The sequence below is a fragment of the Canis aureus genome, chromosome 19, assembly GCF_053574225.1.
Source record: "Canis aureus isolate CA01 chromosome 19, VMU_Caureus_v.1.0, whole genome shotgun sequence".
In the NCBI taxonomy this organism is placed as follows: Eukaryota; Metazoa; Chordata; class Mammalia; order Carnivora; family Canidae; genus Canis; species Canis aureus.
The window spans coordinates 51,570,725-51,847,166 of record NC_135629.1 but is presented as its reverse complement, the minus strand read 5'-3'; the positions used below and the strand labels follow the sequence as shown (position 1 = coordinate 51,847,166).

Below are 276,442 nucleotides of genomic sequence, written 5' to 3'. Positions count from 1 at the left end.
GAAGGCAGAGGCTTAACCAACTGAGCCACCCAGGCGCCCCTCCTTATCTTTATTTTTTAGTTACTTCCGGTCTAGAGGTGTGTGAAGTTCGCCTGCAGGGGTTTGAAGCCCGGCTCCGCCACTGTCCAGCTCCGAAGGGATAGGTCCCTACCTCAACCTGTTCACGCTTCAATTTCCTCCCTGTAAAATGGTATTGTTACCAGCACCTACCTGCAAGGTGATCATAAGGGTGAAATGGGAATGCTAGTGCCCAGTGGATATGAACAATTGTTATTTTTCTTTTAAGATTTTATTTATTTATTCATGAGAGACAGAGAGAGAGAGAGAGAGAGAGAGGCAGAGACACAGGAGGAGGGAGAAGCAGGCTCCATGCAGGAAGCCTGATGTGGGACTGGATCCTGGGTTTCCAGGATCACACCCTGGGCTGAAGGCGGCGCTAAACCGCTGAGCCACCAGGGCTGCCCTAATTGTTATTTTTCACTGCAAGGGATACTGATTTGCCATTCATGCTGATTATGATATAAAGTTAATTTTTAAGTGTATTTATTTTAACAAGAGCCCATCTAAGCCAAACTATGGAAGCAGCCTAAGTGTCTATCCATAGATGAACAAATAAAGAAGATGTATATATTTATATTATTCATAAAAAAGAATGAAATCTTGCCATTTGCAAAAACATGAATGGAGCTAGAGAGTATAATGCTAAGCAAAATAAGCCAGTCAGAGAAAGATGAATACCATATGATTTCACTCATATGTGGAATTTAAGAAACAAAGGATGGGGTGCCCACCTAGGTGGTTCAGTTGGTTAAGCTTTGACTTTGATTTCGGTTCAGGTCATGATCTTAGAGTTGTGAGATGAGCCCCACAATGGGCTCCATGCTGGATGAAGATGGTGCTTTTTTAAAAAGATTATTTACTTATTTATTCATGAGAGACTCACAGAGAGAGAGGCAGAGATGCAGGCAGAGGGAGAAGCAGGCTTCATGCAGGGAGCCCGATGCAGGACTCGGTCCCAGGATTCCGGGATCACACCCTGGGCCAAAGGCAGATGCTCAACCGCTGAGGCCCACCCAGGTGTCCCGATGAAGATCCTGCTTAAGATTCTCTCCCTCTACTCTCCCTCCTCTAAAAGAGAGAGAGAGAGAGAGAGGAGGAGGAGGAGAGATAGCGAGAGATAACCCAAAATAGACTCTTAACTATAGAGAACAAAGTAGTGGTTACCAAAGAGGAGGTGGATGGGGGATGGGTAGAATAGGTGAAGGAGATTAAGAGTACATTTATCACAATGAACACTGAATAATGTACAAAATTATTTAATCACTATATTGGACACCTGAAACTAATATGACATTCTATCTTAACTACACTGGAATCAAAATAGAATTTTTAAAAAGATTTTATTTATTTATTTATTTATTTATTTATTTATTTATTTATTTATTTATTCATGAGAGACACAAAGACACAGAGAGAGGCAGAGACACAGGCAGAGGGAGAAGCAGGCCCCATTCAGGGAGCCCAACGCAGGACTAAATCCAGGGACTCCAGGGTAACGCCCTGGGCTGAAGGCAGGCACTAAGCTGCTGAGCCACACAGGCATCCCCCAAAATAGAATTAAATTTTTTTTAGAGAGACTGAGCAGAAGAAGGGGAGGGGGTCAGAGGGAGAGAGAGAGAATCTTAAGCAGGCTCCATGCTCAGTGAGGAGGCTAATGCAGGGCTCGATCTCATGACCCTGAGATCATGACCTGAGCTGAAATCAAGAGTTTGAAGCTTAACTAACTGAGCCACCCAGTTGCCCCTAAAATTTTTTTTTAGAAAGACTGTATCTTTGAAGAGACATAATCAAGGATACGATGCTTTCAGTTTTCTGATGAAATGACTTCATAAGAATTCAAAAATTTGGGTACCTGGGTGGCTCAGTGGTTGAGCATCTGCCTTTGGCTCGGGTCCTGATCCCCAGTCCTGGGATCGAGTCCCAGATCCGGCTCCCCGCAGGGGGCCTGCTTCTCCCTCTGCCTATGTCTCTACCTCTCTGTGCTTCTCTCATGAATAAATAAATCTTAAAAGAATCCAAAAATTAAAAAAAAAAAACAAGTACCTCATTGGAATGCCATATGTGATATACATTCATTCCTAAAAAGCTAGATGATAAGCTGACCCAAATTTCAACTGCACTTGGGAAGTTTGTTTCCTAAAGATATTCTATATTAAATCTTTTTAAAAAGAAAAAAAAAAGAGTCCATCTAAATGAAAACTAGGTGAATAATCGAAGGAAATGCCAGGCTAAAAAGATGTTGGTCTAAGAAAAGATTTTACCAGCCTTAGGAGTGAATTTTAAAGATTCAACATCCCTGCTCAGTCTAGGATTAAATCCAAGCCAGAGGATGGTGGGGGCGCGGGGAGGTGTTGTTGCGTGAGCTGCAGTTCCGGACTTCTCCAGAAGGGGCGCCATAGCCCAGCCAGCATATGCACAGTGGCCCAGGCGAGGCAGAAAGTCAGCACTTTCCTAGACGGTGTCGGAAGGTAATCTCTCATCTCAAAATCAAGCCTATAGGCCCTGTGATCCGGTGATGCCACTTATATAGATTTATCCCAGGTATACTTGCACACGTGCAGGAGGATGTATGTACACGGATGTTATTGCAGTACTGTGAATAAAGGCAAAGGATTGGACCCCCCGCGCCTGGCTGGCTCAACCGTTGAGCATGACTTCTGCTCAGGTCATGATCCCAGGGTCTGGGGATTGGGTCCCGCATAGGGCTCCCTGCGAGGAGCCTGCTACTCCCTCTGTCTATGTCTCTGCCTCTCTCTCTGTCTCTCATGAATAAATAATTAAAAACTTAAAAAAAAAAAAAAAAAGGATTGGACTCAACCCATGTGACCCTCCATAGGATCCTGGTGTAATACTTTGTGGCACATCCAGCTGTGAATATTATGCAGCCAGTGAAAGGGATTATAACATTTTCAGTGTGAATGTTTGTCTTGATTTGAAAAAAAAAAATTTAAGTGCTATGGATTGAATTGTGTCACCACCTTCCTGACAAGTGGTATCATATGTTCAATCCCTAACTCCCAATACGATGGTATTTGGAGATGGGGCTTTGGGAGGATGAGGCCATTAAAGGCGAGGCACCATGACTGGATTAGGGCCCTTATAAGAAGAGACACGAGAGAACTTTTTGGTTTCTCTACCCTGAAGACACAGCAAGAAGGTAGCCATCTGAAGTCTTCACCAGCACCAGATAATGCTGGCTCCCTCATCTTGGTTGGAATCCAGCCTCTTAAAAAAAAAAAAAAAAAAAAGGAATCCAGCCTCTAGTACTGTGAGAAATAAATTTCTGCTTATCCTGCACAGGTAGGGTCGCCTGGGTGGCTCAATGGTTGAACATCAGGTCATGATCCCAGGGTCTGGCAATTGGGTCCCGCATAGGGCTCCCTGCGAGGAGCCTGCTACTCCCTCTGCTTATGTCTTGCCTCTCTCTGTGTGTCTCTCATGACTAAATAAAAACCAAATCTTAAAACAGACAAACAAACATACTGCACAGGTAATGGTGTTTTTTAATGGCAGCCTGAGCCAACTTAAGACAATAAGTAAAAAATCTGTGGGTGTACAATTCCCAAGATACACTATTAAGTGAAAAGCAAGACGCAAAGCAGTGCTGAAGTTGTATAAAAAGAGAGAAGTATTTATGTGCCAGTTCATTTATCCACAGAACAGCTCTGGAAGTTTCCAAGGAATCCCAACAGTGATCACATCCAAAAGGGGGAACTGGTGCTTTTCGAAATTTGTAAAATGTGAACAAGGGAATAAATCCCCTACCGTCATACTATCAAACAAGCAAACAAAGGAGTGAGCTTCAGGTTCCCTGGAAAATAAAAGAGCCTGGGGTTAGGGGCGCCAGGCCCAGGGGAAACTCTGTCCCGTCCTGGGAGTTCCCGGGTTTCAGTGTGTTTGTATTCCAGAAAATAGGTTGGTTTCCCGTGCCTGTGGCCTGCAGGGACTACCTGAGCTTGGCGGGCAGACGCTCAGGCCCCCAGACTGGGTCCGTGGTCCCCAAAACACACTGCTGTCCTAGCACTGCCTGCAGTTGCACGGGTCTCCCAGCAAGGGGCGCGCGGTAGTCTGAGCCCCAAGCCCTCTGCCTCCCCAAGCAGGGCGGTGCGGCCCTGGGGTCCGGAATGCGTCTAGGGACAGCGGGTCCCCACAGCCAGCGTCCCTGGAGCCTTTCATGGACACAGACGGGGTCCTGGTATCGCCCCCCGGAGAAGAATGCAGACCGCGGAGGGAGGGAGTGTCAGGCCGTGCCACACCCCTCCGGAGGAGCCACACGCTAGACCTGCGCCTTCTTAGGGCCTGGGAGCCTGACAGTCTGGGCTACTGTCCTGGCTCAGACACCGGCCAGGTACTCACTGCTTGCAGTTTCCTCATCTGTCAAATCGGGGTGAGGAAACCTACCTTGCAAAGTTGCAGTCAGGGTAAGAAAAAAGGTGTGTCCTAGGGCAGCCCCCGTGGTGCAGCGGTTTAGCGCCGCCTGCAGCCTGAGGTGTGATCCTGGAAACTCAGGATCGAGTCCCACATCGGGTTCCCTGCAGGGAGCCTGCTTCTCCCTCTGCTGTGTCTCTGCCTCTCCCTCTGTGTGTCTCTATGAATAAATAAATAAAATCTTAAAAAAAAAAAAAGGTGTGTCCTAGACCGAGCACCGTGGGATGACCAGCCAGACACGATTAGCTATAGTTATTCTTATTATTTTATTATTTTAATTTTTTTGAAAGATCTGACGCCACACTCAAATCTTTTTTTTTTTCTTTTTTTTTTTTTTTTTTAAATCTTGTTTCAGAGAGGAATCGGCTAAGTCTCTCCCACGGTCAAATTTCAGTTTAGGGGGCCCCATCTTTGGCCTTGTCTCCTCTCAGCTGGGGAGCTGTCCTTGATTCCTTTCTTTTTGTCCCATCTCCACTCAATTCCTCAGTAATTCTGTCTGCTGTCTCCAAAATCTATTCAGAATCCACATAGTCTGAGTCCCCATCATTGCTCCCCTGGGCCAGTGCAGGCACTTTCACCTTGTTCTAGCTTCTACCTTCATCCTTCCAGAGATCTGTGAACATTTCAAGCAAATCAAGTCCATCCTCTGCCTCCCACTTCACCAAGAGTAGAAGCAAAGTCCTCCATGAGCCCCACAAGGCTCTGTCCCTTCTGCATCATCTATTTCCTGCCTCTGTTTCCTCCCACCACTCTCCTCTATTACTGCTCCAGCCAGAAGGGCTGCTTTTCTCTGTTTTCAGAGAACACACAGGCATGTTCCAACCTCAGGACCTTTGCACTGCTGTTCCCTCACCCTGAAAAACTCTTCTTTCAAGTGTTCCCAGGGCAATGATGTCTCAGCTTACATCGTATATCACCTCTTTGGCAGAGAAGCCGCCCCTGACCACCATCGCATCACTGTATTGTAGCCAGAATTATCTCCGTGATTTCTTCACTCTGCTGTTGCCTGTGTCCCCCATCAAAATGTCGATTCCACAAGGGCTGCGTTGTCTCATTCACTGCTGTGAGGCTTCCCATCTTCTGCCGCCACCATCTTCAGCAGCTTTTCCTACAAATTCCTTTATTTAAAAAGAGAAAGTCTGCAAAAACAGCACTTAGGGAGGGCGATGGCAGGCCAAAGGGCGTCAGTCTGCAGCCGGTGCGTGTACCAGGGTCCAGGAGGCTGTGGGCGCACCAGGGCCGCCGGTGGAGCCGCTGGTGTCCAGCCCGTCCGGCTGGGGGGACAAGCGCCCCAAGTGGCGGCAGCTGCCGTCCAAGCCAGGGGGCAGCCAGCGGTTGAGGCCTTCCGAAGCCCCCGCGGGGCTCCCGGACCCCTGGGAGGCGTCCTGCTCTCTGGTGCAGGGGCGGCGGCCGCAACAGAGGAGGCGCACGAGAGCGTGGCGCAGGTCGCGGTTGGTGAACGTGTAAATGATGGGGTTCAGAAGCGAGTTGGCCATGGCCAGGCCCAGGAAGGGGTCGGCCTGCAAGAGCACGGGGCAGGCGCGCGCCGGGCACGCCACGTCGAACAAGAGCAGCAGGAAGAGGGGGCCCCAACACATGAGGAAGGCCAGCAGCACCAAGCTGAGCGTGCGCAACAGCGCCAGCGAGCGCGGCGGGCGGCGGGCCCGGGTGGAGGCGCCCCCGGAGGCCCCGGGGCGCTCCCGCAGGCGCCGCGCGTTGGCGCGCACCTGGCAGTAGATGCGCCCGTAGAGCGCACAGATGGTGGCCAGGATGCCGAGGAAGGCGAGCACGCAGAAGAGCACGTAGGCCTTGGCGTAGAGCGGCAGGACCGTGGAGCAGGAGTCCAGGCGGCCCAGACAATTCCAGCCGAGCGCCGGCAGGAGTCCGAGGAACAGCGACAGGCCCCAGGCGGCCCCCGCCAGTGCCAGCGTGCGTCCCCGACGGGAGGCGGGCGCGGGTCCGCGGCGGGCCATGGTGAGGCGGCGCTCCAGCGCGATGGCCAGGAGGCTCAGCACGGACGCGGCGAGCGCCACGAAGACGCCACCTTCGCGGGCGAACCAGAGCGCGGGCGACAGGCGCAGCGTGAGAGGCCCCGACAGCAGGATGTTGGCCGCGTAGGCCGCGCCCGCCAGCAGGTCGGACAGCGTAAGGCTGCCCAGGAGCAGGAACATGGGCGCGTGGAAGCGCGGGTGGCGCGCAAGCACGAACAGCACCGCCAGGTTCTCGAGCACGATGAGGGCGCACACGGCCAGGGACACGACGGCGTCCGCACGCAGCCCCGCGCCAGGCTGGTAGCGCGCGCCGCGCAGCTTGCCGGTGTAGTTGTAGTGCAAGACGATGACCTCGCTCACCGGCGCCGGCCGCAGCAGCCCCGACTCCATGCGCCTCCTGCCCCAAGGCTGCGGGAGGGGTAGGGTGCGGTGTCAGGCCTGGGGGCGCGGGCACGGTGGGGCGGGGCCTCGGGGAAAGGGGCCCTAACCCCCCCACTCCACACTCCCCCCGGGGCCCAAAGGGAGCTCGGAATGAAAACGAGGTGGCCGGGGAGACAGGCCGACACAAAGACACGCAAATAATATCACGAGGGGACGTGGTGACACAGAGTCCTATGGGAGAGGGACACTAATAATTCACACATAATCAGGGATATCCGGGGCTGGATTCAATCAGAAATAGACAGAGACACACTGACAAAGACATGAACACACAGTCACAAACTAGGGCAAAAATACACAGTCACACCCCATCAGGGAAACAAGAAAATAGTCACACATGAACAGAGCAACATTGAGACATACAGGGACCTAACTTAAGTCACAATCAGAAAGGGTCTTGCCCAGTCCTACAGGCCACAATTTCACAACCTCCACCCACACCCAGCCTGGAGCCCAGAACCCCACATTCTACATGCCTCGCTGCACACAGAGCTTTTTCCTGTCCAAACCCCTTCATCCACCACAAAAGAAGAAAAAACAAAAACAAAAAACCTGTGAGATAGCTAAGTCTGTTCTCCCATTTTACAGAGGCAGAGCCTGAGGGCAGCAGACAGGACCCAAATTGCACCAAGGGACGTTTGCAGAGAGGCACACGTGTCATTAGGGTATAATAATACTTCCCGCCTGAGACTTCACCCTTTCATCCCCTCCACAGCTCTCCTCTTAATCCCAATTTACAGACACCAGTTGTGACTCGAAAGAAGTCCCTTACATAAAAAGTGGACACAAAGGTGTTCCTCTTCTTGCATAGGTGCGGCTACTCAGAAATGGTTATGCGAGTCAGAAAAGGTCCTGAGAGTCCCACTTAAGAGATGAGAAAACCGAGGCCGAGCAAGGGCCACGGGCTTATTTATTTGGACGCGGCAGGAGCAAATGCATCCCAGACGCCTCGGCTCCGCTCAGGGAACCTTGCACAAATACAGACCCAGGGAGTCACGGCCTCAGCCACGCAGGGGGAGGGAGGCATCAAATCCACGCAGACACTGGTGACACTCGCTCTGATGGGGACACCGAGCAGAGGCTCACAGCCTCTGCATCTCCCGCCTGGCCTGGGATTCCCTGGCAGCAGGACCGAAGTAGCGAAACTCAACGGTGGCGCAGCCAGGAGAGGGCGAGGCCAGGGAATTCCTGGAGCCCCTACCCCATCCCGGCCCCGCGTCCAGCCCGGGAGTCGCCGGCTTCCCCGCCCCCCGCACCCCCCACCGAGGCCAAGGGGGGGGACCCAAACAAGGGGACCGGGGAGGCGATCAGGGCCACCCACTGCCGGCACGGCTGAGCCCCGCGCACCTGGAGACCCGGTGCGGTGCACTCACCCCTGCGCCCTGGTCGTGCGTCCCCGGCAGTCGCGCAGCGGGGAGCGGAGTAAGCCACCAGGGCTCGGGGGGCGGGGCTGGAGCTGGCAGGCGAGGGGGCGGGCCCACAACGCGGACCTCTGGCGGTCGCCAGCCGTCGCCCCCTCCCTTTGGGGCCCGGGCACCCAGCCCATGGCTGCCAGCCTGTGCCACCCGCCGCGGCACCGGAGCGCGCCCCGGCGGCGACTGGCACCGGCGAGCCCTAGGCTCCCCCCTCGGGGCCTGAACCGCTCGCCCCGGGACGCTCCGTCGCGGTGGGAGGACTGGGAGGCGCGGAAAGAGGAGGTTGTCAGCCCGGGCGGCCGTAGCCTGAGCCTCTTCCCGTCCCGTCCCCCCTCCCCCAGCAGAGCGGTCCCGTCTGTCCCCGGACGCCGGTCCCTGCCCATTTCCCCGCCTGCCGTCCAGCTGAGCCTCTGGGCTGCACCCCAAGAACGCCCCGTCGGCGAGAGACCCCAGCAGCGCAGGTTAGAAGTCTTCAGGAAGGGCGGCGGCAGCCTGGGTGCCCACCCTCCAGCAGTTAGGTCCTGGTGGCTCCTCGGGGCGCAGGCCACTTTCCATCCTCCCGCCCCACATCCTACCCCCCTCCCGCCCCCCACACACACCTGGCTTGGAGGGAGCTGGGGAGGCGCAGGTGAAGGCAGGGTTCTGGTGGGAGCCTCCTTCTCCCCAGATGAGGAGGATCTGGTTCGAAAGCCTTCCTGGCCCCGCCCCGCACCCCCCCCCCCCCCCGCCCTTGCTCTCCTACTCTTATTGCTCCCAACGACGTGATTTGCTCATTTAACATGTTTCTGGGGGGTGTCCCCACCAGACGGTCAGCCCCTCGGGAGGCAGGGGTTCACTCCTGTTGGTGGCGCAGCGGGGACACAGCCCAGGCCCGGTAAGTTATCGCTGACTGAGTAAATGAATGAATGAGTGTGTGTCTCTTTCATCGGGTCTCTCAGGGTCTGGCTCTCTTTCTCCCCGTCTCTCTTGCATCTCTCTCAGTCGTTGGCTGTGTCTTTGTCTATGTGGCTCTCCCACGCCTCTCCCAGGCCTCTGCTCCTCCAATGGGCCAGTCTGAGCTGGCCCCACACCCCCACTCCCAGTTCCCAGGAGTTTCCTGGCCAGGCCCAGCTCTCCCACCCTCAGACCAGAGGCTACAGCCAGGAAGGGGGACTAGGCCTGGTGGCCACTACTTTCCCCAGGATTGGTGCTCTTTGACTAGCCCCGGTGGGGTGATGGTGTCCCAGGGGACTGAGGGGAGGCTTGGGAGAGTGCCCCCAGGCGAGGGATCACAAGGGGCACCCAGGCCTGGTCACATCCCCGTGTACCCCCTTGAGGAGTCCCCGAGGCTTCTCGCCCTGCTGTTCCTGGGGGAGACAGAACGGTTCCCGCCTGCTGGGACCAAGGACACATGCAAGGCAGTGCCGCCAGTGGGGGTGGCGTGGGGGCTGGGGAACGCTTGGGTGGTGGTGCTCCACAGCCTTGTCTTCCAAGCTGACAGAGAGGAGCCCTGGAGATTCCTCAGACGTGGTGGGGCCACCCAGGTGCTGGATAAATGACCCCCTTCTGGGAAGGGGAAGCCACGCCCCACGTGGGAAGGTGGCCTCTTCACACCTCCCAGGCTGCAGTCTCACCTCCCTGGGGCTCTATGCTGCAGAGGGAGGCTCTTCCTGCCACCCATCCAGGGCCCTCCAAACACCCCCACCCTTCCAGTGCCTCTTTTCTCTAGACTGAGACCCTGACTTCTCTGGCAGATGTCAGGAGCCTGGGCATCTCTGTGCTTCCACCCCTATCCACCATTCCACACCTGTGGCCACAGTCCTTAATACTCGGATGAGGTTCCCCTCCTGCTCTAAATTCTCCCATGGCTCCCTAGGTGACTCAGAAGAACCACCAAAGTCTTCACCCTGGTCCACATGGCCCTGGGTGTCTCCTTATCACTTACTTCACTATTTCCTTGCCTCCAGCTGTTTACTGCCCTCCAGCTCCACTGGCCTCCTCCCAATTCCTCACACAATTGAGGACCTTTGCCCTTGGGGATGGGTCTACCTGGAACACTCTTCCTCCAACCCTTCCCAGTTGGTCACCTCCTCAGAGAGGCCTTCCTTGATCTGTCTCCCTCCTCCCCAATCTCACAAGACATTTGACATCATCTGAAATTACCTTGATTATTTATTCACTTATGTGGCCTATTGTGTGTCTGTGCCCTAGACCCTCAGATCCAGGAAGGCAGAGACGTCTGTCCCTCTGCCCAGATGTCATATAAATAAATATAAAGGGTTCAGAGTCTGTTGCCAGGCTCACCTACTTTGTCTAGGACCATGGCAAATGATGCCCTCTCTGAGACTCAGTGGCCTCATCTGTAAAATGGACTTAATAACAGTGTCCACTCTGAGGGATATTGTTGAGGATGAAAGGTATGATTAGAACAGAGCCAGGACCAAAAACAAAGACAAAAACAAAGACGAGAGCCAGGACATACAGTGAGAGGAGAGGGGCCAATGAGTAAATCGAAAGAGAAATGAAAAAAATACCCAGAGACAAATGAAAACACTACAGGTCAAAATCTTTGGGATGCAGCAAAGCAGTTCTAAATGTTGGGTACTGTTGGTCACCACTGTATGCTTGAGGAGGATTTAGGATAGGACTCAGCGGGCAGCCCCGATGGCCCAGAGGTTTGGCGCCGCCTTCAGCCTGGGGTGTGATCCTGGAGCCCCGGGATGGAGTCCCACGTCCGGCTCCCTGCATGGAGCCTGCTTCTCCCTCTGCCTGTATCTCTGCCTCTCTCTCTCTCTCTGTCTGTCATGGTTAAATAAATCTTAAAAAAAAAAAAAAAAGGGCAGGACTCAGCTCAGGCTCTACGGGCCTCAAGCACCACCCCCCAAACACCCCCTCGCAAAGTCAAGCCCGGTCTCTTCCCAGAGGAAGGGCATCCCTGGCCTGCGCTGTCCTGCCACAGCCCGCCCACCTGATGCATGCCTGGGCGGGCACACCCACCAAGCAGGTTCTGCTACCTGGGCCCTCACACAGGGGCCGCCCTGCCCACTCTGCACCCACACTCAGAGCAGAGTCAGTGCCCATGAGAGGACAGCAGGCCTAACATGGTCTCCTCAGACCCCCACCCACCTGAAGATTTGGAGGACCACAGCGGGGGTTTCCATTCTTCCCTCTCAGCCCCTTTGGTCCGATCCGAGGCATGAATGTGGTGCAGAGAGGTGCAAACCAACTTTCCCACTGGCCAGAGACCAGAGCAGTCATGGTTTGAGGGACCTCAAAGTGGAAGCCCGAGCACCTGTGGCCCACATCCACAGGCATGTTTGCTTAGCTCAGAGGCTTCCCATTCAAACAACTGTCTGAACTGGCCAGAAACGCTGCACTTTAGCTGGTAAATGTGTTGCTCACAGGCGTACAGGTTAACAGCTCTGGAACTATTTATATGCTAGTGTTGAACAAATAAGTACATATGGTAGATTCTTCTGACAGCCAGGTTTCATGCTGTTGCAGAAGGAAGTTACAAAAAAGTGATGTGGGGGCGCCTGGCTGGCTCAGTCCGTGGAGCAGTGGAGCATACCCCTCTTCATCCCAGGGTTATTGGTTTGACCTCCCCCTCTTTGGCCGTAGACATTACTCAAAAATAAAATAAAATCTTTTTTTAAAAAGATTTTATTTATTTATTCATGAGAGACACAGACAGAGAGAGAGGCAGAGACACAGGCAGACAGAGAAGCAGGCTCCTTGCGGGGAACCCTATGCGGGACTCGATCCTGGGATTCCAGGATCATGCCCTGGGCCGAAGGCAGCGCGTTTACGCTGAGCCACCCAGGGATCCCCTCAAAAATAAAAAAAATAAAATAAATAAAAAAAGCAATGAGGTGCTGGATTGTGGTTAGCAAGATGGCATGTTTAATAGATAGCTAAGAAAAAAAATATAAATGTGTGTATACATGGCCTAGTAAACACACATATATTTCCTAGTGCTGTCTGCTGAAGATTCAGAATATTAGCACACTAGAAAAAATGAGTACACTCAGCCCCAAGGTCTTGGTTTCTAAATACCTTTTTCCAAAAAAGGAAAGAAGTAGCCGATCCTAGGGCTAAGGAGAGAAAATACAAAACCAGCCTGGAGCGCTGCCTTCAGCCCAGGGCGTGATCCTGGAGACCTAGGATCGAGTCCCACATCAAGCTCCCTGCGTGGAGCCTGCTTCTCTCTCTCTCTCTAATAAATAAAATCTTAAAACAACAACAACAACAAAAACAACAACAACAAAAACAAAAAAAAAAACAGCCTGGAGACTTTTCCAGGGCCAGAAAGTCAGAAAGTCCTAAAACAAAACCAGCCCAAAGGACACAGGAGCCAACCGGAAAGAACACCCCCAGGCCAAAGCTGGAACAATCTGAGCCACCTTGGTGGCTCAGTTGGTTGAGCCTCTGCCTTCAGCTCAGGTCATGATCCCGGGGTCCTGGGACGAGTCCCACATTGGGGTCCCCGCAGGGAGCCTGCTTTTCCCTCTGCCTGTGTCTCTGCCTCTCTGTGTGTGTGTCTCTCATGAATAAATAAATAAAATCTTTAAAGAATATGTGTGAGAAACAAAACGAATAACCATAGTATTGGATTATAACCCAAACAGTGAGATAAATATCCACAAGCCCATACTGATTTGAAATACATGATTAGGGGGATCCCTGGGTGGCTCAGCGGTTTGGCGCCTGCCTTTGGCCCAGGGCGTGATCCTGGAGTCCCGGGATCGCATCAGGCTCCCGGCATGGAGCCTGCTTCTCCCTCTGCCGGTGTCTCTGCCTCTCTCTGTGTGTGTCTCTTATGAATCAAGGAAAAAAAAAAAATCTTTAAAAAAATCATCCTGATGGGCCTTAATCTTTGTCCACAAATTCTTTTTTTTTTTAATTTTTATTTTTGTCCACAGATTTTTGATACTCCTCCCCATACAGAGACCTTAAATGCAAGGACCTTAAATGCATATCACTAAGTGAAAGAAGCAGTCAGAAAAGGCAACCTGTGGGGTGCCTGGGAGGCTCAGTTGGTTGAGCTTCTGACTCTTGGTTTCAGCTCAGGTCATGATCTCAGGGTCCTGGGATCAAGCCCCATGTCAGGCTCTGTGCTCAGCACGGAGTCTGCTGGAGATTCTCTCTTCCTCTCCCTCTGCTCCTCCCCCTGCTCTCTCTCTCAAATAAATAAATAAATAAACAAAATCTTAGAAAGAAAGAAAGAAAGAAAGAAAGAAAGAAAGAAAGAAAGAAAGAAAAGGCTACATGCCGTTTTAATTGCAATTCTATGACATTCTGGAAGGTCCAAAAGTGTGAAGAAGACAGTAGAAAGATCAGTGGTTGGCAGGGGTCAAGGAGTTGAGAAGGATGAAGATGAGCTCAGAGGATTTTAATGATAGTGATGGCAGATTTATGTCAATGCACCTTTGTCCAAACCTATAGAATGTAGCACACCAAGAGGGAAGCCTAATGGACACTGTGGACTCTGGGTGGTAATGATGAGTCATGGCAGGTTCCCTGGTTGTACCCGATGTACCACAGTGATGTGGCATGTCCACGGGGGGGAAATTGTGGGGCAGCAGGGTATATATGGGGACTCTGTCCTTTCCACTTATTCTCCGTGCAATAAAACTGCACTGAAATATAAGTCTATTAATTAAAAACAGAACAAAACAAAACAGGGACGCCTGGGTGGCTCAGCAGTTGAGCATCGGCCTTTGGCTCAGGGCGTGATCCTGGCTGGGGTCCTGGGATTGAGTCCTGCATCCGGCTCCCTGCAGGAATCCTGCTTCTCCCTCTGTCTGTGTCTCTGCTTCTCTCTGTGTGTGTCTCTCATAAATAAATAAATGAAATATTAAAAAAATAAAAATTAAATTCAAAGCAAAGCAAAACATCTGAGGCACCTGCGTTGCTCAGTGGTTGAGTGCCTGCCTTTGGCTCAGGTCATGATCCCAGGGTCCTGGAATTGAGTCCTGCATTAGTCTCCTTGTGGGCAGCCTGCTTCTCCCTCTGCCTATGTCTCTGCCTCTCTCTGTGAGTCTCTCATGAATAAACAAATAAAATGAATAAATAAATAAAATGTAGGAAAAAAAAGGAATTCCACATAGTGATGTGTGCTATTAACTAATAAAATATCATGGTATGATAGGAGAGTGACTGGGAACCACTTTGGATCCAGACAGCAGGGGATCCCTCCTTGAGGAGGTGAAGGAGGCTGAGGTCAATGGAAAGGGGATTCCTGGCAGAGAAGTCTTCATGAATAAAGGCCTAGCATACTCCTTTTATTTTTTAAAATCGAGGCCATATTCACATAACATAAAATTAACCATTTTAAAGGTACAACTCATTGACTTTGAGTACATTCACCATGGTATGCAACTGCTACCTTGGTCTAGTTTGAGACATTTCAGGGGCACCTGGGTGGCTCAGTGGTTGAGCATCTGCCTTTGGCTCAGGCTGTGATCCTGGGGTCTTGGGATCGAATCCCACAACAGGCTCCCTGAAGGGAGCCTGCTTCTCCAACTCTGCCTATGTCTTTGCCTCTCTCTCTGTCTCTCATGAAGAAATAAATAAAATCTTAAAATAAAAAAGGCATTTCAAAAAAAAAAAAAGAAAGAGAAGAAGACATTTCGTCACCCCAGAAGGAAACCACACCCATGAAGCACCCACTTCCCTTACCCAGACACTTCACATGAATGGAATCGTGCAATCCGTGGCCTTTTGTATCTGACTTCTTTCACTTGGCATAACATTTTCTGGGTCCTTCCAGTGGTTGCAGGCATCGGGAGTCCATTCCATTTTGCAGCTGAATAGCATTTTATTGTATTTGTGTACTTCTTCTTACAGGTTCTAAGAAAAGACTTTTGGGCTGGTGGAGCAAGGGAGGAGAAGGCAGCTTGGCAGTGGCATCAACTGGTCCCAACACGATGGGCAGGACTTGGGTGGAGCCGCATCCTTCTCTCCTCACCTGCTCACCCCAGGCCTGGCAAACAGCCCAGTGGAAAAGCTGACCTCACCCCCCCCCCCCCAGTTACAGCTTGGGTTAAAATCAGGCCAAAGATTTCGAAACCTGTCCCCATGGGTGAGGGCCAAATCCTCAGGGAGATGGAGGAGACTGGCCCTGATCTTTCCCCCAGGCCGCCCCTCTAGTACCCACTTCCCTGCACCTCTCACTTCCCAAGCCCTAGGATTGGAAACTGGGAGTCAGCACCCCCTCCCTCTCTCGCCTGCTCACACTTAGATATTTATTTGGTGGATTAGATAGAAGAGAAGGGAAGAAGAAAAAAGAGCTGGGCAGAGGCAGTAGAGCAGCAGATGCAAAGGCCTGAAGGCTGCAAAGCATGAGCGTGTGAAAGAAACTGAAATCGGGTCAGTTGCGCAGAAGCTTAGCTTAGGGGGAGGAAAGAACAGGGGGCTGGGAGCAGACTGGGGGTCGCGCAAGGCTCGGGTCTGGTGGGGCCTGGAATGCCAGGCTCTGCAGTCTGACCATCACCTCACTATATGGCTTGCCAAACCTCTCTGATCTGTCTCCCCCCTGTAAAATGGGGTCTTCCAAACCGTGATCTTGTGAATATGAATGCAGCCATCGGTGCAAAGTGTTAACACCTTGCCTGTCAGAGCAAACCACTCTATAAATGTCAGGTATTATGTTTTCACAGCTTTATAGAGAGATAATTCGCTTGCCATACCATTCACCCAGCGAAAGTATTTTTTTTTATTTTGTTTTGTTTTGTTTTATTTATGATAGTCACAGAGAGAGAGAGAGAGGCAGAGACACAGGCAGAGGGAGAAGCAGGCTCCATGCACCGGGAGCCCGAGGTGGGACTCGATCCCGGGTCTCCAGGATCGCGCCCTGGGCCAAAGGCAGGCGCCAAACCGCTGCGCCACCCAGGGATCCCGCGAAAGTATTTTATATTTCAAAGTATTTTATAACCATTATTTCTAAGGTTCTTAGCATAGTCGCAGAGTGTGTAACCATCACCATAACCAATTTTAGAACACTTCATCACTCAGAAAGGTAGACTTCATACTTACTGGCAATCTCAGAGAGAGAGAGAGAGAGCATGAGTGGAAGAGAGGGGCAGAGGGAGAGGGAGAAGTGGACTTCCTGCTGAGCAGAGAGCCTGGTCTAACATAACACCCTGAATGCGCTTGAGCTGGTCTGAGAGAGCCTGATGTGGGACTTGATCTCAGGACCCTGAGATCATAACCTGAGCCGAAGGCAGACACTTAACCAACTGAGCCACCCAGGTGCCCCTTGTCTTTTTTGTGATAGCCATCCTTGTGAGGCTGAAGTGGCATCTCATCGTGGTTTGGATAGTTATTACTTTTTGTTACTATTTTTTTTGATCCACTCTTCACACGGCAGTCCATGCTTCCTCCCGTCCTTCTGCTCACAACCCTCCATTACTCCTCGGTGCCCTTTGAAGAAAGTTTAAAAAGTCCTGGCCATTGGTGTTGGCTCTCCCTACCCTTCACCCCCACCCACTTCACCCTATACCACCGTTCCTGCCTCTGAATCTCCAAATCTGGCAACTGTTCCTCATGGTCAAAGAGAGGCAGGCTTTGGGGTCAGGCAGACAGGGGGTGGAACCCTGGCTCTGATGATCTTGGGTGGATGGATTACCCTCTGTAAGCCTCATTTGGTCATCAGTTAAATGGGAATTAGAGGATTCCCTATCTCCTAGGGTTCAATGAAACTATTCATGTCAACTCGTTTTTTTAAAGATTTTTAAAAAATATTTTTAAAATTTATTTATTTATGAGAGACACACACAGAGAGACAGAGACACAGACAGAGGGAGAAGCAGTCTGCCTGCAAGGAGCTGGAAGTCGGGACTCCATCCCAGGACCCTGGGATCATAGCTTGAGCCAAAGGTAGATGCTCAAGCACTGAGCCACCTAGGGGTCCCTAAGATTTATTTCCTTCCTTCCTTCCTTCCTTCCTTCCTTCCTTCCTTCCTTCCTTCCTTCCTTCTTTCTTTCTTTCTTTCTTCTTTCTTTTTTAAGATTTTATTTATTTATTCATGAGAGACACACAGAGAGAGGCAGAGGCACAGGCAGGGGGAGAAGCCAGCTCCTTGCAGGGAGCCCGATGTGAGATTTGATCCCCCGACTGAGGCTCACGCCCTGAGCCAAAGGCAGACACTCAACTGCTGAGCCACCCAGGTGTCCCAGATTTTATTTCTTTAAGTAATCTCTCTACCCAACATTGAGCTCAAACTCACACCCCTAAGATCAAGAGTTGCTCACTCTACCCACTGAGCCACCTGGGGCGCCCCTCATGTCAACTCTTTAGTACAATGTCCAGTATTGAGTAAGGGTTGTATCAATCAGAATTTGCTCAGTTGGAAGTTCCAGAAAAAAAAAAAAGCAAACAAAACAAAACAAACAAAACTAAGTTCAACTAAAAAAAAAAAAAAAAAAAAAAAAAAAACCACCTCAAACTCATCTGAGGAAAAAGAAGAAACCAAATGACTCCTGTAACTAAAAATCTAGGGGCCTAGGAGTTGGGTTGACTTTAGGCATCGCTGGATGAAGAAGCTCCAGTGTCACAGGACTCTAATTTGTCTCCTGGCTCTACTGGCTTTTATCTCCTCAGGGCCCCCTTTGGGTGGCACGGGTTCTGTCTGGTACTAGAGATCCATTATTTCCCCTCAGCAACTACTTGAAAAGAGATATCCAACTGCCCCCAAGGTTTCAACAGATGTCCTAGTACTGCATTTCATTGGTCCAGCTAGGATCACATGACACAACCAAACCAATGACCACGCCTAAGGGTTGGACTGCTCTGATTGGCCGGGTCAGAGGATCATCCCAAATTGGCGGTCATCCCAAATTTGTAACGCACCTCTATTCGAGCCAATATAAGTCCTTGAGCCTTGGTAGGTTGTTTCAGGTGTCTGAGGTGGGAAGGCGTGGAGTGTCAGAAAGGTGGAGTTCACTTTGGGCCAGTTGAGTGTGAGATGCCTCCCAGCCATCACATGTTGCCCCTGAATCATCAACTGGATAGAAGTCCCCATTCATCGGGTGTCTTGGTGGCTCACATTCTTTTTATGGCTTTTATGGAAATGTAATTTCATTTCCCTTTGAAGGATACAATTGGAAAGTGTCATTATTATGATGTATGACTTCTCCACCTGGAGATAATTGCCCACTTTTTTTTTCTCCTTCTTTTTTTTTTTTTTAATTTTTATTTATTTATGATAGTCACACACAGAGAGAGAGAGAGAGGCAGAGACACAGGCAGAGGGAGAAGCAGGCTCCATGCACCGGGAGCCCGACGTGGGATTCGATCCCGGGTCTCCAGGATCGCGCCCTGGGCCAAAGGCAGGCGCCAAACCGCTGCGCCACCCAGGGATCCCCAGGGATCCCTTTTTTTCTCCTTCTTATAAGTTCTGGCAGTACATCTCAATTCAGCTTTCCAAATGATCACACCATCCAGATAATCTATAGGTAACATTCTGTTTTCCTCCTGAGTTCTTTCCGATGGGCAGTTTGTCCTGCCATCCTCCCAGGAATTATCTTCAGTTTCCATATTGGGACACCTGTTTTCCTCTATCTCGTGTCTTCCTTTTTTCTTCCCAGTTTGCCCCCTTGTTTTGTTGGGGTGCATCCTCCAATAACTTTCTAAGAATATGAGCATAGGCGATAACATGTTTTGAACCCCTCTGTATTTGGAAATGTCTTTTTTTTTTAAGATTGTATTTATTTATTCATGAGAGACAGAGAGAGAGAGAGTCAGAGACACAGGCAGAGGGAGAAGCAGGCTCCATGCAGGGAGCCCGACGTGGGACTCAATCCCAGGACCCCAGAGCCATGACCTGAGCCGAAGGCAGATGCTCAACCACTGAGCCACCCAGGCATCTCTGTATGTCAGTCACTTCTGAGAAGAGGCATTGGAAAGCCCAAACGCACTTCTCTAGTCTCCCTCTTGTCTCTCTGTGGCAGTGAGTTCAACATGATGCAGCCACAAGTCAGTGGGTTGCCTCATCAGCCTGAGCCCCTGGGTGACTGTGTGGAGCTGAGCCCCTGTCAGCTGGTAAAGGATGAGTAACACAAGGGAAAAATAAACTGTGTTTGTGTTAACCTACAGTGCTTCGGACTTGTTTGTTACTGCAGCAAAACTTGACTTATGCTAACATAGAATCCACCTTCAATCTGGCTTCCTCAGAGAAGTCCTCCTGGATCACAGCTGCTAAACTAGCTTACTTCCCCCTGTTGTCAGCTTGTATTTTCCCACATGACCCTTGCCGTAATCATAACTGTGAAATTATTTGTGTAATGAGCTCATCATCCAACTCCTGCAACCCACTTCCAAGACCCCAAGAGGAGAGAATGGTATTTGGGTCACTCAGTGCTGCAGCCCTGAACCCAGGACAGAGCCTGGCCCAGAGTAGATGTTCAGGATACATTTGCTGAATGGAAGAAGAGTTTTACATCCCTTCTGCCAAAAAGGTAGCAATGAGCAGAACTTATTCCTGGAGCATTTTTTCACACAACTCTTGACGTAATAGAGGTGTGAGAGGCAGCATATGATGCCTCAAGGAAGCAAAGGCAGTTTGACCAGGAGAGTGGTTGATGGTGAGGAAGCATCTATCTTCATATTTAGTTTTCTTCAAGAGTGTGTAATTTATTCTAGCAATGGCTCAGCCTGGGAGGGATTTCCAGGGCCTGATGTATTTCAGTAAGGGGGCTGGGAACGGGGTGGAGAGGCATAGAGGCATTCTTGGAACTGCTGAGAGACCCAGGAGAAAATTCATGCACTGATGCCAAGATACAGTTACCAGAAGACGATCCTACCTTCCTGAATTCCACTCAAGTGCAATTTTGCATCTGTGCCCTCACGTTAGCACATCACTTTGTTCCTTCGACTTTACTGAGCTATGGCTGACATACGACAAACTGCATGTACTTCCAACATTGCAGTTCTTCCACAACTTCTCCAGCACTGGGCATGGGCTTTCTATTCTTTTTTTTTTTTTAAGATTTTATTTATTTATTCATGAGAGACATAGAGAGAGATAGAGGCAGAGACACAGGCAGAGGGAGAAGCAGGCCCCATGCAGGGAGCCCGAAGTGGGACTCCATCCCGGGTCTCCAGGATCACACCCCGGGCTGAAGGCGGCGCTAAACCGCTGAGCCACCCGGGCTGCCCAGAATGGGCTTTCATTTCTTTCATTTTAGCTGTTCTGGTGGGTCTGTAGTAGTGTCACGCTGTTTTGCATTTCCCTGATGGCTGATGATGTTGAGAATATTTTGTGTGCTTATTTGGCATTCATTTCTTTCTGTAAAAAAACATTTTATTTATTTATTATTTGAAAGACACAGAGCTTGAGCACAAGCAGTGGGGAGGAGGAGAAAAAGAGGCAGAGGGAGAAGCAGACTCCCTGCTGAGCAGGGAGCCCGATGTGGGGCTTGATCCCAGGACCCGAAGATCATGATGTAAGCTGAAAGCAGTTGGTCAACCGACTGAACCACCACAGCACTCCCATTTATCTCCTTTTGTGAAGTCTATTCAAAGCTTTTTGCCAGTGTTTTTATTGGGTTGCTAAGTTTTTATTTTTTATTTAAGATTTTATTTATTTATTCATGAGAGACAGAGAGAGAGAGAAGCAGAGACACAGGCAGAGGGAAAAGCAGGCTCCCTGCTGAGACCCTGAGGCAGGACTGGATCCCAGGACCCCAAGATCACACCCTGAGCTGAAGGCAGATTCAACTGCTGAGCCACCCAGGCGTCCGTGCTAAGTTTAAAATGCATGGTGGCTATGAAGATTATCACTGGGGATAAGAGTAGCTCCCCTGCTGTATGACCTCCATACCTGAGCCTCTCCTTCCTCATCTGTAAAGAGGGAAGAAGTGCACCTACCTTATAGCGTAGTGCTGAGTGTGAAGTACTTGAGACAGATAAAGTCAGGGGGGCGCCTGGGTGGCTCAGTGAGTTAAGTGTTGTTGGACTCTTTTTTTTTTTTTTTGGATTATTGATTTTGGCTCAGGGTTGTGATCTCAGGATCATGAGGTTGAGCCCTGAGTTGGGCTCTGTCTCAACAGGGAATCTGCTTGAGAGTCTCTCTCTCCCTCTACCCCTTGCCCCATCTTCTCACTTGCTCTCTCTCTAAAATAAATCTTAAAAAAAAAAAAAAAAGACAGGTAGGGCACCTGGGTGGCTCAGTCAACTAAGCATCTACCTTTAGCTCAGGCCATGATCCTGGGGTCCTGCAATTGCACCCCGCATGGGGCTCCTTGCTCAGCAGTTTCTCCCTCTCTGTCTGCTTGCCACTCTCCTTGCTTATGCTCATTTTCTCTCTCTTTCCCTCTTTGTCTGTCAAATAAATAAAATCTTAAAAAAAAAAAAAATGGGGCCCTGCCCTAGCCCGGGGGAGGTCAGGACAGGCCTCAGAGCAGATGACGGACAAGCTGAGGCCTGAAGGGGAGGAGGCACCACAGGCAATGTTAGTTTCCCACGGCTACCGTAATAAATTACAGCAAAGAAGTGGCTTGAAACGGAAATGATTCTGGAAGCTAGAGTCATGGTGTCAGCAGGGCCATGCTCTCTCCGAAGGCGCTGGGGGCCGGAAGAGACTCCTTCCTTGCCTCTTGCCCAGCATCTGGTGGCAACTGGGGTCTTTGTTTCGTAGGTAAATAACTCCCATCTCTGCTGCCATGGTCCCTTGACCTTCCTCCCGGTGTCTATGTCTCTGTCTTTTCTTTTTCTTTTTTTTTAATTAATTAATTTTTAGTTTTTAAAGGCTTGATCTATTTATTTGACACAGAGAGAGAGAGCACAAGTAGGGGGAGTGGCAGACACAGGCAGACGGAGAAGCAAGTTCCCTGCAGGGAGCCCGATGCGGGACTCGATCCGATCCCGGGGCCCCAGGATCATGACCTGAGCCAAAGGCAGGTGCTCAACCGCTGAGCCACCCAGGTGTCCTGATGAGACCTTTTAAGATACATTCTCTCAGCAACTTTGAAATATATAATACAATATTGTTAACTATAGCAACCATGCTGTACATCACATCCCCAGGATTTATTTATCTTTTCTTTTTTAAGGTTGTATTTATTTATTTGAGAGAGAGAGAGCGTGAGAGAGAGCACGAGCAGGGGGAGGGACAGAGGGAGAGGGAGAAGCAGGCTCCCCGCTGAGCAAGGAACCCAACACCACCGGATCCCAGGACCCTGACATCATGATTCAAGCGGAAGGCAGACACTTAACCAACTAAGCCACCCAGGCACCCCAGGACTTATTTATTTTATAACTGGAATTGTGTACCATTTGACTCCCTCTACCCATTTCCCCACCCTCATCCCTTGCCTGTGGCAATCACCAATCTGTTCTCTGTATCTATGAGCTCATTTTGTTTTGTTCTCTTCTGTCTTGGTTGTTCAGGCCCTTTTTCCTAAAGATTCCTTATTATTGTTTAAAGATTTTATTTATTTATTTATTTATTTATTTATTTATTTATCTATCTATCTATCTATCTATTTATTTATTTATATTTTTTAAAAGAGATTTTACTTATTCATGAGAGGCACAGAGAGAGAGGCAGAGACACAGGCAGAGGGAGAAGCAGGCTCCCTGTGGGGAGCCTGATACAGGACTCAATCCCAGGACCCCAGGATCACTCCCTAAGCCAAAGGCAGACAGATGCCTCAACCACTGAGCCACCCAGGCACCCGCTCCTCTGCCCATTTTCTAATTAGATTGTATTTTTCTTTCTTTTTTTTAAATAAAGATTTTATTTCTGAGAGACACACAGAGAGAGAGAGAGGCAGAGACACAGGCAGAGAGAGAAACAGGCTCCACTCAGGGAGCCCCATGTGGGACTCGATCCCGGGTCTCCAGGATCACGTCCTGGGCCAAAGGCAGGCACTCAACCACTGAGCCACCCAGGCGTCCCATGATTGTATTTTTCTTTTCTTTTTTTTTTTTTTTTTTTTAAATTTTTTATTTATTTATGATAGTCACACACAGAGAGAGAGAGAGGCAGAGACACAGGCAGAGGGAGAAGCAGGCTCCACGCACCGGGAGCCCGATGTGGGACTCGATCCCGGGGTCTCCAGGATCGCGCCCTGGGCCAAAGGCAGGCGCTAAACCGCTGCGCCACCCAGGGATCCCCCATGATTGTATTTTTCTAACATAGCTACTAGAATTTCTAATATTATATCTCATGTATCTACTGAACAGTGCTGCTTTAGGGTTTTTTTTTGGCATTCAGAAACTGTCCATAAAAATAACTTGATGGGGCACTTGGGTGGCTCAGTCTGTTAAGCATCCAATTTATTTCAGCTCGGGTCATGATCTCAGGGTTGTGAGATCAAGGCCTGCCTCAGGCTCCAAGCTGGGTGTGAGCCTGCTTGGGATTGTCTCTCTCCTTCTCCCTCTGCTTCTCCCCCTTCCTCTCTAAAAAAAGAAAAAATAAATAGCTTGATAAATAGGTTCTTCCAGCTGTTGTGTGGATTAGAGGCATCAGAGTTGGCAGCCAGCCGCTACTGATGGGGGCCAGAATGAGAGGGTGGTGGTGACTAACAATGTTAATAGCGGTGGGGGGGGGTACCTGTTAAGCATCTGCCTTTGGCTCAGGTCATGATCTCAGGATCCTGGGATCAAGCCCCTGCTCAGTGGGGCGTCTGCTTGTCCCTCTCCCTCTGCCCCTCCCCACCACATTACACTTTCTTTCTCTCTCTCTAACAAATAAATAAAATAAAACCATTAAAAAAAAAAAAAGAATGTCAATAGCAACACTTCACAGTGAAGTGGTGGCTGGTGTGAGCGTGGCCCTGTTCTTAGTGTTCTGTGTATTCTTTTTTTTTTTTTTTTAATTTTTATTTATTTATTTATGATAGTCTCACAGAGAGAGAGAGACAGAGAGAGAGGCAGAGACACAGGCAGAGGGAGAAGCAGGCTCCATGCACCGGGAGCCCGACGTGGGATTCGATCCCGGGTCTCCAGGATCGCACCCTGGGCCAAAGGCAGACGCCAAACCGCTGCGCCACCCAGGGATCCCTGTTCTGTGTATTCTTTTCATCCTTCTTCCAAACCCTAGGAATGAGGCACTATTACTAAGCCCATTTGGCAGATGACAAAACTGAGGTGTAGAGAGGCCTGGCTGCAGCGTCTGCCTAGGTGGCCATGACTGTTGTGCTGCTTAGGGAGTATGAGGACAACCGTAGACAGACAGACAGACTCTGGTAAGGGAGGTGAGGGAGGCCAGGGGGTGGGGGTGGGGATGGGGCAAGGCTGTGGGAGGAAAGGCCAGTGGGACTGAAATGCAGGATCAATTAGGGGCATACTGCATTTGGGGAGCCTGAGGAACATTCCAAGGGGGACACCTATAGGCTGGACTCCAGTCTGGCACTGGAGACCCAGGTAGTGAAATGATGTGGTTGTGCTCATTCATTGGCAAGGGGGGTGAAGGCAAGGAATCCAGGGCCCCACCATATCCCCCAATGAACCAGCTTGACCAGGGAGGGGTGGTCAGCCACCAGATCAAACAAAAGAGGGTCGCCTGTGTCCCCCCACAAACCATCTGTCCCTTGCAACAAGTTCCCCTTTCTGTTCCACATGTTATTTGTTGCACTTACTGTGTTGTTGAGCACCTACTGTGTACATGCAGGCCACATGCTGAGTGTGAGTAGCCAGCAGTGACCAAGATGGACAGAGTCCCCTGGCCTCTTGATGTGGTGAGGACAGAGGTTATATACTTTTATGATCTGTGCTCTGGTCTGAATGTTTGTGTTCCCCCAAAGGGCATATATTGAAACCTAGCCCCCCTATCCCCCTCACATCCCCAACCCCCCCATACCACCCTGTGTGATGGATGAGGAGGCAGGGCCTTTGGGAGATGATCAGTGATTAGATGAAGTTATGGGGCTGGAGACTCCGTGATGGGGTTAATGCCAAGAGGAAGAGACAGGAGATCTCTCTCTTTCTCTCTTTCTCTGCCTGCATATACCAGAGAAAGGCCATGTGAGGACATGAGCAGGAGCAGGGCCCTCACCAAGATCTTGGCTGTCCTGGCACCCTGATCTCACGCTTCCACCCTCCAGGATCATGAGAAAGAAATGTTTGTTGTTTAAGCCACCCAGTCTGCAGTATTTTTACAGCAGCCTGAGCTGACTCAATCAGGTTGTGGTAACTGCTCTGGGGGAAAAAAAAAAAAAAAAAAAACAGGGACCAGAAAAGGAGCTCAAAGGTGGGGGTGGGGTGGATTTTGAGCACTGTCAGCCTGCGGGAATGACATTTGAATAAATTCCTGAAGGACGTCCTGGAGGAGCCAGCCATGCAGACATCTCAAGGATGGGAGAGCTAGGCAGGCAGGGGGAACTGTAAGAGCAAAGGTCCTGGGGTGGGATTGCACATGTTGGGTTTGGGAAGGGAGACAGGTGTGGCTGCAGGGAGGTGCAGTGAGGGGAGAGTGGAGGGAAAGCCAGGGAAGTGACTGTCTTTTTGAGCCTTATTCACATCGCACACTCTTACCGAATCCTCATCCTATTTCCTTTAGCTGGCTGAGGACAGTGCCTTTGGGTTGGCCACTAGGGGCCACCCTCTCTGCCATTCACAGGGTGGCTACACTGTCACTCGCCTTTGAGGTTGTGGTGGGTTTTTTTCTGAGCCCTGACTGTGCCTCAAATGCCATGCTAAAGCCCTTTACCCGGATGAGCTCAGCTCGTCCTCCTAACATTCCTGAGTCAGAGGCAATGAACATTTTTTTTTTTACAGCTTTATTGAAGTATAACTGACATACAACAAACCACACACATTTCGAGTGTACAATCCGATGAGTTTTCATATCCTGGAAACCAGCACCACCATCAAGATTCTAAACATATCCACCACCTCGAAAAGTATATTCTAGCCTTTTTTTTTTAATCCCTCCCTCTAGCGTCTCCCCACCCCACCCCCAGACACCCCGAAATTGGTCAGAGATGAGACTGCATTTTCTGGAGTTTTAGGTACACGAGACCAGAAAGGGTATATACTCTTTTTTAATCTGGCCTCTTTGCCTCCGCAGAATGATCACGAAGATTCGTCTGTGTTGTGTTTGAGCCCCTTCTGCTCCTTAGGAAACTGAGGCACAGAGAGGCGTGGCCGGGGTGGGGGTGGGGGTGCGGGCGTGAGGAGGAGGAGGAGGTGTCACACAGGCCCGGCCCCAGAGCGAGGCGAGTCCCGGGCGCGCCGGCCGCCGAGGGGCGCTCGGGCGGGCGGGCCACCGGCAGGTGCACACACGCGCGGCGCCACCCCCTGGCCCCCCGGCCCCCCTTGCCCAGCGCGGCGCCCGGGGGCGGGGCGGGGGCGGGGGCGGGGCCTGGGCGGGGGCGGGGCCTCCCGGCTCTGGGGCCTCCGATAAGGGCCCGCGGAGGGGGGCGGGGGGTGGGCTCGGGCGCGCCTGGGCGCCGCGATAGGGTGGCCGGGCGTGCTCGTGGGGCGCCGCGGGGAGGCGCCGCGGCCGAAGGTCCCGGCGCGGCCACCCGGAACCGGGGCCGGCGACCCAGGCTGGGGCCGGGCCGGGCGGGGCGGGGCGTCCGGCCGTGTCGCGCCCGCCTGGGCTCCCGGGGCCAGGGCCGCCAAAATGGCGGCGGCGGCGGTGACAGCGTCCCGCGCGGGGCCCGGGGGCCTGGCCGCCGCGTCGCGGGCCGACTAGCGCCTTCCGGGCGCCGCGGCGCCCCCGCCCCGGGCCCTGGGTCCGCCCTCCCGGCGCGCTCATGAACTCCGTGTCGCCGGCCGCCGCGCAGTACCGGAGCGGGAGCCCGGAGGACGCGCGCCGCCCCGAGGGCCGCAGGCCGCGGGGTCCCCGAGTCCCGGACCCCAACGGCCCGAGGCCCTCTGGAGCCAGCGGCCCCGCTCTTGGCTCGCCCGCGGCCGCCCCTGGGGAGCCGGACGAAGTGGACAAGTTTAAGGCGAAGTTCCTGACGGCCTGGAACAACGTCAAGTACGGTGAGGAGGGGGCGGGCCGGGGGTTGTGTTCCGAGGGCTCGGCCGGGCGGGGCTCGGAGGTCCACCCCGGCTCTGCCCACAGTTCCACCATTTGCCATTTGCGCTCCCCTCGAGAGTCACCTGCGGGTCCCCCGCCCTGCCCGGCCCGGCCCCGGCCCCGGGCGGACCTGCAGCAGGTCCGAAAAGGAATGTGTTTTTTCAAGCCTCGTCCATTCCCGTGTGACCTTGGGCAAGGTTTTCAGGCTGCTCTGTGCCTTCGTTTTCCCCCTTTGTTAAACGGATACAATAATCAGATCTGCTCTGTTCATCCTGAATTGATGGCAGACACTCACGTGGCTGTTCCTAGGGGTCCCTGCCTCCATCTGAGAGGAATATGGCCCGAATTGCCCAGTGCCAGCCCTGAGATAGGACCCAGGATGGTCTCCATTTCACAGGCGAGGGGGATGGAAGCGCTGTCGCTGTCATAACTGTTAGGTGACATGTCTGTCAAGCCAGTGCTTCATCTGGCTGGGTGCTACTCCGCGTCTCCCCAGGTTGGGCAGTCAAAAGCCGGACCAGCTTTAGCAAGATCTCCAGCGTCCACCTCTGTGGCCGCCGCTACCGCTTCGAGGGCGAGGGTGAGCTGGTGGCCCCAGGCCAGGGTCGAGGGAGGCTTGGTATTCCTGGTGGCAGCTGACCAGTCTGCTCTTGTAGGTGACATCCAGCGTTTCCAGCGGGACTTCGTGTCCCGCTTGTGGCTCACTTACCGCCGGGACTTCCCGCCCCTCGCTGGAGGCTGTCTGACCTCAGACTGTGGCTGGGGATGCATGCTGCGCAGCGGGCAGATGATGCTGGCACAGGGCCTGCTGCTGCATTTCCTGCCCAGGGGTGAGTGCTGGAAGGGAAGACACCCTAGAAGTGTGGTGCCAAATACACAGGCAGCAGTGTTCGAATTGTTTGTAAACTAAGTTTAAAGGTATGTTAGATTGTGTGTTGAGTAAGTTTTTTGGGGGAGTGAGAGTCGATAAAATAAGTTTCAGCAATGTGGAAATTGTTGGTAAACCTGCCATCTCAGGAGCATTAGAATTGTACATAAAGGATGAGCAAATGGGAACTGTGTCCCCCTGGCCCACTGGCACCCTTTGACTTTGTACTCCATCCCCACCAGACTGGACGTGGGCTGAGGGCCCAGGCCTGGGCCCCTCTGAGCCAGCAGGGTTGGCCTCTCCCAACCGTTACCGTGGGCCTGCACGATGGATGCCCCCACGCTGGGCCCAAGGCACCCCAGAGCTGGAGCAGGAACGTCGACACCGGCAGATAGTGTCCTGGTTCGCCGACCACCCCCAGGCCCCCTTTGGGCTACACCGGCTGGTGGAGCTTGGGCAGAGCTCAGGCAAGAAGGCGGGTGACTGGTATGGGCCATCTCTGGTGGCACACATACTCAGGTGAGGGCCACTGCAGGGAACTTGGGAGCCACTGGGTTCCCCCAGGAACTCAGGCCTTCCCTCTCACCCCCAGGAAAGCTGTGGAGAGCTGCTCAGAGATCACTCGCCTGGTGGTGTATGTTTCTCAGGACTGCACAGGTAAGAGACTGGAAACCCAAGATCACAGAGTTCTCACCCTGAACCAGCCGCTACTCAGCCACCTCTTAGGACCTCCCTTCCTCAGAGGCTGAAACAAGTTGTGGGGCAGAGGAAGCCTTGGAAGGGATTCGGGGCCTGCACAGTGGGAGGTGCCCAGGATCCCTCCACTCCCTCTGGAATCAGTAGAGGAAACTCTAGGGGCTTCTCTGCAAGTGATAGAAGAGAGGACATAAGGGGACTCCAGCATTCAGACCCTAGCAGCTGTGTTTCCAGAAAGGGTTGAATCTGCTTTTCTGGGAGCCAGGAAGGGGCTTAGCTAGCAGTAAGGGAGGAGGGGGAGAATGGAGACCGCCCGATTGGACTTGAGGAGGAGGGACATGCAGGGACGACTGCTCGGTGCTCTATTTCCATACTGGCAAATGCACGCGCTGAGTCAGTAAAGACTAATCAGGCCTAGAGCTGGGGAGGTGCTCCATGCTGTGCGGAAGGCTCTCTGTCTCCTCCTGGTTTTATGTTCTTTATCTAAATCTCAGGGCCTCAGCGGCCCTCTCTGGAAAATAGGGATGTCTACACCTGCCCAGAGGCCCTGGAATTGTCGGTGTGGGGAGAGTTTGGGCATGGGGCACCAGAAAGATCTCCCTTTCTGCTGACAACAGGAGTGGGACCCTTTGAGGTGGCACAGGCATGTGGAGGGCCACACTCCGAGGCTTGAATGGGGGTGTACGGATGTGACTCGGCTGTGCCGCCTTTCCAGTGTACAAGGCAGACGTGGCACGCCTGGTGGCCAGGCCCGACCCCACAGCTGAGTGGAAGTCTGTGGTCATCTTGGTGCCAGTACGGCTGGGCGGCGAGACTCTCAACCCCGTATACGTGCCCTGCGTGAAGGTAAGGTCTCCCAGGTTCCACCAAGCCTCCCCTGGGAACTGCCGGGGCTCCTTGAGCTCCGGCCAGGTATGTCTGCTTCTTCCTGCATCTGTCCACCTGTTGACTCGGTAATTAGGGAGCACCTACTTCACGCCAAGCTGCTGGGTTTCAGCGGTGAACAGGCAAACATTCGTGCCCTCTGGGAGTGGACATTCTAATGGGGGAAGGACAGTGGATCTGAAACCAAACTGATGGCTGTGGCATTATACCTTAGAGTCAAGAGGAACTAAAACTAAGGCTACAAAGGGCAGATGGGGGTGGCTGCAGGCTAGGCAAGCCCTTCTCCAGCCAGGGCAGGAGCCAGAGTGTTCCAGGCTAAAGGAAGGGCAAGGCTGGAAAAACTCCGGTGTGAGTGAAGGCCAAAGTTCTCCCCACGGCCTGCAAAGCTTTGTACCATGTCCCTGCCCATTCCTTCACGTCATCTGCCCCCACTCTCCTTCTCACTTGACTCTGCCCCAATCACTTGAGCCTCCTCACTGTTTTCAGAACACACTGGCCTCAGGGCCTTTGCACTCGCTGTTCTGCTTGGAGCGCTCTTTCCCCAGAGATTCACTCCTCCCTCCCTCTCTAACCTCCTTCAGGTCTTCGCTGAGATGACACCTCTCAGTGAGGCCTTCCTGACTCCCCTACTTAAAATTCTAAAGCCTTTTCCTTCTCTTTTCTTCTCCCAGTGTTACCGCCTACTGACATGTGACAGAACTTATTCATCACGTTCCTTGTTTACCTCCTACACTAGAACATCAGCTCCCAGCTCCGTGAGATAGGGCTGGGTTTGCACACATTGGGGTTTTGCTACGTGTTTACCAAGGGATTGTCTGACGGCACCTGCCCGGAGCATACTCCTCTACTTGCTTTTCTCCCTGCAGGAGCTTCTGCGTTCAGAGCTGTGCCTGGGCATCATGGGGGGCAAGCCACGGCATTCACTGTACTTCATCGGCTACCAGGGTAGGCCCACCCCGTCCCGCTCCATCCTGCCCCACCCTGCCCTTCCCCAGCCCTGCTCATGCCTCCACTCCTGCAGATGACTTCCTGCTCTACCTGGACCCCCACTACTGCCAGCCCACTGTGGATGTCAGTCAGGCTGACTTTCCCCTGGAGGTGAGCTGGTGGGGGGTGGGTGGCGGGATCCCTGGGGTGGGCTTTTGGGGCACATGGAGGAGGCTGGGGCTCCAAACTTGCCTCATTCCTACGCCCCAGTCCTTCCACTGCACCTCACCTCGAAAGATGGCCTTTGCCAAAATGGACCCAAGCTGTACGGTGGGGTTCTATGCTGGAGACCAGAAGGAGTTCGAGACACTCTGCTCAGAGCTGACCAGGGTGAGCAAGGAGTGGTGGAGGGTAAGCGGACAGGGAGGGTCTTGAAGAGGACCAGAGAGACCCTGAGTCCAGCAGACCCAGGGAGGCTACTTGCAGGCAGTGCTGCCAAGATTATTATCCTGCCCACGAGCTACAAAAGCTCAGTTATTGCTGATTAGACCAAATGAAGGGCATAAAACAAAAGGCGAGGGACATCACTGCTTGGACAGCTGCACCCGGGAACTCAAGTGGTGGAACCTCTCCCTTTCTCCTGGCTCTACTGTCCCATCAGGGCTTTACCCTTGTAGTTGCAAGAGGGGGCCATCAGTCTTTCTGGGCACCCACCTCCCTTTTCAGTGGAAAGGGAGCCCCACTTTCCCAGGAGATGCAGCAAAAATCCTAGGGTTACTGTTCATCAGTCACGCCCATCACTGGCCAGTCACTGTGGCCGAGGGAATGGGAAGTGCTGATTGGCTGGCCTGGGTCATTGCCCTGGAGGGATGAAAGTTGAGCTCAGGAGGCACCTGATAAATATACCTATTAGGATAATTATACTTCTAGGACAATTAATATGGTTTGGAGCTAAGCCACTCTCCTTCCTCCTGCCAGGTCCTCAGCTCCTCCTCAGCCACTGAGCGCTACCCCATGTTCACCCTGGCTGAAGGCCATGCTCAGGACCACAGCCTGGACGACCTCTGCTCCCAGCTCTCCCAGCCAACACTGCGGCTCCCTCGCACGGGGCGGCTCCTCAAAGCCAAACGCCCAAGCTCTGAGGACTTTGTGTTTTTATAACGCGTGGGGTTGGGGGAGAAGATGCGCACTATTTATTTTTTTATTTATGTCATGCTGGGTGTGGGAGCTTGAAGTCTGGAGGTGATGGGCCTTTTCCCATCAACCCCTTGACAACTGCAGCTGAGACCAGTCCAGGAAACCTCTGAACTGGGGCAGAGCCTGTACACCTGCCTCCTGCCAGCTGGGCCTCCTCACAGGGCGAGGAGGGAGGGTTCCCGGACACCCACTCAGGGCCTGACTCAAGTACTGTAGTTTGCACTGGACCACCCGTGCCCCTCACTGGTCCCAAAACCCCTACCCTGCTGAGATCTGGGGGTGACGGGGGAAACTGTGGCCACCAGGGGCTAATAAAGCCGTTTAACTTGACTGTGGCTATGGCTGGGGTCCAAGGTGTGTCTCAAAGTGAGATGCTGGAGGAAGCTGGGTAGGTAGGCCTCAGCTGCCACATCTGTGAGACAGGAAGCCTTCTCTGCCCACAGAGTCCACACAGTCCACGAGGGAGAAACAGTCAGGAGCTTGACTGGAAGAGAGGAACCCCAGGGCCCCCACCTGCTGCCTCAGGGGCGACTCTTGGGACCCCGGGGCTTCCTCCTTTGCCGGGCCAGCTGGCGGAAGTGCAGCCGTTTGGGATTGAGGCCAAAGGCCTGCAGTCTCTGGCGGCTAAACTCATGCCCACCAAGTGTCACAGTGGGACCCAGGAGACGTGCCTTCTTGCCCCTCCTCCGCCCCTGGGACTTCTGGGTGTGTGGCACAGGGCTTGCTTCTTCCTGCACTGGGGGGCTCCCAGGCTGGGGCTGCTGCCCACAGGCCCCATCAAGTGCCAGCAGCTGCCCCTGTGGGCCGGCTTTGTCTTTCTGTGGCTTCCCTGTGGCTTCCGTGAGTGTCTCAGTCCTGAGGAGAAAAGTGGGGTCAGCCCAAGCTGGTCACAATTAGGCCTATTCCTGAGTACACATCCCCCATCTTACAAATGAGGAAAGACGAGGCTCAGAGAGGCAAGGCTGCAAATCAGGAGCCTGCCTGGGGTTCAAACCCAAGTCGGACACCAAAATTGGGCCTCTTCTACTGAACTCAGAGATTCAATTGTATTGCTGATAATTCTGGCATCTTGAGCCCGGGCCTATACTTAGCTGTTCATGGAAATTGATTTATTGCAGCTTTAAATCAGCTCCGTGGGCTTCTATCACCCCTGCTTTACAGATTAGGAAGTACTGAGCATGATGATAACGCTAATACCTATATGGTTTTACTATGTTTTAAGCACTTTACATAAATTAATTCACTCAATCCTTAAGAACCCAACAAGAAACAAGCCATCTTTACCCCCTACCACCCCCATTTAAAAAATGACACAGGCCCAGAATGGACAAGCGTCTTGTCCAACACCACACAGCTGTGGCCCAGCCAGAATTTGAACCCAGGTATTGAGAAAGGAAGCCCCATTCCCAGGGCCATGCAACAAATGGCTGACAGAGCAAGACTCAAACCCAGGCCCAGCAGGCTCCAAGTCCACCCTCCTCCAGCCAGTGACACTTACTCCTCTGTGCAAAGTGACTTGAAGATCTGCCTCTTTTTCCAGGAGTTCTGGGCCTTCTGGCTGTACGCCCTCTTGTCCTGCAGCTCCTCCTGCTCTGACCTGCGGATGCCCGGCAGACATGCCTATCGCCGGCTGCTTTGGGAGGTGCCCATGCTTGCTTGCCTGCCCGCCCACCCGCCCCTCCTCCTGGCACACCTGGCCCAGCCATGTCACCTGTACATGCAGGTTTTCTTCAGGGAGCACCACCGGTTCAGCTCCTTGTCATCGGCAGCGAGGATCTACACAGGAAGGGAGGGTGGGGTCCTGCTCTGTGAGCCCTGAGTCAGGGGTGCAGGGGGCCTGGCTCTCTAAGCTTTAGCCATCTCTCTGGTCAAAACAGGGAAACGCTATTACCACTGGGCAGGGTTGTCACCATTGCAGGAAAGGACTGATCTCTGTGAAGGCCACTGGATGTTTTTGGCAGGGGGCATCAGATGGGGAAACAGGCTCAGCAAGGAGATCCGTGCCCCAGTCACGTGGTCAGGAAGTGGCTGAAGTCAGATTCCAGTTTGGGCCCAGGGACCCTAGAGCCTCACTTAGGCACCATGGTCCCAGCAGCCTCAGGACAGGCAAGGGGCTCTGCGCCAATGACCAGGTCTGCTAATTACAGATGAGGCCTAGGTTCCCAGCTCAGGCCTCAGTGTCCTCATCTATGAGGCGGGCAAGCCCCTTAGAAAATACTGAAAGGCTGCCGGGAAGATTGAATGAATGCAGAAGGTATAAGCTACATAAATGTTGGCTTTGCTGACCATGAACAGTCAAGCCACCATGGCCACCACGGCTACCAGGCAAGTACCGTCGCAAGAGCCACACACGTTCATTTCAGCTCTACAGCTGCAGTGGGGCTGTTATTAGGCCCATTTTATAGATGGGGAAACGGAGGCAGTCTTCTAGGTCACAGCTGGTGAGCGGCCATGGCAGGATTTGAATGCAGGCCATCTGTCTCCAGAGCCCACCAAGCCACCCAACTGCGGATATTTGGCAACAGAAGTAAAAGTACTATTTGCAGGGTGTTCTGTGGGCAAAGCGCTGTCTGAGGCAGGTAACCTTGTCAGTACAGTTGTTAGCTCTAACGTTCCCTCCGAGATGACGGAAGGGGGAGTGGGGGGAGTCGCAACATCTGCCGGCTACACACTCCTCTTGCCGAGGGGGCGCCCCCTACCCCAGAATGGTACCCCACCTCCTCAGTGCTCAGCCCGAAGTCGCAGGGAACCACGGTACGGTACTTGAAGCGACAGGGCAGGTCATCGATGATGTCCTCGTAGTCCAGCCGGTAATACTCGTCCAGGTACTCCTCAAACGTCTTGTCTCCTGTGCAGGGAGGGGGCCAGGCTGCCAGGGTTGCCAGGCCCCTTGGAGCCCCTGCCCGCCCACTGCCACCGGCCTGGGACCTCACCAGGGTCGAACACCGGCTTCTCCTGCCCCACGGCCGCGGCAAACGGTGACTTGCGCTTCTTCTTGCCCGTCAAGGGGGCCTCACGCTGCCTTTTCTGCGGCTGACTGGGGTCATAGTCCGCGTCCATCTGCCAAGACGCAGAGGTCAGACCAGCCCTCTGGGGGTGTGGGGGGGGGCCACTTACCCCCCGGGTCTCCCCTCCACCCATGGCACCTACATTAAAGTCGGGGTCCTCGCAGTGCAGCTCCTGTTCATTCCAAGCTCCACCCTGCTCAGGCCCAGCCCACGTGTCCCAGTTCCAGTCATCTGATTCCGGAGGACACAGAGGTAGGGGGTCAGGGCGGAAGTCGCAACTTCAGACCAAGCAGCTCCCCCAGGCCGGTGCCCTGGGTGACCTCACCTTCAAGCCCTGCCTCTTCCTCAAACTGCGGCTTCTCCTCCTCTGTGGTGCCATAGTACTCGTCCCCAAAACATCTCTGCAGGGTCAGGGTCAGGGCCAGGAGGATCAGCCAGACTCACTCCCCCAGTGTTACTCCTACACCTTACATGGCTCCCAGCACCCCCCAGACATAGCTGCTGACATGAGGGGAACTCTGTGTGTCCTCCCTGCCCCTGCACCCCCATGCTGTGTTGGTTACCACTCTGTTCCACAGAGCTGGTTCTTTCCCTCCCCGCAGAACTCTGCCCCTGGGCACCCCCCCCTCCCGGGTCCACTCCCTCCTTCCCTCCCTCCTTCTATCTAACTGCTGCTCGGGCCTCAGCCACCGCCCTAACCTGCTCACCACCACACCTGACAAAGTCCAGTCTCCTCTAAGACCCCACCACCCCTGCACATCCCTATCAGCACTCTGATGCCTGGGGGTTGTAAGTGCACAGTTAAGGGCCTGCCATTAGACTGGGAGCTCTGGGAGGCCGGGACCACTAAGTGACCTGGTGCTCAGTGACTACCAGACTGATTCTCGCCATTCCGTGAGCTCCAAGAAGGCTGAAACTGTTGGGCACTTGATGTAACGCCAGCACCCTGGGGGCACCTGGCAAGACAGACATCGCTAACTATGTCATTTATTAAGTGCCTACTGTATGCCCAGCACTGGGCTGCATCTCACTGCATTCTCACAAGCACCCCGAGAGACAGAATCTACCTCCACTTTACCGAGAAACTGAAGCCTATATATCCTCAGTTTCCTTCCCTGACCTCCTGGGCTTGGTCAGGGGTCTCTTTGGGGCCCCAGAGGCCCCCACTGCTTTCCCCATAACACTCTATTGCCTGTTTCCATGGCTTGATGCTACTGCTATGTCCCCTCAAGCTGAACAATGACCATCAAGAAGTTTAAAGGAAACACAGCAACCTGTCTTCCTCGAGTATCACCAATTTTTATGCATCTTTCTCTCAGGCTATCCTTACAACAGCCCTAAAGTGGACAGTATGGTTGACCCCAGTCTACAGACAGGGACACACACGCTCGGAGAGGTCAAGTCACTTCTCTGAGGCTGCATAGCCAGGAAACAAGCACTGATCTCAGAGCCCTGTCCCAAGCTGCGCCACCTAGCTGGGGTGGGTGCACGGGCGTACCTGCATGAGCTGGTCATGCTGGGCAGGGTCAAAGTCGTCCTCGAGGTCCCGCTCCTCAAAGCCCAGCGTCTCGTTGCCGGTGACCTGCCGCAGCCTCTCTAGCTTGGCCAGGATCTCCTTCCTTTTCAGGTTCTTCAGCTGCTTCAGCTCTTCCTGCTTTTTTGCTTTCTCCTGCGGATGGCAGACCAGGCAGGGAGCGAGGGTGTGGGCTCACCCCGCAGGCTTGGCAACCCTCCCCAACCTGGCACTCCCCACACTCACTCTCCTCTTTCGCTCTCGAGTCTCCTCTCTCTTCTCCTTCCTGCGCTCATCCTTGCGGCGCACGGAGGATGCGATGCTTCGAGGGTAGGTCTTGACCTGGGGAGAGCAGGGGAGCCCGGAAGGGTCACAGAGATGATTCTGGGTTCTCTCGGCCTGGGGCCCAAGGTCTGGGTCCCCCGTCCCAGCCCAGGTCACGCACCAAGGCCGAGTCCGGCTCCTCGAAACGGAAGTTGTACTTGTGCTCAAAGTCCTCCTGCTTCTTCAGAAACAGCTCCCCCTCGTCTGAGGAATCATCCACAGTTAGCTGGACCGGGAGGCCAGGGCCCCTGAGGGACAAAATGGGGCAGAGATAGGGGTGTTAGTCAAACCCCTACACTCCTGTGTCCCAGCAATGTTAACTCACTGAATCTCCACAAGAGCCCTACTTTTGGGGACACCCCCATTTTACAGATGGGGAAACTGAGGCACAGGCTGGCAACAGGGCCACCTAGCTCCAGAGCCCACACACCGCGGCTCTTCCTCATGCAACAATAACTCTGCAACCATCTGTGTGAAAAAGTAAACGCCTGGTGCCCTTTGCTTTCTGGCCAGCACTGGCTCCAGGCCCCCAAGGGACACTGCTCACCCTTCCTCCTCCCCTTCCTCCTCTTCTTCCTCTTCCTCGCCTTCCTCCTCCTCCTCCTCATAGCGTTTGTTGAGGATATAATCCCGCAGGAACCGCTCTCCTTCGTCCAGCTCTGGGTTGTTCCAGTATTCCTTGAGGTGGGTCTGGGGGTGACGGGGTGATGGGACCCAGATTAGGGACGGGTGGGCATGGGCACCACGTGGACCTAAGTAACCGAGCCTTCTAGGGCTGCCATCAGACTAAGTGGGATAACCTCTGTTTCACAGAAACAGAAACTGGCGCCCAGAGAGGGGCACACCCCCTCTTCAGACTATGTGTTCTTGGCGACCCCCTCAAGGACTGGTTTCCAGAAAAGGGCTGGAGACAGAACAGACCCAAGAACTCACCAGTTCTTTCAAGGCGTCAGGGTTACAAATCTCCTTCTGCCCCTTTAGCCACTCCACGTAGTCCGCCTCCTCCTGGGCCTGAGGGTAGGCCAGCACTGAGGGTCTGGCGACCCCTTCCTGCCACCCACCCCCAGCCAGCCAGCCAGTCCAGCACCCACCTTCTCCTCCTTGGTCTTAGCACGTTTCTGCAGCAACCCAGAGCCACCTTCCCCAGCACTATCATCCTCGCTGTCTTCCACGAACGCCCGGAAGCTGCCCATGTGAGAGCGGAAGACTCAGGATACGCAGGCTGGTCCCTGCCCACAGTCCTGAGATGAAGCCTGTTTACTAAGTCCTGAGCTCTCCTCACCAAGTTCAGGGCAGTGCTGTGGCACAGGGGGCACCATCAACCCCACTTAACAGATGAGGAAACTGAGGCACAGAAAGACTAAGTGATGGGCCCAAGGGCACACAGCCATCAAGTAACAGCTGGATTTGAACCCAGGCCTGTCCAACCCCAGAGCCTCAGCACTGATCCATCTGGCCATTCAGCCAGCCCAGGCTCACCTTTCCTTCAGCTGTTTCTGTTCTTCTACATAAGTTTTCGACGAGATCTGCTGCAGAGAAAGTGATGCTGGCCTCAGGCCCAGCCCCAGGCCCCTCAGCCCCCAACCAGGGTTTCCACCCCACCTACCTGGAATCTCTGATTGGAGGTCTCTGCATCTGAATTTTCCTCATCGACATATTTGCTGTGCAAGGAAGGGTGGGGGCTTCAGCCTAGACTCCCCACAGCTCATCTATCCCCACAGGGTTCCAAACAGCAGTTGTAGGGGCAGTACAGGTAGATCACTGACACTCCTGTTCTCTGGGGTCCCCTCAACCCTGGTGAGTCACCACCAGCTGCTTCCCGCCCCTTCAAAGAGTCTCATGTATCCACTTGCCCGGGGAAGGCTGCGGGGAGGATGGGGCAGGGAGTCAGGACCTCTCCTCACCCTTCTTTCTCCAAGATAACCTTCCTCTCGTAGTCCTTCAGGTACATAGGACGCATCTTCTTTTGCTTCTCTTTGGCTGTTGGCACTTCTTCAGCTTCCTCGCTCTCCGAGGACGATACTGTCAGGTTGCCAGAAGACACCTGCCATCACCCACAACCCCCCACCTTCCCCAGGCCAAGGATCCCACAAGGCGGAGCCAGGGTCAGACGGCGGTTTCAAATCCCCGAGCCACCAGTTCCCAGCTGTGAAACAGGTATCACACTTGTACTATGTGTTAGTAGCTGGCTGTGCTCATTCAGTGAGTAACTCCTGCTTTGAAGAGCGCCAAGCACAATAACCTAAAACCCTCCGCTAAGCACTCTGGACATGGAACATGACCTGTGTGTTAAAAGGCTTCATTCAGAAGTCAGTAAAACCAGTAAGGGAACGAGGAACCTGGGCCGAAGGGAGGAGCAGCCCCAGACCTGTTTTCTGATAGAAGGTGGCATCTTTCTGATAGATGCGGGGGTCCTTCTTCTTCAACAAGGAGAGAGTCCTATAAAAGTCACGCTCTTGCTGGGGGTCAAACTCCTAAGGCATGAAAGGATTGCAGAAATGGTGAGAGCCCTGGTGGAGGCTGGGGGGCACTAAATAATAGGGGCAGGTGGGCTGAAAGGGTGTGGAAATTAGGGTGGAGGGAGGGGCATACATTAGGAGGAAGGAGAAAGATCCAGGGGGAACAGAAGCAGGTTGGGGGCTGGAGGGTGGGTAAGAGGGGCGGTCCAAAGATGCAAAACAAGTAGAGGAGGACGAGGGGCCCTCTTGGGGTGGGGGGCGGGCAGGGGCGGGCCTCACATAGGTACAGGATCTGACATAGAAGGTAGTGGGCAAGGGGAGGATAGTTACCCGGAGAAAGGATTAATACGGGGGCAGGTGAGCAGAGAGGACACAGATGGGACAGCAAGCAGGGGCTGGGTTGCACGGTGAGGCCCCAAATCTGGGCTGATGTGAGAAGCTGTGCGCCCCACGTGGCAGAGGGATGTCCCACTTCGGGGACTGAGTCCGACACCAAGAAATGGTTAAACTCTTGGGGGTGAAAAAGTAGACGCGGCGGTCCCATCGTCGCACCTCACACGATGGGAGAAGCAGGTGGATGGTGGCGGGAGAGGGGAAGTAGACGGGAATGTGGCCGCCCCCGGGGGAGGAGCGCTGTGCCCTTCATGGGATTAGGAAGAGGAGGATGGCAACTCGCGTGGGGTGAAGTGGGGTTAGGGGTGAGCCGCCCTCTGTATATCGGGGTCGGGATGCGGTGGGGGGGCTTGGATGCTTCCCGAATGTACGGCGCCGGGGTGAGAGCTCACCACGCGCTCGTCGCTAGAGTCCGACTCGGAGCTGGAGTCGCCGCCGCGGTCCCGGTCCCCGTAGCGATCTTTAACTGCGGAGCGGAGATGGGAGCCCCCCCAGATGAGCGCGGAGGACCGGATCAGCCCCCTCTTCCCCACGGCCCGGCACGCGCCGCCGCCCCGCGCGCATGCGCCCCGCACTCACGCCGCTGCAGCTCCTCGCGCTCCCGGTAGCGGCCGTACCGGGCCGCAAACGCCGCGTTTACCCGAAGGGGCGAAGAGCCGCGCGGCTCCGGCATGGCGGCTGCGCGGCCCACTGCGCACGCGCGTGGCGAGCGGCCCCCGGGGAGGCGGGGCTACTCCCGGCCCCGCCCCGGCGAGCCTGGAAGGAGGCGGAGCCTCGCGGGCCGCGCCTAATCCCGTCCCCAGTCTTTCCGGGATCCCTGACGGCGTGCGACCACAGTCCCCGCCCGCGGGTCACGCCTTTGCGGGTCAGACTGCAGCCACCGCCCACTACGGCCCCCCCGGGGCTCCCGGCACCCAGCTGACATCTGGGGGCCCTTTCTCCACTCGCGGTTTCCTGCCTCCCTTCCGTTCCGACAGCGTAAACCGCTGCCCCACCCAGCTCACTCACCTCTGGCACCCTGGGAATTACCACTCTCTCCCCTCCCCCAAAGTGTCCACGATCTGTCCCCCCGCCCTGCGCCCACTCCCCACAAACGTACTGGACGCGCGACACTCCATCGCAGACTCAAAAATCAAAAGCCACCAGCTCTGTGATCATGCACAAGTCTTAATTTAATGGGTAAAAACATTAAGTTATCACACAACAATTTTTTTTCCACAAAGCTTAATAAATAGAATCTCTTTTTTTTAAACGCTGTACAAGAGACTGGAAAACAAGCTTCCAACAAAATATGAATGAACTGATACTACCCTTTTATTGATTTGAAACACTCCCCCCCTCCCCCATGCCTGAAAGCAGTGTGCACACTTGAGGTCTCTCTCTGGGTACAGCCAGCCAAGGTCGCCAGGTTCCAGGAGCCCTGGAAGCGATGACCTCACTCGGGCTGGGGCTTTAAATGCTCTGCCCTTGGGCGTTTGCAGCCCCAGCAATCTGAGGCGCAGAGAAAACTGAACCGTTTAGATGGCTGATGTCTGCAGGAGCCCTTCTCTGCTCAACACATCAAAAGGGGTGAGAAAAACAAATTGAGAAATACCCCTCAAACACACACACCCCGCAAATCAACACCAACAAGCCACAAACTGGTGCCCCTTCCCTTTCGACGGTGGGCAGGAGTGAAAGAAGAAAGTGTTTCTTCTCTCCTCTTTTAACATAGAACCTCGCTGGGTCCTGTTGCTGGAGGGGGTGGCCCCAGGTCACAGCAGTACCACAGTGTGCCCCTGCAGTATGTCCATGAGATCCTGAGCTCCTATCCCCTGTGCCAGCTCCAGGGGTGTGAGCCCCCTGGCATCCCTGTGATGGAGATCAGACTCAGTAGCCAGGAAGCTGACCACAGCTGTGTGGCCCTCTCGCACTGCCAGATGGATGGGGAGTGCCCCAGTGCCATCGGGAGCATTGACATCAGCACCATGCTCTACCAAAACTTTCAGAGTGTCCAGGAATCCAGTGCGTGCTGCATCATGGGCTGGAGTAGTGCCGGTGGCATCCTGGACATTGGGGCTGGCACCTTGCTTGAGGAGCTCCAAGGCAATGGTGGGGCTGCCAAACATCATGACCTGTGTGGGGGCACAGAGTAAGGGGCCTTCAAGGGAGAGGTTCCTTGAAAAGGAGTCACTGAAGAGAGGGGTCATGCAAGAATAGGGAACACTAGAGGTCTTCTCAAGAATGGGGAAGCCCCAGGGAACACAAGCTCTCAGACAGCTGTTTGATACCCCAGAGAAAGGCATCTCCTGGAAATAGGAACCCCCAAGAAACTGGTCATCACCTAAGGATAAGATGATCAACTAGGGAATAGCCTCTATGAAAAATTTCAGGGAACTTAAGACCCTCACCAAGGAATCAGACACTTGCCCCAACCCATACGGGAAATCATTAGGAAATATGACAAACCCCCCCCCCCCGGGGAAATAGACCTTATAGAATGAAAACTGCCCCCAAGGAACTTGCCTACTCAAGGTAAATAAGATGCCCAGAGAATTTGAAACCCCCTTCTCCAATTAATAGCTCCTCTCATATAATGAGGATGCTCCCAGGGTACTTGACTCCCTTAAGAAATGGGGTTCCGCTGTAAAATGGCCCCCAAGGAATAAGGACGCCCATGCCATCTGTAACTGTGCCCCCATCAGGACTTCCCTTAATATACCAGCAATCTGGGGGAAAAAAACCAACCCAGAAATTGAGATCTCCCCAAATAACTGGATACCTCTCAGAGAACTCTCCAGAAAATGGGGATCCCCTGGAAACATGAATCCTTCCTTCCAGTGATTGGATCCCCCCACAGAAGCTCCAAGAAACAAGAGCCATCCCTATGAAACCAGGACCCAAGGAAGCTGAACTCACACCACGGAATAAGAACCTCCCCCGAGAAACTGAATCCTCCGCACCCAGAGAATAAGAAATCGTCCAGAGAAGATGCAAAGTCCTCCCCTCCCCCAACCTAACCCATCCACCCCCCACCCATGAATACGGACATCAGGGAGCAACACCTACCCAGGAAAAAAAGGACCGGATCCCCAGTCTGCCACCACGACGGGCGGCCCGGAGACCTAAGGGAAAGTGTGTGGGGTCCCCGCCCCGCCCTCGCCCCGGGCCGGCCGGGCCTCACCTGCAGCGCCGTCTTGCCGAAGCGGTTCAGGGCGTCGGGGTGCACCAGCTCGCGGTGCAGAAGGCGGCGCACCTCCTGCACGTCGCCTCGGGCCGCGGCCCCGCTCAGCCGGTCGCCGGCGCGGACCTCCTCCAGCAGCATGTCGACACTGGCAGCCTGCAAAGCCCCCCGCCCCACCCCGGCGCGGTCAACGCGGGGAAGACGCCGGCCCGAAGATCCCCTCCGAGGCGCACCTGGCCTGTGCGAGGCTCCCCGCCCGGCTCCCAGTCTGCACTCGGGCGCGACCCCCGCCCTCCCCGGGCTCCTCCCCCTGCCGGCCAGCGGGTCCCCGGGGGCTGGGAGCCCGGCCCAACCCTCCGCCGCCCGCCCGGGCCGGCGCCCGCCCCTTGGGGGCCGGGTCTCCCCCCAACTCACCCTCCCTCCTCCTCGACGGGCGGGGTCTGTTCTGAGCCTGCTACGCCGTCGCCGCCGAGCCGGCCGCCAGGGGGCGGAGCCAGCGCGCGCGAGGCCCCGCCCCGAACGCTGCAGATTTGTTTTCTTACGAACTCGCTACACTGTAGCCCAGCAGCACTGCCCCGCGCGCGACCCGGCGGCGCCCCGCCCACCCGGGCAGCGCAGCCAATGGCCACGCGTCGCCGGGGGAGCTCGGCCCTCCGGCATGGGCGGCGCCGCTCCTGATTGGCCGAGCCGCCGGCGACCGGTGGACCGCCGGCAATGGCGGGGTTTTCGGTTTTCAAACTCGCCAGGCGGGCGGGAAAGGGAGCCGGTTTAACTGACCCGCGGGAGAAAGGTCAGGGGCAGGGTAACGCGGGCTGCTCCCGAGCCTCGGCACCTCTGGGAGGAAGGGAGGCAGGGCTGGGGCAGCTCGGGCCGGGGTTTCACCATCCGGTCACGCGATAAGGATTTATTAGCCCTTTGGGCACAGCGCATTATTTCATTCGCTCCCCCACCGCGTGCTGGAAGCCTTCCGGGCGCTGGGGCGCGCACATAAGGGCAACTGCGTAATTTTAGGTAGGGTTAAGCGCCGTCGAGAAAATAAAACGGGGTGGGGGGCGGTTGGGGTGGGTGAGAAAGAATCACGGTCTGGCTCAGACTGAACCAAACCTGGCACTTGCCAGGGCGAGGACAAAACTCGCCGCTGCAAGCTGCAGCCGCCACGTGGACGAGCCTGGGAGGCGAGAGGCGAGGTCCGAGGCGGCTCTTACAGGTGCCTGCATTCACTTAGCGAGCACCCTCTGTGTACTAGGCGCCGAACTGGAGAGCGAGGCAGCCCGGTGGCTCCCGCTGCAGGACTCCCCCCCCCCCCCATCATTTGGGTTGGGAGAAGACAGAAATTAAATCTTTGCGGAGCGGTAAACGCTCCGAAGGTGATAAAACAGGTAAGCGAAAGTCTCTTGGGAAAGGAAGGCCGTTGAAATAGGGAGGTCAGGCAGGGCCTCCCCGAGGAGGTGACATGTGCGACTTGCAGGTGAGGGAAGGAGCCATGTGACTATCTGGGGGAAAGCACGCCAGGTGAAGGGTGTTATGGATGCAGTGGCCCAGGAGCAGAAGCGCTGAGGACTGGGACCCCTGGGTGGCTCAGCGGTTGAGCATCTGCCTTTGGCTCAGGGCAGGATCCCGGATTCCCGGGATCAAGTCCCACATCAGGCTCTTTACATGGAGTTTGCTTCTTCCTCTGCATGTGTCTCTGCCCCTCTCTCTGTGTCTCTCATGAATAAATAAATAAACTTTTTTAGAAAAAGCAAGCGCTGAGGACTAAATGGGGAGAGTGGGAGGAGGTGAGGACCGGTAAGTGGAGGGAGGGGTAGTGCACATCAGGCTTGTGGACCGCAATAAGCCACTAGCCCTTGAGTTTTTAGTTTTAACACGGGAGCCCTGGGAGGGATCTGAGAGAGCCAAGACCTAGGACTTAGCAGTTAAGAGGCGCCCTCTGGCTGCTGCAAGGGGAACTGATGGTGTGAGAGCCCGGTTGGAGCCGGTTGGGCCTGGGGCCCAAGGAGCAAGGGGGAGAGGGGCAACTGCACTGCCACAGACCAGCCAGGACTAGGGCTGAGAAATGGATATGCATTGCCCACTCCTGTCCCAGCACTTCAGGGGTGTCCCTGGCATCCCCAGTCCCCAGCCAAGAATATACACAGCAGCTAGATTCATTCTTTTTAATACCATCCTAAAACTCCAGGTGGGCCAGCATGGCCTCTGGGCTCAGTAGCTGTGAAGGAGAGGCCCCAATACCCCTAAGGCAGGTCACTGCAAGAAGGCACTCATGAGGGGGGCTTTGAGGCCCTCCTCTATTTCTTCATATAAAACTGTAGGAGGGAGGAGCCCCGAGGCAGAGGGAGGTGGGGGAAGCAGGCCAGTTCCTCCCAGCCTGTGGATTGAGGGAAAGGCAGGGAGGAAGCCAGGAGCAGAAACTGCTAAGTCGGGGGCCTTCCCTCACACACATCCCCCATCTTCCTCCCTCTCAAGTCGACTGCCCAGCCCAGGGAGAGGGAAGGCCCCACGTCCAAGTCCCCACCTCTTCTCTCTCCTAGCTGGTACGAAGTTGATAATCTGCCAGGAAACAAGGAGCAGAGACCATCTCAGAGTTGGGGAAAGAGAAGAGAGGGGAACCTACCCCCCCCCATTTAATCCATCCCCACCCTAGTGCTCATGATCAACCCCATGGGTACGTAACAAGGCTAAGAATGGGGTTCAACACAGGGATAGTAACCATAGCAACAAGCAGCTCCTTTCTGGGTACAGATTGAGTGCTGTGCGTTCAGTCCCTTGTCCAAACTCTATCAGTACCTTAGAACTGGCAACTGCCCCCATTTTAAAGATGGGCAAACTGAAGCCCAGCTGGCATGGTGATAAAGACAGGGTAGGCCTGAGGCCAGGCCTGCTGAATATGGGTGCCCTCCAAGCCAGAGTGTGATCAAAGCCCTGAGACCATCCTCTTGATTTCCTTGACCCCACCGTCTGCCTTACCGCCACTTTGGGTGATATAGCGAACCCATGGCAGGGCCTGGTAACCACTTTTCTCAATGATCTTCATGTATCGGACCTGAAAGGGAATGAAGAGAGGTGGCCCAGGTTGTGGAGAGAGACCGGCTGTGGTGAGAGAACCATATGTAACACAATTGATGGGGGAGGGAATAGGATGACACAGTCTGTGAATAATGAGGTGATGGGTTGGGGCAAAGGCATGACATGGGCTGTGGGAAGAGGGGAGCAGGGAGACAGTCCAGGACGCTGGGAAAGAGATGGCACAGTGTAAGGGAATAGACACAACGTGGTTTTGGGGAAACAAGTGGCACAAGCCGGCTACAGAGGAGAGGTCACCCAGGCCAGGAAGCAGAAGTGACCCAAGCCAAGGGACAAGAGAATGGGAAAGCCACTGAGGCCAAAGAGAGAAGACACCGGCTCGCTACACTCACCTGGATCCCAGAGACGGTGAAATAGGGGATCTCAAACTTGACCCCAATCGGGGGCCGGCCCTCCACCTCCTCCTTCTCCACGCTGGGGAGGCCAAAGTGGGCACGCATCAGGTACTCCTTGCCCCCCTGAGGGCACATGGGCGCATCAGACACACCAAAGGCCTCTGTGTGCCCCAGACCATCCTCACGGCAGCCCCCAGTGCCGGCTCTGTTCCTTGACCATTTCAGACCAGAAAGGAAAGGCTCATGGCTGAGACACAGCTGAAGCTTCTATCTATAAAGCCTGCTCTGAGAGCTTCTAATGGTCGTCCCCCACTTTCCAGGCCCTGATGGACCCTCCCAGATTACAAGGACTGACCAAATCCTGCAGCAAGCAGCCCAAGGAAGAGTGGTCCTATTTCACAGATGGCAGACAGAGGCTCCATGAAGGGAAGTGGGTTTCCCAAGGCTGTCTAGCTCACAGAGGAAAGGGTGGAGAACCTGAACCCCAGGACTGGTTTCAAGACCTGGGAGGCGGGGTGCTTAACCACCACGCTGGCCTGCTTTCCAGCCTTATTACCCTCAAAGGATAACCCTGTGCACACACACAGGTCTCTGATTTATTCTCTGCCTTGCTTGCAAGCCACAGGGGCAGGTCCCTCAGATCCCACACCCATCCCTGTACTCACCGGGAAAGACTTAATACTCCAAATAACGACATTCTTTTCCGGCACGTACTTGGCACTGCCTACACTGGTCTTGAAGCGAGGGGAGTCGGCATCGCTGGGGACGGGCACAGATATCTCCACACCATTGGCCACTGACTGCTTCTTAAACTGCCCCTTGGCCTGTTAGTGGAGAGGGTATGGGGTGTGAAGAATTCACTCTTGCATTCTGCAAATATTCAGCAACCTGAAGTGGGAACGGTCATCCTGCCCATTTTACAGAAGAGGAAATGGAGACCACAGGGACACTGAGGCATTTGCCTGGAGATGCACAGCCAACAGGTGGCCGGGCTGGGGGGTCACACCCACAGGAGACTTCAGAGGCTCTGTTCTTAGTGACTTTCCTTTTGGAAAGCATCCTACGCCTTTGCCTGGCCCAAAGTGCCAACACTGCCCATCACAGAGGAGTTTTTATTTGATAATGGGCATTTAATGACCCCCTACGGGAGGCCCGGGTGGCTCAGCAGTTGACTGCCTGCCTTTGGCCCAGGGCATGATCCTGGAGTCCCAGGATCGAGTCCCACATCGGGCTCCCTGCGTGGAGCCTGCTTCTCCCTCTGCCTGTGTCTCTGCCTCTGTTTGTGTCTCTCATAAATAAATAAAATCTTAAAAAAAAAAAAAAAAAAAAAAAAGCCCCTAACGTGCTGGGCCCTGAGCCAACTACTTGGCCCTCTCACTAATTCCCCATCCCTAAGGTCCATTTTACAGATGAGGAGACTGAGGCACTTTGTGCGAGACAGTAAGCTGGTACCTGGCACAGCAGGGACTTGAGTCAAATTTGTGTTGTCAACCATCGCTGGCCTTCCTTACAAATAAATGAACAAGTTACCTTATCTGTATCTAGCACATGACACGAGACAAACTTTGAACACAGGGATTTTAAGTGTTCTATGTGCATTATGATTACTACTACTGATGAATTTGGGGAGGGATATCTGAGAGGTGGGATCGGGGCAGAGGACCTAGAAATAAACCAGAAGGGATATTCTTTCCGGGAAGCACCAGTATTAACGGCCCCTTCCCCTTTTCCCTGCGCACAGCGATGGGGACATTGAGGGGTGTCAAGACCCTGCCTGGTGACCATTCACCCTGCAGTCCAACTTCCCTGACACCCCAAAACCAGGGAACAAGGTCAAATATAAAAACACAGACTCTTGGGGCACCTGGGTGGCTCAGTGGGTTAAGCATCTGCCTTTGTCTCAGGTCATGAGCCTGGGGTCCTGGGATGGAACCCGTGTCAGGCTCCTTGCTCAGCAGGCTCCTTCTCCCTGTGTAGCCACCTCCACCCCAAGCTCAGTCTCTCACTCTCTATCTCAAATAAAATCTTTAAAAAATAAAAATACATAATAAAAACACAGACTCTTGAGCCAAGCAGACCTAAGTTCAAAGTAGCTTCCTGCCCTTGCTAGATGGTGGCATCTTCATCCCTCCAAACCTCACCTTACCCATCTGTAAAAGAGGGCTCACTCTAAGTTGTGTAGGAGCTCTTTGGGACACTGGGAGACATGCACAGAGCTGTTCATGGCAACAACTAGAGGAGCCAAGAATTAGGACAACTCCCGCAGGAGAAGGGATAGTTGGAAAAGATCCCCATGGTGGAATATTCTACAGCTATAAAAAGGGCCATAGGTACAGTTCCTGTGACTTGTGTTCAAGTCAGTCTTACACAGGGATGCCTGGGTGGCTCAGAGGTTGAGCATCTGCCTTTGGCTTAGGTCGTGATCCCAGGGTCCTGGGATCGAGTCCCAGATCCAGCTCCCTGTGAGGAGCTTGCTTCTCCCTCTGCCTATGTCTCTGCCTCTCTCTGTGTGTTTCTCATGAATAAATAAAATCTTTGAAAAAAAATCAATCTTACACAAAGCAAGTCAGTTCACTGATAGGATCGGAAACCAGCAGAACAAAATATTTATGGTAAAAATGTGGGTGGCAGGGCGCCTGGCTGGCTCAGTCAGTGGTGCGTGCAACTCTTGATCTTGGGATTGTGAGATTGAGCCCCATAATGGGTGTAAAGATTGCTTAAAAATAGAACTTAAAGATAAAAATAAAAAGTGAGGGATGCCTGGGTGGCTCAGCAGTTGAGCGTCTGCCTTTGGCTCATGGTGTGATCCTGGGATCGGGATCAAGTCCCACATTGGGATCCCTGCTGGGAGGCTGCTTCTCCCTCTGTCTGTGTCTCTGCCTTTCTCTGTGGGTCTATCATGAATAAATAAATAAAATCTTTAAAGATTAAAAAATAAAAAGATCTTTTAAAAAATATGGATGGCACAATTATAAAGAAAGGCAAAGAAATTATTTACATAAAATTGAAGATCATGATTACCTCTGGGGAAGGGGTGAGCAATAATTGGGGGAGGGCCATGTGGGGGCTCAGAGTCTGTGGTCAAGCACATTTGAATATGCTGAGTACTTTCTTTTTTTTTTTTTTTAATTTTATTTATTTATGATAGTCACACAGAGAGAGAGAGAGGCAGAGACACAGGCAGAGGGAGATGCAGGCTCCATGCACCAGGAACCCGACATGGGATTCGATCCCGGGTCTCCAGGATCACGCCCTGGGCCAAAGGCAGGCGCCAAACCGCTGCGCCACCCAGGGATCCCTGCTGAGTACTTTCTTTAAACCACATAAATATTATGTATGTATATATATAATTTGATATGAAAGTAGATAAGTAGGGATGCCTGGGTGGCTCAGCAGTTGAACGTCTGCCTTTGGCTCAGGGTGTGATCCTGGGATCCGGGATGGAGTCCCACATTGGGCTCCCTGCAAGGAGCCTGCTTCTCCCTCTGACTATGTCTCTGCCTCTCTCTGTGTGTCTCTCAGGAATAAATAAATAAAATCTTTTTTAAATAAAAGAAAGTTAATAGGTAAAACATGTCAGTTGGTGTTAAGTCATAGGGGAAAAAATAGAGCAGAGAGGGAGGTGGGGAATGATAAGGGGTTGCAATTTTAAATAGGGAAATCAGGAAAGGACTCTCAGGAGGTGACATTTAGCTAAAAAGCTGAAGGGGATGAGGGAAGGAGCCATGTGGGGTACCTGGGACAAGGAGGTGGTATGATCCAAAGAAAGGGAATAGCCAGTGCAAAGGTCCTGAGGTATGACCTTGCTTGGTGTGAATAGAGAAAGCCGATATAGCTGAAATGGAGTGAGGGAGGAAGACAGAGGAAAGAGGTAAAGATAGGGAGGTGAGAGGCACCTGGGTGGCTCAGTGGTTAAGCACATACCTTCAGCTCAGATCAAGTTCTGCATAGGCTCCCCTCGAAGAGCCTGCTTCTCCCTCTGCCTATGTCTCTGCCTCTCTCTGTCTCTCATAAATCAATCAATCAATCAATCAATCAAATCTTAAAAAAAAAAAAAGGTAGGGAGGTGACAGGGAAGACTGTCACGGGGCCTTGTGGGCTGCCAGGACTTTGGCTTTTACTCTCAGTGAAGTGGGAGCCATGGAAAGTTCCAGGCAGAAGAGAGACACAGCCAGACTGATGCTCATAGGTGCCCTGTAAAGGAATAGACAGTTGGCAGCGGTGGGGGTAAAGGCAGGAGCTGGGAGACCAGGGCATATGCAGTGGAGGGAGTGTGAAGTGGGCAGATTAGGGATCTACCTTGCTGAAGGTTTGTCTGTCTCTCCAGCTGGCCTCAAGCTCCTTGAGGACAGCATATCTTTTATTTCTTCCCTCCTGTCCCTTAGTTCCCTTACAAGGTAAGAGGCTCAGTTAAAATCATAATAGGGACAGCTAATACTTTGTCCATCATTTAGACAGTATTGAGAACCTACTATGTGTCTGCTGTGTGGAAAAGAAATCCACACAGGAGAGAAGTAGATGTGATGGTCAGTAGAGCAGAGACCAGAGGGGGCGGGAGAGGGTGGGAGTCCAGGCTGTGAGCCTGCTGCTGGAAAAGCAACTCAGGTAGAAGGAACAGCCAGTGCAATGCCCCTTCAGGGAACTGTGCCTGACGTGCGTGAGAACAACCGGGGAGACCAGCGTGGCTGGAGGGCGATGGGGAGCCAGGGAGGACGTGAGAGCTGGCAGATCAAGCGCTGAGTGTTGCTCCCCTGGGCCTACCTTGACCATGATCTCCACGCGGCTGTGGGAGAATTTCTCAATGACGGACTCAATCCAGATCAATGGCTTGACCTGCAGACAGCAGAAGAGGAAGTTCTTGGAGGTTCTGGGGGTCGGCCTTCGCCCCTTGCAGTGGGGCTTTACCCTGCTTCACCTGGGTGCTCAGACGGTAGGACATGAGCTCGAAGTCGCCGTCGGGCGGGATGAAGGAGATAGTGCGGTCATTGTCAAAGCGAGAGAGCCGCACGCACTGGTGGAATTTCACGTCCTCCAGCTCCACGGACTTGTTCTTGCTCCCTGAAACTCGGAGCCGAGTGGGTGGGTGACCCTGGAGGCCTGGGATAGGGTCTCTAGCCCCGCCTTTCCCGCCTCCCAGGCACTGTTACCTGCATGGCACAGGTAAGGAGACTGAGTCCCAGGAAGGATGAGGAGCAGGCCTAGGGCCGCCCAGCCGGCCAGGGGCAGAGCTAGGATCTGAACTCAGGGAATCTGGCTCTTGCTGCCAGGTTTTTAAATGTGATGCTATTCCGCCTCCTACGCCCACTGGAATGTCAGCTCCATGGGGACAGAGATTTGCCTCCCCCCTGGCGGTGCGTGGACCAGGCACCCAACAATGAAGCCCTGTGGGCGCCGCGGAGCCAGCAGCTGCAGCACCGGCCAGGACCAGCAGAGGGCGCTCGAGTGCCGAGTGGAAAACCGGCTGGCATTCTCTGGGTCCCCAGGAGGGGCAGGGTGGGCTCCCTCGTGCATCCCCCTCCAGATGCTTACGGCCAGTGAGCTCAAACAGGACGCGGTCGTTGAGGCCAAGCCGCAGCTCTGGCATTCCCGACAGAAACACCTTGAGCTTGATGGTGCCCACGATCTCGCTCAGAAGGACGCTGCCATTGGCATTGACCTGAAAATGCACATATGGGGGGGAGGGGTGTCAAGGAGCATCATCGGGCCTCCTCTCCTGCCCCCCAGGCCACGGAAGGAGTGCGGGCTCACCAGCAGGTTGACAGACTCTATGACATCGATGAAGACCTCATTCTTCTTGTACTTGAGGCCCTCAGAGCGCCAGGACACGGCATTGGTGACAGTGGGTGGCACCCGGGATTTGCCAGTCACCAGCTTGTTGCCCTGCTGCGTGATGTACCTGTCAGGAGGGTGGGGGTGACTAGCAGCTGGACCCAGGGACACTCCCCTCTCTTCTCCCCCCCTCCAAGTTCCTTCCATCAGTGGCTCACCCTGGGGCTGCCCCCAGGGCCCACTCACTCTTGCAGGATCTTGCTGTCCGTGGTCTGTGGGAAGCCAAAGTCCATGAGCTCATCCAGCAGCTCGTAGACGATGACGAAGTTGTCTCGGATGCTCTCCTCCTCCAGCTCCTTGAAGTACTCAGAGAAAACCTGGGGGTGCAGGGAAACACACACTAGTAGAGGCGTGGCTGTGGTATAGCCATACGATGGGCTGGGGCCCCACTCAGCCAGCCAGCAATCCACCAAGCAACTATTGAGTGCCTACTATCTACCAAATGCTGGGACATTAATGGTGAGCACAACCAACAGTGTCCGTGGTCTCATGGAACAGTCTAGTGGGGGAAATGGACCGGTAATGGGACCAAGAGAAATACAACATGTAGAGTGTGAAAATGAGGAAACCACAAAGTAGGAAGCCAGAGGCAGGGAGGTCCAGGAAGCCTTCCTGGAGGAGGGATTAGAAGGGCTTAGAGACTTTTTCTTTTCGTTTCTTTTCTTTCCTGTGGACCACGGAATGCTGTGTATCTGGTGCTGTTTACAGAAGGGTTTTAATGCATAAAATATATGAGATGGCCAAGGAAATCTGTTATACAGAAATATGTCTAAGTTCGTGGAACCCCTGAATTCACAGGGCTTTAAGGGTTTGGGTCCCCAAGTTCAGAGCCTCTGGGAATTTTGTAGGCTAAACCACAGCAGAGAACCTATCAGTCATCTGACAGTTTGAGAAACCCTCCATCCTTCATTCTGCTCCGGCCCCACTGGCCTGCCTTCCGTTCTCACCTCTTTGCATATGCCGTCCCCTATGCCTGGGACAATCTTCTCACAATGGACTCCTTGTCATTCAGGCCTCAGCTCAAATGTCGCCTCCCCAGTGAAGCCACTACATCCCTCCTCCCCTCTGAGTATCACAGTGAGACTAGCACCCTAGTCACTGGTTCTCATGATGTCCTGTTCAATCTCCTTCATGCCCTTTAACTCCTCGGGACAGGCAGGGACTGCACCTGCCTTGTGCATAGCTGTGTCCCTTCTTCGCCTGGCAGGAGACAAATCAATACTTATTCCTTGTTTGTTGTAAAGTATTTACTGAGCACTTTCTCGGTCACTGAGAATGCGATTTAGCAAGCACTCAAATTATTATAGGATTCTCTAGCCGTGCTAACGCTAACACCACCACCAAACCTTTACTGAGCACTCACTGTGTACTAAGCCCCTGTTTGAAGCACTCATAAATATGAATTTGACTAATTTGTACAACACCCCAAGGTGGGACTTGTTGTAACCCTCAGTTTAGACACTGAGAGAAGTGACTTGCTCAAGGTCACACAGCCAGGAAGAGTAGGGGGCTGGGACTGCAACCCAGTATTCTCTGGCCCAGGATTGAGCAGTGCACCCTCTTGAAGACCTGCTTGGTCCTTGCCCTGTAGGGAGAGATGATCCCTTAGCAGCTAATGAGAACACAGAGATGGGGTTTCAATGGAGGTCAGGGGAAGGTTCCTAGGAGAGATGGATCCTGAAAGAGAAGAGCAAATGGGGTGGAGGGGGGTGGACAGACAAACCAGCTGGCCAACGGGAAGCCAGAACCTACCTCCACCGTCTTGTAGAGGAAGGAGTACACGAGGGAGGCGTTGGCATTCTTCAGCGTGGTAGCCACCACTATGTGCAGCAAAGTTAAGGAAAAGGTGCCGTTTTGGAGGTCTCAAATGGAGCCCAGATCCTAAATCCTCTGGCTGTCCCCCCACCCTCACCTCATTTCTGTCTATCCCCTCTACCCCAACCCGAGCCCCTGATGTGCTGTGCAACTTCTGCCCTCAGTCTACTCTCTCTGGGCCCAAGCTGCTACCACCCCAGGCCTCCAGGATCCCAGCTGGGGGCTGGATACAGTAGAGGTTGCTATGTTTGATCCACAGAAAATGCACCCGGCCATGGCTCAGTAGGGGGGCCAGGGCGCCCTCCTCTTCCCGCTGCATGAGCAGAGGCATGAAGTGCTCAATCTCACTCATGGCCACGTCGCCCTTGTAGTTGCGGCTGATCAGGGGCTAAGGGTGAGCAGAGAAGGCCTGGTCACGGCTGGAATCTGGGACCCTTCATCCAGGGGCGTCAGAGGGCCTGGTTCTGACTCTACTCCCTGGCTGACAGGCAAGGGCAAGACTCTGCTGCTCTCTGCCTCAGTTTCCTCCTCTGTAAAACGGGTGTGTGACCAGGGCAACGTATCCAGGGTCCTCACTGAGGACCAGGCCGCGTCCTACCAAAGACTGGGTGTTTGCTAACTGATTATGTCCTCACTACAACCTGTGGGGCGGGCACCAGCACTATCTTCATTTGAAGGCTGGAGAAAGGCAGGTGTGAACCAGGTCTCTAAGAGGTGCGGAAATCAGGGGATGGGGAGGGGAGAGGAGGGGGAAGGAGGCAAAAAAAAAAAAAAAAAAAAAAAAAGATTATAGAAAGAGAGATCATACATCGCACAGAGCCGCCGGCTGGCAGGCAGTGAGCCCTGGATGCTAACAGTACTACCTCCTAGGGTGGTTTAGTCCAGGGCTGAGAACCAGGACCTCGCAGAGCCCGTCCTCAAGCACTTGAGCTTTCACCACCACCCTGGTTTTTTATTTATATATATTTTTAAGGATTGTATTTATTTATTAATGAGAGACACAGAGAGAGAGAGAGAGGCAGAGACACAGGCGGAGGGAGAAGCAGGCTCCAGGCAGGGAGCCCGACGCGGGACTCGATCCCGGGTCTCCAGGATCACGCCCTGGGCTGAAGGCAGGCGCCAAACCGCTGAGCCTCCCAGGGGTCCCCAACCACCGTGGTTTTTGATATGAAATGACAAGGCGCTTGAGAGGGGACTTCAGGAGGGGACAAGGCAGCCCCAAACGGGAACGAGGGTCTCCCGCCCCTGCCGTCTTCCCCAAATATTAATCATGTGGATGATGAGGGTGATAAAAATCCTTTCAACCGACCGACCGACCGAACCCCTAATGTTTGCAGCGGGGCTACAGGGCCAAGCAGTCGACGCTCAGCGAGTTGCAGTCACTCCCAGCGGGTGGGGACCTCGTTCTCCCCATTTTTCCGGACAGGGAAACTGAGGCTCGGAGAGGCAAAGGCCCTGCCCGCGCGCGGCGCGCTGAGGGGCAACAGGGGAGGTGGGCTTGGAGCCGGGACTTCCCGGGATTGGGGGAGGGGTGTTCCCACGCTCCCGGGGCTTTCTGGAGCCCCCCCCGCCCGCGAGGAGGGGCCGCCCCCGGGCGCAGGGGCGCGCGGCCTCACCTGTCCTGCCCCCGACACCCCCCGCGCCCGGCCCACCTTGCCCTTGACGTCGAGGATGAAGACAGCCGAGGCGGACATGGTAGCGGCCGGCGGACCCGGGAGGCGGGGAGCGAGCGCCGGGAGGCGACGGCGGCGCTGCTTCCTTCTTCCTGCGGAAGCGCCCGCGCGCAGGTGAGCGCCCAGGTGAGAGCGTCTTAAAGGGGAGGCGCGCAGGTGAGCGGCGCTGTCGGCCGACGCGAGGACTGCAGCAGGGCGGGGCTCCGGAGGGGCCAGCTGCCCCGCCTCACTTTCCCTCTGCTCCCGGGAGTGCGGATGGGAGGAGTCTCCAGGCCGACCAACCACCCATTGGTCCACCCAGCCAGCAGCCAGCCAGCCTTCGACCCACTCACCCCCACCCATTCATCCCCCCACCCATCACCCATCTCCATTTATGCACCCACCCACCTAGCAGTCCCTCCACGCACCTGACCGTCCATTCGTCCACCCACTCAGCCCCCACCCATTCACCCACCCACTGACCCATCCTTCCCCATCCATCCACCCATTCATCCACTCATCTTGTTTTTCTTCTGTCTCTCCCACAGGCACGTCAGCCCCAGTGGAGGATTTTGCCCTGTTCATATCTGGGTCCCCAGGGCCCCACGCTGGGCACTCAATAATATTTCCAGGCCCGTGGGGAGGAGAGGGAAAAGAATAAATTTGTCCAAACCATGCATGCATGCATTCATTCATTCATTCAATAACTATTTACTAATTAATTTATTCTTTCACTCAGACATTTTCTGACTAGTAAATTTTTTTAATGACGAACTGTGGGTAGCACTCTGAGCAGAACAAACGTCGCTGCTTTTATTCTTATTCCTAATGTTATTCTTATTCGTTCCAAAAGTACTTATAAGCGCCTATTATGTGACACTAAGATGTTGACAAAATAAATAGTCATTGTGACTATATTATAATGTTATTATTCACTCAACAAACATTTATTGAGCATCTTCTGTGTGTTGGACTGAGCATACGGAAGCGACTTTCGTTATGGTAATGCTGCTGCTGATGAGTCACGCAGTGGATGAATATTTATTGAGCGCCCTCTGTGACACTATGGGTGGCAAATAGACAAAGCCACTCCACTGGCTCTCTTTGAGCGAGGGTGAGAGGCACACAACATAAAAACCCCAAAACGAGATGATCTCTGATCATGATGGGAGATCATCTTGATCATCTTCATCATGATCATCTCTGATCAAGAAGGCGAGGGAACTGTTGGCAGGGTTTGAGGAAGGGGGGGACTGTGAGATCTCAATGGGAAGTCAGTGGAGGGACTGACATTTGCAAATTTCCCACAATGACCTTATGGGCTGGAAGAGAGTCCTCATGCAGAGCCTAGCATAAAGCGGGTACTAATAGTGTTTTTGTTGTTGTTGTTTATATGTGCTGGTAAAGCACAAGGCCTCCGGAGCCAGCTGCTTGGGCTCAAGTCCTGGCTCTGCCACCAGTCAGCTGGGTGACCTCAGGCACCTGTCCTCTCCTCCCTGAATTCTTGTCTGCACATCTGCGAGATAGAAATAACTTCCCTCGTTAGATTATCATGCAGATGCTTGAGTTACTACTCCCAACGCGACTCTCAGAACAGACCCGGGATGTAGCCAACAATCAATATTATTATTAGGGGGCATGTGGGGGGGCTCAGCCAGTTAAGCATCTGCCTTTGGCTCAGGTCTTGATCCCGGGGTCCTGTTCTGTGGGGAGCCTGCTTCTCTCTCTCCCTCTGCAACCCCCACCCCTACTCTTGCTTTCTCTTGAATAACTAAAATCTTTTCAAAAATAATATTATTATGATTTGCTATCATTGCTATTATTATTTACTGTGTAGCAGTTAAGAACACAGGGTGGCCGCTTTGAATCCTGACTCCACTATTGGCTCTGAGACATTCGGCTAGTGATTGCACCTTTGGTGCCTCAGTCTCCCCTCCTGTTAAATGGTCGTAAGAGTCTCGGTGCCACCTCCTCAGGCTCCACTCGCTGGCCTACTGGGCAGGCCTGGATGCCTGGCCTGGCACCCGTGCTCCTTGCACTTCAGCTATTACAGACCCGCTAACTGTCAGCCCTCCTGGCGAGATGAGCAGGGGAAGGAAAGGAGCACTCCCTTCCTGCCTGACTGGAACTGATCCTGCTTAAGAGAGGGAGAGGCTCAAAGGGCCGGGGGTGGGGGTGGGGTGGGGGGGATGGGGGGGGTGGACACTCAGCTCTCCCAGGCCTCATACTTCCTTCTACAAACCCAGCCCCACACTCTATCAGCCTCTGGGGATGGGGAGGGCGTCCCCACAGGGACTGAGGGAGGGAGGCGAGGGTGGCAGCTGCTATCAGAACTACCCACTCCCCTCCTCGCTGGCATCTAATAGGGATAATATCACAGCAACGAAAGCAGAAATGCACTCCTTGAGCATGTCTCACCCGATACTCCTTTCTGTCTTCAATTTTTTTTTCAAGTTAGTTATTATTATTATTATTATTTTTTTTTTTTTTTTTTTTTTTTTTTTGCTGTTCAACTCTGGTCTACCTATCTTTGGTGTTCCTGAGAATTCAGGACCCGAGGGGAAAACATTTCATGTCTTCCTACCTTGGAAGAAGCAGAAGCACAGAAAGGTGAAGCCATTCGCCTGGGGTTGCACAGCTGGGAGGTGCCTGGGCCAGAATTTGAACCTGAGTCCTCATGTTCAAGAGTTCAACCCAAACCCACTCCCAACTGCTCTGCCCCGTATTGCCAGATACGAGCATTACTATTATCAACAATAGGCCCTGCTGGTGTGGTGCCCATTATGCCCTAAATGTCTCCCCTGTGGGAATGCTTCCGGAAACAATGCCTTTTTTTTGTTTGTCTTAAGATTTTATTTATTTGTTGGAGACACACAGAGAGAGGCAGAGACATAGGCAGAGGGAGAAGCAGGCTCCTAGCAAGGAGCCCAAAGTGGGACTCGATCCCAGGACTCCAGGATCATGCCCTGAGCCCAAGGCAGACGCTCAACCACTGAGCCACCCAGGCGTCCCTGGAAACAATGCTTTGAGTTAGGGAGGCCTATCATCTCCTCTCACAGCACTGCTAAGGGGAGGACAGGAAGTGACTTGGACAAAGTCACCCCATCACCGGTGGCAGAGCTGGAATTCCAGCCCTGCAAAGCCCAAGGTTTTATGCTGTCTGCTCAAAAAACAGGGATCACTGCTCTTCTCCTTCCTACCTGCTCCCTGCTCAGAGGGTGACCCAGGGGACCAGTGACCCTGGTGGACACTGCCAGGCCCTTGTCCCAGCCCATCATCACAGAACCTCTCAAGGGCCCTTCTCCTGGGTCCCTGGGATGTTTGCAGGCAGTAACTAGAACCCCAAAGCCTGGGTCCGGAGCCCTGGAATCTGAAACTCACAGTCTGTTTGGCTGCAAAATTCATGAACCCAAAAGCTTCAGTGGGCTCAGAGAACAGAGCAGCTCTGCGTGCCCAACCGTCCAGCCTCAGCTGCAACCTGCCCTGTCCCCAGGGGCCATGGCTTTGGCCCAGTTCCTCCTAGATGCCTACAGCCTGCCCCAGCCTCCCCTCTGGGACTCTACCTCTAGGCACCCCCTTAGATCCCTTCTCCACTTTTCTAAAGGGAGTGGTCTGAAACTGAAAGCTCCCTCACTCTCATATCCCCCTTGGCTCCCACTGCCCTCAAGCTGCCGGAGCCAGTGCAGGCAGAAACAACCCCAGCTGACCTCTCTCACAAGCCTCCACTTGAACCCACTGCCCCAGACGTGCTGACTTCCTTAATCTCACTTCCTCTCTCTTTCTCTCTTTCCTCTGGCACCTAACCACACAGCATGAAATGTCTGCTCCTTTTTGCTTTCTTAGCCTCTTTCTGAAGCAGCGATAAGATCGCCTCTTCAGGAAGCCTTCTCTGACCTCTCAATCCACGTCTAGGTCAAGTCCCTCCTTGACTCTCTCAATTGTCCCATGCTCCCCTGTCACAGCTGTTTCTAAAAATCTATGTTTTACAAAACTTTACCTATCGGTCTATCTGTCTGTAACATAAACTTTACCATTTTATGCACTTCAAGTGTACAGGCCGGGGACATTAAGCACATTCACAGCATTGTGCAGCCACTATCCCATCCTTCTCCAGAACTCTTTTCATCTTTGCAAAACTGAAACTCTGTGCCATTAAACCCTAACCTCTCTTCCCGTCCCCAGCCCCTGGCCCCCACCATCTACTCTCTATCTCCATGAATTTGACTCCTCTAGGGAGTTCATATGAGTGGAATCAGACAGCCTTTATCCTTTTGTGACTGGCCTGTTTAAATCGATTTTAAAATATATTTTAGTTTTATTTTTTAATTGAAGTATAGTTGACAGCGTTTTATTGGCTTCAGGCGTACAACGTAGTGAATCGACAAATCTATATATTACACACTGCTCACCGAATGTGTAGTTGCCATCTGTCACTGTATAATGTAATTACGATCGTATTGACTGTATTCCCTGTGCTGTACTTTTTAATCCCCATGACTTCTGTATTTTATAACTGGAAGTTTGTACTCCTTAATCCCCTTCACCTACTTCTTCCTCTCATGTACCCATTCTTTCCGCTGTGGCAACCACACATTCTCAGTATTTATTGTTCACTTTCTGTTTGTTGTTTGTTCACTTTTTTGATTTATTTTTTAACTTATTTGACAGTGAGAGAGCACAAGCAGGGGGAGCTGCACAGGGAGAGGGAGAAGGAGACTCCCCGCTGAGCAGGGAGCCCAATGTGGGGCTCAATTCCAGGACCCTGGGATCACGACCTGAGCTGAGGCTTAACCAACCAACTGAGCCACCCAGGTGCCCCCATTCATTTGTTTAGATTCCACATGGAAGAGAAATCACATAGTATTTGTCTTTCTCTGACTTATTTTGCTTAGCATAATATCCTCTAGGTCCATTCATGTTGTCAAGAATAGCAAGATTTTATTCTTTTTATGGCTGAGTAATATTCCATTGTATATTTATACCACTTCTTTATCCAGTCATCTATCAATGGGAGCACTTAGGTTGCTTCCATATCTTGGCTGCTCTAAATAATGCTTCAATGAATATAGGGATGCGTGTATCTTTTATAATTAATGTTTTGTTGTCTTTGGGTAAATACCCAGCAGTAGAATTCCTGGCTCATATGGTGTTTCTATTTTTAATTTCTTTTTTTTTTCTATTTTTAATATCTTGAAGAACTTCTGTACTGTTTTCTGTAGTGGCTGCACCAATTTACTTTCCTACCAACAGTGCATAAGGATTCCTTTTCCTTCACATTAAATCTATTATTTTTTTCAATAGAGTTTTAATTACCCACATGAATATTTTCTCCTACTAAGGAGAGAGAGAAGGAAAAGATGGGGATCCCTGGGTAGCTCAGCGGTTTAGCACCGGCCTTTGGCGCGTGGCATGTTCCTGGAGTCCCAGGATCAAGTCCCACATCAGGCTCCTTGCATGGAGCCTGCTTCTCCCTCTGCCTGTGTCCCTGCCTCTTTGTGTGTGTGTATGTGTGTGTGTCTCTCATGAATAAATGAATAAAATCTTTTTAAAAAAGGGAGAGAGAAAGAAAACAGAAATCAGAAAACAGTCCTCTTGCCCCCCTCCCATCCTGGTCGTTCTGACAAGCAACGCACGTTCAGATCTTTTTCTATTAAGTTGCATGCAGGTGTGTGTGTGTGTGTGTGTGTGTCCCCACACCATGCACGACTAACTAAGTGCAACTTGCTATACTCACCATTAGGACCTGTAAATCTAACTGCTACTCTGGCAGGTTATGGAATATCTGTGGGTTGCAAAGTCAGGCTCCATGAGGTTCAAATCCTTGTATAGCCCCACATTCACTAGCTGGGTGACTGTGGGGAAATTACTTAACCTCTCTGTATCATTTTCTCCAAGTGGAAAATGACTGCAAGGATTTAATATGACACACTTGAGAAATTGCTTAACCTCTTTGTGTCATTTTCCTCAACTGGAAAATGGTTATAAAGATTGAACACAAAGCAAATAATCCCTCTTCTGATGCTGCATAAGTTCCCTCTGAAATTCGCTCTTGTTATAATCTGCAGGGCCACCTCCTTCTTTCTTAAGCTATTTACAATTTTTCCATTTTAAAACTTAAACATGTTAAGAAAGGGCAGAAGTCAAGAGGTTGCCACAAACTGAACCCACCTAGTAACCGCAGTCTTGTTTCCTGTCACCCCCGGAAGCTGCCCCAGAGGCCCTATCACCCACAAGGGCAACCACTGATCCATGTTCAATTACCATAGGTCGATTAGCTATCCTGTCCTAGGACTTCATTCAAAAGTGCATGGCCTCTGTCCCTCAGTATAATATATATATATATATATATATATATATATATTTTTTTTTTTTTTTTTTTTTTTTGAGACTCACCTATGCTATTGCACTTACCAGTAGATAATGACTTTTAACTGCTGAGGACTATTTTATGATATGGATGGACCATGATGTACTGAACCATTCATCCATTTATGGACATTTGGGTTTCTTCCAATTTTTGGCCATTATGAATGAGGCTGTGATGAAGTTGCTATGAACATTTGTATACAAGCCCTTGTCTTTCTTTTCTTCCTTCCTTCTTTCCCTCCTAGTTTTATGGTTTTTTTCTTAAAGATTTTATTTATTTATTCATGAGAGACACACAGAGAGAGGCAGAGACACAGGCAGAGGGAGAAGCAGGCTTTCTGCAAGGAGCCTGATCTGGGACTGGATCCCAGAACCCCAGAATCACTACCTGAGCCAAAGGCCATGCAGGGAGCCCGATATGGGACTCGATCCCAGAACCCTGGGATCACGCCCTGAGCCAAAGGCAGATGCTCAACCGCTGAGCCACCCAGGTGTCCCTAGTTTTACGGTTTTATTTTTCTTGGGTAAATAACTAGGAGTAGAATGTTTGGGTCATGTGGTAGGCACTTATCTAACTCTATGAGAAACGGAGAGATCTTTTTCCAAGTGGTTGTGTCATTTTACATCGTCACCAGCCATGTAGGAGAGTCCCATTTGTTCTAGATCCTCAGCCAGTACTTGCTCATTCATCTTTCTAGTTCTAGCGCTTCTGGTGGATGTGTGGCTGTATATAATTGAATTTTATTTTATTTTTCATTATTTACTTATTTATTTTTTAAGATTTATTCATTCATTCATGATAGAGAGAGAGAGAGAGGCAGAGACACAGGCAGAAAGAGAAGCAGGCTCCATGTCGGGAGCCCGATGCAGGACTCGATCCCGGGACTCCAGGATCGCGCCCTGGGCTAAAGGCAGGCGCCAAACCGCTGAGCCACCCAGGGATCCCTGTTTTATTTTTAGAAAGATTTTATTTATTTGACACACAGAAAAAGAACTAGCACAAGCAGGGGGGAGCAGCAGGCAGAGGGAGAGGGAGAAGCAGACTCCTGGTTGAGCAAGGAGCTGGACATGGGGCTCAATCCCAGGACACGGGGATCATGACCTGAGCCGAAGGCAAATGTTTAACCCACTGAGCCACCCAGGTGCCCCGTAGCATTGCATCTTGATTTGCATTTCCCTGATGGCTTCATTCTTTTTATTCGCTGCATGGTATTCCCTCCCTCTCATCGGGTTGAGTGCACTCCTCCGTTGGAGGACCTGTAAGCCTCTCCCCATTTTTTACAAAAAGTACCAAAGCAGCAGGGAGCAACCTTTGACAGTCCCCAGGCACACACACACCTACGATGGCTTCTCCAGGGTCAGTGGCAGAGAGGAATCACACAGGGCCAACATCATTGCATTTGATCTTTTCTGCCAGATCCACTGCATGTGCTCACCCGGCTGGTTGTTCCAGACGCTAAAATTCTTGCCCGTCTGCTGAATGCAAAATAGCATTTTTTGCCCTGTTCACTGGCACACGGTCAGCGCTCGATACCTGGTTGATGAGTGGATGGGGGGGGGGTGTAGATGAATGATTGGGTGACCCACTGCTCCCAGCCCACCAAGCACAGCGAGGAGTCTCGGCTGAGCCCAGATGGGAAACAAAGCTTGGGGCGCCACCCTCCCGCGGCCCGGGCCCGCCCCCCGCCCCGCCCCGGCCGGCTGCGGGCTCCCATTGGAGGCGGCGTGCGGGGCGGGCCGGGCGGGCGGGGCGGGGCCGGGCCCGGGGCGGGGCGGGGCCGGGCCCGGGGCGGGGCGCTGCAGCCCGCGGAGCCTCCCGCCCGCGCGGGCTGGGGTCGCTCGGGCTCGGACTCCCCTCCCCGCCCGACGCGGCCATGGAGGACGAGCGGAAGGACGGAGCCTACGGTAGGAGCCGCCTGTGGCCCGCGGTCGCCTCCGCGGAGTTGGGGGGCCTTGGGGGAGGGGGGCCTCCCAGATCACAAACACCCGCGCGGCAGCGGGGCCCCCCTGCGGCTCCCCGGCCCTGCGTCCCGCGCTGCGCCGAGCCCACGCCCCCCTGCTCCGGCCCGGGTCGCCCCGCGACCTCTCCCCCGGGAGCCCCCCCACCCCCTCCGGTTGATGGGCCGGGACGCACGGCGCATGCTCCGCCCGGGGAGGTCCCGTTATCTGGGCGGCTCAGATGCCAGGCGGGGGAGGGGAGGCTTGGCGACCGGGGCTCGAAAAAGGGATAGGGCCCCTACTTCCCCAAATCGCCCTCCCCTTCTGGTTGCCTTAGTCCACTTCTTTCTCCTGCCCACATCCCCCCGAGAAGTAGCCACCCCGGGCTTCCGGCGAGATGGGGAAACTGAGGCAAGCCTGGGCGGACCGAATGCTGGGGGGAGGGGGCCATGAGCTCTTGCCAGCTGCCTGGAAGGACAGACAGAAGGGCGCCCTCGGTGAGGGGGCGTTCCAGAAGCAAGAGACCATTGAGAAACTTTGCTGGCCGCCTACGAGGGCTGGGGTGCCCGCCAGCATTTCGCGAGGTCCCTGCGACGCCGATCCCCCTCCCGCGGACCTCCGCGGGTGGCCTTCGCCCCCGGGCCCAGGGGTTGGAGCCAAGATGAGGCCCCTCCCTTCCCACGCCCTACAATGCGTCCCTTCCCCCGGTTCCCACGGAGGGGTGTGCCATCCTCAGTTTCTCCTTTCTCTTCTCCATTTTGGGTCCCACGGCTGAGCTGGGCACAGGTCCCACGGAGCACTCCCCTGGGGCGAAGGGGCGCTGCTGCCCCTCCTTGTGTGACAGGAACTTCCTGGAAACTGTGAGACCGAAGGCTTTGGGGAGGGGGCAGGAAACCGCTCAAAAATAATCAAGAAAAACAAGCTGACTAGAAATGTGCCTCCCTCTCCCCGCTGCCTCCACCTGGGACTGTGGCCTCAGCAGGCTGCGGAGGGAGACAGATCCGGGGAGGCTGGGACCCCCCCCCTGCGAGGCCCAGCCAAGAGGGGAACGCAGGGACCTGGCCACTGCCCAGCCACACTCCCCTCCCTGCCTGAAGCTGCCAACCCAACATCCGGAGGGGCCTCCGTGCTCTTGGTTTTGGCTCGAGCTTCAGACCCTGCGTCTGTGGGTGCTGTGCATCTCCTTGGGTGTGGCTGGCTGTCTCTGATCTGAGAATCTCAGCCTGGCGGGGCCCTGCCTGCTTGTGGGCAGCACCTGAGGGACCTTGGGGCTCTGTAAGGTGGAGGCTGGGGGCGGGGGATGGCAGTCAGAGTGGACAATGATGTGATTCACCAAGCCTTGTATTTGGCCAAAGGGAGCCAGCCATGGACGCCGGAGCAAAGCCTCTCAGGCCCTGCCAGACCCACACTCCAGACAGGGGACCTCTGTGCCCAACGGAGGTAGCGCGGGGTGCTGGAAACCCATTCCATCAACAAGTATTTATTGAGCATCTTCCAGGTAGAATTTAGACACTGAAAACACAGCAGTGAACAAAGCAGAAAAATCCTGGAATAAACATATGCTTTTAGGTTGTTGTAAGTAAGTGTTGTGGAGCAGAGAACAGGACAGCCTGTGTGTGGGAGAATCATCTAGGATTATTGAAGGTGACCAAGGGCTGGAGTTGAAGCCAATGGCCCCTGGAAGAGTTGACAGAAGTGTGTTCTAGGCAGAAGGAACAGCAAACAAACCACACAGTTGCTTAATTATTTTTCTCTACGAGGCGCAAGGAAGCCTGAGCTGGAGACTTCAGCTAGGTCTTGCAACCAGGCGGTCACCTCCTCTGCAAGGGCCACCTGGCTTGACTCCTTGAAGTGGGGGTGGAGGAGGTGTCTTTCTTAGTTTGGAACTAGTCCATTTTCACCAGAACCAAAAACCTGGGGCCCTCAGGCTGCCACATGGATCCCTGACAGATAGAGGAGCTTTACTTGGGGAATGGTGTTGCAGGAGTTGCTCACATATCCCTTGTATCCCAATGCCTTTCCATTCATCGGTTTCCATGAATTTAGGGGGTGACGTTAGGCAGACCCAGGCTCAAATCCTGCTTTTGACATTTAGGAGCCATGTGGCCACGGGAGAGTCGGTGACCTCTCTGAGGCTCTTCCCGTGTCTGCAGGGCTGGGTAGACCACACTCACTGGTGGGCAGAATTTTGCACAGCGGCTGGTGGGCTCTGCTTGCTCAAAAGGCCTCTAGGACCTGTAACACTGGGGACGTGGATTTTCTATGAGCTGATGGAAATGCAGTCCTCTCTGTCTAGGCATAGACTCTGCTGGCCTGAGCAGGGCAGGAAGCTCCCCCTTCCCCAGACAGCGTATCTAGAGGGGGTGACAGCACTGAGCAATCCAGAGAAATGGCTCCTGGCCCTGATGGATGACAGCAATGGGTACTGCCCTGCTTCCAACCCACCCTTGACATGTGCATGGAAAAAGATTCTGGAACTCAAAACAAGAGACTCTTTCGGGAGGCGGGGTGGGGTGAGAGATGAGACAAAAATAAGAGTGCTTGTTTAAAAAGCAGATTCCCTGGCCCCATTTGTAGAGAGTCCAACTCAGGTGGCCGCGGGGATCGGGGATCTGATTTTTAAAAAATATTGTTGGGTGGGGATACTTAGTTGTTACTGGAAAGGTTTGGTTTGTTTTTTTCCCCCTGAGAGTTGGTGCTCCAGAAGCATTCACATGCTTCAAAATACAAAAGATACAAAGACGGTGTAGCTTTATCATGAAAAGTCTCCCTCCTGCTCTCTCTCCCAGCATGACACACCCTTCTTGGCATGCACCACTGTTCCAACATCTTGTGCTTTCTTCCAAATGGAGTCTAGGCCTTAGAAGTTCACATGCAATTATATACATATTCTTTATCTAATGGCTGGTTTTTTTTTTTCCTTTTACAAAAATATCAGCATATCTCTAGTATGCTAGTTCCATGAGGCAGGATTTTGTGTCTGTGTGTCGGAAGGAATATCCGCAGTGCCTGGCACGTAGGAGGTACTCAGTGGACGCTTATGAATGAAAAGGTGTTTCACGTGTTGCTTTCTCTGTTTTTTTGTTTGTTTCTTTGTTTAATATGTCTCAGAGACATCTCTCATGTCGGTGTCTGGACAGCTTCCTCTGTGTTTTTTTGTTTTTTAAAGATTTTATTCATCTATTCATGAGAGACACACAGAGACACACAGAGGGAGAAGCAGGCTCCTTGCAGGGAGCCTGATGTGGGACTCGATCCTGGGACCCCAGGATCACGCCCTGGGCTGAAGGCAGGCGCTAAACCGCTGAGCCACCCAGGGATCCCCTTCTCTGTGTTTTCTGACAGCTGTAAACAATAGTTCATTTGTGGATGGACCGTCTTATATCTAACCGATCTTATATTTAACCAATCAAGGGGAATATTTTAAACTTTTCACTGAAGCAGGCAATTCATACATAAAAGGAAACAGATCCTACATGTGCGAGGCTCCAGAAATTTTCACCAGGTGAACACCAGGGAGGGCCAATCAGTATTATTATTTTATTTATTTATTTATTTATTTATTTATTTATTTATTTATTTTTTATTTATGATAGTCACAGAGAGAGAGAGAGAGAGGCAGAGGGAGAAGCAGGCAGAGGGAGAAGCAGGCTCCATGCACTGGGAGCCCGACGTGGGATTCGATTCCGGGTCTCCAGGATCACGCCCTGGGCCAAAGGCAGGCGCCAGACCGCTGCGCCACCCAGGGATCCCCAGTATTATTATTTTAGTTTTAATTTTTTTGTGTGGTGAAAAACAAAACAAAAAATGTGCACTCTTAATCATTTGTAGTTGTATGTTTCAATAGTGTTAAGTATAGGGGCATCTGGGTGGCTCAGTCGGTTAAGTTCTGATTCTTAATTTCAGCTCAGGTCCTGATCTCAGGGTCATGTGAGTTCAAGCCCTGCGTTGGGCTCCATGCTGGGTGGAGCCTACTTAAAAAACAAATAGTGTTAAGTATCTTCACATTGTTGTGCTGTGGCCTATTTTTGTAAAGCCAATAGAGTAAGAATGGCTCCATTGTTTATAAATTGTTAAAAAAAAATTAAAAGGAATATGTGACAGAGCTGATATGTGAACCACAAAACTTAAAATCTTAAATATGTGGCCTTTAACAGAAGAAAATTTGCAGAGCTTAAGTAAGGACCTCCCTCTTAACCCCAGAAAGTTCTGTTAGGCTCCTCCCCAGTCAATCCCCAAAGGGAGAGTTGATTTTATTTTTTATTCTCATTTTTCTTAAGCTTTTATTTATTTATCTGACACACACACACACACACACACACACACACAGAGCATGCACACAAGTAGAGCAGCAGGCAGAGGGAGAGAGGGAGAAGCAGACTCCCCACTGAGCAGAGAGTCTGATCTGGGGCTCAATCCCAGGACCCTGAGATCATGACCTGAGCCCAAGGCAGATGCTTAACCGACCAAGCCACCCAGGCGCCCCAGGAGAGTTGTTTTTAAATAGGATTTTAATCTCTTATGGAGTAAAATCAATATATTCCCTCTATGAGGGCAAGGGAGTGCTGAAAATTAAAAATAAGCTCTCAGCCACAGAGAATATTTTAGCCTTCCATGTGAAAGAGCCCTTTACATACCCTTGGCCAACTGTCCTCATCCAAGACGTAACATGACCAAAAAGTCTCTAGCAGGAGGTTAGCCTATTAATTTCAGTGTGTATGTGTGGCATCTGTACGGTATTTTTTAAAGTTCCTTAAAAAAATAAATAAAGTTCCTTAGGCTGGATTAATGAAAAATGCCACTTGCCCCAGAGTGGGATACTATGTTGCCTTGTAAAAGTTGAAAAAGGTCTAACTAACCTCCCTGATGGGAAACAAGGACCCATTCATTATGTTAGCATGTAAAATAGCAAAGTTGGGAACAGTGTGTGTAACAAAACAGGGTGTGGGGGGGCATAAATAGCTACAAGTTTGCTTATGCATATGTACTTAGACAAGTCTGGAAGGAGGAAAGGGAAACCGAGGAGAGGAAGTTGGGCTCTTGGCCAAGGTAAGAGGGAGAGTGATTTTTCTTAGTCTGAAAGCTTGTCTGGTTGAAGGGTTTTTTTTTTTTTTTTTTTTTTACCCTGATGAGCATAGAGTTTACTTAATATAAATGAGTTTGCCCCTAACTTCCTTCAAACGGTTATGGTACAGGTATGGTGGGCCAGGTTCTGTTCTAAACCCTGGGGTAACAGGTGTTGCAGTGGAGGAGCTGACATTCCGGACAGGGAAACAGATGCGGTATTAAGATAAATGAGAGGGACGCCTGGGTGGCTCAGCGGTTTGGCGCCTGCCTTCGGCCCAGGGCGTGGACCTGGAGACTCGGGATCGAGTCTCCCTCTGCCTGTGTCTCTGCCTCTCTCTCTGTATCTCTCATTAACAAATAAGTAGAATCTGTAAACAAAAAGAAAAAAAGATAAATGAGAGAGGGCACCCGGGTGGCCCTCAGCGGTTGAGCAGCTGCCTTCGGCTCCAGTTGTTATCCTGGGGTCCTGGGATCGAATCCTACATCAGGGTCCCCGCAGGGAGCATACTTCTCCCTATAGAGGCTTATATCTCTGCCTCTCTCTGTATGTCTCTCATGAATAAATAAATAAAATATTTTTTAATGGTTAATGAGAGAAATTCTTAGAATATCCAAGAAGGGGTCGGGAGAAAAATACTGTAGGAAAGAAGGGTGGGAATAATCTGTGGCGCCTGGTGGTGGAGTTGGAAGTTTTTTTTTTGTTTTTTTTTTTTTTTAAGATTTTATTTATTTATTTATTCATGAGAGACACACAGAGAGAGGCAGAGATACAGGCAGAGGGAGAAGCAGGCTCAACGCAGGGAGCCCGATGTGGGACTCGATCCCGGGTCTCCAGGATCCCACCCTGGGCTGAAGGCAGGTGCTAAACCACTGAGCCACCCAGGGATCCCCTGGAGTTGAAAGTTTTAAGACCATCCTAAGGTGACCAGAGGCAGGAGGGAGGGAGCCCCCCTAGAATGTTTCAGGCAGAGAGCTCAGCCTATGCACAGGGTACGGGCCTGTGGGCCATGGGGAGGACTTGGGCTTTTGCTCCGAGAGAGATGGGAGCCATTGAGAGTTCTAAAGCAGAGGAGAGAACTGGTCTAACTCAGGTGCTCACAGGCCCCCCCGGACTCTATGAGGTGCAGTGGCAGAAGCCAGGAGACCAGGACAGAGGTGATAACACTTACCCAGAGGCATGAATCACCTGGTACTGAAGTACTAAGTAAACGAGCATGTCTACAGAAAAACTTGCCATGGAGTTCTGACTCTTAGCCAGGTTCTAGAACCCAGCATCGCCTCTGCTCGAGTCCAGCTGCATCTGTCCTTGCCCTGTGCCACCTGTACCTTTTGTGTCCCTGGACCTTCCCTATTACTCGAGCCTCAGTTTCTCCATCCATAAAACGGGGTTAACAACAGTGTCGGCTCCTTCTTGGGGCTGCCTGCAGGGTTTGGTGAACTGATGCAGGTACAGCACTTAGCCAAGAGCTTGGGCCATGGTAAATGTCCAATTTGTGGGGGTTCTTCACAGAGCAGAGAGCTCAAGAGCATGGTTGTCAAGAGCAGAGTTCAAATCCCAGCTCCTACTGGTGGCGTGATTTAGAGCAAGTCATGAAGCGTCCCTGTGCCTTGGTTTCTGTGTTGGACCCTATACGCTCAGAGTCTTGTGAGGATGATATGAGCTTCTAGAAATAAATATCTGGTTTGGTGCCCAGCATAGGCCCGGCACATAGTAGGTGCTCTATCTTTTGCTCTTAGCATAGTGACCAGGAATATCACTCTCAGCTTTCCTACCCAGAAGCTATTCCCAAACTCTTTGTCAAAGGGATTCATCTGGGTGGCTGGGATCTGGTTCCCTAGGCACAGACTTCTGGGAAGGTAGGGGTGAACTAGCCTGGCTGCGTGGGTGAGGCCCTGGGCTGCTGTACGCCTTGGGGACTTGGCCGGTATCTGGAGGCCATGGGGGCTGGGTGGCACTTGATGGCCTGGCACCAGCATTGTGACTGGGCTGCCTGGATCAGTTTCCTTATCTTCTACACCCACTGCACCGGGTGGGACGGCCTTTGTGCCCAGCGAGACCAGGCCCCAAGGGCCGACTCCCCAACCAAGCCTGGTTTATTGGCCTAGCTCTCCCACACCTTCTCCCCCCACTGTTGCATCTTTATTTCTGCCTCTCTCGGTATTTGCCAAAGAGAAGGCCTGGGATGGAGCCACAGGGGCCTTGGTTTGATTCATATAGCTCCATCCCTCACCAGCTCTGTGTCTGACCAAGTGGCCTCATTTTGCCCTGTCAAATGGGACCATGCTCCTGGTTAGTGTTTGTTGATCCCAAACCTGTGCTAAGTGCTCTTTGAGCACTGAATCCTACCAACACCCACAAAGCAAATGTAAAAAAAAAATTTTTAATATTTTATTTATTTATTCATGAGAGACACACAGAGAGAGGCAGAGACACAGGCAGAGGGAGAAGCAGGCTCCCTGTGGGGAGCCCGATGTGGGACTGGATCCCAGGACCCCAGGATCACAGCCTGAGCCAAAGGCAGCCGCTCAACCACTGAGCCACCCAGGTGCCCCAGCAAATGTAAATATTAATTCCATTCTCCAGACAGGAAACTGGCAGCCTGGAGAAGGAAAAGGCTGGTCTACTCCCAGGCCTTTGTGGGCAATAATCCTATTCCTGGTTGTTATAAGGAGAGCATGTGTGTGGGACACCTCGGGGGCTCAATCAGTTAAGTGTCTGCTTTGGGCTCAGGTCATGATCTCAGGGATCAAGCCGCATGCTGGGCTCTGCACTTGGGCCCTCCCCACCCCAGTTGGCTTCTTCTCCCTCTCTCTCGGCCCCTCCCCCCACTCATGCTCGCACACTCTCTCTCTCTGTCAAATAAATAAATAAAATCTTTAAAAACAAAAACAAAGACAGCATGTGAAACCTGCTGGCACAGAATCAGCCTCAACACTTGTTGGTTCGTGGCCTAGAGACCAGGGGGCGGCAAACTTTTTCTGCAAAGGGCCAGGGAGTAAATATTTTCAGCTCTGCAGGCCACATGCGGTCTATCTCTGCTACCCGACTCTCCTGCTGTAGCCTGAAAGCCACGAACAACATGAAAAGGGACCAGCATGGCTACGTACCAAGAAAAGTTGACTTATGGCCGCTGACATGTCAATTTCATATAATTTTCATATGACAAACTAGTCTTCCTCTTTTGATGTTTTCCAGCCCTTTAAAAATAAAAAGACCAGGGATCCCTGGGTGGCTTAGTGGTTTGGGGCCTGCCTTCAGTTCGGGGCGTGATCCTGGAGTCTCGGATCGAGTCCCATGTCAGGTCCCTGCATGGAGACTGCTTCTCCCTCTGCCTGTGTCTCTGCCCCCCTCTCTCTCTCTCTCAATCTGTGTCTCTCGTGAATAAACAAATAAAATATTTTAAAAAATGTAAAGACCATTCTTAGTTCTGGGTCATATGAAAACAGGCAGTGGGTGGGTTCCTTCTATACCCCTGACCACCCCCACCCCATGACAATTTGTCAACCCCTGGCCTACGTGGTTATGCACTGTGATGGGGAGAATGTCCACAGAGATGTCCACCTCCTAATTCCTGGAACCTGTGACCATGTTACCTTACAGGACAAAAGGGAATTTGCAGATGAGATTAAATTTAGGATTTTATGGTGTGGAGATTATCCTGGATTATCCAGGTGGATCCAAGGACAAAGGCCCTTATAAAGAGAAGAAGGAGGCAGGCAGACGGGAGTCAGAGAAGATGTGGCAGTGTCCGGGGACCTGGGCTGGATGGGCATGCTGGCTTTGAGGGTGGAGGAAGGGGCTACAAGCCAAGGAATGTGGGTGTGCAGGCAGTGTCTAGGAGCCAGAACAGGTAAGGAAACAGATTCTCTCTGAGAACTTGAAGGAACGCAGCCCTGCCAAGGCCTTGATTTTAGCCTGGCGAGTTGCACTTTGGATGTCTGACCTCTAGAACCATAAGATAATAAGTTTGTGTATATGTGTGTGTTTTAAAGATTGATCATTCATTCGTTCATTCATTCATGAGAGACACAGAGAGAGGCAGAGACATAGGCAGAGGGAGAAGCAGGCTCCCTGCAGGGAACCTGATGTGAGACTTGATCCCCGGACCCCGGATCACGACCTGAGCCAAAGGCAGCCACTCAACCACTGAGCCACCCAGGTGCCCATGTGTGTGTGTGTGTTTGTTTTAAGATTTATTTATTTGAGGGCAGCCCTGGTGGCACAGCGGTTTGGTGCCGTCTGCAGCCTGGGGTGTGATCCTGGGGACCCGGGATCAAGTCCCACATTGGGCTCCCTGCATGGAGCCTGCTTCTCCCTCTGCCTGTGTCTCTGCCTCTCTCTCTGTGTGTCTATGAATAAATAAATAAAATCTTAAAAAAAAAAAAGATTTTATTTATTTGAGAGAGAGAGAGAGAGAGCATGAGCCGGGGTTGGGGGGGGGGGTGGGAGGCAGGCAGAGGGAGAGGATCTCAAGTTGAGAGATTCTCAAGGGAGAGATTCCCTGCCGAGCACAGAACCTGACTCGGTGCTCAGACACGTTGCTCGATCTCATGACCCTGAGATCTTGACCTGAGCTGAAACCAAATGTTGGGCCTTAGTCGACTGAGCCATCTAGGCGCCTCAAGTTTGTGCTGTTTTAAGCCACTAAGTCTTTGGTCATTTGTCACAGCAGCCCCAGGAAACTCATACAGATGCTAACTCATGAGCTGGGTGGCCCTGCTCTGCTGCTCACCGAGGGTACATGATTTCTCTCAGGGCCTCAGTTTCTGTGTCCTTCACACGAAGGTAATGAGGGGATCAATCTCACAAAGTTGCTGTAAAGATGAGCCCAGGGAAACCGTGTGACATTTTGGAAAAGTGCCTGCCTGGCACATGGTAAAGGGGTCAGTAAAATGGAGGCTTTGGGGTATCTGGACTGTTATCACCTTGTAGTACTGTTGCAAAGATGCAGCAAGTTCTCATCCTACACGGTTTAGACCAGGCTCAATGATCAGAATCAGGGAGTCTTCAATTGGCCCCTCCATTCCCCCCACCCACTAAAGTTAATGGGAGCTACTGGAACCCATCGGATGGCTGCACCAGTGTTCCCAAGAGGACGACCAGGCGCTGCTCTGCATCTTTAGTTTCCTCTCACAGGGGGACAACTCAGGTTCACACAGCAAGGTCATGGTCCCACTGCAAAGCCGCCAGTTTTTCTGAGAGCTGAAACCTCTCTATGTGTCTTCCCCTCCCCAGCCTGGCCAGGTCATGCTCCTGCTCAGACACTCTCAGGGGCTCCCACTCCCCCATCAAACCTGGGTGGAGAAGGGACCCTCTCCTTGTTGCTAGGTGGCTGGGCAAGCCACTTCCCCTCCCCAAGCCTTGGTTTACAACCCATTGTAAAATGGGTTGATGATAGGACCTCCAGTCTAATGAGGACAGAGATAGAGTCTGAAAGATACTCCTCAGTCAGTACCAACCATTCTTTTATGGTAGTTTCCTCTCTGCCAGTCTGGCTGCCTTTCGGGTGACATAAGAAACTTCCGGTGCTCCTTACCTCTTCTCCACCCTCGCCAGTCTCACCTCCTGCCGGATGGTAGAAATATGTTCTGGTGTTTTCCCTTCATACTCATAATAGTTTTGAGTTTTTATCTATTTTGCATGATTAATCCATGTGGAATTTATTTTGCTATGTGTTGGGAGTGGAGTTAACTTTTTTCCATCCTAATGCAATCAAGACTACTGACAGATTGATTTATCCTTTCCCCACCCTCTGAAAATTCCACATTTATCATGTGTTAAATTCTTTATGTATAAAATTCACAAATTAATTTTTTAAATACATGCACCTGGAAAACTCTAAGCTACAGTTTTACTTTCAGTCTTAGCTATCTTTTTCTTTTTTTTAGATTTTATTTATTTATTCATGAGAAGCAGAGACACAGGCAGAGGGAGAACCAGGCTACCCCCAGGAAGCTGGATGTGGGACTCGAACCGGGGATTCTGGGATCATGCCTTGAGTCAAAGGCAGATGCTCAAGTGCTGAGCCACCCAGGCATCCCTATCTCCTTCTTTTTTAAAAGATTTTACTTATTTATGAGAGACACAGAGAGAGAGAGGCAGAGACATAAGCAGAGGGAGCAGCAGGCTTCCTGCAGGGAACCTGATATGGGACTTGATCCCAGGACCCTGGGATCATACTCTGATCTAAAGGCAGATACTCCACCACTGAGCCACCCAGGCATCCTCTTTTTTTTTTTTTTTTTAAAGATTTTATTTATTTATTCATTCATAGAGATGCAGAGAGAGAGAGAGTAGCAGAGACAGAGGCAGAGGGAGAAGCAGGCTCCATGCAGAGAGCCTGACATGGGACTCGATCCAGGGTCTCCAGGATCACGCCCTGGGCTGCAGGTGGCACTAAACCGCTGCGCCACCGGGGCTGCCCTTTTTTTTTTTTTTTTTAATATAAGATTTTATTTATTTATTCATGAGAGACACACAGAGAGAGGCAGAGATATAGGCCGAGGGAGAAGTCAGCTCCCCGAAGGGAGCCTGATGTGGGACTTGATCCCAGGACCCCGGGATCTCGCTCTGAGCCAAAGTCAGACACTCCATCATGAGCCGCCCAGGTGCCCCAGCCATCTTTTATTTTTTTATTTATTTTTATTTTTTTTTTAAGATTTTATTTATTCATTCATGAGAGAGAGAGGTAGAGACACAGGCAGAGGGAGAAGCAGGCTCCATGCAGGGAACCCGATGTGGGACTCCATCCTGGGACTCCAGGATCACGCCCTAGGCTGAAGGCAGGTGCTAAACCGCTGCGCCACCCAGGGATCCCCCACAGCCATCTTTTAAAAAAATATTTATTTATGTGTGAGAGAGAGAGTGTGTGCAGGCCTGCATGTGTGCATGTAAATGGGGTGTGTGGGGGCGGGGTGGGGAGGTAAGTGGGGGATAGAGGCAGAGAGAGAATCCTAAGCAGCCTCCAAGCTGCACAGAGCCCACAGGGGGTCCTCCAGCTCAGGACTCTAAGATCATGGCCTGAGCTGAAATCAAGAATCAGACATTTGACCAACTGAGCCACCCGGCTGACCCCAGTCTTCACTATCTTTATATACATGGTTTATATACTGTGGTTATTCATTCAACAAACACTGAGTGCCAGGTGCTATTTCGGGCCCTGGAAACAGTTGTGAACAGAACAGGCATAAATTCCTGCCCTTGTGCTACGAACAGGCAAGGGGGCAGACTGTAAACAAGCAATAAGTAAATGTGACGTGTCAGGTGGTAATAAAAAACAATAATAAAATAAAATAGGGTGATGAGATAGAAGGGGAAGGGATGCTGTTTGGGATGCTCAGAGAAAGCCTCTCTGAGGAGGGATGATCGAGCAGAGGCCTGAATGAAGTGGAGCCACATGGACCTCTCTGGGAAGAGATTTCTAGGTAGAGGGAACAGCTAGTGCAAAGGTCCTGAGGTGAGATCATGCCTGGTAAGTTTGCGGTTTAGCTAATGAGGCCAGTGAAGCTGAAACAAGCAAGGAAAGGGGGAGAGAGGGAGGAGATGAGGCGGAAGTTGGGGGTTATATGGTGAAGAGTTGGGTTTTTCCTCTGAGTGAGGTGGGAGCCATGGAAGGTTCTGGGCAGGGTAACATACCCTGACTCAAGTGTTCACAGGCTTCTCTGGCTGCTATGGAAGGAACGGATGGGGAGGGGTGGAGGAGGCTGGGAGAGCAGAGTGGAGCTGCCTACACTGGTCCAGGCAGAAAACCACAGCTGTGTGACAAGGGTGGGGGTGAGAAGTGCCCGGATTCTCGATGGATTCTGAAGGCAGACCTGGTGTGATGGAAAGAGACGCATGGCAGGTTTCTGGTCTGAGCACTTGGGGTGACAAAGTGCCTTTTCTGAGCCGGGGCAGGTTGGGGAAGCTGAGAGGCTTGGATCTGGCTGTGCTGAGTGTGAGACACTCATGAGACTTCCAGGAGACAGGTGTCACAAGGGTGTGCGGCTCAGGGGACCAACGTTTGGGAATCGCCAGGGTGGCGCTGGTGTTGAAGTCCTGAGTCTGCAGGAGTGTCCCCGAGGGACCTAGTGTAGCTGGGAAGAGGCCGCAGCCTGTCCCTGGCCCGCTTTTTTTGTCCACTGCTGGGACTGGGTGGGGGTTGGCAGAGACCACGGGAACCACAGGGTTTCTTTGGGAGGCCTGGTCACCCAAGGGCATGGCTGGGAGCCTTGAAGCTCTCCCGTTTGCTAAAGCCTGTGGGCCAGGGGTCAGCTGGGGCTTCCACCGCTGGAGGTCCCTGGGGGGACAGTGCCTTCCTCCAGGGGGCAAGCTGAGTTAGTGACCAGAGCCCTGCCAGGGGATGCTTGACTCTGAGATAGCAGCTACAGTTATTGAGCACCAACTGTTTATGACCACACTGTATAACCCCATTGCTGACGTGTGCCTCACACTGAATATATATTTCTCTTGATTGTGGCACCAACTGTATAATCGACTATGCTGTGAAGTGTACAGCTGGCCTCAAAGAGCTGTTGGGGGGTACAGTGAGAACAGGCACATGATCGAGGGAGCATACAGTTAGCTTGGGGAGTGGAAGGTTGGTGTGGGGAGTATAGTATGGGCGGCAGAGCCAGCTGACTGTGCCTACCACACTGACTGAATACCCTCACGCTGGCTATACAACTCTTTGCTGACTGTATACCTTGCACCAGTGTATACCTCCACCCCTGCTGTGTACCCCCACAGTGATTAAAACCTCATGGCAACTGTATACCTCTGTGTTGGCTGTATGCCTCCACGACTGTATAATGCCACTCCACTCTGCATGCCCCATACTAGTGGTCCCTCCATACCTACTGTATAACCCCACATCAGTTAAACACCAACTGTAAATTGCCATGCCAACTGTATACTGTATATCCTGTTATCCTGTGATGGGTCTTTGCCTAGTTTTGATTTTATTTTATTTTTTAAAAGATTTTATTTATTTATTCATGATAGAGAGAGAGGGAGAGAGAGGCAGAGACACAGGCAGAGGGAGAAGTAGGATCTATGCAGGGAGTCCGACTCAGGACTCGATCCCCGTACTCCAGGATCATGCCCTGGGCCAAAGGCAGGCGCTGAACCGCTGCGCCACCCAGGGATCCCCGCCTAGTTTTGATTTTATACTTTAGCCTCGTTTCACTGTGCAGGGGGCTCAGGGCAGGCAAGACACTGGCTGGATTGTCCTCTGGCTTGGATAGGGCAGAAGGCACATGTGAATCTCGGGCCATGTGGTTTGGATGTCAGCTCCACAAGGACAGAGCCACAAAATTGGGTCTCTCATCTGCCACCGTCTGCTACTGTACTCAATGCCCAGCTCTGGGCCAGCACCCAGTAGGCGCTCAATACACACTTGTTCTACAAAACAATAGCTTCAAGATTCACTATTGGGAAGTGTGCAGGGATGGTGAGCTCAGGTGTGTAGCCTTGCAGGCCACGAAGGGCGATGCCAGGCAGGGATGTGGCATCTGGGCTGCCAGTCCCATTTTTTCCAGTCTTCAACAGACTAACGATGTGGGTTTTTTTTTTCTTTTTAAGATTTTATTTATTTATTCATGAGAGGCACAGAGAGGGGCAGAGACAGAGGCAGAGGGAGAAGCAGTCCCCCCTTGGGGAACCTGATAGGAGACTGGATCCCAGCTCCCCGGGATCATGACCTGAGCTGAAGGCAGACGCTCAACCACTGAGCCACCCATATGCCCGATGTAGGTTTTTTTTTTTTTTTTCCGATGTAGGTTTTTATATGCAGTTTCCCAATATTTAACTGTTGGCATTTCATTAAAAATAAATAAATAAATAAATAAGTAAATAAAATAAAATAAAATAAAATAAAAAGCAGACCAAAATAAAACGCGTCCACTGGCTTGAGAGTTTTCAGCGCAAATACTCTATATTTGGGAGTTTGGGTTCAGCCATCTGCCGGGGTTGCGGCGCCCACGTCTGGGGTCGCCTCCCCGCGCCTCACTTTCCGCACCTGGAGGATGGGGCGACGGGAGGCGCCCTCCCGGGCTGAGCAGCGTCGCAGGCGGCGCCGCCGGGTGGGAGGGGGTGAAGCCGGGGATGGGGGGGCGGGGGCTGGGCGCGGCTCCGGGAGCGGACGGGGCTAAATCGGGCGGCGGGTGAGTGGCGGGAGCAGCTGCCGCCCCGCCCGCCCCCCGCCCCCCCGTCCGCCGGCCCGTCGGTCCCGAGGCCGCCGCTCCGCTAGGGCCGGTCAGACCGGTTTGGGCCGCCCCGCCTGGCTCCCGGCTGGGAGGAGCCGCCGCCGGTCGGTCGGTCCGTCCCTCGCCCGGACGCCCGCGCTTCCAGACCCGGGGCCCGGGGGCTCGGAGCGGGCGGCCGCCGCGGGGATGGGGGGCGAGCGGCAGCATTACTACGGGAAGCACGGTAGGCGGCGCCCCCTCGCGCACCCGGGCCCGGCCGCTGGGGGGTCCCCGCGGGGAGCGGGAGTGGGGCGCAGGCCGGGAGCCCCTGCCCCGCGCGAGCCAGCGCCCCTCCCCGGGCCGTCCTGGGAGCCCCCTGCAGAGCCCCCTCCCTGGGCCGCCTGTCTCTGTAGCCCCCTCCGCAGCCTCCCGCTGGAACCTTCTCCACATCCCACCTTGGACCCCCCGCCCCTCCCCGGCTCCCCGTCCCCGGTCCAGCCCCGACCTCCGCGGGCGGGCCGCGGGGGATACTCGGGGCTGCTCTCCATCGCGACTGCTCCTCCTGACTTGGCCTTGCCCCCATTGGGGGCAGGGACGTGGTGGCCTGGAGGTGGGATGAGGCCTCAGGACAGGACTCCTCCCTGGGCCAGAGATACTCCGAGGCACTTCTGGGGGAGGGTGGTCTTGCAGCCCCTTCTTGGTCCCCCTGCTCAATCTCGCTGTTTTCAGGGACACCGCAGAAGTATGACCCTACCTTCAAAGGACCCATTTATCACAGGTAAGGGCTGGGGTCGCTGGGAGGGGAGGGGGTCTCTGCTAGCAATCCCAACACCCCCGTTTCTTTACTCAGCCACCCCCCAACCACACTTCTGCTCTCCAACAAACTGGTGATCAGTATTTGCGACGTGACAGTTAAAATAACTAAGTTCCTCAGGATACAAAGAGTCTTTATAAATGAATTTTTAAACTCAGGCAAAAGACTGAAAGAGAATTTCTAGAACAAGAAATACCATAGCAGACCGTGTAGTTATGGGGAAATGTGCAAACTCACTGAAAGGTAAAGGAATGAGATTTGTAACAATAACCAAGTAGGGTTACCCCATCACAGGGGCACCTGGGTGGCTTAGTCTTTAAGTGTCTGCCTTAGGCTCAGGTCATGATCCCAGGGTCCTGGGATCCAGCCCCACCTGCTGAGCTGGGAGCCTGCTTCTCCCTCACTCTCTTCCCCTCTCCTCTGCTTGTGCTCTCACTTGCTCTCTCTCTCTCTCAAGTAAATAAAAATCTTAAAAATAAAAAAAAGCATTTCCCCATCATGGATTAGCAAAGATTAAAAAGATTGGCACATATGCTGCTCTGAATCTAAGTGGCTCAGTGGCTTTTGGAGGGAATTGGGAAATATAAAATTTTTTAAAATTGTATTTATTTATTTTTATTATTATTTTTTGTATTTATTTATTTAAGCACGAGAGAGTACCTAGGTACGGTGGGGGGGGGGGGGGGATGGGGAAGGGAGAGAGAGTATCCCAAGTCGACTCTGTGCTGATCCCACTACACTGAGACGATGACCTGAGCTGAAACCAAGAGTGCGATGCTTAACCAACTGAGTTACCTAGGTGTCTCAAAATATGAATTTTTAAATGTGCAGCTCTTTGTTCCAAAGAGTAAAATTCTAGGGAAAAAAAATTCTCCATAAACCCGGCATACCTGGATAAAAATGTATGGTGTAGCTGCCTTTTTGAAAATGGCAGAAACCAACAATCTGAATGTCCATCCGTTGGAACTAGTTTGATAAGTTACTCTTGACCACAGGGTCATGAGTTCCAGCCCTAGGTTGGGTGTAGAGATTACTAAAATAAGTAAATAAATAAACTTAGAAAAGAAAAGACTCCCAAGAAATCATTAACAGAGGTTACTTATAGGGAGAGAGGCTGCGTGGGTGACTTATTTTAATATTGCATGTATTCCTGTATGGAATTCTTCATGTTTAATCTTATAGTAATAAAAAGAGCTTAAATTATGTATGGATGTATGTATTTTTAAAATAATTTAAATTTTAAAAAACATTTAATACCTGTTGCTATTCAAGGTGGGGGGAAATGAGCACTCTCAAAAGAGAGCTGAACATTGTGGCCAACTGCTTCAAGAACAGTGTAGCATTAGGTATCAACATGTAAGTTGTGTGAGACTGGCTCAGTCCCTGGAGCATGTGATTCCTAATCTTAGGGTTGTGAGTTCGAGCCTGGTGTTGGTGTAGAGCTTGCTTTAAAAATAAATAAATAAATAAGAATAAAATGTAGGTGCTTTTTGGTACAGCATTCACACCACAGGGACATATGTCCAAATAACATATGGATGTAGGTATATGTCCAGGGCAAGATGGGGTTCATGATACACAGGGCCCCAAGGCTCCCACCCTGATGCTGTTCCCTGTTCTCCAGGGGCTGCACAGACATCATCTGCTGTGTGTTCCTCCTCCTGGCCATTGTGGGCTATGTGGCTGTAGGCATCATAGGTGAGTGGAGGGGGGCCCAGGATCGGGGTTCCAAGGTGGGAGGACGAGCCACAGCCTCTAGGGCAGAAATGGGGATGGTGCTGAAGAATGGCAGTGCCTCAGTGTCCCTGGATCCCTCCACAGCCTGGACCCATGGGGACCCTCGGAAGGTGATCTACCCTACTGATAGCCGAGGCGAGTTCTGCGGGCAGAAGGGCACAAAAAATGCGTGAGTCTGGCTCCTTGGGGACCTGGTGGGACTGGAGAGGTGCGGGCAGGATGGCTTCATGAGCACTGGGGAGAAGGTTCTAGGTTTCCCCCACCTCCACTATCCATTAGTTCAGTCAACAAATGCTTATAAATCTCCCACCATCCATCCCCAACCACTGTTCTAGGCTTTGAGGACACTGCACTAAATGAGACATTAAGAGTCTTGTCCTCTGGTAGCTCACAATTTAGGGGAAGGACTGAGAGGAGACAGTCCCTGATCTGATGTCAGGCGGGGATGAACAGTGAGCTAAAGGTGATTCAATCCAGGCTGTGCCACTCTCTGGCTGTGTGAGCTAGGGCAAGTGTCTCAACCTCTCTGGGCCTCATTTTCCTCATCTCTGAAATGGGGATCATCACAGTCCCACCCTCAGGAGACTGTTGGGCTGGATCGATGAGCCAGTAGGCAGAGCTTAGAAGAGCTTGGGGTTGCTGCTACTAGAGTTGCTTGCATTAGATATTTTACATCAGGAGGTTGAGAAGCCTTGACAGTTTTCATATCCCTCCCCCAACCCTAGGAACAAACCCTTCCTGTTTTATTTCAACATCGTGAAGTGTGCCAGCCCCCTGGTCCTGCTGGAATTCCAGTGTCCCACCCCTCAGGTAATTTGGCCATTTCCCATCTTCTTTGCTACCCCTGCTTTCCTTTACCAGGTCATTTTCTCCCTCTAGGGACAGCTGCTCTTGGCCTTTTCTTTTCCCTGGTGAATGGGAGGTGGGGCCTCTGTCCTGGGTGGGGCCTGGCTGTCTATCTTGATCCCCCCAACCCCGGCCTCCTGCTCCCCAAGATCTGCGTGGAGAAGTGCCCTGACCGTTACCTCACCTACCTGAACGCTCAGAAATCCCAGGACTTTGAATATTACAAGCAGTTCTGTGTGCCTGGCTTCCAGAACAACAAGGTGAGGGGAGCCTAGGTAGGGGCGGGTGCAGGGTGCTGACCTGGGGCATTAACCCCTCTCCCTTTCTTGCTAGGGTGTGGCTGAAGTGCTTCGGGATGGCGACTGCCCTGCTGTACTCATCCCCAGCAAACCTTGTGAGTTTGGGGTTCTAGAAACGGGGGCGGGGCGGAGTTGGGGGGGTTTCAGGGGCTCGGCCTGACTGGTCTCATTCCCTGCTCCACGCAGTGGCCCGGCGATGCTTCCCAGCCATCCACGCCCACAAGGGGGTCCTCATGGTGGGCAATGAGACGACCTACGAGGATGGGCATGGCTTTCGAAAAAACATCACAGAGCTGGTGGAGGGAGCCAAGTGAGGACCGAGGCCCACCACATCGGCGTCCTACTTTCTGGGGTGGGCCAGGGCATCCCCTGGGGCTGGCCCGATCAGGGAAGGGCTCTCACACGAGCCTTGTTGCCTGTCCCCAGGAAGGCCAACGGGGTCCTGGAGGCCCGGCAGCTGGCCATGCGGATATTTGAAGATTACACGGTCTCCTGGTACTGGATAGTCATGTAAGTTGGGGAGGAGTGTGGTCCTCCCAGTCTGTGTAGGCTGAGGCTGGTGAGGATGCGGTCTGCCCATGCCCTCATTTTATCCCCAGAGGCCTGGTCATCGCTATGCTGATGAGCCTCCTCTTCATCGTCCTGCTCCGCTTCCTGGCCGGCATCATGGTCTGGGTGATGATCATCATGGTGATTCTGGTGCTGGGCTATGGTACGTCTCCCACTCCGTGACCCCTCCCCACCCCGCAGTCTACAAAACGCCAGTGCTCTTTGACCTGCCAGTGGCCCTCAAGAATCTTGTCCTAAACCATCAGACATTCTCCGGCTTTTATTTGGCCTATTTGTGAGGAAGTTCATCTCGGCATTGTCTATGGGAGCAGTACTTGGAACCTCAGTGTTTATCGATGGGGATGAGTTAAATTGTAGCCTTCCAGATGGGGCCTGGATCTGTACTTTATCTACCCCAAAAAGCATTCTCAAGGAGACCACTTAGCACAATGGTTACAGATGGGTGCTCTGGTACCAGACAGCTGGGGATGAAGTGCTGGCTCTCCCGGTTCCCTCCTCTGTGACCTCAGGCAGGTGACTCAACCTCCCTGTACCTCAATTTCTTCCTCTGTAAAGTGGGGATAATTGGTATTTACTAGTTAGGAGGCTTAATGAGAAAAAGCATGCAGATGAGGTAGGGGGAGGGTCCTGTAGATCTCAGGCTTGTGGCAGCCAGAGGCAATGCGCAAAACTCAGTGCTTCACATTCTGATTATTCAGATAAACATTCCCAGGGGGAAGATGTCTGATAGGCAACCCAAGGTGAAGACGTAGATGTTAAGATACTCATGTTAATGGTGGTTTCTAGCTGAGTGCTGGTTTTTGAGGCAAATGGTTTTTGTTTGTTTTGTTTTTAAGATTTTAGTTTCAAGAAATCTCTACACCCAGTGTCAGACTCAACTCACGACCCTCAGATCAAGAATCTCATGCTCTCATGACTGAGCCAGCCAGGCCCCTTGGTTCCCTTCCCTTCCCTTCCCTTCCCTTCCCTTCCCTTCCCTTCCCTTCCCTTCCCTTTCCCTTTTTTCCTTTCCTTTCCTTTCCTTTCCTTTCCTTTCCTTTCCTTTCCTTTCCTTTCCTTTCCTTTCCTTTCTTTCTTTTCTTTCTTTTCAGATTTTATTTATTCATTCATGAGAGATACAGAGAGACAGAGAGGCAGAGACACAGGCAGAGGGAGAAGCAGGCTCCATGCAGGGAGCCTGATATGGGACTCGATCCTGGGACCTGGGGATCACGCCCTGAGCCAAAAGAAGACAACTGCTGAGCCACCTAGGCGTCCCTATTTTTTTTTTTTTTATTTTACTTTATCTGCATTTTACAATTTTATTCTACAAAGAGCTAAGGGAAATATTGAAAATCCCTAATGCCACCCCACTGAACGTTAATACCCACATCCTCCATCCCCACCCATGAATCATCGTTACTGGGTGGCCAGGAAAGCCTCAGGTTACATAGCATCCTGGCACCTATTCAGCCACTCATTTACGCATGCATGCATCAAACCTGTATTGAGTGTCTGTATGTCCTGGGCAGTTTTCTAGGTCTGGGGGTGTGCACAAGAAATAATAAACCTGGGCAGCCTGGGTGGCTCAGTGGTTTAGCACTGCCTTTAGCTCAGGGCCTGATCCTGGAGACTCAGGATCGAGTCCCATGACAGGCTCCCTGCATGGAGCCTGCTTCTCCCTCTGCCTGTGTCTCTGCCTCTGTGTGTGTGTGTGCCTCTCATGAATAAATAGATAAGATCATTTATAAATAAATAAATAAATAAATAACCAGGGGACGCCTGGCTAGCTCAGTCCGGGGAGCCTGCAACTCTTTGATCTCCGGGTTGTGAGTTTAAACCCCATGTTGGATACAGATTACTACAAATAAAATCTTAAAATAATAATAATAAACCAGAAAAACCTCTAGAAGGTCCAAGCAGAGAGAAGGGATAAGACATTGAGGGTGAGGGGGTGCATTTCGAAATGGGAAAAATGGTTTGGGAAGGTCTTATTAGAAGGTGACATTTGAGTAGAGATAGGAGAGTGTGAGGAATCCAGTACTAAGCAGCAGGAACAACAAATACAAAGGCTCGGAGGCAGGGCGCCCGGGAGGCTCACTCTCCTAAGCATCTGACTCTTTTTTTTTTTTTTTTTTTTTTTTCTACCTACTTCTTTTTTTTAATTTTTATTTATTTATGATAGTCACACAGAGACAGAGAGAGAGAGGCAGAGACACAGGCAGAGGTGAGAAGCAGGCTCCATGCACCAGGAGCCCGACGTGGGATTCGATCCCAGGTCTCTAGGATCGCGCCCTGGGCCAAAGGCAGGCGCTAAACCGCTGCGCCACCCAGGGATCCCGCATCTGACTCTTGATTTCGGCTCAGGTCATGATCTCAGAGTCCTGCGATCAAGCCCCCACATCACATCAGGCTTCCCGCTCAATGGGGAGTCTGCTTGGGATTCTCTCTCCCTCTCCCACTGACCTTTACTCCCTACTCCCCCACCCCGGCCCCAAAGGAATAAATAAATAATCTTTTTTTTTTTTAATTTTTTTTTTTTTTTATTTTATTTATGATAGAGAGAGAGAGAGAGAGAGAGAGAGGCAGAGACATAGGCAGAGGGAGAAGCAGGCTCCATGCACTGGGTCTCCAGGATCGCGCCCTAGGCCAAAGGCAGGCGCCAAACCGCTGCGCCACCCAGGGATCCCCATAAATAAATAATCTTGATAAAGGCTTGGAGTCAGGAGCAAGCAATGTCAGTCCCTCTCAGCTTTCGTTCTTGCTTCTGCTCACTGGGGGTGCTCCTACCTGCTTTGCAATGTTGGGGGAGCATTTGGTGGACTGAGGTCGGTCCCCCGTGCAGGAATATTTCACTGCTACATGGAGTACATGCGACTGCGAGGCGAGGCCGGCTCTGACATCTCCCTGGTGGACCTTGGCTTCCAGACCGACCTTCGCGTGTACCTGCATTTGCGGCAGACGTGGATGGCCTTCAGTGAGTCCCAGCCCCCCCGCACGTCTTACCCCTGGTGAGGCCTGGGAGGGAGTGGGGACAGGCGGCTGGCAGACTCGGCCCCCCTCTGCCTCCCGCAGTGATCATTCTGAGCATCCTTGAGGTCATTATCATCTTGCTGCTCATCTTTCTGCGGAAGAGAATTCTCATCGCCATCGCGCTCATCAAAGAAGCCAGCAGGTGGGTGCCAGGGTGCCGGGGGCTGGGCTGGGGTGGTCCCAGGGCCTCCCGGGCTCTGATGCCTGTGTCTACTCTTCCCCAGGGCTGTGGGATACGTGATGTGCTCCCTGCTATACCCACTGGTCACCTTTCTCCTGCTGTGCCTTTGCATCGCCTACTGGGCCAGCACTGCTGTGTATCCACCCTCAGACCCGGACGCCTGACCCCGGGGGTGGCTAAGGGCCAAACTTGCCTGGAAGTCACCTGCGACTTGGGGGGCAGGGCCAGAACCCAGTGGGGGGATGGATCCTTTCTCACGAGCTAGTGGGGCCCGTAATCCCAAAACTCAGGTTCCTTAACGAACCTCCAGCTTCCTGTCCACTTCCAACGAAGCGGTCTATAAGATCTTTGATGACGGCACCTGCCAATTTGCTGGGAAAACCTGCAACCCTGAGGTGGGGGTCGGCTATTTCGCCAGCAGCCCACAGACTATTTGAAACCTCTTGTCCCCACTTGGGGACCATTCAACAAACATTTGGTGCCTACTGTATACCCTGTGCTGGATTTCGGGAACATCGAGGGGAAGAGACCCAACTTGGTGGCCCCCACCCCACCCTGAATGCTGAACAAACTACCCATCTTTCTCCCCGTGACTCCATTCCCTGCTCCATATCCCTCCCTTAACCCAAAGATGGCCACTTCTTGCTTCTGGAACCCCTTCCTTGCCTTTCATAAGCCCCTATCTTGAATTTTGTGGTCCTCCTACTGATCTCTGCCATTCTTGTCCTGTCCTCGTGGCCGCTGTATTGACACATGACCCCACCCTTATCCCCAGGATAGCTTATCCTGTCTCTCTGACACCCATGGAGTCAATGTTCCCGTCTTGCTTCTAAAACCCCTTTTATAACCCCCAGTACTGAACCCTCGCCCCCCCATCCCTTGACTTAACTCTGATTCCCGTGACTCCTGTCCCACCCCATGGTCTATCTGACCCAGACCTGATGCCCGGAACCCACTCGGAAACCCGGGCCCCTCTGGTGTGACATGGCTCTGCATCCCTCCCGCAGACCTTCGCCTCCTCCAACGAATCCCGCCTGTGCCCTGGTGCCCACTGCCAGTTTGCCTTCTACGGTGGTGAGTCGGGCTACCATCGGGCCCTGCTGGGCCTGCAGATCTTCAATGCCTTCATGTTCTTCTGGCTGGCCAACTTCGTGCTGGCCCTGGGCCAGGTCACACTAGCTGGGGCCTTCGCCTCCTACTACTGGGCCCTGCACAAGCCAGATGACCTGCCTGCTTTCCCACTCTTCTCTGCCTTTGGCCGGGCACTCAGGTGGGTCTCCCTGTGGCTTGGGGGTGGGGACAAGATGGAGTGGAGGAGCCTTGGTCCAGCCACTGACCATCCCTTTGGCCCGCAGGTACCACACAGGCTCCTTAGCCTTTGGTGCCCTCATTCTGGCCATTGTGCAGATCATCCGAGTGATGCTTGAGTACCTGGATCAGCGCCTGAAAGGTAAGGCCCACCAGTGGCTGGCATTGGCTGCTGGGGGGCAGGGCTGAGGGGCACGTGGAGATTCGTTTATAGGGGTGGGGTTAAGGCAATGGGACTGTGATTAAAAAATAAAAAAAAAAAAATGGGACTGTGATTTGGTTTCTGCTTGGGGAGCATGGGGTGGGGGGAGCAGTTTGAACGGTGAGTTCCCGGAGCTGCTAGGATGACTGAGGGAGCCCATTGGGTGGAGTTCTTACCTCTAGGGGTCAGGACCAAGAGGCCCGGGCCACCATTGGTTCCTGAAGAGGCTAAGATTTGTTTGTGGGAAAGGCAGGGCTAAGACTTTATATTTAATTTGCAGTGGTGAAGCTGGGATTGGTTATTCTTTGGGGAGGGGCCAAGGACTCCGCAAGGATTGGCTTCTGAGTGGGAGGCGGGGCCAGGGCAGGAGTGTGTGGGTTGTGATTGGCTCCTGCCTAGAGGTTGGGTTGAAAGGCTTCATCACTAGGCCCTTCAAGGGGCTCTGGACTGAGAGTCCTGGAGCCAGTTGGTTCCTACTTGGGCGAGGGGCAGGACCCCGAGGGTTTTGGATTCTGGATCGAGTTCCCTCTCCTTGTCCCTTGGAGTAAGTGGGCTCCAGGAGTCCAGGACTGTGCATGTAATAAGGAGGTGGGGGATGGGGGTCCCCCAGCAAGGGTCTCCCTTCACCTCTGCATCCCTCTGTTTCCTCTTAGCTGCAGAGAACAAGTTCGCCAAGTTCCTCATGACATGTCTCAAATGCTGTTTCTGGTGCCTGGAGAAATTCATCAGATTCCTCAACAGGAATGCCTACATCATGGTGAGCAGGCCTGGGACGCAGAAGCAGCCCGCCAGCTCCTGCTGGGTATGAGGAACCCTCACTCCCAGCCAGGGGGCCTGATCCCCCCCCTTCATCCCTCCAGATTGCCATCTACGGCACCAACTTCTGCACCTCGGCCAGGAATGCCTTCTTCCTGCTGATGAGAAACATCATCAGGTCAGGGACAGCACCATCCTCCGGCTGCCTCCCTTCTCCCCCAGTCCCTGTGCTCGTATTCATGTGTGCTCCTCACTGTCCCCTGCAGAGTGGCCGTCCTCGACAAAGTTACTGACTTCCTTTTCCTGTTGGGCAAACTTCTGATTGTGGGGAGCGTGGGTGAGTACCACCGGCCTGCCTGCCTGGCTGTGGAAGCCTGTCGGGGTGACCTGTGAAGTGCTGTTGGGCCCCGACGTCTTCCTTGAGCCAGAACCCTCACCCATCTTGGTTTCCTCCCTCTCTTCAGGGATCCTGGCTTTCTTCTTTTTCACTCACCGGATCAGGATTGTGCAGGACACAGCACCACCCCTCAATTATTACTGGGTCCCTATACTGGTATGGACCTTTGGGGGTGGGTGGGGGTCCAGGGAGAAGGAGGTGGCTGGGGTCTCCTGGTCTCTTTTGACTAGACAGATATGGATGGAGGCCAGAGGTGGGGGGTGGATTATTTATTCAGTCCGCAGACATGTAGTAAGCACCTACAGTATACCAGGCCCAGGGGGGAGAAAGGGCTTCCTTCCAGAGGACCTAACGTTTCCGAGGCAAATGGACCTTAGTGACTAACGATGTGGGTGGATGCATGATTACAAACAGATACGTGCCACCAAGGAGGGTTCCAGGGAACTGTGAGAGCCTGTGGTGGAGGATTTGGGCAGGTCTGGAAGGCCAGGTGCCTTCACTGTGGAAGTGATATCAGATCTAAGATCTGAAGGAGAAACAGGGAACCTCCAGCCGGAGGAATCAACAAATACAAAGGCCCAGAAGTGGGCCTATGCCAGGAATGAATAGTGAGGAGACTGGTGTGGGGGGAAAGGGGTGGGGATGAGGGCAGGGACGTGATGGGGCCACCAGGGGGTAAGGTCATCACCCTGAGAGCAGTGCAGGCCTTAGAGCCCAGTGACCTAGATTTTTATCTGAGTTCTCTATTTGCTGCCCAAAGATGAGTCAGGTTGAGCAAGTTATTTAATCTCTCCATGGTCCACTCGCTTCAATCCATACATGTTTATCAGATACCTGCCAAGGACCTGTGAGTCTCCAAATTGCTGGGGGGATAGCAGTAAGTGGGACAGATACTGTCTAGTGGGGATGAGGGCATTATCCCCGTAATGCCCTAAACATGCATAAAATTGTTGCCAGATCTCAGAGGTCAGGTGTGCGGTGCTAGGAGAGCATAAAATGGGGCCTAGATGTCAGAAGCAGCTTCTTGAAGAAAGTGGTACCTGAGGACTTGATGTTTGAGCTGAAAGCAGAAGGATAAGGAGACCAAAACTAGACTAAGTCAGGACAAAGGCCCTGGGGTTGAAGAGAACAAGGAGTGAATGGCAGGGCTTAGGATGTTATTCCAGGGAGGGCTGGTCAGCAGGGAAACAGCTGCCGGGAGCCTGGGAGGGCGTGGTGAGCGGGAGGTGCTCTAGGAGCTGGGGTGGAAACAGCGTGGCTCCTCTTGCTAGACGGTGATCATCGGCTCCTACCTGATTGCCCATGGCTTCTTCAGTGTCTACGGCATGTGTGTGGACACGTTGTTCCTCTGCTTCTGTGAGTGACCCCTCAGCCCAGCCCTTGCCAGGCCCTGACTGCCTTCTCCCCTCTGGGCATAACATCTGATGGGGCTTTGTACTGGACGGCCGGGCGCCCCCCCGCTTCCCCGGGGACCCGGCTGTGGCGCGGCAGAGGGCCCTGGCATGCATTCTCAGCCTCCTCCCTACGCTCGGAGCTGCTCCGACCCGTTGCCCCCTGGTCCAGGCTGCAGCTACAACGCTGCGCCCCTGGGCCCTCGGCTTCGGAGTCTCTGGCTTTGTTGGGGGGGGTTTTGTGGCTGCTACTAACTCTGGTCTCTCCATCTGTCTGTTTTTTTTGTTTTTTGTTTTTTTCTTTTCTCTTCCTCTACTCCATGCCTGCTGGCTTCCCTGTTCTTCCCCGCCTCCCTCTTTCCCTCCCTTCCTGACCACCCCATTTCCCCCCTGCCGGTTCCTGGGGGGAGCCCAGGTGAGGACCTGGAAAGGAATGACGGCTCTCAGGAGCGACCCTACTTCATGTCGCCCGAGCTGAGAGACATCCTGTTGAAGGGGAGTGCGGAGGAGGAGGGGAAGCGGGCAGAAGTCGAGGAGTAGAGAGCAAGGGAGGGAGGCGCGGGGGCCAGGCAGGCCTCCTCGTTTCCTCCCTGTAGACCGGGGGTGCATGCGGGGCGACCCTGCCTGGGAGCGCGGGGAGCGTGTGTGTCCCGTTCCCGAGCCCACCACAGCCTGCCCCTCTGTGGTCCCAGTGTGTCTTGCTTCCTAACCCTCTGAGGCTTCTCTATGGCCCTGGTCCTTGCGCCCTGTCCCCAGAGGCCCCTGCCCATGGGCTCCCCTCATGCCACCGTCTCTGGGGCCTCTCTCCGCAGTGGAGGACCTGGAGAGGAATGATGGCTCAGCCGAGAGGCCTTACTTCATGTCTCCCAACCTTAAGAGGCTCTTGAACAAGACCAACAAGAAGCTGGCGGAGTCCTAAAGGCCCCGCTCCCCGCCCCCCCACCTTTCCAGAAGTCTCACACTGGGTGCTCGGCAGCTGGGTCAGAAGCCCTGGCCCCTGGGCTCACCTGAAGTCCTATCACTGCCGCCTCCCCCCTCCCCTCCACCGCCAACCATCCAGTTACTGCTGGATTCCAGGGACCTGGAGGATTTGGGGCATCTCCTTCCTGTGCCAAGGGGCAGTTGGATTTTCACGGCAGCGCCCCAGAACTGCACAGGTCACTTCAGTCCTCACTGGCCTGGACAGTGGGGAGAAGTCTGGTGAGGCCTCTTGACGTCTGGCATGCAGCGGGGCCTGGGCCGCCTCATGCTTCCTGTTCCCCTCTGACAACGGGGCGGCCTTTGTGTCTGCAAGAGGGGTGGCTCTAGCAAGCTCCAGCTTCTAAGGGCCCCCCCACGTTCGTTCGCTCGCTGGTGTCTGCCCAGGCCAGGACTGAGCCCCTCCTCTGCGGCTGAACAGCTGGCACACAGGCTGCCACATGCATTTCTTTATTATTATTATTTTTTAACCTGGACATGCATTAAAGGGTCTATTAGCTTTTTCTGTCTGTCTCAACGGCTGAGATGGGGCCAGCTGTGGAGTGCCTTCTGTCCCCGCCTCCCCACCGAGCGTGGCTGGGGTGGGGGGAGTGGCGGCGTGGCCAGGTGGGGGTGTCTCCTGGCATGGGAGGCCACAGCAGGGGGATCCTGGAAGGAGAGGGAGAGTCTGTCGGGGGAGGGCAGCAGGGAGCGGAAGGTGTGGAGCCGGCCCAGAGCAGGAGGGAGGAGCCCGCTAAGAGCTGCTTAATGGAAACCTGCTGGTGAATGTCCCCCCATCTGCCAGTGATCGACACAGCTCTTTGTAAGAGAGAAGGCAGCTGAATCCGCCCAAGGAACGGTGTTAGGAGAAGGGGTGGGGGCAGATGCTGTGGGCAACCCCCCTCCCTACCCCCCGCCCTATCACTTCACCTTGAGGATCCTTTTGCCAAATTTGTTGAATGCTGGGGACCTCCAGGTCCCACCCCCACCCCACCCTGACCCCCGGCCATATCCCCGTATCATGCCTTTGCTCATCAGCACCTTGGCAGCCTCCCAGAGAGGGAGAAACCCAGCCTGGGGTCCCCGTCTCCTGTGCCTGCCCGCCAGCCCTCAGGCCCCCCGGCCTGTTTGCACACTCTCGCGTGTTAACTGCATTCCAACCACTAATAAAGTGCCTATTGTACAGAGCCCGGGCCTGGAGTGTTTGTGGAGGGAGTAGGAGGCTGGTAGGGGGAACCCCCGCTTCGCTGGCCCTGGGATTGAGCCTCTGAGCTGGGCCGAGTCCCCCGAGGGAACGAGGGAGGGCAGGAAGGCCTCTGTCTGCCGGCCCCATCTCTGCCTGAACTGCACGGTGCGGGCAGCTCAGATTTCTCCTGAACAAAATGCCTCTTATGAGGCTCTGCTCCCCGGACTCCAGAAGGCGACGAGGGCCTGTCCACCTCCTCAGTCACACGGCCTGGACACATGCCCCCAGGTCCTGGCACCTGAGGCACCCACAGTCTAGTCCAGCCTCTTGGGACCTGCAGAGCTGCGAATTGCTAAGCCCCTGCCCGGCCGCCTCCAGGCTCGCTGCTGCCCCCTGCTGCCAGCTATCTGTCACTGTCACTGCTGGGCCCAATGCCACGCCTTCACTGCCTGCCTTTGTATCTCCGCCCTTGGAATTTTTTAATAGCCACCATTTCTTTCTTTCTTTTCTCTTTCTCTCTTTCTTTCTCTCTCTTTTTTTTTTTTTATAAATTTTTATTTATTTATGATAGTCACACAGAGAGAGAGAGGCAGAGACACAGGCAGAGGGAGAAGCAGGCTCCATGCACCGGGAGCCCGACGTGGGATTCGATCCTGGGTCTTCAGGATCGTGCCCTGGGCCAAAGGCAGGCGCCAAACCGCTGTGCCACCCAGGGATCCCATCTTTCTTTCTCTTTCTCTCTTTCTTTCTTTCTTTCTTTCTTTCTTTCTTTCTTTCTTCTTTCTTTTTCTTTCTTTCTTTCTTTTCTTTCTTTCTTTCTTTCTTTCTTTCTTTCTTTCTTTCTTTCTTCTCATTCTTCCCTTTTTCTTTTTTCCTTTTTCTTTCTTTCCTCTTCTTTCTTTCTTTCCTCTTTTCTTCTTTCTTTCTTTCCTTTTTTTTCTTCAGGAAGTAGGATTTATGAATAGGGTTGAGGTGGTGTAAGGTTCTCATGAGTGCAGAGCCCTCCGTTTGTCCAAGGGGCGAGGATTAGGGATGTATTTGACCCCAGGGCCATCTGGGATGAGCTGCTCATCAGCCACCATGTCATCAAATTCATCCACGATGGGGAAGCCTGGGTGGCTCAGTGGTTGATGGTCTGCCCTTGGCTCAGGGCGTGGTCCTGGGGTCCTGGGTTGGAGTCTCACATCCAGCTTCCAGCATGGCGCTTGCTTCTTCCTCTGCTTGTGTCTCTGCCTTTCTCTGTCTCTCTTGAATAAATAAAATCTTTTTTAAAAATTAAAAAAAAATTCGTCCGGATTAAACTTAGTGAAGCTCCACTTCTTGGAGATGTGGATCTTCTGGCAGCCAGGGAACTTGAACTTGGCCCTGCATAGGGCCTCAATCACATGCTCCTTATTCTGCAGCTTGGTAAGAGGCACATAATGACTTGGCCAATGTGGACCCTGGCTACTGTGCCCTGGGGCTTCCCAAAGACACCTCGCATACCTGTCTGTGGCATAGACTGGAGATAGCATGATGTCAGACCTCAAAGCCCATCATAAAGGCTGTCTCCGAGGTCCCTTAGGGCAACCCATACAATCAACAGGCTGCATACACTACCAAGGACACTACTATTTGCAGTCATGGCACACTGGGCCCTTGAGAGCACAGTCGGCTTAATTGACTGCAGAATAGCCACCATTTCTTCAGTCCTTCCTAGCTGCATACCATAAGCCACTTCGGAATTATTTGAGGCCAGAGATTGGGCCACATTTCTAAGCGTTGCCCAGTGGGAAAGGGACTTAGAAGGCATTTGCACCCAGGTCTCCTCCATCCCAAGCTCTTACCTGTTATCCTGTACCATCACTCTCTGGGGTCCCTTGTTTGCCTCAATTGTCTGAGTCTTTTTCCTTATCCCCAGTGTCTGCTAGCCCTGCCTCCAAAAAACCTTACCACCCCTCCCCGTTCAGTCCCCCTTGTCACTCACCTGAACCAACGTGGTCTCCTGCCCAGGTGCCTGGCCCCTGCCATCACCTCCCCTTCTCCACAGTTCCCCACACAGGTGCAAAAGGTGCTTGTGAACACTCTAGTGAGTTCACACCCTTTCTCTGCTCAAGAACCCTCCATGGCTTCCACTTTGTTCAGCATCACAGACGGTCTTCATTGCAGCCCATGAGGCCCTGTCCCATCTGCCCCATCAGCAATCCTTCGCTGACTGATCCAGCCTCCATGGCCCCAGGGCTTGTGCCCGAAAGGATCCCCACCTTGCTTTTTGTGTGGCTAGCTCCTCATCCATTGGCTTTCAGCTCAGGGATCACCTCATCCAGGAAGCCTCTAGTGATCAATGAAGGTTGGCCTCCCTTGGTGACCACACATCACTCTATTTTTTTATTTTTATTTTTTTCACTCTATTTTTTTCATGGCATTTGTCACAATCTGCATCTATTTATGTTTAAAATTTTTATTTACATTAGAGATAGTGCACAAGCAAGGGGAGTGGCAGAGGGAGAGGGGAGAAGCAGTTTTCTCCCTGAGCAGGGAGCCCAATGTGGGGCTCCATTCCAGGACCCTGAGATCATGACCTGAGCCTAAAGGCATACACTTAGCCAACTGAGCCACCCAGAGCCCCTGCAATTATTTGTATTTTCATTTATTGTTTAGCCTCCCCAGCCAGAATATCAGCTTAAAGGGGATAGAAATCTTGTCTGTTTTAACCACCTTATCCCACAACAGGGCAGTGCACGGTACACAGTAGGTAGGTACTCAGTATACAGGCAGAGAACAGCTGAATGACTGCAAAAGCTTAGCCCAGTGCCCAGCCTGGGGGAAGTGCACAGTGTGAACCACTGTTATATTAGGATATGCCAGTGTTTAGGTTTCCAGTCTTTTATGAATGGTTAAAATTCTCTGGCTGCTGTGTGCAGAGACTATTATACAAAAGTAGAAGCAGGAAGGCCAATGAGGTCACTGCAGGGGTGCCTGGCTGGCTGAATCAGTAGAGCATGTGACTCTTGGCCTCAGGGTTATGAGTTCCAGCCTCACATTGGGCATGGAGCCTACTTAAAACAAATTTCTTTTTTAAAGATTTATTCATGAGAGACATAGAGAGGCAGAGAGAGAAGCAGGCTCACTGTGGGGAGCCCGATGCAGGACTCAATCCCAGGACCCTGGGATTATGATCCAAGCCAAAGGCAGATTCTCAACCACTGAGCCCCCAAGGTGTCCCCAAAAAAAAGATTAAAAAAAAAAGTTATTGTTGGGCAGTCCCAGTGGCTCAGCGGTTTAGCACTGCCTTCAGCCCAGGGCCTGATCCTGGAGACCCGGAATCAAGTTCCATGTCAGGTTCCCTGCATGGAGCCTGCTCCTCCCTCTGCCTGTATCTCTGTGCTCCCCACCACCCCCCCGCCCCGTGTGTCTCTTATGAATAAATAAAATCTTAAAAAAAAAAGTTATTGCACTCATCTGAGCACCTGCTGCTGGAGGACTAGACTCAGGTGATCTTGGTGAAGATGAAAAGCATGCAGAGTTGGGGTGTAATTTGAAGATGGAGTTCACTTGATTGATTGCATGTGAGAGAGAGAGAGAGACAGAGAAGTCAAAGAAGCAGGAGGAAGCAGGGCTAGGAGGGGGTAAGCTCAGGTGGGGTCCTGCAGTAGGCACCCATTGCCTGACCTGGCAGGGAACTTGGGAGGTTAAGTGACATCTCAGAGTTGTCCTGAACTGGTAGGTCCAGACTAAAGGTGGCCCAGGAACTGACAATCCCAGGCACATCTGGTTCTCCTGAGCGGGTGGGCAAGTGTCCAGTGTGATCCAGTCTGATCCTCTTGAGTATGTTGGCAATGTGATCCAGAGCCCAGGGTAGTAGTTCTCTGAAGAATTGGTGTGCATGCAGTTGTGCAAAAGCCCACACAGCCCTGGCAAGGGTGCAGAGAGATGCTAGAGCTGAAGGGGTCTGGGCAGGTAGGTTTATTTTGGATGTGCTTTATACATAATCTCCAAGGGAAGTGGTCACATAGGCGGTTGGATGTGTGTGTTAGTACTTTATGGGAGAATTCTTGGCTGGAGGCATTTAATCGAGACTGTTTTTGATCGTCTTTTAAAATATATATAAAGACTTTATTATGGGATCCCTGGGTGGCGCAGCGGTTTGGTGCCTGCTTTTGACCCAGGGCGCGATCCTGGAGACCCAGGATCGAATCCCATGTCGGGCTCCCGGTGCATGGAGCCTGCTTCTCCCTCTGCCTGTGTCTCCGCCACTCTCTCTCTGTGACTATCAAAAATAAATTTAAAAAAATTAAAAAAAAAAGACTTTATTATTAGAGATTGAGAGAGCAATCTGGGGCGGGAGGGTAGAGGGAAAGGGAAAAACAGACTCCATCACTGAGCAGGGAACTGGACACCTGGCTCTATCCCAGGACCCCGGCATCATGACCTGAGCTGAAGGCCGTTAATCGACTGAGCTACTCAGGTGCCTGAGTGTTTTGACGGTCTTTGAAATCATGGGGCTGGCTGAGATCACCTGGGGAGTAAGTGAAGAGAGAGGTGAGGTCTGAGCTCTGGGGAGAAGGGAAAAAGGTGAACTCAGGGGAGAGCCAGAGAGTCGTGGCTTCTGGAGCTAAGTGGAAAGCAGGAAGTGTGGGCACAAGCGCTCCTGGCTTTAGTGTGGGAAGAAATGAATGCAGTGACTATTTTCTAGTGCAGTAAGGAGGACATCAGCGCAGGGCAGAGCGTGCAGGCACGCTGGAAGACGTAACAAGGTGTGAAAAATTGGGAGAGTGCTGCATGAATGAGCAATGTTAAGATTGTGGGGTTTGGGATGCCTGGGTGGCTCAGTCGGTTGAACGTCTGCCTTTGGCTCACATCATGATCTGAGAGTCAGTCCTGGGATCGAGTCCCGCATCAGGCTCTCTGCCCAGCAGGGAGTGTGCTGCTCCCTCTCCCTCCTACCTCAAATATTTTTTAAAAAGGATTGTGGGTTTTTTCTCCTCCAAACTCACTGAGGTGTGAAGTGCCGGCAGTGGATTTAGTTTAGGATTGACAAAGGGGAGCAGGGGCTTGAGGGCATATGCAAGGGGAGATGTAGGAATGCTAGCTTTCTGCTGCCCCAAACAAGCCCACAGCTTTTGAAGAACTCAGGGTGAAAGCCAAGGTCTCCATTGCCCTGCAGGACCATCCCACCCTTTCTTGGATGTTCCTCCCTCCCTCCTCCCAGCTGGCCTCCTTCCAGCCCCTCAGGCCTCTTTGCTGCTCCTTCCACAAGCACTGTCAACCTCAGGGACTTTGTACTGGCTGTTCCCTCTGCCTGGAAGGCTCATCTCCCAGCAACCAGCTTGGCCTCAGTCCCTTGGCTCCCCCGGAACTTCCCTGTGCACTGCTCGACTTAGAATTGCACCTGCCCCAGCCCCACATCACCACCTCGCTTTATTTTTGTTCATTGCACTCGCCACTACTTTGCTTGTTATTTATCACCTGCCTCCCCAGCTAGGTTGGCTCCATGCAGGCAGGGCCACGGGATGGTTTGTTCACTGTATCCCCAGCAGCAGCTCCTGGCCGCATAGCTTCAAGGCCAGCTCCTCCCACCCTCCAGATGGTATCACCACCAGGCTATACCCAAGCTCTTTTCTGCTTGGTTGGCGGGCATTCATTTCTGTGGTTTGCAACTCTGTGGGGGTACAGATTCAGAATACTTGATGTGGGCAGGCCAATGGGAGGGAGACCGCTGCCCTATCCACAAGGAGACATGCAGGCACAAGTGTGCTGGCTAGTTACAGGCTGGAAGAAAACAAAGTGGCTCAGGCAACTAACAGACCGAAAAGATAGTCTTCCAGTTCTGTCAAGTTCTGTAACAGTTAAAAATGTAGACTTAAATGATCACAGTATACCTTCATTGAAAAAAATGGTGGCTTAAAAGAAAAAAAAAAGTGGCTTAAGGGAAATGGGGAGTTCCTATTTGGCTCCTGTCCATGGGGTCGGACTGATTTGGGCACAATGGGGGCGAGGTGTGGTGGGTGACCTATTCATGCACTTAGTGGGGGCCAGGTGTGGTGGGGGACCTATTCATGCACTTACTTGCTGAGGGCTCCAAGCCATGGTGAAATAGAACCATGTTCCTTACTCTCTAACAAGGGAGACAAATAATAACTATGTTACAGGTGATGATAGACACTTTGAAGAAAAATAAAGCAGCTGGAGCAGAGAGCTAGAAGTGAGAGAGGGAGCTCTGAATACCTGAGGGAAGAGAGCATTTCAGGCAGAGGATATGGCCAGTGCAAAGACGGAGGTGACAGGATGCTTGAATGAATGAAGGTGTGAAAAGACACATCAAAGTGTATATCCCACACTCTCACCCACCCAGCCCAGTGGCCTGAAGACCTTTTCTTTCTCAGATGACTGGAGGTAAGTCCCAAAGCTGCCTATTCTTTGGCCATCTTTTATTTTACTTATTCATATATATACATATAATTTTATTTATTTATTTATTTATTTATTCATTCATTCATTCATTCTTGAGAGACAGACAGGCAGAGACAGGCAGAGGGAAAAGCAGGCTCCTCGAAGGAAGCCCGATAAGGGACTCGATCCCCAAACTGGGATCATGCCCTGAGCCAAAGACAGACGCTCAACCCCTGGGCCACCCAGGTGTTCCTCTTTGGCCATCTCTGTCCCAGTTATTGGACCAGGAAAGAAGAGAGGGTTCTGATCGGCCAGATCCAAGGCAGAGGCTTGGCTGTTGGAAATACCGTGGGGAAGTGGTGGCTACCCAAGGGAAGCCTTGGTTCTAACAACAAAGAGGGAATGGAGACCCAGCAGGCCAAAGCCACAGGTAGCTAGCCACTCTGAGAGATGAGAGCAAGAACCAGGACACCAGGAATTTCAGGCCAAGAGGGCCCTGGCAGGTGAAGATGATGAACTCCAGGTGATTGGGGTCCTATATACACTTGGCCCGTATGTCAACATCCCTGTGTGGCCATGCCAATTTTTCTCCCCATGTTTTCTTTTCTTTTTTTTTTTTTTTTTTTTAAGATTTATTTATTACGAGAGAGAGAGAGAGAGAGAGAGAGAGAGAGAGGCAGAGACACAGGAGGAGGGAGAAGCAGGAAGCAGGCTCCATGCTGGGAGCCCGACGTGGAACTCGATCCCGGGACTCCAGGATCGCACCCTGGACCAAAGGCAGGCGCCAAACCGCCGAGCCACCCAGGGATCCCCTCTCCCCCATTCTTTTCTTTTTCTTTTCTTTCTTTCTTTCTCTTTCTTTCTTTTCTTTCATTCATTCATTCATTTATTTATTTTTCTCCCCATGCTTTAATGACCTAGGGCTCAAACTGATGTGGTCATGACTTGGCTTCACTTTGACTACATCTTGTTATTTTATTTATTTATTTATTTATTTTAATCTTGTTCTTTTTTTTTTTTTTAATTTATGATAGAGAGAGAGAAGCAGAGACACAGGCAGAGGGAGAAGCAGGCTCCATCCCAGGAGCCCGACGTGGGATTCGATCCCGGGTCTCCAGGATCGCGCCCTGGGCCAAAGGCAGGCGCAAAACCGCTGCGCCACCCAGGGATCCCCTAATCTTGTTTTTTTTTTTTTTTTTTTTAATCTTGTTCTTTTATTTTTTTTTAAATTTTTTTAAATTTTTATTTATTTATGATAGTCACAGAGGGAGAGAGAGAGAGAGGCAGAGACACAGGCAGAGGGAGAAGCAGGCTCCATGCACCGGGAGCCTGATGTGGGATTCGATCCTGGGTCTCCAGGATCGCGCCCTAGGCCGAAGGCAGGCGCCAAACCGCTGCGCCACCTAGGGATCCCTAATCTTGTTCTTTTAATTTAAAATATTGTTGGTGCGCCTGGGTGGCTCAGTTGGCCGAGCATCCAACTCTTGGTTTTAGCTCAGATCATGATCTCACAGTAGTGAGACGGAGCCCTGCATTCAACTCCTGCATGGCAGAAGCCTACTTGGGATTCTCTCTTCCTCCACTCCTCCCCCTGCCCACACGTGCATGCACTTGCACCCTCAAATATATTTATAAAATTAAATTTAGAGAGACCACACGAGCATGAGTGGAGTGGGGGGCAGAGGGAGAGAGAGAGAAGCAGGCTCTCCATTGAGCAAAGAGCCTGATGTGGGGCTCAATCCCAGGACCTCGAGATCAAGACCTGAGCTGAAGGAAGATACTTAACAGACTGATCCACTCAGGTGCCCCATAAATAAAATCTTTTAAAAAACATATCGCTGTAGGGATGCCTGGGTGGCTCAGCGGTTGAGTGGCTGCCTTTGGCTCAGGGCATGATCCCACAGTTCTGGGATTGAGCCCTGCATCGGGCTCCCTGCACGGAGCCTGCTTCTCCCTCTGCCTCTCTGTGTATCTCGTGAATAAATAAAATCTTAAAAATAAAAAAAAACATCACTGTAAAATACACATAAAAATGACCACCCAAATCATTTTTTAAGTATACAGCTCAGTGGCATTTACATTATTCACACTTTTGTACACACATTACCACCTCCATTTTTCAGAACTATTTCTTCTTCCCAAACAAAAACTGTCCCCATTAAACACAAACAACTCCTCTGGAAGGCACCCACCATTCTACTTCCTGCCTCCACACATCTCTTCTAGAGACTTTGTACGAGTGGTTATATACAGTAGTTAGCTTTCTGTGTCTGGCTTACTTAACATCCTCTAGGTTCATCCATGTTATAGCATATGTCAGAATGTCTTTCTCTTTTTAAGTTGAATAATATTTAAGATTCCGTTGTCTGCATATGTCACAATTTGTTTATGCATTCATCCATCGGCAGGCACTTGGGTTACTTCCACCTTTTGGCTATTGTGAATCATGCTGCTATAATAAACCGGAATGTGCAAATATGTTGAGTCCCTTTCATTTCTGGTGGGCATATACTCAGGAGTGGAACTGCTGGATATGTTCAGTTTATTTTTATTTTTTTTAATTTTAATATCTTTTTTTTTTTTTATGATAGTCACAGAGAGAGAGAGGCAGAGACACAGGCAGAGGGAGAAGCAGGCTCCATGCACTGGGAGCCTGATGTGGGATTCGATCCCGGGTCTCCAGGATCGCGCCCTGGGCCAAAGGCAGGCGCCAAACCGCTGCGCCACCCAGGGATCCCTATTTTTTTTTTAATTTTATTATTATTTTTTTTTATTTATGATAGTCACACAGAGAGAGAGAGAGAGAGAGAGAGAGGCAGAGACATAGGCAGAGGGAGAAGCAGGGTCCGTGCACCGGGAGCCCGAGTGGGATTTGATCCCGGGTCTCCAGGATCGCGCCCTGGGCCAAAGGCAGGCGCCAAACCGCTGCGCCACCCAGGGATCCCTGTTCAGTTTAAATTTGGGAGAAAACACCATGTTTTCTTGCTCCATCTTTTATTTTTTAAAATATTTTATTTTTATTTTTCATGAGAGACACACAGAGAGAGGCAGAGACCCAGGCAGAGGGAGAAGCAGGCTCCATGCACGGAACCTGATGCAGGACTTGATCCCAGGTCTCCAGGATCACGCCCTGGGCCGAAGGTGGCGCTAAACTTCTGAGCCACCCTGACTGCCCTCTTGTTCCATCTTTTAGATGAACTTTCTTCCTTGTTGGTTTCATTCTGTCAAGTATACTCCCTGCTCCTCCTCCACCACCACCACACTTGCTATTTTCTGGCTTTAGTATTAGAAAAACAAGGGCTTCTCTTGCCCCAAAGTCCCCCCTGGCCTGAGGCTCACTGGCTCGATTTTGGTCACTTGCTTCTAAGCCAATCACTTTGGCCAACCTATGGGCCTAGTTTTGGAGTATGACAGCAGGGCCTTGTCAACTGAACTACAGATTTGGAGATCCCTGGGTGGCTCAGTGGTTTAGTGCCTGCCTTCAGCCCAGGGCGTGTGATCTTGGGAGTTCCAGGATCAAGTCCTGCATTGGGCTCCCTGCATGGGGCCTGCTTCTCCCTCTGCCTGTCTCTCATGAATAAATAAAATCTTAAAACAAAACAAAACAAAACAAAACCAAAAACTACAAATTGAGCAAGAAAAAGGGGAAGATCCCCAAAGCACTGTGGTCAACCCATGTCCCCTCCACTGAAAGTGGAGGAAAGCAACATGTATGCATCAAAAAGGACTCAAAAGGGAAAGATCCTCAGTGTGATTGGGGGTGGGGGGGCTCAAGTGGGAGAAATCTCTGAAGAGGAGGAAGGCAAGGAATGGAGAGCATGTTCATGAGAACACTAAAGTCTCTGATGAAGACAAAACTTGTCTAGGCAGAGGAAACACAGCCAGATGACAGGGCACGTCAGTCTGGGCAGGGAAGTCAGAGAATGGTTGTTAATACGTAGTGGTGGAAAGGCAAGGGCAGTAATCAAAAGCTGTGGATGAGGGATCCCTGGGTGGCGCAGTGGTTTAGCGCCTGCTTTTGGCCCAGGGCGTGATCCTGGAGACCCGGGATCGAATCCCACGTCGGGCTCCCGGTGTATGGAGCCTGCTTCTCCCTCTGCCTATGTCTCTGCCTCTCTCTCTCTCTGTGACTATCATAAAGAAATAAAAATTAAAAAAAATTTTTTTGAAAAAAAAAAAAAGCTGTGGATGAAGGGACAAGAGAGGTAGGTGGCATCTTGGGGCTTCAATCTTGCAAGGTGACCAAGGACAGAACACAGACAAGGAGCAGGATGGATGCAGCTTGTCAGAAGACTGGGCTCAAAACCTCTTATCCTGCCACTCCTGGTGGGTGGGGTTGGGGTAGCTAGAACAGAACATACTTAAAAAAAAAAAAAAAAAAAAGACTAGTTATTAGAGAGAGAACAAGTGCATGTATATGCATGAATGGGGGGAGGAGCAGATAAAATTTTCAAGCGGACTCCCTGTGGAGCATGGAGCCCTGACTCTGGCCTTGATCTAAGTGAAACCACGAGTGGGATACCGGACTGTACCATCCAGGCGCCCCCAGAATGTACTTAAGGGAGTCTGGTTTCCTTGACGCTTCAAGCTGCTCTTACTACAAAATCCAGGTTGGATGAGCCACCAGTCCAACAGGTCACAATCAGAACCACATCAGCTTATCAGCTTCCCTGGCACTCATTCCATGCAAGCCTTGAGACTGAAAAACTCTCTAAATCTTTCCTGGACTCCTCTGTGAACATTTTAGTTTGATTTTAAAGTGTTTGCTTTAAAGAAAAAAATGTTTGCTTATAACCATGATCCTTTTTACCCCTGTGTTTGCGGCCACCGTTTTACCCCTGTGTTTACCCCAAACAAGTTCTTCAAAAATCTAATCTTCGGCCCCTCCCAAGAACCGGCTAGACTTGGGAGTCAGAAAACTAGAAACCTTCCTTGTTCTGCCACTTGGTAGCGCTGTTAGCTTAGTCAAATTGCACTTCGCTGAGCCTGTTCCTTGAGTGTCCATAATTGGTCTCTACCTTGTTTTTTTTTTTTTTTTTTTAAAGATTTTATTTATTCATGAGAGAGAGAGAGAGAGAGAGAGAGAGAGAGACGCAGAAACAGGCATAGAGAGAAACAGGCTCCATGCAGGGAGCCCAATGTGAGACTCCATCCCAAGTCTCCAGGATCACGCCCTGGGCCAAAGGCAGGCGCTCAACCGCTGAGCCACCCAGGCGGCCCTGGTCTCTACCTTGTTTTTTTTTTTTCCTCTACCTCATTAAAGTCAGTTATCACTCTCCTTGTCAGGGGGACCTGGAACAATCCAAACTTTCACCAATTTTACCTGAATACATGGGTCATTAAATTTACCAAAACTTTCTTCAGCTTCAAGCTCTATTTAGGAAAAATGTCCAAGTGTGTGTGCAGGGGGAGCAAGATGCAGATTATCTACCATTTGTGTGAAAATCAGCAAAAAAGAAAAAAAAAAGCACGTCTCTGTGAATAAAACATCGTTGTAGAGATAAGCAAAAAAATCCAACACTGGCTGCCAAGGAGGAGGAAATTGATTTTGTCCTCTCAGACTCTTGCACATTTAACATTTTGTATCAGGTGAACACGTTAAATGTTCAAAATTGCAAATAAAACGTAAATAGAAAAGAAAACCGGTAGATATAGTATGCATCCATTTCTGTAACTATATTTTTACATCTTACCTTTTTAATAAGTTACCATTGAGGCATTTATTCCGCACACAGAATTGTGCTAAGAGTTTTAAAGAAAAATCGTCACCATTTTCTAAGTAAGGAAACGGAGACTCAGAGACGTGGGCTTGTTTTGGTCACACCGGGGGAACTCAAACCTAGAGCAGATACTGGGTCTTGCATCCTTAACAAAGGAGCTTACGTCCCTACGTTTTCGCCAGGAAAATCCATCACTACGCCGAAAGCCTTGAACGACTTCTCACTTTCAGGAAGGAAACCTTTTAATTCCTCGTTCCGAGTCCCGGCAGTTTCTGAACAACAGCCTCGCTCATGACAACGTGCCTAATAAAGACGTCTATCAAGCGCCAGCTTGATTCTGATACTGGAGGGGAGCGTGGCTTACTTTAGGCACAAATCGTTCTGTACATCGGGGATCTCACGAAACGCCCGGGAGTACTCAACAATGGGCTGGAAAAAGAGAAGGCGCTCGGTCCCCGGTGGCTTTATTCAACCACGCCGACTGTGGTTGGCCGAGCGTGTGACTCGCAGATCCGGCTCTCACAGGCAGGATATGAATCCTCCAACTGGGCCTCAGCTTCTCCACCTGTCAAAGAGACACTAAACGATCCCGAGCAGCTCGGCTCTGCCCTTCGGAGGCCCAGCCCGGCAAGACGACCGGACCCTACACTGGGGGTTGGTGGGACCTAAGAACTGGAGCGCTCACCAGCGCCGATCCCGGGGCAGCAACAAGAGCTGTCCCGCCGCTGCTGACACCTGCACCTCGGGTCTTCTCGGCCTCTAGCAAGAAATGCAAGGAGAGGGGACGAAGCTCTGCCAGGAAACCTCGGACAGGGGACGAACCTCCCCGAACAAGACCGTAATCCGGCCGCTAATAGGACACTCACGTGCCGGGCTCTCTGAGCCGTTTCCGCCAACGTACACAGGAGCGACCGGCGTAAGATGGCAGCCGCGCAGGCGCACAGATTCGCAGCTGGGGAGACTCCGCCCCTCGACCCGAATCACGTGGCTACACCGCTCAAAACCGCCATTGAAAAAAAAGAGCGGCGGAGAAGTCACATGACACAGCCTACCAATACAACAAAGGGAAGCGCCAAAGTCCTTGTCACGTGGCCAAGGAAGGCTGTGCAATGGCCACTGTCACATGATCAGGGCCTCGAAGAGATAAACGTTTCGACCCCACGTGACCAGGAACGCAACGGTTGCACTCCGGCCACGTGACTGAAGCCCACCTTATCTCTTTTCGTCGCTCCCTCCCTCCCCGGCTGGGCCTGCGTCAAGCGGCAACGCGGCGGCAGGGGGCGGGGCTCCAACCGATCACGTGGCCCGCACCTCCCCGGCGCGCGCCCGCCCGCCAGCTCGCCCCCGGCCCCGGCTCCTCCTCCTCCTCTTCTCGCCATTGCAGTTGGACTCAGCAGCCCGGTGCGCACCGCGTGGCTTTTGGGGGGAGACCCCGGCGGGCTGTGGAAGGAGGGCGGCGGCGGCGGTTGCGGTCGGGGAAGGGAACGCCGACAAGGTAAGCGTCAATGTGGCGGCGGCCGGGCCCGCTCCCGCCTCTGCCCCTCCCCCCGCCAGTCCTCCCACTCAGCGCGGGCCGGACTGAGGGGTCTCGATGACAAGGCCTGAGGCGCCCCACGCTTCCCGCCTACGGTCGGTTCTCTCGCTTCAGCGCTTGGTTCATTTCTCCTTCGCCAGGCTCGCTCCCGCGCTCGGCCGTTACTCTCCCCCATTGTGCCGAGGAAACAAAATGGCGGCGGCGGCGGCGAGGGCCCGGTGCGCGCGCATCCGCCCCCCCTCCTCGCGGCCCCTCGGCCGGCAGCGGCGCCTCGCGCGGGGGGTGCGCGCGCACCGGGCCCCCGGCCGCCGAATCCCCCGGGCCCGGCTTTGTCTGTTGCGGCGCCCCGCGCGCACGCGCGCACGTGCTGGGAGCACACACCCCCCTTGGCCGGTAGCATCCTGGCCGGCGCGGATGGGGCGACCCCCTCCTCGTTCCTTTCCAGTCTTTGTCCCAGTCCCCGTCCCGGCTTCCAGGAGAGTCCCAGGTTCTCGAGGCGGGAAACGTCGCTGCCTTTGTCCTTACATGGCATGGAGACGCGGACCTCCTCCCTGAAACCCCATTCCCACGCTGATTGCACAGGAGGCCTTTGTCGGTGCATGGGGTTCCCAAATCAGTAGTCAGCCAGGCCTCCCCCAGATCAGGACTCCTTTTGGCGGAGGGTTTAAGCTTTCCGTTTCTTTAGTTCAGGTGTTTCATTGATGATGAATTTTCACCAGAATGCTTAAGATTTGCATCTTTCCTCAAAATGGTGATCTGGTCCGATATGTAGATAAGCCAAAACTTGCAGGATTGTGACCAAAACGTGAGAGATTAAAAAGGTTTTCTACTTTATTTCCTCATATACTTGAGTGAGTGACTGAGTTGAAGTTTTGCCCCAGTTAATCCTGCGCCTGGATGAATTATCTGGGATGTACAGTGATCTGCGTGCCCTCCCCCAGTTAATTTGGGCAGATAAGCCATCTCTTCTCAGTATTTCCAAAATTGGTTGATCCGTTACTTGGGATTCTGCTGACGGGACCTGATGGAAGTAAGGAAGTGTCAGTTTCCCTGAGAATTCTTCCTTTTCTGGACTCAGGTATTTCATTGATTTTGAATCTTTTTGGTTGCTTAGGATTCTGTCTTTAAAGTGAGTGGCCTCGTGGCATATTTGGGTTCAACAGGAAAACTTAAGGTGCCACCCAGAGTTGCGACTCAAATTTAGGGCTTCAGACTCTGTTTTTCTCGGATACTTGGGGCTGGGAATATCTGCGGATTGCTCACACTGCTGCCACTACGCTTTGTGGTGTGATGCTTTGTGTGTGGTCTCGTGGGATGTAGGTAACAGCAGCCAGTCAGGCTGTGAATGAAGTGTGGCAACCAGAAGCTCATTAATAGCTGGAAAGGGGGGAAAACAAGCCCCTCGTACTGGCAGGTGCTACTGTCCCTAACTGTGGGGGTCTTTGCCCCTGAGCTGTTTGTTGGCCATGTGAGTAGATCTTGGTCTCTGGATTTGTGAATGGAATCTCTGCAGGCCCTAGTGTTTGGAGTTGATTGGAGGCTGGCAGTTATTGCCAGGCTTGTTGGCCTTGCCAGCACCCGGTGCAGTATATCAGAGTTTCCCTACTCCTAGAGCTTGGGCAGGCCTAGGAATCACACTTTCTGGGGCAGAGTGGTGCCTAATCGCTTACAGTTTTTGTTGTTGTTTGTTTTTGGTTTTGTTTTGTTTTGTTTTGTTTGTTTGTTTTTGCTTGAACTTGTCTAGTGCCTGTAGGCAAATATTCCTTTCTTTAGCCCCTTCTAATATATTTTAGAGGGTGGTTGTATTTGGGTTTTTGTTTTGAGGCCCGTATTAGGGGGAGTGAGGAATCTAAGGCTGTTTCTAGTTTTCTTAAATTTTTCCTGTCAACTACATTGTCAAGAGTGGCTGCAATATTTTGATGTCCTTTATTTGGTGCTCATTTTCATGTTCTCTGCTTAAGTCCCCCCCAGGTGGGGACACTGGAAGCAATGATGAAGAAAGCTTTCTGTAAGTCTATAAGCCTCTTCCCTGGGTAAGAAGTAGGCTTGTCAGTCTGTAGGTTTCAGCAAGATGTGGGGCTTGGAAATGTTCTTCTGAAAGAGGCTTTACAAGTTTTCTTTGGGGGTCGCCTGGGTGGCTCAGTTGGTTGGGCATCTGCCTTCGGCTCAGGGAGGCTCACGTCTTGTTCCCAGGACCTTGGGTTTGAGCCCCAAGTCTGGCTCCCTGCTGGGCGGGGAGCCTGTTTCTTTTTTCCTGTCTCTCTGCTGCTCCCCTTCCTTGTGTGCACTCTCTCAAATAAATAAAATCTTAAAAAAAAAAGTGTTCTTCAGGCTGCATCAACTCCCACTTATTTACCTCATCCTCTTCCCCAATTCCTCCTAGTGTCACCTTTTATGGCCCAGAGGAATAATTCCCTTTCCAGGAAGCTTGGGTTTCTACTTCCTTGGATTTGCCCTTCGGTTACATCTTGTCATTAAGTTGATTGACCTTGTGCAGTTTTGAAAGATGTGTAGACATCACCATCTAGTATTAAATGCATGTATGTCTTACAAAAGGGTGACATCAAAGGGGTGATTGAACCTTCGTGAGAATTAGGATTTTCTAGGCTACATATAATATATTGGATGCTTCTTATCTTAGCCAAGTCCTGGGAGAAAAAGATTTGATTGCTCTTCCCAGCGAAGGGGGTTTGAAATTAAAGGCCAATAGTGGTTTGACAGCAGTCTACACATAGTGAAGCAGGTTGGGGCCCCTAAAGGGAGGAGATTCCTTCAGATTCCTGCTGCTCCAACACTTACTTGTCAGTTTTGTCTGAAACAACCAGCTTCCCTCTCTGCTCTATTATTTAGGGTAAGTTGATGCTGATTTTGTGGTGCTTATTAGCAGCATTAACGAAATAATGGTGAAATCAAGGTGGACAGGTGTTTGTTAGGGAGCCTTGTCTGTGTTCTAACTTTTAAACATTATTTCTCACCATTTTATGCTTTGTTAAATCCCTTTTGATATTTTCCCAAGGTTGTTCTTTAAAGGTGATTCTGTTATAAATTGTAATTGGAAATTCAGAAGTGACTTTTAACTTCTGCAATTTTCAGATGTCTCGAGAAAGTGATGTCCAGCTGAAATTTAATATTTTTTCTTTTCTCATTGAATATTAATGGGATGAAGAAATTGAAAATGTAACCCCTATTTTTTCAAGATTTATTTATTCACAAGAGACACAGAGAGAGGCAGAGATACAGGCAGAGGGAGAAGCAGGCTCCTCACAGGGAGTCCAATGTGGAACTCGATCCTGTATTCTGGAATCCCACCCTGAGCCGAAGGCAGATGCTCAACTGCTGAGCCACCCAGGCGTCCCAGTAGCCTGTAGTTTAAACAAGAAAATGAGTTTACTGTCCAAGGGCCATTTTCTTGTTTGCCATATGTGATCACTGAAGATCATTTATTTACAAAGCTGAGTATGCATCCTTTTAGAGTATATAAATGTGCTCCAAATTATTTTATAATCTTAGGTGATTAGTGAGAAGTGGTGCTATTGGTATTTGAGATCCATTGTAATTTTCTTGATCGTTCTGACCAGCTCTCTTTTTAAATATTTTTTTTCAAAGATTTTATTTATTTATTTATTTATTCATGAGAGATAGAGAGAGAGAGGCAGAGACACAGGTAGAGGGAGAAGCAGGCTCCATGCAGGGAGCCCAATGTGGGACTCGATCCTGGGACCCCAGGATAATGCCCTGAGCTGAAGGCAGAGGCTCAACCGCTGAGCCACCCAGGCGCCCCTCTTTTTAAATATTTTTATTAGGGTTGTGGTTCAAGCTTAGTCTTACTGGGATATAATCTTACAGGCCACTTGCTTTTCTGCTGCTTCCTTTGGACTACTATTCTCTCATCTGACTGAGTCTGTTTTTATAGAATAAAATGTTGCAAGTTAGATTTGCTTTTCCATGGTACATTTAGATTTTTTGCAGGTTAATAATTCTTGCTATGTATTCATAATTCAGAAAAGCAGTCCAAATATCAACAATGTGGAAATAACTAACCTAGCCCCATGGCTTATAGCAACCCTTAATAAACATTTGTCCTACGGGTGACCTGTGCAGAAGCCCCACGGGAAGCGTAGTGGCTGCCTGGTGAGGGCTCACCAGTGACCGCAGCAGCGCAGAGCAGATGTGGTAGCTAACAGGAGTGGAGAGAAGGTGAACTGAGTTGATTTTGGTGAAGTTAATTTGTGTTTTAAAATCTCAGTTCCAGGGATCCCTGGGTGGCACAGCGGTTTGGCGCCTGCCTTTGGCCCAGGGCGCGATCCTGGAGACCCAGGATCGAATCCCACGTCGGGCTCCCGGTGCATGGAGCCTGCTTCTCCCTCCACCTGTGTCTCTGCCTCTCTCTCTTTCGATCTCTATGTGTGACTATCATGAATAAAAAAAAAAATTAAAAAAAAATAAAATCTCAGTTCTGGAAAAACGCTTTGGGGGGAGGGTTTCTTAGAAAACTAAATAGGCAACCACCCTATGACCCAGCATTTTCACTTTTGGGCATTTATCCCAAAGAAATGAGTCTTTAGGTTTACATAAAAGTATATACACAAATGTTCATAGTAGTTTTATTCTTGATAGCCAGGAGTTGGAAGCCAAGCAGAAGTCTTTTTTTTTTTTTTCAAGCAGAAGTCTTGAAGCAGGTGAATGGTTAGACTATTGTGCTAACATACTTCGGAGCAGTCAAAATGAGCAAATTTTCAATACACTACTGGAATTAATCTCGAGACAGTTATGTTGCATGAAACAAGCCAATACTGAAAGATTACATTCTTGGAGTGCCAAAATTATAGGAATGGTAAATAGATTAGTGGTTGGTAGGGTTAAGCATGTGGGGAGTGGTGGAAGGGTAGTGTGGCCAATCAACGGGGAACAGGAGAGATCTTTGTGGGGATGGCAGTGGTCTGTGTATCCATGTCTGTGTTGTGGTTAGGATATTGTACTATATAGTTTGCAAGATGTTACCATTAGGGGAAACTGGTTAGAGAGGACATACAGTTACCTCAAAATAAAAAGTTTTGTTTAGGGCAGCCCTGGTGGCTCAGCGGTTTAGCACCTGCCTTCAGCCTAGGGCCTGATCCTGGAGACCCGGGATCGAGTCCCATGTCGGGCTCCCTGAATGGAGCCTGCTTCTCCTTCTGCCTGTGTCTCTGCCTGTCTTTCTCTCTCTCTCTCTCTCTCTCTCTCTCTGTGTCTCTCATGAATAAATAAAATCTTTAAAAAAAAAAATAAAAAAAGAAAAAGTTTTATTTAAAAGAAGGCCACCAGGGGCAGCCCAGGTGGCTCAGCAGTTTACCGCCTGCCTTTGGCCCGGGGCGTGATCCTGGAGTCCCTGGAGTCCCGGGATCGAGTCCTACGTCGGGCTCCCTGCATGGAGCCTGCTTTTCCTTCTGCCTGTGTCTCTGCCTCTCTCTCTCTCTCTCATGAATAAATAAATAAAATCTTAAAAAAAAAATAAAAGAAGGCCACCATAGGGAGATGGATGGGGGATGGGGTACCTGGGGGATGGGCATTAATGAGGACACATGATGAGCCCTGGGTGTTACATGCAACTGATGAATCACTGAACTCTGTCTCTGAAACTAGTAATACACTGTATGTCATTTGAATTAAAATAAAATTTAAAAAACTCTAAAAGAGCCCTTACCCACTAAAATAATTCACAGTTGTGAATTTGCATACATAATCCACATTCTTTGAGAGGTGGTCATTTTTCTTTTTAATTGGCAGTGGGGGTGGGGGATGCTTTTGGGAGAAGTGAACAAATTGCACGCCAAGTTTAAAAAAAACAATCTGGGGCACCTGGGTGGCTTAGGCAATTAAGTGTCTGGCTTTTTTTTTTTTAAGATTTTATTTATTTATTCATGAGAGACACACAGAAAGAGAGAGGCAGAGACAAAGGCAGAGGGAGAAGCAGGCTCCATGCAGGGATCGATCCCGGGACTCCAGGATCACGCCCTGGGCTGAAGGCAGGTGCCAAACCACTGAGCCACCCAGGGATCCCCTCACAGGCAGATTTTCAAGCATTTTTATTGGTTCATCCAAGAGTTGTTGAAATTCCCTTTTTATATATTGCGTTTGAGATTTTATGGTTGATAAAGCATCTTTCCACAGAGTCCTCTTTTATCCTTACTATTTGCAATTCTCAGGCATAGCTAGTGTTTTCCGTCTCCTGATTGACCCAGCTCTGAACAGGTAGGTAATTTGCTAGAGGGTCCCACAGTTCCTAGGTTGGACAGCCCTGGTGGGCGCAAGCCAGAGGCTTTTGTCTTCCAAGATCCATAAATGCTCTCCTGTACCAGTGGGCCTGGAGTCCTGGGTCTCACACACCAGTGGGAGTTCCAGAAGCATTTGGGGGAAAAACATGTATTTGTCACTTTATTCAGTAAAGAACACATGTAAATTAATTAGCGTACACCATCTTGGATTTTATAATTTCTCAGAGTGGCATCCATAATCAGATTTTAGATTGGCATCTTCTGACTGGATTGGTTTGTTTAAAAAAAATCTTTTTTATTTTTTTTATTTTTATTTTTATTTTTTTTAATTTTTTTTTAAATTTTTATTTATTTATGATAGTCACAGAGAGAGAGAGAGAGGCAGAGACACAGGCAGAGGGAGAAGCAGGCTCCATGCACCGGGAGCCCGACGTGGGATTCGATCCCGGGTCTCCAGGATCGTGCCCCGGGCCAAAGGCAGGCGCCAAACCGCTGCGCCACCCAGGGATCCCAAAAAAAATTTTTTTTAAATATTTTATTTATTCACGAGAGACACAGGCAGAGGGAGAACAGGCTCCACGCAGGGAGCCCGACTTGGGACTGGATCACGCCCTGGGCTGAAGGTGGCGCTAAACCACTGAGCCACCCGGGCTGCCTTGCTTTGTTAAAATTACTTTTCATGTGTCTTTGATGATGTTGATCTATAAAAGTTTGTAGAGTCACTAGAGAGGAACACGTGTATCACTTTGTATCACACTGCAGAGATAGGGAAGCCAGGAGTGGGGTTTGGATCCTTGTACATTTCAAAGCCTAATTGATTCAGTCTCTTTGGTGAGCATCTGCTTCAGGGCAGTTCCCCAGAGTTGCTGGAATAGAGGTAGGATTTTGTGAAATAACCTGGAAGGGGTGGTATCTACTCTGGAAGATAGGCAGAGCCATACTTGTTAAGATGTTTCCACTACACCTGTTCATTGACTCTACAAATGTTTGTTGATTCACCCATGCTGACTTGGGCATGTTTCTTTTCCAAAAGTGCCATGTATGTCATTCTAATTAGCAAGAGGTCAGAAAGGTGGTCATCACGCTATAAGGAATAGGTTTTTGTGGCTAAGCTTTGTAACTCTGCATTCTGGGAGTGGGCTGGATTCGAGAAGAAAGAAACCTGATCCCTGTTAGAATATCCCCAGCCATGGGGCACCTGGGTGGCTCAGTGGTTGAGTTGTCAGCCTTTGGCTTGGGTTGTGATCCTAGGGTCCTGGGATTGAGTCCCACATCGAGCTCCGTGCAGGGAACCTGCTTCTCCCTCTGGCTATGCCTCTGCTTCTCTCCTTGCGTCTCTTATGAATGAATAAAATCTTAAAAAAAAAAAAAAATCCTCAGCCACACAAAGTTAATGTTTAAAATTCTGATTCTTCACACTCCAGTTGTTCCTGCTTCGGTTTCTTTTCAGAGAAGCCAGGCTGGTAAAAATCAGGCTTCCTTGTGCCCTGCTTTTGAATCATAAAGGTAGTTGCAGGAGCAGCTTCTGTTTAAAGTTTGATTGGCAGGGGTCAATAGGTGTTGAAGTGTGAAGTGTTGCCTATAGGTAGGTGGGTGTTGTAGGCTTCTTGCCAACAGGGTTCTTTGCTAAAAATCTTGAAAAGGTTTCTGCCTGCCCAGAAGACCCTTGTCTGTTAATAGATGGATTTCCTGATATTCAAGACCAGAGCAGCTGGCTTCTGAAAAACTGGCTTGGATGACAGATCTGGGTTCACATAAAGACAACAAGGCCAGATTTGTTGGCCTGCAAAGGAGCATTGTCTCTGGTTTTTCAACATTTGTTTTAGTTCAGATAATTTATGTTCATACTCACATCACCACGAAGGCCTGGCCTAAGGGAGGAAGGCCCCAAGGGTGAAGTTCCCCAGTTGGGAACAAGGTCTGGTGGTCAGGGGCAGTCATAGCTCAGTGACTCTCTTCAGGGGTACCTTCTGGGGCCTGTCTCTTGGAGCAGAGGGAGAGCACGTGCCTCAGCTGGCTGCAGCAGAGGCACACCCACATCGGGAGTTTTAAGAGTGGAGGCAGCAGATGGAAAACCTACATGCAGGACAGTCACTGAATGCAGGTGCATTTGGGGGTGTATTTGTGTCCTTGAGGTACTTCTGATAGGCTGGGGTTTTCTGATAGGATCTTTTTACCCATTGGTAGAAGAGTGATTTTTCTGCTCCCAGTTTGTCTTAGTCAGGTGGCATTCGTTCTTAGTAGAGATTCCCACGTGAACTAACTATAGATGGACTTCAGTCCCTTTTAACATTTTCAGAGTAGGGAGTTGGAATATGGACCTCTCCGGTAGTAGCAAATTAGGGTTTGGGATTTTTATTAAGTATCCTTATGGGCTCAAGCTTTTTTTTTTTTTTAATTTTTTTTTTTTTTAATTTATTTGTGATAGTCACAGAGAGAGAGAGGCAGAGACACAGGCAGAGGGAGAAGCAGGCTCCATGCACCGGGAGCCTGATGTGGGACTCGATCCCGGGTCTCCAGGATCGTGCCCTGGGCCAAAGGCAGGCGCCAAACCGCTGTGCCACCCAGGGATCCCGGGCTCAAGCTTTTATAGAAATGTAATGTGCTGAATCAGTTTTGGTTATATATTCAGAATACGTTAGGGACGCCTGGGTGCCTCAGTGGTTGGGCATCTGCCTTCAGCTTAGGGAGTGGTCCCAGGATTGAGTCCCATATTGGGCTCCTTGCAGGGATCCTGCTTCTCCCTCTGCCTGTGTTTCTGCCTCCCTCTCTGTCTCTCATGAACGAATAAATAAAATCTTAAGAAAAAAGAATGTTATTATGAAAAATTTCAAACATACATTAAAGGTGACACAATTTTATGGTGAACAGCTACCTGTAGATAGAGTCTTGGTTCTGCCATTGACATTTGACTTTTTTTCTCATCCATCTTTCCATCTGTTCCGGTCATCCTTCAGTCCACATTGATTGATTGATGTATGCACTTATTGAACATCTCCGACATATAATCCATCTTATTCTTACACGTTTCAAAGTAGCAGAAAGTTGCAGTCTTCCGTCTAAATGTTGGCTAGAGTCCAGCATTTATTTACAGTTCTTTTTTTCTTTAAAAATAATGCACAAGGGATCCCTGGGTGGCGCAGCGGTTTGGCGCCTGCCTTTGGCCCGGGGCACGATCCTGGAGACCCGGGATCGAATCCCACGTCGGGCTCCCGGTGCATGGAGCCTGCTTCTCCCTCTGCCTGTGTCTCTGCCTCTCTCTCTCTCTCTGTGACTTTCATAAATAAATAAAAGTTAAAAAAAAAAATTAAAAAAAAAATAAAATAAAATAAAAATAATGCACAAAAAATAAAAATAAATAAAATAAAAATAATGCACACATCTTGAGTATACCATTCAACTAAGTTTTTTGTTTTTTTGTTTTTTTAAGATTTATTTATTTATTCATTCAGAGAGAGCGAAGAGAGGGGCAGAGACACAGGCAGAGGGAGAAGCAGGCTCCCTGCAGGAAGCCTGATATGGGACTCGATCCTGGGTCTCCAGGATCACGCCCCGGGCTGCAGGCGGCGCTAAACCGCTGTGTCATCGGGGCTGCCCCCATTCAACTAGTTTTGACCACTGCATGCACCCAACCCCTACCAAGATGTACTACCACTTGAAAAGCACTGTTCCTGGGTGTTCCTGCCACACCACTGTCCAAGGCAACTACTGAGCAGTTTTGGCTTTTTTAGAACTTCGTATAGATGATAGCTTCTTATTATTACTATTACTATTATTAATTTTTTATTTTTTTTGTATTCCGTTGCTCCAAATGTAGCCAGTGGAATTCTTTACAGGTCAACTCCTTGTTCCTTTGGACCACCTGCATTAGTGTGAGCACTTTCTTGCTTTCTGAACTGCAAATGACTGGGCTCAAACAGTTCTGAGGTGAGGTGCCGAATCAACCATTTCTCTGGGGAGCTCTTTTTATTTTTATTTTTATTTTTATTTTTTTTTAATTTTTTTATTTATTTATGATAGTCACAGAGAGAGAAAGAGAGAGAGGCAGAGACACAGGCAGAGGGAGAAGCAGGCTCCATGCACCGGGAGCCCGATGTGGGATTCGATCCCGGGTCTCCAGGATCGCGCCCTGGGCCAAAGGCAGGCGCCAAACCGCTGCGCCACCCAGGGATCCCGGGGGAGCTCTTTTTAGTAAGTTAGACATTATCAGTCCTGTAAAACCTGGAAAGTCTTAGCCACCTGAAACCTTGGTTTAAGCTCTTTTGTTTTTAAAGTCCTTCTGTTTGATGTCTGTTGCAGAGGAGTATAGCATGAAGAGATGGTAAGTGTGACATTAAACATTGGTTCCTGGCATCTTGTTGGGCTTGGAAGGAAGATATTTCTTCTTCTTTTGTGCCAGGTAACTGTGTCCACAGGGACGAGGCACTTATCTGGCATGTCTTTCACCATCCCAGCGGCCAGCCCAGGTCTTGGTGTGGAGGAAGAACATGCTAAATCCTTGCCGATTAAATAAATACAGTTTTTTTTTTTTTTTAAATAAATACAGTTTTAAACATCAGCCTTCTTTATCAGATTGATGAGGTTCCAGCATAGATGTGGCTAGGAGTGGTGGCTGTTTAACATTGCCGTCTCACCATCAGACTATGATTTCTTGATGGTATGCTTCTCTGTTTAGAGCTAGGCATCTGATCGTTGGTTAAATTTTTAGATGGCACTAATTGGGTGCACTTTTGTTAGGACTATGTAAGTACATTCTGCAATTAAGTTAAAAACCGTAATGGCAGTTTTCAGACCTCGCAAGTGAATGCTAACATTACCATCTCCCAGCTTCAACAGCTATCAGTACTTTGCCATTTTGTTTTATATTTGCCCACATCTTCACTGCCTGTCTTTGGAGTATTTTAGAGCAAATACCAAGCAGGTACTTTGAACTGTAAATTTATCTTAAATACGTACCTAGCAGGTAAAGCATTTTTTTTGAACACAGCTTTGATAACATATGTTCCTAACTGAATGAATGGTAAGTTATTCACATAGGACGCACTTTGTATCGTCACTCATCACTTACCGCACACCCCCCCCCGCCATGGCAGCCTGGCAAGTGGAGATCTTGTTGGTAGAAGTTGGTGCCATTTTGAAGGACTGTGGGATTTGTGCTGCATGCTTTCCATAGGTTGACTTGTTTAACTTTCACTGCTCGTGCAAAGGTAGAGGGGCCACATCCATGTTGCAGGTGTAGAAGGAAGCTTCAGGGCCACGTGGCTAGTGGCTGGGCATGCAGAGATTCCAGTCCAGTTATGTATGGAAGCTCCTACTTGGCGGTGACCGAGTGGTTTATCAAGGGCATAGTGAACAGCCGAACTCAGAGCCTGGTCGCCACTCCTCTCCCCACTACCCCCAGCATAGCCTTTGACCCCTGCTTGTCCTCTTGTGTAGCTCTGCAGGAGCATCACCTCTTACTTCACCTTTCATTTTTATAGTTCTACTTTGAAACCTACAAATTTGGGACACCTGGGGGGCTCAGAGGTTGGGCGTCTACCTTTGACTAGGCGCCTGATCCCAGTTTGGGGATTGAGTCTCACATTGGACTCCCTGTGAGGAGCCTGCTTCTCTCTCTGCCTATGTCTCTGCCTCTCTCGTCTGTCATGAATGAATAAATAAAATCTTAAAAAAAAAAAAAACCTACAGATTTGCAATTAGATTGTTAGGTAGTCCTGAAGCATTGTGGGAAATTCTTGTTTTGGCCTGGCATGTCCAAGTTTGTCTTTGAGGCTTGTGCCTTCCAGGTGAAGTCTGCTGCCCTGCCTAGAAACTAAGATTGAAGCAGCTGGCTGTTGCGTGGTTGGATGGCATGGGATAGGTGGATTTCATTAGTTTTGTATTATTGTGATGGATTTCTTTTTTGTTATTTACTCATTTGGAAGATTTTAGCGTGGACCAGACTGTTTGCACAGAGTAGGAATTGAGTAGGTTGTAGTCAGCATGTTATTTAGAGCCCAAGATGGTAATTACAGCTATGCTTGTCCTGAAGACTTCTGTTGTGCACTTGGGTTCTCAAGGCCTCTCTGAAATGGAGCCCATAGGTGTGGTCATGTGGTGCTGTAGTATCCACCTGATGTTTCAGAAGGTTCTTGCATTTCTGGTTTATAGAAGCCTTTTGGGGTTCTTTCTCTCCTGCTTTCCTTCCATTTCTTCATTACTCAAAGACCAGAGCTCCTTCCCTCTCTTTGCCTTCTCCAAACACCAAGATTTTGCTGAACATTTGTGTTGTTACCATTTATTGGGGGCTCGATGATTTGTGTGTATGTATGTTTTCAGGCTTTTTTTGGGGGGTAAGAACTGGAATATTTTACATTAAAAAAATGAAAGAAGATGAAGTAGAAATCTGCTGAATGTGGGTGGGAATTCAGAGTTAGCTTCTAAAACCAGCTGTTTTCATTTTTAGGGGATTTTATAATTAGTTGCTTGTACCTTAGCTTAGCAGTGATTACTTGGAAATAAAAATGTGTCTTGCTGGGTTAACAGTGTCCCTTTGGATGGCTGCACCACTTTTATCTTACTAAGTATCTGGCTACTAAAATTCATCCATCTATGAAATATTTGAAACTAAAAAGATTTTCTGATCTTATAGATAGTTGAAGTATTGATAACATCAAGGAAATCTGTCACAATTTGAAAAGATAAGCAAACATTTGATTTCCAGACACTACAGAAAAAAGAAGTAAAAATGGTAAGTTTTTTTTTTACTCATACTTATTTCTTTATTCATAGTCAAAGATGCAGCATTTCTCCAAGGCATTTGATTCTCCTTTCATTAGACTTTTTGAATTATAAAATACTACTACATAGGGAAAGAGTTCAACTGCATATATATGCATATACACATATATAGATACATATAATTATGTAAAGTTAAGTGTGCCCCCTTTTGACTGCCTGGAGAATGAACTGCTGTTCCATCTGGTTGTCCTGCTTCTCAGACCTTCAGTAGTGGTCGTGTAGGTGGCTTACTTTGACATAAATGATAAGGCATAATTCTGAGTTGGGCAGCTTGAAAAAGAAGTGGAGGATCACTTGGTATCTTTGTGGTTTTTAAATGAGATTTTATATTTCTAGCGTCCGATGCGAATTTTTGTGAATGACGACCGCCACGTGATGGCAAAGCATTCTTCTGTTTATCCAACCCAAGAGGAACTGGAGGCAGTCCAGAACATGGTGTCCCACACAGAGAGGGCTCTCAAAGCTGTGTCTGACTGGATAGATGAACAAGAGAAAGGCAGCAGTGAGCACACTGAGTCGGAGAATGTGGACGTGCCCCCGGAGGATGAGACCAAAGAGGGGGCTGGGTAAGTTTGAGGTTTGGTGGGGGAGGGATCCTTCCTGGAGAGACTGGCCAGCATAGGCGTGAGTGTCTCCTTTTCTTCCCCAGCCTTCCAGGGCCTCTGGGTTCTAGTTGCATTGAATTCACTCACTGAGCATACTTTGGTCTGTCCCTCAGGGAGCAGAAGACTGAGCACATGACCAGAACCCTGCGGGGCGTGATGCGAGTTGGCCTTGTAGCAAAGGGCCTGCTGCTCAAGGGGGACTTGGATTTGGAGCTGGTGCTGCTATGTAAGGAGAAGCCCACGACTGCCCTCCTGGACAAGGTGGCTGACAACCTGGCCATCCAGCTCGCTGTGAGTGACTGTTTCCACCGGGTGGGGTTAGGTCATGCTTGTTGAGGATGCAGAACAGAGGAAGGCTCATTTGTCCTGTGCACGCTGCAAACCCACCTTGGCACGTGCTTTGCTTGTGCCTTATCCACAGGTAATGGGCAGGATGCTGCAGAGCTGCTAAGATTCTGTGGACAGGGCCTGAGTGACTCTGATGGGCCCAGATTCTCTTGTCAGCTGGGAAAGACTTGGTGCCCATGAGGTGCCAGACTATACTGTTCTAGGGTTGCAGCAGGCTAGAACTCTAAATCCACATACAGTTGGGTAGATGGGTTGGTGTATGGATGGTTGAATAGAAGGTACTATTATTAACTCTTCCTCCCTGATCCAAAACTGGACAGAAGAACTTTTTTTTTTTTTTTTAGAAGAACTTTTTAAAAAGCAGCTTGTTTTGTTACAAAATAGTGTTGTATAAATAATAGCCTCTGATATTTTTTAAGAATTTACTACACCAGGACAGCCCCGGTGGCGCAGCGGTTTAGCGCTGCCTGCAGCCCGGAGCGTGATCCTGGAGACCCTGGATCGAGTCCCACATTAGGCTCTCTGTATGATACCTGCTTCTCCCTCTGCCTGTGTCTCTGCCTCTCTCTCTCTCTCTCTCTCTCTATGAATAAATAAATAAAATCTTAAAAAAAAAAAGAACTTACTACACCAGACTCTTGGCCAGGTGTGTTGTTTATATGTATATCGTTTCCTCCTCGAAACAACCCTTTGAGATAGGATCATATCGTCTCGGTCTTTTTATTCATCCATTCATTCATTCATTCATTCATGAGAGACAGAGAGAGGCAGAGACAGAGGCAGAGCAAGAAGCAAGAAGCAGGCTCCATGCAGGGAGCCCGATGTGGGGGACTCGATCCCGTGACCCCAGGATCATGCCCCAGGCCGAAGGCAGGCACTAAACTGCTGAACCACCTGGGGATCCCCACATCTCAGTATTTTAGAAGATGTGACTAGGGTGCAAGGAGCTGAGTTGTTGAACCCTGCACTCCTGGTTGTGAGTCCTGGGATTTTAGAACCTCCAATCATTACCACCATATGCTGCCTCCTTGGGACACATTTACCCTCCACGTTCACAGGATAAGCAAAAGAATAAAAAAAAGAAACTAAGAAATCGCATTCCTTAAGGGAAACACACTTCATTTTCACACGTAAACGTGGATTTTTTTCCCACATGGTGACTGATAATTTGAGATTTAGGATAGAGGTCAGAATTGAAATGTGGAGTTAATGCAGTATAGTAGATACTTCTGGAGAGCTATATTTCAGGTGAATGAAGCCCTAAACTTTGTTTTGGTGGTAATTTTTTACATTACTTTTAATCTATATTTATAAAAGGTATATTCATTGATGAAAGTTACTTTGTTGTAAATGTTTTTATTTTTTTTATTTTTTATTTTTTTAAATTTATTTATGATAGTCACAGAGAGAGAGAGAGGCAGAGACACAGGCAGAGGGAGAAGCAGGCTCCATGCACCGGGAGCCTGACGTGGGATTCGATCCCGGGTCTCCAGGATCGCGCCCTGGGCCAAAGGCAGGCGCCAAACCGCTGCGCCACCCAGGGATCCCGTTGTAAATGTTTTTAAAGGAAAGGCATTTTTTGTAAAAAGTCTTTAAAGGAAGATACAAATAAAGTGTATTTTTATTGAATCAGATTAGTGTTTTTTGACTAGGGCAATTTTGCCCCCCACAGAGGACCTTTGGCGATTTGGAGAGAGTTGATCTTGTGACAATGTGTGGGAGGGGGCTGCTGCTGATAACCACTAGGTAGGGGCTGGAAATGGCTGCTCGGTGTCCTCCAATACAGAGGTTAGCCCCACAGCCCAGGAATATACATAGCACTGAGGTGGAGAAACCCCGGTTTAGATATTTCAATGTGCATCTGCCCCTCCCTCAACGTGACTTTTCCTGTATTGTTTCCCCTAACAAAAATAAAATCGTAAGAGCATGAATTTTCTTCATCAAGGCATGTAACTAACAACAACAACAAAAAATGATGTAACTGGTACAAAGGAGAAAGCAGAAGCCAGGTGAACACCCTTTTATAGATACATGTGTTTGCAGCAAGTACTTGCATATTTTTGTATGCATTATGTGCTACACGTTATCTTACTATGCAGTTTTCTTGCCACATGGATGGCTGCTCATCTCCATATGGCAAATACCTGTGGTGGATGCTCACTCTGCTGGGTGTTATACTTTGCACATCATATCTGTGTAAGCCTCCTGCAGCCAGATGCTATGGATCTTGTCACGAAGTCCATTTTACAAATTAGAAACCAGCATCTTAATGAGATTAAATGACTTATCTAAAGTTACACGACTACCAAACAACAAAATGAAGATTCACACCCTTGTCTCCTTTTCCCAGACCCTGAAAATCTTACTGTTGCTTTGTAAAGCTCCCTATGAAAAATCGCTTTTCTGCGTAGTTAGGGACCCCCACTCTGGAGTACTCAGAAAACGGCAAGAGACTTGGCAAGAGGGAGGCACTGATCCCTAGATGAAGGCACCACTGTTGTGTCACAACCCAAGAAGTTGACATGTGTGCTGTGGTAACCAGCGAAACAGCTGTAGATTGCCTATCTTGAGGAAGTGTGTTTGAAAGTTGCATTTTCTTTTGTAGGCTGTTACAGAAGACAAGTACGAAATACTCCAGTCTGTTGATGATGCTGCGATTGTGATAAAAAACACAAAAGAGCCTCCATTGTCCCTGACCATCCACCTGACATCCCCTGTTGTCAGAGAAGAAATGGAGAAAGTATTAGCCGGAGGTAGGGAGGCTGAGAAAAGCCAGCAGGACTTTGGAAACTCGGTGTTCCCTCGCCAGTCAAATGTGCTATTCAGTTTTAGACTGCTTTGATAAAAGGCCGTCGGTGTAGCTTTGGCCACGTACTCTGAGGTCACATCTCCCGTTCAGTTTCAGTACTTGGGAGTTTGCACTAAAAGTGAGTAGCACTTTTTTCGTAGAGGATTGCACCATTTTTGTTTTATCTTTAATCCTTGAATGTTTTCATCGGTGTTACACTTGGTTTTTCTGTTGAGCGTTCTCTGGCCTTGGAAAAGTATGTCCCTGGTGATTTTATGGCTTTTAAATTATGGAAGACAACCAGATGGTTTCTGCATGAACATCACATTGGAGTCGTGCAAACAGCTTGTGTTGCAGCAGAACCGAGGGCTGCTTCGCTTGTCCTCTTCCAGGGCTGCTTTTATCAGCTGCCATGATTGAAATGCAAAGAGCTGGTACAGAGTTTTGGATAAAGTTGTGAACAATTGTGTGATTTTTCAAACCAAAACCTCAGAAGCTTTTGCAATTGAAAGGCCACCAAGGGCCCCTCATGCCTTTCTTCTGTGCGGACGTTTTTTTAATCCGAGATCTCTTACCACAGAGTGAAGGTAACAGGCCTTATCCAAATCCCTGACACATGAGTGGCAGCAGTGACAGTGCTCCAGTTCTGCTGCAGCAGAGGCTCACACTTTGCGCCCTCGTTGCTATTCTTTGGTTACCTTTGGTTCCGATACCTGATTCCAATTATCGATTTAGGGACGCTGGACCTTTGACCAACAGGACTCTCTCTGTCAAGGGCTGGGGCTAGGGCAGTCCCGCCTGGTGGGCGGAGGTGGTCCCCTTTGCTGCAGATGCCTCAGGGGATGGCCGTTGTGGGAAGCAGAGAAGGGAGTTCATTTCCACTCCCCCCACCTATTTTGGGGTTTTTTGTTTCTATTTTTGGGGGGTTTTTGTTTTGATTTTTTGTTTGGTTTCGTTTTTGGTTTTGTTTTTGGGGTTTTTTTTTTGTTTTTGGTTTTGTTTTTTTGTTTTTTGTTTTTGTTTTTTACTATTGAAATTTTTAGCATAGCTAATTTATTGGGAGATCATGGGGAGGAAGCAAGGTAATTGTCTATTAGAAGATAGGATCCACCTATCTGTCCCACTCCCCCATGGGATTATTCCTTCTAGAGTAACTTCCCACTTTTGCTTTTGTTTTTGTTTTTTTTTTGGAAGGGCCTCCGATTTTTACGATCTCCTCAAGGCAGAGTTAAACGCACTCTAGCTTCTCCTTCCCTGGTCTAGGGTGGAGATGACTTGAGATTCTGGGAGCCTCAGCTGCCCTTTAGGAAGCTGCCACATCCCCTTTCCACCTGACAGAAACCCCTTGGTCAAACTGTGCCTTGTCTTCTTATTCCATCCATGAATAGAAACGCTATCAGTCAACGACCCCCCGGACGTTCTGGACAGGCAGAAATGCCTTGCTGCCTTGGCGTCCCTCCGACACGCCAAGTGGTTCCAGGTTTGCATTTTGTTCTTCTATTTGTCTTTTGGTAGAGAATTCCTAAGTTTTAACTTGGCTAACTTTCACCATAAAGTTTCGGTAACGTTGAAGATCTCTGTGCTGAACTTAGCACCTGCAGGCGTGCAGCTGCTAACGGAGCGCGCATAGACAAATTTGACGTCCCCAAAGGAGGCTTGTGACTGAGTAGGTGGGCTGCTGCTGCTTTGTGCCAAGAGTAACATTGTTCTTGTCCACAACGGTGAAAGCGCTGCTGGCCACACACTTGATGGTCTTGAACGTTCACCGTTTACCCTTGACAAAGTAGCACCCTGAGACTTGTGTTTTTCATGTTTGCCTTGTGTTTAGGGAGGTTCCCTGGTGTAAAGAGCCTGTGCTTTGTTCTCTAGGCCAGAGCCAACGGGCTGAAGTCGTGTGTCATTGTCATCCGGGTCCTGAGGGACCTGTGTACCCGAGTGCCCACCTGGGGTCCTCTCAGAGGATGGGTAAGGCACCTTCATAGCTGTGGCCACTTGGGGGGTCATGGGTGCAGACTTTCTCCCATATCCCAAGAATATGTTAGAGTAACTGGGCTGGCGTGGCCGTTTGGGGTGTGGCCAGTGCATCCCTGTACTGGCCATTTATTGAACAACTACTTCATGCCATCCCCTGGGAGGGGGATGAGAGCTAGACCAGGATATCCATCTCCTCCCCTCCCCCATCCACCCACCATAGTAGACTCAGAGCTCAGCCTAGGGAGGGGGCTGCCAGGTAGCACGTTTACTGTGATCCACGAAGAAGCCTTTTTGTAGCTGTTCTCGGACAGGGGTCAGCAAAGTGGCACCTATAGGCCAGTTCTGGCCAGCCGTCTCTTTATCAGTAGCCCATAGTTAAGAACGGTGTTTATTTTTTTAAGTGGCTATATGATAAATAGAAGTACCTGTGTAACAGCGTCAGCTTTGCCTCTTGGCCCACACAGTCTGAAAGATTTAAAGTTTGTTCTTTTAAGGAAGAGTCACCAGGCCAGGCTCTGGTTGTCCTGTCTTTGGTTTAGCCTCAACTCATGCACTTGGAGGGGTTTGACACCCCCATCCCCCACAACCCTGGGAAAACACACACACCGACAGCTCCTTAGTGTTGGCTGCCCACCTCCTGCACAGTGGCGCTAACTGTACCTCTTGCCTTTCAGCCCCTTGAGCTTCTCTGTGAGAAGTCCATCGGCACTGCCAACAGACCAATGGGTGCCGGCGAGGCCCTGCGGAGAGTGCTGGAGTGCCTGGCGTCGGGCATCGTGATGCCAGGTTGGGGCCTTGTGCTTTGCAAGTTGCAGGGAAAGAACAGGGATTGAGGCCCTGAGGCCACTTCCTGGCGGGTCCCCTGACCGGGTTAGGGCAGCAGCCGCCCCGTGTCCCCCTAGGGCTGAAGCATGTGACTACCCTCTTGCACCATCATATCCAGCCCTGTGTCGGCTCCGCAGCTGTGACTCAGGGCGGATCCGGGGCAGTGGTGACCCACTCCCACGCGAGCTCCTTGCACTGAGACACGTGGGTTATTTATCTCACGGACTGGACGCTGAGTGGGTCACCGAGCTCAGCGTGTTTTCCAGAGCTGGGTGTGGATGGGGCGTGGGGGGTAACGCACCTGGTTCCCTCAGCCAGCACAACTCTTCCGAGATGCTAAAAGATAATCCTCTGCATATCTTCCTTGTTTCCTGCCTTCAGATGGTTCTGGCATTTATGACCCTTGTGAAAAAGAAGCCACTGATGCTATTGGGCATCTAGACAGACAGCAACGGGAAGATATCACACAGAGTGCGCAGGTATAGTCATCGCCATTGCCAACGTGAGCCCTTACCCAGTCTGTAATCACTGGCTTCCAGTTCCATTACTGGGTATTCTCAGGGTCGCCACTGGACTCGTAGGCTCAGGTTGGGGACTGAAGGTGAAGGGATTGTGCCTGATACAGGGCGCCCCAATCTGGGCTGCTTCTTTCCCTTGGCGCCACGCGTGGTTGTCGCCTGTCCCCTCAGCCTGCTCGAGTGCTACTTTTGGACACCGAGTTCAGCGGGGAGATGTATTTGCTGTGTGCACTGCTCCAGGGTCCTTCCCTTGCAGGCCCACCACGTGGCTCCGTGTGGCAACCAGTCCCCAGGTTGGGGTCTCCTGTATTCCTCTCGAGGGGGGTGGTCACAGGCTGGCCTTCCCCCACAGCGAGGTTGGGTCCTGACAGTCAGGCCCTCCCCTGGCTGTTGGGGGACCCCTTGCTGTTGTAGGGGAGACCGTTAGCAACCCCCTCAGCTCCCACCCCTTCCAGAAGGCATTAGCGAGCGCACACACCTTGGCGGGGAGCACAGGGCGGCTGAGTCAGGTCCTCTTCCCCTTCTCCAGCATGCTCTGCGACTTGCTGCGTTTGGCCAGCTCCATAAAGTTCTGGGTATGGATCCTCTGCCTTCTAAGATGCCCAAGAAACCAAAGAATGAAAACCCAGTGGACTACACAGGTAAGCATGCCATGGGCTCAGCCCCAGGCTGATGGTGTCAGCGTGGACTCCAGCAAGAGCACAGGAGGGATCCTTAGCCTTTTTTCTGTTCTTTTTTTTAGTTCAAATTCCCCCCAGCACCACCTACGCCATTACACCCATGAAACGCCCTATGGAAGAAGATGGGGAGGAGAAGTCCCCTAGCAAAAAGAAGAAGAAAATTCAGAAGAAAGGTACTAGTGTTTGTCTTTAGCACTTGGTTTGTCTTTCTCCTAGCTCGATTAAGAGTCCTCCCAAAGTGGTGAGATGCTTGCTTTTGCCTTAATTTCCTCAGATGTGATACCAAAGCCCGTTTTTAAATGACTAATTGTGGTGCGGGTCTGGAATACATACGGGGTGGTTTTGTGTAGCACTGTGCCACAGGAGGGCGTCGGAGGAGCTGCCGCCTCCCACCTCCTTGGTTAGCCTCAGCTGACGGCGCACCACCGTGTCGGTGTTCTCTCTCCAGAGGAGAAGGCCGAGCCGCCTCAAGCAATGAACGCTCTCATGAGACTAAACCAGCTGAAGCCGGGACTGCAGTATAAGCTGGTTTCCCAGACTGGTCCAGTCCATGCCCCCATCTTCACCATGTCTGTGGAGGTAGATGGCAACTCCTTCGAGGCTTCTGGACCATCCAAAAAGACTGCCAAGCTGCACGTGGCTGTGAAGGTACATGCCGGCAGTGTTGTGTACCGCATGCCTGTTCTGTGAACAAAAGCACTTCTGCACCTTGGGCTCTTTTATATGTTATTGAAACCCTTGATGTGGACAACATGAGGCTTAGAGAGGGTGTGTGAACACTGAGATGGGTGGATATTTTAATGTTTGCCAAGTCACACATGAAAGAATGGCTTCATCATTGTGGTTGACAGGCAGAGAGTCTCTGAATGTGGGCGAGCATCAGAGTTTCAGGGGGGTGGGATAGGCGGGAGGGGGAGAAAAAAACACCCTCTGGATTCCTGGCTGCCACCTTAGGAGCTTCTGATTCTGGATCCTGGGGAATGCGAGATCTACGTAGGTAACCCTGGTGCTACATCCCCCTCCGTAACTGGGGAGCCTTGTGCATGTCCACCTGCAGGTGTTACAGGACATGGGCCTGCCTACTGGCGCTGAAGGCAGAGACTCCAGCAAGGGAGAGGATTCGGCTGAAGAAACAGAAGCAAAGCCGGCTGTGGTGGCCCCTCCGCCTGTGGTGGAAGCTGCTTCGACTCCCAGTGCTGCCTTCCCCTCAGATCCCACTGCCGAGGTGAGCACATGGTGGGGGCTGATGTGCCCGACAGGTTGCAGCAGGCAGTCCTGTGTTCTCTGAGCCAGGAGGGTTACTGGTTCTTGTTTTCTCTCCCCCACCCCCATAAAGAGTAGCTTCATGTCTAGGAGCCTGTATAGGGAGCGGGGTGGAGCCTCTGAGCCACCACCAAGAGGCCCTTGCTGATGTTGCCCCAATACCCAGGGCTGTGGTGGGATGGCCCTCAGTTGAAGTCAGGCCATGCCCCAGAGATAGGGTATGGATGGAGGCAGTCCCATTGCTGGGAGGCCCTCAGAGGACTTCCAGAGGCTGGGAGGCAAGGGTGATGAGGGACAGCAGGGGAAATGGACTGGAAGGGCCTCTGGCATATTTGGGGGGCGGCTGTCATCCTCCACGTGCTGGAAAGCCCTTAGCTGAGTTTTTTGGTTTTCTTTTCTGTTTTCCCTGAGAACGTAAAACAGCAGGGGCCGATCCTGACCAAGCATGGCAAGAACCCTGTTATGGAACTTAATGAAAAGAGGCGTGGCCTCAAGTACGAGCTCATCTCAGAGACTGGGGGCAGCCACGACAAGCGCTTCGTCATGGAGGTGAGCAGCCAGCTCCCAGGAGAGTAGTCACTGCCCCAGAGGGAAGCATTGGGCCGCCCTGACACACATCTGTTCTTTCCAGGTCGAGGTGGATGGACAGAAATTTCAGGGTGCTGGCTCAAACAAAAAGGTGGCAAAAGCATATGCCGCTCTTGCTGCACTAGAAAAGCTATTCCCTGATGCTCCTCTCGCCCTGGAAGCCAACAAGAAGAAGAGAGCCCCTGTGCCTGTCAGAGGTGGACCGAAATTTGCTGCTAAGGTGAGTAGTCGTCCCCCGCAGTCTGTGGCCTGAGCTGGAGCTCTCCTGTGTTTGGAGCTTGAGGTGAATGCAACTTGTCTCTGTTCTCTCCCCTGCAGCCACATAACCCTGGGTTCGGCATGGGAGGCCCCATGCACAATGAAGTACCCCCACCCCCAAACCTTCGAGGGCGGGGAAGAGGAGGGAACATCCGAGGTCGAGGTCGAGGGAGAGGATTTGGCGGCGCCAATCATGGAGGCTACATGAATGCTGGTGAGGAGCCTTGTCTTGTGTTGTCCCAGGGATCTGGCTTGCTCCCTTCAGTGAGTGGGGCCCCTGGGGTCAGGCTGGGATAGCAGGAGGGGTCGGGGAGGGCAGACCCACCTTCTACCCCCGTAACCCTGTGCGTTCCTTTCCAGGCGCTGGATATGGCAGCTATGGGTATGGAGGCAACTCGGCGACGGCAGGCTACAGTAAGTGTGTGTTTCTCTTTGTCTGAGGTTGGGGAGAAGCTACAGCTTAGCTCCCACACCTGAGTTAGAGCAGGGTGGCCCACCAGCAGCACCCTCCCTGAGATTTAAGAGTGGCACGCATCTTTTCTGAGTGATTAGGGCAGGCAATCCTCCAGCCCCATCCTGCAAAAGTGTAATTTGTTCTTTAAATGTTAACACACGTTTGTGTGACTCGAAATTTCCTTAAAAGTCAAAATTTTAAATTTCTCTGCTTTAAGCCATGCGAAGCACCAGTCCTGTGATTATGCTTTTCCTGACAGTGCACAGCTCTTGTCTTGAGAAGGAGCCTTCATTGGGGGGTTACAGGAGCAGAGAAATCTAAAACATGAATTTCAAATGTGGCGCTCTGTGCCATTTTTCAAAAGAATTCTAATTTTTTTTCTCTGCTCTGTCTCCCCCTTTTGTAGGTGACTTTTTCACAGACTGCTACGGCTATCATGATTTTGGGTCTTCCTAGAGCATCTAAAAGTATTGCACACAAAATCAACTTTTTACTCCAATTTTCTCGAACTCCAAAACCCAAAGTGTCCGTGCTGTGCCCCTGTGCTTCACTGGGTTTCTCAACCGTGGCTTGTCACCGCAGCTTGTCTGAAACTCTTAGCCTGCAGAATTTAAGACAATGGCAGTTTTTATCGTGATTTGCCTTTGAACTTGGTCATATTGAAGTTCACAATAAGTGGAAAACAATTTTCAGAGAATGCATTTTTGTGCAGAATTGCACAGAATTCTAGAGCCAGCGTTGGTCAGCATCAAGGCAAAAGCCCACCTTTGCTTTTTATGGAAAGCATTACTTTATTTAAGAGACAGATAATGATGCATTTTAATCTACCTTTGTCTTAATTTACAGCAGGTTTTGTATGAATTTTTAACCTTTTAACAAATTCCCAAATCTGGTTGATGCCTTTGACAGTAATGAAAACGATTTTATCACATCTGAATCCAGAGCAACTGGCTTTTTCTTTTTCTTTTCCTTTTCCTTTTCCTTTTTTTTTTTTTTTTTTTTTAATAAGCTTGTAAAACGTGGGGAACATTGGGAATTGTACATTGTGCTAAGTTAACCTCTCCCGCCTTTTGTAAATGCTCTGGTGGGTTCTTGTTTGGGGGTGCGGTATTTTGTGGCTGGTTTAGTTAGAGGTGAACTCTCAAAGGTATCAAAACTGTGCTTCCATTATTAGTGTGGGAAACAGACAGGCTTTAGGGGAGAGAGAACGTGGAATTTTGCAAGTCCTAATCATAGCTGCAAATGCATGGGATTCTAGAGTTTGTTTTAATGGGGCTTCAAAATAAGCAGAAAGACTTAATGCGTAGCCCGATTCTCCAGTGAGGAGCTGGCCTCTCCGGGCCTGTGCTGTTGGGTATGCAGCCCTGATGGATTCCAGAAGACCTGGAATCTTCTGCCCTCTCACCTCAGGGTGCAGGCTGGAGTTTCTGACTTCTCCCTGTGCGCAGAGGCACACAGAAGCAGTAGGGTTCTTTACAGAGACCCCCGTTTCCTGATGGCAGTCCCTTTTGGAAAGAGCATGGCTGGGCTCTAGTCAGTAGTCCTTTGTGGCGAAGCCTGCCTTTGTGTTGACTTGCAAGATTTTGCGCTTCTTCAGGCAAAAACTGGTCAAAACGGTTACTATATAATTTGTTCCCAGAGGTTTGAAACATTCAGTGAAACTTTTTAAAACTTTGCATGATGTATTTTTTTTTCTTTTTAGAAAGTTATTGTTTGAGAATAATGTCTTTTTATACCAGGAAATAGTTATCCTGAAATGACGTTGAAAACTTCTCCTTCCCTTTATTTTTTTTTAATCAATACATGTTAAAGTAACAAGTCCTCAGTACTTGGCGTCTTCATTCATTCCTGTGCTTGAGGAGGGGTGCTGAGGTGCTCAGTTTAGGCCGTGGGGCAGCTTAGGTGGCGGGGTTCTGAGAGGGGGTCTGCAGAGGATCTCCTGTCCTCCAGCCTCCTTGCCAGGCCTTCGCATGTTTGCTCTCTTCGCATTGTGGACCATGTCCTTCTTGGTGTTTGGCTTTGTGATGGGGGCGGGTGGCGGGGTGGAGGAGGCCGCCTGAAGAAAATAAACTGATGTCACAGATCAGTTTTATCCAAATTATTGTTTCAACAACTCAAGACCTAGCAGTGTGGGGTGCGCAGCTCCAGCGGGTGGGAGGGATGCGATGACTCCCAAATTAACTACCCAAAAGGCGGGGGAACCCTTCATGCTAAATACGGGAAGGAAGGATGGGCCCGTGTGGGAGTGTCCCCTCCCCCTCCCACCCACCCTGGGCACACCAGGGTAGCTCCAGGCTGTCTGTAGACTGGCAGCACCAACCAGCAAAAGTGAGTGAGCCCACCGGCACCCCCTGCCCAGGGAGCCAGGAGCTCCACTGCCCCCTCTGAGCGCTGGGGATTGCTCTGCTGGGCTTGAGAGTTCACCCATGCGTCCCGGCCTCCCCTTCCTCCCACCTCACCTTAGCTGACCCATCCCCCATCGGCCCACCTGAGTGTCTGGTGGGGGCAGGGTGTGGGCATACCTGTCCTGTGGGATGGGATCTCCACGTAGGAGGACCAGAGGAGGGTCTCACTGTGACATGCTCAGCCTCTGGATCTGAGGATGTGGCAGCCTCCCTGCACGCTTGGCAGTCCATGCTCGGTCCACCTGCCCCTGGCAGCTGTGCTGGGAACAGAGGGGCCCTCTGGAGCGCCCACTGAGGCTGTAGCTTGAGGCCTGGCCTGGATGTTCGGATCCTAACTTTTGAGCCAGCCTCCTTTGCCCCAAGAATCAATCCCTAAGTCCTACGTCTGCAAGAATCACCAGGGAGATACCCCAGGTCGTTTGACTGACTCTCAAGAGCCACGTCAGACCAGTTCTTCTTCCAGGGATGACAGCAGTTTGAGGGGCCTTGTTAAAGAGCATCTCTTGGGGTCACCCAGGCCTATGACTGCAGAGCCTCTTCCCAGCACAGCAGGGGGGAGTGGGGGTGGCCGGCTGCTTCTCTGGGGCTTTGCTTTCCCTGTCACCGTTGGGGACATCTGGGTAACAGTCAGCTAGTCATGAATGTCATCTCGCGCTCGGAGCTCATCTCATTGTAATGTTGACATCCGCTGCAAAAGCTGCTGTTGGCGCGCTGTCCTGCCGCTGCTTGGCAAAGATCCATTGTTGTCATCAGCTGATGGGTGAGTGGAGCTGAAGGCTGGACCAGTCCAAACCAGGCTGCTCTGAGGACCGGAGCCACTGCTCCTCCCTCTCCTGCCTCTGTCCCTCTGCCCTGGCCTGGGCAGCGGGCTCGTGGGTCAGCCTTCAGGACCCACAGCTGCGACCTTCCCTGTCTTTCCCTTCCCGTCTCCCCCGTCCTACGCCTGATCCGCTGCCTTCCTGTTTAGGTCAGTTCTACAGCAACGGAGGGCATTCTGGGAATGCCGGTGGTGGCGGCGGCGGGGGCGGTGGTGGCTCCTCTGGCTATGGCTCCTACTACCAAGGCGACAACTACAACTCACCAGTGCCCCCGAAACACGCTGGAAAGAAGCAGCCCCACGGGGGCCAGCAGAAGCCCTCCTACGGCTCGGGCTACCAGTCCCACCAAGGCCAGCAGCAGTCCTACAACCAGGGCCAGTACAGCAACTACGGCCCCCCCCAGGGCAAGCAGAAGGGCTATAATCATGGACAAGGCAACTACTCCTCCTACTCAAACTCCTACAGCTCCCCCGGGGGCGGGGGCGGATCAGACTACAGCTACGAGAGCAAATTCAGTGAGTTGGCTTCCAGGGCCCCGAGGCCTGGCCAGGGTCCAGGCTGGCGGCGCATCCCGTGGAGTGGCGGAAGCTCAGCATTGCCCTGACCTCTTGCTGAGGGACTGGAAGGAAGCCGGGCGGTGCTGGCTGCCCGGGTGGGCTTTAGGAGAATCCTGGAGGCAGAGTTCCCCTGGCCTGCATCCTTGCTCTTCCCTTCCTGTCGCTTTCTCCGAAGGCAGGTCTAGTGGAGGCCCCTGTGCCAAGGAAGCCTGTGGGTTGAGGCTGGGGCACAAGGGTGGAGTCTCTGAGTCTGGGCAGCTACTGTGAGGTAACTTCCAGGGATGGGCTCTGGAAACAGTGTTGCGTTCAGCCTCCAAAAGAGCCCAAGTCACTTTTCTGCTCCGCCTCTCCCTCCACCTCATGCACAAACTCAGCAGGCTGCGCTGGTGGCTGAGCTAGGAAAGCGTAGGTGTGCGCTTGTTTTCTATGATGGGACACTGGCCAGCAGGAGGGCCAGGGACTTTAAAGAAGCTGTGCTCCCTGTGTGTGGGCCAGGGGGCACCGGGTGCCTGGTTGGTAACAGCTGGGTGGGAGGAGAAGAGACTGGTGTATGGCTCCTGAATTGCTGGGAAGCTTGTGTTGGAGGGGAAGGTGGGAAGACAGGATGCACCTGGGCCCTCCAATCCAGGGCACAGAGACCTAGCAGGGCTCCAGCCGGCCCCTTGCAGTTCTAGGTTGAATTGGCGTGTTCCAGGTTTAAGCAGTCAGAACAGGGTGATTTGCAAAGGCTTATAGTCTCAACCTACGGCCTGCTACTTCCAGGCCCACAGCTCAAGGATCCTGGACCACCCCAGCTGTGTCTTTGCCAAGGCCCCTTAACCACATTATCTTCTCTCCTCCAGACTACAGTGGTAGTGGAGGCCGGAGCGGCGGGAACAGCTACGGCTCAGGCGGGTCGTCCTACAACCCAGGGTCACACGGGGGCTACGGCGGAGGTTCTGGGGGCGGCTCCTCATACCAAGGCAAACAAGGTGGGCCTGGATTGGCAGGTGGCACAGCCGGGGGAGGGGGGAGGGGTCCGATGATGAGGGGCATCACCTGGCGGGTAGCATAGGCAGGGCTACAGTGGCACCTGCCATCTGGCTTCCATGTGGGCTGAGAATAGGAAGAGGGAGATCTGGGCACACGGGCTCAGGGATACTTCCAGCATCTCAGCTTTCCAGAAGCCAGACATCCAGATGATAGCTAGATCACACCTGAATGGAAAAACGCTGATGACACTGAGGCCCACACAGCCTGCTGTGTGGCCTCTGGTTCAGGGGCTTCAGGCTCGGCCTTGTGCTTGGGCAGCCCCCAGATACAGCTCCCGCTGCTGCTGCCTCTGCCTCTACTGGGCAGATCCTCACCGCTTACAAACCAGGGTCCGGTGGTTCTACCTCGCAGGGTGTTGGTGACAACCAACCCCATTTACCCAGGAAGGGCACTGAGCCAGAGGCAGTGCCCAGACTGCTGCCCTGCTGTGGTCTCCCCAGTGGACATGACGTGGACACACAACATGGCTCAGGTGTTGCCGTGGTCCTGAGATCTGATTACAGGCAAAGCCCCGTGCCCCTCACCTCTAACCCACCCCTCTCTTCCCCAGGAGGCTACTCGTCACAATCAAACTACAACTCCCCGGGGTCCGGCCAGAATTACAGCGGCCCTCCCAGCTCCTACCAGTCATCACAGGGCGGCTACGGCAGAAACGCAGACCACAGCATGAACTACCAGTATAGATAAAGCCCCCCCCGAGGGGTGAAGATTTGTACCTTCTGCACTTACCCCTCGTTGTAAGATTCAGTTTTATGCATCACAGTTAACATGTCAGCTGGCCCCTCCAGGCCCCTTCCGCCCCAACTTGTCCACGTTGCTGTGTTGTGAGGTGCAGCTGGTCACGCCCGTGACCCGTCCTGTGACCCATATTTAGCCGTGTTTGGGACTTCCATGTCTTCAATGGTTTGTTAGTTGCCATCACAACTTTGTCCGAGTAGAGTTTTTTGAGTTCTTGCAGTTACGTATCCCTCTGTCTATTTACAATTGGTGTTAGTGTTAACTCAGTTTGTCTTTAAATAGCTACAGAAGGGATACATCATCTGTTAATGCTTTTGTGAAGTGAGTTAAACGAGCTTTCTGTATTTTAATGCTTTAGTGTTTCAGTTTTATAAGTGAAGATTTTATTTTAAAAACCAGTGGGAAAGAGTGGGTTTTTTTTGTATGTCTGGATCATTCAGGCAGTACATCTGAGTTAAGCTGAATGTAGACAAATAAAGAAAAAGAAAACTCTGTGCCCGTGGTAGGCTTGGGTGTCTGACCCACCAGCAGTGTGATGGGCAGGTTCCTCCACTGTTCCCAGCACGGGAATGCAGGGTGGGGGTGGCAGGGCAGTCCCCTCTCACCAAAGCGTCTGGCTCCAGGCCTCTAGATGCCTTTATTCCAAGTTTGGCTGGGGCCAGCACCCCAGTTACATGGGATCTCGTATTCCTGGTGTCCCAGGGGCTCTTGGGGTCTGCACAGTGGCATACAAGTGGCCCACGCTGGTGTTTGGGGACTTGCTCACACATTTCAGCATGCTTGCTTTTCTGCTCCTTGAATTCTGGTGTAGTTTTAAGTGCAGTTTCTTGTTTCCATGAAGTAAAATGTCCTAGGTTTAGTACGTGTAACCTGACTCGAAAGGGGCTGATTGAATCTGGCTAAAGCACCCCAAGATCTGAGAAACCCAGCCATAGAACCTTCTATATCAGAATGGTGTGGTTTTGTGTTCCCAACAGCTGCAGCCTTCGTCCCTGTTGCCACCCCTGCCCAGGGGCTCAGAGTGCGCAGTTGGGGTTCTTTCTCATAGCCCAGACCTGCCCCATTCTAGCAGGTTTCCCTGGAGCAGTGCTTCTCAAAACCAGGCAGTTACGCTGCCTGTTTGGGGGACATTGCCACCTACTGGGCAGAGGCCAAAGATACTACCCGACCATTCTATGCTTGAGTGTCAGCTATGTGGAGGTGGAGGAACCTGCCCTGAGAACAGTGCTTTTCAGCTCTGGCCCTGCCCTGGGGATGGGCAGAGGTAGCAGCTCTGACTGCCTTTGCCCAGGCTTCAGCTCTGTCTGGAAAGAGCCTCGGGTGAGGCGTGGGGCTACACCTCTGCAGGGACCCTTCTCCTCTTGCCGTCTCTCTACCATCTCTCAGACCAGGCACTGTTTGCATCCTGAACCCTGGGAAGTCCCTTGGCCTCTTGGCTTCGTTAACCATAGCCTTTGGAAGATGATCATTCTTGACTCAGAACTCTTCAGCTGAGGCAGAAAATCCAGTGTGCCTTCAAAGGACAAAGCTTTGCCTTGGAGAGACGAAAGAAAGGTGTTCTGCACTAAACAAAAGAAAACATTGGAAGAATTTTGCCTTCTGTTGGAGCAGAGGAAGAACCAGGTGGTCCAGCCTGGGGAGAGGGAGGAGGGATAATGTGATGCCCATCTGAGAAGTCCATGGTGTGAACATTTAGGTTGGCCTGCAGTGCACTGGGGTCCCTTGAGTGTGTGTGTGTGCGTGCACTCGGGACAAGAGACAGATCCGAGGGATGGGTCCCAACCCAGATGTGATGGGATGTGACGGGATGTGACTTGTCCATGACCCATCATCTCTTCTAGACACTTCAGGGGGCTGGGACAAAGAGCCCCTCGAGATCATTAGGACCTTATATTGAAATGAGAAGACACAGGCTACATACAGATGAAGCCTGTACCACTCAGAAGAAACCCATGAGGAAGAACACCCCGCCCTGCCTGCCAAACACCTTCAAACCATGGGCTTGTCTGCTCAGCACAGGTCTCTCACTGTCCATTTCTGAAGCAGTGACTGCCACCACATTGAAGTTTTCTGAATGTAGACCTTCACAAGGGCAGGAATCTTGAGGAAGGCAGTGGAGAACTCCCAGGCCATCTTGATGTGGAGGCCTCAGGGAGTTATGAATGACTTGGTGCCATGTTCCTCTTGTGAAAAAGGGTTTGTTTGGGTTGCTTGTCTCATGTGGATGCCTGTCTGAATCCTTGAACCTGGCCTGAGCGCTCCCAAAGCCAAGACAAGCTTTGTTGATCTGATTGACATTCATTGCCAAGAACAGAGCAGTATCTGAGAAGGAGGATCTTTCCTTGTTTCTTCCAGCTTCTGGTAACTTGAGCCTCGTGACAGCATCACTCTAGGAGCCACCTCCTTCATGTGACCTCCCCGTGAGCCTGTGTCTCAGATCTACTCCTTTCTTCTAAGGAACCAAGTCATTGGATTTCAGCTCCACGCTAATCCAGGGAGAGTGCATCCCAACATCTTTCACATTCATGGGTGTGTCGGCAGTTAAGACTTGGATGTACATTTTTGCAGGAGCACAATTCAGCTCACTGAAAGGGTTGAGTGAAGGCTTTATCCCATGCTGGTGGCACAGCCCTGGGAGTTTGTTGACCACTGCCAGGATCACCATGGCGGGTACCTGTCCCAAGGCAACAGCTCATGAGCACACATCCCTCGGCACCCTTACTGCTTGAGGACTTCGTTGGTGCTAATGGCAGTGTTATGCATTTGGCCAGTGACAGTATCTCAGCCCTCAGGACCTGCCATTCCAGGCAACTGGGTTCAGATTGTGGCCGCCACCATAAGCATGAAGAAGACCTGGGTGCTGGCATGTCATTCATTCAGAGCTGACCAAGGTCTCTCCAGGCCTGTTGCCCTCCAAGCTCAGGAAGCCAGCTTGGAGGAAGTTCTCGCTGAGATGCTTCTCCAGGTCCTCCTTGGCCAGGGACACAGTGGGCAACAGAGGGATGCCTCAGCCCATATGCTGCCAGAGGAGGGTGTCCTGTGTCATTCAGTCACCAGCAGAGCTTGCCAGGAATGTCAGCAGGAAGAGCCAGTGGCCCACATGCTCAGCAAGTGGATTAGGGTAGGGTACTTACTTGGTGGATAGGTGCACGAGGGTCAGTGACCCAGGACTGGACACTATCCCAGAGGGCTCAGGATGCCTTTGGAGGGAGGAAGGGGGAAAGACCTCATGACTGAGGGAACACCTGGACACATGCATGGTGGGCTGAGATGATGGGAAGAGCCTTGCAGGGAATTTCAGCTGATCCCACGGGAAGGTGTGGGGTGGTTAAGACCGAGGACCAAAGGGGGGTGCTCTAAACAGTAATAATGGGACGCAGATACAAGATTTCCACCTTTGTCCATTGAGCAGAATCACTAGGGTCCTGGTTGTCCCGATGGGCTGGGATCCAGTCTGACCTGGAAGTCGATGCCCAGTTGCTTCCACTCTGGCAAGGGAATGTGCACTGTCCCTCTGGCCACTGATCATTCTTGTGCAGTTGGCAAGGCCCGTCCCACCCTTCAGTACTGACCTGGTCCCCCAGGTCTGGCTTTTTGCCGCTGGGCTCAGCCTTAGGATTCAGTCTGCGGGTGTGAGCCCCACGCTGCCCTTTGCAAGCCTATCCAGAGACTTCTGGACACAATTATGGGCCACACACCAGCAAGCCTTCTTGGCCTGAATGCTCATTCTAACTCATCCCAGAATAAATGGAAACTTCATGTGTTCATTGTTTCATTCACTCCACATGTATTTATTGGGTGTTGCTTATGTATCAATCCCATACAGTGGGCTGGGAATGTGAAGCTGGGTCTTCTCATGGAGCTTCCAGGTACCAAGAGGGCCCTGGTCCAGCTGGTAGGGAAGGAAGACTGTCTGTTACAAGAGACAAAACCGTTAAATCAGAAGGTGTATGAAGGGAGGGTGAGCACAGGTTATGCCATGTAGAGGAGCAGCATGCACAAAAGTTGAGCTGTGTGTTGGGCATTGACTTGAGAGCTGAAGTCAGGTGGGTGAAGCATTCTGGTTGCAAGGTGAGAAGTATGGTTGGATATCAGCAGAGGCGAACCACTGCAGGGCCTAGACAGTTCTAACCTTTATCCTGAGGGCAGTGGGGAGCCATGGAGGGATTCTGAGGGGGTGGAGAACCTAGGTTCAGTCGTGCCTCTGAGAACAGCCCTTTTTGCTGTTGAGCAGAGAATAGGTGTGTGAGAGAGATTAGGATGCAGGCAAGGTTCAGAAGGCTCAAGTTTGGAACATCTGAACTGAGATATAGAGTGATTTAGACCATAGAGTCCATTGGACTAGGTAGGAAATCTCTCCCAGACCTGAAAGGGGTAACACCTAGAGGGCCCCTACTCGCAGGCACTCTGCTCTGTAATGAGACAAGCAGAAAAGTCTAAGACACCATGGAAGTCATTCTCTGGAGGTAGCAAGTCCTGGGCCCGTGCCTTTCCCAGTGGTTCCCAAGAAGCTCAGTCTCCTTAGCACTCAGGGAAGGATAGCCCCCATCCCTGGCTGGAGAAACAAGAAAACACCTACTCTCCAGCCTCCTGGAACAACCACCCACACTGGGCTCCAAGTACCCTATTTCAACATCAGAGCTATTCAAAATCCCCAGCTCCTCTTCCAGAGGTTGTGGATTCCCCAGTCCTTGCTCAGAAATCCGATTCCTGCCCTTATGGGTTCCGGGCTCTCAGTACCATCTTCTTTTTTAATTTATTCATAAGAGAGAGGCAGAAACACGCAGAGGGAGAAGCAAGCTCCATGCAGGGAGCCCGACATGGGACTCGATCCTGGGTCTCCAGGTCCATGCCCTGGGCTAAAGACAGCACTAAACCGCTGAGCCACCGGGGCTGCCCTCAGTACCACCTTAAGGCCAACCACCTAGCCCCTAGAAGTTTGGGGACTTCCCCAGGCGACTGGTGTTCCCAGAGAAGGGCAGGTTGGGAGACCTACTGAGAACCCCCTCCAGCCACGTCTGGAAGCCATGCGCAGACCTCCGCGCGAGGGGCGCAAATGCCGCCCCAGGTCCCGCCTTTGCCGACACCTCCCTTACTAAACCACGTCCCGTGTGCCCGTAAGTCCGCGGGGTACACACCGCCTGCCCCTTTTATGCCCAATCAAGACTCGGTTTGAAACCAGTATTCTACATGCCTCGCTCGCAGCAGTCCCCGCCTCGAGATCCCACGCCCTTATGCCGTCAGCAAACTTGCAATTGGGCGCTGTTTCGGGCTCCGCCTACGGTCGCGCCCCATAGGTGTTTCCCGCCTGGAGCTCCCAGCCAACCGCTTGGGAAGGGACGTTTTCCCAAGGCTCCGCCCCCAGAGCCGCCGCGTCCCTGCTCTCCTGACAACGGGCATGGCGCTGTCCAGCGTCCTGAAGCCGCTGTCCCAGCGCCTCTCGAATAGTGGCGGCATCCTGGCGCCCCCAGCCCTTTCTGCTGAGGAGCACTGAAACCCCTAAAGCAGATGTCAGTGAATCTCAGCTGCACCCCACCTCCACACCCCAGTTTACCTCTTGGTAACAAAGCTGGCTTCACGCTCTGCTAAGAAACCCCACCATCCCATCTAGACGCTCAGAGGAAAGTCCTCATTGCAAACCAGAGGCTTTGCAGAAACTGGCGCTGTGACCTTCTCACGCTCATCTTCCCTTCCTTCCCTCACTCCCTCCAGCCACACTGACCACCCCGCTGCACTGCGAACAATCCAGACACATTCCCGCCTCAGGGCTTTTACTCTCACTGTATCCACTGCCTGGAATGCCCTCTCCGAGAGCTAGCTTTTTTTTCTTTTCTTTTCTCTTTTCTTTTCTTTCTTTCTTTCTTTCTTTCTTTCTTTCTTTCTTTCTTTCTTTCTTTCTTTCTTTCTTTCTTTCTTCCTTCCTTCCTTCCTTCCTTCCTTCCTTTTCTTCTTATTCTTCCTCCCCCTCCTTTCTCCCCCTCCTCCTTTCTCCCCCTCCTCCTTTCTCCCCCTCCTCTTCTCCCCCTCCTCCTTTCTCCTCCTCCTCCTTTCTCCTCCTCCTTTCTCTTTTTTTTTTTTAATTTTTTTTTTTTTTATTTATGATAGTCACAGAGAGAGAGAGAGAGGCAGAGACACAGGCAGAGGGAGAAGCAGGCTCCATGCACTGGGAGCCCGACGTGGGATTCGATCCCGGGTCTCCAGGATCGCGCCCTGGGCCAAAGGCAGGCGCCAAACCGCTGCGCCACCCAGGGATCCCTCCTCCTCCTTTCTCTTCCTCCTTTCTCCTCCTCCTCCTTTCTCCTTCTCTTCCTCCTCCTCCTCCTCCTCCTTCTTCTTCTTCTTCTTCCTTCTTTCTTCTTTCTTCTTCTTCTAGTAATTATACCCAATGTGGGGCTCGAACTCACAATCCAGAGATAAAGAGTCACACGGTCCATCAACTGAACCAGCCAGGTGCCCCTCTCTCTGAGATCTCAATGTGGCTCCTTCCAGATCTCCTTCAGGCCTTAAATCACATCTCACCTTCTCGGCAATTGTGGTCCTGACCAGCCTACTTAAAATAGTCACCTTTCAGGGGCACCTGGCTGATTCAGCTGGTAGAGCATGCAATTTTTGATCTTGGGTTCATGAGTTCGAGCCCCATGTTGGGTGTACAGATGACATAAAAAATAATACTCACTTCCCAACTCTTTCTCCTCTGCCCTGCCCTATTTATTCCCTAGCACTCATCATCACTTGAGTTATGGTATGTTTAACTTATTTTTCTTGTTTGCTCATCCAGGGCATGGATTTTGGTCTCCTTGTTTACTGCTGTGTTGCCAGCAGTGAGAACAGAGACTTGCACAGAGTGGACACTTCATAATGTTTATTACATCAATCTTCATGTGTGTATTTGAGCACTTAAAATGTACTAGGCCCTGTACACCATCATAATGATCCTCTGCCCCAAATTAAAGATTAAGAAAGTGATACCGAGAGTAGCATCACCTGACCAAAGTCACCTGGCTTCTGAATCCCCCTCCCCCACTCCCAGATTCCTCTGTTTGTAACCTTTTAACCCCTGCTCTATGTTGCAATCCCTAATGCTGCCTTCTCCTTCAGGAAAAGAAGCTGTATGGGAGGGTGGCTTCACAGAGCTCAGACAGGACTAGATTTCAATTCCTGTTCCTTGATTACTAGCAATGTGACCATGAGCAAGTCGGTAAATGTCTGTGCTCCAGTTTCTTCATAAAATGGGAATGATAATGGTATCCACCCCCCTGTACTGTGAGAAGTGATGACACTAGGGCTTACCAGACAACTGGCACACACGGGCGCCTGCTCCAATAGTGTTGGCAGGGTTGGTTCTTCATCATCATCATACTATTATTTGAGGAAACTAAACAAACAACAAAACACATTTTTAAAAGATTGTATTTATTCATCAGAGAGAAAGAGGCAGAGACATGGGCAGAGGGAGAAGCAGACTCCATGCAGGAAGCCCGATGTGGAACTCGACCCCCAGACCCAGGATCACACTCTGAGCCAAAGGCAGACGCTCAACCCCTGAGCCACCCAGGCATCCCAACGAAACACATTTTAAAAAATCAAGAGGAGGGATCCCTGGGTGGCGCAGCGGTTTGGCGCCTGCCTTTGGCCCAGGGCGCGATCCTGGAGACCCGGGATCAAATCCCACGTCGGGCTCCCAGTGCATGGAGCCTGCTTCTCCCTCTGCCTGTGTCTCTGTCTCTCTCTCTCTCTCTCTCTGTGACTATCATAAATTAAAAAAAAAAAAATCAAGAGGATGTCTTGTTCCCTTGGCAGCGGTAGTTGCAGGGGATTGTGCAGACATGGCCAAGATTAAGGCTCGCCACCTTTGCAGCAAGAAGGAAGAGCTGCTTATACAGCTTTAAGAAAGACCTGAAAAAAAAAAAAAAAAAAAAGAAAGACCTGATGGTGGAGCTGTCCCAGCTGTGGTGCCAAGTGACAGGCAGCTCTGCTTCCAAGCTCTCCAAGATCTGAGTTGTTAACAAACGTTCTTTGCCTGTGTTCTTTCTTACCGTCATTAACCGGACTCAGAAAGAGAACCTTGGGGAATTCTACAGGGGTAAGAAATACAAACCCCTGGATCTGTGTCCCAAGAAGATGCCATGCGCTGCCGACCCAAGAAGCACGGGGAAAGCCTGAAGACCAAGAAGCAGCAGCGGGAGGAGCAGCTGCACCGCCGCAGAAGTACATAGTCAAGGTCTGAGCACTCGCATCTGTAAAACACAAACGAGCAATAATGACAACAACAACAATAATAAATCAAGAGGATTGCTAGCCTAGTATTATGTCTTGCAAAAAACATAGAGGGAGTAGAGCATGCAACTCTTGATGTTGGGGTAGTTAGTTCGAGCCCCACATTGGGGGTAGAGTTTAAGAAAAAAAGAATATATCTATTATATATATATATATAATATTATATATATAACATTTATTTTTTTAAGATTTTATTTGTTTATTCATGACAGAGAGAGAGAGAGAGAGAGAGGCAGAGACAGGCAGAGGGAGAAGCAGGCTCCATGCAGGGAGCCTGACGTGGGACTCGATCCCTGGTCTCCAGGATCAGGCCCTGGGCTGAAGGCGGCACTAAACCGCTGAGCCCCCGGGGCTGCCCATATTATAACATTTTATTCAAAGCACTACATTTAGAAAAGGAAATGTTCAGGGCCACCTGGGTGACTCATTGGTTGAGCATTTGCTTTTGGCTCAGGTTGTGATCCTGGGGTCCTGGGATCGAGTCCCCCATCTGGCTCCTGGTGGAGAGGGGGCTTCTCCCTCTGCTTATATCTCTGCCTCTCTCTGTGTGTCTCTCATGAATAAATCAATAAAATCTTTTTTTTAAGTAAAAAATAAATAAAAAAAGGAAATGCTCAACAGCTCAACCATGTTGAATTCTATCACCAAATTCCCTAAACTGAGTAGTGAAAGATGTCACTAAATGACTCGAACATCTGGAAAAATGTCGAACCTTAGTAACAATCACAGACATGCAGACTAAAACCCCAATGAAACACCATTTCATATACACCTGGTTGACAGAGTTGAAGAGTTCTGAAAATGAAAGAAGTCCCAGAGATTCCTTATTTGTCTGATGCTCAAAGTAATCTCTAGGGGCACCTGGCTCTGTCGGTTAAGCACCTGCCTTTGGCTCCAGTCATGGTCCTGGATTCCTGGGATTAAACTCTGAGTCTGGCTCAGCAGGGAGTCTGCTTCTCCCTCTCATACTGCCCTCCCCCCACCTCCGCTCATGCTCTCTCACTCTCTCTCAAATAAATTATTTATTTTTAAAAAATGTAATCTTGGGATCCCTGGGTGGTGTAGCGGTTTGGCACCTGCCTTTGGCCCAGGGCACGATCCTGGAGACCCCGGATCAAATCCCGAGTCGGGCTCCCGGTGCATGGAGCCTGCTTCTCCCTCTGCCTGTCTCTGCCTCTCTCTCTCTCTCTCTCTGTGACTATCATAAATTTAAAAATTTTTTTAAAAAATTTTAAAAAATTAAAAAAAAATAAAAATGTAATCTCTACGCCAATGTGGGGCTCAAACTCAGGACCCTGAGATCAAGAGTTGCACACCGGGCTCCTGGGTGGCACAGCTGGTTAAGCGTCTGACACATGCAAGCTAACTTATATGGCTGTTGTGGGTCTCAATTGCTGTAATCACCTGGAAAAAGTTGGTACTGCCTAGTAAAATTGAATATATCCATCTGGTCTAGGGTCTTGTAAGTCCATTTCTAGGATTCTTGCACAAGAATACAAGGAGATGTGTAAACAGATGCTCACAGCAGTACTGTTTATAATAGCACAAACAAACAAGTAAAAACCCTGAAAAGTTTGCAAGTTCATTGACTGGAGAATGGATAAGTACACTGTGGTATATTTATACCAATATGTGAGGCTACGTTGATTTGCAGGAAAAAAAGAATGGACCGTAACTACATACAACACAAATAAGTCTTTATCTCTTTTAAGACTTTTATTTATTTATATGCATGAGAGACACACAGAGAGAGGCAGAGACATAGGCAGAGGGAGAAGCAGGCTCCATGCAAGGAGCCCCATGCAGGACTCGACCCCTGATTAGTGTCTCAGCACTAATAAGTCTTAGACACATAATCTCAGAAAGATAAAGTAAATCACAGGGACTAGGTGATATAACAATCTTTTATTTTTTTTAACAATGTTTTAAAGACTTTATTTATTTGACAGAGAGAGAACACAAGCAGGGTGAGCAGCAGGCAGTGAGAGAAGGAGAAGCAGGCTTCCCACAAAGGAGGGAGCCCAAAGCAGGGCTCAATCCCAGGAGCCCTCCTGGGATCATGTCCTGAGCCGAAGGCAGACGCTTAACCTATTGAGCCACCCAGGCGCCCCTATAATGATTTTATTAGACTAGATGGAATAGGCACTGCGGGACAACTGACAGTTTATCTCATGCCTCCTTTTTGCAATTGAATTATAAAATAAATATTATGAAACTTACATTTGGAGTAAATTATAATGTTGGGAATGTTTTGGGGGGCAATTCCATGAGTTGGTGATCCATGACTAGTGGGAAATGGTAGTTCAAAGACGCCATTTAGGGGTCCCTGGGTGGCTCATTTTGTTAATCATCTGCCTTCTGCTCGGGCCTTAGTCCCAGGGTCCTGGGATTGAGCCCCACTTCCAGCTCCCTGCTCAATGGGGGTCTGCTTCTCCCTCTCCCTCTGCCTGTGTCCCTGCTGTGCTCTTTCTCTCACTTTCTCTCGAATAAATGAATAACATATATATTTTTTTAAGGCAGAGACACAGGCAGAGGGAGAAGCAGGCTCCATGCAGGGAGCCCGGTGCTGGACTCGATCCTGGGACTCCAGGATCATGCCCCGGGCTGAAGGCAGGCACCAAACCGCTGAGCCACCAAATCAATTTGATCCCCAAATAAATAAAATCTTTTAAAAAAGGCTCTATTTATAAAAAGTATTAAAGGTTGTAGAAGATGAAAAAAAAACCCATACCTAAATAATCAAAAACAACATCAACAGGAAGAAAATATACATTTGCTAATATATGCTGACAAGTATCTGTGAGTGTAGACAAGAATGAATAAATACTAAACATTACTTAATATCAAAGGGTGAGAATTTAAAAAAATAAAGGGTGAGCATTGTTTTGGCGGGGAACACACAAGTGGGAAAGATAATTCACAGTATAGATTTTATCCACATTTTAAAAAAGATTTATTTGTTTATTCATGAGAGACACAGAGAGAGGCAGAGACACAGGCAGAAGGAGAAACAGGTTCCCTGCAGGGAGCCCGATGTGGGACTCCACCCCAGGACCCTGGGATCACACCCTAAGCTGAAAGTAGACGCTCAACCACTGAGCCATCCAGGCGTCGCTTATCTACATTTTTAAAAAGCCATGTGGTTATGTATTATCTATTTTATTTATTTTATTTATTTTAATTTATTTATGATAGTCATATAGAGGGAGAGAGAGAGGCAGAGACACAGGGAGAAGCAGGCTCCATGCACCTGGAGCCCGACATGGGATTCGATCCCAGGTCTCCAGGATCGCGCCCTGGGCCAAAGGCAGGCGCCAAACCACTGCGCCACCCAGGGATCCCTGTATTATCTATTTTATTTTATTTGGTTATTAATTATTTTTAAAAGTAATCTCTATACCCAATGTGTGGCTTGAACCCACGACCCTGAGATGAATAGTTGTATGTTCTTGCAACTGAGCCAGCCAAGTGCCCCATATATTATCTGTTTAAAACCTTAGGGCAGCCAGGGTGGCTCAGTGGTTTAGCGCTGATTTCGGCCCAGGGCGTGATCCTGGAGACGCAGAATCGAGTCCCATGTCGGGCTCCATGCATGGAGCCTGCTTCTCCCTCTGTCTCTCTCTCTCTCTCATGAATAAATAAATAAAATATAAAAAAATAAAATAAATAAAACCTTAAATTAGGGCAGCCCCGGTGGTGCAGCGGTTTGGCGCCACTTGCAGCCTGAGTGTGATCCTGGAGGCCGGGGATGGAGTCCCACATCGGGCTCCCTGCATGGAGCCTGCTTCTCCCTCTGTCTGTGTCTCTGCCCCCTTCTCTCTGTGTCTATGAATAAATAAAAATCTTTAAAAAAACCTTAAATAAGGTTATTTAATAAAACTGAATCCTAAGTAAAGCTTATTACACTCCTCTGCTTTCAAAATTTTCGTTGTATTTGATGTATTTTTGTGTACATGTTTTCATTTCTTTATATATATTTTTACTGTAGAAAAATAAATAAAATTTACCATTTTTGCCTTTTTTTCATATTTGCTAAGAGATTTCCTCCCCAGTTTTATTGAGATACACTTGACATATAACATTGTATTACTTTTATTTACTCCTTTATTTGTTTATTTATTTGAAGAAATCTGTACGTCAACATGGGGCTCACACTCAAGACCCTGAGATCAAGAGTTGCACACCAGGGTGCCTGGGTGGCACAGTTGGTAAAGCGTCTGACTGTTGGTTTTGGCTCAGGCCCTGATCTCAGGGTCATGGGATCCAGCCTGGAGTGGGCTCTGCACTCAGTGCAGACTCTTCTTGAGATTGTCCCTCTCCCTCTGCCCCTCCTGCTTGTGCTCTGTGTGTCTCTCTCTAAAATAAATAAATAAATAAATAAATAAATAAATAAATCTTAAAAGAAAAGAGTTGCACACTCTACCAACTGAGCCAGCCAAGTAGCCAGGGTATTAGTTTTAAGTGTACAGCATAATGATTTAATAAACGTATAAATTTCAATTAAGATTTGTAATCTTGGGCAGCTTGGATGGCTCAGCAGTTTAGCACCGCCTTCAGCCCAGGGTGTGATCCTAGAGACCCAGGATCGAGTCCCACGTTGGGCTCCCTGCATGGGGCCTGCTTCTCCCTCTGCCTATGTCTTTGCTTCTCCCTCTGCCTATGTCTTTGTGTCTCTCATGAATAAGTAAATAATATCTAAAAAAAATAAAAAAATAAAAAAATAAAATCTTTGGGAAAAAAAAGATTTATAATCTCTGCACCCAGTGCCCAGTGTGGGGGCTTGAACTCACAACATGGAGATCAAAAGTTATACGCTCTACTGAGCCAGCTAGGCGGCCCTCAAATGTATCTAATGTTTGAATGGGAAAAACAAACATCAGGGGCACCTGGGTAGCTCAGTTGGTTGAGCATCTGCCTTTGGCTCGGGTCACGGCTCTGGCTCTATCCCAGGACCTTGGGATAGAGCCCCTTGTCGGGCTGCCTGCTCAGCAGGGAGTCTGCTTCTCCCTCTCCCTCTGCTGCTCCCCCTGCTTGTGCTCTCTTGCTATCTCTCTGTCAGGTAAATAAATAAAATCTTTTTTTCAAAAAGAAATACAAACATCAAAAAATATTAAAAGGCATCGTCTTTCTGCATGCCAACACGAGGATCTTTGCAGAGCCCCTCCCCAGTGAAACTGGTGAAAGGTATTTTTTTTAAAGATTTTATTTGTTTATTCATGAGAGACACACACACAGAGAGGCAGAGACATAGACAAAGGGAGAAACAGGCTCGATCCTAGGACCCCAGGATCACGCCCTGAGCTGAAGGCAGATGCTCAACCACTGAGCCACCCAGGTGTCCCTGAAAAGCATTAAAATAACAACCATGTAATGTCTCTGGAAGTGGTCCTAAGGGCACTTAGGAATGAGGAAGAAAGTATTCAAGAAAATCTATGAGAAAATTCAGTGGGATAATGAGTGTTTCTGGTGTTTATTATCTTTTACCTTCCTTCCTTCCACCAGCTCAGTGACATGGAAACTCCACTCCAGACTGGTGCAACCAGGCACATAAGGTTTGTTCATCCTGAGTCCCCAGTGTGTGTGTGTGTGTGTGTGTGTGTGTGTGTGTGTGTGTGATTATTGTCTCAGGAGGGGCAACACCTCAGCATTTCTTGTCACTAGGCTGTTTGAGGCAAGTGCAGCTCTTCAAAGAGAGAATAACTGAGTATTTCCAAAATCATGGAGAGGCTCTGATCACCAGATTCAAGAATTTGAAGGAATCTCAAATAGGATAAATGACAAGAAATCCACACTGAGACACATCGTATAAAATTGCAAAATGGCAAATAAAAAAATAATGATTTTTAGGGGATCCCTGGGTGGCTCAGCAGTTTAGCGTCTGCCTTTGGCCCAGGGCGCGATCCTGGAGTCCCGGGATCGAGTCCCACGTCGGGCTCTCAGCATGAAGCCTGCTTCTCCCTCTGCCTGTGTCTCTGCCTCTCTTTCTCTATCATGAATAAATAAATAAAATCTTTTTAAAAAATAATAATTTTTAGCGGAAACCAGAAAGAAGAGATCACAAGAAATAGCATTTTTTTTTAAGAAATAGCATTTTTAAAATATATTATTTACTTATTTATTTGACAGAGAGAGCATAAGCATGGGAAGCAGCCAAAGGAGAAGCAAGCCCCACCCCTCACTGAGCAGGAAGCAGGATGTGGGGTTCCATCCCAGGACCCTGGGATCATGACCTGAGCCACAGAGGTGTCCCAAGAAATAGCATTTTGATTGAGACCCTGATCCTTCCCCGCCTCCCCTTAGAATTTTAAACATACTTTTAAATTTAGTACTGGGGCTAAGAAGCAGCAAGGGTACTAGAGCAGAGTCTGGGATTAAAAGAATGTAAGGAAGTGGGGTGAGTCCAGCGGTTTGGACGAGGAGGCAGCCACCTGCTAGGGAGGGTCAGCTTCAAAGTGTCCATCCAGGGTGGCCTCCGCCTGTCCCTCTTCCTAGTCCAACACCTGCAACCTCGAGCCCTCTGCCTCTCCAGGGTCATGAATGAAAGCCCTGGACCAGACCGCGGACGAATGGGCACAGGGGATTGCTTATTTGCTACGCCCCGCCCAGCTCAGAGCCTGCAGCCCGCGATGGCTGGGTCCCTTGTGCCTGCTGCGGCCAGGCCACGTCCTTTGTCGCCCTCACCTCCAGTAGCTTCTTTCCGGCCGGTACTCTGCTCCGGGGGGGGGGGGGGGGGGGGGGGGCCGCCGCAGCAGCCACAGCATCGTGCAAACAGCATCTGGTCCTCACCACCCGCCCGGGAGCTCCTGCAGAAGCAGAGGGCGAGGTGGCCTGGCTCCCCACATTCCCGCCGCCTACTTAACAGTGACAATGTTACAAGATCCTACTTAACAGTGACCGTGGAAGCCACGAGCCGAATATGTTCAGTGGGCTAAGAGAAATAACTGTCAACTTTTTTTCTTTTTCTTTCTTTTTTTTTTAAGCAGGCTTGATGCTGGAAATGGAGCCCAATATGGGGCTGGACCTCACCTTCCTGAGATCAAGACTTGACCTGAGATCAAGAGTCCAACGCTTAACAGAATGTGCCACCCAGGCGCCCTGAGACTATCTTTCAAGAACCAGGGTGACGCTCAGGGCTGACTCAGTCTGTAGAGCATGGGACCCTTGGTCACTCTTACCAGTCCTGAGTTGGATGGATTCCCATGTTCAGTGTAGAGTGTATTTTATTTATTTATTATTATTATTTTTTATTATTAGATTTTATTGATGTATTCATGAGAGATACAGAGAAAGAGAGAGGCAGAGGCACAGGCAGAGGGAGAACCAGGCCCCATGCAGGGAGTCTGATGCAGAACTCGATCCCAGGTCTCCAGGATCACACCCTGGGCTGAAGGCAGTGCTAAACCGGTGAGCCACTGGGGCTACCCTGTAGAGTGTATTTTAAAAATTAAACACACACACACACCACCTTAAATCAGTAACTACAAATATTTCTTCAAGGAAAACAACATAACCAGATGGGTATACAAGTGGGTTAATAAAATATTCCAGAAAGAGATCATTCCAATTTTGCACAATATCTTCCAGGAAATAGATATTTGGACACCAAACTCAGATGAAGACAGTACAAGAAAGGAAAACTACAGAGCAATATAATTTATAGCAGATGTGTTGCAGCAATTTTACATAAAATGTTAATTAAAATTAATGTAAAATGCCATAGTATATTAAAAGATACCGTGACCAAGGTGGGCTTATACAAGAATGGAAAGAAGTGTATTAATAATAAGCAGCTTGGGATCCCTGGGTGGCGCAGCGGTTTGGCGCCTGCCTTTGGCCCAGGGCGCGATCCTCGAGACCTGGGATCGAGTCCCATGTCGGGCTCCAGGTGCGTGGAGCCTGTTTCTCCCTCTGCCTGTGTCTCTGCCTCTCTCTCTGTGTGTGTGTGTGTGTGACTATCATGAATAAATAAAAATAAAAAAAAATAATAAGCAGCTGGAAATTACTGATATATCAGATGTAGGGAGGAAGGCAGAGGTCAAGGACCACCCGTAAGTTTCTGGTTTTCTGGTCTGAGTTCCTGGAAGGGTGGAAGGAGATAGGTAAGCTTGGGGGGGACAGTAAGGAGCGTTGCATCTAGAGTTTGAGTGCCTACAGACAGCTAGTGGAGATGTCAAGGAGGCATCTGTAAAGAGGAGTTCAATGAGAGGACTATGCTGGATTAAAATTTGGGCATTGTCAACGTATAGAGGCTTTTTTTTTTTTTCAAGGTTTTATTGGGATGCCTGCGTGGCTCAGTGGTTTAGCACCTGCCTTAGCCCAGGGTGTGATCCTAGAGCCCAGGATCGAGTCCCACATCGGGCTCCCTGCATAGAGCCTGATTCTCCCTCTGCCTGTGTCTCTGCCTCTGTCTCTCTCTGTCTGTCATGAATAAATAAATAAAATCTTAAAAAAATAGAAAAATATTTTATATATTTATTCATGGCAGATAGAGGAAGAGAGGCAGAGACACAGGCAGAGGGAGAAGCAGGTTTCCTGCAAGGAACCTGATGTAGGACTGGATCCTGGGATTCCAGTATCACACCCTGAGCCCAAGGCAGAGGCTCAGCCGCTGAGCCACCTAGGCATCCCTGTGTGGAGGCTTTATTTTTATTTTTAAAAAAATTTTTTTAAAATTTATTTATGATAGTCACAGAGAGAGAGAGAGAGAGAGAGGCAGAGACACAGGCAGAGGGAGAAGCAGGCTCCATGCACCGGGAGCCTGATGTGGGATTCGATCCCGGGTCTCCAGGATCGTGCCCTGGGCCAAAGGCAGGCGCCAAACCGCTGCGCCACCCAGGGATCCCCTGTGTGGAGGCTTTAAAAGTACAATATAAGTTATAAGCGACATGATACAGAGTGATAGAGGTGCAACATTATTAAGACTGGGGGAGTCAGGAGCAACTGACAAAAAAAAGCCATGGGAAAATCAGAAAGTATGGCAGACAAAGGCAATAGCAAGTGCAAAGGCCCTGAGGTGGAATCTCATGGTTGCGCATTTTCCAGACTTGGCCTCAGTGAAGACTCCTGCCACCCTGAAAAGCTGGCATCATTAGCCTAAGGCTCCTTGAGGGTCAGAATCTTGTTCAGATCAGCACAATTTAGGCCATTGGGCCACTGAGAGGAAGGATTCTGGGGCAATGGCGCCCTCTGCTGGCTGGGATAGATATCCGCTCCATTTTCAACAATAACAGTTCTTATATATTATATAATACTTGGTTATTAGAGGAACACAGCTAGTGCTCAATAAATCCATGACCCACCTCTCATCCCTGTGCAGCACAAAGGCTGGCTCTAGTAGGGATGTATATACGTAGGTCTTCACTGAATAAATGAATGAATTAATGTGGTTAGGTTCTGGGTCTCAATCTGTAAATCTGGCATTCTTTCTCTCATTGTATAAATCAATGTATATTCAGCATGTACTGGGTGCTAGGTGCTGTTCTAAATTCTTGGGACAAATTAATGGACAAGATAGACAAAAGCCTGTGCAAGGCATCTGATTAAGATCTCTATATGCATGCTTCTCAGTCTTTACATAGTTTTTATTTATTTATATTTTTACCCTTTGTTAAAAGATTTGTAGCAATCTCAACACCCAAGGTGGGGCTTGAAACTAAAACCCCGAGATCCAGTGGCATGATTTACCGACTGAAGCCAAGCCAGGCGCCCTTTTACAACGTTTTTAATACCGAAACACAATTATTCGCCCCATTTTATACAGGAGAAAAATGATCGCTTAGAGAGAGGCTTTGATTGTAGAGCAGGCAAGTGGCCGGGGTGGGGTTCAAACTCATAAGTATATTTATTTTTCCCGACAACACGCAGCGGGTGGGAGCGAACTGGGCGCTCCGCGGGGACGAGCGCGCCGGCGTCTGTTGCCATGGTTCCCCCACTCTCTTCCGCCGCTGCAGCCCGCGCCCGCGTCACGTGACTCCAATCAACATGGCGCCGCCCAGGGTGCTGCAGTGTCCACGTGGTTCCGTCAGCTAAGATGGCGGCAGCAGTAAACCCCACGTCTCTAGAGTCGGCCCCGCGCATCATGCGGCTGGTGGCCGAGTGCAGCCGATCCAGGGCCCGGGCAGGAGAGCTGAGGCTGCCGCACGGGCCGGTAGCCACTCCGGTGTTCATGCCAGTGGGCACGCAGGCCACTATGAAGGGCATCACGGCCGAGCAACTGGACGCGCTGGGCTGCCGCATCTGCCTGGGCAACACCTACCATCTGGGTCTGAGGCCGGTGGGTGGGTTCTGCCTTGTTGGGGCGGCGGCAGAGAGTGGGGAGTACGGGCTCCTCCGAGACACGGGCCTCCAAGTCAATCCACAAACACCTACCGAGTGACCCTGGTGGCCCGGGCCTTGTGTTGGGCGTGAGGGAGCGGCGGGGACCCGAGCTGGCCAGCTCTGTCCTTCAACATGAGCCCTCAGGGCAGCGCTCGCCCCTAACCTGATCCTTTCTTCCGCTAACCCAGGGACCCGAGCTGATCCAGAAAGCCCACGGTCTCCACGGCTTCATGAACTGGCCCCACAATCTGCTGACGGTGAGGTGGCATCGGGGCCGGGGTCCCAGGGCACTTGTCAGAGGTGGAGGGTCTCCAGTCCCACCCCTCTGACCGCCCTGCGGTGGGATTTCCCCCAGGACAGCGGCGGCTTCCAGATGGTGTCTCTGGTGTCCCTGTCCGAGGTGACGGAGGAGGGCGTCCGCTTCCGCTCCCCCTACGACGGCGACGAGACCCTCCTGAGCCCGGAGAAGTCCGTGGAGATCCAGAACGCTTTAGGTGAGCGAATCTGGGGCGGCCTCCCCTTCCCTTGCCTCTAGAGGGTGGAGGTGAGGCGGGCGCTTTCCTTCCTTGCTGCTGGGCTTCGGGTAGGTCACTCCCCCTGCCTGAGCTTCACACGAGCGGACTTGAATGGGGATAGTTCACAGGAATAATGACGTAATGTTTGTAAATCTCTTAACACAGTGCCTGGCGTGTCGTAGCTTTTGTTATGATTTTATTGCTATTATTTCTCCTAAATGACAAATTAGCTCGGCAAAGATATGTTGAAATTATGGAAGCACCAAAGGGGGATTGGGGAAGCTTTAGGTCCCTCGCATTTCCATCAGTACCCCCTCCCCCCACCCCCCACCCCCCGCCATTCCTTGGTAAAGACAATGAACGTTTCTCTTTATTGTATATAGTACACATGTAGTTTCTAGCTCTACCCCCTTCCCTTTCTCCTTTTTTTAAATGATTTTATTTATTTGACAGCTCGCAGAAGTGTGAAAGCAGGGGGAGCGGGAGGGGGAGCTAGAGAAGCAAGTTCCCTGCTGAACAGGGAGCCCAATGGGGGTTGGATCCCAGAACCCAGGAATCATGTCCTGAACCCAAGGCAGATGCTTAACTGACTGACCCAGGGGCCCCTCTTCCTTTTTTTTTTTTTTTTTTTTGTTAAAGATTTTAATTATTTGAGAGGGTGGAGGGAGGGGCAGAGGGAGAGGCAGAGGATCCCAAGCACTGAGGAAGGGCCAAGGGCTGGATGTGGTTTTCGAGGTGGGTCTGGATCTCCCCACCCTTGAGATCATGACCTGAATGGAAATCAGGAGTCTGGGGTTTAACTGACTGAGCCACCCAGGCACTGTCCTTTTTTTTTTTTTTTTTAAAGAAATTTGCTCCTTGAAGAAACGAGTTCCTTTCCCCTGTAGTGTGTCACAGAGAATGACTTTTGCTGGCCACTTCTCCATAGTGCTGTGTAACAGTTTTCCTCTGCCTTCTGGGTTTACTTAGTTGGTGGGGGTCAGAGTTCAAGGTCTGCGCCAGATTCACGTTCTTTCCTTTGGCAAGAGGGCTTCACATCATGTATATTTCCATCAGGAAGCCCCTAATGTCTGCTGGTGTCTCCCAGTGAACCATCAACACTCTGCCTGGGACTATCATGCCATTAGGAGTTCCAAAGTGGTAATATTCTTTCTTCATTCATCAACCAGGTTATTTCTGTAAAGACAAATGTCCCTCACCTACCCTTGGGAGACCAGCTTGTTTAATTCATATAGGAAAAGTGGGATTCATTCCTTTCCTCATTTACTGGGTTTTCATGGATTAATTACTTAGCATCTTCCAGCAGTGATGAATGAATCTTTTCATTCAGTTTTTCTAGGATCACCATGATATCATGGGTTTGTTTATTTATTAAATTGCCCCATCTTGGGTTTGTGTGGTGCACTGTGTGTGCTTTTTTCCTGTAATGATGCATCTTGGCAATATTCCCTGGGCGTTTCTAACATGTATAAATCCACAGCCCCTAATCTGAAATTCTTCAGGTCAGTTCAGAATTGTAATATTTTATAAAAATAATGTAGTATACATAGCATCCTAGAAGGTCTGGGGCAGTACCCTGTGAAACGTTACTTTTTCTTTTTTCCATTAAAAAATATTGTAGGGCAGCCTGGGTGGCTCAGTGGTTTAGTGTCGCCTTCGGTCCAGGGTGTGGTCCTGGAGACCTGGAACTGAGTCCCGTGTCTGGCTCTCTGCATTAGCCTGCTTCTCCCTCTGCCTGTGTCTTTGCCTCTATCTCTGTGTCTCTCATGAATAAATAAATAAAATCTTAAAAAAAAAAATGGTGGTGGGGCACCTGGGTGACTCAGTGGTTGAACGTCTGCCTTTGGCTCAGGTTGTGATCCCTGGGTCCTGAGATCGATTCCCATATCAGGCTCCGCGCAGGGAACCTGCTTCTCCCTCTGCCTAGGTCTCTGTCTCTCTCTGTTTCTCATGAATGAATAAATAAAATCTTTAAAAAAAAAAAATTGTGGCAAAATACATGTCACATAAAAATTTACCATTAAAAAAATTTAACCATTTTTACTCATTTATTTTTACTTTTCACTTTTTAAATTTACTTATTTCTTTAAGTAGGTGCCATGCCCAATGTGGGGTTTGAACTTGACTGTGAGACCCAGAGTGGCATGCTCTACTGACTGAGCCAGCCAGGCACCCCTATTATAACCATGTTTAAGTGTCCAAGTCAGTGGCATTATGCACATTTGCATTGTTCAACCATCACCACCATCCCTCTTCAGAACTCTCCATCTTGTGAAACTGAAACTCTGTTCGCATTAAACACTAACTCTCTATCCCTCTCCACCAGCCTCTGGCTCCTCTTACCTACTTCCTGCCTCTATGAATTTGACATTTCTAGGGACCTTATATAAATGGAATCATACAGTATTTGTCTTTTTGTGTGTGGCTTATTTCACTGAGCATAGTGGCCACAAAGTTGTAGTATATGTTAAAAGTTTCTCCCCCCCCTTTTTTTTTTAATTTTCTTCCTTTTTTTTTTTTTATTTTATTTTTTTTTTAATTTTCTTCCTTTTTAAGACTGAATAAGCACCTGCTAAATTGGATTTTATGAAAGATTATAACTGTTCTGGGTTTTGCTGCCAAATTAGGTATGCCATAAGCATAAGATAAAGTCTTTGATTTTAAGAAGCTTCTTGATTTTGGAATTGAGGGAAAGGAATGTTCTGTCAAGGGTTGGACCATGATTTATTTAGCCAGTTCCCTGTTGATGGTCACTTGGGCTCCCATCATGCTATTGCCTGCTATACCATGGAGGATCACTTTGTAGACACAACATTTTGTTTTTAAAAGGTAAATTTGGGGATCCCTGGGTGGCGCAGCGGTTTGGTGCCTGCCTTTGGCCCAGGGCGCGATCCTGGAGACCCGGGATCGAATCCCACGTCGGGCTCCCGGTGCATGGAGCCTGCTTCTCCCTCTGCCTGTGTCTCTGCCTCTCTCTCTCTCTCTCTCTGTGACTATCATAAATAAATAAAAAATTAAAAAAAAAAAAAAAGGTAAATTTGCAGAAGTGGAAGTTTACTCTATGTGCCTGGGCAGGGTTTTAGCTGGGTGAGGCAAGATCAAATGGGTATCTTTAAGAGCTCCCTCTGGTTGTTGTATAAACAGACTGGGGGGCTGTGTGGGAGTCAGCAAGACCCAAGGAGGAACTTCTTGAGTCCTGATTGTCCCCAACAGGAAGTGAAACCTTTCCTAGTGATGGTGCTTCTGTCTCACCCCCCACTTCCCCCAGGCTCAGACATCATCATGCAACTGGATGATGTGGTCAGCAGCACTGTGACAGGGCCACGTGTGGAGGAGGCCATGTACAGGTGTGTGTGTGTTTGTGTATTGGGGGAGGGGATCCTAATCCTATAGCTTTGTCTCCCTACCCTAGGGCTCATGACTGGGGTCCTCTTACAGGTCAATTCGCTGGCTGGACCGTTGCATTGCAGCCCATCAGCGGCCAGACAAGCAAAACCTCTTTGCCATCATCCAGGGTGGGCTAGACGCGGACCTCCGGGCCACCTGCCTCGAAGGTAGAGCCAAGTGTTGGTAGATCCAGGGCTTGTCCATCACTGAAGGCCCCACCTGGGCCTGTCATGTGATGGTGCTGATGGTGGTTGTTGATGGGTGGAAGGAATAATCGAAGCAAAGGCCCAGAGGCAGAATGGACTAGAATCTTCGCAGAATGATTGGAAATCCAATAGCTAGCAATTTTGGGATGTTCACCAGACGCTATGCCACATGCTGGTACAGATTGACCCATTGAGTTTTTGTAACCATCCTGTAAGGTTACAGAAGGGGAACCTGAAACATAGAGGTGTAAAGTCACTTACCCCAAGCCACGCAGCTTGGATGTTGCAGAGCTGGGAATTGGAGCCTGTTCCTGGGTTATAGAACCTATGGCGTTAACCAATACAGATGCTGCTTCCTCTTCAGGGTCAGGAATGAGGGGTTGGGCTTGGGGCATTGTGCTGACGTTGGAGGCCCTGGGATACCACACTGAGGTACTGGGGAGCCATTGAGGCCTGTTGAGTGGGAAAGTGACAGGGAACAAGGGGCATCATAGAAAAATCCCGGTAGGATAGGAAGCAGAAGGCCCATGAAGACATTGGAGTATTTGCTCAGGGGAAGAGTGACAGGCCTGTATGAAGGACATGGCAATGGAGACAAAAGGGAGGCAGAGATGGGGCTCAAAGGCAATGAGGTGTCATGGGCAAGACTCTGGATCCTGGTGTTTGGCTGGCAGGATCCATACCTCTGATTTGCTGCCGCATGGCTGTGAACCCTTGGGCTAGTGGCTTGGCCTCTCTGAGCCTCACTTTTTTCTCTGTAAAATGGGCACATATCCCTATGTCATAGGGTCGAAGTGAAGATAAACGGGAAAATGTTCAAAGTCTTGTGCCTGCACCTGGCAGGCATCAGTGTGTGCCATTGTGAAGACTGCCCTTGTTGTAATTCCTTTTGTCCTCAAGCTGTGCCCAGCTCCCGGTCTGGTAAGTCTTTTTTATGGAGATCCCCAGTTAGAGATAACATTTCATGTCACAGCCCAGTATATGTGGACATAGATGAAAGCAGAAACCAAGACTTCATGAAACATGATCCTTATACGTGAAACATGTTCTGGTATTCTCTGTTCTCTCATTAAAAAAAAAAACAAAAAACTACCATGCTAGTCTTGCCCTGTAGGATTCATTTCTTGGCCACCTGCAGGTTGACCAAGAAATGAATTCGACAATCAGGCCAGCCTGACTATGCTGGTGGTGCTTCTCAAAGTGCTCCAAGCTCACCTGCACCAGCCCCACCTGGGTTTTCCCCAACGACTGGATTTGAGTCCACTGTAGGGGCACCCAGGAGGCCACATTTGAACAACTTGTCCCTAGTTGATTCTGATGTGCATTCCAGCTTCGAAACCTGACCCTTGGATCGGGTCCCTTTTGTGGATACTGTGGCCTCCCCTGGTTGAACTAGGCAACTGGGGCCCAAGACATGGCTGGGTGTGGCAGTTAGACCCGAGTTCAAATCCAGTCTCTGGAATATGCGGCCTCTGGCCAATGTCAAGCTCTGAACACCTTGACAACAAGTGCGGAGCTGCCGCCCATTCTCTGCAAATTCTGGAGCCTAATAGCCCATTTTGAAAATGCAAACCACTCAGGAATTTGTAGCTAACTCATTTGGTGGCAAGACCAGACCTCTGGTTATTCACCCCAGTTTTTGGGAGTCTCTACGTGTTTTGCTGCATAAATGTTTCACTGTTTGAGTACAGGCTGTTATCCAGCATATAGGATGTTTACTGTTCTAAATCTGGAAAATTCTCAGTTTTGAAAACATACCTGGCTTCATCTTAGGTGTCGGCTGGGAGCACAGGCTGTGGGCCTCTCCTGAGAATTGAAGGATGAGAGGGGACCTCACACGCAGCAGGCACTCAACAAATGATAGCTGAGATCACCAGCAGCCCTTAGACAGACAGACAGACCCCCTCCCCCCCTTTCTTCCTGAGGGACTGTGGAGGTCTGGGCCGGCTCTGCCCTGGGGCTGCAGAGGAGGAGGCATATGTTCTTTTGTCTGGTGGCCCCTCACATTGCCCTGTGCCCCCAGAGATGACCAAGAGGGACGTGCCGGGCTTCGCCATCGGGGGCCTGAGTGGGGGCGAAAGCAAGGGCCAGTTCTGGAGGATGGTGGCTCTGAGCACCTCAAGGCTGCCTAAGGACAAGCCACGATACCTGATGGGGGTCGGGTATGTGGGGGAGAGGCGAACCGGCCCTACCTGCGGGGAGCGGGTTCCTGGGGACTCCTGCGTGGGCTGGCATTGGTGGAAGGACACAGCCCTGCTTGGGAGGGGACCAAAGGAGAACATGGCTTTCCTCTGGGGGTGGTTCAGAGGGAATGTGGCCCAGTCCCTGGGGAGCCAGAGTGTGTGTGTTGGGGGAGACCTGGGTGTGTGACCAGGGCATGAGGTTCTCTGCTCCCTCCCCTCCATGACCCTGCCCCCAGCTATGCCACTGATCTGGTGGTCTGCGTGGCTCTTGGATGTGACATGTTCGACTGCGTCTTTCCCACGAGGACTGCGGTGAGGCCCTGGGCAGGGGGCAGACGGGGCAGGGGGTGTTGCAGGGGTGGGCAAAGTGGGGGTGGGGCCAGTGAGCATGAAGATCTGGTTGACCCATCTTCCCTTCCTCCACCCTTCCCCCAGCGCTTTGGCTCCGCTTTGGTGCCCACCGGGAACCTGCAGCTGAAGAAGAAGCAGTATGAGAAGGACTTCCGACCCATAGACTCCAACTGTACCTGTCCCACCTGCCAGAAGTAGGGGAAGATGGGCCTGGGGGCTGGGAGAGGGTGTGGAGGGGTGCAGGACTCTGCATGGCTGAGCCTCACCTCCTGTCCACAGGCACAGCCGGGCCTTCCTGCACGCACTGCTCCACAGTGACAACACTGCTGCCCTGCACCACCTCACTGTCCACAATATTGCCTACCAGGTGGGCCTACGGCCAGGGTGGGCCAGGCATGGTGTTGGGGGAGGAGGTGGTGGTCGTGGGGGAGGATTCTGGGGCCCCTTGGCTGAGACCTTGGCTGACACCTACCCCCTGCAGCTGCAGCTGATGAGTGCTGTGCGTGCCAGCATTGTGGAGAAGCGCTTCCCTGACTTCGTGCGGGACTTCATGGGCACCATGTATGGGGACCCCACCCTCTGTCCCACCTGGGCCACTGAAGCCCTGGCCTCTGTGGGAATCACACTGCGTTGATCTGGCTTGGGGGAGGGAGGGAACAGGAGGTATTGGAAGGATTTTTAAAAAATTATTATTCTAACTTAGACTATCTGTGCCTTCTTGGGAAGGTGGCCTGTCTCAGTCCTCTTCTTCCTCTGAGTGTCTCTGTGGCCAGTGTTCCCTCCCCTTGTTGATAATAATAAGTAACCACAGCAGCAGCTGATATCTGGAAACTACCTGGCTCAGCCCAGCATAGAGGATGCGCCACAGTGTGGGAGCTGCATCCTTTTTCCTCTGGCTCAAGGCCTCCCCAGCTGTCCTGAGAGGGGCACCTCTTGTTCCCCCACTTTTCAAAAGTGAGGAAACAGGCATAGAGGGAAATAGCTTCCCCAGGGTCACCACTGAGAAGTAGTAGCCTGGCTCCAGTGCTCATGCTCTTAGCCTTGACTCTTGACTTGTGGCACAATTTTGCTGTCAGTAAACATGGTGAGGACGGTAGGTGTGATCCAGCCGGTGCTTACACTGTGCCTGGTACTGTTCTAAATGGTTGTTGTCTGTGTTTAGTTCTTGCCACCCTATGATGCACGTGTAGCTGCATTCCCCATTTTACAGATAAGGAGACAGGTTTAGAGGAATGACATGAGCAAATAGGCGCATGACTTAACCTAGATACGGCCAATTACAGAGCTGCTGCTCTGAGAAGATAAGGGTTTTTATATTGAGAAAGTAATCCAAAAGTAGGATCCACTATTCCAATAGCATAAAAATGCAACTACTTTCATCAATGTGTGTATTCTCTCAGAGGTTTTCCATGTGTATATATTTTTCATGAATGTGGGCCTCCTTTACGAGTGGTTCTGTATCTTTTTTTTTCTCTCAGTATATTTCAAATTGTTAACATGTCGGAATATGAAGACTTCCTGTGTTTCTTACAGTTCTTGCACAGTATTTATTTAACCAGCTCAGAGAAGGAGCTTCTAGGGTGTTTCCAGGTTGCCGTGGTGAAGGCTGCAATGCCACGCCTTGTCTCGGTTGACTTTTTTGCCCATCTCTCTGCAATCTGGGTTTTATTTAGGTCTTGGAGCAGGCATATACCATGGGCCACTCTGCCGTCCTCCTCCCCACTATTTCTCTATTCCTCCGATACTGCCCCATACTGTCCCATACGGCCCACTTCCCTACCTCCATGGCATCTGACTCCTTATTGGGCTGCTTCTCTGGCCAATCCACGCCCAGGGGATCAAATCACTTCTCATAAAATCCTTCCACCTATCTCAGGCTTTTTTCCCACGAGGTCAAGATTCCTAGTTCCAACACTGCAAAATAGTATCTTTTCAAGGGGAGAGGATCCGTTGAGTTTCATTGGGTGCTCCAAGAGGTCACGATGCGCTCAAGTTGAAGAGGTAGGGGAACAACGTTGCAGCTGTTAGCCGAGTCAAGTCGTGGCGTGAGCGGAGGGTGTTCCTAGGAAAGGGCACAAAATTTGTAAAAGCATGAAGGTGGGACTTTATAGGAATAAAAGGGAGAGACAAGGATGCAGCGCCAGCCCGCCTCTCCCTAGGAACCACTAACGCCCGATTAATCTTCAAAGTGTATTGCAACCCCGCGCGAAGAGTTGGTTTGCAAGCCCGGGGCCGAGATGCGTTCTGGGACTTGTAGTTTTCTCTAGAGGCCGGAAACGCAGAAGCGATTATCATTACCAGGTCCCACCACGAGGTGTCGCCCTTCTTTGAGTACGGTGGCCCTTCTTTACTCCAGAAGACTCTAATAGACCTACAACAATCACAAGAACGGGAGATTCTTTGATTGACAGCTAAGTTCTCAATCAAAGTCAGGATTCGGAGGTCAACGCCCGTCCTCTTTGGCTTTGTTGGTTGGAGGAACGGAGTGATATTTATATAAGCCAATGGGAAATTCTTAGGGAACTAGGTAGTATCAAGTGACAAACCAGAGTCTATGAATCGATCCCTAACGTCATTGGCCCGCACTGTTGACTGGCCCGTCTTCCTGCCAATGAGACTTAGGTTTTCTTGCCGTCAGGGACCTCCCCAAGATGGGCGGGGCCAACAGTGCCTTTTCCCGAAACACCGCCTCCTGGCCTTGACAACTCGCTGCCCCACGCTATTGGCTCTTGCGCAGAAACGACAGTTCTGGCGTCCAATGCGCCCGCCGGGAGGTCCCCAGGGGGAAGGTCTACTCAACCGGAGACCTATGCCTCTCTTTCATTGGCTCCTGGGTACGAGTGGCAGCGGGGCCGGCCAATCGGGGGCGGCATGAGGGCTTTGGGCGCAGCCCAGGGGCCCGGGCGGGAGGTCGCTCGGGTCGGGTGTCGTCTGAGAACCGGATGAGGCGGCGACTGTGAGGCCGAGCCGGGAGCGGGCGTCGCGCCGAGGCCCGGGCGGGCGGGGAGCAACGGCCGCGGACGCCGCGGGGCCGCGTCGTTAAGGGCCGGGGGCAGGCGGGGAGCGCGGGGCGCTCGGGCCGGGGCCGCCGGCGCCATGGGCAACCGCGGGATGGAAGAGCTGATCCCGCTGGTCAACAAGCTGCAGGACGCTTTCAGCTCCATCGGCCAGAGCTGCCACCTGGACCTGCCGCAGATCGCCGTGGTGGGCGGCCAGAGCGCCGGCAAGAGCTCGGTGCTCGAGAACTTCGTAGGCCGGTGAGCGAGCGCGGCGGCAACGGCGGGCGGGCGGCGGCCTAGGGCGCGGAGGGCGGACCGGGAATGGCGCGCCCTGCGCAGCCGGCGTAACTGCGGCGCTTGCGTGCCCGCGACGGGGACGGGGACGGGGACGGGGAGGCGGGCTCTGTGGGACGCCCCGGGCGGAGGGCTTCCTGCCGGGCTGGGGAGCGGGCTCGGGCCCTCGGGGCGTCTCACCGGCCGGGGGGCGTGGGCCAGGAAGTGCGGTGGACCGTCGCCGACTCCTCTGTGCCCAGCTTTCCACGGCCGAGCTCTACCATCGGGGGGTCAGGGTCAAGTCCCTCTTCCCTGTCTGTCCGAACCCTGCCAGCCAGATACCTATTGGTTCGACCCCTGTGGTCTGGCTGGCTGTTCACTTCTCTGGAGCAGCCCCTGCCGTCTGGTTGGCCGTCGCTCTGTCCTGGATGGAACTCCTTGCCGCCACCATTTGGCTGTCCATCTGTCCAGTCCCTCCGGGCAGCCCCCCGCCGCCTGGCTAGCTGTCTAGGGCGACCTGTGCTGTCTGGCCGCCTCGCAGACTTTCACACTTAGCCGTACCTCTGTTGGGTTACGCTGGCTGGCTGGCTGGACCCTAGGGTCTCTGTTGTCTGGTTCTCTTAGGCTGACTCTAAAGCTTGGTCCCTTGCAAATGCTGACTTCTGGCCCAAATTGATCCTTTCTTCTGTCTGTAGAGGTGTCGAGCCTTGTCACTGCCTGCCCTTCAGTGCGCTGGCAGTCCCTGGCTGTCTGGCCCTACCCCTGCAGTAGTGGGTAGGGGGAGCATGCAGTGGACAAGGGAGCTGAGGGATGAAACTTGAATTTCTGTATCAGTTGGAAATAGGATCCTGGGAGGAACTTTCTGCCGGATTCTTTCCTGACCCTTAGAGTGTTCTGGGGCCCCAGAACACAGGGGCCAGCTCCCAAGCGAAAACCTGCAAATTGGTGGCTGTCTGTTGGAGCCTGATCAGGCTTTTGGGTAGCTCTGAGAAGCCTCAGTTTGCCCATCTGTCCGGTGGGCAAACTCCACTCATTGGGTGGTTTCCAGGATTCAGGAAGCTGATGAATGAAAATGTGTGGCTTCCAGGGGTGTTTGGTTCTTTCCTCTCCCTTCCCCCCAGTCTGCCCTTCTGCCTCCCAGATGGGCTGTCACTTCTCCATTCTGGGACAGACTCCATTTGTGCCTGTGGCTGCCAAGTGATAACATCACAGTCATCGTTATTATTACTGTGGCTGTTATCGGTGTTGAGGGGTAATGTTCATCTGGCAGGCCCCAGGCTGAGTTCTTTTGTCAGCATCTTAAACCCCACAGAGTGAGGTGGAGGTTCTGTTAACCCCACCTTACATACAAGCAGGGAAGCTCAGAAAAGACTCATCCTTGGCCCAAGAGCACCAGGCTAGCACTTAGTGGAACCCAGCTGGGTGCCCAGCCCCGCCTTGCCTTCCCAGAGGCCTGAAGTTTTGCTCTCAGCGGTATGAATTTCCTCCTTTGCTGCTTTGTCTCTGGCGCCTTGCCTGTTGTCCAGTGTGGCGGAAAGGTGTGGACTTGGGGTCAGCTGCGCCTGGCCTGAGCCTTGGGCTGGGCTGTGGGTCCCGTTTGCATGGTTATCTTCTTGCCTGCCCAGGCTTTCAGTGGGCACACAGCAAAGTTCTGTCCATTTCATTTGCCTTGTGACCTTGCACAGGTAGTTTGGCCTCTCTAAACTTCAGTTTCCCCTTCATCATGGCGACAAGACTGTTGCCATGGTGCAGGGACCTGATATGTTGGAAGTGCTTACTTAACACAGTGCGTGGCACACAGTAGGTTGACATGGACGGGCTGTTATTCACCATGCTGTTCTCATGTCAGCAGCAAAAACTAATCAGGATGAAAGTGCTTTTGAGTTACATGCTGGACTGTATTTAAGTCTTATGAGGCGGACTCTGCTTTGACCCCATTTTACAGAGCAGAAAACCGAGGCTCAACTGAGCACTCTTGCTCAAGGCCATTCGGTGAGGAATTCAGGGCTCTAGGTGGCGGGGGGCTGGGGTTTCTTTCCCCTGTCCTCAGTCTGTCTGGCGCTCGCCTTTCTCTCTTACCCACCCACCCACGCAGTCATCTACTGAGCTGGCTCCTGTGGCAACCTCCTCCCAGAAAGCCTGCAATGTGACCTTGGTCGTTAAGAGCATTAGTTCAGGGCCTGAGAACCAGACTTGTAAAAAAAGGCTTCTCGGGTATGGGTTGCTCAAACAGAGCTATCTTCTTTTTATTTCTGGAGTGTGGGTAAGGTCTCTTAGCTACCAAGCCCTGCCGTAGGGGGTGGCAGGCGGGCCTCATTTTGAATGAGGACCTGTTTGCTTCTTTGCACTCTGGACCTTTACAGTGGACATCTTGGCTAGTTTCAAGGGACAAATGAGAGCGCATGTCGAGGGCCTGTGCCTGGGGCTCAGCACGGGCTGCTCTGCTTCATTGCCTCTTTCTTGTTGGTTTTCTAAGAATGTGGTCCAAGTGAGGATGGCCCAGTTAGCTCAGCCTATACCAGTGGTGGCAGATTGGCAGCCCTGGGGTGCTGAGGCCTGCTTGCTGGTCTTTTGTTTCACCTGCACAGCATTTATAAAATCTTTTGTTTTTAATTAACTGCCAGTAGTTAAGTTTCACATCAAAATTCAGATTTTGGCAGTGCTTAGCAGACACTCACAGGTCTTTCTAGAATTTAGTGCTGTAATACGTGGGCTCCAGGCCTTCGGTCTGGCTCCAGCATGTTTGGTTGTGTGACTTTGGCTAGGTGAACTCAGGTTCCTTTTCTATAAAATGGGGTAATAGCTAGACCCTCCCCAGGGGGACTGCTTGAGTTAATGGGCGTCGAGTGCATTGACTCTATCCCCATGGCCATTTTTTTTAATCCCCTCCGACAATTTATAATTGTCGTTATAATCATATTCTGGCCTCCCTGGGCCCAAGTCTTGGTTGGCACCAAGTCTTTGGATCTCAGAAGCAGCAGCCACTGGCTTCCAGGTCAGACGAGGAGTGGCCACGTGAGCTGCCACACTCCTCACTACTCCCTAGTACTCTCCCAGCCTCAGTTTACATTTGCTTGGAGACTCTTGGCCCTGGAAACCTGAATTTAAAACCCTTGGCTTGTCCACCCGGTACCAGCATGTGGCTCTAAGGAGGAGGGGGAAAGATGTGGCTCTCCAGTGACTCTGGTCTTTTAGCCTCAGCAGCCAAATGGAGGGAGGAGCTGGGGAAATTTTTCATTAGGAGAAGCAGAGGAGGAAGCTGAAGTTTAGGCTTCCAGCCCAGAATCCCATAGGGCTGGGCTTGATCCTGTGAGACATTCCTCCTCTGAGCCTCAGTAGCCCCAACTAGGGAATGGGGCTGTTAACTGGATCTACTCGGGCCCCTTTGAGGTGGTAGGACGGGTGTGTTTCAGCTCTTAGGGCAGATAAAGTAACCTGGTGCCTGCTGTTGATGATGGAGTGAGGACTACATGTCTGGGAGAGTGTCTAGCAAAGTGCTTAAAACGCTCTGTAGTTTTCATTTGTTCATTGCAGAATGTCTTCTGAGCACGTGTACTCTGTGCCTGGCCCTATTATGGGGCTGTTGTGGACACAGCCCTAAGTAAGATACCAAAACCCCTGCCCTGGGGGGAGGCAGCCTTCCAGCAAGGGCTGGTAGATAAGGAAGAAACAGGTTGGAAAAATGATAACTTAGGAAAAGAAGAGCAGGGCAAGGGGAAGTTAGGGTCTTAAATAGGGAGACAGTTGAGGGCACTCCTTGGGAAAGTGACATTTGAGCAGAGGCTTAAGGAGGTAAGGGAGGAGCCACCAGTGAAGATTTGTTGAGGTGTGGGGGGAGGGGAGAGCATCTCAGGCTGTGGGAAGAGCAAGTGCAAAGGCCCTGAGGTGGGCATGTGCCTGCAGGCCAGTATAGCAGGAGAGTTGAGGTTAGCAGGTGCTGGGCTAGGGTGGGGTGGGAGGGCTCTGAGCAGAGGGAAGGCTGCAGTGGCGCTATTCCAAGTCTTCCGGACCTGGTTCTGGGCAAGCTGAGGACTTTTGCCTGCGATTTTCAGCTTTACTTCAATTTTCTCAGGGAACAGTACTTGCCAACTCACAGAGGAGCCCAGCTGCCCATGGGTCTCTCCCGTCTCCAGCTCCATTTCCATTGGCTCTTTGGTGATGTGTCCCTCCAGGAGACATGGCCACACCAGGCTGCTGCCTGGCACATGGTGGGTGCTGGACAGATCTTGTCAGATGACTATTGGCAGCTCGTGTCCCTGCCAGACTGAGGGGTAGGCACATGGTCTGCCACTTGGGCTGGTTTGTGCCTTCAGGGATCTTAGGTGTTAAAGCTGCTTGCAAATGACAGCTGTTTCCATTGTTTTACCTTTGGGTGCAAAACTAAAGTTACTTTGCCTGTGTGTTTGGTAGTACCCGGGCCAGCCTGAATGGGGAGAGTCCAGAGGCGCCTGTGGGAGTGTCGTTGTCCCTGTCACACGTCGGCAGAATGACCTCACCTTTCTGGGCCTCACTTCACGCATCTGGAGAATGGGGATCGTGATGTTCCCTCTCCCCTGGGAGCAGGCCGAGGATCAAATGAGCTAATCCTTGTGAAACATGAGAGCACTGCGTTATGCAAAAGCCCTGGGTGAGGACTCAACCGTTGGTTAATTTCTTTTTTCCACAAAGAAAAGGAATTCATAATTTCTTTGTTAATATAAAAACCACCTTATTTTAGGGCAAAAGTGAATTGAGTGGCTCTCAGTGCAGGTGGGCCTCCTTCTGGCTTTAGCCTGGGGGCTATATCCAGGACCAGCCAGCCAGTGAGCCAGATCCTGAAATGCTAGCGGGAGCCTGTCACTGGTGCGTTTCTCAGTGGAAATGGAGGCTGTGAACAAATACGTGGCTGTGAACAAATATGTGGCTGTGAGAGTTATTTATGCTCACTTAGTGTATGGTGGTGGGAGATTGGGAGAAATGCCCAACAGCAGTGAATTGGCTAGATAAACAGTGTGTCCAACAACCAGCTATGAAATAGCTACTCAGAGGGACCTAGAAGAGGATTTAATGACCCAGAAAGCTGTGTAAGACCTGTTAATTTCCAGGCCCAGTGGAAGTGTGGTCTCATCTCATTCAAAGCAGTTGTATTTTTATAGTAAAAAGCCTGGGAAGGTATATACTTCCTGAACGCCATATAGGGGTTGTCTCCCCAGATGATTATTGGTTTGGTTTTGCTTGTTCGGATTATGTTTATGGCCAGGAAGACAGATTGCTCCAGAGCTCAGCTCTGGGCCACTGAGTGCTTTTTCAGAGTTATCTGTCCAGGGATAATGGCCCTCGCTAGGTACACGAATTGAAATCCCCTGGTGGTAAGCTGGTCGTTTCTGGGTGAGGGCAGAGGATGACCTTATGGGCAGGACTAGATTTAGGGTTTGCAGAGGTAGTGCCAACAGAAGGGAACCATTCATCTCTCCAGGTGTTTGCATTTGGGTCAGAGCCACATCTGCCAAGCCTTTGCCCGATTTGAGTGGAAATGCCAAAATTACAAGGCCCTTAATTGCAGGAAAAAATGGGAACATCAGCTAACCCTTAATTTACTGGGGTTGCTAACCACATGCTGTAATTAAGCCCTTATTGTGTGAAAGCTTTGGGAAAATGCAAGCCAATAATGAGATATTTATAGGGCATTAGCTCCCATCCGAATAAAAGACAGAAATTGCTTTGCGTCTGAAGCAAGATGGCACGAGAGAGAAAAGACTCTGCTTCTGGGTGCATTTTGGGTTCTTGTTAGTAGCCCGTGCTTGGTCCTGGGGATCTTCCCTCTCGGAGTCGCCTTCAGTGTGATCAGGGAGCCGAGTGACTCTTGGTTTCACCTGCTGCTGGATGATTATGACACAGTAGGAGGTGATGTGTGTGGTGCATCACCCTGTGCCATGCCCTGGGCACTTGTGTCTGCAATTTGTGTGGTCCCAGCAGCCCAGGGCTGCTGCTCTGAGCATCCTTGTTTCACAGGTAGAGAAACTGAGGCCAGAGAGGGAAAGTGACTTGAAGTCACACAGGGAGGCGTGCAGGAGCCAGTCCGTGAACTGGGCCTGTCACCTCCAGAGCCAGGTGCTCGGGAACGTCAGGGATTGGAGTGTGGAGTGACTAATGGATGCTATGGCACTGGGGTTCGGAGGAGGGGGCTGAGGTGATGGGTAGAGCAACTTCTGGCTCTCGGCATCCTTTGAGCCTATTAGCCGTGTGTCTGGCCAACGTGCCTGAAGCAGCAGCTCTTCTGCTGGCTGCTGGGAACCCAGCAGGGACCAAGATGGACAGAGATTAGGTGCATGGTTATATGAACAACTTTCTTTCTTCCTTTTTTTTTTTTTTTTTAAGATTTTATTTATTCACGTGACAGAGAGAGAGAGAGAGAGAGAGGCAGAGGGAGAAGCAGGCTCCCTGCAGGGAGCCCGATGTGGGACTCGATCCCAGGACCACAGGGTCACGACCCAAGTGGAAGGTAGATGCTCAACTGCTGAGCCACCCAAGTGTCCCTGTTAACAATTTCTGAACATGAAATGCTGTGAAAATGGTGAGGGGGAGGGAGAGACTGGACAGGAACCCCCTGCCTAGGGGCCCAGGGGTGCCCCCGAAGGCCCCGGGGCAGTGTCCTGGGCAGGAGCGGAGGGCCCCAGCCTGCCAGGTCCCTACTGCACGCTCGGAGAGAAAACTGAGCCAGAGGCCAGAGCCAGCAGGCACGTGAGAGGCAAGACAGTGCCATGGGAGGCTTCCTCTCCCTTAATTTTAATTACGCAAGTAGGACGCTGAAGACTGAGTTCTCGTGAAAAGGGAAACCATGACCGATGAGGAAGAACGTGCTTCAGCCTGGTCCTGTCCTTCTGGGACGGGAGGTGGGGGTGGATCCTACCCAAGCCCTCTTTTGTGTTTTTGTACCCACGTACTCACCGGTACCTACAGAAAATACACAGCATGGCCTGCAGTTGGTTCTTTCTTGGCATATCCGCTTTCTAGAACTGGGACCACCCAATTTATGTAGCGTGGCAATTTGCTTTCCAACCACTGAACACATCCCGGAGGTCTCTCCGTGTTGGAATGTTTGTAACTGCTGCTTGGAACTTCCTGATGGCCCCAGTGGGGTAAGGAGTGGAGGGAGGGGCCAGTGGGAGAGAGCTGCCTTCACTGCCCCGATGAGAAATGGCAGCACCCTCCATGAGCTGGGATCCACGCTGGGGCCTTGGCACAAGGCGCCTTCCTTGCTTCAAGGCCAGTGCTCGATCCCTGTCTATTGGTGAGGAGACTGATCAGAGAGGCTTGCCCCAGGATGTGGGGCTCGGGTGGTTGGACTTGAACCCAAAGCCTTGACCTTCATGGGAGGCCTCCCCTGGGCCTGCTGGCCTGGACCTGGAGTAGCATCCTCAACTCTTGGCCCTGCTTCATAGGATCTGGTTTTCACTCTCCCTGCACTGTTTGTACCTCAGAATGGCCTCAGATTTCTGGAACAAGGCCAGGTGTCAAGGAGTAATCCAAACCCTCCTTGGGTCCTTAGAGTGCCCATTGAAGTGCCTAGCACCACACTTCACTTCCTTGATTGGCCTCCTTTGGGGGGAGGGTGGCTCTGGTCTTCACCAAACAGACTTTCCACGTCCTTGATGCACTCGTGGTGTCTGTATGTTGTTTTGGATTGGCCCCATTTTACAGACAAGGGAGTTGAGGGGCAGGGCTGGGGGGCCTGCAAGTCCCCGTGCTTGCCCACTTGTTCACTCAACCAGTATTTGTCTCTGGAGGAGAATGCTGCCACCATGGCAAGCAGCAGAGGCTGGGTTTGAATGGGGATGTTGCCATGAGTGAGCCCCAAGAGGTTCTTCTCCTCTCGGGAGGCTCAGTGAGAAGGGGTGGAGGCATGTGGAAGACAGAGGTTCTGGTAGGGAGCCTTGGAATGGGAATGGTGGTCAGGGAATGCTTCCTGGAGGAGGCGTAGGTCTTCCTCTTGAGGTGAGGAGGATGGGGGGCAGGGAGCTGGCCTGAAGCAGACGGGTGGCCCCTGAATTTGTACCTTTGTGCCCATCCTGCCTGACTGTGGGCCAGCTCGTGGCTCTAGCCTTGTTCATAGGTTCTCTTTTTTTTCTTTTCTTTTCTTTTCTTTTCTTTTCTTTTCTTTTCTTTTCTTTTCTTTTCTTTCTTTTCTTTTCTTTTCTTCTTTTCTTTTTTCTTTTCTTTTCTTTTCTTCTTTCTTTCTTTCTTCATTCATTCATTCATTCATTCACTCATTTATGAGAGGCACAGAGAGAGGCAGAGACACAGGCAGAGGGAGGAGAAGCAGGCTCCATGCAGGAGCCCAATGTTGGACTCCATCCCGGAGTTCCAGAGCCGAAGGCAGACGCTCAACCGCTGAGCCACCCAGGCATCTCTTCTTCTCTTCTCTTCTCTTCTCTTCTCTTCTCTTCTCTTCTCTTCTCTTCTCTTCTCTTCTCTTCTCTTCTCTTCTCTTCTTCTCTTCTCTTCTCACTTTCTTTTGGCTTGTTTTTATTTTAATGCCAGTTAGTGAACATACAGTATTATATGCATTTCACAATATACCGATCCAGCCGCCCTTCCATACAACACCTGGTACCCCTCACGACAAGTGCCCTCCTTCATCCCCTCTTTGCTTTTTCATGGCTGTGTAGTACTCACGGTGCAAAGGCATCTTCATTTATTTACCAGCCTCCTCGTGATGGGTGTTGAGGCTCTTTCTAGTTATCTAGTCCCAGGATTTGCAGGTGGACATGGGGCCTGGTGCAGAATATGGATGATGGCCAGCACTGTGTGCGTGGTCTTCCCTGTCTCGGGCATGCTGGCTGAGATGCCAGCACGTAGCTGCTTCCCTGGGGTTGGTTTGGAGCTGCTCAGAGAGTCCTCCCTGATGCCCCCACATGTCAGCCTGTCTTCACCATGCTTCACCCTGCCCTAAACCTCTTCTGCCGCCTGAACCAGAGCAGTTGCCTCCATCTGGGTTCCTAGGCTCCTGGCCTTATGCACCACTCCCACTGGGTGCCTGTGGACCCCTGAGTCCAGCCACACCCTTTCTCTGTGCACAACCATCCCTGGCTCCCACCTCACTTGGGGTAAAAGCCCAACTTCTGTGCCCCCACCCCGCCACGTGCCCCCTTACCTCCTGCCCTCACCTCCTCTCACGTTCTCCCTCCATTCCTGCAGCCTCACAGCCTGCTCCCAGAACCCCGCAGGTTCACTCTCACCTGAGGCCTTTCTCTTCCCTCATTTGCATCTCCTCAGACCCCCTGCCCTGATGTGTTTGTCTTCAGAGCTCTTATTAGCACCTGACATTATTTTCATTATTTGCTTCTCTGTCTGCCGCCCCACCACCGCCACCAGAACAGCAGGATTTTTGTCTGTGTTCATTGCTGACCAGGTACATAGTAGGAGCATACGTATTTGTTGAATGTACCTTGAAACCAGAACTGGACTGATTTAACTGCACAGATGCTTGTTGAGGAAGAGGGTGGGAGGACAATGCTGGGATACCCCTCCCCATTGGAGGCTCGTGGTGGTGAGGTGGGGCATGGGGTCCTCTGGGGCAGGGATGGGTGGGGGGGGGGCGGACAGAAGCACGCGCAACTTTTTTTTTTTTTTTCCACGCGCAACTTCTTTATGGGGAAGGCTGTGACATGTCGTGCTAAGATCCCAGGCCGGCCAGGCTTCGATGTTTGTCTGGGCTAATTTCCCCAGCTGTGAGAGGGGTCCCCACCCTGGGCTGGGGCAACCAAGGCTCCACAAAGCTACCAGTGAGCTGCCTCCTCAAGTTTTGCTTTATACCTGGGTGCTAGGCAGCCCTGGCAGGAGCGGGAACCGCTTTGCACAGGTGCTTGAGCACAGTCACCACAAGGCTTCGAGTTTGAAGGCAGGATGCCCAAATGCCCATTTAGACCAGAGCAGAACCATGGAAAAGAAGCTACTGGGTGTCATCCTGCCACAGGGAGCCATGGGGAGAGGTCATAAAATACCAGCCTGCCTCCCTAGACCAACTTAAAACTCCTGGGGGATTCTAGCCATGAGCCACAGTGTGGAAAACCAGTACTCTGTAATGGGAGACTTCCTTTGGCTAAACTTGAACCTGCTCGGACTGCAGACCCATGGGGTGTGGACAAGCGGCCACCAGAGCTGTCCTGGTGACACTGCCATGCCCAGATGTAGGAGGCGACGTCCTGGAAACTCTGCTGCATGATACATTTTCCCAGTGATAAGAGTCTTTAGGGACTGGCAGACTGGCTGGCGAGCAGAGCCGGCAGGAACAGTCCCAGCTGGGGTGACACCCGGCTGCTGGGTGATACACCCTGGCACGACCAGCCCAGCCCTGCAGGAAGCCCCTTTGGTGGGTCTGGACACAGCCCTGTCTGTCTCAGGCTGTTGGGCCTCTGTGTTCTATGCAGATGGAAAGGGTCCTTCTGGAGGACCTGGTCTAGGAGGCCCCCAGCTGGCCCTGTAGCCAGGGAGGCAGTGGTTTGAGGATCATGCCTTCAGACATTGTTCTTCTCTACCTGGTGGGATGATGGAGTGCCAGGGAGCTATAAATCAAGTTTGGGGGATTGTGACCAGAGACTAGGAGCCACCCATTCAGCTTGAGGGAGCCTTCCTGTGGTTTGGGTTGGCGCGTCTTGTCTTGCAACACTGATTTCCCCTCATCTGGGTGGAAGCTGTTCTGACGGAAGTCCAGCTTCTGTGGCATCTGCCCTGCTAACATCTCTTGGTGGCACTGCCTGGCCTAGGTCACTGTGGAGTTCAGGGCAGGCGGCTCTCTGAGTTGGGGAGGCCCCACCTGGGATACACAGCTGGCACTGGGCAGAAAATGACACGTTGGCTGGATTTTTCAGTTCTTTTTCTTTTTAAATTTTAATATTTATTTGTCTCTTTGTTGTAAAATAGAATTCATTCCTTTATGACATGCCCAGAGTAAGGTAGAGGTTCCTGTTGCCCTTTGCCGGGAACCACTTCCACTAGCTTGTGGCTCTTGCAGATCTTTTTTTCATTTCGATGTGTGAATGTTCCCCATTCCCCCTAGTGCCATTATAACCCCATGTTTGATGGTCCAGAGTCTTGGCATAATGTGTCCACCCCATGCCAAGTCCCTGCTCTTCAGTGTTTTGAGGGGTTTTTGCCTTTGTTTTGTCTGTAATACATTTTTTATATTGGAACAGTTTTAGATTGACAGAAAATAAAAAAAACTTTTTTTTTTTTTTTTTTAATGTTTATTGGAGAGAGAGAGAGCATGTGCACATGCGGAGGGTTGGTGCAGAGAAGGATGAGTAGACTCCGAGTAGACTCCATTCCAGGACCCTGAGATCATGACCTGAGAAGTCAGACGCTTAACAGACTAAGCCACCCAGATGCCCCGAAAATAAACAAGCTTTGAATTTGTAGCAAAGTAGCAAAGACCGAAAATAAACAAGCTTTGAATTTGTAGCAAAGTAGCAAAGACCGTACAGAGAGCTCCTATGTACCCTCCACCCTCCTTCCTGACCTTTTTTTTTTTTTTTTAAGGATTTTTATTTATTCATGAGAGACACACAGAGAGAGAGGTAGAGACATAGGCTCTCTTGCGGGGAACCTGTTGTGGGACTTGATCCCAGGACCCTGGGATCACACTCTGAGCCAAAGGCAGATGCTCAACCACTGAGTGACCCAGGTGCCCCCATCCTTTCCTACTCTTAATGTCTTACTGTACCACCGCACATTCCTCATAACTAAGAAATGAACCTCGGTAGGTTGTTATCATTAAGGAAAGCCAGACTTTCTGCAGATTTCCCCCAGTTTTCCCCATTGTGTCCTTTCTCTGTCCCAGGACCCCATCTGGGATGCCACATTGCAGGTAAGTCATCCCTCTTTGGTGTCTGCTGGTCTGTGACAGTACCACCCTCTTTGCTTGCTTTTCATGCCCTTGGTATTTAATAGAACGTCCTTCAGTTTGGGTTTATCTGGTTTTTCCATGGTTAGGCTAGGGCTCTGGATTTAGGGGGAAGAACACAGGCCAGGAGTCCTTCCCTCCTGTCAGGGCTCGCTCTGTGATATCAACAAGTCTTATCATGGGTGATGCTGACCTTGACCTCATGGTCAAGGTGATGGCAGTCAGCTTTCTCTATAGTAGTTCGCTCTTTTTCTCCTTTTCATATACCATCCTTTGGAAGCCTCAAGGTTCTTTTATAATTGTTTAAATTGGTACTATGTTCAGTACGGCACCAAGTTCCAAATAATGAGAAATGATGGAGAGAAAGAGAGGCCTTGCTACCCACCTGCCCCTGCAGCCAGCGCCCTTAGAGCTCACCTGCCCTCCCTGGTTGCTGTGTGCCCACCCCGTCTCTGTACAAACAGAAGCAAACAGCTGTGTGTTTATTTTCCCTTCCCCCATACACAGCTTCACATCCTGTTGGGAACAATGAGGTTGTTACTTGACAGTGTTTCTTGGAGATCTTCTCGTGTCAGCACACAGACAGCATATTGGCCCCTTTGGTTTGTTTCCCACCCTCCAGGTATAATTTACATATAAGGGCTGTAAATTTTTAGCCCACAATTCTGTTTTGACAAACAGCAGAGTTGTGGCACCACCACCATGCTTAACACACAGAGCACTTGTAGTCCCCCTGCAAAAGTCCCCCTGTGCCCTTTTGTGGTCACCCCCACACCACCCCCTGCACCTGGCACCTGCTGATGGGTTCTTCACCCTATGGTTTTGCCTTTTCCAGAGTCTTATGTAAATGAGCCCACGCAGCCCTCCTGAGTTTGCTGCGTTTCACTCTGCATGACACACCGGAGATCTATTCAGACCGAATGCATCAGCAGTTTGGTCGTTTTTACTGCTGAGGAGTGAGGAGTGTTTCATGGTACGCCCCGGCTGTTGAGCCATTCACCAGCCGAAGGACAGTGCATTTTCTTCAGTTCTTGGTGCTTGTGAATAATACCGACAGAGACATTTATGTGCCTGTCTCTCTGTGGCTGACATATAGGTTATATCTTCGGTTAATTTATGTATGATTTATGAGTTATAGATTGAGGTTATAATTTTTTTGGCATATAATTGTCCAGTTGTGTCAGATCTGTCTATCTATCTATCTATCTATCTATCTATCTATCTATCTATCTAGTAGGCTCCACGGCCAGCATGGAGCCCAACATGGGGTTTGAACTCACCCTGAGATCAAGATCTGAGCCGAGATCAAGATCTGAGCCAAGATCAAGAGTCGGCCACTTAACCAACTGAGCCACCCAGGTGCCCCATGTCAGTACTATTTATTGAAAAGACCTTCTTTTTGGGGCACCTGGGTGGCTCAGTCAGTTAAGTGTCTGTCTTCAGCTCAGGTCGGGACTCCAGGGTTCTGGGATGGAGCACTGCATTGTCAGGCTCCTTACTGAGCAGGGAGCCTGCTTCTCCCTCTCCGTCTGCTGCTCTCCTCCCTGCTCTCTCTCTCTCTCTCTCTCTCTCTCTCTCGTCTCTGTCTCTCTCTCAAATAAATGAATAAACTTTTTAAAAAGGAAAAGACCTTTTCTCCATTGAGGTGCCTGTGTCAGAGACCAGTGGGCCATGTTGGTACGGGTTCATTCTGGACTCTGTTTTCTACAAACATTGATCTGTATGTGTGACCTTTGACCAAAACCACATTTCTTTATGACTTTACAGTAAGCCTTGAAATCAGGCCAGCTGAGTCTTCTCCGTCATTCATTTTCTTTTTTAAAATTTATTTATTCACGAGAGACACAGAGAGAGAGAGGGAGGCAGGGACACAGGCAAAGGGAGAAGCAGGCTACTTGTAGGGAGCCTGACGTGGGACTTGATCCCGGGACTCCAGGATCACGCCCTGGGTCAAAGGCGGGCGCTAAACCGCTGAGCCACCCAGGGATCCCCCTGAACTGTATACTTAAAAATGGTCTAAATGAAGGGCACCTGGGTGGCTCAGGCCCTGGGCTGAAGGTAGCGCTAAACTGCTGAGCCACCTGGGCTGCCCCTCCGTCATTCATTTTCAAAATTGTTTTGCCTAGTCTAGTTCCTTTGCCTTTACATTATAAAATTTAGAATCAGCTTGTTGATTTCTTTTTTTTTTTTTTAAGATTTTATTTATTTGAGAGAGAGAGAGAGAGAATGAGCCAAGGGGAGGGGCAGAGGGAGAGGGAGAAGCGGGGTACTCGCTGAGCAGGGAGCCCAATGCAGATCTTGATCCCAGGACGCTGGGATCACGATCTGAGCCAAAGGCAGATGCTTAACCGACTGAGCTACCCAGGCTCCCCCAGCTTGTTGATTTCTTAACAAAAAAATGTCTCCATCTCAGTACATGGAGAGCTTTGCTACTAGTTTTTGTGTCCCTGTGATTCCATGTAACAACACCACTCACCTGGATCAGTGTATTACCTCCTCCTAGTTTTTTTTTTTTTTTTTTTAATTTTTATTTATTTTATGATAGTCACACAGAGAGACAGAGAGAGAGGCAGAGACACAGGCAGAGGGAGAAGCAGGCTCCATGCATCGGGAGCCCGACATGGGATTCAATCCCAGGTCTCCAGGATCGCACCCTGGGCCAAAGGCAGGCGCCAAACCGCTGCGCCACCCAGGGATCCCAACCTCCTCCTAGTTCTTATACCTTCTGCCCTCACTACCTGCCCACCCTAGGCTGTTCTCCCTACAGTGTGGCTAGAGGCCTGTTAAGAACGTATTCCCTCTCTGCTCAGAACCCACCATGGCTACTAGCTTCCTTGATGTGATATCTGAAGTCTTCACTACCACCAGAAGGTCCTGCGTGATCTCCTTGCCCACTCACCTCCCCCCCCCCACCCCATCCCATCACTTCTCTCCCTTTACCTCTCTTAACGACCTCTGTTTCTTCCTTACTTGTTCTGTTCTGGCTATTCTGGGCTTCTTACTGTTTCTCAAATATGTGAAACATGGTCCCACCTCAGGGCCTTTGCACATGCTGTTCTTCTGTCTGGAAGCTCTTTCTTTAAGATAGCCTGATGGATCATCTGTCACCTCCATCAGGCGTATGGTCAGCTGTCTCCTCCTCAGTAGGCCCTGCCTGGTCCCACTGCTAAAAATGCCTCCACCCTGTTACTCCATCCTTCTGCCCTGCTTAATTTTTCTTGGAAGCACTGGTCATTCCCTGTCATTGTCCTGCCTGTTTATTTGGTTTATTGTCCATTTCCACCCAGTTGAAGGTGAGGTCCCTGATGGGGCCTAGCTCATGGGTGTGCTCCTTTGTATGGTACTTGGTGTGTATGATGTGCTCTAGAACCCCATCTCCTCCATGTAAAAAACTAAGTTTGTGTCTCAGTTGCTAACTGGTATGCACTCAGCAAAGGCCGCCAGGCTGACACTCAGTTGGTTGCCACCGAGTTAGGCTGGGACGGGGAGGCACACACGTCAGGCACATCACAAAGAAATGGAGACTGGGACTAAGATCAGGGTCATGGAGGGGACAAGGCAGAGGGGTGAGGCTGTAGGAGGGCAGGGCGAGGACAGGCTGCAGTCAGAGGCCCCGGGCCTTTCTGGGAGGGTTTGTGTAGATTGGCAGTGGTTTCTCTCTCTCTCTCTCTTTTTTTTTTTTTAAGATTTACTTATTTGAGAGAGAAAGAGAGTGCATATGAGTGGGGGGGGGGGCGCAGAGAGAGAGAAGCAGGCTTCCTGCTGAGTGGGGAGTCTGACACGGGGCTGGATCTCATCATGACCCTGAGATCAGGACCTGAACCAAGATGGAGAGTCAGCTGCTCAACCCACTAAGCCACTCAGGCGCCCCACAGTGGCTTTTATCTTAAAGATAGATGAGGGGCTTGCTCTGTTCTCGGTACCTGGGTTGTTCTGGTGCTCTTTACTTTAAATTTTTTTTTTTTTTTTTTGCTCTTTACTTTAAAATAGCATTTTTACCAAACTACAATTCACATACCATAAGACTCATCCTTTTATTTTATTTTTAAAGATTTACTTATTCATGAGAGACACAAAACTCATCCTTTTAAAGTACTATTGGGGGGGTGGTGATCGTGTGAGGCTGGCTCAGTTGGTAGAACATGGATGGGACTCCTGATCTTGGGGTTGTGAGTTTGAGACCCAAATTGGGTGTAGAGATGACTTAAAAATAAAATCTTACCAAAAAAAAAAAAAAAATAAAGTGTACTATCAGGTGGTTTTTAGCATCTTCACAGAATTGTGCAGCAATCACCACTATCTAATTTCAGAACCTTTTCATGCCCCCAGAAGAAACTCTGGGTTCATCAGCAGTCATCTCCCACCCCCAGCAACTCCCAACCACTAGTCTACTTTCTGTCTATGAATTAGCCTACTCTGGATGTTTTGTATCAACAGAATCCTACACTTTGTGGTTTTTGTGTTTGGCTCCTTTGACTTTGTGCAGTGTGCTCAGGTTCATCCTTGTGACTGCACAAATCAGAACTCGATTCCTTTTCTTGGCTGAATAATATTACACAGTGCAGCTATGCCACCCTGTGTTTATCTGTTCCTCAGTCGACAGGCATTTGGCTCCTTTCCACATTTGGCCATCAGGAATAATGCTACTGTGAACATTTGTGTACAGATTTTTGTGTGCACATGTGTTCATTTCTTTTGAGTCTCTGTGTGGGACTGCAACTGCTAAGCCGTGTGATAATCCTTACATTTAACCTTGAGAAAGTCCTAGATAGTTGTCCACAGTGGCTGCCCCATCTTATGGCTAACCAGTGCTGTAGGAAGGTTCCAGTTTCTCCACATCTTTGCCAACGCTTGTTATAATTTTGAATTTAGCCTTCTAGTGGGTTTGAAGTGGTATTTTGCTCTTTTTTTTTTTTTAAGATTTTATTTATTTATTCATGAGAGACACACAGAAAGGAAGAGACACAGGCAGAGGGAGAAGCAGGCTCCCTGTGGGGAGCCTGATGCAGGACTCGATCCCAGGACCCCAGGGTCACGACCTGAGCTGAAGGCAGACACTCAACCACTGAGCCACCTAGGTGCCCCAAGTGGCCTATTCTTGATTTCAGCTCAGGTCATGATTCCAGGGTCCTGAGATTGAGCCCTGCATCAGACTCTGTGTTCAGCAGGGAGTCTGCTTAAGATTCTCTCTGTCCCTCTCCCACTACCTCTCCCTCCACTTATGTTCTCTCTCTCTCTCTCAAATAAAATAAATACATCTTTAAAAACAAAAAAAGATTAGGGAGAGGGAAGGGGCTGAGGAAGAGGAAGAAGCATAAGCAGGGAACCCAGCTTGGGGCTGGATCCCAGGACCCTGGGTTCTTGACCTGAGCCAAAGGTAGACTCCTCACTGACTGAGTCACTCAGGCGCCCCTAAAGTAAATAAACCTTAAAAAGAAAGTACATTTAAAAGCAAGGGTTCCCAAATCAAACAAACAGAATTGGATACCTATTGTTTGCACCTCCTGCTCTCCGCCCACCCCCCCCCCCTTTCTGGCAACTACTGATCTATTTTCTGTATCTCTGAATTTGGTGTTTTTTTTCTTTAAGATTTCACATATAAGGTGGATGAAAAAGTATTTGTCATTGTCTCATTTGACTTAGTGTAATGCCCTTTGGATTCATGCATGATGTCAAAAATAGCAAGGGGATCCCTGGGTGGCTCGGTGGTTTAGTACCTGCCTTCAGCCCGGGGTGTGGTCCTGGGGTCGCGGGATCAAGTTCCGTGTCAGGCTCCCTTTGTGGAGCCTGCTTCTCCCTCTGCCTGTGTCTTTGCCTCTCTCTCTCTCTGTGTGTGTGTGTCTCTCATGAATAAATAAATAAAATCTTAAAAAAAACTAGCAAGATTTAATTCTTTTTTTTATGGCTGAATAATATTCCAGTGTGTGTGTGTGTGTGTGTATGTGTGTGTAGACACCACAATTCCTTTATCCATTCATCTACTGATGAATTTTTTCATAACTTAGGTTATTTTCATATCTTAGCTATTGTAAATACTCTTCTATTTTCTTTTAAACATGTTATAGTTTTAGCTCTTACGTTTAGGTCTCTGATTCATTTTGAGTCAGTTTATATATTTCATGAGGTGGGAGTCCAACTTCATTCTTTTCCATGTGGCTGTCCAGGTGTCCCAGTACTATTTGTTGAAAAGATTTAGATCAATTTGGAGAGTATTGCTATCTTAACAATACTTAGTTTTCCAGTCTATAAACACAAGATGTCTTTTTCATTTATTTAGGTCTTTAATTTATTTAAAAAAAATTTTTTTTAAGTTTTCAATATAAATTTTTTTTTACCTTTTTTTTTGTTAGATTTATTCCTAAGTATTTTATTCTTTTTGGTGCTATTGTAAAAGGAATTATTTTCTTAATTTCATTTTCAGATTGTTTATTGCTGGTGTATAACAACATAACTGATTTTCGTGTATTGATCTTATATCTTGCAATCCTGCTGAACTCACTTATTATCTCAAACGGGTTTTTTTGTGCTGTTGTTGTTTTTGGTAGATTCGTTAGCAGTTTCTTTTTTTTTTTTTTTAAGATTTTATTTATTCATAAGAGACAGAGAGAGAGAGAGAGAGAGGCAGAGATATAGGCAGAGGGAGAAGCAGACTCCTCACAGGGAGCCCGATGCAGGACTTGATCCTCGTACTTGGATTGGATCATGCCCTGAGCCAAAGCCAGAGGCTCAACTGCTGAGCCACCGAGGCATCCCTGGTTAGCAGTTTCTATAGACATGATCATGTCATCTTTGAATAGTTTCTTTCTTCCTTTGGATGCACTCATTTCATTTTCCTGCCTTATTACCTTGGCTAGAACCTCCAGACAATGTTGAATAGAAGTGAGAGTGGACGTCCTTCTCTGGTTCCTGATTTTAGAGGAAGAGCTTTAAGTGTTTTACTATTAAGTATGATGTAAGTTTTGTGCAGATGACCTTTATCAGATTGGGATAATTCCCTTCTATTCCTAGTTTGTTGATTGTTTTTTTTTTTTTTTTCTTTTTCATGAAAGGGTGTTAGATTTTATTAAGTGCTTTTTCTGCATCTATTGATTGTTCTGTCATTTGCTTTTAATATGGTGTATTGCATTGATTGATCTTTGGATTTTTGGATCATTATAGTATTCCTGGAATAAATCTCACCTGGCTGTGGTCCATAATCCTTTTTATATGTTGCCAGATTTGGCTTACTCATATTTTGTTGATATTTTTGTGTCTGTATTCATAAGAAATATCGGTCTTATTTTCTTGTGATGTTTTTGTCTAGCTTTGGTATGAGTATAATGCTGGCCTCATAGACCGGTTAGGAAGTATTCCTTCCTCTTCTATTTTTTGGAAGAGTTTGTGAAGGACCAGTGTTAAACCTTCTTTAAGTGTTTGTTAGAATTTACCAGGGAAGCCATTTGGACCTTTGATTTTTTTTTTTTTTTTTTTTTTTTGTGGGAAAGTCTTTGAGCACAAATTCCGTCTCTGCTTGTTACAGGTTTTCTTATGTATTTTTAAAGATTTTATTTATTTACTCATGAGAAACACAGAGAGGCAGAGACATAGGCAGAGAGAGAAACAGGCTCACCACAGGGAGCCTGATGTGGGACTTGATCTCAGGACTCCAGGATCACGCCCTGAGCCGGAGGCAGATGCTCAACCACTGAGCCACCTAGGTGTTCCTATTTTTTTAAAGATTTTATTTATTCATTCATGAGACACACACAGAGAGAGGCAGAGACACAGGCAGAAGGAGAAGCAGGCTCCATGCAGGGAGCCTGATGTTGGACTTGATCCCGGTATTCCAGGATCATGCCCTGGACCAAAGGCAGACACACTTAACCTCTGAGCCACCAAGGTATCCCACTGTTTCTTTTTTTAAAGATTTTATTTATTTATGAGACATAGAGAGAGAGAGAGGCGGAGACATAGGCAAAGGGAGAAGCAGGGTGCATGCAGGGAGCCCAACTTGGGACTCGATCCCATGTCTCCAGAATCACACCCTGGGCTGAGGGCGGTGCTAAACCGTTGAGCCACCCAGGCTGCCCTCATTTACATTATTTAATTTTTGGCATAGTGTTTCTTTATAATCCATTTTTTATTTCTGAAAGGTGGGTAGGTTCCAGATTTTAGTAATTTGAGTCCTTTCTTGATTTCATTTAGTTAAGATTTGTCCATTTTGTTAATCTTTTTAAAGAACCAACTTTGGTTTTATTGATTTTTCTCTATTTTTCTATTTCCTGTCTTATTTATTGCCTCTGTAATCATTATTATTTCCTTCTTTCAGGTTGATTTGGCTTGTTTTTCTTTTTTTCAAGTTCTTAAGTGAAAGATTAATTTTTTATTTGAAATCTTTCTTTTAAAAATTTCTAAAAATGTTTGAAGATTTATTTATTATGTAATTGACATACAACAACCTGCAGTCTGTCTTTTTTACTTTTTATTTTTTGTAAGATTTTATTTTTAAGTCATACCTATGCCCGGGCAGCCTAGGTGGCTCAGCAGTTTAGCGCCGCCTTCAGCCCAGGGCCTGATCCTGGAGTCCCAGGATTGAGTCCCACATCAGACTCCCTGCATGGAGCCTGCTTCTCCCTCTGCCTGTGTCTCTGCCTCTGTGTGTGTGTCTCTATGAATAAATAAATAAAATCCTTCAAAAAAAAAAGTCATACCTGTGCCCAGTGTGAGAGACTTGAATTCATGACTCCAAGATCAAGAGTTGCATGCTCAAAAAAAAAAGTTGCATGCTCTTCTGACTGAGTTGACCAGGCACCATTTTTTTAAGGTTTATTTATTTATTTGAGAGAGAGAGACAGAAGGGGGGGGGGGGGAGAGAGAATCCCAAGCGAACTCCCCACCAAGCATGGAGCCTAGTGTGGGGCTCGATCTCACAACCTGTGAGATCACGACCAGAGCCAAAACCATGAGTTGGAAACCCAACACACTGAGCCACCAGGCGCTACCCATCCCCTTTAAATATAGGTGCCTACATCTGTAAATTTTTCTGGGCATATTGCTTTTACTGAACCTCTAAGTTTTGGCCTATATGTTGTGGCTTCATTTTCATTTCATCTCAGAGTATTTTCTTATATTCCTTATGTTTTTTTCTTTGACTCACTGGTTATTTAGGAGTGTGTTGTAAATTTCTACATACTTGTGAATTTTCCCAAATTTCCTTTTGTTACTGATTTCTTACTCCATTCCACTCTGGCCAGAGAACATACTTTGTGGGATTTCAGTCCTTTGACATTTATGAGTCTTGTTTTATGGTCTGACCTCAAATACAGCCTATCCTGGAGAATGTTCCATGTGCCCTTGATAAGAATGTGTATTCTGCTGTTGTTGGGTGGAGTATTCTGTGCAGGTTTGTTAGATCTCATTGGTTTCTGGTAGCATTCATATCTTCTGTTTCCTTGTTGATCTTTTGTCCAGTGTTCTATCCATTATTGAGGATGGGGTATTGACCTCCCTCATCTACTGCTGTTGACTTGTTTCCCTTGTCTCATGCTCTCTCTCTCTCTCTCTCTCTCTCTTTTTTTTTTTTTTTTTGAGATTTATTTATTTATTCCAGAGAGAGAGAGAGAGATAGAGAGAGAGAGGGGCAGAGACATAGGCAGAGGGAGAAGCATGCCCCCCTCAGGAAGCCCAACGGCGGGACTCTGATTCCGGATCCTGGGATCATCTCCTGAGCCAAAGGCAGACACTCAACCACTAAGCCACCCAGGCGTCCTTCTCATGCTCTCTTTATGACTGCTTGGTAGTCCTCAGTACAGCCCAGCCCTATCAGGTCCACTTACTCTCCTGCATGACCTTTTGGTTTCCCCCTCCTGACAGATGCTTGGGGTAAAGTGACAGGTCTGTGCATCTGCTGTGCCCAAGGCTGAGCCCTAGAAGGGGTTTGGTGTGTTGGAGTGGGAGCAGATATAGAATTGTCTTGCCAGGTCTGCCAGGAAGGACTGTGCCAGGGTCCTTATTGACGTGCCAATGAAGGTCTCCTTTGATGCCATCACCCTTATCAACCAATCTTGTGGAAGAGTGTCCTATGTGTGCCAGGCATGGGCCTCATGTGACTTGTCCTTCTAATCTTGCTGACAACCTGATGGGGTGGGCACTGGTACTATCCCATTCTTATAGATGGAGAAACTGAGGTCCAGGGAAATGAAGGCCCTTGTTCAGGTCTCACAGTGAGGCTGTGGCTGAGCTGTCCAGCTGCAGCCTCTGTACTCTCCCCACTGTCATGATCTGCTGGCCAGTTTCTCCTTACAGAGAGCTATGACTGACTGTCCTGTCTTCAGAGTCCAGGAGCTTCTTTCCATCTTTGTTTCTGGTGCTGTGACCAGGATGGTGCTGGCAGATGGGGACAGAAATGAAGCCAGTTGGGTTGGTGCCTCCCTGGTTGGAGGGTGGGGTTGTTGTGTGTGGTGTTAGCTTAGGTGGCTTTGGTCCAGGTGACCAAACCTCTCTTGTGGCTTCAGTTTCCCCATCTGAAAAGCAGGATTGGTAAGAGCCACTGTGAAGGTGGAATGAAGACTTGTGTGCACAGAGCTCAGCTCAGTTCTGTGTTGTATGCGCCCTGGAGATGCCATCCTCTCTTACCATCTGCTCCCAGCACCTGTTGTGTGCCAGGGACTGTGCTGGGTATGGGACAGTGAACAAAGCAGACTGTTTAGAATGGGGACCCATATGCAGGGAGGAAGCCTGGAAAGGGGACAGAGCTCATTCTGGGGAAGCACTCAGGGGACCTCTCCTGACACATGCCGGCCAGCCAGTGTCTGGAGGAAGAGTGGAGGGCTCTGTGAGGGGCACCTGGTGGCAGAGGAGCCCAGGAGTAGACTGATGGCATCAGGGCCTGGAGGCGGGAGCCAAGGAACCAGCAGAGAATGGCAGGGAGGTGATGGGGCATTGGTGTTGTACCTCATGGGCTGCGAGGAGGATACTGGTTTTGTCCTGCATTTGCTGGAAGCCACAGTTGGGTTTTAAGCATGTGAGCAGCATGATCTGACTTGTGTTTTAAAAACTCTTGCTGGCTGCCAGGCTGAGAACACACAGGGCAGGGGCAAGTATGGGGCATGGAGGTTTGGGGAGCATGGCTGTGACCCAGGGGACTCAGCCTAAGGGTTTGGGACTTTGCAGGGGACGGGGTGGGGTGGGATGTGTTCAGGCATGTTGAAGGCAGGATCTGCTGAGAAATCGGCTGTTGAGGGAGGGAAAGATAGGGCCTAAGAAAGGGCGGTAAGGCCATCCTGTCTTGTGTGACACTGGACAGTTCCTCGCCCTATCATTTGGAAGGGGCTCTGGGAAGGAGATTGGGGAAGATAGACACCCATTCTCCTATTTGAAGAAGGAACCTGCAAAGAGGATGATTCTGGAATGCTGGGAGTGTGGTGGGGTATAGCCTGGCTTTGTTTTCTGCCTATTTACATCCTGCCCCTGGATTCAGTGGAGCTCCTCGGACGGTGACCTACGCAGAACTAGGGATCCATATGTGGCCAACCAGGCCATAGAGGTGCAGTGGGGACTCACTGACGCCCCAGCCCCGCACTGTCTTCTATCCTCACCACACCCCATTTTATAGATGAAGAGCCTGGCCCCAGACCTTGCTGCCAAGGTCACACAACTGGCATGCAGCTGACGTGGCCGTGTGACACCATCTGTCTGTCTGCTGCAGGGTAGAGCAGTGGGGATGCTCAGGTGGCTCCCAGGAGGGCAGAATGAAGAACTTGGGTGCTCAACTGCCAGTGTTTTGTCTGTCGCCTACGAAAATGCTGCTTGGCTGGCTGACTGATTGCTTTGGTGCTTCTCAGTACAACTGAAAAGTTAAAAATTAATATATAATTATTTAATATATAATCAAATATAAGATTTAACATATGTATATATATTAAAGATTTATTTATTTGAGAGAGAGTACACAAGCAGGGGGAGCAGCAGACACAGGAGAGGCCAGGCTCCCTACTGAGCCAGGAGCCCAACACAGGGCTGGATCCCAGGAACCCTGGGACCCTAACCTGAACCGAAGGCAGACGCTTAACTTACTGAACCACCCTGGTGCCCCCAAAATTGATATTTACCTGTTATAAAGGTTATGAAAAAGTTGTGGAAGACCAAAATTCAAGTCATGTAGGAAACTGTCAAAACAAAGTTTTTCCATTTGCATTCCATACAAAACTTTCATCAACGGTCATGCATCCCCTCCAAGTTTGTTGTCCTCACACAGCAGAAAATTAAAAGGGCATTAAAAGGGTTTTTTGGAGGACACAGTCTGTTTTGTGCATCACACTTTGCTTTCAGCACTGCGGCCTGGATTGCCTCCCAGGCCAGTTTTGGGATTGATTTAGCCAATTCCATGCTGATGGACATCTAAGTGGTTAACAGATTTCACCCTGGAAAGCACTGCCACAGGAAGAGGCCGTCCTTGCGGACCCACTCAGGGGAATGAAAATAGGGTGACGAGGGGCAGGGGTGTCCGTAGGGGACAGTTAAGCCTCTCAAAAGAGTTGATATTGAATTGAATCCTTTTTTTAAGAAAAGATTTTATTTATTCATGAGGGACACAGAGAGAGAGAGAGGCAGAGGGAGAAGCAGGCTCCCTGTGGTGAGCCTGATACAGAGCTCAGTCGAGCCAAAGGCAGACACTCAACTACTGAGCCACCCACGCATCTCCTGAATTAAGTGCTGAGTGACCACAGGAAGCCAGGATTGTGGAACGGCTCAGAGGAGATGGTCATTCCAGGCAGATAATCAGCACGTGCAAAGGCCCTGCACAGAAGTAGGTTTGGCCTGTTTGCTGTACCTTGGCCAGCAGTGTGGTTGAGGGAGTGTGTGAGTGTGGGAGTGAGGGAAAGGAAGAGACAGGGCAATTACTCAGGGCCTTGGAGGCTATTGGGAACACTTTGGAGCAGGAGAGGGTAATAATGGGATTCATATTGTGTCCAGTTCTCCTTTGTTGACATAGGGCAAATGGTCTCTTTCAGGCACCATGGTAAGAACTTCGCAAATCCAGGGACACCTGGGTGTCTCAGCGGTTGAGCATCTGCCTTTGGCTCAGGGCGTGATCCTGGAGTCCTGGGATCGAGTGCCACATCGGGCTCCCTGCATGGAGCCTGCTTCTTCCTCTGCCTGTGTCTCTGCCTCTCTCTCTGTGTCTCTCATGAATAAGTAAATAAAATCTTTTTTTTTTTTTTTTAAAGAACTTTGTAAATCCTTCCAACTACTATCTGAGGCAGGTGACATTATCTCCACCTAACAAATGAGGAAACTGAGGCACAAAAAGGTGACCAGACCTGCCCTGATAGTCCAGAAAAGAATGGGCAGTTCCTGGATTCCACCTGGGGTCTGAGAGGCCCATGAACCACAGCTGCTAGTCTCCATGGGCCACTTCCTGCTTTTGCTCCTGGCCTGGCATCAAAGTGAGACCTTGGAGCAGGTGACCCTATGGCTGAGAGCCAAAGGTGGGGCTGGATCTGGAACCTGCAGGATTCCTGAGCAGGGAGGAGGCTGCCTGGAATTTGTGAATGGGTGGCACCAGGAGTGGGATTGTGAAAGTCAGCAAGACTGCCCACCCCCACCTGAGCCTCTGTCTCATTGGACAGTGGCAGGTTTGATCCTTCATCCCACAGATGTCGGTCACCTGCCTCTGTATTGAAAGCTGAGGAGGAACCAGAGAACGTGCCAGGCAGAGGACCCTGCTCCCGTGAGGCTGCCACTCTAATGAGTGGGTAGTGTGGAAGGGACAGACCATAGCCCTATGAACACATCAGTAAATTGGAAGATGCCAGTAATGAGAAGAAGAATGGGAGTAATGAGAAGAATTGAGCAGGATGGTATATGATAGAGCAGGACATGCTTCATATTCAGGGGGTGCCAGGTGGTGGGTACAGAAGTGATGGTTTGGCCAGGAGTTGTTGGCCTTGTAAATGTTGCAGGAAGAGAATTCTAGGCTTAGGGAACAGCCAGTGCAAAGGCCCTGAGGCAGAACTGTACCTGTTTGGGGGGAAACATAGCAGGGAACTGTATAGCAGGTAGCTGAGTGAGTGAGGGGGAGGGCTGGTGGGTGACTGGGCAGGTTGTTTGTGCAGGGCCTTGTGGGCCTCAGAGAGGACTTGGGATTTTACCCTGAGGGAGGTGGGAGCCTTGGGAGGCTTCTGAACAGAGGGGGGACATGCTCTGACGTGGCATCCACAGATGCCCTGTGGCCACTCTGGCAGTGAGGGTGGGTAGCCTGAGAAGCAGCAGCAGCCCTGGGCCAGGCAACTACGGATGTCCTGCATGATGGCCTTGAATATGCAGAGAAGTGGGCCAGTTCATGCTCCATCTGGAGGTGGAGCCAGCAGTGCTTGCTGCTGGGCGGGGTGGGAAGTGAGAGGTGGGAAGAGCCCTGGGTCTATAGTCTGAGTCAGTCGGCCTGCCCTTTGGGGTAACCACAAGGACACAGTGGCACCTGCCTGGGGCCACAATGAGGGCTGGGCTCTGGGTGACCAGTGGTTACTGTTGGATGGTGTCCAGATGGATGGTAATGAGGCAGGGACTAGGTGGGGACTGGTGGAGGATGTAGACTAGATGGCGCTCCAGAGGCCCAGCGATGAGCTCTACCTTTGTTCTAGCAAAACCACAAAGGAGGCCATGGGGCTGTGGGGGTGTTCGGGGCGGGGGGGTCTGCCTCGTTGACATCCCACCTGTGTTCCCATCACAGCTCTGCTCCTTCCTCGCTGAGTTGCCTGGGCATGTCCTGAAACTGAGCCGTAGTCTGCCTATCCAGGAAATGGGGGTATCGCCCCTGGTGTCGTTCTTTTGGGTGTTGCTAGAGGGTTTGCTGAACTGTTGCCAATGATGGGGTTAGAGTTGGGCTAGGGAGGCAGCCAGTGGTCTGTATATGGGCTCTTATTAGGCTGAGAGAGTGAACTGGGTACAAACAGGTCCCTGGAGCATGGGCCTCCTTCTGAGGGCTCTTCCTGCGGCTGGTGTTGTGTTGAGGTCTCATAGCCACACTGAGGCTTTGAGCGACCCCCATGAGGATATGGTGATGAGGAAGGGTGAGGGGTGACCTGGGCCCTTAGCAGCTCTGACTCATCCTCTGCTGGCTTATCTGTTTGTTTTCCCTCCCCTGGGAAGGCGTCCACCTGCCCACTCATCAGCCTGCGTTTTAAGCCTCCATTGTTCCCTCAGGCAGGCGTCCCCACCCCTAGCCTAGAAGCCAGGGGGCCTGGTGGGATCTTATGCTCTGTTCAAACAACAGTAAATAAATAAACAGCTGGGGCTTCTGATCTGCCCTGGTGCCGCCTCCTGTTGTGCCTTTCCCTCCCTGACCACTTTTCCCCTGGGAGCCCTCATTACTTCCTAGGAGAGGTGGCTCGTTTTAGGGCTTGGAAACTGAGGCTCCAAGAGGGTGAAGTGACTGACTTGTGCAGGTCAAGCGGCCAGCGGGGCCTCCCTGAAGGATGAGTGGCATCCTCTCATCCCATAGATGGCCGTGCCAGTGCCCAGAGAAGGTGGAGACCTTCCTAGGACCACACAGCTCATGAGGGCGGGGCTGGGCTTTGAACCCAGGCTCTCTGGTTCCAGAGTCTGTATTCCTCCTGGCCACTCAACAAACATCTAATGAGCACCTGCTGTATGCCAGGCACTGTTCTAGGTGCTGACGAGTCAATAGTGACTAGACCAGGTGAAGTCGTGTGCTGTCACAGGACTGGACTTCCTGTTGGAGGCCATGTAGTGGGAGTGAGAAGGGATATGTGTTGGGGGTGGGGTGCGAGCCACTGCATTTCCCCATGGGTGAGTGGGCAATACCTGTTGGGGAAGGGTTTCCTGGCAGAGGTAGAAGTTCCTGCCAAGGCTGGAAGCCAGAAGTGCAGAGATCCCAGAGGAGAGGATGCAAGGGTAGGGTGAGGGTGGTGGGATGGGCAGGTAGAAGACTGTCAAATGTGGAATGGATCCTGTGACTTTAGGAGGGAGGTTTGGAGCCCCAGTCTTGGCTTTAGAAAGAGAACTGTCTGTAGCCCCAGAAGGAGAATCTTGGGGCCAGACCTGGGCCCGGTGCAGAAATGGTCATGGTTAATACTTACTGAACCCTGACTCTGTGCCAGGGAACAGTACAGACCCGGGATCCTGTCCTGGGGAGTTTCGTGGTGGAGAGGGATGGGTAAGCAGATGGGTGGGTTGGAGTGTGAGTGGTGAGGGAAAAAATGAGGGTAGGAGGGACATAGGGAGGGGGTTGAAGCTCTGAGCGAGGGTGGGAAGTCTCCGTAGGGAGGTGTCCTTTGACACCAGAGCTGGTGGGGGGGCCTGCGTCATGGGGAGGGGTGCCTCTTTGGTGCCCAGCTGACCCCTGGGGTGGGCAGAGCTACTCCATCTTACTCACCAGGAGACCCAGACGAGAGAGACAGGGAAGTTGGCCCAAAGTCACACCATGTGCAGGGCAGCCTGGGTGTACAGCAGCCCTCATTGCAGGGGTGGGCGGGTTGGTTCAGGGTAGAGGAAGCAGATGACTGAGGCTTGAGAGTTGACTCTAGATGAGTGGGCAATGTTCCAGGCAGAGCTACTCGGGGAGGTGGTGGCCTTCCCAGGGGAGGGAAGGCCCTGAGAGCTACTCCTGCTGCCTTGTGTCAGGAAACCATCTGGGTGGGTCTGGGAGTGTAGCTGTCCGACAGGCCCTTCCTCTGGAGCCTCTTGGGAATTTCTGGGGAGTTGCTTTTGGGGGGAATGTTGGTGCTCTTTCCACTCTGCAGTCTAAGAACTTCTGGAAGCACAGATGGAGGAATCCAGGGTGACTGGTGCTCCCAGCCTGGTGTGCAAGGCTGCCCCTCGAGTCATGCCACCTTTGCCCGGGGCTGTACCCTCCCATCATCCTTCCCTCTCACCGCCAAGTCCCAGCCCCAGAAAGCTGCCTTCCCTGCATGTGCCCAGAGCTTTTGGGGTGCTTTTGGGGTTCTGTTGGGCTTCATGCTGGTCCTCTTCTGTTCTTCTGAGGCTCTCATTGTCCGTTGTCTGTGGCATTACCATTGTCCTTGTGGTGCCTGGCCCCCTAGATACGCCCAGAACAGTCACAGGACAGCATGTGCCAATACCAGTGACTGAAGGCTTGGCCCCGGCTGGGGAGATGCCAGCGGCTTTTGAGTCAGATCTGTGGGCCCAGATGCCGGATGACCGGGGGGTCAGAGGCCAAACCCCATGAATTTCAGTCCACATTCCTACTGCTCCCTGAGGCCTAGTGACCTTATTTTTTGTTTGTTTGTTTGTTTGTTTTAAATAAATGCATACACTCAGGAAACCACCGGACAAATCAAGATAGAGGATGTTGTCATCATTCCAGAAAGTTTCCTTGTGCCCATTCTAATCAGTTCTGCAAAGGGAACCAACTGCTCTGATTTCTATCTCCAGAGACTAGTTTTGCCTGTTCAGGTGTCCCCTCTGACTCAGCAGGAGAAACAAGGGCATATGTCTACAAGAGGCATGTATGAAAATGCTTATAACAGCTGTATGTACATGACCCCAAACTGGAAAGACCCCAAATGTCCCATCAACTAGAGAACAGATGAGCAAACTGGCCCGTCCATGCCAGAGAGCACGGGTCAGTGGTGAAAAGGATCCTGGGTCAGTGACACACACAGCATGGGGGAAGCACAGAGACCGGTGTGAGGGATTTGTTCCTATGCTTCTGTATTGTCCGGTCACTGACCCGTTCTGTTGCCTCGAAGAGGTGGAGTGGGAGATTCTGGTGAAGGACGCATACACTGTCACTGCTGCCGTCACCACATCTGTGTCGGAGGGCTGGTATGGATGGTTTCCAGGACACTGTGGCTCTGATGTGCAAGGGGTTGCCTTGCCTCTCAGCCAGGTGACCTGGGCCTCTGGGAAGGTCAGGGTCAGGGCCATGTGTGGTGCCTGAGAGGTTAACAGCCACTAGCAGCCTGGGAGAGCCTGGCATCTGGCACGAAGTGGCTTTGCTCTCCTGGAGACCCTGGGATGCCCCCTCTGGCAGGGGTCATGGTGAAGAACTGACTTTAGGGCCTGGTGATCTGGGGGCCTCCTTGTTGTTTCCCGCCCTGCCCATTCTATACCCTGACATGTAGCTCACCTCGTTTCTCCTTCTCAGAGGGGCCTTTTCTGACCATCCCAGTTCCCAAGCCCTCTTACCCCCATAGTGTGTCATCTTTGACTGCCCCCATCTCATGGGGCCCCCATCAACATGTCCACACGGTGTTCCCAGCACCTCCATCATGCTCCATGGGTGACCCCTGAGGTGTAGAGGGTTACTTTGCTGCCAGGGGCCGTGAGCTTCGTCTTCCTGGGGCTCATGAGTGTCCTCGGGGGGTTCTTCGCTCTCTCTCAGCCCCTCCCACCCTCCATGTTTGTGACTGTCTGTCTCCTAAACTGCTCTTAGTTCTGTCCGGTGTCTGCCCACTGCTGTCCAGTGTCCTTGCCAGTCTTGGTCCAGCCACTGGCATTACACATGTGTGTACCAGTGTGGATGCCTCTAGCCAGCCTGCCTCTGGACTCCCACCCTTGCCTTGACAGCCACTAGAGGGTTCTTTTAAAACCACATTCCCGGGATCCCTGGGTGGCACAGTGGTTTAGCGCCTGCCTTTGGCCGAGGGCGTGATCCTGGAGACTCGGGATCGAATCCTACATCGGGCTCCCGGTGCATGGAGCCTGCTTCTCCCTCTGCCTGTGTCTCTGCCTCTCCCTCTCTCTCTGTGTGACTATAATAAATGAATAATAAAAAAAAATAAAAAAAAATAAAACCACATTCCCTAAAAGCACCCATAATTAGAATCCCGAAACCCCATCTGGCTGCCTTGCTCTAAGAATGATGACCAGCCTCCTCACTGTGATCTCCAGCACCACAGACACGCCACCCCTCTCTGGGCCTGTCTGCCTGAGTGTGCCCTGCTCTACTGTTCTGGCTGTGCCCCTGTGGGGCGTTTGGAGCTCTGCTGCCCCTAGTCTCACAGGCTGGGCTACAGTTCCCTGCAAGTGTGTGGGGCCAACCTTACAGGGTCACTGCCAACACCCTGGGCACAGCCAGTGGAGGTGCTGCAGAAGTGCAGTGGGGCTGTCCACAGGTGGTCCTGCATAGTGTATGCCAAAGTGCACCTTCTCCCTGGAATGCCCACTGGATTATTAGCACATTCCTAGGGATTATGACAACTAGTCTGGGCTGAGAACCAGTGGCCTCCTCTGCGGCCTTTCAGGCTCCCAGCAGGGGTTCTCAACACTAGTAGGTGCCCACCTGAGACTCTGGTTGTCACAGCTCTGGGGAGTGGGATGGTGGCCATGGCTCTACACTGAGAACCCCAGGATGCTTGTCTTGTTGTATATGGGCCACACCTGCCTAGTACCACTTCTCCTGTGTCCTACGCAAATTTCAGATAATTTTTTTTAAAGATTTTATTATTCATGAGAGACACAGGGAGGGAGGCAGAGACATAGGCTGAGGGAAAAGCAGGCTCCCTGTGGGGGGCCTGATATGGGACTCGATCCCAGGACCCTGGGATCACAACCGGAGCCGAAGGCAGATGCTCAACCACTGAGCCACCAGGCACCCCACAAAGTTCAGATAGTCTGAACATTTACCTAGGTGCAAACCTTGTTTGAAATTCTCTGAGCCTAGGGATGCCTGGTGGCTCAGCTTTATCGAGGGATTGTTTATGTATTAGGAAATCTACCCATTTCAAATGCCGGGATATTTTTAGTAAATTTTCAGTAAATGTTAAGTAAGCAGCACCACAGTTAAGTTTTAGAATGTTTCCAGCACCTTAGAAAGCTCCCTCCTCATTTCCTACCCCTGGGCAAGGACTGATCTACTTCCTGCCTATATCTATCGATTTGTCTTTGGGGGACATGAAACACATCATATTTTGTCATCAAATACTTTTATTTAGTCTTTATGTCAGACATATGGCATTATATTTATTACATGTATGTAGGAAATGGAGTGATCTCTTTTGGGTGGTAGTGGGGAGATTGTTCAAATATCTATCTGTCAGTGAAAGGGCTCTCTGGGTGTGCTGGGCCTGGAAGACAGCCAGCCAAAGGGAGATAGTTTCATTCATCAGCAACCTTCTTTCCAGTCACTCCTCTGCCCCCTGTTGCCTCAGGACCCTCTGAGGTCAGAGCGCTCCCCAGTTCCTGGCTGGGACTGGTGTCTTTGGTGACATTGCCCCAATTGCAAGACTGGATTGCTTCACATGTGTGGTCACACTTCCTGCCCCTCAAGCCAGCGGAGTGAGTAACTTCTCTCCTTTTCCTCCCACAGGGACTTCCTTCCCCGAGGTTCAGGAATCGTCACCAGGCGGCCTCTCATTCTGCAGCTCATCTTCTCAAAAACAGGTACAGTGGGACCGCTTGCTGCTGCAGCAGCAAGAAATGAGCGTGGATGCAGTGCCCAGCAGGAGTGAGGCGCTGATGGTGGTGTCTGGGGTCTTGGGCTGTCATTTGGGGGTTGAATTTGCATTCTCCACCTGTGTAGCATATTTGAAGCACGGCTGAGTTGACACGTGAAAGGGCTCTTTGGGCACGCACCCGTGTCCTCCATCGTCAAGGCTAGGCTGCTAGGTGCCATGTTTGCTTGCTATGCTGTGGATAATGCATTTTTGCTGAATGCTTTCAAAACTAGTAGCAGACATTGTGACATGTCAACCCAGAATGCTTCAGTGTGCCTCCCCTCTCACTAAAGACACCTTCCTACAGTCACAGAACCACACCCAAGAAAAGTAATTGTCCCTGCATGCTCTCTGATGCCCGGTCCATACTCATGTTGCCAGTTGTCCACCAGAGAGCTTCCCTGGCAGGGTTTTCAGCTGCTCTGATCAGTCCCCTGAGACACTCCATTGTCCTGTCCCCTTCTTTGTTAGAGCAGCATCACCACCATGTCTGTTTTGATCATGACATTGGCTTTGGGGAGAGGCCCATCCATTGAATATAGAATAGCCCCCTTGTAGATTTTTTTCCTGTCTTCCTCCTCAGTGGCCACAGTTTATCTCTATTCTTTTTTTTTTTTTAATTTTTTTTAAATTTTTATTTATTTATGATAGTTACAGAGAGAAAGAGAGGCAGAGACACAGGCAGAAGGAGAAGCAGGCTCCATGCACCGGGAGCCCGATGTGGGATTCGATCCTGGGTCTCCAGGATCACGCCCTGGGCCAAAGGCAGGCGCCAAACCGCTGCGCCACCCAGGGATCCCTATCTCTATTCTTTCTACAAGTATCTGGCATGAGGTGGGCATGTCTCCGGGCATAAAACCCACTGAGGCCTCCTGGGAAATCATCTCAGGTCAGAAGCTGGAAGGGGCCAGGAGAGCTCTCAGGGCATGACCTCTCCTCTCTCCAGAGCCCTGTGTGGCCTCCATGCTGCTTTCCCACTGACCTGGAATATTAGCCTTGGTTGATTCAGCATTCAGTGGGCGCCAGCCTCACTGCGCGGCCCGGTTAAACACACCCGTGCTAGGAAGCCACCTGACACACCCCCATTTCATGGGGAAATTGAGGCTTATCCAGGCCACCTGCCCTTACACTGGGCCCCAGATCCAGGTTGGGCACAAGCCAGTCAGACCTCAGACCCTGCTCCTTGCTCTGCCCCAGGCTCTTTTTCATCTTTGACTCCGCCCAGCTCCGCTCCTCCTCCTCTCTGTGAGCTCTGCCATGTCATAGGCCACAGGCGGGCCAATGGGCTGCTTCCTGTGGATTCAGGTGTCCAATCAGCTGGCCCAGGACTGTCAGCCGCGGAGCCGCAGTTTCAGATGACAGTGGTCAGAGAGTCGCACAGGTCTTGGCCCAGTGGGTTTCCGCTCTCCATTCAGCAGGTTGGTAGAGGGTGGGGGCTGAGGAGATGCATTTTTAATGAGCTCCCAGCTGCTGCTGCTGCTGCTGCTGCTGCTTCTGGCTCCTGGCCACACGGGGAAAACCTCTGCCTTGGTGGGTCGGCCTTGCCACCTAAGACTGCCTGGGTTCAGATCGTGACTGCAGCTTCCTGGCCTCAGGGACCCTGGGAAGGGACTGCTGCTCACGATGTGTTTCCTGTCTGGACAGTGAAGATAATAATAGCTCTGACTCTGTCGGTTGCCATGAAGACCACGTCATTCAATACGTTCAACATGCAGCACAGCGCCTGGCGCACTCCCGATTCTCCCTGTGTGGTGCTGACTTGGGCTGCGGTTTTGTGCTTTCTGCCGGCCTGTTCCAGATGGCCTGCTGGGAGAACAGGTCGGCTGGCTTTCTGCACTGGAAGATGGCAGGCTGTGTCATGGTTGGAGGGCTCCCTCTTGTCTCCATGGTGGCCGTCACCCAGCTGTGGTCCACTGAGCACTTAGTGCATGCTGTGGGCTGGGCCAGGTCCAGGACACAGCAGTGATAGGACCGAGGCTACTGCCACCACCTGCCCCCTGCCCACCTGGCATTCCCATTGGTGCGAGGGGACAGAAGGGGGAGACTTGGGGTAAGACCAGGAGGGAGACAGGCAGGCCTGGCTCCCACCAGATTGAAGCATGTGTGGAGAAGGGAGAGTGACTAACTTCATCCTAGAGGATGGGGCATCCCAGGGCTTTTCTGAAGAAGTGATTTTGGAGCCAAGGCTGACTGGTGTGTTGGGGTGTCAGGCAAGAGGGAGCTCTTCCTAGCAGAGAGAGGTAGCTATGAAGAGCATTGAAGGCAGAAAGCTCTGAGGGCTCACATCAGCTCAGTGTCTGACCTGGACTAATGCTGGGGTCACCATTCCTGTCATCTCCACTTTACAGAAAAGAGAACTGGGGCTTCCAGAGGTGAAGTCACTTGCCCAAGAGTGCACAGGAGGGTCCTCATGAGAGCCAGCCTTAAACTTACTTGGTGGGGTGCCCCCTTAGGGGAAGTGTCGCCTGACCAGATCTTGTGGTTGCTGGTGAAAAAGAGACTGCAGGAGTCAGCCTAGGGCAGGGGACCCAGAGGAGGTAGGAGTGGTGCCCGAAGGTAGATGGGGACAGGATGGCTGCCGTGGAGGTAGAATCCTGGTTGGATCCTGTTGGGCTGGCAGTGGAGGTGGGAAGTGAGGCTCAGGTGTCCCATATGGAAGTGGCCCTTGCTGTGTTCCAGCACACATATGCTTCTTTCTCCACCTGACTGTGGCATTTCCAGTATCTTATTGCTGGCAGCAGAGTGTGTGCCCATTCTGTGCTGGATCTCAGCCAGATGCCAGGGAGGCAGCGTGGGGGTGGCAGACATAGGATGCTGTGGTCAGTCTGACAGGGGAAAGGACTGGAGGTGTGGGACATATTGGCCATTGGATATACTTTGGGCCAGGGGCCCAGGGAGAACATTCTGGGCAGGGGCAGGAGCATGTGCAAAGCTGTGAAGTGGGGCTGGCATGGAGGGGCAGGAGGCAGGTGACATGGCCTGGCAGTCTGGTGAAGGATCAGGCAGTGAGAGCCCAAAGAGCGCGTGGTGGGGGAAGAGACCAGCTCAGCCCATTGGCTGTCTTGTGGAAGGAGCACAGACAAGGGCAGGAGTGCAGGCAGGGAAGCCTGGGAGAGGTTAGCTTGGAACCAGGCAAGAGGTGATGAGGCCCGGCCCAGGGCAGTGCTGTGGGGGTGAAGGGCAGTCCAGGGTGATAACAGAGGTGCCTGGGATGGGTGGGATGTGGAACACCCCACTCAACAGGGAGGAAGCTAAGTGTAGTGTGGGATAAAGTGATTGATGGAGGGCCCTCTAGGGGCTATGTGGGGCTGTATTGCTTCTAGAGAGTAGACTTTTTTTGTCCAGCTGACTCTGGAGAACAGGACTCTGGAGCCAGACAGCTACCCTTTATTGTCTGGGGACTGGGGCAGGTGGCCTCCCTCTCTGTGTCTCAGCTTCCTCATCTAAAATGGGTGGCTCAGCGGTTTAGCGCCTGCCTTTGGCCCAGGGCGCGATCCTGGAGTCCCAAGATCAAGTCCCACATTGGGCTCCCGGCATGGAGCCTGCTTCTCTCTCCTCCTGTGTCTCTGCCTCTCTCTCTCTCTCTCTCTCTGTCCATCATGAATCAATCAATCATAAAATAAAATAAAGTAAAATAAAATAAAATAAAATAATAAAATAAAATGGGGGTGACAGTGGTACCTCCCTTGTGGCCCTGGCACCCCATGTGGCTTTGTGTGGCTGTTGCCTCCTATGGGGTCTAGAGCCCCATGATGTGGCTCTGCAGCTGGGCTGCAGTCCTGAGGCTCAGTGATGCCTGGCTTCTGGTCCAGACTGGTCTTGGTGAGCCATTACTTTTAATCTGCTTAGTTTAAAAATTACCTAAGACCACATGGGGCTCCGGGCTGGCTTAGTCAGTAGAGCGTGCAATTCTTGATCTTGTGGTTGTAAGTTCAAGTCCCACATTGGATGTAGAGGTTACATAAAAATAAAGTCTTAAAAAAATTGGGGATCCCTGGGTGGCTCAGCGGTTTAGTGCCTGCCTTCAGCCCAGGGCATGATCCTGGAGTCCCAGGATCGAGTCCCACATCAGGCTCCCTGCATGGAGCCTGCTTCTCTCTCTGCTTATGTCTCTGCTTCTCCCTCTCTATCTCTCATGAATAAATAAATAAAATCTTTAAAAAAAAATTACCTAAGACCGAAGCCACCAAGAAGTTTGATGGCTCATGGATGAACCCTGCTTCTCCTTGGGTATCACCCCTTGGCCTCATAAACCCTGGGTGCTGGGGACTGTTCTTGTGTGGAATGTAGCCTCCTAAGCCTCCCTTCCCTTGACCTTGGCTGGTGCTCTCAGGGCCCAGAGAGGGCATGGCAGGGCTTGGCTTCCAGCTTCCCACTCAAAGCTTTGTGCCCCCAACAGGGCTTTGTTGGCCTCTGGGACATCACCTCCTCCTGGTCCCTAGCTGCTGCTCCAATCCCCCTCCAGGAGATTCATGCCTCCGGGCCTTTGCCCTCACTGTGTGCCCTCACTGTGTTCCCTCCCTGGAACGCCCTGCCCACTTTTCTTGCCCTTGTTCTCCTCCTCCTCCTCCTCTTCTCCTGGGTGAGCCACAACCCCCTTTCCATCATTACTGCCTTAGTTCCTCTACAGCACGTAACCTCATCCTGTTCTTATATTTTCTTTTTTTTTTTTTTTTTATTTATGATAGAGAGAGAGAGAGAGGCAGAGACACAGGCAGAGGGAGAAGCAGGCTCCATGCACCGGGAGCCCGATGTGGGATTTGATCCCGGGTCTCCAGGATCGCGCCCTGGGCCAAAGGCAGGCGCCAAACCGCTGCGCCACCCAGGGATCCCGTGTTCTTATATTTTCTTAATGGTTCTCTCCCCCCAAAATGTCAGTGCCAGAGGGCAGGGATGCTGACCTGCTTTGTCCACAACTCTCCTGTGCCCAGCACAGAACCTGGCACCCAGTGAGTGCCCCGTCAGCATTAGCCAGGTACCTGAGCATGCTCTGTGGGCTGCTGCTGTGCCTCTCCTCTCCTGGTGGAAGGAGGGTGGTATTATCAACACCTCTTTCTCTAGCACCTCTCCCCATGAGCCTGGCACTGGCAGGGCCTTTTCTGTAAAGCTGGCAGACTGCAACATTCAGGGCATGGGCCTTTTGTTTTGATGAGGAAACAGAGTCAGGCTGGGGGCTGACCAGGATGCCAACCGGGGCTGTCACTTGTTCTACTAGTGTATGTGGGTTTTTTCCACATTACCATGCAGCTTCCCAGTGCTCAGTGGACATTGATTGGGTGGCCTACAGTCACCTCCATTCTGACACTGCCTGCCTGGAGATAGTGTCCCATCCCCCAGGAGAAGGGGTCCAACCAGACTGTTGTCTCCACCCTCACTGTGAGTCACGAGTCGAGTCACGAGTCCAGGTCCATCACCTGTGCTTCTTGCCCCCTGGCTGTGGATCTGGGGTTCCCAGGGCCCCCTCCTCAGAGCAGCTCACAGAGCTCAGGGAGACAGCTTACTCTCCTGGATCAGTGGTTAATGTAAAAGGATAGAGCAGCTGGGTAGCATCTCCACATGCTCACCACTCAGGAAACTCTCTGAGCACCTTCCTTTTGGGATTTTCATAGAGTCTCATCACATAGGCATGATTGATTAAATTACTAGCCATTGGTGACTGATTGAACCCTAGCCCCTCACCCCTGTCCCCTGTCTCCTCTCCGAGGTGGGGGTGGGTAGGGATGGGTAAAAATTCCAACCCTCTAATCACATACATTGGTCTCTCTGGCAGGCAGTCCCCATCCCTTAGTGCTTTCCAAATGCTACCTCATTAGCATAAACTGATGTGTGGTTGAAAGGAGCTTGTTAGGGATGTTAAGACACCTCTATTACTCTTGTCACTTAGGGCTTTCCAAGGGTTTTAGGAGCTCTGTGTCAAAATGGAGGGAAATATATGTATTTCTTAATGATAAATACCAATAGCATGTTTTCCCAGTGGCAGTGTGCCCTAGACTGGGAGATCTGCATGATTTGTCTCAAATCAGAGGGAGCTTGAGGACCAAACAGGCTCGGGAGGTGCCACATACTTTGCCTCTTCTTGATTGTCTAAAGCCTCTGCAGACTCCCTCCTGATCGGACCTGTTTGATTATGTGGTACTCAGGGTCTCTCAAGTGTATTTGAGTCCCCCGGTGGCTCCTCCTGCCCCAGGCCAGCATGCCTGTGGATGCCAGGATGGAGCAAGGGAGACCCCATCTCCTGCTGCTAGGAGTCTACCTGGTGGTTCCAACCCCTTGCTGGGTTGAGGATGGGGAAGGGCTGGGAAACATCCATGAAGACCAGGGCAGGCTTCTCCACGCAAGGCCCTGAGACCCCCGGGGTGCCTGGATAGTTTAGTTGGTTAAGTGTTCCACTTGATTTTGGCTTAGGTCATGATCTCAAGGTTGTGGGATTGAGCCTGGAGTTGGGTTCTGAGCTGAGCACAGAGTTTGCTTGGGATTCTCTTTCTCTGCCCCCATCTCCCCGCCAATGCATGTGTGCTTGCTCTCTCTCTTAAAAAAAAAACAAAAACAAAACAAAAGCCCTAAGACCCCAAGGCCAGCCTTGTGTATTTCCCTGACTGGCAGCTAAGCTGTGTGCTCCCTGTGGGCTCAGCCCAATGGAATTCAATTTCATAGCAACCCCACAACTGTGTTCTATGTTGTCCCATTTCCTTGTGGGGGAACTGAGGCATGGAGAGAGGGGCATGGCTAGGCATGCCTCCCCCTCTCCCTTCTGGCCACCTCCCCCCATGATGTCATGGTACCTGGCTCACCCTTTCCAGGCCAGAGGGGCTAGGTGGAAGGCAGGTGGTTCCAGCAGAACTTCCGGCTAAGATATGTCACCTGGGCTGCCTGCAGGGTAGAAGGGTGGCTTCAGTCCTGTGGGTCTCCTCCAGGTCCTTTTTTTTTTTTTTTTTTTTAAGATTTTATTTATTCACCCACGAGAGACACACACACACACAGAGAGAGAGAGAGAGAGAGAGAGAGAGAGAGGGGCAGAGGGAGAAGCAGGTTCCATGCAGGGAGCCCGATGCAGGACTCGATCCCAGGTCCCCAGGGTCAGGCCCTGGGCTGAAGGCAGCACTAAACCATTGACCCACCCGGGCTGCCCTCCTCTAGGTCCTTTCAAACAGGAGGGCCCAAAGACCTCTCGGGAAGCGAGGCGTAAGGGAACCACCATGATCACTGTCTTGGGGCTGCTTCCTGTGTGCCAGGTGACCCACTACCCAGAAGGTGGCAGCATGCACTTGTCATCTCCCCTCTGAGGACACCTTTTCAAAGGACCTGGGAGGTGCCCAAAGTAGGGATTGGCTGCTTGGCACCATGGGGACTCAGTTAGGACTCATGAGGGCGATGTCCTCCTAGGCTGTGGCACCTAATAATGTTTTATTAGTAGTTTGCATTAAGTACCTACTACCAGACACCGGAAAGGGCAGTGACCCAAGATAAATCTCTCTTGCAGCTCCGGCCCCAGCAGGGGACACCTGAGCACACGGTGAGGAGTACCATGGAAGGAGAGCCCCAGTGGCAGGGCATCTGCTGGATCCCAGGTGGTCAGGCTGGGCCTCCCCATGGAGTGGTGCTTAGAGCTGAGGCCTGAAGGAGAGGGAGGAACAAGTCGAGGAGGGAGGATAGAATGCCTTTCTAGAAAAAACCTCAAGTGCATTCACCACCCCCACAGTAGGATGCTGGTGGGAAGCCCTGTGGTGGGAGAGGGTGGCTGGCACCTCTGGGTCAGCAGCACAAGTGCTAGACAAGGGCCCAGCTTATGGCTTCGTTCCTGGTGTGCTCCAGGGCTTGGGCCAGGTCCCGTGAAGGGCCTGGCTTGGAGGGCCAGGTGGTAGTGGGGCTGTGCATGTAGCAGGGCTCAGGGACTGGTGGGACCGGCCTCATTATCTGCCCAGGAACAAGGCAGAGTTAGGAAACAGGGCAGCTGGGCTGGAGAGAGAGGGGTGTGGCTCCGCTGCTGGGACCTCAGCTCTGGTTGCTGGAAACAAGTTGAGAGGGAGGGAGTCTCCAGGCATCACAAACTCTGAGCTCAGCCCTCAGGCCTCTGACTTATTTTCTGGGCCAGGAGATCATTAAAAAAATCATCAGCATTCCAGCACGTACAGGGCTGTGGAGCCCCGGGCAAAGCCCGTCCCGCCTATTTCTCAGGTTTCTATTCTCTTCACTGGGACACAGAGGCCAACCCGGCCCATGGGAGACTCCCCTCCTTCCCCAGACGCCCCTGGGCCCAGAGTGTCCACAGGCAATGGGTGAAAGTTGCCACTTTGGAGAGATGGTGCAGGGACGGGCTCTCTGCCCAGCACTGCCCTTGACTGCCTCCATCGTCCTGGCGCAGGCTGGGTCTGGAGCCCGGCAGGTTAGCCCCTCCAGGAGGTCCCCACCAGCCCCTAGCTTCTGGTGTGTTGGGTCTCTTTTGAGTGTCTGTGGCACCTGCCATGACTCGCTTATACATTGTCCCATCTTTCCACCAGACCAGGAGCCCAGCTCAGGGCCAGGCCTTTGTTGTCGAGATCTTAGGAAGGAAGGAGGAAGGGAAGGAGGAGGAGGGGGTGGGAGAGAGGGGAAAAAAACATCAGGTAGCATTGCCAGCATCCATCTCTATCCTGTCTCCCATATATTCAGCTTGGTGGGATTGGAGTTGGGCCCCTTACAGAAGCTGCAGCAGGGACGGACCATATTATCTTTCTGATAGCCATTCAGCCACACATAACAATTATGGAAGACTTCAGTAGGTACATCCAGAAGGAGCCCCGGGGACACAGAGTGAACAGTGCAAATTCAGATCCCTGCCTTATAGTTTGAACCAGGAGGATACACAGGATAAGGTCAGCGTTGTTAGAAGGTGGCCAGTACTTGGAGGGTCATAGGCAGGGATGGAGGAAAGAGACCCTTCTCTTGGGTGGGGGCCAGAGCAGGCCTCATGGAGAAGGTGACACTTGAAGAAACCTGAAGGAGGCTAGGGAGAGAGCCTGCAGGTAGAAGAGCCAGTGCAAAGGCCCTGAGGCAGAAGACCTGAGTGACTGGAGGGGAGTGAGCTGAAATTAGAAGCTGGGGAGAAGGAAATTTCATAGGACTCTGGGGAGGTAGTGATTTGGGAGCCACGGAGGGTTCTAAAGAAAGGGGGGAGGCAAGGTCTGCCTTTAGAAACAGGCTTACCACAAAAAATAAAATAAAAGCAGGCTTGGTGGAAACTTTTTAATGTATCAGCTCTGGAATCCGACTCGTAGTTCCAAAGTGACAAGGAGCCCAGTAAAGTGGGTGGTAAGGGGTGGGCCTGGCTGACTCCTGAATCTTCCTCTTGGGCTCAGAAGGTGTGGTTTCTGTTGCCCCCCTCACCCCTGACCCCTGGCTCCCTGGGGAAGAAGCCGTGGTTTTCCGGTACCATCTGCACATCCTGCAGATGTGGGAGTTGGCAGAAGGGGAGGCTGCCCATGCACGCTGGATTCTAGGGGTCACAGTTGGCAGGTCCTGGTCCCATAACCATGATCCCAGGGTGATCTAGCTCTGACAGAGGACATGATGGTGTCAAGTGGCATGGAGTTTAGGAAGGCTCCCTGGGAGAGGTAACAGACAGGCAGGCCCTGGAGGAGGAAGAGGTGCGGGTGGGCCTTCCAGGTACCAGGCCTGGAGGGGCAGGGTCTACATGGGAGAGGGCCTGTGCCCTGTGGCTACACTCCTGGAAGGGGGGTGGTTTCTTTTGGGTGCTGAGCCCAGGGCCTTGAGCCGGATGAGGACTGAGGTATGCTGTGGGGGGTTGGGGGACTGACTGTTCCATTTTTGGAGGCTGCTGCCGGAAGAGCAGCCAAGCGTTTCCTCTTGTCCCTGTGGAGGGCTAGAGCATGACTGTCCTTGGGAACTGGGTCAGCTGATGGGGGTGGGGTGGGGTTGCCAATGCTGGTGTCCTTGTTGCCCCTGGCCCCCAGCAGCCAGTGCCCACAGTAGAGGGGGTACTTGGTGATCTGAGCCCACAGAGTTCTCCCTCGTCCCCGAAGCAGAAGTTCTGAGAGGTCAAGAGCCTGCCGGCGGCCTCACACAGAGGCCATGTGACTTGAGAGCCACTACCTAGAGACAGATGATCTGAACTCCAAATCCCAGCTCCACCGCTAAGCTTGGGCCAAGTCAGTTCCTGCCTCTGGGCCTCGGGTTCCTCATCTGTGATACAGATGCCTTCTGCTAAGGAACTGCTAAGTGAGCTAAGGTGCTCACTATCCAGGGGCAATGGGACCACACACTTGGCTGGAGCCAATGGGGGTTCAATGTTGGCCATGGTTGGTTAGGTCTCGGTGATGAGATGATGAACCTCTTCTCACTCATTTCATTCTGCCTCACTCTGTCCGAGCGGAGGTTCTAGAGCTGCTGGGCTTTCTTCTTTCCGGCTCCATCTCTATCCTTTCTTTTGAGGCAGCTGATGGTATGTCTGTGCTGGGTTTGTATAGCCAGGTCTCCTCCTGGTGGACATCGAGGCAATTTCTAGTTCTCTACTCTTAGAGATGACGCGGCTGTAGGCATCTCTGCCTCTCTGTAGTGGTCCAGTTCTTTGGGCTGTCTGCCAGTGTGACTCACTTCCGGCTTCTTTTTAGCATTACCGTAGAACTGTGGTCTCTGAGCCTTCGAGGTCTTCCCTCCCCAACATTTACCACGAAGATTGGAACATGGAAAAGTTGAAGGATTACACACCTGTAGGCTCAGTACCTACATCTGAGGATGAACATATTTTATTCCTGCTCTTTCCCATATCTGATGGGCCCAGCTCTGATTGTTAGTCACTCATTTCCCTGCATCTCGGCATCAGTACCGCTTTCAGACACTCCAGGGCCCAGAAGGCGTGAAGAGGCCTCCTCTGTCCCCTTGAGGCCCTGCCCGGAAAGCAGTTCTCCTGAGGGGTTTGTGTCTAGGTGGGGGGCCCTGTAAACAGCCAGGAGGTGAGGAGATAGTGAGACGGGCTCTAGTGAGGCCAGCAGTGGCGCCCTGTTCTCTATACTGTGCAGGCGACTTGGGGAGGAAGGGCACATGGGCCCCATAGACTCGGGTCTGGGATCGTGGCCAGCCAGAGAGTGCTGGCAGCTCAGGATCCCACCGGGACGGCGGCTTGCATCTCTTTTGTCTGACCCACAGCAAGGGGGGTTTACATCCTGACTCTGGACTCAGTGACACCAAAGCAGCAGCCTCCTCACATGTACACCGCCTGCTGTCTGGTGACGCGTGCTGGTATTATTTCCCCTCTGTCCTGTTTGTCCAAAAGTAACGAGCACTGGTTACACCCACCTGTTGGGTTTTTGGTTTTGTTTTTTGCATAGTGTGTCATGACATGTAGTTTTGCAAATACTTCAGGAGAGTTTCCGTTCCTTGAGGAATTAATTCCCCGATGTCTAGAAATGTTTACTGTGAGGATGAATCTGTTGTTCCCCAAATTCCTGGAGCCACGGTGACCAATTTTTCACTTTCTCTGCTTGACGAGGCACCGGTCTCCGAAGACCATTGGCTGCCCATCCACAGCAAAGCTGCTTCTCTTTCTCATCCTGAGCATCTTTCTTCCTTTTTCAGAATATGCTGAATTTTTGCACTGTAAGTCCAAAAAGTTTACCGACTTTGATGAAGTCCGGCAAGAGATCGAAGCGGAAACCGACAGGGTCACGGGCACCAACAAAGGCATCTCCCCAGTGCCCATCAACCTGCGCGTCTACTCGCCCCACGGTAGGCAACACAGGCACAGGCCCTCTGGGTGTCGGGGCAGAGGGAAGGCGACTGGCCCACTCATGGTTGGGGTCTGCTGTGCCCTCACAAAACAATAGGACCCCTTCCATTTTTCTTTATTCACACAGTCCTCTTGATCTCTGTCTTTCCATGTTTTGATCAGAACGTGGTATTGAGAAATCAGCCTCAGCTCTAAGGAAATATAGATTGCTGGGAAGGCTGTTGGGAGGGATGGGGACCAGGGCAAACCACATGTGTAGGCCTGAGTGGAAGGGGTGGCGGTGGTATGGCTCCCAGGTGATGGCAGCCATGTAAGGACACCGGCCCAGGGCAACCAAGTCTTCTGGCCCTTGCAGAGGACCCAGACAGCCAGTCTTCTCTGCAGAATGTCGTGATTTTAGAACTCCCATCATTTACTCAGAGCAACCTGCCATCATGTGCCAACCACTTCTGGCCCTGGGGCATGGATTGTTAACTCAATGCTAACTCAGACAGCATTTGGGGAATATTCCAGCAGACTCTTAACTCCTCAGTGTGAGTTCTTAGAGATGAGTTTTTAAATTGATTTATTTTTAAGTAAATGATGACTGTATCTGGTGCAAAAATTCAAAAATTATGAAAGGGTATAGAACAAAAACTTACCTGCCTTCAATATTACAAACATTTTATATTCTGATGCCTGAATTAGTAATTATGAATGTGTATGTGTGTATATCACACTGTGTATTTCACCACTTTTACTCAAATGGTAATAATAGAAATAATAGAAAATGTGTCTTTGTATGAGTACATGTCAGAGTGTGTCTCTTATTGGATTATCATCTTTTTGTTTTCATGGTAAACATTGTAAACAGTAGCCTTTGGTCATGGCTGAATTGATGGACTGCAATTTAGCCACTGAGGGCAGTTCCAGCCTACCAGTGCAAATGTCCTGATTTAAAACTATCGGGATCCCTGGGTGGCTCAGTGGTTTAGCGCCTGCCTTTGGCCCAGGGCGCGATCCTGGAGTCCTGGGATCGAGTCCCGCGTCGGGCTCCCGGCATGGAGACTGCTTCTCCCTCTGCCTGTGTCTCTGCCTCTCTCTCTCTCCGTCTATCATGAATAAATAAATAAAATCTTAAAAAATAATAATAATAAAACTATCACTGCAATAAAGAGAGGCTGTGTGTAGGAGGGGGCCCTAGAAGAGGAGCTATTGGATCTGAAGGTATGATCTGGCTGGAGGTCAGGAGGAACCCTGAGGCCTGAGCCCCAGCACGTTGGGAAGTGGGCTGAGTAGCTTTGGGGCAGTTCGTGCCTCCCCTCTTCTGTCTCTGATGACCTTTCCTTCTGGTTTCCCTCTCAGTGTTGAACCTGACCCTCATCGACCTCCCGGGTATCACCAAGGTGCCTGTGGGGGACCAGCCCCCAGATATCGAGTACCAGATCAAGGACATGATCCTGCAGTTCATTAGCCGGGAGAGCAGCCTCATCCTCGCCGTCACCCCTGCCAACATGGACCTAGCCAACTCGGACGCCCTCAAGTTGGCCAAGGAGGTCGACCCACAAGGTAACACATTGAGCCCTAGAGTAGGAGGGCTTCCCCTTCTGAGGGCCTGGGAGTGTGGCAGCTTGCCCAGAATCCTTGATTCCAAGTCACTGGTGTTCTCTTTGGTGTGTAACCCCTAGGCAGAGGCCCTTCTGGGATACAGCTTTTCCCTTAGGGGCCAGCAGTGCTGGAGGACTGCCCCTAGGAGGCTGTTGTGTGGCAGTTGGGCATCTCCTCAGCTTGGGCTCCCCCTCTGTCAAAATGGCAACAGCAATCCTGGCCTATAGAGCTGCTGAGAGGACTAGATGTCCCTCTAACTGCTTAGGGGCCAGGCAGAGAAAGTCAAAGGATGATGAGTTAATAAAGCCAGATGGGGCAGTAGGGAGTAGTGGGGACTTTGGTGTCTCTGGCTCCAGGTATTCTGGGTCAAATTTTTCCTTGGGTCATTTATTAAATGTCAGTTAAGTACCTGCTATGTGCCAGGCTCTGTTTGGTCCTTGGGGACCTGCAGGGGACAAAATCGACAGGGTCCCTGCTACTGGGAAGTTGATGTTTCAATAGGGGAGACAGAAGACAAAAAGAATATAAGCAGGTGGGACAGTTTCAGCCAGAGGTAAGCACTGGAGGAAAGTCCCACCCTTGGAGAGAGGCTGGAGTGCAAGGGGGGTCAGAGGCCTCTGAAGATGTGATGTTACAGGCAAGATCAGAATGATGAGTGATGAAAGGGGCAAAATCCAGAAAAACGGACAGTGATGCTAAATAGACTGGGCTTGGTTTGAGCCTGGGGTGCCTAGGACATAGCGAGGACTCTGTAGTGGCCAAGGAAGAGCAAGCTGAAGGGAGGGCAGAGGAGGGGAGGGCGAGGTAGGACTGTCCAGGGGACCTTGGTGGCTGCTGTGGGGAGCTGGGTGTCCTGAACGTGTTGGACGTTGTAGAGTGAGACACACACTGAAGTATAGCCTGTATGATGCCCTCTGACTGCCTGATTCCCTGGTTTAGAGGGAGTCAGGGACCAGGGAGGAGCTGGGAAGAGACAGGCTCTGGTACCCTCTTCCTACCTGGCTTCCCGTCCCTGGTTCAGCCTGAGGGCGGCTGGCAAACAGTGGCAGCTGATGGCCCTTTCCAGACTGCGAGCTTTTCAGAGTCCAGGGCTATGTTCTGAGTATCTCTTTGTCCTGCGAAGGACTCTGTCCCCATGGTCATTGCAGGCATGCTCTCCCAGGAGAGGCTGCCCCTACCCGTGCACACACCCTCCCTGGCCTTCTGTGCCCCTCGTTCCTGTGACAGAGATGCCATATAGGCTTGATCAGGTGGTGAGAAAATGGGCATGGGTTCAGTTACACTTGTGAATTTGATGCTGGCTTTTTTTGTCTGGCTTTGAAAGTGTTCATAATGACTACCCCCAAAATGCCACCCATGTAAAATACAGAACCTAAAAAGTGACCGCTCCCCTTCCCCCGCACAGGTTAATGGTGGCCGCACCTGGTAATTAGCCTTCCATAGCTTGTTCTCCTATGTAAACTCTATTTTAAAAAATGGAGCAGTCTTTCCTTATCTTCCTGTAAGGTGTGTGTGTGTCTCCCTGTGTTGTAGGGACACATATACGTAGCATCCACGGAGTTGGCATTGTCGCCTGTTCTTTGTTCTTGAATGTTTGGGTTATTTCTGGTCTTTCATAAATAATGCTCCACTGAAATCTAGCATTTCCAATAGCGTCCAGGCCCCCAGGCCCACCAGTCACATCTCCTACCTCCTTCGGTCTCTCCCCTCCCTGCCTGGCATGGGCTTTGCGAGTATTCATAGCTATGGCCCCTCCAAAAAGGTAATGGCAGCTCACAAGCTCACAGCAGAATGTGAACAAGCAGGGGTGCCAGGGACAGCACAGCTGTCACACCCTTAATGTCCCCCATAGCACCCTCTGGAGATCTCCCTAGGCTTCCTGTGTGTCACATAGGCATACAGACGTTATCACAGAGGGGATCCTTAGGTCTCACAAGGGCAGCTGATCTCTAGGCATGCACTTTCACAAGGAGGGTTCCCTTGATTCTAAGTGACCTAGGGATAGGAGGAATCCGATGATGTGGTTTCCAGAGTGGAATTTTGGCCATTCAGGTGAAAGGTTACCCTAGAAACAGTCGCCATGGGTTTGGATATGATGTTAGGACTTCTCAGGTAACTCAGCACAGCATGGAGACTGACCTGGGATTTGAGTTTCCGTGAGGTTTTTTTCTTAACACTGCGGCAGCAAGACACTGTCGTAGCTCATGGGAGTGACAATGATGGTGGTCAGTATTTACTGATTGAACGTTTGTCACAAGCCAGTTTACCTTCATGGACAACCCTCAGATTGGTGTGGCTGCTTCTTCACCTGACATGAGGGACACCAGGGTCCAGGCAGGTGACGTTATGGCTTCTCCCAGGTCTCACAGCCTGGAAGTAGGGGGCCCCCACCAAGGCTGGCAGCCTGGGTTCCTCCCTTGTGACCTCTTCTGACCTCTGGGGTCTTTCAGGCTTGCGGACCATCGGTGTCATCACCAAGCTCGACCTGATGGATGAAGGCACGGACGCCAGGGACATCCTGGAGAACAAGCTACTCCCCTTGAGAAGAGGTACGGTTGTGCGGGGAGCTGGGGGCCGCAGGGTGCAGTGGCAGGGAGTATATGGGTATGTTAACTATGTTTGTCCTTACTGTTACTGACACCTAGACCGATGCCAGGGAGTATACACAGCTAAGCACCCACAGTTGCCTGTTTCCCCACCACCCAGAGTAACTGGTTTTCCGTATGTATCTTTCTCTTCTGATTTGGACACCTTCCCTTTCCAGTTACACAGTTAACACCTGCTAACTTGGGGAACCTAATGAAGGCCTACAGAAGAAGGAAACCGGAGTCATCCACGGCGCAGCCTTTCCCATTAGCTCATACTTTGTGGTTCTCCTCTCAAAAGATTCCCCAGGATCATAATTTCTTTCTTCTTTTTCAGATTTTATTTATTTGAGAGAGAGAGAGAGTTAGTTGGGGGGCAGAGGGAGAAGGAGAGAAAGAATCCCAAGCAGACTCCCCACTGAGCATGGAGCCCAATGTCAGGCTTGATCCCACAACCCTGAGATCATGACCTGAGCTAAAATCAAGAGTCGGACCGCTTAACCAACTGAGCCACCCAGGCACCCCAGGATTCGTAATTTCTATTAGTCTTCATGCTTTTTATTGTGAACATTTAAAAAAAAATTCTTGAAAGTAGAGAATGAGGAGCCCCCATGGACCCAGCCTTAGTGGTTATCAACACACAGCTAATCTCGAATCTTCGAATGTCCTCCCCTTGTTTGCTTCCTGTGGGATTACAGAGCAAATCCTCAGCATATCATTTTACACATAAATACCTAGGTTTCTGGTTAAACAGCTCCCCCACCAGCCCCCTTTTTCCTCCTGTACCAGTTTTTTTTTTTTTTTTCTTTTTTTTCCTGTACCAGTTTTTTGTGGAAGAAACCATATCATGTCCCACTCTTGGGATTGGGAATTAGTAATTAAATCTAGATGGAGGCCTGATAAGGTTCAGGTTTAGGATCAAGTTTAGGTCTCCTGATAGGAGTAGTCTAAATATTTTTATTTTCAAAAAATTAGAATAGCAAACATTTATTAAGTGTCTGTTAATGTAGCAGACACTGTTCTGCGCTCCTGATGTATGAGAGTCCATTGAACTTGATGATAATCCAACACGGTGGCTTGATTCCTAACCCTGTATTATGAATGAAGAAACTGAGGCACAGATGGGGTGAATCCCTTACTCCAGCTCACAAAACTAGGGAATGGCAGAGCTGGCTTGGAATGCCAGCTGTCCAGTGTCCTGCCACTTTGTCACCTACTTTTCCATCTCACTTAGCAGAATAGCAGTGTTTCCCCATGATAAGCAAGTGTTCTTCCAGGTGACTTCCAGAGGTCCTACGGGATCCTTTATATGAGACGTGTGGGCTGTTACTCAATCCCTACTTAAGTTGGACACTTAGGTTATTGCTGTTTTTCACTATGGCATGGTGTTAAGTGTCTATATGGGCTTTTACTTATTTTTTTAATCTTCTTTAAGCCATTTTTCAATTGCTTCCCTTTCCTGCCCATTCCTTCCCTTGGGGGATCTGCTGTCAGCTCTAGGCACCTCCTGGCACGTTGGTGTTGCCAGTGCCATTTAGATCTATTGCCCCAAGGGATCTCCTCCTCCACGTATGGGATAGGCATGGGGAGAACATTCAGACCTTGGTTTCCACCTTTCCCCACCTGTAACTAGAGGTGGCCCCAGATCAGGACGGAACATGGTTGGGGGCGAAAAACCCACTTGGCTGCCAGGATCAGGGGTTGAGGAATGAATCTGTGTCATATGTTTAGGAAGGAAGCATTGGTGCTGAAGACAGAAGCATACCCCACGCGTGTCCATGCCCTCTGCCAGGCACTTGGACCCTGTGCTCTTCCCACATGTATTGGGCCTAAATCTTAGTCCCCGAGGGATGCTGTCTGGGCTCCGCATTGGTGCTGGGTGGCTGGATGACACAGGCCTCCTCAGCTTCCTTCCTCGCCTGCCACTCACCATTGTCTGCGCCTGCCCTCCTCTGCCTTCCTGTCTGTTTCCAAGAAAGTCAGCCCTTCCTCTGTACACCAGCTCCCGACTTGTGCCCTTGGGCCTCCCTCCCTCCATGTTCTCCTCTTGTCCTGTGGCTTTTGGACTCTCTCCAGCTGCATCCTTTTTCTTGACTTACAAAAGACTCAGAACTCCTAAACTTTTAGGACCCACAATCCCAGCCAGACCACGGTCTCTGCTCTCCGCTGTTGTCCTGCGTACTGTTGTATGGATGGCAGTGAGTTTTGGCCTTACCAGTGTGGGTTCACATCTGGGTTCTCGTGGAGCCGCGCTCTGTGGCCTCACCTTGGTTGTTTCCCCTTATCTGCCAAATGGACATAATGGCCAATATGGAGAGAATGAAAGGTCAGCAGTCCTGCACAAGAGTTGCAGAATAAATGGCTGGTAGGCACCACTCCCCTCCTCCCCAAGGGAACCCTTGATCGCCCCCCACTGAGAGAACTGGTAGAAATGCCTGTCTGCATCCCTTTGGGAGTTTTGCCACCTCTCCCGAATCCATCTCCGACTTGCATCATGTCAACAGCGAGGAAGAACAACTATTTATTGCCATGGGTTGGCCAGTCGGCTGAGTTCTTGGTGTCCGTGACACCTCACATACCTGGACTTCTGGGCGCCTTGCATCCACACTCAGGAACCTGCGACTCTTCTGGCTTTTTTTCTTTTTCTTTCTTTTTTTTTTTTTTTTCCAAGTAGGCTCCATGTCCAGTATGGAGCCCAACACAGGGCTTAAACGCACAACCCTGAGAGCAAGACCTGAGCTGAGATCAAGAGCTGGACACTCAACCAACTGAGCCACCCAGGTGCCCCTGTACTGGCTTTTTGAACACCATCCCCTTTCTCTTCTCTTCCAATCGTTTCATATCCAAATATGGCAGATCTTTTTTTTACACTAGCATTTTTATCTTAAATATTATTTTCTAGATTAAAGAACTCAAGAGTGGTACTTACAGCCATTTGTGAAAGAGGTTGCCCAGCCCCAGATGCAGGTCCCATTTCTCATGTAGCCATAGCTACCATTTTCTTGGGTCTGATTCAGAAAATTTTTAACCCAAATATAGTCATCTCTAGAAAGCACCCATGTTGTCTTTAAGTACTTCCAGTGTCACAGTGTATGTGTAGATCCATGAACCCTGGAGGATTACTTTGGGCAGGCAGCCAACTTTGTTTCTTTGCCCACCGTGGCCATTGAGTGACTGAGCTTCCCTCTTGTTGGCTCCAAAGCATTAGCCATCATTTGCTACCTGTCCGTCGTGTGTCGTTTAGACTTGTTCTGTTCTATTCCATTCATCTCTCCGGACATACAGGCCCCAATGTATCCAACCCTTTCGAACGTAACAGCTTAAGAACAGGTTTTTAATACCTGGCAAGATGAGCTGGTCCCTCTTGCCCTTCTTTTTTGAGATGATTTTCTTGTCTCTAAAGCTCAGTTTGTGGGTTTTGTCTTCTCCAGAGCTTTCCTCTGCCCCCCCACCTCCCACTGGGTCTCACACCCCTCCTTTCTCCAAACACTTATGTTACTTTTCAGGAGCACACCGTGCATTTATATTCTCTGCCTTTCCAAGGAACGGGTTTGGCTTGTGGCCTGGTCTGTGAGTGATTCCTGGGACAGGGTCCGTGTCTGTGCCTGCCTGGGCCACAGTGGCCGTCTGTGCATCTCGGCTCACCTGGCACTGCCCCTGCCCTGACCCTCTCTCCCCGCAGGCTACATTGGCGTGGTGAACCGCAGCCAGAAGGACATCGAGGGCAAGAAGGACATCCGTGCGGCCCTGGCGGCCGAGAGGAAGTTCTTCCTCTCCCACCCAGCCTACCGGCACATGGCCGACCGCATGGGCACCCCGCACCTGCAGAAGACCCTGAATCAGGTACGGCCAGGGTTTTGTGCAGGTGCGGCCCACCACAATGCTGGCCTTGGTCTAGAGCCGGCACATGTTTCAGCAAAATGGGTTCAGTCCACACTGGATTCAGGGCCTGGTGAAGGGTGGGTGTTCATAGAGTCGCTAGCAGGGCTTTTATTACATTGCCGTTATTGTTGCTATTATTTCAATTATAATTAAATACTTGGAATTATCTAATCAACGTACCCAGAAGTTTTCATGCAGTTCCTGATATCGGTGACCTGGGTGATAACTGCCTGGCCTGCACTAAAGCAGGGTGGCCAGGAGGGCCGGACAGGACCTCGGTAGGAGAGCTGTGGGGCCTGACCTCTGGGGGTCCAAAGCCCAGCTCAGCCTCTGAGCCTTTGTCCCCTGTGTATCATCTGGGAACTGTCACCATCCCTGCCCCCTAGGGCTGTGGTATCCACCAAGTACCCAGTCCACCTGCCGTGTGAAGCACAGCAGGCATCCAGTGGCAGCCACTGCACTGTAAGCATTGTTTTCCTACTATTCTTTTTTTTTTTTTTAAGATTTTATTTATTTATCTGACAGATCACAAGCAAGGGAAGCAGCAGAGGGAGAGGGAGAAGCAGGCTTCCCTCACTGAGCAGGGAGCCTGACACAGGGCTCGATCCCAGGACCCTGGGACCACTACCTGAACCAAAGGCAGACGCTCAACCACTGAGCCACTCAGGCGCTCCTTTACAGGGAATAAATTCACAGGGTTCATAAACAACGAGCCTGCAATGAGGCGCCCCCATCTGCCCCCCTTCCACCTGCAGGGCACTGCTATTCGCCTTGTCTGCATTTTCTGTCCATAGAAGCAAAAAGGACCTTCGAGAATCACAGTTCTCCCTTTCTTACCATAAATGATGACATAGTCATGGATGCCACACACACACACACACACACACACACACACACACACACACCCCAGGTCAGCACCATCTCTTGGAGCACTGGGCATATAGAAAGGAACCCTTCCTCATTCTTTTCTGTGGCTGTGTAATAGTTTCTGAACACATGAGTTGCAGGCTGTCCAGCCAGGCTCTTTAATTTTTTTTTTTTCATTTATTTATGATAGTCACACAGAGAGAGAGAGAGAGGCAGAGACATAGGCAGAGGGAGAAGCAGGCTCCATGCACCGGGAGCCTGACGTGGGATTCGATCCCGGGTCTCCAGGATCGCGCCCTGGGCCAAAGGCAGGCGCTAAACCGCTGCGCCACCCAGGGATCCCAGCCAGGCTCTTTAGAGAGTGACCGAGATGGTTTCTCATCTTCCTGGTCCGTAAAGGTTGCTGTTAATGTTAATAACATCATTTTGCTCATGTGGGGATTTCTCTGGAGAGTCAAATCCCTGATGGTGGCAGTTATGTAGCCACACTGTAACAGGCAGTGTCTGTCCTTAAGGCCGGTCCTGTTTTGTCCATCTGAGTTGCAAGATGTTCCCTCTGGATACTTTATGGCAGCTTCCTGGAAGGTGGAGGGCTTCAGAGGGAGAGTGGATGTCCTTCCTTTAGGCAGTCCATGGGGGCACAGTGGCAACGGGAGAGCAGAGCTCCATCCTTGGGGAAGGCGTATTTCTAAAAATTTTTTTTTAAGATTTTATTTATTTATTCATGAGAGACACAGAGAGAGACAGAGACACATGCAGAGGGAGAAGCAGGCTCCATGCAGGGAGCCTGATGCGGGACTCGATCCCGGGACTCCAGGATCACGCCCTGGGCCAAAGGCAGGCGCTAAACCGCTGAGCCACCCAGGGATCCCTGGAAGACGTATTTCTAATGTGGGAGTACAGACTCGAAATGGGTCCCCAGATAAATTCACAATCAAGCGTTAGGTAGTGGGGGAGGGGGGCAACCAGGGAAAGCTGGTGCAGAGCAGGGAGGCAGAGAAGGCAGCTGAGGGGAGCAAAGAGGACAGTAAGTGTCCAGTGGGAGGAAGCGGTTGGCCTGGGTGGACGGAGAGGAAGGGAAGTAAAACTGCCCTGCAGGTGGCATGGGCCTCCTCTGAGGGCTGGCAAGCACGCAAGGGGCCTAGCTGGCTTTTCCACGGGCCTGGCTCTGCCTCATGGCACTTCCTAGAGCTGTGCCCACCCTCCACCCCACATAATGAGGTGCTCTAAGTGCTCTAGGATGCTGTTGGATGCTGGAGTGAAGGGCTGCAGAGCATGTAGCCTCCACGTCCCCTTAAAAGCCTGCAGCTCCCACAGAGGGGTCTGTGGGCCACCCACTGGGATGAGGTCAGATTCATATAAGAGTGTGGCGAGCTGGAGTGTGAGGCTCCCTTACACCTTTTTTCTTTTTTTTTTTTTTCCTTACACCTTTTTTCTAGCTTGATGGTTACTTTATAAATTCTCTGTTGCAGGAGAGATGGCAGCAAGTGCTCCTTTTCACTCTTAGAGTATTAGCTGCATTTATAAGCTTCTGTTTTGTTCCCTCTGTCCCTCCTTCTCTCTCTGTTACATAGTAAAAGATAAAGTCGTACAGTCCAAATATAGTGAATATTCCAATTCCTCCCATCTGGTGGTGGATCCCTTCTCTAGAGGTGGCCAGAGTCACTGCAACTGGGCTTCCTTGTAGAGATACTCAGGGCCTGGAGAGGCCACTGTATCTGTATCATGCTCCCTCACTGCCTTCCTCTCCCTCCTCCCCATTTCCTCCCTCTGCCTTCTCCCCATCCTCCCTCCTCCCCACCTCCCTCCTCCTAATCTTTCTCCCTGTCCCCTTCCCTTTATCTTGCCTTCCCTTTCTTCTTTCCCTGCCTTAACAGCAGTATATTTACTATTCTCTCTCACTTTTTCTCTCACCAGCTATCCTGAGACTTATTCTCTAACATTTTCTGCAGTGCTGCTTCCTTTTACAGTTTGTGAATAATGAACGAATCCACCTGACTCCACAGCTAGAGAGGAGGGGGGTGGCCACAGAGAGCGGTCCCCTTCCCATTCACCTGCTCCGTTCTGGCCTCCTTCTGCATTTGTTTCCTGTGGAGCTTCTCTCTCTCTTTGTGCAACTAAAAATAGCATTCTTACTTTCTCCCAGTCTTTCACAGAAGGGAGCAAATGCTATGTACGTTCCTTTCATTGGGGAGCTGATTCTGTCTTAGTCTATAGGGTCTGTCTCCATGTCTCTACATCTGCCTGTTGTTCCGTGGCCCATGTGGACCGTCCCCTGCTGGCCAGTCCGTCGGTGCATCGGTCCTTCGGTGGCCTCCTGGGTGTCTCGCCAGAGCACTTGTGGGAGGCTGTTTTGAGTCAGCATATGTGTCGTGTGTACCCTGTGTCACGGACGCCCTGGTTGTCCACCCTACGAAAGCACAGTGGGCCGCTCACGGCATCTTGCTGCTGTGGGCAGCACATGCCAGCTCTCCTTGCCCCACGCACTAGTGGGACTCCAGCTGGATATTTCTCTTGCTTTCTATTTGAGACTGGGGGCAGTGCTGGGCTCAGGGGGGAGCATCTCAGCATCAGCCCTTTGCAGGTGCAACAGGTTAGCAGCCCCTTTGCAGCATCTCGCCTGCTAACCTCTGCTCTCTGGCCTCTCTCCTCCTGCAGCAACTGACCAACCACATCAGGGAGTCCCTGCCAGCCTTGCGGAGCAAGCTGCAGAGCCAGCTGCTGTCCCTCGAGAAGGAGGTGGAGGAGTACAAGAACTTCCGGCCCGATGACCCCACCCGCAAAACCAAAGCCCTGTTGCAGTATGTGTTCCCCTGAAAGCCCAACCCAGCTCTCCAGAGCCTCCGCCCAGCCACAGGGTCCCAGGTCCAGGCTGGGTGGCAATCCTCATTTGTCTCTCTGTTCACTTAGCCTAACATTTGTGGAGAGCCTCCTGTGTGCCAGGTCTGTCCTGAGCGCTGGGGTCCCCACAGTGAATGGAGCAGACAGCCAGCCCTGCCGTATGTGCTTAGAAAGGGGAAGGGGGAGGGATGGGACAGAAAATAAGCAAATAAGAAAACATGTAAAAAAAAAAAGAAAGAAAGAAAGAAAACATGTAGTGCATTAAATGGCAAAATATTAACGTGGGGAAGGGGCTAGGGTGCTGGCATGAGCCTGAGGGGTGCCATTTAAAATAGAGTGGTCAAGAAGGCTGCCCTGAGACAGTGAGTCAGGCAAAGACCTGAAGAGGTCAAGGATAGGGCCCAGCCAGTGCAAAAGCCCTGAGGCAGGACTGCCCTACAGTGTTGGAGGAGGCTCTATGACAGAATGAGTGAGGGACAGAGTGGAGGAGGGGAGGGCAGGGAGGGGACAGAACCGATCATTCAGGTCTTTGTGGGCCACAGGGAGAAATTAGGCTTTTGCTCTGAGTAAGATGGGAGCCATGGAGAGTTCTGAGCAGAGGAGGGATGGCCTGATGGAGGTATCACAGGTGCCCTTTGGTGGCTGTGGAGAGGCCAGATATGGGGAACAGGAGTGGGAGCTTAGCCCTGTGTCAGTCAGCTCTTTCTGCTCTCTCTTGGAATTCTCCCCCTGAGTTGGTGCTCACTGTCCCAATTCAGAGCTCTGGGGCATTCATCACAGCTGCGCTGCTATGAGGCAGGGAATATGTGTCCCCACGATCCCAGGTTCTCTCTCGAGATTTTTTTTGTACTGCCTTTGTACTCCTGGTTTCTGGACTGCAAGGAACCCTGGGCACTTGGCTAGGGTGGGATCCAGAAACTCAGCTATTAAGGTAGACGGTGCTACACATGTGGCTTGTCCCCTGGACACACCAGAAGAACACCACCTGCAATGCCTGTCATAACCCTGCTTTCCCCCTCCCCGCGCACCCCCCGCTATGCAGTACTGCACGGTAGAGGGTACAGGGGTGAGAATGCTTTTATGCTCAAACTTAATTAGTGCTGTTTACTTTTTTTTTTTTTTTAAGATTTATTTATTTATCCGGGATCCCTGGGTGGCGCAGCGGTTTGGCGCCTGCCTTTGGCCCAGGGTGCGATCCTGGAGACCCGGGATCAAATCCCACGTCAGGCTCCCGGTGCATGGAGCCTGCTTCTCTCTCTGCCTCTCTCTCTCTCTCTCTGTGTGTGTGTGTGTGTGTGTGTGTAACTATCATGAATAAATTAAAAAAAAAAAAAGATTTATTTATTTATTCATGAGAGACAGAGACACAGGCAGAGGGAGAAGTAGGCTCCATGCAGGGAGCCTGATGTGGGACTGGATCCCAGGACCCCAGGATCACACCCTGGGCCAAAGGCAGGCACTAAACCGCTGAGTCACCCAGGGATCCCCTGCTGTTTACTTCTGTGGGCAAATTGGTTCTTGGGATCTGAGACATTCTGCACCTGCCCTCCCACCGGGTGTTCAGGGAGAAGAACCCTGTTCACTGGCAGCTAAACCCAGCTGCCCCGGCATCTTGTGGGCATCAGCCATGTGTGCCTATGCGAGCTGGACATCCCTGCTAGCGCACTGGGCTTCATGCTGCTGGCCGAGTAGGGGCAGATCCCTTGATTGCAGCAGCCCCCTTTCAGGGCAGGCTGCACACACAATCTGGGGAGATGAAGGATTTAGAAGTAGGGGCAGAAATACGGATACAGTTAAGGCAGACTGTTGAAGAGGCTAAGGAAGCAACTAGAAATGCTAAGGAAAACCGAACGCTAATAAACACAAGTTCTCTGCAGTTCACGTGGTCACAGTACTAGTCAGCAATATTTAGAGACCTTTTTAAGGGCTGGGCTGGGTTCCAAGGGCCCATGTGTGGTATTGACATATTTCATCACTTCTGTGACCACTTTTTTTTTTTTTTTTAATTTATTTATGATAGTCACACAGAGAGAGAGAAAGAGGCAGAGACACAGGCAGAGGGAAAAACAGGCTCCATGCACCGGGAGCCCGACGTGGGATTCGATCCCGGGTCTCCAGGATCCCGCCCTGGGCCAAAGGCAGGCGCCAAACCGCTGCACCACCCAGGGATCCCCTATGACCACTTTTTAAAAAGAAAAACAAAAAAGAAAAAAAGAAAAGAAAAACATTTTAACTGGTTTGAATTCAGAAGTTTTAGGTGAATTACCATTAATTGGCTGCATTGTGTTCTTTCTCTTGAGGGTACAGACTATTGGTGCCCCTTAGGATTGATTTCTTGGAGTTGATAAAAATCTAGAAATTCCTTGAATCCTTTCAATGACCTTGTGTAAGGAGGCAGTTAAGATCAACTCACTATGCAGATGAAGAAACTGAGGCTCAGAGGGACAAAGCTACCCGTCCAAGGCATTATGGCAGTCATTGGTGGAATGCTGGGAAGTGGTGGGAACCAGCAGAAGCCTCCTGAATTGGATGGAGGGGCTATCTTTTCACACACAGTTCTTCCTGTTTAGGACAGAGGTTGCTAAGCTGCTAACCCCCCCCATTCTTGCCATCTGCAAAATGGGAGTTAAAACTACTCCCCGCTACCCAATTCAGTGAATGAATAACTGTAACGGGCCTGTAGAGCGCACCTGGCATGTGGTGATTGTGTGCCATAGGCAGTCCTGTAATTTATTTGTTTTGGTCTATGCATAATTTTTGCCTCCAAAAAAATGAAAAGGAGCATGTAAGCCACAGTTTGCCATAGAACATAATTCTGGAGCTGTGTCAGAACCTTCCCCCTGACTTTTGGGTTTTCCTTTCCTTGTAGGATGGTCCAGCAGTTTGGGGTGGACTTTGAAAAGAGGATCGAAGGCTCTGGAGACCAAGTGGACACGCTGGAGCTCTCTGGGGGCGCCCGAATTAATCGAATCTTCCATGAGCGGTTTCCCTTTGAGCTGGTGAAGGTAGTACTGCCAGGCTGGGCCTCCTACTCTGGTCAAGCACCCTTCAACACAGCCTCAAGGCAGGTCCTCCCAGGCCACAGGGTCTTGAGCTCCTGCCTCTAGGCCTCTGCCTACTGTGGGTAGTAGGTATAGTATAATGGAGGTGGGGGTGCTGGAGGAGGTGTCACCTTCAGGCTTCCTTCACTGAGCAGATAGCTGAGAGACCTGTAGACCAGCAGACCTGTAGGAAAGTTCCATTTTTGCCTTCTGACAAAAAGCAATATACTTTCTTTGCAAAATACATAGAAAACATAGGTAAATTCTTATGGGGAAAATGTGCTCATCATGATAAAGGGGAGAAAAGCAGGTTAAGAAGCTAGCCTGTGCAGCATAGCATATAGACAGTATTTACGACATCCTTCCACATGAAGGATGGGTCTCGATATGTGTCTTTGCCTAAATAGATCTCCCAAGAATATTCATTGGAATGTCAGTTCTGGGATTTGAGATTTTTTTTGTTGTTGTTGTTAATTTGCTTAAAGTTTTACACTTTTCACCATGAACACATATCATTTTTATAAAAACCAGTAAAATTATTTTTAGTGAAAGAACAAAAGCTTAGAGGGATGAAAAACACCCATAATCCTAACACCCACACACAATTCCTGTTTGCACTTTGGTGTTTGCCCTTTCAGGATTATTTCTGTGTAAATGGGTGAGTCCCCAGCATACACAAAAACAGCACATATCCTCATCCATACTTGAAAAACAATTCATGTGTCTTTATACCCTGCTTTTTTCATATGGTGGCCATCTTTCCAAAGCAGTCATATATTTGTTTTGCATTGTTAACGGCAAAATATCTTATCTTATGGATGTTCCATCATACATTGAACCTGCCTCCCATCATTAGATATTTAAGTTGTTTTCACACTTTTTAGCAGTTAAGAATAGTTCTGTGAGCATAGTAATTCTTATTAATTCCTCTAGGTGGGCTTCTAGAACATTTAAAGTCACCTGAAAGTGTAGTTATGTGTTTGGAGGCCCTTGATTGTTACTGCCAAACAAACAGCCTATAAAAAAGTTCATGTGAATTCATGTTCCCTCTGAGAGTGAAAGTGTTCATTTCAAACCATCCTCGCTGAAATTGGGTTTTAATGTTTTTAAAAATTTTGGCCAGTGAAATAGTCTGTCATGTGAAAATAGCCACACACAGGACATAATGTTCCCCTAATCTGCACCTGTTATATGGGTGCCGGAGGTACCTCCTTGCATATGGGTGATTTGTCTGCTTTCAGATGGAGTTTGACGAGAAGGATTTACGGCGTGAGATCAGCTATGCCATTAAGAACATCCACGGAGTCAGGCAAGTTCCCAGGGGAGAGTTGCCACGTTCCTTTCACCTCCACGGCGCCACTGTCCAGGCAGTTGGTCCCCTGTCCCTCTGGGTGCCCTGATTGTGAGGACTTGAGAGGGCTCCTGGGTGGATTTAGTAACATTAAGTCTCTCCCTGTGGGTCTCCAAGGGCATGAGGGCAAGTGTGCTGTCTTGTGTGGATCTGTTGTATGCCACAGGGCAGTTGCCACCCTTAGGTTAAATGTAGGTTAAGCCGCCCAGTCTGTTGGCATGGGTCCTTCTAAGAAAGCTCACTGTAGGTTTGTCCCAGGGGGTTGCGGGGAGCCAGAGGTGAGTCATGATTACAGGAACCCTGCATGCGTCCCCATCGTGGGTTCCCCATGAGACTTTTAGGTCCCCTCCTTTAACCAACAAAATAGTCACTCTGGTTGTCCAGTCTTATATCAACCTTGGGGTCCTTGGGCCATCCTGTGGGTTTCCAGGCAGTGGATGCAGGCATCTTGCAGGCATCTGACCCCCAGACTTGCTGTGACCTTGGCTCATTCTCGGGGACCTGGCCCATGCCTATGAAATTGCTGACCGTGCTTTGTTTCTCTCTGACTTATCTCCCCTACCCCCGGGTACGGATGGTTTTAGGACCGGGCTCTTCACCCCGGACTTGGCATTCGAGGCCATTGTGAAAAAGCAGGTCGTCAAGCTGAAAGAGCCCTGTCTGAAATGTGTCGACCTGGTTATCCAGGAGCTAATCAATACAGTTAGGCAGTGTACCAGTAAGGTATCGGGCCCTCGGCAGGGTGACTCCTGGCCTTGTGGAAGCGGGGGTATGGGGGTTTGGTATCAGGCTCCCAGTGCTGCTTCTCCAGCCTTTGCCCTGCTGGGGCCCCTTCCCCCCAGACTGCCTCAGTTTCCAACAATGTGGCCTTTTCCCTGGGGCTGGGGCGGGGGCATGTTGGCCTGGGTGCAATGTCTGTGTGGGGGGTGTGCGTCAAGCCTCCAGAACTGGCCAGACTGGTGGGCAGGGCTCCCTGGGACCCTGATACCAAGCCTAGCATGTGTCTGATGGAATTGGGGGTTTCATTGGGCTGTCGCTTTGCTGCCTTCTGGGAAGCAGAGAGGAACCCCGCGTCAGCTATTGGAGGCCAAGCTCCCTGAACCTCCCTGGCTGTCACCCCTTCTTGACCAGTACCTGGCCCCCTCGGTCTTTCCTGGAGCCAGCCACTTTGCTGTCCCCCAGGCACTAAGAAAGGCCCGAATGTCAACAGCAGAATGAGTGCTCGGGTACCCAGTTCAGCAAAGCCAGCTCGGCTTTTTACTGCCTCCACCAGTAGCCCTGGCTTCCTCCAGGAATGGAGCTGCCCCCCGCCAGGCAGCATGTCCTCCGAGCCACTTGGGTCATAGGCACCTGTGTACTGGTGTTGACGGGCCACTGTCTCCACCTGGCAGGACGCGTTGGGCTCCCCTGCAGGCCTGATTCCCGGGGCAGCACGCCTTGGCCACACAGCTGGAGTGCTTTCCAGTGGGCGGTTTGTGCTTGCACGTCCACAAAGGCCCCTAGAGTCCCGGGTCGGTCTTCCAAGGCAGGGCAACTCTGCTTGAGCCTTCTGTCTCAGTCTGGAAAAGCCCACATTTGCTTCTTAAGCTTCTTCGAGTAGAAAAGGGAGAGAGAGAAAAACCTAGCCGGGGTAGAGATTTTCATCCCCGAGGCCAATGTCCCAGGTATGAAAATTCCAGGCCTCCCAGTTCCCTTGGCTGTCACGAACATCGACACTGCCCCCCTAGTCTGTCGGGAGAGCCCCACCCCCCCACTCCGACCCAGGACTCCTCCTTGATCCGAAGCAGCTTCGGGGCAAATGCGGGCACCGGCTCCTCCTTGCATGTCACTAACCAGCTGACTCTCCTTTCTTCTCTTTCCCTGTCCCCCGCCCCGCGTGTGTGGCCCGCACTGTCCCCGGGTGTCTTCCTACCTCGTCCCGCCCTCCGCATGTGACCCAGGACGGGGCTCTTCACCCCGGACATGGCCTTCGAAGCCATAGTGAAAAAACAGATTGTAAAACTCAAAGAGCCAAGTTTGAAGTGTGTTGATCTCGTGGTCTCAGAGCTGGCCACGGTCATTAAAAAGTGTGCCGAGAAGGTAACCGCAGGTTTTGTTGTCCCCTGCGCATTTGTCCCGCATCTCCTCCCCACCCTCCCACCCCCCACGTTAGTCTCCACCTGTGCATCTGGACACTCTGCCTCGGCGGGAACCCCCCTCCCGGGGGCCACTGGTCACTCAGTGCCCTCGCAACTTTGCGTGGCGGCAGAGGTGGGGGTGCTGCAGCGCATGGGTGCTCCCCGTTTCCAGTTTGGGTGCTGCGGAGGGTGGGAGGCCTGTGGATGTTGTAGGGTCTGATCACTAAGCAGGCCGTGGGGGGACGAGCGGCGCTGCCTGGCCCAGAACCCGTAAGGAGGGTCTCCTCACAGTCACCAAGCATGAACCGTTATCAGCATGCAGACCTGCGTGTTCTCATGTCCCAGGGCATTTCAGAGGGTTTCTGCTAGGGATTCTGACTGTCGGCTCAGATGTCCCCAACACTAGGGCTTCACCCCACCCTCGGATGGTGGGCTCCTCCGTGCCTTCGGCTCCATTACGATGGGGGAATAGTTTTCTCTAAGGGGGTCCCTCTGAGGTAGATGGCCCAGATGCTGCCCCCACATCCTAGAACAGGCGCTACTCACTCACGAGCTGGGCGAGAGTTCCCACCCCACTGGCCTGGTGGCCTTCATTAAACTAGGTGTTCTTGCTCTCACCCAGTACTGGGCGGAGGGGGTGGCCATCACTGTTGGGCAGCAGACACACACACCCCCAACTTTCTCTTGCCACTTTCCACCTTCGAATCCATTCTCAGCATCTCTGCTCGTGCGTGGGCACCCCTGTCACTCTCTCTGGCACACCGTGCCTCCACCATCCCCTGCTTGTCTCCCAGCTGCAGCAGCCAGGAGACAGGAGTGGGGTGGGGACTCGGTAGGCCCACCCCTTGTCACTCCCCTTCCCCTCATGTTCTCTGTGTGGTTCATGTTGCTTCCTGTGCCACAAGGACTCAGCCAATGCCGCCACTCTACTTCTCCCCCTGCCCCCCAGCTCAACTCCTACCCCCGCTTGCGAGAAGAGACGGAGCGAATCGTCACTACCTACATCCGGGAACGGGAGGGGAGAACCAAGGACCAGGTATGGGCCTTTTGTTTTGTTTTTCAGGTATGATTTATGTGCATGAATCTTTTTTTTTTAATGTGCTTAAATCTTGAGCATAGATTTCCTTGAATAATGGCACATGCATAAACCAAGGTAACCCCCACCTCAGTCAAGGTACCAAACCATTCTCAAAATTCCTGTCCTTTGCCCCTTCCCAACCCCCGGGCCCTGGCAATGACTGGCCTGCTCCTTATCCCTATGTTTTACCTTCTCCAGAATATCACTCAAATGGACTCCTGTGGTCTGTAGCCTCTTGAGTCTGACCTCCTTTGCTCAGCATAGAGCATTCAGGATTCATCCCTGTTGTTTGTGGTGTTGTTGCTAACGCTTGCTGAGTGGTGTCCTGGGGTGGGTGCAGACTACAGCTTATTTACCCATTCGCCCACCAGAAGATGTGTGGGTGCTTTTTATGTTTTAACATTTTCCTTGTGAAGACCGTCCAGGCACACACAAGGATAGAGAGTGGGGCAGGTCCCTGCAGAGCTGTGGCACGGGTCTCACCTGTCATGCCGAGTGAGCCCATGGCTGTCCTTTCATCTCTATAGGACTTGTATCTGGTCTGAGTCCCTTTCCCCTGGTTGGTCTGCTTTGGTCTCCTGGCAGGTGTTTGTTCAAACTAGAGCCAAAACAGGCCTCTGTGTTGTATTTGGTTGTGATACCACCTCGTTTTGCATGTCAGTGGAGAAGAAACTGGCTCATTTGTCATTCAGAGGGTCTCCCAGTCAACCTGCACCCCTTCCCCGTGGCTTCTGTAACCTCGAAGTTGTATCAAAAGCTTGAAAGGTGCCAGTTCATTTTGTTATTGTTATTGTCAAGAATGGCTGTTGCTTCCACACTCCCATGGCGCCTGGTTGTCCCAGTGCCAGTGCTTCTGGGCTCTATCCCAGGGCTCGGGCTGATGGGGCTCGGGCCTATTAAAACCAACAACAGTGGCTCCCACAGACAGAGCACCCCAGCATTTTTCAGCAACCCCACAAGGTCCAAGTGGCTGGCATGTCTTATGCTTGAGTGCCCAGAGGCACAGTGAAATGACAGGAAGGGGTAGGGTGTGCTGTAAAGGCCTGTCTTTTACCTTAGATGACATCCCAACTGATGCCTGTGTTTGCGTGTGCCATTCTGATGCCCTCACCTGGTCAAACTACCTTTGCTGTTTGCTTGTGGTTTTTCTTTTCTTTCTTTCTTTCTTTTTTTTTTTTTAAGTTTTATTTATTTATTCATGAGAGGCACAGAGAGGCAGAGACATAGGCAAAGGGAGAGGGAGAACCAGGCACTCTGCAGGGAGCCTGATTCGGGACTCGATCCCAGGATCCTGAGATCACAACCTGAGCCAAAGGCAGATGCTCAACCACTGAGCCACCCAGGCACCCCACCTTTGCTGTTTTAACAAAGCAGCCCTTACAACATGCCAGGTGCTGCTCCGTAAACACTTGACATGCTGTGAATTATTTAACCTCATGCAGTGGGGCCTCTTGTTGCCCCTTTCAACTGTTTGGTAACACAAGGCCAAGGGTCACACTGCCAGGCAGTGGCCGAGCAAGACTGCAGCCCAGATAGTCAGCCCCAGAGGCCGTGCCTGCAACCAGCACATGACTGCCTCACTCTGCTCTGTTGGCCCGGTCTTTCTTTCTCATGGGGCCCTGAAGTTTCAAAGTACCCACGCCCCACTTCCCAGGGTAGGGGTTGGAGGTGAGGTATGGGTGTTCCCCTTCTCTTGCGCTGGAAGCAGTATAGTCCCAGCCATTGCCCCCTGCCGGCAGGTATGGGAAGTGCTCTGGCCACAGCCTTCCCTGCCAAGCTTCTCTCCCTACTCATAGTTAACCGTTTTCTTCCAGATTCTTCTTCTGATTGATATCGAGCAGTCCTACATCAACACGAACCACGAGGACTTTATTGGATTTGCCAAGTATGTATTTCTCAGGATAGAGGCTGGTGGGTGGCACAAGTGCCCTGCCCTCAGAGCCTGGCCCCAAGAGAGGTGGTCGAGTTGGCTTCCCTCAGCCGACGAGGGCAAGAGGGTCTGTCTGTCAGAGTCCCGGGGTGAAGCATACAGCCATCTGAAAGTACCTGGAAGCTTTCCTGGGCTGATAGCGACCCCCATCATTGTCCTCAACATGCCTCCTGTGGGGCATACCTGAGGCCAGCTGCCTCAGGAAAGGGTGAAGCTGGCAGCGTGCAGTGCTTTACTTTCTGCATGACTTCTCAGAGCCTTTCATAAACTGCGCGGCTTTCCCCAGGCTCCTCCTATCTGCACTTGGCCCTTTCACAGAGCATCTCAGGGGCTCCAGACTTTGGCTCTGGGGGCTGCTCTTTGGGAATTGCTGTCCAAGCCCTCCGTGGCTTCCATCCATACACCATAGATTGAAAACCAGAACCTTCCATGGCTCCTCGATAAGGGGCCAGAGCAGGGGTCTCTTGTTGGCATAATTAGATATAAATGCTGATGGCCTCAAGTATCATGCCCTCACTGACTCCATCAGCCCCTGGGTCTACCCTCAGTAGGCTCAGGCGTCATGTGGATTCTTCTTGCCTGATGAACCCAACAGAATCACAGAACAATCGGCAGCCAGCTTCCTTGCATTCACTTAGCAAGTGTTTCTGGTGTGTGTTCTCTGTGTCAGGCTCTGTGATACAGCAGTGAGCAAGCACAGACCCAGGTCCCCACCCTCAAAGGAAGGTCCCATGCCAGAGACAGATGTGCACCAAACCAGTTAAGACACAGTGTAATCACTGCTGGGGTCAGGGCTGTGTGAGGCTTGTGTTGAGTCCAGAGGGCAGCCTTCTGGCCTGGCCTTGGGGTTTCAGGGAGGCTTTCTTGTGGAGAAGTGCCTGTTAGAGCCCAGTCTTGGGCTAGCAGGCTGGACAAGAGGATCTTTTGCTCAGGGATCTCTGTGCTGGGCTAAGCAGTTTACTAGGTGGAACATTTACAGTTGCACTCAACGCAGTTGGTCAGCTGTTCTCCGCTGGGCACATGGTAGGTGAGTGGAAGGAATGAATGAACAAATGAAGAGGGCATGACCAGAAGCTTCTTCCCAAGCAAGCCCAGACGAGCCAAAGGCCCTGGTCAGGCTGTCCCTGCTATGGGAGGGCTGGGGCCCTGACCGTGGGCCACACCTCAGGTACCCCCTCCTGCATCTCTTCCCCCAGCAGCTGGGTGTGTGTGGGCTGAAAACTCTGGTCCCCCTCTTTGGTTTGCTGCTGCTTTCCTCACCTTGATGTCTCTACTTCTCATACTTCATCCACAGTTCCTTCTCACAATCTCTCCTGTTTTTCCTTTGACCACTCCACTCTTTCCTCTGGATTCCTGGGCCTTCCCACTTCCCCCAGCTGTTATTATACTGAGCAGCTGGTGACCGGGTGGGTATTGTCTGCTGTGTGCCTTTTTCCTGGTGTGTGATTGGGGTCGCCCTTGCTGGGGGCGGGGCCCAGGGTGCCAGGCTCTGCCCAGCCCAGGCGCAAGCCATGGTCCCAGCCTTGATGGAGGGGGGGTGTCCCCCAGAGGCCCACTGTATAGCCATGGAGCCAGGCCCGGTGTTTTCTCACTGCCCTCTAAATACGAAAACCAGGGCCCAGAGGAAAAGTTCTATAATAAACTCACTGAATGTTAGGAAAACTGTTGGATAAATTCTTCCCGTTTTTCATGTTCCAACTTTTGCCCCTCTAGGAATAGAAACCTACTTCCTTAACTCTCTCTCCCTCCCTTTCCCTTTCTCTCTCTCTCTCTCTCTCTCTCTCTTTCCTTTATCCAACAGCCAGCTTGGACTTTCAGGTGCAGCCCCAGAGGCAGCCAATAAAGGAATGAAACAAGGTGGTTTGCCTTTTTATATTCTGAAAGTCCCTAAAGCAATATATATTCCTAAAGGAATATCTTATCCCTAAATCAATATGACAAGAAAAGAATATAAGATGTCTAAGTCGTAGGAGATATCAGTTGTTTGCAGCTAACGACATGATGGAAAACAGGACGGACAGGGGAGCTGAGTAGATTCCCACATACAAAATATGTTGTGGAAACCTTCATCTGCATGGCTCAGACTAGCTGGGAAACAGGATAGCTGAAGAATAAAAGAGATCAGGGACTGTAGGCAAGTAAGAGACCTTATAGAAACACACCCTGTGGACCTTCTCTCCTTTGAATTGGGCCAGGAGCCATCCAAGATGTTTTCATGGTGGGCAGCTGTCCCTTGGTGTGATCTTTCAGGCTGGCTGGCTCTGTGGTCAGAGCCACTGAAGGCTTGGTTCCGGGGTCAGGGATGGGAAGAGAGAGTGGGAAAAAGCCTCAGGTTTGACCCCCCAAACAGCCTGGTGCTCAGGTTACCCTGAAGCCACTATGGCCACCTCCCAGTCACCTGGGAGTCCAGCTTCTCATGCCCCCACTTTGGAGGCTGGGGCCCTTGACTCCTGGAAATAGCTGGTGCTCTTGGGAGTGGTCAAGGCCAGGGCCTCGAAGCCTCAGTTTAACTAAATACATTTTCTCATTGCATGAGCCCAACTCTTTTCCTTGGGCAGCCCCTTGTGTTTAAGGGGCTTCTCTCTGCCTCTACCCTTAGCTGGCCACTTGGCCCCCCACAAGGGGGAGAGAACCCTGCACCACGTCCCTCCCACATGTCGCCACATGAGTCCTCTCTCTGCTTTGTTTTCAGCGCCCAGCAGAGGAGCACCCAGCTGAACAAGAAGAGAGCCATCCCCAACCAGGTAGCCCGCCCCTCCACAGCCCATAGCTCTACCCTTGGGGGTGGATATGGGTACTTAGGGACCACTGAGCCCAGTGATGGTGCCTAGCTCGTGGCTTGTCCCACCAGACCCTTCACCCCCACTTCCCAGCCTCTTGAGTCTGTTCAGGTTTTGATGTTTCGGGAAACCTATCTTTGAGCTGAAGCTCTGGCACAGGCTTAGGGGCAAATTTGTACACCCAGAAGGCCCTGTCCTGATATCCAAGGCCACACTTAGAACTTGACCCTTGAGAAAGGAGCAGCCCAGTCATCCATGGGTGTCTGCAGCCAGATTGGGTTCCCATCCCTAGCCCCAGGGACTTGGAATATGTGGAAGGGCAGGGTGGGAGGCTGCAGTGTGATAAGCAGTTCTGGGGAGCCTGAGGGCACTTCGAACCCCATACCTGGTGAAGCCCAGAGCCACGTGAAAGGTTTCCTGCCTTGATGTCATGTCCCAGCCAGAGGCCTTGGGCATGAACAATATGAACAGCTTCATATATGCCAGTATCAGGTGCCTCTTTTTTATCTTTAAGAAAACACATCATCTTGCAAAAACTTCTGCCAGTGCCCATCCCGCTTCTCCACATTAGATGGGGTGGGAGTAGGGGGGTGGGGGCAGGGGCTCTGCTATCCTGCACGATTATAGAGCCCTCTGGAAAAGAAGGATGTAACCACTGCATGATTTTTTTGCGCTTGCCGTAGGTAATACATATGTTGTTGCTTTTTTGTTTCGGGAGATGATAATGAATTAAATATTAACACCATGAATATAATTAATAGCATGTAATTTTTTTTCTTTTGCTGTTTTTTTCCCTGCTCTTCTCTCCTCCCATTTTTGTGCTTTTCTTGCTTTTTCTCTGTCCCCTCATGTCCCTTACGTTTCTCTTCCTCTGCCTGCTCTTCTTTGATTTTACCCACAATCCTAACTTTGCATTTTCAAAGGGGGAGATCTTGGTAAGTACCCACCTAGCGTGGTAGCAAACATTAGAGAACCTGAGAGTGGTGGAGACCCCGCCACCCCGTAATGGTCCCTTCACCCCAAAATAACAGAACGACTAAAAATCAAGCTAACCTCAAAACTGCCTGCCATGGCCAGCGCCCGCCGGACTCCATATTGCCCTGGGCATAAGCTGACTCACACAGACACTAACCTGACCACCATCCTTGTAGGAGGCCCACCCCTCCAGCCTGTTCCTGACACATTTAGCTAGTTTCCTATAGGTCAGGGATGGCAAATACTCAGCTAACACCCCTCACATCTCTGGCCAGGGAAGGTTTTGCTTAAGCTCTGCTGGAACTCTGTCTTGCCACTGCCACCACTCCAGTGCAGACATGCAGAAATCTCATCCTGCACTCATGGCAGACATTACTAATCGATCCAGCATTCTTTCCTCTGGCCCTGGGCTGGTGGCAGGCATAGCTAATCAATCTCGGTATTCTCTCCTGAGCACGCCGCCACTCCCCATTCTGTGGCAGATGTGACACAACTGGTCAGAGAATTTCTTTTTTCCACATGATAGCTTTGCATGTGACATCTGTCCTTGCACCCACAAGAGACATGACTGGATTGCGCAGGGAACTCTCTCCTGGATGCTGCCATGATCCTTCTGTCCCCATGGCAGATAATGATGATTTATGAGACTGTTCTGTTCCATTTGCTCCCTTCCCTTGTATTTTGCCTGCGGCAGACATCACTAATTGATCCTAGGACCCTTTCCTGCTGCATCCAGAATTCTCACTTTAAAGCGTCACTATGGTGGCAGCCGCTACCCACTGATCAGTGTGGCCACCCACAATGAATGGTATTTGCCATCCCTGGTATAGGGAACACCTCCTCTCCGTGTGTGGCCGAGCCCAGGCCAGCCCAGTGGGGAGCAGGTGGTGCTCCCGCCTGCGAGGTGAGCCATTTTCAAGGTGCTCACTTTCAGGCAGCTAGCTGGCTTCAGCCCCAGCTCTGCGCCCCAGAGAGCAAGGCCTGGGCCTCCTGCTCCGGGATATTCCCCCACCGCTGGCCACTGAGGCGCTGGGCGGCCTGGCTGCTGCCCTCTGGAAGGGATCTTCTGGTGAGCCCCAGGGGGGGTCTTCGCAGTAGCTGAGCTGATCCTGGGTCAGGGCTGCACTGCACCTGGGGCCTGGAAGGTGCAGAAAGAGCCCACTCTCAGCAGGGTCGGGTGGGGGCAGTGGCAGGAGGAATGGCTGGTCCTTAGGCCTGTGGTTCCAGTTTTTTCCCCATGTCGTCCTTGATCCTCTTTGAACTCAACTGTTGCCTCCCTCCAGACAGCCCAGGGGCTTGGTTCCCCTTGCACCCCGAGAGGTTTAGCCATTCTTTTCCTGCCAGATTCCACGTCCCCAGCCACGAAGCCCAGCCTTGCCTCGTCCATCAAGGCTGTGGGCCCCTGGGTCTCCCAGCCCTGGTTTCCATTCCTTTCCTGGGCGACTCAGGCCGAGACCCTCACCCGGGAAGAGGCTGACCCACCCTGCCGCCAGCCCCAGCTTGCTGCTTCCTGCCTGTCACCCATGCTGCCCCTGGCGGCCCTTCCTCCCATCCCTGGCGTGCCTGCATGCCTGTCGCTGTGCACCCTAGAGCGTGGGAGCCTGCCTGCCTCTTCTGTCCCCCCCACCCCCCCGCCTTCTAAGCCAGGCCCCTGGGGCACAAGTCTGGCTTTTGGAAAAGGAGGCCCAACTCCCTCTCCTCCAGACTCAGCGTGTGTGTCTGCAGCCCACAGCCTGCCCCTCCCTAGGGTAGGATTTCGTCTCTAACCCCACTTGGCTCCCATGAGGACGGCTCTCTGGGCAGCTCGAGGGGAAGGGGACCTTGGAGGCTTCTCCAAGCCTACCCAGCAGCCTCCTGCCTTGAGGCTCGGGTGTGCCATTCTAGGTCCTGGCAGTGCCTCTGCCCCATGCCCCCACCCCCCGCCCTCCACCCCCACGGCATGGCCAGGGCCCTGTCTGCCAGCTCTGACTGCTGCTCACTGAGGGTGGAGTGGGGCACACCTGCCCCCTTGGAAGCTGGGCTGGGCCCTGGACTAGAGAGGCCTTGCCATGTGAAGATTTCTCTCCCAGGGAGCACCAACCACCTATGCTCCACCCCCTGCTCCCCTTCCCCTGGCTGTCAGTGCCGGAAGTTTAGAAGTATCTACTGGGGTTGGGCTAGGACAAGGCAGGCCCTGCCCTGCCCCCTGGAGTGGGGAAGGAAGGAACCACTATGAACACTGGGACCCACACCGCTCTGAGGCAGGGTGTAATTGCTGGAGCCAGGGACTCTTTCCCTGATCATATGTAGGATGGCCTCGGGCCTGAGTCTGAAGACCTGCCTTGCCCCCAGCGTGACCAGACATCCCCCTTTGCCTGGACCTGGGGGGATTCCCAGGACTTCAGATATTCAGTGCTAAACCAAGGTGCCCTGGGAGGATACCATGACCTTACTGGGGCCTCTGCCATCTTGCCCACCAGGCAGCCCATGGTTGGGCAGGTGCCAGAAGTCTGCCCACTCCCTGGGGGGGATAAGTCTCCCAGGTACTCTGATCATCTTTAGGAAGCCTTAAGAAAGGCTGCCAGCTGGCATTCCTTGCCATCCCCAGCCTGGAGAAGGGCTTCTGTGCGGTACAGGGGCCCCTGGGCACATGCTGGCCACCTCCACCTCCATGGCCTCTGAGACTCAGAGCCTAATTCCAACCATAGGAATGGAACAGGTGGCTCTGTTGAGATTTTACAGGTCTGGGGACAGGTTAGAGGGCAGGAGATGAAGTCCCCCTAGAGACCCACCCATTAGGAAGCCATGTAGGCCCAGAGTCATCCCTGGAGCCATATCTCCCATGCTTTTGCCACGCCCCACCCTGGGGGACTCACCAGTCCATCCCAGCTGTCCTTGGCCGCACCTCAGTAGCTTGGCCTGGTCTGTTGCGCCTGGGCCCTAGGCAGCCCTGTCTGTGCCTCCATGTGCTTCCTGCTGCCCTGGGGTCCCCAATCCAGAGTGATGGGTAGCTCCGGCCCACACACGCCTCCATGACCCAGGGAACATAGGACCATGGCCCCCCAGGCTGCCTACGTGTAGCAGTCAGGTGAGTCCTCTGCGTAGGCCTGGGTTCTGCCTCCTACTCAGATGACGGCTACAGCCAGACGAGCCTCATCCAGGGGACCTGCCAGCCCAGAACCTTAGCATGTCAGAAAACTCGGACAGCTACCGTGTTTGACGCCAGCGTGGTGCATGATCCCCTGCAGATTCCCCAGGCTCAGGCTTGAAACTTTGGCCTCAGCCTTCTGGGTGGAAGCATCCCTTCATCCTATACTCTGGAAGGAGCCTGTGGGGAAGGGAGCCCCAGGACAGACTGGCCACTCAGAACAGGTCCCTTTGGTCACCGAGTGCCCACCCAAGTAAGCCGGGCAGGTGAGCCAACAGACTGGGCAGCAGAGTTGACGCTGTATGTTGAGCCTCTGCTGGTCAGCCACAAGAGGAGAGAGGAAGAACCACTCCATCTTGTGGCAGTTTCTCCAGCCTTCCTTCAACAGCCGTCTTCCAGAGCATGCGAGGGACAAGGTCTGAGGGCCTCATGGTACCTGCGTCTTGCAGGTGTGATTCCTCCAGGGTTGCATCCCATGTGACACAAATACAGGCCTGGGACCTCTCCTGGGCCCCTTCTAGCCAGGCATACCTTTTCTTGCCCACGCTAACCAAACTTAACCTCGTGTGCAGGGGGTCTCCTGGGGGCCTGGTTCCCTGTTGCCCCTGGGCCTGCAAGTGAGCATGTGTGCCCTGTGTCTGCCTGGGCGTCCCATGTTGGTTTCCAGTGGGAAATGCTTAGGGGCAAGGTGGAGTTGGGTCGCCTGGCTTCGGGCTGGTGGTGGCTATTATGGTCCCTCTTCCTTACTGGGGACAAAGGTACTGGCCACTGCACAGGGGTGGGCCGGGCGGGGTGGCAGGCTTTGTCCTCTGAGCAACACCCTCCCCCCCCCAGGTGATCCGCAGGGGCTGGCTAACCATCAACAACATTAGCCTGATGAAGGGCGGCTCCAAGGAGTACTGGTTTGTGCTGACAGCCGAGTCTCTGTCCTGGTATAAGGATGAGGAGGTGAGTGGCTGGGGGACAGGGCAGTGGGACTAGGATGGGTGGGTGCTTACTCATTCACCCTGGTTCATTCAAGAAGGTCTCCCTGAGTTGGGTATCCCAGAGCTCCCGCCGAGAATGGTAATGGCCTGGCTGCACCTCTCTGCCCCCCAAAGGGTCCAGCCTGGTGGCTGCTCCACTCCTCCAGGCAGAAAGGGAGATGGGGGAGGGGAGCCCTCGGCAGGCTGGAAACTGACCCCAGCCTCTGAGGTCACTGTAAGGTATCCCTGGTTCTCAGGGGAAGCAGGGCCCTAGGTCAGGGACTCAGGCTTACAGCCAGGCCACTGAGGTACTGGGGTTCCAAGGGCTGCAGCCTGCCCCGGCTCAGCCAAGCGCTTACCCTCCTTGGGCTCCTGCTTCCCCGTCTACAAAGTGGAGTGGAATGGCTCCTGGGACAGGCCTAGCTATAGTGTCTGTCTGTCTGTATTTTTAAATATTTTATTTTATTTCTATTTTTTAAAATTCTTTGTTTTCCTTAAATTCAATTGATTAACATACAGTGTATTATTAGTGTCAGAGGTAAGTCCAGTGACTCATCAGTTGGATTAGTGTGTGTCTTTAGAGCATTCCACGTGTGCGTGTCCTTTTCCAAAGGGCGTGGGGAGGCCTCTGGGACCAGCATCAGGAACACTGACCACAGGGTTTAGCATCGTGTGCCGCCTTGTACTGCAGGCTCCATGAACCTGTGGCAGGGGCTCGAGTTCTTGCACCCCCAGCTCAACGGGCAGCCTCTGGGGCAGTGCTGCTGCCTAGCCCCTTCTCCACCTCCACTTCTCTGTGGCTTTGCTCAGTTCTCTTAACAACCTGGCCTTGGTTAGCCGCCTGGGAACAATACCACTTCAGGGTGACTGCCTGTTGCTGCCCAGTGGGGGCTGGGTTGGCTTCTGAAGGTCACGAGTGAAGGGCACTGTATTTCTGTCATTTTCCTGGGCTGCCTTATGGAAGGTCCACGGGCTGTCCCTGTTGGCCAGGGCAGTATTAGGCGTCTGTGACAGTGGCCCCAATATGAAGGCACTTACAGAGACAGGAGTCTGTTTTTTGCCTGCGTCCTGGTGAGCTTGGCAGGCTTGGGCCGTGAGGCTGTGCAGGGCCCAAGCTCCACCTTGCCCATTGTCAACTTAACATGTGTCTCCCCATCGTGGTCCCAGATTCCCTCCCTCCCCCGGGTCCATCACATTCCAGCAGTCTGAAGAAGGGAGAGAAGGGCCTGATGAGGAAGGGACATGTGTCACTCTGCCCCAACCCCTGATCACAGTCTAGTCCCGTGGCCACTGTGTGTCCTGCTCACCTGGGATCGCACAACTCTTGTTTATGAAATCCCTGCCCTGTGCCAGGCTTGCTGACTTGAAGAGCCCACCTTGGCCACATTTTCCTCAGGAAATCCTTATACTCCATTTGTCAGTGAGGAATCAGACCCCAAGCAGTGACTTGCTCTGTGTCACAGAGTGGGGAAGGGTCCTCACGGGAGGGGTGGGTACAGGGCATGTGCTCTCTGCCCTGAGAGCCACCTCAGCCTTGGCCTGACCCTCCCTCATGGCCAGACACCACTCCTCTGAGGGAGGGTGTTTAGGGGTGAAATGCCATCATCCCACGGGACACCAGGCTAGAGATTATCCTGGAAAGTTCCAGGAGCATCAGGAACCCTGATCCTCCTGAAGGACCTTGTCTGGCTGCTGTTTCTAAACTGGGCAAGGGCGTGCCGAGGACCACAGAGCCTCACAGGGTTGAGATGTAGCATAAGGGTGACCAGGCGCTCCTTCAGGAACCCTCGTGGCCAGATCAGCTTCTCAAAATGGCCGGGGTGAGGGCGGGTGGGGATGACGCTTGTGCATCTTCTCCCTCTTTCCGCCCCAGTCATCTGCAACCCAGTCTGCTCTGCTGCAAGGGCTGCCAGGCCGGCCAAGGGCTGGTCTTTACCTTGGATCCAGGCATCTCCACCCAGGGTGCCAGGCTTTGCCACAGCCTCGGGCAGCTGGAGAGGGACTTTGGGCTCAACCCCATCCTGGCAGTTCCCTGCAAGTCTGATTTTAAGAGCTTTTTTCAGTGTAGGAGGGAGTCCTTCATCTTCCCCTCATGTAGGGGTCAAAAGCAGGAACCCCAGACCCTCCGGTGGGCCCAGCCCAAAGGCACGGAAGCGTCGGGCGGGAGGAGGGTGGAGCGCCTGCCGCCAGTAACGAGAACCAGCAGGCCCGTGAAAGGGGCCCTGTGTGCGCCCCAGACACAAAGCAGGCTAAGATCGGGAGGGGCAGGAGCCCGATCCCCACAGCGCAGGGACCCTCAGAGTTGCACACGTGGCAGCTAAGCCCCTGAAGATCAGGCCCCCTTCTCAGAGACGCCTCAGAGAGGCAGAACGCATTTCTTTATTTTGAAAAAGCACTGAGAGGAAGCAGTTACAGTGTGGGGTAGGAATAGGGGACCCAGCCAGCCAGCGCCCCCAACCCCTCAGCTGGCGGCAGGCTCCCTCTGCCTCTCCCTGGCAGCTCTGCTCCCCCCCAGGCCCTTCCCGACTCCCCAATCCTCTGTCCCCATCTCCACCCCAGTGGGAAGCAGGGCGGTGGACGATGACACTCACCTCCGGGGCTGCCTCCCTGTGGAGGTGGCAGCAAGTTTGGGGGGGTGCCCATCCTGATGCGCCGCTTGCCCGAGCCCAGCCTAACCAATGTGCAGACTACTGTACACATTCAGAGCCCCCTGAACAGGTAGTCTGAACACTGGGTTGGCGGGGCCGGCTGTCCATGCTGCAGGCCCCCCGGGCCAGGGGAGGCAGGGGGCAAGGAGGGCTGCCGCGCCGCAGCCCCTCGGAGCAGACGAGGAGGCCACTGCCTGCGCCGATCCACTTCGTCTCTTCTGACGTGGCACGGCTGGGGCCGGCTCGCATCTGGAGAAAGTTGTGGGTTTGCAGGAAATCCTAAGGAGGGGGTTGGGGAGCGGGTGGGCGTGGGCGGGAGGGAGGGTTTGGGTCTGTGGCCTGTGTGTGCAGGCGAAGGTCTCTTTGGGGGTCGGGTGGGGGCGGGGTGCCCGCACGCCTGTGTCTCTGTGTGTGTTTGTGTTCTGTGTGTGCGTGTCAGCAGCATCAGGAAGGCAGCCGCTGCGCTCTGGGCGGAATCACACTATAAACAGTTCCAGATGTGGCGTCTCGCTCAGGGCCCAGAAGGACTGTGACTCAGTTACTTGGCCTGGCCGACTGACTGGAAGCTTCCTGCCTCTTGACACATCAGGGTGGGGGCGGCAAAAGCCCTTCCACAGTCTTCCGGGTGGGGAACCCCTCCCTGGGCCCCTTCTAAAGCCCCCAAGATTTTTCTCCGGGAAGGGGTTGGGCCCTGGGCCTGGCCCAGAGCCTTTCTTTGCCACCCTCCTTTCTCCGGCTCCCAGAACTCAGCATGAACGGGGGTTTCCCACCTCCATGGCCACTGGGTCCCTCTTCTGCCCCTCAGTGTAGCTCGGCCGGAAGGGGCACTCTGCCTTGCTTCCTCCTCCGCCAGAGCCCCGTGAACTGACTCTAGAGCCCTGAGAATGAGAAACACATGCACAAAAGGATACCCTAGTGCCTCAGAGACTCGCCTTAACCGTCACCCTGCACAAGGAGGCCAGGACTTTCCTTGGAAACTGAGGCAGCAATGGGGAGTGACTTACTGGAGGGGCGGAGCCCATCGGAGCTCCTAAGGCTGCAGGACCAAGCCCCTGCACCAAGCCTACTGCTCACTCCTGCCTCTCTCTCTGTCGCCCTGAAACTTTGAGCCAGGCCCCACCTACCAGGGAGCCTCTGGCCCCCTTTCCCTCCATCACTGTGGCTGCTTTGGAATTTGGAGGCAGCAGCCATATTGGGCTTGGTTCTGGGGCCTTCCAGTACACAGGGACAAAACAGGTGACAAGAAGCGAACTCCTGGAGGAGGGAGATGGGGTCTCCTCTCCCAAGATGCCTGGAGGTATAAGAAAGGGTGGTGGGCAGGACCTGGTTTTGGAGCACATGGACCTGGCTTCTGAAGCCCTGCTGTGTGGCCCTGGGCAGCCACCTTCCCTGTCTGAGCTTCCCTCTCTAAGCATGGTGCTTCCCTGGCAGAGATAGGGGAAGGTCATCAGAGTTACTGTGGGGTCACGTGGGCATGGGAACCAGGCGATCCTGATGCACTGTGATACTGCTCTCTGGTTTCCTGATGTAGAAAACTTGTTCGTGCACCCCCCACCCCACACCCCCCATTTGGGGAGATATAAGATAATGCATCTGTAGGCCCCAGCCCCATGCTGGGGGGTACAGTAGGTGCTTGGCCACCATTGGTGAGGGAACATGGGCTTCCGTGACACACATCCTCTGTGAGCTGCCTCCCCTGCAGTCATCAGGACTGCTGTGCCAGGCACTCAGTGGGCACCTCATGAACAGGACTGCCCTTAGGAAGCGAGGGACACTTATTTGGCTTTGGAGTTCAGGCATGACCTCAAGGGGGCACACGTTCAGCTTCAGGATCATCTGAAGCTGATGAATTTTAAATCCCAGCCCCAACCCAATCATTGCCTGACCCCACTTGACCTCAGTCTCCCTCTCTGTAAAATGGGATCATGGTGGTAACTCAGTTATAGGCTTGTTGTGAAGATGTTGTACTTGAGTTAACGGTTTCATTCACGAATCTGGTGGAGAAAGGGTTGGATTTGGGGTAGAATGAGAGCTGACCTTGAGGAACTGGCCCACCCCAGTCAGGCTGGCTGACAGATGGTAGCCTGAATCAATGAGCAAGATGATGTCGTGTCATGGAGGGGGCAGTATCAAGAGGAGGAGGAGGATGGAGGGGGCAAGAGAGAGGGAGTGTGCATAGGGCAGGGACAGGGCAGGCCTCTCCAAGAGGGTCCCCTCTGCACAAAAATCTGAAGGATGCAAGGAGGGAGCCATGCAGGCATTGGAAGGAGGAGCATTTCAGCAAAGGTGCTGGGGTAAGAGCCCACCTGGACTCTCTGAGAGTGTCAAGAAGGCCAGCATGGTTGGGGCAAAGCGGATAAGGGAGAGTCAGTAGCAGCAGATGAGTTAATCCAAGTAACCACCAGCGTGAGAGGCATCAGGTATTGGCAATGGTCCTCGGGGTGGGGTCTAGCCCAGGGCATTCTCAGGTCCTCAATTAAATAGGCCACGGTGACCTCTCCTCTTCCACCCTCAGGAGAAGGAGAAGAAGTACATGCTGCCATTGGACAACCTTAAAATCCGTGATGTGGAGAAAGGCTTCATGTCCAACAAGCACGTCTTCGCCATCTTCAACACAGAGCAGAGGTGAGGGCCCACCGAGTGAAGGTCATTCAGCAGCATCCACTAAATGCTTTGTGCATAAAGTACCTGCCAGGGGGTCTCATGTTCTAGAATCAAGTAAGAGGCAGAAAACTGCCATGGGTGCTTCCAGTGTGTGGTCAGGAAAGACCTAATGATGTGATGCGGGAGCCATGGAGAGTTCTGAGCAGAGGAGGGACTGGCCTTGGCTTGGGTGTTCACGGGCACCCCCTGGTGGCTACGGGGTTGGGCGGGGTAAGTGGGAGAGAGTAGGGCCGGCTCAGATAGGGTTGAGGACATGGAGGAGGAGGTAGCCTATTCTGAGAGAGCTGACTGAACTGGTGGGTGCGGGTGTGAGAGAGGAAGGCATCTTCTGAGGACCCTGAGCACTCACAGGGACCGAGCTGCCATCCACTGAGATGGGGAAGGCAGTGTCAGGGTAGGCTTGGAGACAGTCAGGGACTGGGTTTGGGCCAGGAGGGAGAGAGGCCCATGAGACACCACATGGGGGAGTCAGAAAGGCAGCTCTGTAGGTACAAGAGTTTGGCGTTCCAGAACGAGCTCTAGGTGGGGTGGACTGGGGAGTTGTTGTTGCATGGCCGTGTTCAAAGTCAGACAGGGTAAGACCCCTGGGTGAGTGCAGACCAGGAAGAGAAGGGCCCAGGAGGCCCTTGGTGAGTCCACACCCACAGGCACTGGGAAGACGTTAGCAAAAACGAAGATGCTTTTCTCAGCTTGGGAAGAAGCCCAGCTCCGGCAGGAGGTCCTGAGAGCAGGAGGAAGGGGCTAAGTGTGGATACAGGACCCTCACACGCCCTTACCCAACATCCAGGGAACATCTTAAGTCAGGAGTTAGTTGTCAGCCAAGGCCAGGTGGTTCTTTATGACTGCCAGGCACCGACATTCTCCCTGCTGCCTCAGGACCACCTTCCCCACTGCCCATCGCTCCCAGCAGTTCAACGCCAGCCTCGTGTTCTGTGGAAAAATAGCTCAATCGAGATTTGTTCCAGGCTGGCCTAAAGCAGCTGTCCTCCTCCCTGGCCCCTGATCCCCTATGCATGGGGGTAGAGATAGGACCTAATGCTCAGAAAACGCAGAATAATAATGGAAACACGATAGAAAGAAGTTTGGGGTTTTTTATGGCTTTTACCATTCTGGGCAGGAGGGGCAGCTCCACAGGCATCCAGGCCCAGGTGCTCCTGTTCCTGAGCCTTCTCCTTTTCCAACATGGCTACCCAAGGTCTGGCCATCATGATGTTCCGGGCAGTGCTAGGAAGGAGGAGAAGGAGCAACAAAGACATGCCCCCTTACTCCCTGAGGTTCCTTCCAGAAATCTCAGGGCAGCTACTCACTGACCGCTAGCTGGCCATAGCTCCGTCATGAGGCATTACTAAGCTCCAACTCAGGTCTCACACAAAAGCTTTGGGATGGCTTGGCCATCTAGGCCACACCTGCCTTGGGGAACAGGATGGCGTGTGTGTGTGGCACAGATCCTGGCCTACAGAACGCTGTCCGTAAATGCTGGTAGGTGTCCATCCGTTTTTCCTCCGGCCTTGTGGCTCTGCGCCTTTCTTCTCACAGACCCACATTTGCCTAGCATGTCATGTATCTTAGCTGGGAGGCTCAGTCCTGTCCTTGGACAGCTCCACAGCCCTCCGTCCCCGCCCCAGCCCAGACCCCAGAAGTCAGGGCACAGTCATGACCTTCACTATCCAGTGCAGTAGCCGCTGGCCTCATTTAGCGATTTAAATGTAAATCGACTGAAATAATATGAAACTTCAATACCTTCCTTGTCATCCTGGCCCTGTTCCTGGTGCTTACAGAGAAGCCACCTGTAGCTCACTGCCTGCACCCGACAACAGCAGGCGAGAATGATTCTCCCCATGACAGAATGTTCTTTTGGACAACTTTGCTTTGGCCTCCCTGAAAACACCTCAGTGGGAGCTACCCAGCCAGGGGTGTTGAGGGACACTTGCCCACTCCTGAGAGTATCTTTGGCAGCCTTTGGCCCCCACAGGAGAGCGTATCCCAGGGAAAAGGGAAAAGTCAACGAAAGCCACAGAAATACCCTCATGGATACTGCTAGATGTAGATACACGCTGAGCACTTGCTCCACCCTCGGCTCGGTTCTGGGCACTGTAGGCACTGTCTTGGGGGTCCTATCAGCCCAACAGGGTGGAAGTGCTGCTGCCATCCCAGGGCTCCCGATGTGCTCAGGCCAGGTGTGAGCCTCCATCACTCAGACCCCGGAGCCCATGCTGCAGCTCCCCGCCCCCTCCAGGCCCATGGGCAGGGTCAAAGCACACGCTTTTTCCTCTCACTGCAGGAATGTCTACAAGGACCTTCGGCAGATCGAGCTGGCCTGTGATTCCCAGGAGGACGTAGACAGCTGGAAGGCCTCGTTCCTCCGAGCGGGGGTCTACCCAGAGAAGGACCAGGTAAGGAATTGCCCTACCCGGCTGACACACCTTGGGCTGAGCTGACGCCTCCTGGGAGAGGAAGGGTATAACGTTTCACTGGATGGGTCATTTCCAGGCACGTAGCTCATACTCTCTTGAGCAAAGGAAAAAGGGGGAGAAGGTTTTGCTATCAAGGCCCGAAAGGTTCTTTGACTAAAGCCAAGGCCAGGGAGATCCATGGCCTAGGATCCCATCTCTTTCGTTCCTCCTCCTCCTGTCCTTGAAGGGGAGCAAACATGGCCACCCTCAGCCCCCAAATTATCATGTTCCAGTCCCCAGGTGACAGTGTCTAATTGCCTTGGGCCGTGGTCACCACAGGTCCAGGCAGCTCAGGCCAGGGGCAGGCAAGCAAGGCCGCGTGTTGCCGATGTGGCCATCAGGGGACATCCCCAGAAAGCCAGTTGTGGGCAGGACAGGGCAAGCAATTCCCAGGGAATGGGGCTCCCCACACTACCCTCAGGTCACGGTCGCCCCTCACCAACTGCCCTCTCCCCACTGCAGGCAGAAAATGAGGATGGAGTCCAGGAGAACACCTTCTCCATGGACCCGCAGCTAGAGCGGCAGGTGGAGACCATTCGCAACCTGGTGGACTCATATGTGGCCATCATCAACAAGTCCATCCGCGACCTCATGCCAAAGACCATCATGCACCTCATGATCAACAACGTGAGTGCCCTGGCGCACTAGGGCCTGCCCATCATGGGGGTGAGGGGGTAGGGCAGCGACTGCCAGATTTGGCCTGAACACTATAAAATTTAAAATTAGACTGAGTCACTATCATTTAAACATCAGAAACAGGATGCCCAGCCTCTCCTGGTAAATGGAAAGAGGTGGGCCACAAGGGGCTAACTCCCACCTACTCAGGTAATTGAAGCAAACACCACACGTGTACACTTCCTGTGAATTTTTTCAGCCTTATAATAACCCAGAAGAGGGACTGCTATCATCTCCGTTGTATAGACAGGAAAACGAGGTCCCGCAAAGTGAAGACATCTGCCCTGAGTCACTCAGAAGAGTGGGAGGTGGGATTAAAACCCAGACTAGGGATCCCTGGGTGGCGCAGCGGTTTGGCGCCTGCCTTTGGCCCAGGGCGCGATCCTGGAGATCCGGGATCGAATCCCACGTCAGGCTCCCGGTGCATGGAGCCTGCTTCTCCCTCTGCCTGTGTCTCTGCCTCTCTCTCTCTCACTGTGTGCCTATCATGAATAAATAAAAAAAACAAAAACAAAAACAAAAAAAAACCCAGACTATGTCCCCAGCTGTGGCCTCCTGATGGCCTGCAGCCCAACCCACCTTAGGGATGTTACCTGCCTACCCCAGGGCTCCCTAGACTCTCAGGGCTTTAGGCTTCTCTTTGGTGAAATGCAGCCCTACTAACATCTCCTGCTCTAGGCTGCTGGGAGGGTGCAGCAGGCTCATACCTCAGGCCTTCAGCACAGCTAGGCACTCAGGAATCTCTGCAGACCAGGTTTGGTTTATGTCGTACCTAGAAAAGCTCTCGGTGTAATAGGGTCTAAAGCAAAAATTCCAAGTTCCTTTTCCACTGTGTTCTTCACCATCTCCTTGGGGTGGTGAGCAGTGTTAAGTTTCATGGGTATGCTGGTATATTCTTCACATATAAATGGAATTTGTGATATACATCCTTCTGCAACTGTGAAATTTAAAAGGCATATATGGTTTGGCCCCAAAGTTCTACTCACAGGAATTTCTCCAACAGACCTTTTTGCCCATATACAAATCGAGCATCTCCATGCTTATTTTTTTAGCATTGCTGTGTAGTGGCCAAAGATTGGAAATCTCTATCCACTCAATAGAATCCATTTAATAAATAACCATTCTGGGGGCACCTGAGTGGCTCAGCGCTTGAGTGTCTGGCTCCGGCTCAGGTCATGATCCCAGATTCCTGGGATCGAGTCCTGCATCAGGCTCCCCACAGGGAGCCTGCTTCTCCCTCTGCCTGCCTATGTCTCTGCCTCTCTCTCTCTCTCTCTCTCTCTCTCATGAATAAGTAAATAAAATCTTTAAAAACAAATAAATAGGGATCCCTGGGTGGCGCAGCGGTTTGGCGCCTGCCTTTGGCCCAGGGCGCGATCCTGGAGACCCAGGATCGAATCCCACATCGGGCTCCCAGTGCATGGAGCCTGCTTCTCCCTCTGCCTCTGTCTCTGCCTCTCTCTCTCTCTGTGACTATCATAAAATAAATAAAAAAATTTAAAAAAAAAAAAAAAAAAAAAAAAAAAAACAAATAAATAGCTATTCTATCAAAAAGAGAAAGATCTCCAGGTTTATAATAACTCATAAAGTAGAAAACTATGGAGCATAACAGAATGTACAGGAAAGCTCCATTTGTATAAAAGAGGAAGGGAAATAAACTATCAAGCCTGGCATTTTTGCAGATGTTGAAAGTTTGTTAAAAGTCAACATCTACTCTTAAAAAAGACAATGGTAGGAAGGGGTCTTCTGTTACGAGTCTTTGTGTTTCAGTCTCAAAACCACTCTTGATCTGAATGGGGAAGCTCAGAAAGCATCTTCTCTGAAATCAAAAACAAGCTGGCCATCTATGCTTTTAAAACTTTCTTTAGGGGTGCCTGGGGTGGCTCAGTTGATTGAGCATCCAACTCTTGATTTCAGCTCAGGTTGGGATCCCAGGGTCCTGGGATCAAGCCCTATGTCAGGCTCCATGCTCAGCAGGGGTGTCTGCTTGGGGATCTCTCTCTCTCCCTCTGCCCTCTGCCCCCGTTCGCACGCACTCTTTTCCCATCTTCAAAATCAATTTTTAAAGAAAGCAAACTTAAAAAATAATAATAATAATAAAAAATAAAGAAAGCAAACTTTCCTGTCGAGTTACTAGCCAATGTAGTTCAATCAGAAGAATCATATAAAGGTGTGAAACATTGAAAAAGAATAGGAAAACTTGCTCCTATGTGGAGAAGCTCACGTCCACATGAATGGGTACCTAGACACTCAATAAAAAGTAACAAAAACTCCTGTATCCTTTAGGAAGGAACAAAGTATAAAATTAGCAAAACTAGGGGATCCCTGGGTGGCGCAGCGGTTTGGCGCCTGCCTTTGGCCCAGGGCGCGATCCTGGAGACCCGGGATCGAATCCCACATCGGGCTCCCGGTGCATGGAGCCTGCTTCTCCCTCTGCCTGTGTCTCTGCCTCTCTCTCTCTCTCTCTCTGTGACTATCATAAATAAATAAAAATTAAAAAAAAAAAAAATTAGCAAAACTAGTACTTTTTAAACAAAAGCCAGCTTGAAGATAATAAAGGGGTGGAAAGACACCAATAAGAGAGGCAGGATTCTAGGAGGAAGTTTAGTAAGCATCTCGTGAAACAGGCCGGAAGGACACTTGAAAGGCCCCCCAACCAGAGGCTTGGCGGAGGGGGGATGTAGAAAGCTCACCTGCATTTCAAACATCTAACATCTGACACATCGTACAGCAAAGTTACAGACAAGAAAGCCCATCGAGTGTGGCAGGTGGTTTTCCAGCCAGTCATAACGGCAGGTGTGGCAGGAAGCCCTGACCTCTCTGCCCCTTTGCCCCCAGACGAAAGCCTTCATCCACCATGAGCTCCTGGCCTACCTGTACTCATCGGCGGACCAGAGCAGCCTTATGGAGGAGTCAGCTGACCAGGCCCAGCGGCGGGACGACATGCTGCGCATGTACCATGCACTCAAGGAGGCTCTCAACATCATCGGAGACATTAGCACCAGCACAGTGTCCACACCCGTGCCCCCACCTGTTGATGACACCTGGCTCCAGAGCACTACCAGCCACAGGTCTGAGAGACTCCTGTGGGTTCCTGGGTATCCCTGTGTGTCCTGTCAGTGTACAGCCCAGGGGTGGGTGGCTGCGGGGCCTGCTACCCTGCCTAAGCCTGAAGCAGTAAGGAGAGAGAAGGGTTATGTGAAAGGCCCACCTGTCCTCTGGTGCTTTCCATTGGTTAGGCCCCCATGGAAGCCAGAGAGGGTGAGAGGCCCAGGCCGTGGTGGCCATGGAGTCATCCTCCTGGAGTACAGAGCACAGATGATGGCAGGTTGGGGAGGAGGATCTGCAGGAGCAGCTGGAGGGCATGACTGGCATGTCCCCGTCCCCCCCTCCCCAACCTCTTTGATGGAAATGAGCCACTGGCATGGGCAATGCAGAGCATCAGACAGGGACAGCTAACCAGTGACAGGGCAGGCGGCGGGAGGAGAGAGGGTCAGCCAGGGGAATCTCCTAGAAGGTGCCAGCCCTGCCAAGGCTTCAAGTAGCCATGGAGTTACTTAGGGAGAAGGCACAGCATCCAGCTTGGGGAACAGTGGGTGTTCAGGCCCGGGAGTAACCCGTGGGGTGCCCAGGGCAGGGGCTTGCAGGCCCCGCAACCTCTGGAGGCACTGGTCTTGATTTGGAGTCCGGGCTGGGCTCTGAGAGGATCTTTGGCTGAGAGTAGATTGGAGGAGGTGGGGAAGTGGGCAGGTTGCAGCAGGGCTGGTGAGAGGGAAATGGCCCTGAGTGGGATCACAGGGAAGCAGGAGCCCCTGGTGGCTGAGGAGAGGTACAGGTAGGCCGTGGCTCAAGGTTTAGCTGGGGGCAGGTGGTGGTGGGGTGGATGGAGGGGCCCAGGAGCAGGCACTCACCTGCGCCCCCTGGGCAGTATCGGGTACGAGCCTGCACCACACTTTGGCCCCCTGGGGTTTCCACAGCCACACAGCTGGGGCTCTCCACCCTCTTCCGCAGCTCACACCTCCTCTTTCCTCCACAGCCCCACTCCACAGCGCCGACCCTTGTCCAGCGTGCATCCCCCAGGCCGGCCCCCAGCTGTGAGAGGCCCGACCCCGGGGCCCCCTCTGATTCCCGTGCCAGTGGGGCCAACAGCCTCCTTCGCTGCACCCCCCATCCCGTCCAGGCCTGGACCCCAGAGCATGTTTGCCAACAATGACCCCTTCTCGGCCCCGCCTCAGATCCCATCTCGGCCGGCTCGGATTCCCCCCAGCATCCCTCCCGGAGTGCCCAGGTAAGGCTGGCGCCCCCCCCCCCGCCCCCCCCCCACACACACACACTGCCTGCCACTAAAGCCAGCAGCCTGAGCCCTAGGGCCTGTCCTCGATCAGACACCCTGCGATGAGCTGTCCTTGCGCGCTGCAGGGAATGGAGTCCCCATCCCCATTTGGCTAGTACGAAAACTAAGGCCCAGAGAGGCCAAGTCACTTGTCCAAAGTCACAGAGTGGTGGAGAGTCAGGGTGACCCCAGGGCTCCCAGGCCTGTCCTCTGCCTGAGTAGGTGGCCCACGATGCAGATCGGACTCCTCACACGGGGCCCCTTCTCCTGGTTTTGACCTGTTTCCTTAATGAGGACACACTTATGAGCCCTCGTAGGCCCGGCTCTGTCTCTGTACTTCTCCCACCAGGAACCCAAGGTCCAGGGTGGGTGGGGACTCACCCAGAGTCACACAGCAAACTCCTTCACTGCACTCTAGCGGCCTTCAGAGCCCTCAGGCATTGGGCATTGGGCAGCAAGAGGGGGTGGGGGTGGTGGGGCCTGGGTCCCTTCCCTCGTCCTACTTGGGGCCTCACTGCCATCTCCCCCCTCCCCTTCCCCATCTGTCTTTATTCTCTTTGCAGCAGAAGACCCCCTGCTGCGCCCAGCCGGCCCACCATTATCAGGCCAGCCGAGCCTTCCCTGCTCGACTAGGCCGCAGGGGGGTCGGGGGGGCACCATCTCAGGGGGTCTTCGCACACCCGCCTGCAGGAGCTTCGGTGGTCTGGGCCCCTCCGCTGCCCCCGGCCTCTGTCATCCACACGCCGGGACCAGGCTCCCTGTGGGCAGCCCCTGACTCTTCCTTAACCTTGGCCCTCATCCCCAGCTGGACACAGCAGTGACCGAAAGGGCCCTGGAGCCCTGGGGCAGGAGGGGAGCCGCCCTGGGGCAGGGGGGAAGCCTGGGTGTTGCACTTTGGGGGATGGAGCCACAGGGTACAAGAGGAGGGAATGCACTCTGGGCGCCTTCTGGAATAAGGATTCAGGCTGGGGCGGGGGACTCACCCAGGGCTTCTCTGGCCTGCAAAGCCTGAGATGACCAGATCTTCTGGAAACTGGGGCATCAAGAGTGCCTGTAAACCCGCCCCTCACCTCGGTCCTTCCTGGGGCCCAAGGAGCATGTCCATTTCTCAGCAGTGGGAGCTCCAGGCCTCGAGCCAGGCCCAGCAGGCCCAGCGCTGCCCGCCCTGTGAGTTGTAAATATTCCTTCCTTGGCCGTATTAACCGCACGGCCGAGCCTCGGCTGCCGGAGGTGCCTTCGCCGGGTCCGGAAGCCTCCATCCTGCCGGCCTCGCTCTCTCCTTCCTGGGCCCCCTCCTCCTTCTAGGTCCCAGGGCGGCTTGGGCTCAGGGCTGAGTGAGTGGGGAGGCTTTGAGGGGCTCCTGGCTCCCACCCAGGCCTCCCCACATGGGGTGGGCCCCAGGTGGTCCATCACTGAGCAGACGTTGCTCGCTCCTCGCTCGGTTTGACCACTGTAAGTGCCTGCACTCTGTATCCTATTAATAAACTAAAATAAAGGGAAGAAGCTTCTGGTGGCTGCCGTGTGGGCCTTTTGTATTGGCGTTCAGGCTGAGGATGTGGACTGCTCACCCTCCCCCAGCAGGCCTCTGACAAGGACGCCGCCTTACCTCCCACCATGGGCTCTCTTGCACCAAGCTCCTGGGCTCTGCTCTTGGGGAAGGAGTCTGCTTCTTCCAGAGGCAACCATGCTCTAGAGGGAAAATCTCTTGCTTTCCTTAACACCTCAGGAGTGGGGACAGATGTTGGGGCCACTCCCCCCACACACATATACTAACACTTCCAGGCCTGGCTGCAGCCCCTGACTCAGCACTAGTGTGGAGGCCAAGACACAGGCCTGGGGTAGGCAGCAAAATCACAAAAGGGAGAGGGGATCCCAGCCCTCCACCCCAAACTACAGTGGTCCGGGGCCCCCTCCCCACCACTGCAGTTCCAAGGATTTCCCCCCCGACCCCCCCTCCCCATAGGTCCAAGGCCTTCTGGCCCAGCCCGGGTCACAGTTAAACTTTGCTTTCTGATTTTTCTCTTGTGCCCAGGCGACCACCTCCATCGGCTCCCGCCCGACCTTTCTTCTGAGCTTCGTGGGAGACCCCTCCCGCCTGCCTGGTTTGCCCCCTTTGGGGGGCAGGTCTGTCCCGGCTGGTGTCCCTGAGCCCCAGTCACCAGGCTCTGTGATTTTCTGACCATAATTTATTGACTCCAGTGCCCAGGGCCAGACCACCCTTTGTTCCGTGAGGCTCCGGCACAAGCTTTGGCTGGGCCCCCCCTCAGCCCTGCCGGGGGCCTCTGCAGAGAGAGCAGGAGGGGCGGGTGGTCTCGCAGTCCCCTCTCCTAGAGTTCTGTTATCAGACCTCACAGTGAGCCCACCCCGCGCTGGGCCGAGGGGCCGGGCTCCTTCCTCTCAATAAAGTGACTGTCCTGGCAAGAACACTGCAGCCGTGTCTCCTTCCCAGCCCCTGGTGGAAGCAGTCCCCCCACCCCCCAGCCTGGGAGCTACCCTCCCAACAGCAGCAGCAGGCCTCTGGTGGGGCAACAAGGAGACCAAGGAAGGCAGAGGTTCCACAAGCGGCAAGCCCCCCTCGAACCATCACCTGGCTCAGAAGGCCAGTCGGGGAGGGAAGGGAGAGTTTGCTTCCTGGGCCCCATCCCACACCAGGGCCAGCCAGTGCAGGCTGGGGCTTGAGCTAAGGCACACGCATTTACAGTAGGGGACACGGAAAGGGGCCAGAGAATCCAGGGCTTGTGCTCACATGCTGCAGTGCCCCCCCTTCCATGCACAGTTGCCGGGAACGTAGGTGCAGCCCCCCAGCTGTCCCTCCGGAGGGCCCAGGCCCAAACTGCCAACCCAGCAACTATTGCTGACCTGGCCCCTGGCAGGGAGGAAACACCCCTGAGGGTTATCCCTCAGGCCATGCCTCTATGACCTCCCATCCCGTAGGAAGCTAAGCTGGAGAAGGGACCCCCAAATCACACACACATGGGCCCTGCTGCCCTTCTTTCCCTGTTCTCCCTTCGGGGGCTACGTGGGCACAGGGCGCTTGTCCTGGAAGAAGCGCTTGAGCGTGCACACCTGGAGCACGGCCACCAGCAGCAGCACGGACACGTTCACGGCAGACCAGAAGTTGACCCGCTCCAGGTTGCCCTCCTGCAGGTTGCGGTCACGTGCCTCGAAGGCCCGCAACAGCGTCAGCATCTGGATGCTACGCTCCAGCCGGGTCTTCATGGTCTCGATGGACTCCTGTGGAGGGGAGAAAAAGGGCTCAGGCCTCTGCTACCCTTCGCCCTTCAGGGAGCAGAGGCCAATAAAACTGGAGAGGGCTAGTGGATAGGGTGAGCCTATGTTTGTGGAGGAGAGAGCTGAGAGTGCAGGCTCAGTGGCCAGGCCACCTGAGTTCTACATCCTCTTTGTGCTGACTGTGTAACTTTGAGCAAGCTAATTAACCTCTGTGGTCCCCAGTCTCCTCAAAATTGCAATGAGAACTGAATGCCTAACTAAGGATAAAGACTGTACTTACCAGTGGTTAACAGCACAGCTGCTAAAGCCAGACTGCCTGGGTTCAAATATTGGCTCTGCCAGTTGCTAGCTGTGTGGCCTTAGGAGAGTTACTTAGCCATCCTGTGCCTCCGTTAAAATGGGGCATTGGGAGCACACTACCTCCATCATATGAGGATTTCATGAGTTATTTAAGCCCTTGAAATTCTTACACCTAGGGGTGCCGGGGTGGCTCAGAGGTTGAGCGTCTGCCTTGGGCTCAGGGCATGATCCTGGGGTCTTGGGATCAGGGAGCCTGCTTCTCCCTCTGCCTATGTCTCTGCCTCTCTCTGTGTCTCATGAATAAATCTTAAAAAAAAAAAAAAATCCTCCACCTAGAAATGTGCTATCATTTTAAGTGTGAGCGGCTAGCTATTCTAATTGTGGGGTGGGCACCAGGGAGGCTGGGTGAAGCAGATGGGGACTCCAGCCAAGGTGGAAGAATGGAGAGCACTGCTGCCCAAAGCCAGAGCTCCAAGACTCGGGGCCCCAGCCAGCCCGGGCACACCTTGATGTCCTCCATCTTCACATCCAGCATCTCCTCAGGCTCCACAGCCTCTGCCCAGCCCTCGACCTCCTCGTCATCCTGCAGGCTGTCAAAAATGAGTTCGAAGAACACCAGCTTATCGGAGATTGTGCTGAAGGAGTTGTCAAAGCACAGCTTGTAGTCCCCAGCCTCCGTGGGCTCCACCCTGGGAGAAAGACACACAGACGCACATGACCCAGACTCAGAGAGGCACAGGAGGTGGTAACCTGAGGCCACCAGGGAAGGCCAGAGCTGAAACTGAACCCAGACGGACAGCGGGACTGAACTCACGTGTGCACCCCATCTGCCTTGCGGGACTCGCTGACCAGCAGCACGCCCTGAGGGCTCTCCAGGGTGAAATCCACGTCCAGTCCAGCACCTCCGATCACCTGGGTGGACAGGTAAGAGGGGGGAGGGCTAGGGGGAGGCCAAGGGCACCTGCCAGGGAAAGCCAGGGCCCGGCCAACCCACACAGACCCATCGGGGACCAGCAGGAGCCTACCAGGGCGCTGACACCTACACCCTCAACCTGGGCCTGCCCCACCTGTCCCTCAGACCGCGCCCCTTACCTTGGCTCAGTCTTCACTGATAGGACAGCTTTGGGTTTGGCGTTTTCATCTGGTCACGCCCCCATCTCAGGTCCTTGATCGACGTTTACACCCCAAGTGAGGGGACAGGGCCCTGCTCTCCGTAACCCAATCCCCCGGAAATCCTCCCGTGGACCACCACGCCCTTTCTGGTGGCGCTCTTGGCCACGCCCACCAGCTCCCTCATTTGGCCACGCCCACCCTCGAGGTTCCCGCCCCGTGAGGGGTGCCCTCCTGCAGCCGATGGCCCCGCCCCCTCCGGCTGCCTCGCTAACCCCACCCCCTCCGCTCCCACGCCGTCCCCACAGGTTCCAGCGCGCTCGCCCTAGCTCCGCCCCCGCACTCTGACGCACGGGCTCCTCCCCCTCCCTCTTTAATCCATGCCTCGCTTCAGGGGCTTGGCCACGCCCTCTCGCCCTGGCTCCGCTCGCTCGCCTGCTCCCCGACTCGGGACTTTCTACCTGGTACTCGGTCTCGAGGCTTGCATTGGCCGGCGCAGACTGATAGAAACACTGCTTCCTCCCCGCGGGCAGCAGGAACGTGAACTCGCCGTCCTGGATCGGCGGGGGACCTGCCCCCTCAACCCCCATTGGCGGCAGTAGTAGCCACAGTGCCAAGGCTAGGGCCGCTCCGGCCGCCATCGTCTGGGTCACCCTCCGGTCTGCTAAGAGGTCGCGGTTCCTTTAAGGGCTGGCCCTGCCCCTTGTGCTACTCCTCGGAGCTCATTGGCAGCCGCTTCTGCCGGCGCTCTGAAGCGAACGGAGAGAGAAGTGAAGGGCCCCCTGAGTGCTTAGCTGCCCGAATGAATGCCTGCCGTGCCTTAAGACTCTCGACCTCCCGGAGACTTTTTTATGAGTAGCCTCGAGCTCTAGTCTCAACAGATGGTGACGGAATAAGGAAAAAAAAATAAGTCCTATGATGGTGCGTGTTTTCCAGGCAAAAGTTAAGACAGCTAAATCGGAGGCGGGCCGGGGCCTTCTGAGGTCCCTCCCTGCGGTTTTCCCAGAGTACGCCGCGCGCGACGACCATTGGGCCATCTAGTCTGGGAATAGTGGACCTCCCCGCGACCCGTAGGGCTCATGTATAAAGATTCGGGGGGAGCTGGAGGGAGTCCTTTTCGTTTTCTTGGGGGCTTCGCGCTTCTTAGGCGTGGCTCCAGATGCGCCGCCTGACCCTTCATTCCCTTTGCTCCTGAGAACCATCCCTTTGTCCGTTTCCTCGTCTGTAGTTATTGATGGACCCCACGAGGGCGGCGGTGGGAACAGACGAAGCCTTGCCGGTGGCGCTCGGCTTTCCTAGCGTAGAACGTAGAGGGGCATAGCCCACCCTGCACCCAGGGGTCCCAAACCTGGGGAGGCGGCGGCGGCAGGTAAAGAGAGTAATTGATACGACTCAGGGTAGGAAAAATGACAAGTGTTTAAGAGTCGGAGAAGATCTTCAAGAAGGGGGTGGGGGGCGCCGGAATGTTTGTGGGTTAAGCATCTGCCTTCGGCTCAGGTCATGGTCCTGGGTCCCTGGGATGGAGCCCCACTCAGGATCCCTGCTCCGCCCCTGGGAGCCTGCGTCGCCCTCTCGCCTGCTTGTGCTCGCTCTCTCTGTCAAGTACATTTTTTTAAAAAGACTTTATATATTCATGAGAGACACAGAGAGGCAGATAACACAGGCAAAGAGAGAAGCAGGCTCCCCGCAGGGAGCCCAGGACCCCGGGATCAGGACCTGAGCCACCCAGATGCCTATCAAGTAAATAAAATTTTAGAATGTTAATAAAAAGAGAGAGAGAGGAGAGTGTGGGGCTAGGAGCCACAAACCCTAGTTTAAGCCACCCTCGATCCTTGGCTTGAAATCACTGGCAGGGCCTCAGTATTCTCATCCGTAAGATGGGGTGATACTTGTCCTACCTCACTGGGCTGTTGTAAAGATTAAGATAATGTTTGTTCAGCGCTTGGCAGATTATAGGCTCTCAGTACATATGATCTGTTTTTTCTGGCTGATCGCCCACCATTGGGCAGCCCACCACTCCCTCAGCCTGGCTTGGAGTATTTGGTGGTGACCGCCCTCTAGGAAGCTGGCACATAAGCAAAGAAGTCACTGGAGAAAGGGACTCTGCTCGGTGGTTCTGACTAAACATAAGAAAAAAAATGTTTAGATGGAAATGTTGAGTCTTTAAAAGATAGGCCCTGGAGTGGTTGGCACTTAGTGACAAACAATTAGTCTTCAATTACAGCTGGTGGCTGTCAGCTCTTTCCTGCTGTGGGAGAACTTGGGGAAGTCACACCACCTTGCTATGTCAAAGTTTATGTGCAGTCATTGGTAGGGCTCCTTTTCCCTTCCAAAGTTTTTGTCGTTCAGACTTGCTGCTTGGACATTTTGAAGTGAGAATGGGAGAGTCTTTATTTATTTTATATATATATATATATATATATATATATATATATATAAAGATTTTCTTTATTTTAGAGAGAGCCTGTGAGCCAGCTGGGGTGAGGGTGGGGGAGGGAGCAGAGGGGAGAAGAGGATATGGAAAGGATCTCTGGCAGACTTACTGAGCAGGGAGCCCAAGGCAGGGCTCAATCCCATGACCCAGAGGTCATGAGCCGTACTGAAACCAAGAGTACCCATGCTCAACTAACTGAGCCACCCAGATACCCCATAAATATGAATATATGTATTATGTATATATATATATTTTAATTTTAAGTAGGCTCCACACCCAATGTGGGGCTTGATCTCATGACCCTGGGATCATGAGTCCCTGTGCTCTACTGACTGAGCCACCCAGGCACCCCCTGATATTTTTTAATGGATTTTTTTTTTAAATTTATTTTTTATTGGTGTTCAATTTACTAACATACAGAATAACCCCCAGTGCCCGTCACCCATTCACTCCCACCCCCCGCCCTCCTCCCCTTCCACCACCCCTAGTTCGTTTCCCAGAGTTAGCAGTCTTTATGTTCTGTCTCCCTTTCTGATATTTCCCACACATTTCTTCCCCCTTCCCTTATATTCCCTTTCACTATTATTTATATTCCCCAAATGAATGAGAACATATAATGTTTGTCCTTCTCCGACTGGCTTACTTCACTCAGCTTTTTAATGGATTTTTAAATTAAAAAAAAATTTTTTTTAGGGATCCCTGGGTGGCTCAGCGGTTGGGCTTCAGTCCAGGACATGATCCTGCAGTCCTGGGATGGAGTCCTGCATTGGGCTCACTTCTTGGAGCCTGCTTCTCCCTCTGCCTGTGTGTCTCTGCCTCTCTGTGTGTGTGTGTCTCATAAATAAGTATTAAAAATAATAAAAAATAATAAAAAAATTTTTTAAAGATTTTATTTATTTGAGAGAGAGAGAAAGCACAAACGGGAGGAGGAGGGACAGAAAGAGAGGGAGAAGAAGGCTCCTCCCTGAGCAGGGAACCCAATGAGGGGATAGATCCCTGGACCCAGGGATCATGACCTGAGCCGAAGACAGAGGCCCAACTGACTGAGCCATCCAGGTGGCCTGTTTAATGGATTTTTTTTTTTTTTAAGATTTTATTTATTCATGAGAGACAGAGAGAGAGGCAGAGACACAAGCAGAGGGAGAAGCAGGCTCCATGCAGGGAGCCTGACGTGGGACTCGATCCCAGGTCTCCAGGATCACGCCCTGGGCAGAAGGCAGGCGCTAAACCACTGAGCCACCCAGGGATCCCTTGGTATTTTTGTTCTTGTTTTTGTTTTTGTTTTTTTTAAGATGAAATTCACATTACATAAAGTTAACCATTTTCAAGTGAACAATTCAGTGGCATGTATTAACATTTACAATGTTGTGCAACCACCACTTCTATTTTCAAAACATTCCATCAGCCCTAAAATAAACCTGGTCCCCATTCAGCACCTTCTCTTCCTCACCTTAGTTTCTGTCTACCACCAATCTGCGTCTATGGATTTGTCAATTCTGGGTGTTTCATATAAATGAAATGTGACCATTTGTGTCTGGCATCTTTCACTTAGCATAATGTATTGAAGGTTCATCTTAATAGCATGAATGAGCATTTAATTTATTTTAATGGCTGAATAACATGCCATGGCTTGGATAAACCACTGTTTATCCATTTGACCACTGGTGGACATTGAGGTCGCATCCACCTTTTGGACATTGTGAATAGTGTGCTCCTATGAACATGTGTATGTGTGTTTCAGAATCTACTTTCAGTTCTTTAGGGTATACACCTATGAGTGGAATTGCTGGGTCATATGGTAATTCTGTGTTTAACTTTTTGAGGAACTGCCAGATTGTTTTCCACAGTGGCCACACCATTTTGTATTCCCACCAACCATGTATAAGGGCTCCGATTTCTCCAAATCCTCATCCACGTGTGCTATTTTCAGTTTTGTTGCTATTATAGCCATCCTAATGGGTGTGAAGTGGTATCTCATTGTGGTTTTGATTTGCACTTCCCTAAAGATGTTGAGTGTCTTTTCAGGTGCTTGTTGGCCGTTTGTAGATCGTTTTGTTTTGAGAAATGTCTTGTCAAGTCTTTTGCTCGTTTTAAAATTGGGTTCTCTTTTTGTTGTTGAGTTGTAAGAATTATTTTTATATTATAGAGAGCAAGCCGAAGAAAGAAAAAAGAGACAAAAAACTACCCCCAGATGTATTGTGGGGCACTCCCTCAATGTTTTTCTGGGGCATTTACAATTTTGCCATAGTCTTCACTTCCTGTTTGCACTGAGCCTAGAGAGAAGCCTGAGACGAAAGCTTAGGGTCTTCTCAGGTCTTTCCTGAGCATTTGTCCTGCCCTGGGCCTGCACATTGCTTTCTAAATTCCCCAGTATATATTGGCACTTCTGAATACCCCTAATCAGGGACGCCTGGGTAGCTCAGCGGTTGAGCATTTGCCTTTGGCTCAGGGCATGATCCTGGGGTCCTGGGATTGAGTCCCACATAGGGCTCCCTGCATGGACCCTGCTTCTCTCTCTCTCTCTCATGAATAAATAAATAAAAATTTAAAAAAAGAATGGAATCAGGAGAGGCACCTGGGTGGCTGAGTGATTGAGTGTTTGCCTTCAGCTCAGATCATGATCCTGGGGTCCTGGGATCAAGTCCTGCATTGGGCTCCCAGCGGGAGCCTGGTTCTCCCTCTGCCTATGTCTGCCTCTCTATATATGTCTCTCATGAATAAATAAAACCTTAAAAAAAGAGAATGGAATCAGAAGGACAGATGGGGGGCATTCTCACACCCTACCACTCCTCAATTACAGACCCCACAGGAAGAGATGTACCTGGCAAACTTATACTTTCCTACCTGACTTTACTAGCTCTGCAGGAGGAAGAAAGATTTTCTCCTCCTGGTAACAGCCAAGCAGCCAATGAGAGACCGTCACCACTCAACCAATGAAACATCAAAATATTTTCAACTCCCAGTTTAATCCAACGGACTTCTTGTTCATAACAGCCTTCCGGATGTCCCCTTTCCTCTACAAAAAGCATTGCTCTTTCTTTTCCAGACCTGCTTCTGCTTTTGCTGCATCTTGCTTGTCCTCAGTTGCATTCCTCTGCTATCCCTGAATAAACCCATTTTTGCTGGTAAAATCACTAGTTAATGTCATCTTTGATTATATTTTGCCCCAGGTCCCTGTGGGTTTTTTCCTTTTGCCTTAGTGTTTGCCAGGAACGCATTCTTTTTGTTGTTTTTGTTTAAAGATTGTATTTATTTGTTTGAGATAGTGAAAAAGAGTGAGTGAGAGCTGGGGAGGGGGGCAGAGGGAGAGGGAGAAGCAGACTCCCCTACTCGGGGCTCCATCCCAGGACCCTGGCATCATGACGTGAGCTGAAGGCAGATGCTTAACCGACTGAGCCCCCCAGGTGCCCCCAGGAATGCATTTTGAGAACAGACAGAATCTTGAGTGACTCTGGCAGGTAGCCCCCAGACATTGTAGAATAAGCAAACAGCACCCTGCCAACCTCAGGAACCAAGTACTCGCCATCCTGGGGACACAGGCTGCTGTCTTCAAGACCTCCACCACACTGGGAAGGAGATGAGAAAAGGGAGGGGAAAACAGCACAGAGCTTTCCTGCCATGTTCAGATTTCCTTTCATTTTGATACGGTGTTCACTTGGCTGGCACTAACCTTTGCCTGTTTTCCAGAGTTCAAGTAAAGTTGATTCTGACTGTTTGCTCAGGCTGTCAAACTTTCTGCACAGGGACCAGCCCTGGGAGTTACCAGCTCCACCATTTTGGGTGACATCTGGGGGCTGAATGGGGTGATTCTTGTTTCCTTCCATTAAACAAAAACTTCCCCCTGTCCAAGTACTCAACAAATATTTACTGAGCGTCTGACACTGAAAATAGAACAGGCCTTGTCTGTATCCTGGTGGAGCCACCATCCCAGGGTAGGAGCCAGATCATACCCAAGTAAGCTCAGCACTAACGTGATTTCAGGTGGTGATGGGCACTAAACAGTAAATGATAGGTGGTAAATCGAAGACTCATTTCAGGATGGAATCAGGGAAGGCTTTTTGGAGAGGTAGCACTGAATCTCAGACGTGAAGTAGAGGGAGAGGAGGCAAACAAGAGAACAAGCTCTCAGAGGTCAGAAGGCACTCAAGGGGTTCAGGGGCAGAAAGGAAGTGGAGTGGAGAGAGAGGAGTGGCCAGAGAAGAGAGGGGACCAGTTACACAGGCCACATCCCTAGCAACTTTAGGCCTGGGCTGGTAACAGCTTCCTGACCCTGGGGAGTCACTATCCCTTGCTGATTTCCCTCCACCCTGCCCATGCCTCCTAGTTGTACCTCTTCTGGGTGCCATCTGATAGCTGACTAATACAGGTAAGTGTGTCTTTTTCTGAATTTAAAACTCCAGGTTATAGGGGATCCCTGGATGGCTCAGTGGTTGAGCGCCTGCCTTCGGCCCAGGGCGTGATCCTGGAATCCCGAGATCAAGTCCCGCATCGGGCTACCTGCATGGAGCCTGCTTCTCCCTGCCTGTGTCTCTGCCTCTTTCTCTCTGTGTGTCTCTCATGAATAAATAAATAAAATCTTAAAAATAAAATAAAATAAAATAAAATTCCAGGTTATAGATTCCTGCATCATACTAAACGCTCCCAGGATGAAGCCCTTACATATTCTTGCATCTAGCTAGAAGGTCCTTCTCTTGCCTCCTTCTCAGGTTTTTGGAGTTAGATAACACCTCCTCCCAGAAACCCTCCTTGAACCTGCAAAATCTAGGGTAAGAGCTCCTTGTGGTGAGTGCCTCTATTATAACACTCCACCAACTAGACTCTCATTGTCTGCTTGCCTGACTCTCTAACCAAACTCTGAGCATCCTGAGGGCAGGAGTTTTTTTTTTTTTTTTTTTTTTTATTAACTCATGGTGTCCCTGGCACTCAGCACAGTACTGAGCCTTCGTGACACTCAGTAAACAGCTGCTAGGATAAACAAGCCAGGAACCTCTCTTAATTCTGTATCTTATGCACCCAGGACAGTGCAACAAAGATAGACTGAATGAATATTTTTTGGCTTTCAGGTCAATCAAGAAATAGTTGTGGTTCACTGTGTGCCAAGCACTGTGGTAGGCATTGGGAAACTACAGGAGACAGCACAGACCCAACCTTGCACCCTGGAAGAAGAGCACTGGATGATTTCAATAAACTCAAGCATGTTATGTAAATCACCATAACCTAATTTAATGGATATTTACATACCAAGCAACTGCACGTGTACTTTCATTTCAAGTGCATATAGAATGTGGATCAAAATGTGCTGGGCCACTAAGCAAAATATCAATACATTTCAAGGGACTGAAATTATATAGAGTACATTCTATGACCACAATGGAGTTAAATTGAAAAAATCACTAACAATACGCTATCAAAAAATCCCAAATGTTTGGAAATGGACACATTTCTAAATAATGTATGAGTCATAGAAAAAGTCACAAGGGAAATAAAATATCTCTAACTTAAGCACAGTATAGGTCACAAAGTGTGAGATGCTGTTGAAGCAGTACTTGGAGGTAAATATGTAGCTTTAAATGCTTATATTTGAGATAAAGTTTTAAAATCAATGATCTAAGCTTCCATCTTCAGAAGCTAAGAAGAGTCGATGAAACATAAGGTAAATAGAAGAAATAATAAATAAAAATAAGACAAAAAGCAGTGAAAACCAAAACAGAAAATAAAGGGATGGCTGGGTGGCTCATCAGTTGAGCGTCTGCCTTCCACTCAGGGCGTGATTCCATAGTCCAGGGATCAAGTCCCACATTGGGCTCCCTGTGTGGCACCTGCTTCTCTCTCTGCCTATGTCTCTGCCTCTCTCTGTGTGTCTCTCATGAATAAATAAATAAATAAATAAAGTCTTTAAAACAAAACAAAAGCAGAAAATAGAGAAAAATAACAAAGCCAAAAGCTAATACTTTGAAAAGATTGAGAAAACTGATTGACCCCTAGCAGACTATTCAAGAAAAAAAAAAAAAAATAAGGCACTTGGGTGGCTCTAGCTTAAGCATCTGCCTTTGGCTCGGGGCATCAACCCTGGGGTCCTGGGATCGAGTCCCATATCGGGCTCCCCACAGGGATACTGCTTCTCCTTCTGCTTATGTCTCTGCCTCTCTCTCTGTGTCTCTCATGACTAAATAAATAAAAACTTAAAAAAAGAAAAGACTATTCAAGAAAAAAGAGAAAAACATGTTACCATTGAAAGAGGGGACATCGCTACAGACCCTACAGACATTAAAAGGATAAAAAAGGAGTCTGAAGTGTTTTATACTGATAAGTTCTACAACTTAGATGAAATAAATTCTTTGAAAACATAAGCAGGCTAGTTTTAATTTAATGAAATTACAAGGCTCTGTAGTATAATTCAGCAAGGAAATTTTTCTAAGTCCAGAGGAATCTGGAAAGATTTCACAGAAGTGATATTTAACCTGAAAGATAAGTGGAATTTTACCAGATTAATAGAATTGTGCCCCAGGCAGGAGAGAGAGCATGTGCAAAGGTCCTGAAGTTGGAATGAACTTTGGGTATCCAAATTAAAAAGTCCACCACGATGGCCCATTTTTGTTGTTTAGTGACCATACACTTCTATCCTTCCCTGGTGTAAACCTCCAGATGGACCTGCTTGACTTGGGCAGAAATGTTGAGAGACCAAAGCAAACTTACTTGATAAGACAGACCTTTGGAAGATTCTGGGCTGTAAACAGGAGGCAATTCCCTCAGTTTTGGAGCTAGTGTTCCCTTTTGCCTGGATGGTGCTGCCCCTATGGCCTCACACTGGCAGCACTCACACCTCTCTAGGCATTGCACTTCGTATCATGAGTTCTTTGGATCTAATATCTGCAACTCTTAGCCCCATTCTATAGAGCAGCAGGTGAGGCTTCAAAGAAAGATGTTGCTTGAGATGACAGAGATCAAGCACTAACCACTGTGCTCTACCAACCTCCACCCAACATGTGTCTCAACTTTGGAACTGGTTGGGCTGGGCTTGCGTCTTGGGCATGGATTTCCCAAACAGCCCACGGTCCCTTCCTCATGCCAGCTAGAAATTCTCTTCACAGGGAGAAAATACACACACACACACACACACACACACACACACACACCTGACTATCTTAGCCTTTTGTCTTTCCTCACATCTCTGCAGAACAGTGGCCACCAAAGTGCAGCGAGATGCCAGGATCTAATGTGTGTCCGTGGAAGGGGTGGGGAGAGGAGAGAGTCCCTTTCAGCAGCTGAGTGTGTGTGTGCAACTTCCTGCCAGTGAGGAAACATTCGTTCAAATCAGCCCTGGTTCTCCTTTCCCTGCTCTGGCCTCACAGGAGGAGTTGGCGGTAAGCCGTGGGCCTCACTGGCCTCAGCCAGATTTCCCTGGCCAAACTCGGGAGGAGAGATGCCCTGGACTGTCCTGCTCTTTGCAGCCGGTGAGCCTGAGGCCCCCTGCACCGCCCCCACCCCGCTCCCACCACCCCTGCCCACCTGGCCTCTGCTCTGGAGGCAGAACGCCGCACAGGGCTGCCCTCCCTGGGTGCTGGAGGAGGCAGGACCCTGACAGATTTGCCCCAGAGCTCTGGCTCTGCCCCAGGAGAGCAGGAGCATGGCTTTCTCTTAGTGAGCCCCTCATCACCCCCACATCAAGGCTGTCAGAAATCCCACCCTGCTAGTGACAGCGGTGCCCACGCCCCATGACTCAGCCCTGCTTGGCTTCTATGGGCTCCTACCTCCAGAGCCGGGGCGACAGAAGGATCTGCTTGGGGGAAGGGGGGGCAAAGGTCTGGAGGAGACCTCACCTGAGTGAGAGACACTCTGCTCAGGAGCCTGGGGGCACCTGGGGAGACATTGGTACCTCCTATAGGAAGCTGTACCCCCAAGTCCCAATTCCTCACCACAGCCAGGGAAAAGGAGAGCCCCTTTGTCCTCTGCTCCTCCTGTTCTTTCCTTGGCTCATCCCCTCCAGCCGCCCTGGCCTCCTGGAAGACCTCACACCCCTTCCACCCTCCCAGCATTTGCCCGTGCTCTTCCCTTTCTGCCTGGAATGCTCTCCGCTAGCTCTTCCTAGGTCACCTCTTCAGGGAAGCCCTCCGTGGCCTCCGCAGCCAACGCACCCTTCCCATTACCCTGTCCGATGTGCGGCGTGGGGCTTCTTGGCTCCTTGAGAACATCAGATCCCCGAGGCAGGCATGTCTGTCTGTCTATCTTGTCCACGTTCTGTCCCTAAATCAGGGCCTGGCATATAGTGAGTGCTGTTGACTGAAGGAGTAAGAGAATAATCGCATTGCTCTGTAATAACCACTGCGATTATAATAAAATGACTAAAACGCACTGCCCCCTCCCACGGGCTAGTACCTGAACCCCTCAACATAGCAACGGGGTAGGGTTGATTGTCTACTTGCAAATAAAAAGCAAGGGGCACCTGAGTGGCTCAGTGGTTGAGCAGCTGCCTTTGGCTCAGGTCGTGATCTCAGGGTCCTGAGATCGAGTCCTGCGTCAGGCTCCCTGCACGAGAGAGCCTCTCCCTCTGCCTGTGTCTGTGCCTCTCTCTGTGCCTCTCATGAATAAAGCAATAAAATCTTCAAAAAAAAAAAAAAAAAAGAAAAGAAAAGAAAGAGAAAGAAAGAAAGAAAGCAAGCAAGGCCCAGAGGGGGTCAGCCACTTGCCCAAGACCACACAGCCAGAAAATGCCTCTGCTCTCACCGCTCACCCTGCCTCCCTTCTTCTGCATTCCAGGTTCCTTGGCAATCCCAGCGCCGTCCATCCTGCTGGTGCCCCCACACCCCAGCAGCCAAGAAGACCCCATCCACATTGCCTGTGTCGCCCCTGTGGGCTTCCCGGGGGCAAATTTCACACTGTACCGTGGAGGGCAGGTGGTCCAGTTCCTGCAGGCATCCGCAGACCAGCTTAGGGTCACTTTCAACGTGACTGGAGGTGACAGGGAGGCTCCAGGGGCCACATTTTGCTGCCAGTATGGAGTGCTGGCTGAGCACAGGCAGGAGCGGCTGTCGGATCTCAGCAAGCCCTTGCAAGTGTCCTTTCCAGGTAAGGCCCTCCCCCCGGCCCGGGGCCCACGGCTCCTTTGCTCACCCCCGAGCCTTTGCTCGGGCTCTTCCCTCTGCTCGGAAGTCTTTGTGGGACTCGCCTTTCCTTGATTAATTCTCACAGTCAGCCCACGCGATGGGTTCAGCGAGTCTCCCCATTTTGCAGAGAAGTAAACTGAGGCAGAAGATACGAGGGGACTTGGCCCAGTCACACAGCTGGCGGGCAGCAGAGCTGGGGTTCTGTGGGCTCCAGTATCTAGGCGTTAAACCTCCACACCCTGCTGCACCCTCCCCTCCACGTAACATTTTTGAGCACCTCCTATGCACCAGGCTTTGTACTTGGCCCCGGGGTTCAGCAGTGAGTGAAACAAGGTCCCCCATCCCCCGTCCCCCAGCTGACATTCTGAGGGGACGCAGACAGACGAGAAGCAGGGAGTCCAATAAATATTCCATGTGCCAGCAGGGGACAAATAAAACAGCAAGGACAAAGTACAACCCGCGAAGGATGTCATTTCAAATATAGAGGAGAGTGGCCGGGGAAAGCCTCTCTGAGGCAGTGACATTTGAGCAAAGACCTGAATGATGAGGAGCCAGCCATGTGGGTATCTGCGACCAGAGGCTCCCAGGCAGAGGGAGCGGGCTGTGCAAAGGCCCTGAGGCTGGCGCATGTCTGGTGTGTTTGAGGAACATGGGGGCCCTCCGTAGGGCTGAAGCATAGTGGGCAAGGAGAGAAATTGGGGAAGAAAAAGGCAGGGAGTGGCAAGGAGGATGGTGCAGGGCCGTCGGCGGCCCTGAGGACTTTGGCTCTTCGTCGAAGGAGCCCTGGAAGGCTGATATTTTCCTGTGGTCTTTTCAGGACAGGAGGCGGGGTGTGGGCTCTGGGATCAAGGAGCAGGAGGGAGAGAGGAGTCTCCAGGTAGAGCCTCTGCACCACCATCCATCAGAACTTTCCAGCTGCAAAGAGAACTTTGTTGCCAGCAGAGGCCCCAGTGGGTTCAGGGGACAGAACAGTCTGTGTCTTTGAGCTCCACTGTCAAAGGCCGCGTTCTCTCACCTTGGGCCTGTGGTCTCAGAGTGGGGAGGGGACAACATACCTCCTGCCCCAGACGGATGAATGAACAAGGGCTGACAGTGTGAAAATACCAAGAATATGTCTGTCCTCCTTGCTGGCTTAGCTCCTCATCTCCGTGGGGATCAGGTCACCTCCTCCTGTCTCCCCTGAGAGACCCCCTCTCCTCAGGGAGGGGCAGCCAAATCCCTTGCCGAAAAATAAACTCTGAAGCTGGAGCTTCATGCTTTTGTGAAGCATGACTTCTGTGTGGATTTCAGGGTCCACCATAGGGCTGGGGGGTGGATGTCATCTGACCCCCCTGGCTGAAGCCCACAGGACTCTCGGGCTGCCAGTAACGGGAAACCTGACTCAAACTGGCTTCAGCAACAAAAGAGAATGTGCTGGTTTGCCAAACCAAAGTCGGTTTGCAGTGCTGGCTTCAGGCATGGCTGGATCCAGGTGCTCAATCCAGGTGCTCAAAGATGTCAGGAATCATTTGCCAGCTCTCAGCACTGCTTTCTTCTGTGTCTTATTCTCAGGCAAGCCCTCCTCTTCCTGGTGTCAAAATTGTGCCCAGTGGCTCCAGAAGTATATCCTACCAGCTTGCTGGCCAGAGGAGTAACTCTTCCCAGTAGTCTGGCCAAGTCTCAGAATTAGCTCTCATTAGTTCAGCTTTGGTCACATGCCCATCCCTGGACCAATCACCATGCCTGGGGGTGGGGGGGAGGAGATCTGCTAGTTGCCCAGTCACAAGATTTACCAGATCCTCAGGGTCTGGCTACACCCAAGTCAAATGGTTGAGCAGTATGGGGGAGTGTAGGGCTGGCTACCCAAAGGTAATCTGGAGGACAGGTGTCTCACCTTCACCCTGCACCCCCACAATTCCATAACTTGCCTCCTGCCTCTTTTTCTCATGTTCCTCTAGGGCCCACTTGGATACTGGCACTCTCCTTGAGCCTGGCTGGAGTCCTTCTCCTTGCTGGGCTGGTGACCGTTGCTGTGGTGGTCAGGAAAGGTAACAGCAGGCAGAGAAAGTACAGTTCAGGGGCTGCCAGTTTGCAACCTTTGGAATGTGTAAATGAACCCCTACTCACACCCATTTTTTATTTTTATTTTTCTTCACACCCATTTTTTTTTTAAGATTTTATTTATTTATTCATTAGAGACACAGAGAGAGGGAGGCAGAGACACAGGCAGAGGGAGAAGCAGGCTCCATGCAGGGAGCCTGAATGGGACTCGATCCCGGGACCCCAGGATCACACCCTGGGCAGAAGGCAGGTGCCAAACCGCTGAGCCACCCAGGGATCCCCTCACACCCATTTTTTAGAAGCATAGCTGGGGAAGTCTTACTCCAAAACTTAGCAGCAAAGAATCCTCCAGAAGTGCAATGTTGGTGGTGGGGCAGGGGCAGGTGATAAAAATTTATAAATTATAAAATATATATAACATAAAGTTTAACATTTGAACTTATATAAGTGTCCAGTTCGGCAATATTAAGTACATCCACTTTGTTATGCAACTGTCCCCACCATCCCTCTCCAGAACTTCATCATCTGCCCCAACTGAAACTCTGTCCCCTTTAAATGCTAACTGTCCATTCCTCCTCCCAGCTCCTGTCAACCACTGAAGCTAACATTAATAGAAAAAAAATTAGGGGTGCCTGGCTGGCTCAGTCAGTAAAGCATGAAGCTCTTGATCTAGGGGTTGTTAGTTCGAGTCCCATGTTGGGTGTGGAGATTACTTAAAAGTAAAATCTGTAACCAAAAAAATGTTTCTTTTTACATGCTTGTTTGAAGTTTTTACCAATATACATTACTCATGTAATTGGGGGGCGGGGAGGATTTTGCAGGAGCTCTCCTGTGGAGTGGCAAATTTGCCAGAGGTAAAGGCAAGGTTGGGTCACAAGTATATGAGGGATCCTTTGGATTCTTGTTTTTGTTTTTTGCAACTGGGATGCAACCACATCCAAAATCTAATAAATGCTTATTTATTTTTTGTTCCCAGTTAAAGTAAGAAATTTGCAGAAGAAAAGGTGAGATCATCTCTGGAGATCCTCAGGAGGTGGTTTGGGGGAAAGAAATACCAAATGGTTGGGGGGTATGGTGCAGGAGGGTTGTTTGTTTGTTTTTTTTTTTTAATATTTTATTTACTATTCACAAGAGACACAGAGAGGTAGAGACACTGGCAGAGGGAGAAGCAGGCTCCCCATGGGGAACGCGAACCCTAACCCAGGACCTCAGGATCATGTCCTGAGCCGGAGGCAGACCCCCAACTGCTGAGCCACCCAGGTGTCCCAGAAGGTGGCCTTTAGACCCAGACTGGAGGGAGGAAGAATGTTGTAGGCAGTGGTCACCTAATGGGTGTTAAGGACTCTGAGACCTGGTTCTGGGGACAGAAGGGCGCTTCCCAGGCTGGGTAGGAGCTCCATTCCAAACAGCATCTCTGGTGGGAGGGCTGCATAAGAGGAACAGGTGCCATTATAAGGCACCTAGGGTATGCGGAGCCCTGTGGTAGGAGACTCTGCAGCTGGAGCCCACAGCAGCTCAAGTCTCCCGCAGAAGCTGGCATTATAAGTAGCCCCATTTTATAGACAAGCAGACTGAGGCTCAGCACTTAGTCACATGGGGAGCAAGTGGCTGCTGAGTCTTCCTCATATCCCTTAACCCAAAATGGTTGTGACACTCCAGAAAGTCACAGTTGGGAGAGGTGAGTGGCACCCTCTGGGGCTGTGCAGTGCCCAACGTGTAGCCTGTAGGCAGTGGTCCTGGGTCCTGGGCGTTAGGAAGCCCCCCACTGGCCCCAGCCTCAGTTTCTCCCCTCTGAGAGAGGGGGACACCCCACTGCCCTATGGCATTGAGCTAGCAGCAGCCCCAGGGATTGAATCCTGACCTCACCTGGTGGTGGGGCTCCCGCAAGAGGGGACTCAGGGAGGATGGGGAGGAAGGTGGGTGGCGAAGGCCAAGTTGGGAGGCAGGGCTTCCCAGAAGAATCCTCCAGCCCCAGAGGAGCAACTGGTCACTCTCTCCCGAATCCCTTTGCAGAGAGCGAGAATCCTGCTGGGCCCAGGTCAACTTCGCCAGCACAGGTGTGTACTTTCCTACCCCTGTCCCTGCGGGGCAGGCTCACCCCCTGGAAACTCTGGGGTCTCACTCCTTGCTGCTGAACCTCTTCCACCTCCTCTCACTTCCCTTAGGGCCAAGAACAGGCCCTCCCCTCCCCATACCCAGGTTTCACCTCTCACCTTCTCCCTTTGCCTCATTCACTCACTGACCGCTGCCTACAACACTCTTCCTCCCTCTGGCCTCCTCTAAAGGCCACCTTCTGGGCCGCCTGGGTGGCTCAGCGGTTGGGCATCTGCCTTCGGCTCAGGGCGTGATCCCGGGGTCCCCGGTTAGGGTTCGGGTTCCCCGTGGGGAGCCTGCTTCTCCTTCTGCCTAAGCCTCTGCTTCTCTGTGTCTCTTGTGACTGGGTAAATAAACTCTTAAAAAAAAAAAAAAAAAAAGAATTAACCTCTTAAAAAAGAAAATTTAAAAATAGGGCAGCCCCAGTGGCCCAGCGGTTTAGCGCCGCCTTCAGCCCGGGGTGTGATCCTGGTTACCCGGGATCGAGTCCCACGTCGGGCTCTCTGCATGGAGCCTGCTTCTCCCTCTGCCTGTGTCTCTGCCTCTCTCTCTGTGTCTGTCATGAATAAATAAATAAAATCTTAAAAAGTAAATAAATAAATAAATAAATAAATAAATAAATAAATAAATAAATAAATAAATAAATGCCATCTGCTTCGGGAAGCCTTCCCTGATTCCCTCCCTAGACTTACCTGCCTCCAGCACCCTATCACTCTTCCGCCCTCTTGGGGGAAAAGCACAAGTAATCACTGCCTGCTGTCCATGTAGTCCTCGCCTCCAGCGCCGGGCCTCGGTTCCACCGGTGGGGGGACGGTCTGTGTCTGTCCCCCCGCGGCGCCCTGGCCCCGGCCTTGCATGGAGCCCCACTATGTGATCCAGGCCGTGTCATCCCAAAGGCTTCCACCAGGGGGCGACGGGCAGCCAGTGGCTGCCGCGCGCAGTGCTCAGGGGAAGGGGCCCCAAGCGGAGGAGGAAGTCCATCCTCTGCTCTCCTTTCACTGGCCCACGCTTTTATTGAGCACCTACTATGTGCTCGCGTTTGGGGGGCGTCCCTCCACGGCCGAGACAGGTGGTCTTTGCCCACGAGCCCGTCCTACTGCTGTGGGGGAACAGCCGCTGGCCGGCGGGAGGGTGGTCCCGGGAAGAGGGGGTGTTTACGGCGATCAGGGGAGCGCCTGGGGCGGTGCAGGAGCTGAGGGGTGCTCTGGAAAGCGGGAGTTGAGAGGAGAAACCGAGGGGCCCCTGGGGGAGGGCTCTGAGCAGAAAAGGATGCTGTTCAGTTTACAGGTGGGAGCGGTTCTCCCTGCGGAATGGGCTGGAAGGGAGCGAAGCAGGCTGGGAGATGGATCCCAAGCCCTTCCTCTTGGTTGACTTGAGGCCTGTGGGTCTGGGGGCGGGGGAAGGACCCCAGGAGGGCAGCGAGCGGGGATCTTAAACTGGCTCTGGTTTTCCGTTCTCTATTTCAGATATGACCTTTGACAACTCTCTGTTTGCCATCTCCATGGTAAGTCATTTCATCTCTTGGTCCCGGGTGTGTGCGGACTGTCCTACTGCCCGGAAGACCACCGGCAGGGGGGGCCCGACCCGATGTCTCCGAGCCTCGGGGGCCTGGGAAAAGCCCAGAATATGGAGCAGGGATTTGTTTTGTGAGCCGAGAGTTGGCTCTGAACAATCCCAGGGGATGGGAGGCAGCTGTGTCCAGGCCTGCCTGTGGCCAGGGGCAGGATCCCCGGGCGGCTGTCAGGGTCACTGCCGCCTCTGCGCTCAGTGGGGCCAGCCCTACGGAAAGGTGACAGGGGCCTCAGGGTGACCCGGTGGAGTCGTGTGCTTTGTAACAGTCTGATGCACACTCTGGTCCCCTCCTGGTAAAGGAAAGCCTGTGTTTATATTCAGGTTCAGGGATCTCGGCTTAAATGTCCAAGTTGTGCGTTTCTCTTTCAGTGGGGAGGGGCTCCGGGACCCTGCCCCTTTGCAAGACGTTTTGCTCCCACAGACCACACGCTGTTGGGGTTGAGATTTGAACCCAGGTCTATGGGATTCCTCGGCACAGCTGGATCTTGAAGCAGCTTTCGTGTTTGTACTTTATTATTATTATTAGATCAAGTGAGAGGTAGATGAGCCATGGAAACTATGGATCAAGGAAATGTTCATCTGGCTCTTCTCCGGAGTAGGATACAGGTCTGGGGTGACGGTGGCCCCACTCAGTGGCCTCGGACGCCCCCATTTGGACAAGTGGGCACTTCGGAACTGCCTTTACAGAGGCTGGGTGGGGAGTTGGTGTGCCTAGGGCACCATAACGGGGGTGGGGGTGGGGGGAGGACTGGGCTGATCCAAACAAAACACCCTTCCTGGGCATTGGAACAAGAACAGCACAAGGCCTTTAATTCTTCAAAGCTTTCTCTTTTTTTTAATTAATTAATTAACTAATTAATTAATTAATTAATTAATTTATTTATTTTTAAAGCTTTCTCATTTGCACCGGGGTGGGGAGGAGACAGGCGATGCCACGTGGGGTAGGAGTGAGAGCGAAGCTCGTCTCTCACTTGGATGCGCGATCCAGGAAATCTCAGAGATGGGCAACGCCGAGGGTAGCAATGGAAGATTGCTCCGGGCCCGGGGGACACATTCTTGGCACGGCCCGTCCAGTACAACTGGAGTGGAGCCGCGTGAAGAGTCGTGGGGAGCCCCCCCGCGGAGAACTTTGATTTTTCCCCCAAGTGGGGTGGGAGCGGTGGAGGCTTCGGAGCAGAGGGAGGGGACCGATTCGGGTGCTCGCCTGCGCCCTCTGGCGGCCGCGGGAGGAAAGACTTGGGGGGCTTGGACCGACCGCGCGGGGGTGGGGTGGGGTGGGGGTGGGGAGGTGGGGTCGGGTGGGGGGAGGTGGGGGGGGAGAGAGAGTCAGGAGGAGGGAGGCATGTGGGAGTCTTGGGGAGCAGCAGCCTTGGAGGGACATGAGACGGACCACCCACCCGGCGGATGCCCAAGGGCAGGTGCAGACAGGAGTCGGGTTCTGGAGAGAGAAGCGAGCAAATTTAAACTGCATACAAATGTGGGAAGGAAGGGGCTTGGCCCCACGGGCCGGTTCAGCCCCCTGAGGTCTCATTTCCGGGAACAAATCCAATGCTGTTAAGAAAAACCCCAAAATCCTGCAGGCAGAGCAAATTCTAAAACTTTCTGTGAGAAGACATGCTGCTCGAGGCACTACGCTGGTGACTTTTCCTTTTCCCTTAAAAAAATAGGCACTTGAAATTGAAACAAGTCGAAACAGGAGAAAATTTTTAAAAAGTATCTTTGTCCTTGTGACTATATGTGTATTTTATTTTATTTTATTTTATTTTTTTTTAAATTTTTTATTTATTTATGATAGGCACACAGTGAGAGAGAGAGAGGCAGAGACACAGGCAGAGGGAGAAGCAGGCTCCATGCACCGGGAGCCCGATGTGGGTTTCGATCCCGGGTCTCCAGGATCACGCCCTGGGCCAAAGGCAGGCGCCAAACCGCTGCGCCACCCAGGGATCCCTGTATTTTTTTTTTTAATTAAAAAGTGTGTGTGTGTGTGTGTGTGTGTGTGTGTGTGTGTGTACCCAGCTGCTCCGTGGTAGAGCTTGCGACTTTTAATCTCAGCGTTGTGAGTTCAAGCCCCACGTTGGGCATGGAGACTACTTAAAAATTTTTGTTTTGGAATATGAAATACATCCATATGTCAAAATTGTATATCCAGTAAAGTATCCTCCTGTCACTAACCCCTGTGTGTTCACTGGTCTCCTCCACACACACAGGTAGCCACCATCAGGAGCTTCTCGTGAAAGCAAGCAAAGGTGAAAATAGGGAGTGTATAGCCTCACTCCCTCCTTTTAAAGATTTTATGTGAAAGATAAATAAAAGTGAGAGCACGAATGGGGGAGGGGCAGAGGGAGCCGCAGACACCCTGCTGAGCTGGGAGCCTGATTGGGGGAGGCTCAATCCCAGGACCCCCTACCCTTACCCTTTCTAACACAAATGATAGCATGCTATCCACACTATTATGCTTCTTTCCTTAACAGTAAATTTTAGTGGGATCTTCTCTAGTTGTTTTTTTTTTCCCCATGATGATAAAATATACATAACATAAAACTGACCATTTTAACCATTTCTAAGTGTCCAGTTCAGTGGTATTAAGTACATTCACATTGTGCAACCATCACCACCATCCCATCTCCAGAACTTGGTCTTGCAAAAGTGAAATTCTGTCCCCACGGTACACTAACTTCTCATTTGTAACAAACCCCAGTCCCTGGCACCCACCATGCTGCTTTCTCTGTGGATTTGCGCATTCTGGACATTTTAGGTAGAAATGATGTCATATAACGTTCATCCTTTTGTGTCTGGCTTATTCATTTAGCATAATGTCTTCAAGGGTCATTCACTTTGTAGTGGGTGTCAGAATTTTATTCTTGTTGAAGGCTGAATAATATTCCATTGTATTTATATAGCACATTTTATCTGTTCATCTGTTGATGGACACTTGGGTTGTTTCCACCTTTTGGCTACTATGAATAGTGCTGCTATGAACATGGGCCTGCAAATATCTGCTTTCAATTCTTGCTTCCCTCTTAAGCACTAGAAGCTGTGCTGCTGGCTAAAATAAAAGTGAAGTAGCTAATCATTCTCCAGCTTGTATTGTGTTACTATACTGAGGGTCTGATATTCACTTTATAATCCCCTATGAAGTGGTGTTGATATTTATTTTTATTTTTTTAATTTTGATTTATTTGAGAGAGAGAGAGAGAGAGAGAGCACATGAGCAAGGGGAGGAGCAGAGGGAGAGGGAGAGAGAATCTCAAGCAGACTCCTCACTGAGCAGGGAACCCGATTCGTGGCTGGGTCCCAGGACCCTGGGATTATGACCTGAGCTAAAATCAAGAGTCAGATGCCCAACCGACTGAGCCACCCAGGCACTTTGACATTAAAAAAAAATAGACTAGAATCTAATTATGGGCCTTACTGGGATCGTCCAGCTAGGGAGGTGCAGGACTGGGATGGAACCTACCCTGCTCTCACCCACCACATTTCAGTTTTAGCAAGTTCATGTCTCCTTGACTGGCATTTGGGGTGGAAGCCTCCATGGTGGAGGAGAGGGTAGACTTTTGAGGAAGGTTTTGTGGAAGCCAAGGACGGGGCAGGGATGGGAAGAGATAATGATAGCTTTGTTCACTTAACAGTTAGTGCTTGCCAGGTGCCAGGTACTTTTCCTTTGTTTTGTAGCATTCACCCTATTGTGCAAAAGAAAAAAGTGAGCCTCAGAAGGGTTAAGTTACTGACCGACCGAAGTCATACTACTGGGACAAGGTAGACCTGGGATTTGAACCCAGGCTGTCTGGTTCAGAAAGAACCAGGAGGCAGGACAACAGAGGTCAGGATCTGGGCCCTGGAGCTGGGGGGTAGGGTGCGGGAAGTGAAATGAGACCTGATGGACTGGGGGCCAGGGGGGGGGGAGTCTCAGACTCAGAATGTAGGGAGACCCTAGATCCTGAAACCTCAAATCACCCTGTTCTCTGTTTTTCCTCCATGGACAAAGACAATGAATCCAGAAGAAGATGCAGTCACCGTGGATGCTTGCTCGGATTCCACCGAGACACCTGGCAGCTCTGGGCCCCGGAAAAGGCCTACCTCCACATCATCCTCACCTGAGCCCCCCGAATTCAGCACTTTCCGGTCCTGCCAGTGAGGCCGAGGATCAGAGGCCTCTCTGTGTCTGTGCACTCTGCATTCAGCCTTTCTTCAGGGCCTGAAATCCCTCTAGCTACTTTGGGGTTTCTGTCTGCGTTCTCAGGGCATTGGCAGAGGAGATGAAGGGAGAATCCTTGGCCTTGGGACCTTCTTCTCAGAGGAGCAGGAGTGAGTAAGGGGGCACAGACATTGTCTTGGAGGCTGGACAGAAAGCAGGAAGACTCTCTTTGGAGTCCCAGCTTCTCAGACCACCTGGGGAAGGAGATGTTAGGATCCCTGGGCCATAGGAGGTCTGAGCCCTCCACATAAGCCTCTGGTTTCCTTCTTCCCTTGCTACATCTACTTGACCAACCCAACCGGGTTGGAGCATAGGGTACCCCGGGGTATGTTCTGTATGTCTGTCCTGCTGGCGTGCCTAAGTTATTAATTATAACGGCTCTGGAGCTGTTCCCAAGGTCTCTATGGAGCGTCATCCTTCAAGCTTCCAGGGTCTCTGGGGTCTAATCACTGGATGCCTAGGGGGAGGAGAGCTGTTTCCCTCTAGTGCATGCAGTCAAGGTGGTATACGGGGAGGCCCATGGAGGGTACAGAGAGGGGGACAGTGTCATGTGGGGTCTGTGCTAAAGTCCTGGCGTTGGTGAGTATAGTAAGTGCAATGATGGGGGAATCAAAGAGGAGGTCCAGAGAAGAGTGAGAGCTAGAGAAGATGGGAAGTCACCACACGTCTTTTTGGACCCTCCTGAAGAGAATGACGCCCAGGAGCAGTGACGGGGGCGGGTGGGGTGGATTTCGAAGATAGGTGTGTCTACGAAAAGGGGCACTTGACCCTGCTCTGTTGGATTCATTGGCTAGTCATCGCTGGGGGGAAGG

At 51.5% G+C, this 276,442-nt stretch overlaps 11 protein-coding genes, 4 long non-coding RNA genes and 1 pseudogene across 39 annotated transcripts; 7 read left to right on the top strand and 9 right to left on the bottom strand.

Annotated features, from left to right (window-relative positions):
- Positions 1-3,540: 3,540 nt before the first annotated feature.
- On the bottom strand, positions 3,541-9,037 carry S1PR5 (sphingosine-1-phosphate receptor 5). 4 transcript variants are annotated; one of them, XR_013358165.1, is made up of 3 exons: positions 8,935-9,037; positions 4,462-6,887; positions 3,541-3,871 (listed from the first exon to the last, which is right to left on the bottom strand). XR_013358165.1 is itself a non-coding variant. In XM_077859962.1 (2 exons), exon 2 carries the CDS (start codon positions 6,867-6,869, stop codon positions 5,673-5,675), a length of 1,197 nt encoding a protein of 398 aa, XP_077716088.1. In that variant the 5' UTR covers positions 6,870-6,887; positions 8,935-9,037; the 3' UTR covers positions 3,541-5,672. The 4 variants fall into 4 exon arrangements, 3 of the variants coding, with proteins under 3 accessions (XP_077716088.1, XP_077716089.1, XP_077716090.1); XM_077859962.1 differs by having other exon boundaries at positions 3,541-6,887; XM_077859963.1 differs by lacking the exon at positions 8,935-9,037 and adding an exon at positions 8,294-8,373 and having other exon boundaries at positions 3,541-6,887.
- A 17,909-nt stretch (positions 9,038-26,946) lies between these two features.
- On the top strand, positions 26,947-32,194 carry ATG4D (autophagy related 4D cysteine peptidase). 3 transcript variants are annotated; one of them, XM_077859953.1, is made up of 11 exons: positions 27,003-27,254; positions 27,788-27,871; positions 27,948-28,121; positions 28,402-28,678; positions 28,752-28,816; positions 29,571-29,701; positions 30,412-30,495; positions 30,607-30,685; positions 30,762-30,838; positions 30,938-31,057; positions 31,646-32,194. In XM_077859953.1, the coding sequence occupies exons 1-11, from the start codon at positions 27,023-27,025 to the stop codon at positions 31,826-31,828; spliced, it is 1,506 nt and encodes a 501-aa protein (XP_077716079.1). In that variant the 5' UTR covers positions 27,003-27,022; the 3' UTR covers positions 31,829-32,194. The 3 variants fall into 3 exon arrangements, with proteins under 3 accessions (XP_077716081.1, XP_077716079.1, XP_077716080.1); XM_077859955.1 differs by lacking the exon at positions 30,938-31,057 and having other exon boundaries at positions 26,947-27,254; XM_077859954.1 differs by lacking the exon at positions 30,412-30,495 and having other exon boundaries at positions 27,008-27,254.
- KRI1 (KRI1 homolog) lies at positions 31,855-40,290 on the bottom strand. Of its 2 annotated transcripts, none has more exons than XM_077859951.1 (19): positions 40,141-40,290; positions 39,954-40,027; positions 39,078-39,183; positions 38,614-38,731; positions 38,316-38,370; positions 38,189-38,238; positions 37,801-37,894; positions 37,643-37,720; positions 37,257-37,399; positions 36,831-36,957; positions 36,632-36,727; positions 36,371-36,541; positions 35,198-35,273; positions 35,015-35,103; positions 34,798-34,924; positions 34,582-34,712; positions 33,576-33,640; positions 33,363-33,461; positions 31,855-32,719 (listed from the first exon to the last, which is right to left on the bottom strand). In XM_077859951.1, the coding sequence occupies exons 1-19, from the start codon at positions 40,232-40,234 to the stop codon at positions 32,386-32,388; spliced, it is 2,127 nt and encodes a 708-aa protein (XP_077716077.1). In that variant the 5' UTR covers positions 40,235-40,290; the 3' UTR covers positions 31,855-32,385. The 2 variants fall into 2 exon arrangements, with proteins under 2 accessions (XP_077716077.1, XP_077716078.1); XM_077859952.1 differs by having other exon boundaries at positions 38,189-38,235.
- A 418-nt stretch (positions 40,291-40,708) lies between these two features.
- Positions 40,709-43,288, bottom strand: CDKN2D (cyclin dependent kinase inhibitor 2D). Of its 2 annotated transcripts, XM_077859959.1 has the most exons (3): positions 43,139-43,288; positions 42,725-42,880; positions 40,709-41,675 (listed from the first exon to the last, which is right to left on the bottom strand). In XM_077859959.1, exons 2-3 carry the CDS (start codon positions 42,863-42,865, stop codon positions 41,316-41,318), a joined length of 501 nt encoding a protein of 166 aa, XP_077716085.1. In that variant the 5' UTR covers positions 42,866-42,880; positions 43,139-43,288; the 3' UTR covers positions 40,709-41,315. The 2 variants fall into 2 exon arrangements, with proteins under 2 accessions (XP_077716085.1, XP_077716084.1); XM_077859958.1 differs by lacking the exon at positions 43,139-43,288 and having other exon boundaries at positions 42,725-43,026.
- A 1,578-nt stretch (positions 43,289-44,866) lies between these two features.
- AP1M2 (adaptor related protein complex 1 subunit mu 2) lies at positions 44,867-55,599 on the bottom strand. 2 transcript variants are annotated; one of them, XM_077859956.1, is made up of 12 exons: positions 55,440-55,599; positions 54,019-54,175; positions 53,725-53,792; positions 52,159-52,289; positions 51,892-52,039; positions 51,673-51,799; positions 51,059-51,207; positions 50,905-50,976; positions 46,809-46,967; positions 46,141-46,266; positions 45,692-45,767; positions 44,867-45,274 (listed from the first exon to the last, which is right to left on the bottom strand). In XM_077859956.1, the coding sequence occupies exons 1-12, from the start codon at positions 55,479-55,481 to the stop codon at positions 45,252-45,254; spliced, it is 1,278 nt and encodes a 425-aa protein (XP_077716082.1). In that variant the 5' UTR covers positions 55,482-55,599; the 3' UTR covers positions 44,867-45,251. The 2 variants fall into 2 exon arrangements, with proteins under 2 accessions (XP_077716082.1, XP_077716083.1); XM_077859957.1 differs by having other exon boundaries at positions 51,059-51,201.
- A 7,983-nt stretch (positions 55,600-63,582) lies between these two features.
- Positions 63,583-92,631, top strand: SLC44A2 (solute carrier family 44 member 2 (CTL2 blood group)). 3 transcript variants are annotated; one of them, XM_077859949.1, is made up of 22 exons: positions 63,583-63,710; positions 79,704-79,752; positions 81,413-81,486; positions 81,610-81,694; positions 82,251-82,335; positions 82,521-82,631; positions 82,705-82,765; positions 82,857-82,980; positions 83,097-83,180; positions 83,270-83,382; positions 86,065-86,196; positions 86,295-86,394; positions 86,477-86,569; positions 86,744-86,828; positions 87,441-87,703; positions 87,789-87,883; positions 88,597-88,700; positions 88,804-88,877; positions 88,966-89,036; positions 89,164-89,252; positions 90,368-90,452; positions 90,903-92,631. In XM_077859949.1, the coding sequence occupies exons 1-22, from the start codon at positions 63,680-63,682 to the stop codon at positions 91,025-91,027; spliced, it is 2,133 nt and encodes a 710-aa protein (XP_077716075.1). In that variant the 5' UTR covers positions 63,583-63,679; the 3' UTR covers positions 91,028-92,631. The 3 variants fall into 3 exon arrangements, with proteins under 3 accessions (XP_077716075.1, XP_077716074.1, XP_077716076.1); XM_077859948.1 differs by lacking the exon at positions 63,583-63,710 and adding an exon at positions 79,081-79,218; XM_077859950.1 differs by lacking the exon at positions 63,583-63,710 and adding an exon at positions 79,082-79,218 and having other exon boundaries at positions 91,300-92,631.
- A 1,541-nt stretch (positions 92,632-94,172) lies between these two features.
- Positions 94,173-94,299, bottom strand: LOC144291318 (small nucleolar RNA SNORA70; annotated as a pseudogene).
- Positions 94,300-96,871: 2,572 nt separating this feature from the next.
- LOC144290574 (uncharacterized) lies at positions 96,872-106,467 on the bottom strand. Its single transcript, XR_013358160.1, has 3 exons — positions 105,934-106,467; positions 98,663-105,770; positions 96,872-98,622 (listed from the first exon to the last, which is right to left on the bottom strand). It is a non-coding gene; the product is annotated as an uncharacterized LOC144290574 (long non-coding RNA).
- ILF3 (interleukin enhancer binding factor 3) lies at positions 106,014-135,635 on the top strand. Of its 6 annotated transcripts, none has more exons than XM_077859943.1 (20): positions 106,015-106,217; positions 119,142-119,240; positions 119,627-119,856; positions 120,009-120,186; positions 122,849-122,996; positions 124,420-124,511; positions 124,901-124,996; positions 125,680-125,791; positions 126,212-126,309; positions 126,878-126,989; positions 127,091-127,201; positions 127,477-127,676; positions 128,086-128,253; positions 128,715-128,840; positions 128,923-129,099; positions 129,198-129,351; positions 129,498-129,551; positions 132,964-133,329; positions 134,214-134,342; positions 134,954-135,635. In XM_077859943.1, the coding sequence occupies exons 2-20, from the start codon at positions 119,238-119,240 to the stop codon at positions 135,088-135,090; spliced, it is 2,691 nt and encodes an 896-aa protein (XP_077716069.1). In that variant the 5' UTR covers positions 106,015-106,217; positions 119,142-119,237; the 3' UTR covers positions 135,091-135,635. The 6 variants fall into 6 exon arrangements, with proteins under 6 accessions (XP_077716072.1, XP_077716069.1, XP_077716068.1 ...); XM_077859942.1 differs by having other exon boundaries at positions 128,703-128,840; XM_077859945.1 differs by lacking the exon at positions 132,964-133,329.
- LOC144290575 (uncharacterized) lies at positions 130,544-133,685 on the bottom strand. The gene is made up of 2 exons (XR_013358161.1): positions 132,114-133,685; positions 130,544-131,647 (listed from the first exon to the last, which is right to left on the bottom strand). It is a non-coding gene; the product is annotated as an uncharacterized LOC144290575 (long non-coding RNA).
- Positions 135,636-153,386: 17,751 nt separating the features above from the next.
- Positions 153,387-161,909, top strand: QTRT1 (queuine tRNA-ribosyltransferase catalytic subunit 1). Its single transcript, XM_077859939.1, has 10 exons — positions 153,387-153,691; positions 153,924-153,992; positions 154,091-154,229; positions 157,519-157,597; positions 157,689-157,804; positions 159,867-160,005; positions 160,263-160,338; positions 160,462-160,571; positions 160,657-160,744; positions 160,859-161,909. Exons 1-10 carry the CDS (start codon positions 153,449-153,451, stop codon positions 161,009-161,011), a joined length of 1,212 nt encoding a protein of 403 aa, XP_077716065.1. The 5' UTR covers positions 153,387-153,448; the 3' UTR covers positions 161,012-161,909.
- On the bottom strand, positions 161,286-163,397 carry LOC144290569 (uncharacterized). Of its 2 annotated transcripts, XR_013358157.1 has the most exons (4): positions 162,924-163,391; positions 162,676-162,748; positions 162,158-162,439; positions 161,286-162,028 (listed from the first exon to the last, which is right to left on the bottom strand). It is a non-coding gene; the product is annotated as an uncharacterized LOC144290569 (long non-coding RNA). The 2 variants fall into 2 exon arrangements; XR_013358156.1 differs by having other exon boundaries at positions 161,286-162,439; positions 162,924-163,397.
- A 21-nt stretch (positions 163,398-163,418) lies between these two features.
- DNM2 (dynamin 2) lies at positions 163,419-251,974 on the top strand. Of its 8 annotated transcripts, none has more exons than XM_077859937.1 (21): positions 163,419-163,634; positions 195,803-195,876; positions 207,501-207,650; positions 208,996-209,199; positions 211,689-211,787; positions 215,506-215,666; positions 219,231-219,373; positions 222,283-222,418; positions 223,696-223,763; positions 225,746-225,884; positions 226,872-226,958; positions 228,815-228,885; positions 231,623-231,674; positions 232,634-232,645; positions 236,647-236,760; positions 241,941-242,050; positions 244,371-244,482; positions 245,005-245,169; positions 248,056-248,288; positions 249,254-249,505; positions 251,583-251,974. In XM_077859937.1, exons 1-21 carry the CDS (start codon positions 163,474-163,476, stop codon positions 251,620-251,622), a joined length of 2,583 nt encoding a protein of 860 aa, XP_077716063.1. In that variant the 5' UTR covers positions 163,419-163,473; the 3' UTR covers positions 251,623-251,974. The 8 variants fall into 8 exon arrangements, with proteins under 8 accessions (XP_077716063.1, XP_077716064.1, XP_077716059.1 ...); XM_077859938.1 differs by lacking the exon at positions 225,746-225,884 and adding an exon at positions 224,390-224,528; XM_077859933.1 differs by lacking the exon at positions 251,583-251,974 and adding an exon at positions 250,117-251,063.
- TMED1 (transmembrane p24 trafficking protein 1) lies at positions 251,719-254,980 on the bottom strand. Of its 2 annotated transcripts, none has more exons than XM_077859940.1 (4): positions 254,650-254,980; positions 253,896-253,993; positions 253,587-253,770; positions 251,719-252,784 (listed from the first exon to the last, which is right to left on the bottom strand). In XM_077859940.1, the coding sequence occupies exons 1-4, from the start codon at positions 254,830-254,832 to the stop codon at positions 252,566-252,568; spliced, it is 684 nt and encodes a 227-aa protein (XP_077716066.1). In that variant the 5' UTR covers positions 254,833-254,980; the 3' UTR covers positions 251,719-252,565. The 2 variants fall into 2 exon arrangements, with proteins under 2 accessions (XP_077716066.1, XP_077716067.1); XM_077859941.1 differs by having other exon boundaries at positions 254,653-254,977.
- Positions 254,577-259,756, top strand: LOC144290570 (uncharacterized). Its single transcript, XR_013358158.1, has 2 exons — positions 254,577-255,560; positions 259,483-259,756. It is a non-coding gene; the product is annotated as an uncharacterized LOC144290570 (long non-coding RNA).
- Positions 259,757-263,921: 4,165 nt separating this feature from the next.
- On the top strand, positions 263,922-276,021 carry C19H19orf38 (chromosome 19 C19orf38 homolog). Its single transcript, XM_077859930.1, has 7 exons — positions 263,922-264,079; positions 265,383-265,691; positions 267,667-267,756; positions 268,746-268,773; positions 269,783-269,826; positions 271,330-271,367; positions 275,421-276,021. Exons 1-7 carry the CDS (start codon positions 264,049-264,051, stop codon positions 275,568-275,570), a joined length of 690 nt encoding a protein of 229 aa, XP_077716056.1. The 5' UTR covers positions 263,922-264,048; the 3' UTR covers positions 275,571-276,021.
- Positions 276,022-276,442: the final 421 nt, after the last annotated feature.

Coding starts and splice junctions, on each gene's coding strand:
- S1PR5 (XM_077859962.1), bottom strand. CDS start 6,869: ATGGAGTCGGGGCTGCTGCGGCCGGCGCCGGTGAGCGAGGTCATCGTC.
- ATG4D (XM_077859953.1), top strand. CDS start 27,023: ATGAACTCCGTGTCGCCGGCCGCCGCGCAGTACCGGAGCGGGAGCCCG. Junction 30,496..30,606: donor GAACATCAGCTCCCAGCTCC/GTGAGATAGGGC, acceptor TTCTCCCTGCAG/GAGCTTCTGCGTTCAGAGCT. Junction 30,839..30,937: donor AGGCTGACTTTCCCCTGGAG/GTGAGCTGGTGG, acceptor CCTACGCCCCAG/TCCTTCCACTGCACCTCACC.
- KRI1 (XM_077859951.1), bottom strand. CDS start 40,234: ATGCCGGAGCCGCGCGGCTCTTCGCCCCTTCGGGTAAACGCGGCGTTT. Junction 38,371..38,613: donor GTTATCTTGGAGAAAGAAGG/GTGAGGAGAGGT, acceptor TTCCTTGCACAG/CAAATATGTCGATGAGGAAA. Junction 35,104..35,197: donor GGAAGAGGCAGGGCTTGAAG/GTGAGGTCACCC, acceptor CTCCGGAATCAG/ATGACTGGAACTGGGACACG.
- CDKN2D (XM_077859959.1), bottom strand. CDS start 42,865: ATGCTGCTGGAGGAGGTCCGCGCCGGCGACCGGCTGAGCGGGGCCGCG. Junction 41,676..42,724: donor TCGGCAAGACGGCGCTGCAG/GTGAGGCCCGGC, acceptor GCCCCCACACAG/GTCATGATGTTTGGCAGCCC.
- AP1M2 (XM_077859956.1), bottom strand. CDS start 55,481: ATGTCCGCCTCGGCTGTCTTCATCCTCGACGTCAAGGGCAAG. Junction 46,968..50,904: donor GCGTGGAGATCATGGTCAAG/GTAGGCCCAGGG, acceptor CTCCACTAACAG/GCCAAGGGGCAGTTTAAGAA. Junction 45,275..45,691: donor CTATATCACCCAAAGTGGCG/GTAAGGCAGACG, acceptor GTTTCCTGGCAG/ATTATCAACTTCGTACCAGC.
- SLC44A2 (XM_077859948.1), top strand. CDS start 79,182: ATGGGGGGCGAGCGGCAGCATTACTACGGGAAGCACG. Junction 81,695..82,250: donor CAGAAGGGCACAAAAAATGC/GTGAGTCTGGCT, acceptor CCCCAACCCTAG/GAACAAACCCTTCCTGTTTT. Junction 83,383..86,064: donor GATTCTGGTGCTGGGCTATG/GTACGTCTCCCA, acceptor TCCCCCGTGCAG/GAATATTTCACTGCTACATG.
- ILF3 (XM_077859942.1), top strand. Junction 124,997..125,679: donor GGGGTCCTCTCAGAGGATGG/GTAAGGCACCTT, acceptor CTTGCCTTTCAG/CCCCTTGAGCTTCTCTGTGA. Junction 133,330..134,213: donor CAGCTACGAGAGCAAATTCA/GTGAGTTGGCTT, acceptor TCTCTCCTCCAG/ACTACAGTGGTAGTGGAGGC.
- QTRT1 (XM_077859939.1), top strand. CDS start 153,449: ATGGCGGCAGCAGTAAACCCCACGTCTCTAGAGTCGGCCCCGCGCATC. Junction 154,230..157,518: donor GGAGATCCAGAACGCTTTAG/GTGAGCGAATCT, acceptor CACTTCCCCCAG/GCTCAGACATCATCATGCAA. Junction 157,805..159,866: donor CCGGGCCACCTGCCTCGAAG/GTAGAGCCAAGT, acceptor CTGTGCCCCCAG/AGATGACCAAGAGGGACGTG.
- DNM2 (XM_077859931.1), top strand. CDS start 163,474: ATGGGCAACCGCGGGATGGAAGAGCTGATCCCGCTGGTCAACAAGCTG. Junction 163,635..195,802: donor CTCGAGAACTTCGTAGGCCG/GTGAGCGAGCGC, acceptor TTCCTCCCACAG/GGACTTCCTTCCCCGAGGTT. Junction 222,419..223,695: donor TTCCCTTTGAGCTGGTGAAG/GTAGTACTGCCA, acceptor GTCTGCTTTCAG/ATGGAGTTTGACGAGAAGGA.
- TMED1 (XM_077859940.1), bottom strand. CDS start 254,832: ATGGCGGCCGGAGCGGCCCTAGCCTTGGCACTGTGGCTACTACTGCCG. Junction 253,771..253,895: donor AAGGCAGATGGGGTGCACAC/GTGAGTTCAGTC, acceptor TCTTTCTCCCAG/GGTGGAGCCCACGGAGGCTG. Junction 252,785..253,586: donor TGAAGATGGAGGACATCAAG/GTGTGCCCGGGC, acceptor TCCCCTCCACAG/GAGTCCATCGAGACCATGAA.
- C19H19orf38 (XM_077859930.1), top strand. CDS start 264,049: ATGCCCTGGACTGTCCTGCTCTTTGCAGCCG. Junction 269,827..271,329: donor GGTCAACTTCGCCAGCACAG/GTGTGTACTTTC, acceptor TCTCTATTTCAG/ATATGACCTTTGACAACTCT. Junction 271,368..275,420: donor CTCTGTTTGCCATCTCCATG/GTAAGTCATTTC, acceptor CCATGGACAAAG/ACAATGAATCCAGAAGAAGA.